The following is a 221659-nucleotide window of genomic DNA, read 5'->3' as shown; positions in this document are numbered from 1 at the left end:
TCTCTTCGAATTTACATGAAATACAAAAATCCGATGCGCCCGCGACCGCAAATACAGCTAAAATGCTCAAATGCCCTTGCACCAGTTGCTGCGGTTGAAAGTTTGTCGGTCAGTTAAACAACGCACGCTCTCGTCAAATATATTATGCAATGTATTTTTTTTTTAAATACTAATATATAGTAAAGTTTAACACTGTTGAAAAGAAAGCAATGTATCGAAACCACGCAGTTATTACAATTCTATATTAAAAAAAAAAAAAAAAATTGTATACCAATTCGTTAGAGCCTTGACAAGACAAAAATGTCAAAAGGAAATTTGAAATCGTAGGAGGTACAATAGCCTCAAAACTTGATGGCGCTACTATCGCTGACAAAAATTATTACATTTGACAAGAAAACTGTCAGCGCGATGGATGTCACATTTTCTTAAGCCATATTACAAAATCAATCAATCAATCAATCTTAGCGCAATCCGAAGGAGGTTTGACTTTCATTTGTGACCATCGAGAAGTTATGATCTACCTTGACTACCTCGAGAAGGGCACAATATTCAAAGTGCTCTATTATGCCAATACGATGGCAAATTACAAAAAAATTATGTTCAACTACTATGAAAAAAAAATTTTCGTTTTTCTTTTTCGAAGTACTTATCGATCTGGCCTCCTACGTTAGTCTTTTTGAAATGACATCAAAAATAAACAAGTACGGAAGGTTCGGTTACACCCGAACATTTCATACTCTTGCAACTTGCAATGACCAAAGCAGGTGAAATACCTTTAGGTGTTGGCAATTTTAAAAAAGGAAGGAAGGGCTATGTTCGGGTGTAATCGAACATTTCGTACTCTTGCAACTTGCAAGGATCAAAGCTATATCTTCAGTTGTTACATTAAGAAATGTAGCAAAAGGGTTCAACTTCATTGTTCGATGAAATTGTGAAGGGATTACAATCAAATTTGCTATCATATAACTTATTTTGAAGGTCATAGACTCACTTAGTATTATTTATATGTTTTACTTCCTGTCAGCGACATTTATACTCAAAGCATCCGCAAATAAAATATATGCGTTATAAACTCAACCGAAAATGCTAAATGTAATATATTGAATTGATGTAAAAACGTCAACGAAGGATCTAAATTAATTATCTTTGCGATATGAGGCTTAGACCAAGGTATACATCGATTCCAATCTTATTACCATAAATGCGCTAAACCACATATCTTTTAAGAAAATGTGTCCACTTAATTTCATTCAAATATTACACATTATGTTATTAGAAAAATGCGCTCTGTCAATTTCATTGAAACAACTGGTGCATTGGCCGATATATGTAGTATAAAGTCAACTTCAAAAAACGAACATTTACATCGAATAAAATCGGCAAAAGTTCAGCCATATGGACTGGGCTCCACATATTCGGTATGTGGGAGCCTGAACAATTGTCGTCCGATCTTGACAATTTTTAGACTCAAGGTGGCATACCTCAAAGCTATTATTTGTGCAAAGTTTTATTGAAATATATTTATTGCTGCTTGATTGTATACTGAAAAGTGCAAAAATCAGATGGAATTCAAAGTTGTGTTATATAGGAAGTAGGCATTGTTGTAGTCAGATTGCGCTCATTTTCACAATTTAATATAGGATCATCATGGTAATATTATGTACCAATTTTGGTTGAAATTAGTCGAGTAGGAGATATGTGATTTCGCCTAAATGAGGGCGGTGCCATGCCCATAGTCTAATTTTGACCCCGGCGCCTATAAAGCCCGCTTTTATCTTTCTGGGTGTAAAGTTTAATGTCTCTGGCGTATTTAGTTATTGATTTATCGCGCTTTTTAACTAAACCGTTACATGGAGAGAGGGCGGGATTTTAATCCGATTCATCCATTTTAACACTGTCGGTAGAGTTTCTCATGGGTTCGTATATTAAACCTTCTAAAGGACGGGGCCACGTCCCTTTATTAAAATTTTTCAGCTCACAGGTGCCCCTTGCTACTGCACCAAATTACAGTTATGTATCTTAATTTGTAGCTTAGTTATGTTATTTTATACGTTTTAGAATAATTGCGTTTTGTGGGAGTGGTAGTTGTCCGATTTCGATCTTCGCAGATGGTGCGCAAGAGTATAAAAAATCAAATACCTTAGGATGCTAACTTGAGGTATATTACTATCAAAGTTTAATGACATTTCATTCAGTCGTTTTTAAGTTATAGGTCTCGAAATAGTACTACCTCAGATATATTTGTTTAAATAACTGGTAGACATGTAGTAAAATTTTTTGTTGGAATCATCTTAGAATGATGGATAATTTTCTCTTCGAAAACATGTAATGTTCTGTGGATACATAACTGCGAGAGTGTACTTTGAAGATCTTCAGATACTACCCTAACGGCTATCTTAGAGTATTAGTTAATGCCATTCTTTGAAAACATTGAACTACCATAGTAAAGGAAGGGACACAAGCACAGAGTAATTAAAACAAGCGGTACTTTCTTCGATCGCTGTACTCTCGACACTCACCTTTAAAACAACTTCGTCATATAATGGGATGTTCTTACAAATTCTCTTTTTCCATTTAAAATTTTTTTAAATAAATTTGTACTGAGAAGAACAAATTGTAAGAGAATTTGCTAGAATGTGTTTTTTTGCAGAAAGAATAATTTATTCATTAAAGAAAGGAGCGATACACATTTGCGTCTGCGTCGAAAAATGCGTTGCACAAGGTTGCAAATTAAGTGCTTTTAGTTTGTTCGATTCACAACTCTCCAAGGCTTGGTGAAACGGAGACACCTATTATATGTATTGCTATTTGCGACTTCTCAAGGGAAGAAGTTTTAACATGCTCAGAACTATCTTTTATATTTTTGAACTAATAACAGTCCGTATGAGACTTGTAGCGTAAGGATCCCCCTTATTTTCTCGTTCCCTTTATCTAACTTAACTCAAACCAATTTGATATAAAGCATTATTATTACTAGTTTTATTAAAGTAGTTGCTTAAATTTAAAGTTAAATGCATTCGCCCACTGCACTTCCTAAATTGGACTACAAGAAGATTTTTGTTATTCGTTTCCTGATATCGTTACAACTGCTTCGTTGTTTTGTGTTGTTGGATTGTAAAGTTTACAAAGCTGAGTTGGCGTCACTTTGAATTGCGTTAAATTAAAACAATATACCAAACTAAAAGTCAGAGAGAAGGCGGTGATGCCAGTGGCCACCAACTTTTATTATCGTCTCTAAGCGTATTCGTGGTTGTATATTTTACCAAGAAATTTATTGTACATAAAATGTCTGATATTTAACGTTAAGTGCACGCAGTCAGTATACGGATGACATCGAACATACGTCTGACTTTTACAGCGAGTACACCAAGAAGTTTGTTCTTAGTTAGTTGGAACAACTTGCGAAATAGAACACTCGCGAGCGAAGGCTGTGGGTGAGGCAAGGGAGAGGAGATAAAGTTATGTTCATGTATAGAAGAGTAAATTGTATAAGCCATTAAGCAAAAAGAAGACGTCGCGAATAGTCTTCATCTTCATGGAGTCCATGAAAGTTCAAATATTTGTTAAGACATATTTGTGTGGCAATCATGAATGGAGTGTTAGTTGCTTAACTTTTACTACCGTTGACCGGTATGTGTACTATAGGCGGCTATCAAGGTCAAAAATTGTATATTCGGAGTTTTTTTTTGTTACATAATTGCATGCGATATTTTCTATTATTAAAAACTCGGGACTCAAAACCATGACTCACCAAACTTTAGTCTTACACATTTGGAACTTTTTAGAATCTCTGCAAGACTTCAGTTTAAGTTTTTTCGACCTTAAGCATCCTCAAACTGTTACACCCTTTTTACATCCAATTCATGGTACCCTTATGAATTCATTACTTGTAATTGTTATGACGAGCGTCAAAATAATTTAAATTTTACTGAAAAAGTTGGTTAATCTTTGAATAGATTTCCATATGGTTTTATCAGTTTGCAAATCTATTTAATGTTGCTGATTTTCATTCTCTTCGTTTTCAGAAACTAAAACAAATTCGCAATTTAAGCCAAATAATCCTTCAAAAATCGCTCTAACGACACAATCAGATATTATTAAATTGCGCTTTGAACCCCTTTCGGATTATTTATGATACAAATACGCACATATTTTGTATTTGCCAATTGGTTGACTGTCAACATTTTAGGCCACTTAAGGCACATTAAAATGCGTTGTCACGGCCATTTGGCGAGTCGCCGCGGAGCAAAAGCTAAACTCTACAACTAAATATGTCTTCTGAACAAGCATCTGAACAAGTGTCTGTGTTAAAGCAAGTTCACACTGCTACGTACGATTTCTCTTGACAGTTCAACTGGAATAATGTTTTACCAACTGTTTAAAGGACTAAATTTTTACGATTAATCCGCATTTAAACATAGCTGTAAAATATGTAGGGCTAATATACATAATAAACAAGAAATAAAACGCATATAATTTAATACTATGACCAAAGATTTTGCTTTATTATAAAGAGAGGTAAGGTCTGTTTTAACAACGATTTTGTGCAAGTAACCGCCGCGGCTGGCTCGAATAAATTCCAGCGGAGAAGCTCAATCGTATCAGGCTTATCTGCGTAGACAAACGGCTTCACATAACCCCACAAAAAATAGTCCAGCGGTGTTAAATCGCACGATCTTGGAGGCCACGGTGTGAGCTAATATGCTTACCGTCTTGTTGTAACCAAAGGTCATTCACATCAACATCCTCTAATTAAGGCTGGATTAAATGGATAGGCACATCTCCAATAGTTATTTTGGCATTTTGTTAGCACTGCTCCGGAGTTAGTTTATTCGTTATGACATGGTAAACCAAATTAAGTACAAAACATGTTACAGTTGTCAAAAAGATCAATTGACAACCACACGTCTAGAAAAACCTGTAACATTTTTCAATTTTTATCGAAAAATCTTATATTCATTGCTAATTTTCCCTTGATTTGTTCATAGTAAATTATAAAATAAAGCTAGTTAGGGTATAAATTAAAATTAAGCGGAAAAGTGGAAAGCAAATGCCAAACCAGGGTAAGAATATCGCTCTTTATTTAATCACAAGTTTTATGCAGCGAAATTACATAGTTTAGGTGTAAATTAGGATCAAATTCTACAGGAAACTAATATGAACTAACTAGCGTAAAAGTTCCTTCTTAATCATGTGACTAGTTTAACAAGACGAAATTACTTAGTTTAGGTCTAAATCAAGATCGATGTTACTTTACGCTCATGTAAACATGGTGTTAGTATTATTTATGAAAATTTATATATTGACATGTACAGTCATCAAAGTGCGCGTAGCTATTGAGCTCAAATGCGTGACACTGCCTGCCACCAATACCATTCAACAGTAGTAATTACATGAATGATTTATATATATAAAGGGTTTTCCAATAAGAGTGACATGATAAAAAAAAAACTAATTGTTAGGGAAATTCAAATGTTTTTTATTTAATGAGAAGTATAATCGATACAATTCAGCCCTATATACAACATAATTAAAATGGCCTGCACTAATACTTTTGCCGGAACGAATTTGATGAAAGCTTGTAGAGAGTCTGGTTTATTGCTTAAGATCAATGACTTCAAATAACCCCTCAAGAAGTAGTCTAATGGTGTTAAATCATAACTTCTAGGATGTCATTAAATGTCACAATTTCTTGAAATTATTGAATCTTCAAACTTTTTTCGCAATAATTCGGTTGTTTCACGTGCTGTGTGGCCCCCGTCTTGTTGGAAACAAATGTAGTCTAGATCAACTTCTTGCAATTGCGGATAGAAAAAGTTGATCAGCTTCATTTTGAAAGCAGTACGGACCGATGATTCCACCAGACCAAAAATCACACAAAACTATCAATTTTGGTGAATGTAATAGTTGTTCATGAATAATATGGTAAATGTAAAAAGCTCATGAAAAGTTGCAATTGCAGAACGATTATTTTAATAATAAAATTGTATAATTTGTAAACGTTATTTTTGCGTATATCTTTCCATGATGAAATCTTAAACACTACTGAATACAATGAAAAAAATTACTGATCATGACACATTAAAAATGGCCGAAATGACACTTACAAATCATATCATCCCTATTGGAGAACCCGATATATACTATGGTGTGTTCTCCACAAGCTTCTGCAATGCGTTTATCTCATGCACTTCGATTGCATTACCTCAGGCGAGTTGAATATTTTGTTACTTACGTGCTCGGTCCTTATGAATCAATGGTGCGCAATCGCCCAGAAATATGCTTCGACTTAATTACTTGTGCATGCTCACGCTTACCTATGCGCCAGCAAATGTGGCAAGGTGCAGCAAAAGAGCAAGCTTAGCGGCTGCGTTAGCTACTCGTCAATGCATCATGTGCTGCTTAAATGTGCGATCAGCGGGCTTCGCAGCACCAGCAAATGCCATTAGCACTAACTGCATTTGCATTTATTGTTGTATCATGTAATGGATTCAATCTTGTGTGTGAGAGAGTGTGGAGTGAGAGTAGTGCTTTAAAGCGCACATTGTACACATCGCAGCAGCGCTTGATTATGAATGCATGAACCCACTTGCACATGTGCACGATTATTTGTTGATAAACGCTGCAAGTTGTGGCAAAATGTAGTTGTGTGCGTGCAAGTTACACGCATTTACAGTTGTCTATGTTTGTTTATAATCGTCATTGGCATTCCCTGGTCTTCGAATACAAACTTACATATAAACTATAGAAGTGCAAACCTATATTTACGATTTAGTTAAACCATTTTTACAGACGGCTTTTTTAAAAAAAAGAATAGCAACAAACTTCGGTTGCACCTGAAGCTATAATACCCATCTATACACGAACCTTGATTTGAATAGATCAGTTTGTATGGCAGCTATATCATCCAATAAATGCTATAGTGAAAAATAGCGGTATCGACAAATAAGCAGTTTATGGGGAGAAAATGATCTCTGCAGGATTTCAGACAGATGAAAACTGAGGGACTAGAGAAGATACCTTCTCAAATAAAATATATATATTATATAATATTATTCCATCCAGGGGCTTGCTTTTAATCGATCAGTTTGTTTGGCTGCTTATGCTATAGTAGTCCGATCTGAACAATTTGTTCGGATATTGTATCGTTGCCTTGAGAAATGAGATATGTCAAATTTCGTGAAGATACTTAACGTCAAATAAAGAAGTTTTCGATACAAGAACTGGATTTTGATTAATCAGTTTGTTCGACAGTTATTTGCTATAGTGATCCAGTATCGGCGGTACCGACAAATGAACAGTTTTTTGAGGAGAAAAGAATGTGCCGAATTTCTGACAGATCTCTCAAAAATTTAGGTACTTTTTTGCGTACATACTTGTACAGATAGACAGACGAACTAAAGTGTCATTTTGTCAAAAACAGATCAGCAAGATTTGCTGAGAAAACAATTTACTTTTGATATATTAGAAGCTATTGGAATCAAAATCTCAAGGAACGCTGGGATGCTGTAAACGAAGGTTTTTCTACCACCAATTAAACGTGCGCGAGATAACTGAAGCGTTAGGACCCTCAAAAGACAGCATGAATTATTATGCCCTTGAAATATTAAGCCTGAGAAAGTTATTGGCTCGATCGGTGCCGCGTTTGTTTATGCTGAATAACCGAGGTGTGTTGTTTAAGCAATATTAAGCAATATTTAACGCTGTTTGCTCACAACCCGAAGGAGTTTCTGCAACGTTTTTTGATAGTCCACAACCTGGCAGTCTCATACAGCAGCGACCAATAGACAGTCACTAAAGAAGCCGAATACTGTGTTATCGATATGGCAACGCCTACGAAAAAATAAAATACATATACCTATTGGGTATAGTAACTGTCCTTTATATTTACATATAAGAGTTTGTACATTTCCAATTATATAAATTTTAAACCAATTTAATTTCAATAAATTAGGACCTTAGACAATTGCTAATAAAAAATTCCAGTGTACAACACTCAGATGGGTATTGTGTCTACGAAAAAACCAACCGACCAATGTTAACATCATGCCCATATTATTACTATTTTAGGAATTTACATACTATAATAATTATTGCTATTTTTATTACCAATAAGCTCAAAAACGGAGAAATTTCTTTTTCCTTATATCCTTTGAGAAATATTAGATTGGTCCTCAGAAAGAAAGTATTTTGCTGTACAGTGTTATCATGTTCATTACAAACATTTTATTTATGAACCAAAATAGTATTTGGTGGAAAACGTATGTTAATCACAATTTAATAAAATTTTCGCTGTTGGCAATTTGCATTTTGATAAATCGCGAAACTAAATTGTCGATGCATATGAAAATATTCGCAATTTTAGTTTTGCAAAACGACAAATTATGCACGTCAAAGAATATTTGAAAATAATTCAAAATAATAATCATAAAAACAATGATTCAATTTAGACATAAACGAAACAGAATACGAAATTTAAATTAAACACTGAATATGTCTAATGCAATTGTGAATAGAATAAATGACCAAAATCAAAATGAAGCAGGAAAAATATGAAATTTTATTAGGAACTTATGTATGTACGTGCAGCATGGCTACGGTTTTATAACTTCCCTGAAGCGGTTGGGCGCAATGAAATAAGATCAGATCCATTTATTTCCTAGTCCAAAACTTTGTATTAGCTGCTATTATATGATATACAAGTAAGTACTAAAAGTCTAACGAGGGACAGTAATTGGTTACGAGATCTGTTTTAATGTGAAAACAAGAACAATGAACAAAATTAAACCTTTATAAAGCTCTTATCAACCCCCTGAGAGAAAGATTTTCTGTATAACGGCGAAGCATATTCTCCTGATTTGGAAATTAACAATGTGAAAGCAGTTGGAAACATTAAATGGAAAAGGGGATATATCCTCTTCTTCTTCGTTCCTAATCGATTTTGGTTGAGCCCCTTGTAGTACGAAAGTAAAGGTGTACTGACAGATTTTAATAAATTCTTTACTTGGATGCCTTTGGAAATATGTATGTGATAATGTTTCCGAGTAAGCATTAAGTTAACTACTTCAATGTATATTCGTCTATTAATGACTTCTCCTTTAAAAAAATTATGACTCTTTACAGAATAGTTAATAACATAATTTGATATTTGAGTCATATGTCAGACATAAACCAAAGTCATTGTATAGATAAATGATAATGATATAAATTTACAGATAATATGTTATATATAATAATCTTAATCCTTTTTATATAGATATACCTATTTATATATATATTTGTTCACCTAACGGTTGTCTGTATCACGCTCAACTAATCGAGTTATAGTTATATAGGGTTATATGTATAAATGATCAGGATGACGAGATGAGTTGAAATCCGACTGTCTGTCCCTCCCCGTCTCCGCCCACTACCCATATAACGGTTTTGTTAAAAACTACTAAAAGTGTGATAAATCAATAATTAAATGCATCAGAGACATAAATTTTACATCTAAGACTAGTCTAAGATATGGCTTTATAGGAGCCGGTATCAAAATTGGACAATAAGCGTGGGAGCACTCACTTTTAGGTGAAATCACATATCTCGGGACTTGCTGGACTGATTTCATATAAATTCGGTATATAACATACCTTTCATATTCTTATGTTACTGTGCGAAATCGGATGACAACTACGTCTACTTTCCATATAACAAAATTTTAAATTCCATATAATTCTTTCAAATTCCAGTATACAAATAAAACACCAATTGATATAACGGGAAAAAACTTTGCCTTTGAAGTGTGCCACCTTTTGACCAACAATTATCCAAATTTAACTATAAGTGTTCAAGGCCCTATACCATACCGAATATGTGGTCCATATAGCATATAGCATATATTTGAATTTTTACAGAAAATATTGGTCAATGTGTGAGTATATAATTGAAATTCAGAGAGAATGCTTTCCTGGTAATAGTATGTCTGAATGCCAAAAAAGGGTCGGAACCGCTATACAAACTGACCTATCAAAATCAAGTCCTATGACTAAAACGATTGAAAAAATAATACTCAACTCAGATAAAATTTCTTTAAAACTAGTGGAAAACACTGGTAATATTGTACTTGTCAATCTCATCGTTTATTTTTTACTAACCTACAAACTATGCTCGCTAAGCTGAATGAAAAACCTGATAGCAAACGCTTTTGAATTTTTTGCTTCATTATACTATTAGTATCATCTGGTTTTGAACTAACGATTCGCGTTGTGATAATCACGTTCCACTATTTGCTGCTATTGCAGCTCATCTGTATTTATATGCAGATAAATTTATGCAAATATGTTTGCAATATTTTCAAAAATACTCAAATTTCATATGAAGTGCGAAACTGAGTTAGCAGCAGCATTAAACTACCAACTGGTTTGTATCTAAATTGCATAGCTTCATTGGAAGTTGAGTTGACAACATGTGAGTGTATTTCAGAAATTGCCTGTGCACGCCAATCTGACGAATATATAAATTTAATTAGTGAAGTACTGGCGATTCATAAATATTCATTACGCAAGTGCTCTTCAGCATCAGCAGCAGCACATCTGCACTTGATTATTATAGTCGCATATGTGTACAATTATATTATATATATGATATATACGCCATCTAAAACATGTCTAGTTATATAAGCTTCAAAGGTAGTTTATTCAACTGTTCTGCCATAGTGCATATTAATTTAGTAACAGTCGCTAAATTTCAAATCACCACTTTGCATGCATCACCAGTGAATGCAGAAATATGTCCATAGAGATTGAAGTTTTTATTATTGTTAACGCCTGCTAAGCACACGCGAGGTCCATTGCTAGAACGATGACAACGGAGATCCAATTCGTTCCCAATCTGATAGGAGCGGGGTAAAGGTGCCACCTCTTACTAGCTCATCGGCTGCGACCTACGCAGCAATGCACCTACTGGCATTATCTATGAGTGCTATCTGTGAAATGGCATTAAATGCTATTGTTGGTGTAATCCGCAGTGCAACATAGATGCCGATGAGAGCCGCTCTTTGGACACGTTCATGCTTGATAGCGTGTGTAGCCTTTTCGAGCACCCCTCACCAGACGAATACGCCATAGAACAATATTGACTTGACTACGGTTTCATAGAGCCAAAGCTCCTCCTTGGGTTAGAGTCCCCCTCTTCCCTATAGCTCCTCTACAGCAGTGTAAGGCAACTGATACCTTCTTTATCCTTTCTTCAATATTTGGCCTCCATGAGAGCTTTTTATTAAGGATAAACCCCAGATATTTCACCTTACCATCAGGTTGAAGGCGTGAGTCTCCAAATAGGGGAAGAGGGACGTCCGGTATTTTATACCGTTTGGGATATCAAACCATTATAGTTTTACTTGTCACAGAATGATGAGGCAATAAGAAGTTAGAGTGATTCCTATCACACAAGAGACTCTATTATTCAAATCGCCTAGTCAAAATGATGGTTAGAACGTGTTCATTGAATGGTATCAAAGATGACTAGCAATACTTTGAACATTGTTTTCTCTCTCTCTCTCTCTCTAAATGTTTAAGCATAACTGATGAATATTAATATTTAATACACATACTTAACTCATATTTTCAACCTTTCCACTACAAAAAACTGAACTATCTTATGAAAATACACACATATATTACATACTATGCAAAACTAGAGCATACAATCTGAATGACACTGAATTTGTGCGCCTTTCGAAGTAACAATAAAAGTATATTAACAGCAACAGGCGAAGGAGAATCACGAAACGGTTGTGTCACTTCAGTTCCCTTCAAGTTTCAATTTGTTTGGTTAACGCAGTATCAATAACGGTAATTTATCGACACGAAGATCAAGGGGATCGTTGAAAGAAAGGCGACAGTGGAATTAAGAGGCACCACAAGGCTCTGCATTACGCCAACAAGTATTTATATGCCAGTATATCACTTAATCAGCGTCGTAGAATTCATAAGTGTGATCTGTGTGTGCTAGTTATTGCCAACTTTAGTAGGCTGTAATGGTGTACAGGGAATGGTAATATAGCTGCGCTGTGTGATTTGCTCGCAATGAAGCAACTACTCCTGTGGTGAGTGCTGGCGTTTCGGTCTCATTTTATGCCAATCACGTTTGAGCGGCAGTGAATCAAGGCCATTGGCCAAAGTGCATATTAGCCGCAAATTGCTCATATGTGGTCTACACAAACACATTCATATAAAATTGTGTACTTATAATGTGTATTCGCATTTTACTCCGTGCCAACACTTTATGTACATGTGTATCTGATAAACACTCTTACATATGTACTTGTGAATACATAAACGCAGTGTATATGAGCTGCAAATGACTGCGCTAAAAACCGCATTATGTTCATAAAAAGGGCGAAATCAAATTGAAATAAAATGCAGACATCAGCGTCAACAACGAGCGTGAGTGCACTTAAATATTATTTAGCTTATTGATATAAATAACGTATCATCAAGACATGCATATACAAGTAGAATATAAGTACTTCTAATATACTTGGTTGCATAACTTTCCCTCAATTCTTCTTAGCTTGTTGGACATAGATCGCCTGTGACTTATACTTGTATGTAAGAGATTAGATAAGTGATGTTTAAGTTAATCAACTCCTCAATGACTTTTCTGCTTGTTGGCTGTAGGTTAACTGAAAGCTAGTATTGTTTCGAAGATGCCGATGCATCGATTATATTAATCTTCTAACTATTTGGTACTTTTTTTCTTCAATGGCGGTAATTTTGTTTAAGATTTGAGAAAATATTAGCGAGAGCCTGATGTTGAGATTACAGTGGGCTTGTTACCAATTTAAAACCCAAATCAAGCAATTTTGATTCTTTGAAACAATGGGCAGATTATATGTGTATATTAGTTTTTCAAAAGTATACTTCGGAGACCCCATAAAGTATATACTTTTAGTATCGGGCAGAGAAACTCAGACCTCAACGTATGGGTTTCGTATACAAACTTGGAATCGACACGATAGATGTTAAAGGTTCAAATTATTTTGAATCTTTTTGGTCTTATATACGTATGTAAATAAAGTGAAATATGTCGATAATGATTAAATAACGAAACGGCGCTATATTGGCTTTGCGGTCGGAGAAATTAAGTTTCCGTGATATAAGCGATAAAGTTGATTTAAGTAAATCTTCACTCGGACTGTACGAAAACGTCTTAAGGGTGCAGGATTTAATGGGAGCTGGCCAACTAAAAAACTATTTGGCCGCTTAGAGTACGTCAATAAAAGGCGATATAAAAACGATGGGCTATAATGCACGATTCCTGGCCCTTATAAGATTATAGTAATATTACATGCTCTAATGAATCTAAAATAAACCTATCCAGTTCGAATAGTATGTCTTATGTGTGACGTTAAATTGGAGAATGGTTGAAACAATGAGTGTCTAAGACGGACTGTCAAACGATAAAGATTTGATTTAGTATTATTAGATTTAGTTCAATAAACATTTTCTTCAAACAATAAACACTTTTTAAGAAAACTAAGAAAACATGCATTTTTCTGGCTGTCCCAATTTCTTAGGCCGCTACTATTTATACAAATGATCAGCGTGTCGAGCCTTAGCTTGCTATGTCGATGATTTAGCCATGTCGGTTTGTGCGTATGTCTGTAACTATATACGCGAATAGAGCTGCTCATTATCGTCGTTATTGGGCCTCTACAGAATATAGTTGCCACACAAACAAATCGATCAAAATGAAGTTCTAGTATGAAAAACTTTTTTATTTGACAATATATCTTTACAAAGTTTGGACTATTGTTCAAAGCAACGGTACAATGTTCGAGCAAATTGTTTAGATTGGACCACTGTCGTTCAAAGAAATAAATCCTTAAATATGTTTTTCCTTATTAACATTTATTGAAGATTGTTTGTATCAAATAACGTGGCTAGAAATAACAAGCAAAATATTTTTCATTAGATGCAAACCGTTGTCCGGTTACATACTTAATTATACATATAGTTGCTATAAGAAATGCACTCGTGTAGGGTACTCGTGTATATTTTTTCTTGTTTTTATTGATTTGGAACTCAGCGAATTCGTCAATTGTAGGCTCTTGAGGCATTGAGGCAGCTATTCATGAACGATGTTTCCAATGTATTTTCCTTGATATGTTTAGAGTGTCAGCTATCTCGATAAACTTTCTTTAACGGTCATCCAATATCCAAAATCCGAGTGCATTAATATTTAATTAAGTAATTAATTTCTAAATTAAATACTTTTTTTTTATATTTTTCGGAATACAAAAGAGTAACGCACACCAAAAGGTCAAACTACGAAACATATGAATTCAATGCTAGCAGTAAAATCGCTATAAACTTTGTGGTGTCTGTATTCACTAAATTTCTTCTAATTTTGACTACCACTTTCCCATTCAGGTGACAGTAAGTTCGAAGTCCCGTTTTATAAATCTTTACCAATTTTACCTTTTAGCTACGATTTCTAGAATTCAAAGTAATCTTCCAATAACAGTATTAACACTTGATAACTCTTCGACTGTTGACTCGTTAAATAGTTTACAAGAAAATATGCTAGTGAATTGTGTGGCTTTCTAAACTTTATGGTATACAATCCATGAGAATAAAATTTATTTACAGTATAGCATTCAACCCATATGCTTCTTCTACGTTCTTTTATACTCTCCAATACTATTTAATCGTTTCGTTTAAGCCAGTGCTGTCACTGTTTTACATTTATGCAAATGCTTGAAATTTATTTATTCCTATTTCCTTTTCTAGTAATATTGCAAGTGACTTAGAATGTAGCTGTCCATTATTGGCTAAGGTTGAAAATATGCAATCGTTTGCCTGCCACTAAATGATGCCAATCTTCGATTACAGTCTGTACATAAATGCAAATTCAAATAGAAGAAAATGTACTTCGGTACGTTCGCTTCTCAGAGTTTGAGAAAGGTGCATATACGAACTGTAGCCCTGAAATGTACACATGTTTTGTATATTATTACCAATTTATATAAGTACATTTGGAGAGTAGTCGGGATATAAAAATGAAAACGAAGTAAAAGCACAAAACAAGGTTATATGTCATGTTTAGAAATGATTATAATATAAACAAGCTAAGTTTCAGAAGCAGACTTATTCAAAAATTATTCCGATCCTGAAGAAAATATACTATGAGACATGCATTTATAAAAACTTACTTCATTACACATTTTTTCTGAGCTTTCATCAAGATCGATCCGAGAAATTATTTTAATCTTTAATAGATTGTAGCATTACCTTGGACAATAATCCATGCCATTTTCTTGAAGATATCTTGTAAAATAAAAAAAATTTTCCATACAAGCGTTGGGTTTTATACGGTCACTTTGTATGACAGCTTTGTGTTATGGTGATTCGTTATCGGAGGTTCTGACAAAAGAGCAGCTTCTTTAGGAGAAAAGGACTTGTGCAGAATTTAAAATCGATATCTCAAAAACTAAAGAAATAGTTTGTGTATATACAGTATACATACATTGGGAGACCCTATAGGTTTCCTGCTGGGTGCAATAAACTTCTTGGAAAACTTAATACACCCTATGCAGGGTATAAGATATGCTGAACTTTAGGATAACATTTGTGAGGAAGATTATTTTGATTTCCACCTATTCGAGAAATTAATTTTGTATTTCAGTGCCCAAAGGTAGACTCACCTTTGAATTAAAGTTGTTCTGATGAGAACTAAAGTCATGTCAAACACTGATGACATTTAGTTCATGTGTCGTTGAAGTATAGCTTTATATTGACCTCTAGAAGTGTTACATTTTATTTAAATGAAACATATCTTATTTAAATATGGTTGGTATTATTACATCAATTGAAAGTAATAAAATAAATAAATTTATTCTAATGAAATTGAAAAATAAACGTTAAATATCAAAATAAGGTGAAATATTATATTTATTTAAAATTACTTACCCTAAATGCAAAGTTTTAGGCAGGTCTCAATATATATCTTTGAAAACTATTTAAAATAGGTCTGATAATTTGCTTAATATACCTAAAACGTTTTATTAAATAATAACATGTATATGTTAGGAATTAATTTACTTGGTACTAAAAACCGATTTTTGGTAGTAAGACCATAAGCTAGAGTTTCAAAAGGTGGGCATAGATTTAAAAATGTATAGAAGAGCTTTAAAGGGCATTTGCTTTTTAGATATTAGAGGTTACTCCAGGCAAAGGGAAGTAAAATTAATCACGTTGATATTCAAAGAAGAGATACTCTTCTGAGAACAAATAGTTTACTAAAGAATTCCACTTAAATTAAATAAGTGTATCTTTTAGGTAGAAATACCGACAGATTCTTCGTTTTGTGAACAATGAATACCTTCACGTTTAAGTTTACTGAATTGAACTTCTACGCAGCGATTTCTAGAAAAAATAAATTTTTATATTACACATATAACCCTTTCTTACTTTATAACTGTTTAGAATTTAAATAAATATGCAAATCATTTTAATAATCTATAGGATTTTCGAACTATTGTACACAGTTACTTGAACAAGAGAGCTAGTATAAATATGCCCCCTTTGTTGGAACTTAAATTTATATTTTTCATGGATATTTGTACATACGTGCATGCATATTTGTGGATGTAAGTATAGTTTTAGTTTTCTCTTTGAAAGCATACACATTTACTTACTGGAAAAATGGTAATACTCATTTTGTTCATATTAAAAATGTAGTATACTGAATATTGAGTATATTGAGGTATGGTCTCCCTTTGCCTCTTTACTAGACTTTACTCGTTTACATGCCTGTGTTATTGGTTGAAAGGGGGCAGTAGACAAAATAATTTCAGGCACAATATATAAGCTTTGCTACAACATGCCAATATTAGCTAGGAATGCATATGGATGGAAAATGTGTTTTGATTTGAAAAAAAAAGTGGCCTTTGGCGTATACGTCACCAAACTCCTGGGCATTACACTTCAAACGAAACCCCATACAAAAGATTTACAAAGTAATAAATATTTCCATTAAAATAAGTATAACCTAGATTTACGGCGAAAAGCAAAAAAATTGTGACACGTTTATAGCGCCGCCATATATTGATGGGATATAGACGACAATGCTGACGTTAGAGTTGACGTTTATGGCAACGTTGCTGTTCAGGACATCGCTGACATTGAGATTTAATATCTACTTCATACAAGTAAGCACGCATACGGGCGTATATGACGTTAATATATAAATATGCGTGGAAATCATGTGGGCTTCTGGCATGCAGTGAAGTGTTGGCAATAACAACCCGACAGTTGAAAGTAAGTAAAACCCGTTATTTATGTACTCACTTCAAAGAAGACGCATGAAGGACGTGAGAGTATATTCAAAGTTAATTTATTGAAAATATTCTTAAGCAAAAACAGAATTATTGATGTGCAAATATTTTGACATTTTATGAGAAATATATGTAATATTATAGATGCATATATTTATACTCGTATTTAATGTATTTAAATACATTTTAACTCCGATTTTCCACAATTTTTCTTCGCTTATTTATGTTATTATTACTCTTAGCAGATTATTTTTAATTCATTGTATATCTTGAATTAAATTAGGTTAGGCCCTATGTAGAATTATATTCTTGGGATAGAAGAAGAGAACTCCTGTCTTAACAAAGGGACTGGAATGCATCACAATTCTATTTGTTGCCCTAGTTGCCCTAGATGCTTAAAGAAGTAAGATCTCTGTAATTTTCGCTCTGATCTCTCTTGATCTCAAGAAGGAAGAAAACTTTTAAAACTGGAAAGTTAAGCTTCCTTCTTTGACTATTTCTTTGATTAAGGATCAGTACTTATGTTACCAAACCAGTAACTTAATTTAAGAAGTAATTGACTGAGGTTGCAGTATGCAGGCGCGTCTATATATCTACGAAATAATGAAAATAATTTTCATATAATGGTTATCTATAAAATAATACAATAGATAATTCAAATAAACATATGAGATATAATATGGTATTTTTTTAGATGCGTGCTCTTTTCGGAGTTGGTCTTTTTGACATCTGTTACCTGATTAATAATACTCAATGATGCGCACCGAAGACGCTATTGCTGCTGTAGAGGAGAGTATCGAAGAGGTTCCGAATGATTCCATCCGCCACGGCGCGTAACAATTGGAGCTGTGCCTTTCTATTTTTTAATAGATTTTGCACTAAGATCTTGGTTTTCGGGCTTACAAAATTCAACTCGTGCAAGAATTGAAGTCGAACGACCATCAAGCGCTTCGCACGTTCAGTGAATGGACCCAAAACAAGCTGCCCATCGATCCCGATTTTGACATGAAAACCTTGTTTACAATGAAGCTTCCTTTTATTACGTTAATAAGCAAAATTGTCGTAATTAGAGTGATGATGATGCACAAATTATTGTCGAGACGCCGTTACATCCTCAGAGAGTCACTGTTTGGGGTTATCAATGAGCATCATTTGTGCATATCTGGCCTTCGAACTCTATTTGATTTTCTCTTCCCAAAATATGACAATTTTGTTTGTTTATTGAATTTAGGAGTTATTTAACAATAACAATAGTATACAGTCATTTTGCGACTGTGATGTTAGATGCTATTTCTTGCTAATTTTGAGTTGCTAAAACCGAAAATGATGTTTTGTGCTGTAGTCAGGGAGTGTAGGGGTCTAACCACCTCCATTTACTAAAATGACAAAAATAGCTGTACGCGATGGAACATTTTTGAACTCAAATTCGTATTCTTGACACCTCAAGTACCTCCACAAGCCTCTTAGCACAACAATTGCACATTTTTCTTTCCGATTGTTGAGTAGTCTAATATATTAATATAAAAGTTCCTGCATACTTTAGGTAAATACTTAGACATATTGCAACGTATGCGTAAGCAAAATTGTTTTCTATAAATGCATTTACTGCAATTTCTTTCTTTCTTAAATATGGCAGCCACAAGCCGATTTTAATATGTGGCATTTTGGCAGTAAATACAACACTTTCAATTTAAAATGACGGAAACAGCAATGAAAACAAAGACAAAAGTTTCTGCACACCAATTTAATTTAATTATCACTTTTTTTCAAATAAATAAGTGTATTTATAATTGTTTTCGTGAGACTGAAAACTTATATCACACATATGTAAGAACATACACAAGGTTAAGTCTTCTCAGGTATGTGCAGAAATAAACCCACCGTACTCCAATATTTCCAACTCTACGCGTGTATAAGTATAATACATACTATATGTAGGTATATGTGCTAAGCACAAACAATACAACGATGCTGGAAAAATAGTTAGTACTACTTTAATGGCTTTCATGGCGTTTTACTGCACAAATGGCTTGGAATGTGATAGAATGATATATTGAAAAATTGGAAAAACAATGGATAGTTGAAAAATTGAAAAAGTAATTCCTGACGCAGCTAGAACATGTGTGGAATTCTCTGATATGTATTGCAGTGGTTAAGGGGTGCGGATAACCGATGGGGAATCAATCATACGCCATGTGCGACGATGTGGCTGAGTTGAAATGAATGGATTAGGTGCTGGCGTAAAAGCCAGACACACACACTGCAATCAGTCAGAGGTGCGTTTTACAGGACGCGCAACGAAATGTTGGTGCTTGTTACATTGTAGAGCATTGCCGGTTAAAAGTGTCAAAAAAATATAAAATGTAGAAGTATATATACATATCAGCATAAGGCTTACTGTGCATGCGTGCTGTCAGCTGAGCAATTTTGATTTCAACATCGCCAACGATGTCCTGCTTTCGTATAAATTCCGTATAGAATAACAAAAAATATTTTGGGCGCCAATAGTTACCTTTACAGTGTCATTGTATTCATAAAGCGCGTTTTGTCGACTCTGCCATAGTGAAATTGTGCCGCAAAATCGAAAGGGAAATAAATAAAATTGAATGTGTGTCCACGGATAGTATCATGGTTTTCAAATGTAATACCATAAAATAATACAAGTGCTATTTCATTATAATGGGCTTATCGGCGCGTGCATGTCAATGCCAAGCCACACATAACTTGTGTTCCTAGTTGCAATTCGAATGTATATTTATGTGCGTGTATTTTGTTTGCGCGAATCAACAATGGCATGATAACATGTCAGGCGTGGCGTATGAGTGACATGTATTTTATGAGCATTTCAGAGCACATTTGCTGAATGATTTGTGCATGTGTTGATGAAAACTTATTTATAGATCTCTCAAACAAACGAATTGGTTAAAAAGTTCACCTCTTCTAAGCTTTGGCGAATTTATTTATTTTATTAGGCACTAAATTTTAATATCCACAAATCAATATAATTTATTGTAATATAATTCTTAATATTATTTTTATACTATGAACAGGGTATATTAAGTTTGCCATGAACTTTATAACACCCAAAAGGAAACGTCAGAAAAAACCCTCCAAAGTTTAACATTTAACTACTCACCGCGACGATCTGAGTAAATTTAGCCATGTCCGTCTGTATATATGCAATCTAGTCTCTCAGTTTTTATGATATCGAGCAAAAATTTTTCACACGTCCTTTTCTCACCAAGATGCTGCTTATTTGTCCATTATAGAATATAGCTGCGACATAAACTGAAAGATTGGAATCAAAAGCTTGTATGGGAATCTTTTTCATTTCACGAGATAGCTTTAAGAAATTTGGCATGGATTATTGTCTAAGGCTATTTTGTAATCTTCGAAGAAATTGTTCCGATTGGACTACTATAACATATAGCTGTCATACAAACTTACGGATTGAACTCAAGTCCTTCTTCACGGTATCTTCACGAAATTTTACATAAATTATTATTCAATGCATGTCTATAATATCCGAAGAAATTGTTCTGACCGGACCACTATAGCATTTTGCGGTAACACAAACTGACCGATTAAGATTAGGATAAATATCTTTTTATACTCCTATATGCAATTAAAAATGCACCAGTAAAGGGTTTTATATCAGCAATCGAAGTTAACATGTTTTTGTTTTTCAAAATACGTACAAAAAAATTAAAAATTTTTAGTTCCTGTCATTTAAAATTCTTTTTAATATGTTTTTTATTAATGATATTTGGGCAAATTGGTATCAAAAAAAAAAGTGTTTCTATTCAAAATAATATAGAAATTATTAGCATCTTCGAGAAGAAAAAAATTAAGTGTGTGTGAAATTTCGTATAGGTAAAGTTTCATGCCCTCTTATAATCAATCGTTTACAGTACATTTGTGTTTAAAGGTTTTGGTGAACTAACAATCATAAGATGCAGAAATTAAGAAAAATAAAGAAGTCATTCGTTTTAAATGGGAGTCTGAAGCTAATGCTCTTCAAAAGTTGTGTGTGAAGTAAACAATATATAATATTTTTTTTTTTATATAAGTAAAAGTAGAAAAAGCTTCACGATTCATCCACCGCTCACCAATTTCTGTTTCCGATCTTAGATCTCCCCTAAATTATTATACTCTTGGAACATGTTACTACAGAGTAAATTAGTTTTTGTTCAACTAACGAAATCCAGGTATCTGTCTGTCCGTGCAAGCGATAACTTGAGTAAAAATTCAAATATCTTGATGAAACTTGGTGCACATTTCCTTGGCCCAAACAACTTTCGGTCAATATGTAAGAAATATTAATGAAATTCACAAATATACTTTTTCTAATAACATTGTATTTTCTTTCCTTAAATGATGATATCACGGCGATACTTTCTTTTGCTTAATAAAAAATTTTGTAGAAACCTAAAGGTGTTTCTCCGCCTTTGTTCCTTGCAAGTTGCAAGAGTATGGAATATTCGGTTACATCCGAACTTAGCTCTTCCTTACTTATTGTTCCTTTTTTGATGTTTTATCTTCCTTTTCCAATCGGTTTCATCCTACTATGATTTTTATTTTTATTTTTAAAATTATCGACCTTGGTGTAAAATGAATGAAGGTAAAGCTGAAGCTACATAACTTACGTATGTGCATGCGTACGTTCTTATGCAGCTTAAGGAGCTAAGCGTATGAGCAAAGGAGCACCCTGTGTTATTGAAATATGTTTGTCTTACATTGTTTACGTTTGTACTTATACATATGTACATGTATATGTACATATATATATATTTAGCTTAATTTATAAAATGTTTGCCTTTTGTGTACTTTAATTTCACTTGTTAAACAAATACCACCGACTTTTAAGGTGAAGTTAACAAATTTTCATCTCATATGCCGAAATTATCGTAGCACATACAAATTGCATTAGTCCGGAAGTGAAATATTTGCTTTACAAATGCACTTGGCAATTGAAATAATTTCCGCTCGAAGAAGAAAACTAATAAAATTTTCTTGTTTGATGTGAAGGTAGATGAGATGTTAAAACATTAAAAACGAAAATAATAATCATTATTATGACATGCGAATTTTCAGGTGTGTAGAAATACATGTGTAAACATGTATAATTAGTTGGATAAATGGTAGACATTGTTATTATTTTAGATTTAGTTCAGTTCAAATGTTTTTCAATATTTTAATTTTTTCATTCGATATTTAGTTAATTTAATTTTTTTGTTTTTAGCATTCACTGCGTACAAGCGATTTGATTTCGTGATGGCAGAGGATAGGAATTTGTCTGACAATTTACGACAGGAGCAAGATGTTGTGTAAAGTCGAATTGTCGAAATTCTGGCTTCATTAAAGAATGAACGCGATAAACTTGAAATTCAAATTCAAATGGGCCGATTTGAACATTGTTAATAAATTGTATTTTCTATTGGTCGAATTTCGGCCACTGGCGACCCTATTGTAATATATACTTCTTGTTTCAGCTTATAAACGCAACTCAATTTCCAGAATGCAATTCTAACCGCAGGAGGTATTTAAGTTGCGATGGTATAATCTTGACAGTGGATGATGTATTACGCATTGATTTTCTGTAACAAACCCGCTTAATCACCATCCCAACTGCTTCCATCAAAGCCAAAATGAAAGTTTTTTATTTAATCTTCGTGTAATTATACTCGTATATGAAATGTTTCTTTTAATTTGAGGTGAGTGTGTCATTGTCGTTTAATATGTTGAGAATTTTGCCATTTGCAGCCAGACGTTGGTTGATTCAATAAAAAGTTTTTGTTTTCATAATTGTGTTATGCCAGTTTTAATGGATTCTCCTTTTACATATTTTATTTAGTCAAATCTCTACATTCTATATCTTAGGGTGTAGACATGTAAACATTGATATAAACTGATACCATATTAAATGCGATTCCCGGTGTGATACAACAGAAAGGAAGTGTTTTCTTCTCAGTGCGAAAGATCACGTATGTAGCCTTTCTAACACCTCCTTAAACTGTTTAAAAATGGATGAAATCGGATGATAACTACACTCACTCCCCACATAACGGTTATGTTAAAAACTATGAAAAGCGCGATAACTTATTTAACGAATTTCTCAGAAGCATTAAGTTTTGCGTCCAAGGTGAAGTAGGTTCATATAGTCTCTTCTAAAGTGGACGTTGCCACTTATTTTTCTTTACATTATATAAATCAAGCACCAATAAAGCTATCGGAATAAAACTTTTAGGCTGGTCATGTCTAGAAATTATCGAAATTCGACTGCAACTGTTCAAGTCCCTACATACCAGATATATGGACCATAGTGCCTTTGACAAAACTTTTATGTTTTTTACGAAAAATATCCGCCAATCCGTGAAGTACCCTTGTGTTAAAAATACGTAAGATTAGGTAATGCTTCTCCCGGCCGCCATATACCTGTCGCCTTCAAAATAGTTCCCATTCGATATTATGCACACGAAGCCATGTCTGGCGAATATGGAAGCTGGGACATCGTTACGGTATTTTTTTTACTAAGGATTCCTAAACAAATTTATTGAGCCATTTCTTTTAACAAATGAAAATCGCCACACTCATATAAACACGTCTAACCTTCGCGGCTGCTACAGACAAAGTACATGGTTAATTAAGGAACGATGACTCCATTAAATCTCGACTGCTCCTACGCCTCCGTTGCTTGCATATATTTTTTGGACACCGGCGTCGTTAAGTGTATCGATCATTTTAGCTGACTTCGCTCCGAAAAAAAAAAATTTAGAAAGAGTGCAAACGATATCGACCCCATAAATTTACGCATGTATGTGATACTTACCTTCAGAAAGACATACATGCAGACGTGTGCGTAAATAATGGCTAGGGGAAAAAAGTTAACGGACACACACATAAATCACAGCTGAGTATTTGGCGTACGCTTTATTTTCATTTTTACTTGACACTGGCCCACCTTTGGGAATGTATTTTTTTTGGTCCCCTTTGTGGTTTCGATAACCTTGATTCACACTTTCTTTTCTCCTACGAGTTAAGTGTTAAACGTGTGTGTTGTAAATTTTTTATTATCGCCACCAGGACTCGAAGTTTTTCTCAGGTTTGCTGCGCTTTCATTTTACGCTTTAGTGGTTTCATTCGGATTGCGTTATTTCATATGCTTTATTCAGTGTTCATTGCCAATTTTGAGTATGAAGCGAATCAGAAATAAGTGTACTTACATATGTACATACGTATGCCTACATAGTTTGACTGCAGCTTCCAACAGACGGTTTAATAACGGTACACCACAAGCACCAACGGTTTAATTAAAGCGAACGAAATAATGAACTTCGTTAAATCTGACGAGAATACAAGTATATACATTTTCATATAATATGTCTTTACGAAGAATAAGTTAATGTTATATGTACACGAAGGCAAGTCACAGTTGTTGCTGACCCGAGGGCGGCTATTTACATTTCTGACCTAACAATGTAGAAATAAACTTGATAAATGTTTTTCACATTTCTGACACCAGGAAGTATTGACATACTTTTGATTTTTATTTGTCTTGTAGGAATACATTTTATTAAAATAATTTAGAGAAAATAGGATCATATATATAGAATTTTTCGAACTTTTTGCAAATCGAAGGAACTTTACGAAAGCGCTTCCAAAGAAGTTTTAATGACTAATGGAGGGTCTATGAGCTCTGCTCTCATCATATCAATTGTCGATGTCAATTCAGAAATTCTGTCTCTACGATGGAACTTGTGACAACAGGTTTCACTGGAACCTGAAAGGCAGCAGTAGTTACTAACACATGCAAAGTTCAGGGTCGAGCTGTTGAAATTGATAAAATACGCTTCTCTGGAATCATTTTGGTAAGAGTCATTTTCAATAACTCGATCTAAGTTAGTGTTTCTGAAAGCTTGTACAAAAAAAAAGTTTTTGATAAGATCAGGAAGAGAGCTTTCTTTGGAAATGGAGCCCAAAATGCTAAATTCTACAATATAAAGCAGAATTAATGGAAGGCGGTTATGTTAGGTTAGATTAGATGGATGATCCTTCAAAAAGGTGGAATTAAAATTAGTCCTTTATTAAGTTAGATGAAAACTCCTGTTAAAGTATGAGATCCAAAATGTTTTAGCCTTGATCTGGCAAAGACGGGACATTCGAGGAGGAAGTGCTGAAATGATTCTACCTCATGACATTGCGGCTGCACAGCTGCTAGTAGTTGAAATCTCTTGCCGAGTAGTTTACTGCAAGAAGCCAACGGTGCTCCAGTTTTGTCATGCAGTAACTCGATGTTAGAGATAGAGAGTTTAGACAGCCCTTCAGTATAGTCTGCAAGCTCAAAGTTGTCGTACTGTCGGAGTGGATAGTCACTACTCTGACGGTGGCTGCGTTCCGGGGCAGTATATCTATTTCCAAACTTTATGGCAGCTACTTCCGCTTGAAATACGCCGCAGTTGTCAGGAAGTCTAAACCTGGAGCTGATGGATAGTTCCGCAAGCTTTGAGCCATCCGTAACAAAGCTCACCGCTCCTCTATTCCAGCGAATCTCGCTAGGGCTAGGCTCAGCTCGGCGATCTGGTAATCCAATTATTTTGGAATGAAATCAAAACGTGCGCGATTTCCAGAGTGCCCAGTCTCGCAGTCATTTAAGTACCCAACTTCTCTCTGTACATTGCACTATGCTATTATTTTATAAAATCCAGTTATGTGATAAGAAAATAATAACCTTCTACTGCAGTAAAAATCTGGCAAAAATTGCATTGGTGAGATTAACTGCCAACTAACTCATTTCTTTTCATTGCAAGCAATCGTCTTCCATCAGATTTGATTAATTAATTTTTGCTTTTGTTTTAATTGCGCTTTTCATTCAAGCGATGTTGGATTTTCATTATTACTGCGTGCTTGAATGGTGACAATAGAAAATGCGCTAAAAATAGTTCGATAAATCCACAGTACAGCTGCAAAGCGCAGCGAGTAAAAGCTGGTGTGAATTGATAATGTTGAATGCAGTCGCTTGATTGCTTTCGAAATGTTGATTATACTTGTAGTTAAGTTTGGGAAAATGAATTAAGAAATTAACTGTTTTTTACTTCTTATAACAGTTTCACTCGTAGTATATTGGAGCGCGTAAGCTCAAAAAATTATCAAACTATAAGAGATAAGGTAATACTCATGCCTGAAACAATATGTTATATATATAAATAAATATATTACACCAAACTTTATTGGTATTGAAATAGCGGATAGAAATAATTTTTGGATTATAGAAAACGAAAATAGTATACTTAAGTTAGAACCGCATAAACTAGCAATAAGTAGCAAAAATATCTTTTACCCAAGCATTTTTGTTTATACCAGTATATGCCACTACTAGTTGTTTGTTCGATTCGCTACCAACAAATATTTTACATGTCAAAGGCTATATATTTGCTGATCTGGACTTTTATCGTGGATTATTTCTGGAATTTAAAACACTCTTTTAAAAATATACATATCTTACTACTCAATACCTTGTGGTCGATTGTAAAATATTTCCCTATGACTTTTTTCCTTTCTTAGCCAATCTAAGGGCGGTTGGTAAACAACTAGTAAATCTCTTCGATTATGATGGTCAAGTTTTTTCTCTTAAGTATTTCATATATTGAACCAATCGGCGTATTGTTATCGGACGGCATTTAATTATTATCGATTCATTATTATCCAATTTTTTTTTGTTGAATAAACCATTGCAAGTCCATACATGCGTCCTTGTAGAGGATTGTTTTGTCGAAGGTATGGAACTAAAGCAGAAAACATTAATAAAAATAAAAAAAATATTTTGACTTTATTGAAACACAATTTAAGAAAAATGAAGATGAAAAAAAATTGTTCATCGCTTAGTCTATTATGAAATCTATTATGTCTGATTTTTGGAAGCTGGATTATCAGGATGGACTAATAATTTCACGAACCGTCACAAAACTCTTAGTATAATGGTCAAATTACAGGAACTCCTAAAATATACCCTATAATTAAATACGGAGATTCGCAGGCAAGGAACCCGCTTAAAATATTAGTATATACACTATGTAATAAGTATATCTGCTTATAGAAATACACATAAGTACATGTAGAACAATTTATAAGGGTGGCTGCGTAGTGAGTATCTGGTTATCTTTTACAATCCCTATCAAGTTTAAATATGGTTCGACGTTCACTTACAAAAGTGTGTGATGACCAAGATAACATTTCGATTACACTCATGAAATGATTTTAACACAAGGGAAAAGCCAAGTGAAACCAATTTCATTGTAACAACAATGTAAAGTCTGCTATGAAGAACAGCAGTATGTCAGAGAGAGAATCATGCGGGCTTTCGTCCTTATAAACGCATATTCACTATGTGTGGTCTTTTGCTTCAATGAACCCGAATGACTTTAGTCCAGGTTTATTTTCTTTCTTTCTAATATGCCAAAGAAGAAATTTCTTTCGTCTGACATAACCATACATTCAGTTATATACATACATTGATATTTGGGTATCACATTTATTTTGCTATCTGTATTGTTTGTATTGTGGGGAATCAATTTTACAACATGAAAAGGTTTTGAAGTATTTGTACAGCTGAAGTGATTGAGCGAAAGGAAATCGATACGAGAAATAGAATATGAATGGAGGAAAAAAGTTCTGTAGGATTATGAGTGGGTCAATCAATAGTTAAAGCATTGCATTGAGAAGCGGAAAAGTTATAATATTACAAGGTCTAGGCGGTAAAGGAAATTTTCATTGCCTTGAGTAATTGAGTTGTGTAGCGACACTATTGAAATGAAATAAATATAGCATTTCTTTGGAACTTTATATAGATAGGGTTTGTGAAATATTATGATAATTGCGCGACCATTCATAAGAGTGGTGGTTTGGTTATAGTATATTTAGTACATCAGTTCATATGTATAGCATAAACTATTACACGTTTCAGTGTTTATATATTATATAAGCATTCATCCTCTGTGTATGAGGGGTAGTATCCGCCATAATATTAATTATTTTTCTGCGTTGTTTAATAAGCTGTTTTTTACTTTTTAAGACTACTTATCAAGAGTTTTTAATTGTCGTTCACAAAGCACTTTTTAATGATGTGATTTTTAATGAGAAAATCTACTTGCTCATTTGTAAATCTATCCTACTCTACATTTAATTCTAGCATCATGTCGTGTTCCACCCTTCATAAAACTGGGTGTATACAATGCGGACAAGCTGATGATGAGTTGAAATCTGGGTGACCAAAATTAAGATATAAATCTGAAATTTAGGTCTGAAGAGAGGGGCACATCGAAAGATATATCAACTAAACTTTCTGGGTATAATAATAAGAATAACCACGCTCACTCTCCCTATAACGGCTATGTGGAAAACTACTTAATGCGCGATAACTTCCGGGTTTTATAGCAGCACGTGACAAAATTATACAATAGGCAAGCTACCGCCTACTTTAAGGTGAAATTCCCTATCTCATCACTTAACCAAATTCGGTATATAACATTCTCGTGACATTATTATATTACGGTGTAAAAATGAACGAAATCAGATAGAAATACGCGTACTTCCCATATACCGCAATTATAAATTCCAATTGATTCTTTCACTTTCCAGTACACAAATCAAGCCACAATGAATATATTGGTTAAAAACTTTGACGGTATAGTACCTTTAGATTTTGCCATCTCATGATTAAAAATTGTTAAAATCGGACTATAACTGTTTAAGCCTCAGATACCGAATATGTAGTCTCCAGTGCGTACGGCTAACTTTTTACCGAAAATATGGATCAATAAGGGAGACATATTGAATTGAAACTCGGAGAGAATCATTTCCTAGTAATAGTATGCCAGCCTGTCCAAATTGAGTAGAATTGGGTCACTTCCTTCGTTAGGCATCATATACCTAATATCAAGATTTTCGAACTTCCAGTTGACTTTATACCGCAGATATTGCTCATAATGTGAGTTATCTTAATGAAACTCTGAGACAATCTCTTTTTAATAACAGTGTATCCTAAAATAGATTTGATAAAAATTTACAATTTCAAACATCCGGTTGACTTATTTATTAGTCAATATATGGAGGTATCTTAACGAAACTCAGAGAGCAATTTTTTCTGGTAATTAAAGGTCGTAATGCCTCAAATGGATAAAATCGGGTCAATACTACCCCTACCTCCCATATACCTAATATAAGAATTTGAACTTCCGTTTTGTTTTATACCGTTCATATTGACAAAGTTAAATATTTCAGACAAGCAAAATGTAGTGTTAAAATTGAATAAGTCCGTGACCTATAATATAATTTAATAATTTAGTATTACAAAAAATCGGTTGAAGTTCAAACCTTTAAAATTAAAGTGTTATAGCTCGTTAAAAAAGTGTCAGAATCAGGAAATTTTACATTAAATAAGTAAGGAAGAGCTAAGTTCGGGTGTAATAAAAACATTTCATATTATTGCAACTTCCAAGGATCAAATCCGGGGAAATTCCTTCAATTAATTAATTTTATAAATATATAACTCATACACTGACCGACATATTCAGCATAAGGTTTCTTAGAATAACGAAAATCATAATATGTAGTACAAGTGTATGAGGGTTTGGGTAATTCGTAGACCAATATCACATATTTTCGGCATTTAACTATAGTATGTCCAATATTATCCGTTCAGCTAATTTTGTTATCTTACATATTGACTGATATATGCGGTATAAAGCCAATCAGAAGTTTGCCATTGTCTAAGAAAAAGATGATATCTGAGTTTCATTAATGTACTTCACCTGCTATCACCAACAAATGCGGGATAAAATCAACCGGATGTTTTAAAATCCTGATAGTATTGTAGCTATATGGCGGCTAGGGCAAGTTTTCACCCGATTTTATCTATTTTATACACAAAGATACATTGTTATAAGAAAAACATGCTCTTTCAATTGCTTTAAGATAACACACATATTGGCCGATAATTGTGATATAAAATCAGCCGGAAGCTCACAAATTTTTCTATTAGCTATAAGGGGGCTAAGGAAATCATTGATCCGATCCAACCCAGTTTTGGCATACGCTGATATTAATATCAGATAAAGATCAAATATAGAGCATGTTTTCCTCATAAAAACATATGCCTTTTTGTCAAAAATTGATCACATCGGGTCATTACTTCGCTTAGCCCCTTTACTTTATACTGATTAGAGCTGTAAATATGTTTGACTTATAATCTTGAATATACTGATATTTCGAGTCAAAAATAGATGAAATTATTTCATGAATTACCCCAACCCTTATAAAGTTTTAAATATTGGAAGTCCTATAAAAATTCATAAGTCCTAACTTGGGAAGTGAGATTTGTCGGTTTGGCCTAATGCTGCCCTATTCTATATCTTGCTTTTGTTACGTATTCTCAACATGTGTGTAATAGAAAATCATAATAATTACCTGGCATTAATAATCACCAGGAGAGGATGTTGCCTTTCTAAAACGGAACACATTGTTACAGGATATTCGTTGTTTGTAACAATAACTTATAAATTGTAGACATTAGCGTGTCTTGTAGTTTTCCATCAACCCATACTTCGGTTAAAATTTGCTATTAACAACTGCTTTGTGGGTGAAACTGTATTCTATGCCTGTAGTTGTATATGAAACTTTCCCTTTTTGTAATTTTGACTTTGCACTTCAATAGCCTGCAAAAAATTATGAGCGTACAAGTAGGAATGAATTAGTCTCCCACACATATCTTTAAGGTAATATTAGGTATTAACTAGTCCCTAACTATTTTCTTTAAGGCATAGTTATAATAATATGAATTTAATAATTGTTCAAATTTTTCTTTAAACTTACTGTTTACAAGATGTACGATTTTTTACGATTAATCTCTTTTTGTAAGCTTTCGATATGATGCCATATGATATGCTCAAATAAATGGGAACAATTCATTTCATATTAAAAGATCAAAAGTGCCAGTAGCCACATGTTTCTTTGCGACTAATTGCAGATTACTTCTAGACTAGGCGCGTTTCTTGTTGAGTTATGGACGTGTACGCCCATTAGGGTGTCCGTTATTTCCAAAGTTGATTGATTTTTTGTAAACGCCCCCTCAAGTTTCGGCTTTTGATTTCAAAAAGGAATCCAATGTACACAATTAAGGAAGGAGTTGGGGTGTAACCGAACATTTTCTATTCTTGCAACTTGCAATAATTAAAGCAATTTTCGATATTGAGACACATTATTATCAGGAAAGGATTCTATCCAAACTTCAATTATATTATATATCACGCACATTGACCGATATTTTCGAACAGTTTGGGCCCGATTTATACAATTTTTGGTCATAAGAGGGCATACTTTTATTGGTGCCATTTATCCAGATACATTAATTTTTTTTTGATTTGCATACTAAAAAGTGAGAGAAACAGATTGAATTCAAATTTGTATTATAAGGAAAGTAGGTGTGGTTGTTTCACACTGTCGGTAGAGGTGCTAAAAATGTTGTCCTGAGTGAATTTGGTTATTAAAGTTTTAGCGGTTTATGAGATATATACATTAAGCCTATCAGAAGTTATGTTTTCGGTTAATGGACAGACGGAAGGACAGACATTCAACACGTCTCTTCATTCTGATCGTTTATATATACATAAACGAGTTAGACCTAAACTCGATTAGTTTTGGTTGATACAAACAACCGTTAGGGGAACAAACCTGTTATGCTCTGTAGCAACATGTTGCATGAATAGCAAAAAGCTCTTTATTTTCAATTTAAGCCGTGTTTATTTAATTTTATTTTATTTTTCCCATAAAGTTTATAAGTGGTTTTTGTTCTTTTGCAAAGCAAATAAATCTACAACTTAAAAAAAACGAATCTGAAACAAAATTTTTCGCCGTAAAAAAAAAGGTCTTAATAATAAGTAATTAAATAATAATCAAAATATATCTTTAAAAGTTATACACAGTTAAATTTATATACTAAATGCATAGTATTCATAGAGTACAACATGTCGTATAGCCATACAGAATGTTTTTATGAAAAATCTTTGTAGAAGAGAAAATTTATTTCAAAAATATCAAAAAATTCCAAGTTATGAGAAAGTAAAATAATTTAGGCATGGTTTAAATTTAAAAAAAACAGCTCGTTTACGTTGGATTACTATTTTTGGCGCAAAAACTGAAATTTTTGTGGCGTTTGCAAAAACCAATCAACTTGGGAAATAACGGACACCTTAATGTACGCTTGTTTTACCGTTTACTACTGTTTTACCTTCGCTCTTCTGCTTGATTTGCATATTTATCACATTCACGTATATACATATAATACATATATATATATTCATACTCCGTACTCGTTTGGGTGCGTATTCTAATTTATGTCCTGTGAAAATGTTAATTTGAAAATTTATGAGCGTATATTTTTAGTATTTACGCTATTACCTCTACGCGCTGTCGTTTTAATTATATCAATTAAGTGTTGCCAACACACGCACATTTATTATACATTTACGCCTGTTAAGCGGCTACATATAAATTTTTATGTAATATGTAATGTGCTTTTTGGGTTCTACTAGTTTTGATTACCATTAATAGCCGTTAAATGTATTGTACAACGCATATAGTGTCAGTTGAAGTTAGGGATGAAAGCATATGTGCTCTAAGACTTACACGAAACAAAATTCGTGTATAGACGATCAGCGCCGGAAGTGGAACTAAATTAGCGTTATTAAAGGTGTATAATTTAATTGGAACGGGTAAAAGTATTAAAAACAAACCCCCCCTTATAAAAAATTTAGACGTTAAAAATGAATTCATTATATATACCTATGTTGGTTTAAAAAATGAAATATTGCGGTAGCCATCCGGCATATACACAATACTGTCAGAATATGAGATATTTCAACAAAATTAAGCAAGAGTATTTCGCTTAGTATAAAGTGATTTTGGAATAATATCGGTCCTTACCTTTATCCTGCCAGATTGGCTTTAAAATACGTATTTGAAATATTGGGGAAGACATCTTTTTGTTCAATTTATTTATAACATTTTTTATCCCTGCATTTGTTTAAAATATGTTAAACAGCTGGCAAACATTTTCATAAATATATCCCACAAAAATGTGTTTTCAACAGTTTGGTTTAGTTCCAACATTGCAATATTCAACTTATTTTCACATTACTAAACATGGTTAATGCCCATATTGCAATATTTAACTCAGTTTTACAATTCTAAATACAGAAGACAAAATATCGTCTTTCTCAAATATATTTACTACATAAATATTTTTAAATCCATTCAATTAGGTACCCATATCATAATTGTAGTTTTGACATTAAGTAGGTAGGTAAAGTGGCCACCGGGACTGAAACCCCTCACTCTATTGTCTCCTATCTGAACCGCGTCGTGCTTTTGATGAAGTTTATCAGTACAAAAAGTTTTATCCCTGCAACCTCCGAAACGTCGTCAAGAAATTTAACTTTATTGATTGATTTGGTTTGATATTTGACTGAACAACAATTTTCAAAGATGTTTCATCATAAATTTTCACCGTAGATTATACGTTTTTTAAGAATAAAGATTTTTACTGACAAGGGTACGACTATAAATATATCTTCCAGGGTATAATGATAAACCTTAATGTATCTGTGAAGGCCGAACCGAGCTTCGAAATAAAGCTATGAGAGAAACACTGATTTAAATTTTAACGACATTGATATTCATTTAAAGTTAAAATGCATATTTGTTAATAGTCTTTGGACACCAACAACAACAAAATTAGAGATCCAGGTCGATTTAGAAATAGCTACTTTTTAACCTTTTTCTGATGTTTTAGTGGTTGCAGCTTTACGAACTTACTTCCTTCTTACTTAGAACACATTTAGCACAACTAGTTACAGGGAGAAGGAGAACATGTCTTGTCAAATCGAAATACGATTTATCTTTCGTTATAGGTTTCAACATTTTTATAACTGTATAAACAAGAGAATCCCGTTATTATTGTTTGATAAAACAATTTGAATGTTGAAGGCCCTTTCTGAGTTGAATGCTTTAATTGATAGGTTTCACATTCTCTGATGCCGATTCGATCAAAAAATTTATAATATTTTCATAGCTATATTAATTCATATATGAATAAAATATCAGTTTATCCTATCCATCCATTTTATTTCTATCCACATATTATACTATTTCGTATTGATTTCAATTTGCAGTTCTTCCATATGAACTGAAGGACTAAAGACCAGTGCTTAAGCTTAGCGAACAGAGAATATACGAAGAGCCGTTAATATGAGGAAAGGCAGATTTTTCAAACAAAAACACACTTTAGTGTATTCCCAAATATTATATTTATATAAGCCTTACTAAGCCTTATTATTGATTTTGTCAATTCATTATCGGTGTAAAGTCAACATTTTTCTCTGAACATTAACTGGGAAACATCGTGTTACTCAGAATGATCAGAGTCTTACGAAAAATGCAATGTTAACTTCATAACTGAGCTAGAAATAGATGAACCTACAATATGTTTATACAGAATTTTCTTCTTCTTCATTATTGGTTAAGAAAGATTTGTTAATAAATTATTCAAATTAGTTAAATGTATCGTAGCATTTAAACGATTTTGGTAATAATTAAATTCTGATGCCCCCCAGTAGGACACATTTTGCAAATGTAGCTTTCCTTCCTTTTCTAAAATACAGTTTGAATTCAAAGCCAATTAGACGGAATACGACGTTTGATAATGGATGAGTTCATAGCACCACTATCTGCCTACGTTATTGTTAGTCAAATTATTTTCATCAATTATTATATCAAAGTTACCTGGTGCTAAATAAAATATACCTGTAGTGTCGCATGGACGATATTCTGTATTTGAACGCCACTCTTGAACAATGGAAGGACAAGGATAATTTTTATATTGTTTATCCTATTTTCATCAATGCTCGATCAATATGGCTGTTGTTAACAGCGTTCAACAGAAAATATATTTCATTTCTACGCCGTAAAGTGACATTCCATATAAGTAAGATAATACGATTATCACTTACGGAGCTGACGTAAAGCTGTTGCCGTATTCTTGGAACTAGTCTGTGGCAGCCTCATATAGGTAGCTCATCGCCAGGAGAGTCAAGGTTGTTGGCAACGTTGTATGTTTCAAGTAACAATTCTGTTATACAATTTTCAAGGGAAATATACCTACAATTGCATTTACATATGTAAACACGATAAGAGGCCTCATTAAAAGGGATTTGGTGTTGAAATCAAAAGGAACATACACTTCAGATAAATAAATACTCAAGCACACATTACCATGCTTTACGATAGATTACGTTCATAATAATGTACAGATTTAGGCCTTGAGTACTGCACATCCGTTGCAACACACATACATTAAGATAGTGAGCACACAGTGTGTGTAAAATGAAATGGCTGCGATAATGGCCAACACAACACAAGGAACGGGAAAACGGAAGCAAGTTCAAGTGAAGCGCCAAATGGGCTTTCCGCTAGACACGATACAACAGCGACGCGCGCAACAATGACGGTCTTATTGGAAGCGACGGTGCTGCAGCTGTTGGTGGCGTCCATTGTAACATTGCAACACTATTGTTGACACAGTTGGTGAAATGTAATTGCGACGCTGTCAACGCGATTATCAAAGTGTTTGGGCATAGCGAAAAGGCGTTTTGCCGCTTACGCCTTCATTGTATTTGCTGTTGTCGCAACTACTATTAATGCTAGCGTATGCAAGCAAATGTATTGCACCAGCTAGTGCGAGCAATAAACAGAAATTGTCGTCAGCGCAAGTGTGAACAGTGGCAGCTGCGCCTCGTTATTGCATCTGCGAAGTGATTACATTCGATTGTATTGTATCGGATTTTGTAAGCGAAATGGCGCAACAAATGATAACTGCATTTTGAGTGCGTAAAAATCGCATGGCACGCAGGCTGTCGCGCGGCGTTACTGATTGCGCAATCGTTAGTAATTGTTTGCAATGTGCTTATGAATATACAAGGGGTAACTGTATTGCAAATAGCAATCTATTTAGTGACGCTACTGCCACACCAACTGTTCAAAAAAAAAACAAAATGAAAAGAAAAAATTTAAAAAAATGTTGCAATATTTTTACAATATCACAACATGTTTCTATATACTTCATATAAGAGTTTTCAACACCTAATGGTTGTTTGTATCTCCTAAAACTAACCGAGGTATATGTAACATATATATGCTGAGTAATTCTACAATATTTAATTTTTAAATTTAAAAATACTTCCTTTAACATATACCCAACCTTCAGAAAAATATATATCTATTATGTGTGCGTTCTAAGTGCCTTGCCCAATAACTCTAAGTTCCACAATATTTCTGTTACATCCAAGCCATTTTAAGTGACCCTTAAGTTATTCCTCGTGTTGAGACAAGTCCGAGCTCTTTTTATTTCCGTAAAAATTTTGAACAAGCCAGACGTACTCATTCCATCACCTGCTTTCAATATTTAAGATAATGTCCGTAATTTTCTTGTTTTTTTTTAATGATCTGTGAACTGCATAAAATTGTTTGCAAGCGCTTCCCGAAGAATCTTATGTTTATTCTACCAATAAAGAAAACAAAGGTAATTTACCTAACATTCTTGTTGGCATAAAAGAAAGTTAACTACACCTTTTGCGGAATCTTAGGCTTGTCTTTTATTTTCGGCACAATAACGAACACTGTCAAATGCAAACTCTTATATAAAACATACTCGTATGTACATGCCAATCATCCTTATTCAGTACTTAATTACATTCATTTCATTTAATAGGGAAATTAAACACATGAAATTCTTCTTGAATGCGGCTTGAAACACACTACATGACTCACTACTACTTTAAATCATTTTTAACTAAATTTCAATTCTAAATCGACCATGAACGATTTCGAGGTATAGAGCGCCTATGTACATAAAGCCTATCTGTCATTAAATAGGATTGGCTGGGTATGAAGACTGCCACGTATAAACGGCCGTAATTGCATTCAGAAAACCTAGTTTACTCAAACCCTTTGGAATTATTGCACTCACCACTCACTCTTTAATAACGTGTCGCAACAATGGAATAAAATGAAATTATCGTATATTTAACACCCACTTAATAGAACAATCACTTGCGACGCACGGCAGAAAGAAAAGTGTATAAAAATGCTTTAGATTATAAGAAAAAATGGAACTGTCCGGCTCAGGTCTGCTGATGCACGATACGCGACGGGAATCTGTACGTTGACGAGGTGTCTGCTTCGAATTTGCTACGCCAAAAGAGATCAGCCGCTTCCAGTGTTTTGGTTTTGTTGATGGTTGGTGGGGTGATCGGCCGGTGTGTTGGATATCCTAGGTGGTAGTGTCGTTGTGTGAGGTGTATGTTGCGGGAGGTGAGGTGGTGAATGTTGCGAGAGGTTATGTGGTGAATGTTGCGTGTCGATGATGTGTGATGTAGATTGTGTTAGTTGATTTGGGAGGTGTGTTGGTGTGTACGCTTTCGGGACGACGTAGGCTCATTTAGCCAGTAAGCTATGTTATTCGATAATTAATTTTATATAATCTTAAAGTTATAAAGAAAGGGTATAACTGTATATAGGTACAAAACGGTGAAATCTTTTGAACACTTGAAATAGTCTTACAAGGAATGGCGCACACATTGGTATATTCTTAATGCAGTTTAAACCAGAATCACGCGAATGGTTAGCCAACGGGTTGCGAAACTGTAAACTCTCCAGTTAGCGAACTCAGCTATTTCTAATTTTCTGTACGCAACGGCATAGAATATGTATAAGAAACTTGAAGTTAGTCAAGAAAGTTTCCACTAACTTTCGTGCCGTCCAGCTGGGTTTGGTTGTTTCGCGCTGACTTTCAGTAGTACTTTGTAAACAAATTTCCGAGTGTGTTTGCTAATTGCAACAAAACGTGGCAAAGAAACTTTTTAATGTTTACGAATTGTTGCCACTTCTTGTTTTTGTTCTATTCGCTGATGGTTGCAATAAAATGTATATACATTGAATGATTGCAGAAAAGTTTAGCGCAAGTATTCGTGTGCTATGCTGAGTTGGTGGTTTCGGACACGGAACAAATGTGCGCTAATTTAGACATTAGTCGATGTTATATTCGTGCTTAAATTTAATTGACATGGACAGTCCCTGTATTGTATTTAGATAGGAATTAATTCAATGAAAAGAGTTAGGTAAAATTATGTGTGGATAAAATTAATTTCTAGCTTAATTGTTACACTATTAAATGAAGTCAATGTATATGCACTAGTGACTGCATATATGTATCTACATATGACATAGGTGTATGTGTGTTCCCTCTGAGTGAAAAACGGCAGTTAGGCTATCTGAAATGTCAACCTTTGTTAGGGATGCGGTATATAGTTGCTCTTGGCACAGTCAGGCGGTCTGACGCCCTATACATTGTGACCAGAAAGTCTCAGGAAATTGTCAATTAAACTGCCCGCGCTGAATATGTTTCAGCACTTATTTTTGTTAAGTTGTGTCGAATCATTGCAAATGTTAGAAAAGGCTTGTGCTGAATCTATTTTATCGAAAATCCAAATCTACGACTGGTACAAAGCCTTTAAGGATGGTCGAGAAACCGTCGAAGACATGTCTCGATCCGATCGCTCTTCGACGTGTACCACTGACGAAAACATCAAAAAAGTGAGGGAAATCGTGCGCGAAAGTCGTCATGCGAGTATTATCGAGGTAGCAAGTACGCTAATCATCGGCCGTGAAGCAGCTCGTTTGATTTTGACCGATAATTTGGCCATGAGACGCGTCAATGCTTGGCTTGTACCAAAAGAGCTGAATTTTTCGTAAAAAGACCATTGTGTGCAAGCCTATTTAGACATGCTGGATCGTGTAAGTTCTGATCCCACATTCATGGAACGCGTTATAACTGGAGATGAGACTTTTTGTTGTTTCCAAAACTCAAGTTACCACTCCGTGGAACCCGTTTCGACTCGATAGAGACCGTAAAAGAAAATTCGCAGAGGGAACTGAAGGCACTCCCGAACAGCGATTAAAAATTTTTCGTTTTATTTACAATTTTCAGAAACTTTCTGGTCACAAGGTATATCATATTTTCGGTATTCATGGAAGCTCAAGATCGGCCGTATCGTTAGAAATCAATGCAAACAATCTATGAACAGCACATTTTTAAGAACCATTTTGGAAGTAAGATTGTTAATTCCCATTATAAATGTAATTATTTTTGAACATTTTCAAATCTTTATTTGTATTGCAATATTCTTGTAGACGGTAAAGTTTGCATAAAAATCTTGAGCATTAGTTCTAGTATATTCAGGCGGAAAGACAGGCATTGCTAATTCGATCCAGCTCGTAACGCTCCTCATTTACTCGTGTATGTATATTTTATAGGGTCTTCCTTCTGGGTGTTACAAACTTCGTGGCAAACTTAGTATACCTTGTTCAGGATAAAAAAAAAATTACTTATATTGACAAATATTTGTATAAATAGTTTTCAAAATTAAACCTTCAGTACAATGCCTTGGATTCTTTACACAGCAACGTCAGAAATATATATTTGAATATTATTCTTAAAAATTTGGTATAACATTTAAAATTTTTTTTACATCCTGATCTCATGTTTTAAACGCTGTATTCTCCTTAGACGGCCGTTAGACTCAGTTGCATTCGTTGCCATACGGTAGCTAGTTTTCACAACTTCGTTTCCACTCAATTATTACTTTGAAAACTAACCAAAAAAGTTCAACACAATTTTGACATAGCTCCCACAAGCTTTTGATGTGCTTCGTTCAAGTTTTTTCCATGCTCGCAATAAAATTAGTAGCAAACTTTGTTAGACATTTATTTGTGGTATCAATATCATTAATGACTTTGGGCGACTTTCCAATCATTCAGATATGTATTTTGCTGTTTGTTGTTTTTGTTTGGTTAAATGTCTAGTTCCCTGGTTTGTAAATAATGCATTAAAGTGGAAATATTTTATATTGAATATTAATTTTAATGGAGAGGATATGTAGGACCCTCTATTGTATTAAGTGTAATATTCTTTTTCTTACTTAAGATACGCCTCATTCTGACTAATATATATATATAGTATCAAGTCAACTTAACGAACGGTTATTAGTTTTCAACTTTGAGAGGCTAATACTCATCATGTCTTAAGCGCAACAATTTTAAAATAACATTGGAGGGACTTGGTGTTTTAACGGGTGTTTTATCAAACGTGTGGTTTTCAATAAGCCAATACTTTTTTTGGAGTTTATCTTTTTGACAGCTGTTACCTGATTTATACTCAGTTTGGTTTTCCATTTCATAATAAACAAGTAAGAAAGTTCTAAGTTCGCGTGTAATCGAACATTTTATACTCTTGCAACTTGCAAGGATTAAAGCCCGGGAAATTACTTCAGGTGTTGGCAAAATTTTATATTAAAGGAAATATTGTACCGATTCGACCAATTTTTGACACAAAGACATACTATTATTGAGAGTTTCATTTATTTATTTTATTATATGGATTTAAATTTTATATTTTACACATTGACCGATATATTCGGTAAAAAGTCAACTATAGGTACTGGGATTCACATATTCAGTACCTAGGGGCTTGAACAGATTTAATTCGATTTAGACAATTTTTGTGCACAAGGTGCCATATTTTAAACGCATTATTCACGACGTGAATCTTAGTTATGTCAATTTATTTGTTTTTATTGAATGGCGTTTTGTGGGCGTGGAAGTTGTCCGATTATGCCTCTCTGCTATACCAACCATCTTACGGTACCAAGAAACATGTGTACAAAGTTTCATAAATATATCCGAATTACTCAAGTTACAGCTTTCACATACGGACCGACAGACGAATGGGCGGACAGACAGTCACCCGGATTTAAATTCGTCTCTTCATCCTGATCATTTACATATATATAACCCTATATGTAACTTGATTAGTTTTAGATGACACAAACAACCGTTAGTTGAACAAAACTATTATACTCTGTAGCAACATGTTGTGAGAGTATAAAAATACCTAATGCGGAACAAGTTTGCAAACCGTGCAAATTTATTTTCAAAATAAACTTATCGCGCGCTGCATCCAATATTCGATGAAACTCATTTTTAGATGAATGGGTACGTTAATAAACGAAATTGTTGGATTTAGAGTGATGACGATCCACAAGCTATAGTCGAGACGGGGTTACATCCTCCAAAAGCCACAGTTTAGTGTGTTCGATAAGTAGAGAGAATTATTGGTCCATATTTGTTAAAAAACAAAAACAAAGTTGTCCATAATGTTTCAGTCAATGCGGAATGCTGTGAGGCAATGGATAATGAATTTTTTGGCCTGAGTTGGTGGATGCTGATGTGGGCGATATTTGATATGAACAAGACCGCGCTACATGCTATGGAACCAACGAAACAATCAATTTGTTGAGGGAAACTTTTGGGGAGGGCATTATTTCATGCCGTGGGCCTGTGGCGTAGCCTCCAAGATCGATCTTTTTATTCGAGGATGCCCTTCAATAAGAACTGCACTCAGATGCCCTAGAAACTCTTACAATTACTAATTCTTTTATGTAAAGAGTAGATAAAATTAAAAACCGAAACAAATTTAAACAGAAAAAGTAAACAGCACAACTCTCATTTCTTTAAAACTATATATACCAAGCCTCAAACAGGCTTATTTATATATTACTATTGTATTTAATTATCTTGGTTTTTTATGCTATTATACAAAGGATATGGAGAGCTTAAAAAAATCATATTAAATGATGTCTTAATATGAAAGTAATTGGTCAGTTAAACGATGCTCGCTATAATCACAGTGGAAATGCTTTTTGTAAGTGCGTCGGTTATTTGCATGTAACGGAAATCACTTAAACGCGCATATGAATTAGCTGCGATTAAGCAATATGCAAATGTGCAAAGTCGCATCGGCTATTTACTTACTAGTATAAGCACATGGAACATGTTTACTTGAATCATAAATATTACGTATACGCCCTGGATAACCGCCGCTAATGTCCTTTAATTGGGGTAGGGCTTTGCACTGACTACCTTGAATTAACTACCTTGCTGACCTCTAATTGGATTATCCGGGTCGCAAGGTGCTTCAATTAATATTTTCAATGTTAATGGATAATGGCGAACACCTTGGCCACTTAGTTTGGAATGAGAATAATAATCGACCTATTTCCAGAGTTGTGTGTCTTAAGCACAACTTCAAATGCAATATGCTCGAATTATGTATTCAGCAACCGCAGAATCCATTTCAGGCAATATTTTTACACTTGCTAGATCCTGAGCTGAAACCCCGTACAAAATAAGCGCTAATTTTGTATAATAAATATATTATACCCTTACTACGGTTATCACTTGATCGGCAATATCAAGCCTCCGAATGTATTTCCTCATAAAAGAACTCATAGATTTTTGCTATATTCAGGGGAAAGCTATATTGAATCATAATACACATAGGAGGGTAAGCTCGGCTAAATATACATGTTATGTTATAATATTCTATGTATACAACGATTCTCTCAATTTCGATTTCGCATTACGCGGCTTGCACCCCCTGACCCCATTAGCTCATGTATGAACGTTGTTATATGGCTTTAAGCTTCAATCATACATGTTTGTGCTTTTAGTCTTACTAATGGATGTTCGCTGTTGGTCACCCACATTTGGCATGTTACTGTATATGTAATGTGTAGAGAACCTACTCTGACGGTATTTTATATTATATATATACATGAATATAGATTTTAAACGAGCACTGGAGGGGTAAAGCGTAGCAGGGATTGAAAGAAGCTCAAAATAATAAAAACATAAATATACAGAATTAGATATGATAGAGTCGGGACAGTCTTTCCTGCATTAGAAGCATTTTGAGCTCATGGAGATGAGTATACTTAAGTGTACTCCAGCGAATATGTATGTCAAATCAACAGAAAGTGTATAAACGACCAAGTTGACATTTCTGATATTTTTTATGGGAGTTGACGTAACGATTTTTTAGGTCCTGGTTAAGGGCAAGGTAGTGTAGAGTACGTCTTCTTGTGTTTTAATCGTCTTTTAGCAGCTAAGAAGGGAGAAAAATTCGGATTATGTATTGTGGACTCCAATGGAAATGGTAACCAATTTTTATCAGGATGATTATTCTTCGGTAGCAAAGACCGAATTTGAGGCACAAAAACTGTTAGAAAGCTACTTGCGAAATTCTTATGTTTAAATGTCAAATCGCATCAAGACATACATTACAAACAGGTGGTGACCAAACTTTAATCAAATTCGATCAAAATAGATTTTAATGATCGAAACAAAGATCCAAGGAAAAAAATATTCAAGTTTTTTTAAGTGGAAACAATTGTCCTTATGTATTGGGTATATAAATACTTATAATCATGCGGTTTTTTTCAAAATTTGAACATTTATTTAAGAACGTACAGTAGAATTATTCAAGGTGTTGCTTATCTAAAGCTATAACATGAATCATCGAGTATTGCTTCCAACTGCTCATCTTCAAACTTTTTTGACCACCTAAGACGTTCTTCGTCCTCCAAGCTAAAAAAACCACTTTTAAATCGTGCAAGCCACTTTTGACACGCCCGCTCAAATAGAGTATGATCACCATAAACTTCCACTAAAATACGATGAAGAAAAACTCTTCGCCTTTTCAGGCACAAAGTTCGATATATTTGAGTGAAAAATTATAATTATTGTTGTTTTTCTTGAAATTTGAGTTTACCAACAGGGAATAACGGCATTTCCTGCCTCATTTCGAAAGAAATAAGGCCCAATGAGCAAAATTTTATTGAACTCAATCGATATCTCAAAAACTGTCCGTATGTCCGTCTATCTGTCTGTGTGTATATACGCGAACTAGTCCTTTAGTTTTTGGGATATCGATATATCGATCTGAAATTTTGCAGACGTTCTTATCTCCTTAAGAAACTGTAAATTTGTCGGAACCGCTGATATCGGATCACTATAGTATATAGTTGCCATATAAACTGAACGATCAGAATCAAGTTTGTGTAGCGAATCTCTTGTGTTTGTGAAGTGTATTATAACTTCGATGCAACCGAAGTTGACCTTTTTTCTAGTTTATTTTACATACATATGTGGTCAATATTCATAACCGATAAGCTACTTGAGCTATCTCAATGAAGCTCGATGATAACAGTTTACTGTAGACTTTATCCTTACTAGGTTGCAACGTTCTGAAGATTTCAAATCGAGAGGTTAAGGATTTACTATATATTCTAACATACAAGTATATTTCGGTGACTGAGTGTGATATCTTGGGAAATGTGGTGAGATTTAAGAGAGAGAATTGTGATTTGATATCGATAATAATATGTCTGTCTTATCTCTCTGCCGTTGCTTAACATCTATATAGACTTCCGATAATTACATAGAAAATCATATTAATAAAAATATTTGTAGTGAGTAAATTTATTATTAGATAACTGACAGGAATTGTGATCGAATCTGATATTTGACTCGACCCGATACGAAATTAGACGTTGCCTACTACAAGTATATCTTATTTAGAGCTCTCATTAGAAATATATTTAGTTAACTAGAATTGGTGTTCCACAAATTGCGCTATTATGAAAATAAAGCTCGTCCACATAAATATATACATATGTATGTACCATATATATTATATATATGTATGCATCCTTCAAACTTCGCCACAAACTATTCCTGGTTGCAAGGGCAACTGCTATCGTTAGTGTGGGAACGTTCTCTACGGTATGTTTGTCTGTTTGCTTGATTACTGTTTGTTTTGTCGGTATGCAAATGGCGTAGGTGTGTGTGTGTGCGAGTACCAGTGTTTGCCAATGCAAGTTTTGGTGTCGCTTGACATTTTCGCAACACCGCTGGGCATTTCGGTTGATTTTCATTTCATTGTAGCCTTGTGCCAGCTATGTGGCGACGGGTGCAATCTTTGTTTCACCTCTGGCTATGGTGGCAATTACTGTTGGTATTGTTGTTGTTTGTGTTGTTGTTATTGTTGTATGGAATGGTAGTTCTTTGCATGCATAGAATATGCAACTCTGGGGTGTTGTTGCTGCATGCTGCTGTTTGCCTGCTGCTCAAGTGTCACCAATAATAATGGCTCTAAGCAAATACGCCTAAAACGCTGCAGCAATTTGTAAACATAATTTAAATTGCTTTGCATGTCGCTAACGTTGCGAACGCTGTGGTTTATTAGTTGTGGTTCCAGGGTCAAACAACATACACACACACACACACATGCGCGTACTTTTGTGCGCATACATTTGAAAATGTCCAAACAGATCAACACTCACACATCCATTTGTAAATACATTTGCGCCCACTATGTATGTGTAAACTAATTAGTTTTGAATACATTGGGATGTTCGGAATGTTTGGATGTGACATGCTATTAGTTGTGGGCGTAATTACGAAACCACAGTCATTAAATTACACCAACACTAAGTAGAACTGCCAAGGTAAATAGTTGGGTATGCTATTAATAATAGTGAAAAGCACAGCAGGAATGCAATTCGCTCTGACGTAGCTTTCGCCATCATGATGTTATTATTTATAATCTTCACACATAGGAAATGCAATAAAAAATATTTTGTCCATCAATTAATTTATGCGGAGTATTCGAAATTCTAATACGTGGCTGGCGTTACCATTTCTGAATATACTGAAATTAATAAAGAACGGCTTATTTTAGAAAAATGGGAAAGGTTCATATTCGAACATTTAAGATGATGATCAATGAATCGGGGCATTACGTACCCTAATTCATAAAATTTTGACAAAAGGGCTCGAAATACATATGAGCAAGCACATATACTTCATCGTATAGCCTTACAATGTGACCAACTAATAATTTTATGGATAATTTAAGAACAATTATTTCATTACTGAGTTAAGATTTATTTGCATGATGGACAAAAAAGCAAGTTGCTGATCTCACCAAGAAATACTACTAGCTTTTTTTCTCAAGTTGGTGCATTTGTCGTGAAAACACATGCAAAGTTACAAGTCATTCTGTTAATTTATTCTTTGTTTACAAGCCATTTGAAGTTGACTTGTTCAGCTCGAAAGCAGGTGAAGTCTCAATGATCAGCAAAGAAGGTTATGACATTAGTTTTTTGGGTAAAACAATCAACTCTGAATATTACAGCAGCCTTTTAGATCAGCTGGATGAAAAAAATAGTGAGAAAAGACCTGGTTTGCATCAAAACTGGGTATTTTGCAGAGCTTCCGGAAAGTCATTCTAGGGATGGTATAAAATTTTTGGGGGATCATTGGATTACGTGTATTGAAATTAAGGGACATTATATTAAATAATAAATTATTTTTTTGTTTTCAACCAACCTAGACCCTATACATGTTTTGGGTTTCGAGAAATAATAATTATAAATGTTGTTTTAAGTTAACGAAACACTATTTTTAGGATGAGTATTATTCGGGCTCTGAACCAGTTACAGCAACCATTCGTTAGTGGTTTGCAACATTTCATACGGCTCATATGATCGCCCAAAAGTTACAAAAGGATTATTGGTTATCGTAAAATTATATATAACTGACAAACAAGGGATAACAAAAGAACGTTTTAAACACTATATTCATTAAGATTTGCTCCACGAAAGCCCTGTGTTAAGTGGAGGCCGCGCCAGCTCACAAACAATCTTTTCGATGCATTACGAAATGATGTCAAAATGGCAGGAATTGGGCTATGAATTCCTTTCGCAGCCATTATAGTCTCGAGGATACCTACATGCCTTCAGATTTCGCTCATATGTAAATTTAAAAATACGTTGCTTTTTGTTTAAATATTTTTTGTTTTATTTGAATGATTTATTGGTCATTTCTTCGCATTCAATATTTTTTGTAGTTAATTTTTTTTTTGTTTACATTTTGAAATTTCTCGAAAAAGTATTCGTTTAGTTATTCAATTGAAGTTCCATAATTTACATACACAAAAATTTTTACACTATAAATAAATTAGTTTAATCTATATATACTAAATATCAATTGTAATTTTTTGCTAGTATTTAAACAAGTTTATACTTCATTTGTTGTTGTAGTAAAAGGAATCAGTTTGTTTGGTCCTTTTCTATGTGTATGTGGCGTATATAGTATTTTGTATACATACATACATATTTGTCTATTTAAACATAAAAGTATCTATACAGTTGTTTGTCTGTGACATCCGTTTATTTGTAACGGATTTTAAAGTATTTTGCCATTTATTTAGTTATGTTATTCTTTTACAAACTGCTAACATTTATTGTTTTCATTTTGAAGGAAAAATATTATCGACTACATAAAATATTAGTATGATTTTCAATACAATTTCGTATTTTCGATATTTCGTTTATATTTTTCTTGACAATAGCATTGAGTTTGAGTTTCCGTGCGCAATTTAAGCGCTTTGTTTGTTTTATTTTTATCTGTTTGTATCCTTTGTTTACATTTAATCTCTTTTAGTTTGTGTTTTTTTTTCGAATTTAATAACAATAAAATTGTCCATTTGCCACTGATATTTATTAGTTTGGAATTTATCTAGTTTACACTCATACAAACATATACATAGTAGGTTGTGTAACCCTGGTAAAATAATTTACTGCTTAAACATTTCTATTTTAAATTACCTCGACCTTTTTTGTATGCGCTAATTACAGTTACAAACTGACGAAAACTAACAAATTAATAAATAAATAAATGTTAACCCGCACATATTCCTTGAGTTGTACTCCAAGAGTTTTCAGTGCATATTGATTTTCTTGCGAATTTTCTTCTTAAATATATATACATATACGCCGCTATACAATTTTACACACAAATTTCACTGAAGTGCGTTAGAACAAACTTTTCAGTTTTTTTTTTTCTCTTGCAATCTTCAATTAGTCTGCATAATTTAAGGGAATTTAAAATTTTTTTTTTTTTTTCTTGTATTTGGTTGCTAAGGTACTACAATTACTTGTATTTATTTAAATGTTAAGTTTCTCACATTGTTTTTGAATTTTTTGTCGCGTAAAATATTTAAATACATAAAGTTGTTGCTACTTACCCGCTGCTTCGATTTTTGTTGGGTTTTTAAGTTTTTGCTATATTTGTGATTTTCTCCGCAAAGCTAAAATCCTCTAAAACGAGATTTTCCAACAGACCTACATACCTACTTGCACATAAATACGTAACTTCCAGAGTTTGTTAATGTACTTTGCTCTATATACATGTATACGAGTATATTTTGTTCTTAACAGTATTTAATTTTTATTTGCTGAGTATCGTTTTCATTGTTCTTCGTGATCGTCATCCGTTCTTAGTCCTAATTGCTACCAGTACTGCTAATGCATACTCGTACATATCTGTGCCTTTGCAGCACGTCTCCACATAATATAAAACACACTTTGCTTACTTGGTAGATACTTTTGTATACTTTTCGTTTTCTTTTCAATACTTGCTGTTCTGTTTATTTGCCTTGCAAATCATCCAGAATTTTGAAAACTAAACAATCACTATTTAATTTATTTAGTTGCTATTTATATAAGAAATATTTGTCATCATTTTGGTTTATATATTCGACAAATTTGCAAAATATTATTGAGAACACTTCCAATATTTAAAAAATTTGTTGGAATTTTGACACATTTTATACTCACATTCATAATTTCGTATACATATTATATTACACCAAATTAAATATTACTACGAAGAAAGAACTATAATTGATATTTTCCTTTTATTAAAAACTTCTATCATATTTAAGAGTCATATGTGTTTCAACTTTGAGATACCAAAATAGGGTCTATATTTCAGATAGTTGTTATAAATACATAATACTTAGTCGATGCCCTAAAAGATGTAACATTTTCGTTCTAAATTAACTCAGATTTGTCACGTCATTCGATATTTCAACCCCATGGAAATGTTTAAATTAAAAAAACTCCCATTGAGAAAATGCACATAAGTATAAATAAACAGATATCGCTAAGATAACCAACTGCTTAAAATTTACTTCTCCTGGTAAAAAGTTGGACTTATAGCTGATCCTATACCCTCTCAATCTTAATAATTGATAACTTATTAGAATAAGTAGTCAAAATGGTTGTTACGAGTGAGTGTGAATACATACAATATTCGCAACAAAACTATGCATAAACCTGTGAAAGCTGATTTTACTTGAATTAAATTTCACAAACTAATATTAGTTGAGATAATTTGTTATACAAAAAGGCAACGGCAACCACAATAAGCTGGTCACAGTGAAGATTACTTGCAGGTGTTAAATTGTTGAGATATTTCTAGAATTTATTCCTCAACCTAGGTCAAAACCTAGATCTCTGAGACCAGTTCTTAGCTGCACTGAATTCAACTTAAAATTTAATTAGTATGATTAAAATCGATTAACTTATCTATTCTGTTATTCCTTACAATTTAGATCACTGAATCGCACACCTGCAAGGGATTTGTGGGAGGAGCGAAGCCGTTGGAGAAAAGATGCGGTGAGCTTCTTCAAGGATGGCTTGAAGTTAAGAAGGAGGGTATGAAGTAGATTCTTTTGTCAATTTCAGGCTAACCGGTCACTGTAGCGTTTTTCAAGCGGAGGTGGCTGCCATCAAGGTAGCAGTAGATATACTGCTCCAAAAAGCAGTTTCCTTCAAAAAGGTGTGCACTTACTCCGATAGCCGAGCAACTATATTGGCTTTGAGCTCGCTGACTGTGCGCTCACAATTAGTCAAGGAGTGCATGACCTCATTAACAATAGTTTCAAGCTTTTTCCATTATTTACTCAAATTTCATCCGATGAGAAGCGAATCGGTTTTTCGATGTCCTCTTGCGTTCTAGCTAAACTAGGATTGAAATATCTCGATAGAACTAACTTTGGTGAGCCTAGCGAAGTGGCTTCATTCTCAACTCAACTATTAGCTAGTGTGATAACTTTCAAGATTTTTTGCGAAATTAAATAGTAAAATTTTGAAATAGAAAAAAGATTATATTGGGTTAAAGAAACATGTCCAGACTTATTCTAGAGAACATAAATTATCAAAAATTATTGATTCCTTTCCTTTATAACAAAATTTTTCGATACGAGATACGCTCATTAAATTTTCAAACGAAATTTACTTTTAGTTTAGTCCACAACTATGCTTTATGTATTTATTTTTGTATGATTAGCAGCTTTGTCGGTAGTTTATATTGTATGTTCGCTATGGTGGGTGTTTTTTGAAGTGTTTTATTATAATATATATAGTATTTTATTTAGTGGCATCTATTTGAGTATTATAGAGTATTGAGTTTTTGAAGAAACGCGGTAAACATCAACTGAAATAAGAAGCTCTATAGGAAAATGGAAACCTAGTTTTTGTTGCACACTACTTTAGTGTTATTGTTAGAAAGCTATTGTTAGCCGATCTTTACAGAATTGCCGACTCTTTATAAACGTTAACTGTCGCCCACTTTACTTTTGAAATTACCATCAAACACGTATCCAAAAATAGTTAGCGTATGTTATTTACCGTTAAATGTATTAACGCTTGTTCAAAAATACTGCGCTTTTTCTTTCCCAAACACTTCTTTTGGCTGTAATTATGAGTTTAGTGTAATTGTAATCTTCTACATAGATATAGTATATACAATTTACTAATTAAAAGTGGCATTTTAGCATTTAACTGTGCTTTAATATACACACCGATTTCAAATATATACTTACTACTTTAAAAAGCTTTGGGATTTGTTTCATTCTAAGGTACAAGAGTTTTGCGAAATTTTTTGTGTTCAACTTTTTTACGTCAGTTTTCATATTGTTAATTATTTTTATTGTTGGTTCTGTTTATGCAAATAATTTTTCATAAATTTATGATTTATTTTCATACACTTTTGGATTGTTTAGTTTTCGTTTTTTTGAAGAACGTTGTTCTATTTGAATTATTTTTTTTATTTCGGAAGACTACAATGTACACACATACAAACATATACGTACGTATTTATATTTTATTCTTTACATAAAAACTTACATTTATATATTTACTTATGTCTATTTTTTGCAATATGCAAATCTTTTGGAAGTCTCTTATATAGATAAGAGACAATGAAATTATTTAAGTTCCTATTTATATACAAACATTTATAAGTTTCCGCTAATATAGGTAATAAATCCAAAACCAAAAACATCACTACAGCAGAAATGAATACTCAAGAATTTGTTGTTTTTTAAATTGATTATGCAAATAGTTCGCTTATCTGAAGAGTACAATAAATAAGCAACAATATTTTTGTAAAAGCGTAAACACTTACTAGAGAATTAAATTAAAATATGTGTAATTTGTGAAGACGTTCAAGCTTTCATTAAAACATATTTTTCTTTAGACATAGGTTATGGCAGGACTGGTTAGGCTTACGACTGACTGGACTGTGTGAAATTCACTAAGTTCATCAAAAAGCAAATCCTACTGAAATAATGGTGCTGATATGTACATATTTTGGGTGAGTTCTTAATATTTTTCTATATATAGGCATATGCAATACTTAAAAATATGTAAAAATCAGAGAAACAGAGTGGTCCGCAGTTGTCGTCATATTGAAATTGAATTTAGATTATTTAAAGTCAACATTAAATATGCAAAAATATTATTTGAACTACACTTTAATTTAAGGTGACATTTTGCTTTATTTTAAAATACACTTTTCTTTAAATGGGTTAAAGTATACTTTAATTTCTAATCGACCTTGATTAAGTTAAATAATATTTAATTTTAAAGTATACTTTAATATAAATAAGTTATATTATACTATCTGATCTAATTTAACTTGGACTGGTTCATTTAAAACTATGCGTGCAAGCCGAATCGATAAAAAAGCTCTTTGATTTTTTCGTTTGTTTGTCTGACGATTTTTACCATGGAAAAAGAATTAAACAACGAGTTTGATTGAAATTGTGTGTTTCATCGAATGACGGCTACGAAATCGTTGAAAATGTTGGAGAAGTGTTTCGGTGAGTCTAATTTATCACGATTACAAGTATTGAGGTGGCACAAAGCGTTCTGTGATGGTCGTGAAGTCATCGAATGTTTGCCTTATGCACGTCCATCCATCGGTAGCGATAGCATCGTGAAAGTTAAAGAAACAATGCGTCTTTTTTAATTACCGTGTTATGGTTCACCATAAATTCGTTGCACAGGGTCAAACGGTCAATAACGAATATTAGTTTGCCGTTTTGAGATTTATACGTGAAGAAAATTCATGATTGTGACTGACTTTTTGGCAAAACCGAAACGATAGTCATTGCTCAGCCACCGTATTCGCCAGATTTGGCTTCCTGTGACTTTTTTATGTTTTCGACCCTGAAAAATCCGTTTCGGGAAACGCATCTTTAGTCCATTAAAGCTTTTAAAAGTCATTCTCTAAAAGCTGTGAAGGCCATCCGAGTTGAGGCTTATAAGAAGTGTATCGAAAATTGCGTTAAGCATTGGCTTGCTTGTATTGGCTCAAAAGAAGGAGACGATTTGTATTAGAATATGTGAAATATATGAAAATAAGAAAGGTTGTTATTTTTTTTTGTCAATCCGTACAAAATTTTCTCAAACGATACATTAATTTAAAGAAATAATAGTCATCACGTTAAGTTTTGAGTTGCATACATTGTAACAAATAAGGAAATTTTGATTATAGTTTTCAATTGACAAAAGTATATTTTTGCTTTGGATTAAGCCTAGGAACTATGTTATTTCAAGCAAATTTAGAAAGAATTTCGCAGAAAAAGATAGCAACACTATATTAAGAAAGCGCTTCATTGAGATGCATGTAAATAAATTCAATGCTTAAATCATATTTACTCTTATCTGTTTCACCAACCTTATGTGTACAATAGTTAAAAAAATATGGATTATGAATACATTTACACACGTACGTATAACGAGAGACCAATATTTAAACTTTTACAAATTGTAATTACGGTTATTGTTTTTTTACTTATTTACATAACAAATTTATTTTCACATACATATTTTCTGCTTGATAATTTATTTCTAAGAAATATAAACGGAGTTGTTTTGATATAATATCTAATATTAGTTTGATTTCCATTAATACACCATTTTCCATACAAATTTAACTAAGTTTTTAAGTATTATTTAGGTAAATTTGATTTGTTTTACTAATTAAAAGACACATACATCAATTCACTGTTTGCTAATTTCCTTTTTTTGTAATTTTATAACAAGTTGTATTTGTCGCTTAGTTTAGATATCGGGAAAATATAGAGAGTTTAGTATTGTTTGAAGTTAAAAAGGTTGCTATCAATATATATTGAAGTTTTGCTTTGATTTCCTGCTTTCATATTATGCAACGTATACTTGAGTAAGAGACCGACAACTTTTTTCAGAGCTTACTTAAAAATTTTTACACTAACAAAGAAAGCAAAAACAAATAACATTTTTTTTGGATTGTATTAATTAATAATAATGGAGACCGTTTCCAATTTTTGGATTTGCAATGTCAAATGTCTCTTAATTTGGAGTATTGGGAACCGTATAATTTATCACGTTTCATTATCCACCGCTCTGCATTCCACCGAATTCGTTTTTCCAATTTACTGGAAGTGGAATCTTAAGAGGAGGTGCCTTGAGATGACTCCTATAATATTACTTAGTTCTCTTTTGCCTAGAAGTAGAAGGTAGCAGAATTTTTTGGTCTGTCCACCATCAACACTACCCAAAAGTAACTTTGTGATATGCCATGCGATGCTAGTGTTCCACAACCTGAGTTGTTCCTCTATGGTCCATTGCTTCAAGCAACGCTTGAACTAGCTAAATGAGCTGAGACAGCTTAAAGAAATTGCGTTCCCAGCTGCTCCCGACTCACCTACTGAGATTTTAGTTATTGCATACTTGCATCGGGGTACGGCCTAGAAACTTTTGGGTTAGAGCAGAGTCCCACTTGCTATCTTCTGTTATGTCCATAATTCTGGCCTAAAAGACTGAGTTGTAGTCATTTAGTGTGAAACATTGCACATGTTTCAGTGATTTAAGGAGGCATTTTTTCGATAATGTCATCCAACATACACAATATTGTTATTAACTTTGATTTTATAATAACAAATTAGCCAAGTTTTTCGCTAAAAATCGAGTTTTTTCTTTCTTTTCTTTCCTTAATGGAAAAAGTTTTCTGCGATAAACTATGGTCTAAAGAATGAAAATTGATTTTTTGATTTCGGATGATTTAGCACTAACTTATGATGGCACCGCAAACCCATTTTTTTCGAAACATGTTCGAATTATTGCTGCTATTGCCGTGTTTTTGGATATTTCTTCTAGAACATTTTACAAAACCCTCTTCAAATTTCATACTATAAAACTATTTGTTTCAATAGGGAGATTTTACAAAAATTTTACAAAATCATCCGTTTGTTTGCACAAATTAAATGAAAATTTAGTCAAAATTTTCTATTACAAATCTTCACTAAGTATAAAGGCAGCTACTGATATTCCAATTAAAAGAATATATACGTATATGGGAAAAAATGTAAAACTTGTTCAAAAGTATGGTGATAGGTAATTAAATTTTGAAGTACACAGTCTCTTGCTCACTGTCGACACAAATTTACGTATGTACATACACATTTATTTAACAACAACAATTTTTTTTCTACAAATGGTTAAGAAGGTAAACAATTTGAACTCTTTCATAAAGAGACCATTCAGTGCCAACATTGTTGATACAAACTCATTTCATACCTCTGCATATATAAATACTTAACACTGTTAGCAGAAGTATTTGCCCAATTCTAAATTTTAAGCACACAGTTAACAATTCAAGTTCGTTACTATAATATAGGCTTCATAGATTTCGAGTTCATAATTAAATGCGCTCACACTGCATTTGTTGTATTAAAGAGCCTTGAAAATCTGCATATTTAACACCGAATTAAATTTTTTTTTTTGTAATTTTTAAATTTGAGTTATATTATTTGTAATCTTAATTTTTCAGTTGCTTAGTTTAGTTTTCACATATTTTAGAACTTAGTTTTGTTGCTATATTTTTATTGTAAAGCTTTCGTTTCATCAGCGCATTCATTTCTCTAAAGTAAAGCATTTTCAACACACTTCCATTTTAAACATTCGTCTATAATTTAATATATAGTATTGTTCATATTTAGCGGTTTTTGTTTTGAGTTTTTATTTTTGTTGCAGTTGCTGGCACACGTCACAAAGGAAATGGTTGAAAATGTGAAAAGTTCAACTACGTGTTTGGAAATAAATATATGCTAACACATACATACACGTGTGTATTTTAGCTCGTGGCCATTTTTAGAAGCTATTGTGTGTGCCTAAAAATATGCCAGCTTCGCTGCTTTAGGTCAACAAAGGTTCTGTGTGCACGCAGCTTGCCTCGGGTGGTTCTTGCTAAGTGTGTGTGTGTGTATCCGTGTAGGTGACTGTGTGTTTATAGGTGTCCTTGTGTGTATTATTTCCACTAGAGTTACTCTGACATATGTCTCTACTTAAAATAATTCACCATAAACGTATAAGGCGAAACTTTCCCGACCTCGCCACTGGTATAGCAGTATTCCAAGCGTTTACAACTGAGCAACAATTCTATCGTATTCATAAAGTAAAGTATTTGGTATCAATTGGTTTGCTGTGTGGCTGTATATGCATGCATAAGTGTATGTAGATGGCGCAGCATGGTGTAAAACACAGATGTAGGTATAGTTTTTGTTGTATTCGTTGAGATTATTGTGGTTGAACAGCAATGTTAGCATTAAAAGCAGCCAAATTTACAAGCAGCAAATACAAAATATGAATTAAGAAATTAAACGAACGAACAAAAAAGCAAAACATATCGGTGAAAGAGAAAGAGAGAGAAAGACAGAAATGTAATTATTACTTTTTTATAAAGCTTAAATAGTTAATTATATTCGTTACAGTAATTTATGTAGAATAATGTTTTGTTTGTAAGTTTAAATAATATATTCTTACGCTCAGCTGTACTTATGATTAATATTGAATTCGACACCAAACTGAAGTGTAATGAAAATGAGAGAAATGCAATATATAAACGAGTAAAATTATGATAATAAAAATGAGCTAAGCTGCCACTTTAATCAAGTAAAAAGATCATGTGCTACATTATCGTCAAATATCCTGGAAAATTACAACAAACACGAGTAGATACATTGTACCAGTGATGAAGTGACAACCAAGTTGTGACAGGTGTGACATTTTGCAAATAAAAAGCCAGAAAAAGATTAAAAAAATTAAAATTTCAATACAATTGAAAACGTTTAAACATTTGATTTTCTTTTAAATGTACACTAAAGAGGGGTTCTTTTCTCGTCTGAAAACTTTTTTATGTGTATAGAAAAAAGCAACTTTTACGCGCTCACATACTGGAACTAGTCGAATATCCTCTCACTTACACTCATTAAGGATCTTTTGTGATAATTTTAAGAATAAGGGTTTAAATACTATCTTTCAAGCAGTGATCAATAATATTTTTAAAACGTTGTTGCTACAAATAGTTACGAGATGTAAAGAGTGGTTGTGGGCAGTGTTGTCCCCACAGCCAATTGTGAAATTGCAAATAAATGATTAATAAATTGTTAATTCAACTGAGGTGTAAATCCCTGTTCGGAAAGAAATAAATACTTGTATACAAGTATATTTATTTTTATTAAATAAGAAAATGTTTACGCCGACCATATGTCTATGATCTTATTTTTAGAGGAAAATATTTAAGAACATTTTTTAAAATAAAAAGGATACAAAATATCTCGCACGGTCATCAGAATATGCTTTAGTACAACAAAATTAGTTATGAATTGATTTATCGTAAGTAAATCGCTTCTTTGGTTTAGCTGAGCAGACAGCAACATATTTTATATATTGAACGATTAAAATAAATAAAGTGGACCCTAGACTTTAATTTTATTGTCTCTAAATAACCTAGAACACAAAATGTAATTTATAACACCAAAAAGTATTCATAATGACAAAATATTTCCCTTGGCGGCAAGAACATGCGCGGCGTTGTTTCGACAACGACTGAACGATAGAGCGTACGTGTACGTGTGAAGTCAGCTTCAACAATTTTGCTATGAAATGCTGACCACTGATTTAAATATCCGCACATAATGTTATAAGCTCTCTATATTCTATCATTTTCAAGTATGCCAGTCTATTTGATAGTTAGTTCATTGTTCGATTCGCCACTAGAGAAATATAATTTCAGTTACTAGTTGTATATAAAGAATCAAATATTTCGCTCGCATATTAATGTAGATAAAAACTAAAATAAATAAAAGAAAAATGCGAAAATAAAAAGGATAGTATGAAATTTTTTATTTTTTTATTTTATAAAAATAATTTCTTTTTATTTATCTATAGTTTATGTAGTTGCCAATCAAACATAGGTATTACAAAAACTTCTTCAACTATAATATTTTCCACTGATTAATACTTATTTATTTATATTAAATATTAAAAATTAGAAAATATATTTAATAATATGTTTATATAATTTAAGCACAAAATTATATTTATTCCGCTAATTATATTATTAAAAGACACACGTATTTCTTGCTTTTGAAATAGTAAAAAATTAAAGAAATAAGTTTGATGTTTTATATAAATATATAACTCATATATATACACAAATACTTATATACTTAATTATTTAGTACACAAATGTGTCATAAATTATACTTTTCTAATTCTACTTTTGCAGCTAAAACCAAAGTTTATACACACATTTGTTGAATTCTTTTGAATATATTAAAATTGAAGGTAAAGAAAATGAAAAGAATGAAGTAAGGATTGATGATGAGTATTTATTTCGTGTGACTTTGACGCATGTTGGCAATCCTCACTGAATATGCGGGCATCGTTCCCAAAAAGAGACCATATGTACAATGGAAAATATATAAGTACATACAATATACAAATGTATGTATATTCTCAAAACAAAATTCAAAGCCGTCGATGAAAGATTAAGTACCTCATTAATTGCTTAATTGCGCCTAATCAAATAAACTAGTAATCTGCAAACAGTGGCCAGAAGAACAAAAATTTAACGGCCGACATTTTGATTTAAATTGCACTAAAAGGTGCCTAAGCGATTTTTCCGATTAGCGTTAAACAAATTCATAAATTTTTATAAACATCGTATTTATGAATAAAACTTGAACATTGCAACATTTTGAGATTACACAACACAGTGATAGTCAGAAATTATACATTTTTACAAAATCGAGATTTGAATTTGAAGACAACCGTGGTATCCTTAAAAATTCAAGATTTCTATCAGACGGATAATCCACTAGGCACGTCGCAAAACTGAGTTAGAATAAATAATCGATGGAGCCTGTGAGGTTCTTATCCAAAGAGAATTGTTTAATGCAAGTTTTGACTCGATCACGGCACGGACCCGGACCTTTATCCGGCAAAGACTTGGCAGAATTCTGCCGCTAAAACACAACAACAATTAACTTATTGACGGTAACTTTTGCAAATTTTAATTTATGAGAATTAAAAAAGACTTAATGAGTTGAAAAATAAGAAGCTTGAATCAGTGCTGTCTTGTCTGTTCGTGTTAGTGACGTATCGCTTTCAAGTCCTTATTGCAAGTCAAATATACCAATTTTATTTAAACTTTTTTTTTACCGTTCAACACATTTTTGACAGTATTAACATTAAGCAATTAATTCAAGTGGGATCCAAATAATCAAGAACACAATATTTGATGGTATATTAAAAAAATGAAGTTTTTTCTAATAATGGTAATAATAGTAATGCCGCTAAACTCAAAAGCTGAAATAAAGTTTACATCGGTGGCAAATCGTGCTTGAATATAACTTGTAGCACAGCGTTTAAATAGTCTTACTTGATTCATCGATACTTTGAGAGTGGCGAATCGAACAAACCAACCACATAAATAAAAGAATTGGTGGAAGATACTAAAAAAGACTAAGTTACTATTTTATATTTACTTTAACACAACTTAATTGCCATTCCAACTTCACAAATCCTTTATCTTTATATATATATAGGCAAACCTCCGAGCAAATAAAGCGGTAAAGACGTTGTATATTTTTGGATGATGGATAAAGTTAAACACTTGCTTAATAACTGAAGATTGATCCCACTTTAATTTTTATTGTCATATGATCTTTAGCTAACTGATGACTCCGTTCCCCCGGAACAGAGTGAAAATATATCGCGTGATTTGGATTTAGATATCGTTTTTGTTTTCAAACATATTGGTATGAATAACATTAATCCAGATATTTTAATTAATTTACACCATGAAATAACTACTCAAGACTCTTCTTTTTTTTGTATAATTTTAGTTATGTGTTCTGCAGGCACATCTCTTTGCTTTACTCAATACCACATTTTTTAAGCTTCGACTGTACCAGGGACATATATGCTATGTAAAGTATATCTGTATGTGTAAATAGTATGAGCTCACATTGCTATTGAACATTGCAAGTTGAGATCAAGAATCTCTATATAATTTTATGTGCTTCTTAACATATGTACGTTTATCTTTCATGCACTCTGTTCTGAATTAAAGCATTGTAAATAGTGAGAAATTAACCGATAAAATGAATGTCGGCACAACTGTCTAATTTTTGAAAACCAGCAGGTCCGACGTGACCTGACGAAAGGCCAATGGCGTGCTTAGGAACGTTACAAGGCTGTACTTCTTATATATATGTACAGAATCAAATAGTGCACTTATAGTAACTTGCTAATTTGGTACGGTTTCCTATTAAAATTACACTGATTTCCTTTTTTTCTACTACTAACACATTTAACAACAGATTTACTGATATATTTCTTGAGAAAACTCAAAACAAACAACCACCTTCAAACCACAATTAGTTAGGAAGTAAGTGGTGATAGTAAAAATACTGAGCTGTTGCATTGGCAAAAGGTGTAGGAATTAAACTACTATTAGCAAGAAACACCCTGTTTAGCCACTGTATACCAGGCGCGGACCTTCACCAGTGACGGCGACTCGGACGTAGGCAGGTGCTGCTGCAACTGCAACTCACTGTCGCTGACTGTGCCTCTGGTGGCACGATCTAGAGGGTGAGTTGTTGTGGACTGTGGTTGCAAAGCTACTGTTGTTCCCGCTGGTGCAGTTAGTGCCGACGCCGCCACTGAGCTGGCGTTGCTGGTGCAGCAGGCGTCGCTGCATCCGCTCGATGTGGCAGTTAGAATGTTTGTTGTTGTTGCGTATAAATTTTGATTTTGCTGCAATCTTACATTTCTATCTTGTTGCTTTTGTAATTGCATGTGCGACTCACATTCAATGTTTATAGTGGTTGCCGTTGTGGCCGTAGTAGTAGTAGAAGCAGCTGCAGTGGTGGTGTTGCTGTAGTCCATTTTACTATTATGTTGTGCTGCGTGCCGTTCATAATATGGTTGTTGTTGTTGCTGTTGCTGATGTTGATAGTACGACGGCGGCACATAGTCGCATTGTTGCAGCAATAATTGCAACTGATATGCATTGTGTAGTTGTTGTGGATGGTGGAAGTGATAGGGTGCGGACTTCGGTCCCACCTGCGGACAGCGATACCTCACCGCCGCGCTGACGTCGCGTCGCGACCAATGTACACCGCTCGTATACGTGTTCGTGGGTAGCATGTAATCGCTGGCGTCATAACGTTGCCACCCCGCAGTAATTGCCCCCGCATTACCACCATCCCCACCACCGTGCCCATCGCGTCTCCCGCTGCCATTTTCGCCGTGCGCACCACTCCAGCTCACCTCTTTACGGGTTTTACTAGTACGTCGCTTGCTGCACTGCTGCTGCAGCAATCGGCTCCATTGGCGTCGTTGATGTGGACGCAAATGGCGCAACTGCAGCTCAATTTGTGGCCGCAGGCAGTGATGGCACATGGATGCCAGCTTGTCGCTGACCGCTTCTTCGCTATCGCTGTCGCATGAGGCAGTGGAGTTGTCGCTGCTGGAAGTATGCGTGGTAGCTGCGGCAATACTATGTGTAATGGTGCGCTTGTCAGTGACTTCGCGCAGTTGAGGTTTCTCACAATTTGTGGTTGAAGTTTGGCTTATTAGTGTATCGACTTGTTTACGCTCGCGTGGCTGTAATTCTGGCTGTGATGACTGTGGCTGTGCTTTATCTGGTAGTTGTATTTGTAGGACTTTCTTGTTTGACTTACGTTTATTTGGCTTTTTGCATTTGTCGCGCTGTGTCTGCTCGTCCAGTGCCGTTTGCTGTTGCAACATCTGTTGCTCCTGCTGTTGACGTTGTTGTGATGATGATTGTTTGCGCCTATTGCGACTACTACGTGTACGGCTATGATTAGTAACCCCCTTGCCCCGTCCCGACGAATGTGGTTTGTGTTGCCGGTTATTACCGGCACTCTCGTCTCGTTTCTCCAGTGAATATGGTCAGAACGCTGAGTCGAAGACGGACATTGACCGTGATATGGCTTCGTCATTTCGACATGTCTCCAGAAATTCATCCAGCGTCACCACACCATCACGATTTTTGTCCATTTTCTGAAAATATACATAAAAATATAATATCATATAAATGAATCCGCTTAAGCTTTTATACAGAGAAATTGTCAATATTGTGCTATGAATGACTGAATAAACGATTGATTCAGATTAATTTACTTCTTTGGATTAACTTTTAATTTTAAGAGTATCTATTCGATATTTTAATACTTATTATGATATTCGGGGTGGAAACGAAATCAATCTTGAGTGTAAAATGAATAGAATACTAAGCAAAATTTAGTGGTTTACTAGTATTAAAGAAGGAGGAGGCATGATTTCGTTTATTGAAGTCGAACGTTTGAGAACGAGAGCCTGAACTTATTATATTTTCGTCAGTTAATGAGATTTTTCAAAGGAAGCATGAGAATTTTGAGCCTATAATTTTCACTATTATATACAAACTAGTTGGTGTTTACTTTGCCAATGTATGACCTTTTAACTTATAAGTGGTCATAGCAAATGGGATGAATTGCAAAAAAATAGAAATGTCAGGGTAATGTTATGCACAAAAATCGGGCAGTGCCACTCCCACTTTAAATAGTTTTCAACATAACCGTTATATGGGTAGATGATATGGTTAACATCCGATTTCATCACTTTTCACAGAGTAAGAGCTTTAGCTATAAGAACTTACACTTAGAAAGTTTGGTTTAGCAGAGGCCTTTCATACTTTAATGCCCTTTAGCAAATTACAGTTTTGTATCTGAAGAGTTTGGATCATTGCTATAGGAAGGTGCCATTTGAACTGTTTCCAAATGTTTTACAAACTAAATTAATTAAATTCCTTCGTGAGACATCTCATTTTTAGTGGTACAAGTTTTAGTAAAAATGAATAAAACGAAATCAAGTCTCTACTTAGCCTTCATATGAATGATATATGGAAATAAATTAAGCGAGAATGAATCACCGAGATTGAAGTCCATTTTGAAGCAAAAGAGTAAACAGATAAAAAAGGTAGCGAAAACTAGGAAGATAGCAATAATCTGTGAATCGTCTTCGATCAGTGTAATCTTTGAACAAAGTTATAAGAAAATTGATTTCGCCAATAACGTGTTTTTTTTCAAAACTATATGGACTAGTGGGTTTAGTTTCTCAAATTTGTTTCAGAAAAATGTATTCATTTCCAAAACATTTAACTTTTAAAACATCGCCAAATAAATGAATGTTTCCAAATTGGCTATAAAATGAGCTTTATTTAACATTCCTTGTTGAAGCAACAAAGTCACTTCATTAAATATTTGTTTGTGGAAATTTATAAAATGTATCCCAAATCTTTAAATGAGAAAGTAACACCCAAGTTACAGTGAGTATAAAGTATACTGAAAGAACACCTACTTATAAACTAGAACCTTTTTCTAATTCATCTGCTGTTAATCTCAAAATCTAGTGATTGAAAGATTTAATAGTAATTTCAAGTTTTTGGTAATGGAGTGTTACAAAAGTATTTCAAGAACGCAAAGAAATAAATCGAGATTTGTATATAAGTACAATAATCTTTTAACACATTTGACATCATAATTTTCAATATTTCTATAATATGTTTGCAATTTTTTCTTACCGCTGCCTGTTAAACCATAATTTTTTTCGTTTTAAAAATAACAAACACAACTATTTGTGCTTTCTTGACGCCAATATAATATTAAAAAGCAATTTACTTCACTTTGCATTGAGATTAGCTTTTATAATTCACTAAGCCCAGAGGTCATTAATTCAGAACAGCACGAGGAACCAAAAGAAAATATTTGTAAAGCAATTTAATGCCGTAACCATCATACATACATACAAATAAGCCGAACAATTGCAAACCGAAGAACTATACAAACTATGAGAACAATTTTTCATTTCTGCTTAGGTACGCGCCCACTAGGGACGGCCGTGACAATTGGAATTTCTACCCTACCGAGCTGCATCAATTCGATAATACACTTTATAGCGCTTAAAAGCGTTTTTGATTTTGGCATAAACTTAATGCAATAACTTGTATTCGTTTATTTGAATTATAATTTTATGAACCATCGACACTTGTTTTATGGCTTGTGAAAAGTGGGTAAATGGATAGCCAGCGACAAACTTACCTGGAATATGTGTTCGACTTTGTATTTGATTTTCTCTTCCTCGGGACACTCGTCCGGTAGGCGTCCCATCAGTTCGTAAATGGCAGTCACAATATCAGTCATTTCTTCCCTCGTTATGAAGCCGTCACCGTTGATGTCGTACAACGAGAATGTCCAGCGTAATTTCTCCTCCACAGAGCCGCGCGACAATATCGATAGTCCTTGAACAAAGTCCTGCAAGCATACGAAAAACAAATGCTCGTAGATAATTTGCAAACACCACTGTAAAATCAGTAGAGAATCAAGAAGAAAAATCTAATGACAAACAATTTTATTTCCATGAAAGTTGAATATATTCCACCACCACCCAATGGAAATCTTCTGTTAGATATTTCTACACCAGCTGTTGTGTGGTAACCACAAATGTCTCGTCATTCGTTATACTCGGCTATTCTTCTTATTACATGCCCAATTGACAACTGTTGTTCACGGCAGTTTGAAGTACGTCATTTATTTTTATCACTCAGAAAATGGCGAATGAAATTACCGTAAACAGACAAATTGAAATGGGATGAGCTTTAACGTATTTAAACAGAAATATGTAAGAGTATGTTGAACACGAAGTGCTGCTAGCATTTGAGAATTATTGTAATTGAAAATGCTGTAAGCCGTTGTGCATAGTAGGTAGTAATCTTCATGTAAATCTGTATACCAAAAATATTCTTGTATACAACTTTAAGGTACCATTGACTTCAAGGTATTCAATTTGTTATTACAGTAAGTAAAACTGTCAGACGTTTTCCATCCACCGATGCTTGTTTTCGTAATCTCTTTTAACTGTTTGTTTAAACGATGGCATTACGAACATTTTTACTGAATGAAGTTGGTAGTCTACTTAAATCGGATTTCTGGAATTTTCGTCTGAGATATTCTACTAATAGGAATAAAATTAAATACCTTTGCTTTGAAGTGCGAAATTCTCAATTACTCAGTGCCTTTATACATCATCTTTTACTTTGCTATGAAATAGACGATAGAATTATAGGTTTTTATACTCTTGCAGCATGTTGCTACAGAGTATAATAGTTTACATCAACTAACGGTTGTTTGTATCACCTACTACACTAATCTAGATAGATATAGGGTTATTTAAATATAAATGAATAGGATGACGAGACGAATTGAAATCCGAGTGACTGGTAAACTTGATTAAATTGTGATATCTTGACGAAACATTGGTACATATGTTCCCTGGCGTCCAAGGAGGATTGGTATTGCAGGTGGGCGAAATCGGATCATTGCCATGTCCACAGTTTTGGGTACCACAACGGACCGGCGTTTAAGCTGTCCAAGTGTGATCCTTCTTAGGATCGACCCTCTAACCTAACCTAACCTAACCCATGTCCACAATTAATCGAAAACATAAAAAAGGCCATAACTAAGCACTAAATTAAGATATAACCTGTAATTTGGTGCAGAAAATTACAGTGGTGAGAGACCTGTGGTTTGAAATCTTCACAAAGCGGGCGTAGCCTCACCCTCTAGTTAGTTTATTGTACATGAATCCTATACCATCCAATTTATAACAACCAAATTCGCTGAGATTAAACCTTTTTAGCATTCCTACCCACGCTGTGAAAATTAATAAATTCGGATTATAATCCTGCCCACTTCCCATATAACAGTTTTGTTAATAACTACTAAAAGTGAATTTTGGACTCGAGATGATACAAAATGGCTTTATAGGAGCCGGTCTCAACTAAATTTGTTAGATAATATCATCCTGACAATCTCAGATTACAGTAAGAAAATGTACCAAATTTGACAAAAACTACACCGTATAACACAATTTTAAATTCCATCTGATTCTTTCACTTTGCACAAATGTGCGTTTATGGTGTCCTACCTTATGACCCAAAATTGTCCAAATCGGAATAAAACGGACAGTTCTTATTGCGAACTTTTTGTCGAAAAAATCTGTCCATCTGTGAGATATATAATATTATAAAAATTCGGAGATAATCCTGTTCTGATAATAATGTGGTCGTATGTCAAAATTAGGTTGAATCGGGTCAATAATTTCCTTAGCGCGCATATAACCTAACAGAAAGATTTTCGAACTTCCGGCTGACTTTATATCGCATATATCGGCAAATAGGTAAGATATTTTAGAAAAATAGACTGAACATATAATATTGGAAAGTTTAATGCCGAAAATATGTGAAATTGGTCGACAAATTACTGAAACTCATATATTGTATATTACATATAATGATTTTCGTTATTCTAAAAAACCGTATGCACCTAAAAGTATTTCGCCGGTTTTGATCCATGCCAGTTGCAAGAGTATAAAATGATCGATTACACCCGAGCTGAGCACTTCCTTACATGTTTTTTATACTCTCGCAACCTGTTGCTACAGAGTATAATAGTTTTGTTCACCTAACGGTTGTTTGTATCACCTAAAACTAATCGAGTTAGATATAGGGTTATATATATATAAATGATCAGGATGAAGAGACGAGTTGAAATCCGGGTGACTGTCTGTCCGTCTGTCCGTCTGTCCGTCCGTCCGTGCAAGCTCTAACTTGAGTAAAAATTGAGATATCTTTATGAAACTTGGTAGACATGTTTCATGGTACCGTGAGACGGTTGGTATTGCAGATGGGCGTAATCGGACCACTGCCACGCCCACAAAACGCCATTAATCAAAAACAAATAACTTGCCATAACTAAGCTCCGCAATAAGATACAAGACTGTTATTTGGTACACAGGATCACATTAGGGAGGGGCATCTGCAGTTAAAATTTTTTTTAAAAAAGTGGGCGTGGTCCCGCCTCTAATAGGTTTAATGTGCATATCTCCTAAACCGCTAATGCTATAATAACAAAATTCACTGGAAGCAAATATTTTTAGCACTTCTATTGACGGTGTGAAAATAGTTGAAATCGGGTGGCAACTCCGCCCACTCCCCATATAACGGTACTGTTAAAAACTACTAAAAGCGCGATAAATCAAGCACTAAACACGCCAGAGTCATTAAATTTTATCTCTGGGATGGTATGAGATGACTTTATAGGAACCGCGTTCAAAATTAGACAGTGGGCGTGGCACAGCCCACTTTTAGGTGAAAACCCATATCTTGAGATCTGCTTAACCGATTTCAACCGAATTCGGTGCATAACGTTCTTTTTATGTTTCTATGTCACAGTGCAAAAATGGGCGAAATCGGACTACAACCACGCCTACTTTCCATATAACACTATTTTAAATTCCATCTGATTATTTCACTTTCCACTATGCAAATCAGGCAACAATGACTGTATCGGGATAAAACTTTGCGTGAATAATGCGATTAAAGTATGCCACCTTGTGGGCAAAAATTGTCTAAATCGAACCAAAGCTGTTTAAGCCCCTAAGTACTAAATATGTGGACCCCAGTGCCTATAGTTGACCTTCTACCGAAAATATCAGCCAATCCACAAAGAAATCTCAAACGAGTATACTATTTGACTTTGCGAGAGTAAAAAATGTTCGGTTACATCCGAACTTAGCCCTTCCTTACTTGTTTTCTTTTTGCTTTGTTTGAGAAAATTGGAGAGTAGTACCCCTATTACTCATCTATAATTGCGTGAGTATAGCTGTCGTTCAACAAATTTAATTTAAATTCGAATCAACGTTGTTGTTTTCTATTTCTTTAGGTTTTATTTTACAATTTTGCCTCTTTGATTTCCCTGAAAAGTTGGTATAGGCATATGGGATCGGATTTCTGTAAAATTTTACTTGGTCAGAAAAACTCATCGGCCCCACTCATGTACCACTTCGCATATGCAATATGTTACTAAAACCTATCTGTCTTCGATCCACCAAGCGTAACTCTCCAGCGAATCGTACAAACTATATCAGATGCTCAAACAGAGGGGTAATTCTTGTGGTGCGCTCAGATGTCTTCTGACGCATGCACAATAGTGTCCTGATTTTTTCTTAGTGGAGAAATTATTTTCTTTGTGTTAAAAAACTTTGCTGTAACCCTTTATTTTTGTTTTCTATAAATTATTTAAATTCATTTTAAGGCTAAGTCTTAAAAATATAAGAAAAAAAAAAAATGTGTACTTTCAATTGTCATTTGAATCAATCACAACGGTAAACTGGTTAAAAATGTATAACATAAAATAGCGTAGTACTAAAGATTCGCGATTTAATCCATTTTTTTGGCCGAGAGTAATAATTAAAGCTACTCTCAACAACACAAATAGCGCTCGTATGTCAAAACGTTCTGTATGAATACCAACACACTGTTTAAAATCTATACCAAAATATTATAGATTTTTCAATTGTAACGTGAAAATTTATGATATTTTCTAAGTCTTAATTTCTTTATGAAATTTCACTTTACGGTTGCCTAACAAAATTTGAGAAACTCTCATGATCTTTTCTGGTGTTACTACATCTTGTGGTCTTCCTAAATAGTGTGCATAATTAAATCTGATATGATTGCGACGAAATTCAGCGTACCTGTACTTGAATGTTTTATCAAAACACGAAATAAATTATTTTCCATTTTTTTTCGATAAACTTTTTCTGAAAATGCTCGGCTATTTAGAAATTTAAAAGTATTTATTTCCAAGTTAAACATAAAGTTCACAATTATATGTTTGTTTTGATATTTAAAAGAGTGTAGTCATGCTCATTCAAGAAAATAGTTCTTGAATAATGCCTATAATATACCAAGCAATCCCTAATATACACTATTTTATCTTTGAATGTGTGGAACTTAATTTTAGCACAAGAATAAAATTGATTCTCAGAAATGGTTACGGATATAACTGTTGTTACTGTTAACATTGAATAAATATTTTTCTTTACTTACGTCATGACTTTACAGATTAATGAAATAAGGCAAATATCTTTGTCAGTCCTTAAGCCAAGCTTTTCTCTATCACGGAAGATTTCACTTTGTTTGTCCAAAGGCGGCATTTGTTCGAAAAATCTTATCATTTTATAGTTTTGTGTTAGTGTGACATAAATCCATGACAGGCCGAATGATAGCCACGTGTTCAGTTATTCTTGTTGTACATATTTGCTGTAGCACTTAAATCTTCTGCAAATTGTACCAAATTGAATTATTTATAAAGTGCCTAGGCATTAGGGAAAAGCAAGGAATTATATCTCTTCTCTGTGCTCGTTTAGTGAGCAAAGTAAATATATTAGGAAATCCACCCCAGTTACTAATTCAATTTCCACGGAAATGCGCTAGGTGCTGTGTTGCGCATTCTTTCATGTTTTGTACATTTTATCTATTTAAGGTACATACTTATAAATACACAATCATATTCAACCCACTTGTTTATTTAGTTACTTTTATTACCTCGAAAGCAACAAAGCTTGGAATCTAGATCACCTCTTTTTGGAAATTCGCAAAGTTATATTCTCTCTCTTACAAAGTATTATGTCCATATATATTTATTGCATGAATTATTCACTGTAAAGTCATTTAATGTCAAAATCTAGTTGGCGTGTTAAACGAGAGGTAGGCGTGGTCTCGTTTTTCTATTATAGTACAAATGGACAGATAAACGGTCGTTCTTGGTAGAAACATATTCTCAAATTCAGTAACTACAATTCTGCATTTCAGGCCGAAAAGCTGAATCCGATAAATGGGGATCCACTTTTATCGGCAAGCCTATTACTAGTTTTCTAGTAGATTGGTAAGTGGCGAGATGTTGCGTCAACACGAAGAACAGTATCTCATTTCAGAAATAGTTATTCTTTTTCGTTTTAATGGGGTGTGACTTATGAATATTTAAAATTTGGTGACATTTCCGTTTTATATATTTATTGCTGAATTACACACGCAGTTCCTTTAGTTAATAATTCCCCTTCAATCGTAACTTTAATGTCACGCCAAATTTGTTTTGATTAATGCCTCTACACAATGAAAACGAAACACAAAAACGTTGATGACTGCACAGAGCTAAATATTAAAACATTTATTATAAATATTATATATGCATATGCTTGTGCCACCACAAGGATCTTCTAGTAGCAAACAATTACACGCGCTTACCCTTCACTTAAGTTGACTTGACACAAGCTGAGTTGAGTTGAAATTTATGGAGAATTTGCATGACTGTAAATTTCCGCGTTCAAATGGTGGAACACTGTGGAGCCAAAATTGCTTTAACTCAACAATCACAAATCCGCACAAATACGTACGATTAATATTTATTCACGAACATACAGAGATAAATTGCTGGCAAGTATATAATAAGTTTTAAGGATTGCGGCGAATATATATGTATATGAATGAAGAAAGTTGGGTGCTGCGATTGATGTTATAAATAAAGTGCTGTACAAATTTGTTACCGAGGAATAGGAATGAAAGTTTGAAGAATCAAAATTACTTTTGGTAATGTCAGAAAGCCTTAACCGCGAAAAAATTGCGGTCCTAAGAAGTTCAAGAGGAAGGCGTTTCCTCATAACCGCACCCACAACAACTTTGGATGATTTATAAATAATTGACATATTTGCGCGCTAAATGGTTTGAAATAACAAAGAAGAACTTTTCGTTATATGTACTACTTTATCCTTAGCAAGGACGTATGTTAATAAAGCCCTCGAAAAGGCTGCGTATCCGGTGGACAACAAAACCCTGCAAGTTATATTGATTATAACAATATAATTCCATGAAACCTTTGACTGGGAACGGTTTAGCTTATCATAAAATCAGCTGCAAAATTCATTTCATTCTTTAGTGCTGTAAGATACAGCGAAAATTTTATAACTTTAAGAGTAATAAAAGCTACATAACGCTCGCGGTCGTACAGCTCTTATTTTCAAATCTAATGCAGAATAAACTTTAATAGCGACTACAAAACTAACAAAAATATATAGCATAGTTTATGTACATTTCCAGATGACTTCTGTTGGCCATTAAAAGTGTTTTCTCTAGCTATCTTCATTTAATGTTTATGATTTAAAATTTTCACTCAGTTTTTAATTATCTCTAATTACAGACATCATTTGCAGCCTTAGTTTAACGATGATGCCAATTTGCCTTCTAAAAACCATTAGCATAAACCGAAAGTGGTATCAGGATTATATTTGTGGTGAAAGCGAGCCATAAAATACTTAATAAAATAAAACTGATAAATTAATAAAATAAAGGAAAACAAAATGAAAAAAGTAAGGAAGGGCTAAGTTCGATTGTAAGTGTACATTCTTACAATAGGTACAGGTTGTAAGGAAAGTGCTGACACGACTTTTTGCGCAAGGAATAATTGAATCACAGAAATAATCTTAATTTAGTGCCTAGCTATGGTACTTGATAAGTTTTCGTTTAGATATCATCAAGTTTAAGTTTCATCAAAATATCTCAACTTTTACTCAAGCTATCGCACCGGATTTCACCCAAAATTTAACTCGCCTGATTAGCAAACAACCGTTAACAACAATGTTAAAAGTTTTCAACAAAATATTTACTTCAATTAAAGTAGTTTAGTAAAATAACGGCTTATACGAAAAATTAGTATTTTTGTAACACTTTAACACAGCGTTGAGTCATTCTATAAAAATTCTAAAAGTAAAACCGGAAGTAGTAAAAACCTAAAAAGATTTCAAATATTTTTTATATTGAGTGAATTTAATAAATATTCAAATATTAAAATATGTATGGAGTAAAGGCAGCTGGATGTTTCAAAACCCTGAATACCAGTTATATATGTAGGTATACACTGCTTTTAGCAAAATACGTTCTTTCAATTTCATTAAAATAACTTCCACATTGGCCGATATCAAAATATATAAAGTCAACTGGAATTTTAAAAATCTTTATATTAGGTATACGTAAGCTAAGGGAAGTATTCACTCGATTAAACCTATTTGTGACATAAGAATATATTATTATCAATCAAATACTTTCCTTGAATTTCAATTATATATCTCATATATTGACCGATATTTTCGGCAAAAAGTCTGCCATACGTACTGGGGACGACATATTCGGTATATGTGGACTTGAACAGTTGTGGTCCTATTTTGACAATTTTTAGACTCGCGATGATATTCCTAAAATATCAAAAATATTGCAAAGTTTTATCTGAATATATTAATTGGTGATTGATTTTTTTACTGGAATATTAATGAATCGTATGGAATTTAAAATTCTGCTATATGCCTGAACCGAATTTGATTGAAATTGGTCGAGGAGATCCGGAGGTATGTGACGTGTAGGCGTTGCCACGTTCATCATCCAATGTTGACCCCGGTAAAGCTCTCTTGTATCATCCTGGGTGTAACATTTTATGTTCCTGGCAAAACTGTTATATGACAGAGGGCAGTGTTATCAACCGATTTCACCTATTTTCACATTGTCCTAAAAGGTGTTGAAAGGATTTGTCCTGTGCAAATCTGGGTGATATAGCTTGATTGGTTTAGAGGATATATACATTAAACCTATAAGGAACGGGGCCACGCCCTTTTTTTTAATTTTTAGCCTACAAGTGCCCCTTGCTACTGCAATCCACTGAATCACAGTTTTATATAATGGCGTTTTGTTGGGGTGGCAGTGATCCAATTACGCCCATCTACGAACTCATCCTCTATTTTTTGACAAGAAATACGTTCACAAAGTTTCAAGATATCTCATTTTTTACTCAAGTTACAGCTTGCAGCATCTTCTTTTGAAGACTACTATTATATTCCATGGGTTGCAAAAAATTAAACATTTTTTAGGAAAACTGAATATTAGATGCTCTCAAAAATGTAAGTTTATATGTGAAAAGTATTGGATATTCCGATAATAGAATGCATTTTGGATTGCTATTGTTTTAATGGGTAATGACTGTTATTTTCTGTATACTGAGGCTAACCCAGGTATCAGTGTTTATGTTTACAGAAAGGAAAAGATCCAAGCGGATATAACAACTGTTCCTATATACAATATATTTTTCGAAGGTAGTGAATACCTTACAATTTGCTTTATGTTTTATAACGTAATCATTCAAAACAACATTTTTTTTCAAACAAAATCACTAATTTTATATAAACATATACTTGTAGAAACTTCAAAGACCATTTTGATTTCTCCAATAATTGAAATACCCTTTATGCATTTTAAGAGTAGTTTATATATATTCAAAAGAGATCGGTATATAGTCTACCAAAAAATGACTATTATGAAGAAAACAGTATTTCCAGTTGAGATAGGTTTTGGAGCGGGTTTTCTTTTAGCCCACGACCTATCTAGTCAAGATCAGATTTTTTTCGAAAAACATTTCGGCCCAACTTCGAAATTAATTTAAACGAAGAAACCATGAAAAATAAGTAATTAAATATTTAAGGCAGGTTAACGCTAAAATGATGTCATAAACACGATGTTGAACAAAGATAAGCAGAGCGATAAGATACGAGCAAATAATCACAACAGGATGATATTAAGCTGACCAACACAGCACGGCGAAGCAATAAAGAAATTAACTGAATTTTTGGCAGTTACTGGAAGGTCGATATTTACAAAGGGCGAGCCAAAGGAGACGAAGTCAAAGCTAAATGAAAACAAAAATCACATTTGTGAACCCCTAATTCTATAAAAAAGCATAAACGACAGCTTGCACCACAAAAACGGAGCGCTCAAAAAATGTAATAACTCTAAGCAACGGCAAAAGCGATGCGTACGTACATTCCAGTGGTCACAAACAATTTGTGTTGAGGCGCAATTTTTATATGGTCATACCATTAAGTAAGCTTTACAGAGTCAAAGTACAAATAAACAAAAGAAAAAAAATGTATATGCTAAGCGATAAAAAATGTTAGCAAAAAACCAGAAGACCGCATTGAAGGCCAGACCGAGTAGTAAAGAACAGAAGCGGCGCAAAAAGTAAACAAATAATGCTTATCAACATAAAGTATATTATAAAGCTCATTAAGCTGTGAGCGGCGACCAGTCATTCGCCAAACTCGAAGATGGTGTGGTATTTTGTTGAAAGGGAGCGCTAATGTTCCCTTGCATGCAATACTCATACATTAGTACTATATTCATATATATTATATGTATACATATAGTATGTCTGCACAGCATCTGCAATAGTGAAATTCTCACAGCAGGGATGTGTGGCGCATTAGCATTGATGGCCCCAGACACAAGGGTCCTCTTAGTGAGAGCTACATGATAATATGCTTCTGAAGTCAATGCTGATGTGTTTGTTTGTTCCATGACAGTTGACCTTTAATACAGCGCGATGTTAACCCACACATAACAACACTAAACACCTAATCAAGTGACACAAAATAACAAGAAGCGAGCTTAAAATGTTAATGCCACATTATGTTTCTGCGATATTAGTGGCGCGCATTGTAAGTGAATATTGTGGTATGCGCGGCGGTAAGATGTGTACATAAGGAAATTTTATATGTATAAATACACCCAAGCTTACATCTGTACTATATACATATGTATTATGGCAATAGACCTTAAATGCCGATAACAAGAATTTAATAACTTACTGAATTTTATAAAAAAAAAAATTTTGAACTTCTATATATATAGAAATGAAACCCGTTTCTCGTTGTCACGCCATAACTTGACAACGGCTAAGCCAAATGGCAGTTTTTTTTGTAGTTTTCTAATACTCTGTAGAAGGTTCTTACGGAAAAAAATATTAAGAAAATGTCTCAGAAAGATTGAAAAAATACATTTAATTTTGCATATTTTAAAAAACCACGTAACAACGCATAGCATTCACAGCCATAGACTATATTGAAAGAGTGCGACTTTGACGGTAATATTAATAATACCAGTAATGATTTCATATTAATGTAAGTATTAATAATAATAAAATATATATACTATGAGTTAGATTTCAGAATAGAAGTTAGATTTCATATACTAACTGCAACCAAACACGAAATGCCCTAAACTTCCAGCCAATTTTAGCACTATTGTATACGGACAAAATTAATTAATTGCCCGTATTTTCCCAGTCGCACAAAATAATTATTTAAATTATAACTAGCTCGGTAATCGAGCTATATGGACAGAAAAAAAATGCTGAAATTAGTTTTGATAAAACATTTTACTAAATTAAACTGCTTACTCGATATAATTTAATTATACCTTAGCCACAGCAAGGCGTGGCCGGGGTCTTCTAGTTCGTGATAGAAAAAAAAAGCAGCTACTCCATATCCGATTAGGTTAGGCTATATCAAGCAGCCACATATATACAAGTATGACTGCTAAATAGAGTAATAGAAAATTATGTTGATCGCCTTGAATTCATAACAAATTGCTTAAACATTTTACCTATACTCCTTCTGATTCAAATGGAGGCCTGTGGAAGAGAGATAAGGGTGAATTTCCCACCAAAGATCTTACGGTACGAGGTGCTAGTTGACCAACGCTTGTCAAGCTCATGTTAGGCCTAGCCAATAGACCCATACCAGCCTTATCATAAAGTATCGATGAGATTGATGAGCTGGCGTATTTTTTAACTCGAGCGCAAGGTTAGCGAACTCAAGGCTAGTATGGCAGCCCAGCTATCGGAGCGTATGCATATTCATTTTTCTGAAGGAGCATTTGTTCAAAAGTAGATCTACTGCCTCTTCAAGGGCCGTCAACTATCATAGCTTGGAGCTTGGCGTTCTGTCGTAAAGAAGACTGAAAATGAGGCGCATCAGGTTCAAAACTTATACATAAATACTTGAGATGAAAAAGTTTTTCATACTAGCACTTGATTCCGATCGTATAATTTGTATGGCAGTTATGTACTAAAGTGGTCCGACATCGATATTGAGTCCGAGCTTCTTTGGGAGAAAAGGAAAATCGACTCAACTCATCATGCTGATTAAACGATATATATTTCAAAGGGTCTCCGATGTTTCCTTCTGTTACAAAGTTTTTAGCTAACTTAGTAACTCCGATCTAAAAAGGAGGAGAAACTCAAGAACCTGAAACCCTAAGCCGCGTAATCCGTACTCTTACTGGTCTTCGGTATTGATGCAACTTAAACCTGCCTACAAGCCACGGAGTTTGTCCTAATCTTATATTTGGGGAATACACTTAAGCTGCGAAAGAAATTTATTTATTGTAATATTCCTTGACCCAATTCAATCTTTATTTGTAAGTAATTTTTTAGTTTTACCAAAGATTTTCAATACTTTTTCTTATTTATTACATTTTCGCATTTTCCTGTTTGCAATAGCGTGCCATTAATTTCATTGCTTTACGACTTTTCGAGCCAGTTTTTTTTTTGATTTGTTTGTCGGGCAGTTTAAACCAATTTTCATTAACTCACATAAGGCAAAAAGGCACAAAAAGAGAATTTAGTAATTGTCAAATAAAGACAAAAACAAGAGAGAAACGCGCAAACCGTTGCCCATTAAAATGCATGGTTTCATTAGCATCTGCGATTGCTATATCTTCCACAAAAGGTTCCTTCCGCATTTAATTAAAATAAATTGTTTTGGGGTCAGAAAATATTTTATGCTTTGCTTCATTTGAAGCGCGTGAACTTAATTAACTTTAAAATGAATATTGATCATTTAGTTGAGGTTGGAGAGGACCTTGGTATGTGGGCATAATAAATATGCAACTCATTTTGTTGTATAAAATTAAGCAGTCGAATGTAAATATAAAAATTCTTTCAAGTACTACAAAAGCATATTTTAAGTATATACAATACATATGTCTTATATATGTATATATATTTCTTTATAAATATATATATACATGCGTGTACATATAAGTGTAGCAACATTAATAACATATTTTCTTTCATCACTTACCTCAAAGCTAATAATGCCACTGTGGTCCTGATCAAGTGTGTTGAAAACGTAGTGTGCATACAGGGTTGGGTTAGCTGGTGTGTACAATTTTGACGCGTAATTGATGTTGCATGGTCGGATGAATATATAGTTGTCAACAGCATAGTTGAGTTGCATTCGATTGTTTGTATATTTCCGGAGTTTTGTGAAATAAATAAAAATTGGTTAGGCAAGAAGTACTGTTATTTTATTTAATAGTAGTTAAGTGTAAAATAATTCAACATTTGAAATGTATCCAAATATAAGTCGGAAATAATTAAGTTCGGGTAGAAGCGACTAACAAATATTTTCTTAAGCGACAAGCATATAAGAAGTATGAAATTGAACTGCTTCCAAAAATGTATTGCCAAAACTATTTATTTATTGCTTTCATTGTTAATAAAAGTCCAACTTACAACAGGCGTAATATACACCATTTTATTTCTGAGATATCCGCTCAAAAGTCAATCTATCGTTTATAAGAGCTGGCGCAGCACGTGAATCGAAGTATTTATTTTTTTTAACAAACAACTTTTCACTAAATTTAAAATTCTCACTTAATTTTAAAAATAGAATATAAAGGAAACAATAAAAATATAAATTATCTCATCATATAATCAATTTATAGGATCTGTTGGAAGGTATTAACAAATTTTGCCCATTTTGATACTGAGCAGCACTATACTTGTAGTAAGTGAAAGGCGTAAAAATATGGTACAAAGTCGATCGCAGAGACTGAAATAAGTTCTCTTGATATAAGAAGGCTAAAGAATACATGAATACAAATCATTAGTTTGGAAAATAATTGACTTTTCTAAGACTTTACAGTAAATCCATGCTATTATTAGTTAAATTAATTTATGTAAATTAGTAATGGGTTATGTTACATAACGGGTTCACATTTTATAGTTCAAATCCCAACTTGCATTACTATTTTTATACTCTCTCAACAGGTTGCTACAGATTATAATAGTTTTGTTCAAGCACTAAACATTCCAGAGACATTAAATTTTACCTCTGGTCTGGATGGTATGAGATGAATTAATAGGAACCTTGTTTAAAATTAGACAGTGGGGGTGGCCCACATTTAGGTGAAAACCCATATCTTGGGATCTGCTTAACTGATTTCAACCAAATTCGGTACATAACATTCTTCTCATATTTCTATAATATGTTATAGTCCGAAAATGGGCGAAATCGGATTACAACCACACTTGTTTCCCATATAGCACCGTTTTAAATTCCATCTGATTCACGCAAATCAAGCAACAATGAAGTAAAACTTCGCATGAATTATGCGTTTAAAGTATGTCAGCTTGTGACTAAAAATTGTCTAAATAACTGAGGCAGCAGTTCCTACTTCTAATTATTAAAATAAATAAAGAAGTCTCAACCGAGTATACCATTTGACTTTACGAGAATATAAAATGTTCGGTTACATCCGAACTTAGCTCTTATTTACTTGTTCATATTAGAAGTATTCGAAATATATACAGATCAAAGTATCGAGAATATAGTTTGTATGAAAATATTTGTGTGTTAGTAAAAGGCCTCTCTCAACGGTACTTAAAAAAAGGAACTTTTACTTATATTTCGTTAGTTTGAAACTTAAAGTGCAATTATAAAATTTCACTTATTTTATAAATTTATTAATAATAAGTATGTCTATTTAAAAAAATTACCAATTGCCCCCGTAAAGCCCTTTGAGTTGATAGCTTTTATGTAGATTTTGAATAGTTTGTAAACTTGAAGCAATCGTCGAGCTGAGTCCATGTAGCCATGTTCGTCTGTCTGTACATACACGAACTGATCTTTTGAAATACTCCAATAAAAATTTCGAAGCAGTGAAATTTGTACAACATAGCATTGATTTGCTCTCACGCCCAGACTGATGGAAAAGACGATATGACATCAAAGATGCCTTTTATGAGAGCTTCCAGCACGCTAAAGGGAGCTGCCACGTCACGATGTCAAAATTGTGCTTGGCGACTTTAACACCATGGTGGGAAGAGAAACTATTTTTGGGAAAAAGCTACAATCTCAACCGACAGCTAAATTGTTTTCTACGCGATTTGCAATCCTGCTCTCGGAGAGCAATTATCAGCCACTCGGGGTAAGGGAATTGTGGGACAGCATTTCAAGCTCCTTACGTACAGCTGCCAACGAAACTATTAGCTTCCGTAAAGGTCGAAAGAATAGCTGGTACGATGAGGACTGTCGTGTCGCAGTGCAGAGAAAACAAACTGCCAACCTCTCAATGTTGCGATCGAACACAACATGAGAGGGGTGGCTTCAAGTAGCCAATAATGCCTTTTCTAGCCGTTTTATACCAAACGAGGCTTCAGACAGGAATACTCCCTATCATGTGATTTCTTCAATTGATTGCTGGACGACATAAGCGGTGTTTTCGCCAGTAAAGAAGAATATCATTAGTACAAAGAAGTTTCACTTGTAACAATATTTTGCAGAATATCAATAGGATACATATATATATGTATATCTATATGTTGTTGAAAAGCAACACACTTAATGTAATTATATTGTTGTCTATGGCTTACACGTAATCATTTGTTTATAATTTTTCCCATTGCCAACTGTCGGTCCTAAATTTCTCTGTTTAGAGCAGAAACTATCCACAACTGTCACTTTCACTGTCACTGTCACTGTCACTACTTAGAAAAGTTCGCTTTATAATGCGATGCCATTTATATAAGAAAATCCATGCAAATTACAAAATAAACTAAAGCCATTTAAAAACAAAAACTTACAGCATCTGAATGGGAAAAAAATTCAGATGTCAGTTCTTTCCTTTTTTTTCAACTTTTCTCATTCTGCATTTCGCCTTTGGAAAACGTAATAAAAGTGTAACATCATTCCGTTTTTGCTTTCACTTTTTCTACAAGCTTCTATATGTTGCACTCTCATTACAGATTTATTGAGTTTACTTTCCGAGTTTTTATTTTTTGCATTCAAATGTAGTTACTTTTGAAATTATTCCGTCGAAAGCCGGCTGCCTTCAGCTTGAAATCCCCTCACATTTCAATTTTAAACACACACACAGTTTGCTAGCATCCACTGCTATATTCACATATACAAATGCAGGGAGTGATGCCTCTATCTCGTTGCCTAACTTTATTATGTAGAACCACCTACATCGGCAAGTACACATCATTCACAGTGTGGTTAGAAAAAAGAAGGTCAATTAAGGTTGTACGCACATTCGTTTTTACTTGCATTTATTTTTTTTTGGTTACACAACAGCCTTGATGGATGTTAAGCCAGCACTACCTCCGTCACTGCCTCCGCGCTTTGCAGTCTGCTTTTCTTTTAGACATTTATGTGTGTGCGTGTGTGTGTTATTAAGTGTTTTATGTGCATATGTTTTTATGCATTTATTTCTCTTTTAATTTTCCACTGTTTACCAAATTGCATCAAAGTGATTTATGACTGCTCTTCAGTGTGTGCGCTTGCATATGTATGTATACATGTACATTTTTAAGCAAGAGAACTCATACAAAGCGAAAATGTCGGTACAAATACATTGTTTTATATGAAAAAATTAAATATTTTCATGAATATAATGACAACATTTGTGTTTAAGTGTAGCTAAAATACGCATATTGTTATATAGTGTTAAAGTCGGTTTTACTTTAAGACTATTTGCCACACTTTCTCCATCTTTTAAACAATTAATCGTAAATGGAAAAAGTTATAATTTACATTCTAGAAGATTAAATGCAAAGTGTGGAAAAAAATTTGTTCTACACATATTTCTTAATTTAGAGTGAGTTTTGAATCGTTCTTAAAAACATTACAAAAAAATTTGATAAAAAATTATCATTCACAGCAAGAAATTTAATACTCTACCTTTTCTTAGAATACACAAACCTCCGAACACCAAACAATAAATCTAACGATGTAAAGCAATTTAAGCAGCTGTAACCCCTTTAAAATTAACAAATCAAAAAAAAAATGTTAGGCTTAGTTTGGTTTGCCATTTTATAATAAACAGACCAACTACGGAACAACGTTTGAGATCCCGATTTTCACACGAAAATTTAGTTCAGCGATGAATCTCACTTTTAATGGTTTAATGCATAGGTTAGTAAAAAAATTGTGGCATTTTAAGTAGTGATAATTCACCACACCGTTACATCTGTCACAGCGGTGTACTCTTTAGGCAGAAGGAATCATTGGTTCACGTTTCTTCAATAATTAAGCAGGCCATAATGTTAAAGCCAATGGGGAATGCTTTAAAGCCATGATTAATAACTTTTTCATGCCTAATTTGGAGAATTTTGATGCGGATACCCATTGGTTCCCACAACACGGCGCTAAATGCCGTACAGCCAACGAAACAATCAATTTATTGCAAAAAACTTTTGGCCTGTGACGTACTCTCCAAGATCGTGCGATTGAACACCGCTGGACTATTTTTTGTGTGATTATGTGAAGTCGCTTGAATACGCAGATAAGCCCTAGACAATTGCCGCCTTGGAAAGGAATATTCGGTACGTTATTGCTAAGATACGGCCCCAGTTTTTATTTTTAAAGCATAATGGCGAACCTTTATATATAATATATATTACTTAATATACTTGTATATCTTTATGATAAAGCTTACTTATTGAAAAAGTGGAGACAAGTTCTAAATTAAACACAAAACAAAGTGCGGGGCCGTGAAGTTATGAAATGTAAAATAAGTCAATTAAAAATCGTCTTTTTTTTTGTATTAGATATTTATCTTTACTCGGCTTTTTTCTAACCTAAAAATCAAGTGTGTTAACTGTACGACGCAGATATGAGCTATTCAGTAAACGACGGGAATTTGGTATACAAAGTAGCACGTTTTGTGCATAACTTCGATGCTGTTAATCGCATAGAAAAAAAAAAATTATATTATCGACTATCCTAACCGGAAGTAATAAGCAATGATTAATGTTTAACTTTTTCTGTTTGTTTATTGGAACGTGGCTGATGAAATATAGATAACGAAGCCATAAGTCCTCGTATAATAAAATGCTTCATTCTATACAATAAACAGTAAGAAAGAGTGGGGTGGGTTAATATTTTTTCGATGCAATTCAAATTTTATGAATACAATAGATCTATATGTAATAGCGATAAAAGGGTCTACATTCCATGGGTAGAATATACAAGGTGCGTTCCAAAGTAAACAGTAAAAAGTAACAAAGTAAACTCTATTAGCGCCATCTATATGTCGACTAGTGCGTTAGAATCTGCTATCCTTTATCGACTTCCAGTAAAAAATTCATGACATTTCATCTATTGAAAGTGAAGTTATTGCGTTTTAAGTGTCAGTATGTTTTTGTCATCGGTGCGAAAATGCGCATCGAACACAGAGCCAACATTAAATTTTATTTTAAAATTGGTAAAACTTTTACCGAAACGTTTCAATTGATGAAACAAGTTTATGGCGATGATTGCCTATCCCGTAGCAGAGTGCACGAGTGGTTTCAACGTTTTTAAAGTGGTCGTGAGGACTTAAATGAGAAATGAGGCGAAACCCAAAAAATCGCGCCTGGAGAAGTCAAAAGTAAAGACAATGCTGATTTGTTTTTATGATTCCAAGGGTATTGTCCACAAAGAACTTGTTCCACCCGACCAAAACGTTAATGCGGTATTCTACCTTGGAGTTTTCAAACGTTTGGTGCGCCGTATTCGACGTGTTCGGCACCACCTCCCGTATTCACCTGATATGACACCGTGCGACTTCTACCTTTTCGGAAAAATGCATTTGCCGATGAAAGGAATACGTTATGCAGACGTGCCATTCAAAAGGTTTGCACCGGCATACTGGCGGCCATACCCGGCAATGAGCTAAAAGACTCGTTCGACATGCTTTTGGACCGTGCAAAAAGCTGTAATAAAGCAGAAGGAGACTATTTTGAATCAAATTAATTTGTTTTGTCAATAAAACAATTTGCTCTATCTTTTTTTTAAAAGTCCTGTTTACTTTGGAACGCTCCTTGTATATTCATGTACAAGTTTTATGAAATTAAGGAAATTTTATATATGATTTGAAAAAGTAAACTTATGTAAGCGCTATCTGTATTTATCTATTTATTCGTAGCATTGTACAAATATGTACAATGTGGCAATTTGACTTGAAACTATGATATTGAGTTATGTGAGAGCCGATCTTGTTTAAAAAGTATTTCAACTGCGGATATATTCAGAATAATGCCGAGTAGAAGATGATTTGCTCATTTTCCAAATATTGAAAAGATAGAAACAGAGCTTGGCACAGAACTACTTTCCTGATTTTAGTACAAAGATAATATTATAATTATATCGACTTCTCTTAGGACTTAGGAACTTAAGTTTATTCAAATATATACCTTTTCCTTCTATATATAGGTTTCTTGCTTATTAATAGATGCCAATTACACTTATAATGTAGCATATAAGTTTTTGGTTTTTGAGCTAGAATTAACTGAACGGTTGACCTTAAAAAGGGAAATTTGAACCTGTGTAATATGTACTTATTTTTTTTGACCTAGTCTTGCCGTAACCTCATGAATTGAAAGATAACGCAATGTGGTTTTCTTTATGAGTCTAAAAGCGAAAAAACATTATCACTCGTAAAGTCTCAAAAAACAGGTATCGTCTTAGATGTAGTTCTTAACATGATAAAGCTTCTGACACTAATCTATTAGTATATCAGTGGCTTTCTCTTTCTTGATCATTGTCAAAAATATGTGTGGTATACCGCATATTCAAGTATATAAGGGTGCCCGTTATTTCCCAAGCTGATTTTGTTTTCTGCCAACGCCCCCTAAAGTTTCAGTTTCTGTCCTGAGAAAAGGATCCAGTGCGAACAAGCGCTTTATTTTCATTTTAAGCCGTGCTTAACTTATTTTATTTTTCCCATATATTTTATATGAGATTTTTTGATTTTTACAATAAATTTTTTATCTTCAAAGCAAATAAATCTGCTTTATCTTTGAAAGAGTGATATTCTAATAAAAATGTTCAATATATGCACACACAGAATGAATAAATCGCTTGTATAAATGCGCTGGCCATTTGATGTAGAACTTTTAAAGTAATGTTTTTGTAAAAAAAATCGTCAAAACCTTTTTTGTAGAGCGGAAAATTTTGTATTAGAGTATCTCTTTTTAAAGTATTACGATAAGTAGATTCATTTGCTTAATATAGTATATCAAAAAATTCCTTGTAATAAAAATGGGGAAAGAAATATAATTTAGTCCCGGTTTAAGTTGAAAATAAAGGCCTTGTTTACGTGCGATCTTTATTTTTAGAGCAGAAACTAAAAATGGGACGTTTAAAATAACAAAAAAAAAAAACAATTAAATAGAAATTTTGGACACCCTTATAAATACATACATTTCTTTAAAATTGTTTTTAATAAAAGTGTCAGATTTCTGTTGCCGATGCGAGACGACCTTTTTTCGGCACCCACTGAACATGCTGTCATACATTCGCTCGCAAATATGTGTATGTACATGCGTTAAGCTTCTTAAGTAGGCAACATATTTCGCTAGCTGCCAACTTATTAAATACGTGTTCGTACATCCATTCACACTTACTCACACACACCAATACACGTTGGCTCACTAGCCGCATTGCGCTTGTTGTTTGCTTGTTTGATAACATTATTTTCTTGTTCAGCATGTTCGAGTTATTTTAACCTAAACCAACAAAAGAACACAAACGTGAGTAATCACATATATGCGTATGCTTAGCCGATGTGCCTGTTTGTGTACCAGTCTACAAATAAGCTTTGACCTCAACGTGCTTATTTACTTGCACTTGGCAATGGTTCTCGTCAACGCGCAGCATTTCGAGGGCGTGTTGCCAGCTGTAGGCAATGAAATGAAAATGAAATTCTGTATAAAAGTGCCCATTAAAGCAAAGCCAGGCATCTGTAAGTCAAATACTAACGGTATGGTAAAAATTCAAACGTGGAAAATACACATCATCACTTATTTTAAGTAGGATTTATTGCGTAGCCTATATTTGGGCGCACAGGCTTGTAATTTAGTAACCATACCAATGAGAGGAAAACTGCTTAAGTACACATATGCATATATTTTTAAATTAAATACACACACTTATACATATCTAGAGTACTAGATTATACCGTTAGATGCGTTGATATACGATTGGATTACATGCAATCTATGTTACATTTGTGTGTCTTTGCAGGCGAGAATTGCTGCAGCTTCGTAATTTATGTATGCATTAATATTGATCTAATAGAAAGCCAGTAAGCCAAGATTTTAGTCAATTTGCCTACACGGCTGTTCAAGGCATCCGTATTTTTACGTTTTGCTTATAGTATGGACTCGCTGTAAGTACATGTATATCTACCTACTCGTAACCATATAAATAACGGAGACCAGATACCTGTCGATTCGAAACAACTAGTTGTTAATATCTATACTTCCAACAAAATAAAAATATGCACGTTTATAAGGGTGTCTTTTAGTTCCTAAGCTTTTCTGCAAACGTCCTTTGAAGTTTCAATTTTTTCCCCAAATAAAAAGTTCAACGTAAGTAAGTTCTTTATTACACCTTGAACAGGGTATATTAAGTTTCCCACGATGTTTGTAACACCCAAAAAGAAATGTCGGCGATCCGGTGTATATATACTACTACTAATGATAAGCGTGACGATTTAGCCATGTCTGTTTGTCTGTCCGTCTGTCACTCAGTTTTTGAGATATCGATCTGAAACTTTACATACGTCCTTTTCTCCCCAAGAAGCTGCTCACTGGTCATACAAACTGAACGATTGGAATAAATTGCTCGTATGAAAAACTTTTTTATTTGATGAGATACCTTTATCAAAGCATGGTATATTGCCTAAGGCAATGACCCAATTTCCAAAGAAATTGTTCAGATCGGATCGCTATATCACATAGCTGCCATACAACTAAGGAAAAGTTTTTCATTTGACGAGATATCATCATCAAATTTGGCATGAACTGTTGCCTAAGATAACGGTGCAATCTCGTATCGAGCCACTATAGCGTATAGCTGCCGTATACACTGTCCGATCAAAGTTCTTATAAGGTATTGTTTTGCATTTCTGAATGTTATTATATTTCGGTGAAAACGAAGTTAATACTTTTTCTTAATTGAAATTTAGGCCGTGTTTAAATAATTATACTTTTTCCATATATTTTATATAAGACTTTTTGATCTTTTGCAATCAGTTTTTTATTCAAATAGAAAATGAATTTACAATTTTGAGAAAATTAGACCCTATTACATAATGTTTCGTGCTACAAATAAAGTTCTGTTGATTTTTTTCATAAAAACATTGATTCGAATGCGCAGTTAAAGTTTTGCATCAAACATATTGTATTCATACAGTACACCCTGTCGTATGAGCAACATACATCGTATAAATTACTTGTATGAAAGCTCAGTACATTTGATATATGACTTTAACAGCGTATAGCTTTTAAAGGAATATTATAATGGAAAAACATATTTTTGGTAGAAAGAGAACACTTCATATTAGAATATAATTTTAAAGTTGTAGATTTTCTTGCTTAAAGCAAAATAATAAAAAATACCATGTTATATACATGGGAAAATAGATATGATTTAGTCACGGTTTAATAGAGATGTATATTGGATCCTTATTTGTGGTCAAAAAGTGAAACTTTAGGAGGCGTTTACAAAAAAACAATCAACTCGTAAAATAACGGACACCCTAATATTTATGTATCATAAGGTACAATATTCCGAAAACAGGTTTCAATGAGAATTGTATATTGATGTCTCTTTTTAAATTTTTCCACACATTTACGATATACGCAAATAGCCTAAATAAACATATGTAGTGTCTGTGCGCAAGCAAAACAATCATTCAAATAAACATATGTAGTGTCTGTGCGCAAGCAAAACAATCATTCAATGTAAAATAGGAATGGCAATAACTATTATCTAAATACATTTTTATTGACGCATCTATCATACTATGACGCCTATACAGGCTTTTAATAAAAGAACTGTTTGTTAGATACAAATTTAGCCCTATGGTAGATAAATGTGATACAAATCGTTCTTCAAAGTTAATCGGAGCCCTCATTATCTGATTTATGTGGACTAGAGGTGCGTGTTGGTAATTATACATACAAAAATTTAACTTCGTTAAGATATCCCTATTAATAAAGGATACGAGTATTAACTTATTTCGAGGGATGTAAATATTTATAGTCATTACAAAAAATTTAACGGAATGTCTGAATGACTTCATTAATTTTTGATAATGTATATTTTTGAAATTTGGTAGTTTGTGAAAGTTTAAAATTTCAGCTCTATCTGAATATTTTGTTATTGCATAAAACTCGCTAATCGTTTTAATAAAACTTTATACAATTTCAACTTTTGAAATAAATTTATAGATATGAAAGTCCGTACTGCATTGTACTAGTACAAGATTTTATTCAACCACATAATCGCCACATACTTTATTAAGTTAACACAAACCCAAATGCGCTAGTTTCTTCTTGCTAATGATTTAACTGAATATATACATATGCATTAGTTAAGTGTTCTGTTATCACTGCATAACTTTGACTTCGGCTTCTTTTAAGCTCTGTCGTCGCTCTTTACTTTCTTAATTTTATTCAGTTTCATAGTTGCCATCGCTGTTACTATTAAGATTGCTGTTGACTCTGCTCTGAAGATATGAAATTATTTGATTTGGCCAGTTAGGGATTTAATTTATGGTATCCCGCTGTATTTCTAAGTCAGATAAATGGAAATTTCATTGGCTTTAGTTTTATGCGATAATTTTTAAATAAATTACAGCCTGCAACTAGGGTATATATAATATATAATATATGGTATAAAGTCAAATCGGAATTTCAATATAATTCTAATAGATATATTATTTTTACCACCAGGGCGCACAATTAACAGGAAAAGATGTCTTATAAGTTTCATTACGATATCAGACAGATTATATCAATTCATTGCGATATACATACATACATTATGACAGGAGAAATGTTTTTAAAAACTTGATAGAATTAGTATATGGGGTTTAAAGAAGCATATATATACCGATTATCCGCTATCGTCTATATATTTATTGTACGCGGCCTATAACATGATATGAACCGACTGCGCCTATATTAGGAAGATGGTTATTTTGCGGGTACTAGATGTGCCATATTTTAGTAAGAAGAAGTTTTTGTTACTAGAGTTGTCTAATGCAAAAGTGTTTTATTCCATCTTATATGGTAGATTGCTGTTTAATTTTTACCACCGAATTAAAGGTTCGCGTGTAAATAAATTCTAAACAGGGTGTATTAAGTTTGCCATACTACTACTACCATATTAAATGTACATACAAGTATAAATGTTCAGTGTGACGAGCTGAGTCGATTTAATCATGTCCGTCTGTATATATTGTACACAAACCAGTAAATAAGTTTTTGATATGTTGATCTGAAATTTCGCATACGTCTTTTTCTCAGCAAGAAGCTGCTCATTTGTTGGAACTGCCGATATCGAACGACTATAACATACAGCTGCTATATAAACTAAACAATCAAGCTCAGGTCCTTCTTCAAGAAATTTGGCACAGATTATTATTCAAGCACCAGTATAATTTCCGAAAAGATTATTCAGGTCAAATTACCACACAATAGAATATAGCTGCTATACAAACTGAACGATCGGAATCAAGTGCTTGCATGGAAAACTTTTTCATTTGATGAGATATCCTCTCGAAATTTAGCAAGGATGTTTGTTAAAGGCATTGCTGCAATCTTCGAAGTAATTGTTCTGATCGGACCACTACAACATATAGCTGCCATTCAAACTAACCGATCAAAATCCAGATAAATATCTTTGTATAACCTTTTATGCGATAAAAATGCACTTGCAAAGGGTATTATAGCTACGGTGCAGCCGAAGTTAACGTTATTTTTTGTTTTTCGCATTAATAGCGAAATAAATTGTCCGCTCATTCAAGAAAGCAGCCGTGCCAACTTCAAGGTTGCTTCTCCAAGATATTTAATTTTTGCACAAGATATGAAATGTGCAAACGGTCGGACGAGCAGACAAAACCCGCAAAATTAATTCTTCATTCTGATATCTCTCTGACCTTTCACATATCTAATATACTCTTATCCAACATGTTTAAAGTATAGTATTAAACAAATTTTTATTTTTTTTTTAGTGGTTAGTTTTCACACTGATAATACGGAGCGGGTTGTATTTACAAATTAACTGGTGAAAAGGAATATCATAAAAAGACATGTACAAATAAAAAGAGCAAGCAGAGGCTCTATTTAAAAGCAAGGTGTTATCGAGCAATGTATACTGTACCACACGAACCTCCCTGTGGGAAAAACTGCGAGTAGATAAGTTTGAATGTGTCCTCTTTGACGACACCCGTCGGACACTCAGCCTTAAAACCGCGATAAATTCGTTTGATTTCATCCTCCGTGAAGCGCGTAGTACGACTGAGGGCACTTAAGGAATCGGGACGATAGCGTGCGGGTGTCTCAAATTCCTCCAACTCCGAATCTGCAAAAAACAAAAACAAGAAAGAGAGACAACTATGTAATAAAGAGTTACTCTGCATTCAAGGATAAAGTTAAATTAAACACTTTGGTTTTTTTTCTTGCGTGTGTGGCTGCAGCCTGAGAGTGTTTGCCTTTAGGTGGCTTAAAGGATTCTCCTAAAAGCACAAACGCGTTTAATTTTTAACTTGTTCAACTAAAGTCTTTTTTGTTTTCTTTCTTTTTCACAAGTTTTTTACGAATGTGGGTGCCCTTGTGGTATATTGGCCGAGTGTTTGTCGCGTCAGTGCGTCTCAAAGGCTTACAATGTCAATAGTCTTTGCGTGGCTTTGTGTGTGTAAGTGATGTACTTTGTGTGACGGTGTTGTGGCAAGTCTTAATGTGGCATGCCAACTTGCTGTCAAATGCTGGTGCTTTCGTAAATGAATATATACCGACACATATGCATGTATAGCAATATATGGAGACACATAAAAAGTGTGTCTTTTCAGTTGTCATTTGGGTAGTTCGCTTTATTTGCTTCTTCGCTTATACTTCGTATACTTTTTTTTTTTACTATTTTCTCCTGTTTTCTAACTTTTATTCATTTTATCTTCATTTCGATTTCTTTGTCCTTAAGGGTGTAAGAAAGAAAATCAACAATTGTCATGTGTATTCTTCAGTCTTCATCCCACAATATTTACGCTTCACTGATTCTATTGTATTAGACTTTTACCGTTGTTAGGTTTCGCACTTTACGTTTAATATACATAGCGTATATATATGTATATATGTATGCATTTATGAAGTGCGCTAAAGACGCCTAACGGCAAATGTAAAGTATCCTTGAGTCTTAAGTTGAAACCTTTGGGCACTCTATGTGTTGTTAGATCTGGGTATTTGCTTTAGTCTTTGATTGGGCATTTTTTGTGATATCCTTTGAAAATACTTTAATGTAAAGGAAACCATAAGTTCTTACAAAAAGTTACAGTTTCTTAGGAATTTAAGAATTTTAAGGGTATATAACCGCTTGCAAATTCCGAAAAATTACATATATATCGAATGTATAAATGTGATATTTTTTTTGTTTTTAAATTGAAACTATTTGTGTTGATCCAGCAATTAGTTTCGGAGAAGTCAGCGTAAGTGTAGGAAGATTTTAAGTCACTGTAAGTTGGCTCAAAAAAATGTCTTATATTTGGCTGGACCGATTGACTTGGTTTAAATTTCTTGGAAGCCGTCATCTTGTCAAAAATCACAATTTTTCCTAATCCTTCAACTTTGGTTATACTATTTTTTTCGGTTCATGAATTTGAGATAATTTTAACAGAAAACTGTTGCTTACCGATAGACACCTTTTTCGGTTCTCCTGGAGATAAAATTAATGTAATCAAAAATTTTTCAAAATTAATCGCTGGTTATGTAAGTAAATCAAATTCTGTAGGTTGATTTTAGACTTCTTCTTTGCTATTTTTAGAACGTTAAAAATAATTGTTGAGTACTTTTTAAAACTGAAAATACCATATCAATAATACTAAGTAAATACTATATCTCTTGAATAAACTCTCTAAAAAATCAATCATTGTATCTAGGCTTGTAAACCAAAACTTCTGGAGTATGCGTAAGTGAATAAAAAATGTGGAAAACGGTTGGCCTCAAGGGCCATCCCTGCGACTTCCCTCTAATTTCATACGCTAACGTTCAAATTTCGCTTTTTCCACTGCTTTTGAGCTCTTCAAAATTTTCGTTTTCGATATCTAGCAAGTAAATCAACCGATTTCGACCCGGTTTGCGGCAAACGATGTGTTTCTTCAAGGTTTAGAACTGATTAGTTTTTGGTGTCGATCGGTCAAGTCGTTTGGAAAAAATTCTTACCCTTTGGAATGCCGTTTAGTTTATTCAAATCGGTTGAGCAGTTTAATAGTTATAAGAGGGTCACATACATCCACACACACACACATACATCCACACATACATACAGACATACGGACATCATCGTAGAAATGTTCGGGGAAGCTTCCTCGACCCTCAGAACGTCGAGATCTGTTGAGAACTCGATTTTTGCAAAATGGGGTGAAACCAATATCTTCCCGATTTTTAGAAAATTTTCCATTTTCTTAGCGGGAAGTTAAAAAAGTTTAAACGAAAGAAATTAGAAAATAATTCGAGCGCAGAGAGTAGTTCTTCTACAATACATTTTGATTCAGCTCAAGCATGGCTTGATATAAAGGAAAGTAATTAGATTGAAGGTAAGAGCAGAAGATTTAAACTACCTTCTGAAGCAAACTTCAAAATATAGCATTAATAACTACGTTCTGTTATTATTACAGCGTTTTTCGAAACCTTTGATTGGCGGAAATCTAGGCTAACTGTCATCGAGGTTATCTACCAGTAGATCGAGAAACCCATATTTTGGGTTTGTACTATAAGAGAAGGGTATTATTAATAATGGATGCTCTCTGGTTAAAAAATTTTTCAGGTGAAAGCAACATTAAAGTTAGCGAGTTCAGTTCTACGCAAGAGACAGATTTCAGCACAAATTTATTATTATGGACGACTCTAATTCAGCATTTTATTCAATTTAACATAATAGTGTATGTAATTTTCCACAGTTCTCTTTCATTGTTGGCGGTCCATTTAAATAACTAGTATAATATAATATGTTCACTTCGTTACTCTCCAGCGCTTGACGGTCCAGGGCAGCAAAATTAAAGGTCCACACATATTGGAGCAGAGCAATAATGATTGTTTGTGTTTAGGAAACCGAAAAACAAATACCAATTAGTCCATTTTTACAAAGAGCAAATATAAATTTTTGTGTTAATCTTGAAAAAAAAAAAACAAAAAGTTCGCTGACATATACGAAATGATGAAAAATTGTTATGGCATTGATTGTATGAGTCGTCTTAAAGTTTATATATACGTGTTTTCGACTATTTAAAAATGATCGTGAAGATTTTATTGACGACCAACGGCTATGTCGTGTCGAAGCTAGTAATACTTGTAGTGCTGAATTGCTGGAAAAGGTCCATGAAATTGTTGATATCAATGTAAATTTTACTACGAGAATGTTGGCTTAGGGATTTATAACGAGCAAAAACAATGTGTGGAGAATTTTAACTGCAGATTTGGTTAAAAGAAAGATCTCTGCGTCTCTGAATTAAATGAAGATCAACAAAGGGACCTAAATATAAGCAATGGCATGCCCATTGTCCAATTTTGAGATGGAGCTTGTTTGTATCATTTCGGATGCAAAATTTAGTGTCTCTGATGCTTTATTTATTGATGTAGTTTTACTTTTAGTAGTTTTTATTATAACCGGTATATGGGAAGTGGACGTTATGGGGGTTATAATTCGATTTCAACCTATAACCCTGTCGAAAAAGAGGCTTAAAGGATTTATGCTGAGCAAGTTTCGTTGATTTAGCCTTGGTGGTTTGGAAGATATGTACATTAAACAAATTAGGGGGCGAGGCTCGTTCGGCAGATGGACGAACAGACAGACTCGTATTTAAACACGTTTCGTCATCATTTATATACATATAACTAGATATATATTTCGATTATTTTTAGATGATACACAAAACCGTTAGGTGAACAACACTATTATACTCTGTAGCAACATATTGCATGTGTATAAAACAAAAATATTCTTCCAATTTTAACAAACATGGTGAATAACAGTCTGGCTTTTTAAATTTGACGCTCATAGTTCCTTTTGAGCTCAGAAACAAGCTTAAGTGGCCTGTTTTACTAATATATTACACACCAACAAAGTTATTTTCAAAAGTACACTTGCTTTCCATAATTTTAATACATATACATTTGTAGTACTTATTTATTTGCTGTCTACGCTCGTCTTTCTTATCTATTTTAGCCAGTGCAGTTAATTACAAGTTTTTGCCCTTGTAATATTTTTTCATTGAAGATTTCCTTATTTTTCTTTCCTCATTTTTATTTAGTACATAGAAGTTTGTTTTTTGTTATAAAACTATTACATGGAGTGAAGCACTTCAAAGATGGGAGAATGAATGTCAATATGCTCTTTTTAGGTCAAGCAATAGCGCTTCAATTGAAAGAATGTGCAATAAAAAGAGAAAGAAAAAAGTTGTTTTGATTATAAAAGAAAGTTATTTCTTTCACTTAAATAATTATAAAATATATGAATAAATTTTATTTAATATATATTATTTAAAAGTAATAAAAATTAAATAAATCCTTGGCATTTTGTTGTAAATTTAAAGAAGTTACTCCAATTAAATGCAGAGGCTATTTAGTTGCCTTTTTGGCTTTCGCAGGAAATGTGCAACACAGGCTTTTAAAATTAATCCTCATAAAAAGAATATTTCTGCGCATGCGTTGCATGTCACACACACATTCACTTTAACTTGCATTAAAATTTACAAGCAGCAAATATAAAAAGTAAAATCACAACTAATGAAAAACAAGTTGACTGCAAGGCAATGCGAATAATAAGCGCACAATAAAGTATAACCGGTAAACAACAGTCCGAAAGGAAAAAAGTGCAACGCGAAAAACAAGTTAAAAATAGTGAGCGCCCCAAAGTTCAAAGTGATTGTGGAAAATGTGCAGTGAATAGCTGAAGGGAAAAGTGATAAATATACAAGCGTGGAGAGCAATAGCGGCTGATATGCGCTTTTTATGAACTTTCTAAGTAAATATTTTATGCATAACTCACCCTATCAACTTAGTGAACTGCGCATATGAAGGGCAACTATGTACATACGTACATATATAATTACTGAGTGGAAATTATTTTATGGATTTTTCCCGATAAAAACTTTTTAAAAGAAAAATTTATTTGATTGACAGTGAAAAATTAAGTGAATGCAAAAAAAGTATGCCAAAGTGATATAAAAGTGAATATTTACATAGCATATATTGTGAAATTAAAATAATTAAATATGTTACCAACACTTCAAATAATATACTTAGATTATGAGTTGTACAAGTATAGCATATATATACTCGTACTTGTAGCATTGCATACGAATAAGTCTAAAACTAACATCGTTCATTTATACTGAAAATATGTATATACCTTTACATACTTGAACGGTTTGAGCCACATATATTTATAAAGTATTTTTTTAATATATGCAATCGAATTACTTTCCATCAGAAGTACTAAATATATCATTAAATCATCAAATCATCAAATACGTAATTCGAGAGAGACATTTTATAGCAAAAGACTGCTGCTGTGTAGCTTATAGCGTAATGGCAAAAAGTTAATTCCCTTATATATCCCTTTGAATAATTTCTTAGGAATATTTTATGATAATTTTTAATTTTAAAAAGAAATTAATAGCGAAAAAATTTTTTTTGTGAAATACATTACAGCGGTTTTTGCTTCATATTAAACTTTATATAGTATGTACGTTTATTGATTTGTACGTGAGATACTGTTAAAGTTATATCTGACTTTGAATAAATAACCTTAAAAGTAAACCACATGACGTATATTGGTTATAGGTAATAGTTTTATAGAAAAAAATATATGCGAATCCTTATATCTTAAATATTGTGAAAAAGTCTTACGTCTGCCGACGGAAATTATTATGATTGTTGGTTTCACAGCAAGAATGTTTTCAGAAAGACGCGGTTACCCGAAACTTCAATACATTGAATGAGTACACATATTGCTGCTCATTAGCTCTATGCATAATAAAGAAAGGAGAAATCACACGTAAACAAGAGTTTCTTTTCTGTTTGGCTAATTCTAAACTCATAAAAACTTTGAAAGAAATCTCTGGGTTAGAATAACAGATTATGGCAATTTCGTTGCGTCATTTTTTTAATTCGCGTTTGATAGGAATGACTTCGTAAAATGGTGGAAAATCGAAGAAAGCAAAAGAAAATAATGATGAAATATTAACATATGTACATATATTTTAATAATTTTAATTTATTATCACATATATTGTATATATGTACATCGAAACCATTTTAAATATACAGTAACGAGCATAATAGTTCGACTGTTGCAAATAAAATTTGGTAGCGTTGAGCTAACAGTTAAAATGTTGGTGCATTAAAAGTGCAGAAGTGGCAAACATTCGACCTATTTTGCTCGCCATTGCATGTGGAGATGTGTTAACAATAAAAGTCACTATTGCTAGAAACATCTCAGTCATATCACACTAAATCTGTTCTAAGAATAGCTATCTATTCATTATATACACGATTTTGCTGTGAGGCAATACAGTTATGTTAATAGAGTATATAGTAGCGGATTCCCTTATCAAGTACTCAATGCTTTCGAGAAGGCAATGAAAATATCAATTTTACAACAAAATGGAGAAAAAAAATGGAATCCCTATTTAAACTGTCCCTACACTTCGCGCATTTGCCAAGCTTGCATTGTGTATTGGTGCGATGAATAATTTAAATAGCTGAATTGCAATTACAATTAAATAACCCGCGCTCTATTCTTTGTACGTTGATTGTAGTATTTTCCGTTTTCGTAATGTTGCTGTCAGTCTTTCAGAGAGCAGAGTTCCCGCAAGACTGTCACTGCCACAATGGCTGCCGCTACTAATTAACCTTGAAAGGGTGCAGTCAAGGAGACAAGTTGAGTGGCAGACACAAGTGCTTCACGTTTCGCAAACAGAGGTTATATACACACATACATAACATACATACAATTTTATGGAAATGAATGAAATGGAGAAAGGCACTCATCTTAAGCTATAAAATTTCCACTAAAAATAATTAGAGCCTTACATACATTGTGCCACTTATTTAAAACTATTTGCATTGTTTTTCTCACAGCTACACCTTGTTTGTTGTATTTTATTGCTATTATCTTTTCACTATTTCGCACTAGTATTTGAATGCATTTATTTTTAATTACATCGCGTTACTTTGTTGTTTAAAGTTTCGCGCATCAAATTCATATTAACTGTGGTTAAGGAGAGGAACATTTTCTGGTAGAATATAGCTGATACCTGAACAGTGAGATCAAACTTAACAAGCCCTTCAAATTGACAAAAAAAATTACTTTCGGAAATGGACTAAGTCCTTACATACCGACCAATCTTTATGATCTTGAATCGAGATTATAGGTGTATCTGTTGAAGCTATGCGACTGAATAAAATCAGTACTGATTTTTTCTAGTTCCGAACAACTTTATTGATCGTTAATCGAAAGGGTGGTTAGGCAGACGTAGCGGTCACTTGGATAATATTTTTGGAAACCTAAGCTCACAAAAGGCAAATACAAGTAATCGTTTGGTCTGATTTGACTCCTTGTGACGAGTAAACGAGTTCCAGTAATGCTTAAATATCTACTACGGAATCGCGTCAAGAGCTTCGTATTAGCTTAAAAGGAGCTCACCTCTTTTGAAGAGATTTAAGTCTTTTGTATCAACATTTTTTCAAAAAACCTTAGGTGTAATTTATAAGAAGGCAGCGTTGAAACAAATTTATAAATAATACTAGTTTAATCATATTAATACATCACTGGACATACTAAATTCTTTAAAAAATTAAAAAAAAAAAAAATATTATGCCAAGTAATTAAAACTACGACTTTTTAGGAGACCAAACTATGCAAATTATTATATAATTTTGTAAATAAATAAATTGTAGAGTATACATATAATATTTACTTTAAAGCCAAAACTTTTAAGATAGTCTAGGCAATGAGTCTTAAGCAGTTGCCCAATTTTGATATTTCTTTTATTATGTGGTTGTAAAACCATGAAGATAGTAATAGATAATCAATAAATACAAAATCCCATAGACGATGGGAATGCATAATAAAAATTTTGGTACGCGGTTGTTTAACGATTACTATAACTGGGCTAGTAGCCAAACAGAATATATGGGTTAGTTAAAGTTCTGTAAAAGGGTGTATGTGGTTCTGTTAAAGGGTGGGGTAACTGTCAAATGATTTTAAGTAGCCATACAAAATAAATTCTGTATGACAATAGACATACTGGCGGTCTCTTTGGATATCAGAAAACTGGATGTTTCTATGAAAGGTAGGTCAAGAACCCATTTGATATTCAGCTCTGTTGTAGTGTTTCTACTTTAACACATTGTGGCATGTCGTTAAAAATGAAAATACAAAAATAAAGCAATTATGAGAAAACCTATCGTGACAACTAGCAACAACTTTTGCAATAAAAATCAAGTATGACAACTAAAATGGAAAAAAACTAATAAACGCAATGAAATCTTGCAGCGCTGACAGTCAGATTCAACTGCAACTGTCTACGAAACAAGATGAAAACGAAATAAAAATAAAGTGATATATCAAGTAACTTGGTCAAGTCTCCATGCAGGATCTTACTTGTATGTACATATATAGGAATACTTGTATGTTCGCTATTCGCTGTATGCGGTTCTTCCACAGTGTGAAAAGCTCGGTGTTTTTGCTAGCTCTTTTTTGCGAGTTTTGTTTTTGTTTTTGCACCTTTTGTTTATACATTCCTATTATCTCGCCTCTTTTGGTACAATGTTGCTTGCCCAACTAGTTTTATTCTTACTGTATACAACCTTCGTTGCTTTGGCCAGCTTGCTAAAGACGAGGGACGGCTGTTTTTGTGTGCGTCAAAAAACAAAGGAAGATAAGTGATGAAATGTTGACGTTACTTCCGAGCAACAAAAAGAACAACAGGAAATGCTTGTAAATCATGAATCAAAAGCGCGTCGCGAATTGAAATTCAGGAAACTGCTCGACACTTCATGGTTTCAAAATCTTAAGTGGCATCACTCTAAATATGTCAAGGCTAGATATGCATTGTGAGCTAGCAGAATGTGTTACATAGACGAACACAGATTTGCGTAGTTTATTGAAGTGAATGTATTTAAGGTAAGTGTTATTTTTTAATAACTAGGTAAGTATAAAATATGCAACTTTTTTATAAGCAAAATTGAAAGAGATCGGCAGCAATCTATAAGCTCTATAAGCAGATATAGAATACCTAGTTTAATTATCTTATTGGAACCACATCTACATTTTCGGCAAAAAAAGTATAATATATAGAACATGATATATCTTTAAATAATTATACATATGTATGTTTAGCTCAGATAGCTATGGAGTATTTAAGTAGTTTAAAGCACTTTAAATACTAGGAGAGAGCACGTCCAGGATGTTTAATGAACTACTATTCATTTAACTAACCAAATCAAGTAATCCATCTTCAATAACATGGTACTGAACAAAATTATTCGAAAAGATACGTTAAATTCATTAGCCGTAATCAAGTATGGGACCTGAAGTTTGCTTCTAACAAAACAATTATTTTGAAACTGATGAATATAGCTTACCTGAATTGAAAACAAAATAGAAAATTTATTGAAGAATATATGTGTGTTATATAGTACTACTAATATATAACTAGAAGATATGTACCAGAAACTGTGGTACCGGGTAAGGTATCCATTAGATTAGGTTGGGTAAAAGACGAATATTTTTTTTCGCTTGGTCCTCTAAAAAAGAAGTTCTTAGTCACTTCTAAGAAAGTCGCTCCAAGTATTATCAGATAAAAAATTTCAAATCGCGCTTTAAACTACTTGCAAAAATATGTTGTTTCATAAATTTTGTACGATCTCTTACGATTTTTTCGTATACCTAACCAACCCACCAAACAGTTTTACAAACTAATGGAGAAGTCAATAAAATGCATACTCCCATAAACCGATTTCATAGTTGTATCGGTAAGAATGAATTTAGATTCACTTATAGAGAACGCGACATGCGTTATGAATGATTATTTTCAAAGAAATTAAGGTTAACTTCAGAGGTTGTGATAAGCTCACTTAGCCGTTCATCACATGCTTAATTTAAGTATTTTCTTATACAACTTCATGAAAATGGCGATTATGTCCCATTCAGTTCGACTGCTTGATCTTTGAATATGCTTCCTTGACACAGGATTTTCAAACAGATGCAGCAAAAACGCTTAATGCCTCATTTAACTTTGAATCCTTATATCACAATAGAAATTAAATTTTTTTTTAAATCACAATTAGGTCTTATTAATCTATCTTAATACATGAGAAAGTATTATATTAAAGAAGTAATTATCCGTTCAAAAGTGCTTCGCCTTTCCCTAAATTCAAAACTCCTTTAGCGTGGTTTTAAAAATTGGGCTCTAAGAATAGTATGCTTATCTTAGTATATAATGCTTAGCATTTTCATGCGGTGTTCATATAGAATATCAACAAAAATATGCTTAGGAAAGACGTAGAAAAATGTTTTAGTGCGGACTTTAACTTATATGAATAGACTTTATGGCGATGAGTAGTATGTGGAGATATCTGCTTGATATTAAGTAAAATTATATGTTAAATAGTGAAAAAGAAAATCATTTATATAAGCTAATAAACAAAAGTGTATCAATAACTTCAAAGAGATGCTAATGACAGCAATTAAAATGTTTTAAGTACATCGAAGAACTATAGTACAAGTGTGCGAATGTACACACATTTAACCATTCTTTCATAAGTTAGATTCTCGTCTTGAGTTTATGCCGACAATAAATGAAACTTTTACGGAAATCTGAACAACTTACACTTTTAGGAATTTTTGGCAGCAATTTTGTTGCAATACATAAGTATGTATGTGTGTAAGTAGGTATTATTGCCAGCACGCGCAGCAAGCAGGGCTAATTTTATATGTTTACACATTAACCAGGCGAACAGTTTATTGTTATGTTATTAAAATGGCGATGCATTAAATAGCAATAAAGTGTGGCGATTTTCAACTCGATACCAGCAAGTAAAAGCAAAGGAAATCTACAATGATGAGAGTTTTCATTCAACAGTATGCACGCTTACATGTACATATACCTACATATGTGTGGGTGCATGTATACTAATTTCTCGTTTAATCAAATTACGACTGTACTACTTAAGGAAGCAATCGGAAAGATGAGAACAATGTATAAATTTGTGATAAGTACACTTCTATATGTATACTGACTTGGGTTTCAGCGTTACTGCGACTGTAATGAGTGTGTTTTAAGTGTTTTGATGACCTACAAACTTTTAAGCTTACGCCAACCATTCGAAAACTATACTCGGAGGTTGTACATTAAAAAATACTGTAAATGGTAGAACTAATATACAAAACTAAGCTCTCTCAAATAGCGCATTTTTTTACTGTAGAAAGACACTCGGAGTATAGTACTTTTTATACCACGAATAGGGTGAATTTAGTTTGTCACGAAATGTGTAACACCCAGAAGAAAATTTCAGAAACCTCTTAAAATATATAAATATATATATATACCTATTACATATAAGTGATTAGCATGACGAGCTGGGTTGACGTATCGGCCTATAATTTTTCACCTGCTTCCCCTTTGCCTTCTTCTTCCTGCTCATTTGTCGAAAAGGACGGACCACTATACCATAGCATATAGCTGCCATACAAGCTGAGCGATTAAAATTACGTTATTGCATGAAAAAGTTTTTTATTTGACAAGATAGCTTCACAATATTTGGCGACGTTATAATATATCAAGAAGTTTTTTAGATAGGAAAATTATAGCACATAGCTGCCATACAAACTGACCGATAATAATCAAGTCCTTGCATCGAAACTTCTTAATGCATGCATGCATGCATGCATTCGGTGCAGGTTAAAGTAAATACAATATATACAATAAATATGGAATTGGCTGTGAGAAAAAAATTGTAAACCTTCTAATAAAATTCTAGTTATCTTTAATGTTTCTGAAAACCACAGTCGTTTTGGTGGTCGCTTGTATAAGTAGATACAGAGTCATGGTAGAGTATTTAATCGCCCTGAGATTTTGATGAAGGTTTTGGGCATCCAATTTAATTCCATAAACTCATTCCGAAGAAATTAGCACGTGAATTTGAGAAATAAATAAAAAAGATAAATATTGCCTTAAGTACATATATGAGTCAATTTCTTCTATTGTTGTCATAGAATATAAAAATTAAAAAAAATAAATTTAACTACATGCATATTCATTTAAAAATTAAATTTTGTTCCTATGACAGAAAACCCATTCGGTGCCAGATTTGTCCATTTTTAATAAATTTTTTTAATATTATTTGAATAAAATGAGAATAATAGTATAAAAAATGCGAAGCAGCAGACTACTTTATGTCTGAATTAAAAACAAAAATCCTGTTAACTTTTTTATTATAATTTTTATGTGAAAAAATGCTTGGTTAAACTTTATTAAAACATCATATTTTTTGGAATTATTATAAACAAATCAAGAACATACAATTTTGAGATAAATAAGTGAAAAGGAATAAATTTAACTACCTAGAAGTTAACATTCATAAATAACATATGTTCTAGTGGGATACCAAAATTCGAAGCTTTTCGTCTTATCTTAAAACAATATCGATTGTTTTCGACCACCTCTTTACTACGACATGATGAATTTAGATTTAAGTAATTTCCAAGTCAGCTAAGGAAATTGAAGAACTAAGTAATGATACACTATCTTTTTGCAACGCTATATTAAAAACAGCAAAATGCTGAAAAATTACGAAACATAACCGTTATAAAAATGTAATTTTAAATGAAAAAAATTATTTCAAAGCAAATTTGTATTATTTTATAATACTGTTCCGAAACACGATTTTTGTGCATTTTATGCTTAGCAAAACCTACTAACGACTTTGGAAATTGAAAGGATCAAACGCAATATAAATAAAAAGCATGAAAAAAAATAAAAAAAAATAAAAGTAATAATAAATTTAAAAAAATTCACATTGCATACTTCACATTACCAAATAATAAAAAAATCCCAAATATTTTGACACACCCAACTTTTGGCACACGCTGCTCATCATCAGCAACTGACAGGTGCAAATTGAATATTCTTTTAATAGGAGGGAAAAATAAACACAAAAGTTCACTAGAAATTAATTTATACACATGCAACAAATGTTGTGCAAAGTGAATGGCAAATTGCAATGCTGACTTGGCCATTTTTATTAAATTTTTAAGTTTTATATATTTTTTTATTTTACTTTTGTATATGGCACAATGTTGCATACAAATGAGTTTAATTGAATTTCATGTGAAAGCGCGACTTAAAAAATCCGAACTTAATGAACGAATTTATGGGTGAAAAAGTAAAAGCACTGCATAAACTGAAAACAGTAAATGTGGCACATAAAAATATAAGAGTGTGTGACTATAAATGCATGTGAATGCCAGCATGTGCAACAAATAGGCGACACATAAGTAAAACAATGAAGAAAAAATTACGAAAAAACAAACATGTTTGTACGGCAATTTGTTGGGTACTTAGTTGTCGAGCACACCGTTAACAGCAATTCGGGTACTAACAACACTTGCAACTCGGTGGTAAAACAATATGGTAAACGTTTTCAGTAGTAATCTTCAATATTCATATTTGCAACCAAATAGTAACGAACCAAGAAAACACATTAACTTCGGTTGCATCGAAGCTTTAACACACCTAATGTTAAATTTTGATAAAAAATATAATTTCATATTGCGATAGTTTATACCGTTAAATCTAACATACTAAAATTTCGATATCGAGAAAATCGATATCTCAAATAGTTTTAGCTTAACAGCATTCCGGTGAGTTGAATCAGTTCACTTAGTTTATCTAAAACGCGTTTTTCTCGAAACAGCATTTCTGGAATTTTCTACAGTGATAACTGGAAGACAAATAATATTATGTATGCAATATTGGCGCCAAGCACGAACAACATTTGTCCTAAAATTCAGCTCTTTTTTAAAACGTCGCCATTTTGATTGTAGGTCATTGTTCGGAGAATATCTTCTACTTAAGCGAGAATTTTTAAACGCCGTCGGAGATTTATTACAACTCAATTTTTTTTTTTTTAAATTCACTGTGTATTCGTGAAACATGTATAAATATACCCTGATCAATTTCAAAACAATCGATACCAAAAGTCAACGTTTTTTTGAGTTGTCACACTAGGCGTGTTCTTTAATACACTTCACAAATACAAAAGTTCAAGAACTTCAGTCTGTATGGCAGTTATATATGTTATATGTTATATAATGACTCAATCTGAATAATTTCCTCACAGATTACACCATTGCTTTGGACAATAGTTCATGTCAAATTTGGTGAAGATAACTTGTTAACTGAAAAGGTTTTCTATAAAAGCACTTGATCCCGATCATTCTGTTTATTTGGAAGCTACATGCCATAATGGTCCGATATGGGCGTTTCCGATAAGTGAGCGGCTTCTTTGAGAGAACAGAATGTGTGCAAAATTTCAGATCGATATCTCACAAAAGCAGGGACTAGTCAAATTATATATGTATATAGCTTACCATAACTCCGACCCTTTTAAGCGAACAGTATAAAAACACTTGCTAAAATAATAAAATGTCTATATGTCAAGCAACAACATTCTCCGAGTTCGGTGGGGTTGCTTTAAAAGTAAGTGACATAAATGTAGTGTGGCCTTGTAAAAACCAAATACCTGAAGATTTACAAATTTACGAAGTTAAAATCGCTTAAAATAAAATTGTTGTTAACTAACTTCAGCAAAATTGTAATTAAGTTGAGTGTTCGTTTTTAACTATTTCAAAAAAAATTGTGAATTTGTGAAGGGGATTACTAAAGCTTATTTTTATTTAACAATCTTGAAAAGTTGAAAACATTCCACCCAGTTACAAACTGTGCAATTAAACTGAGCATTTTACTGTATTAAGTAACTACCGATTTGTAACTAGATGCTTAACTAGGTGGGCTGCCAAGCCAATTGAGATTTAACTGCGGGTGTGACATACAACCGAACGCCTGATAAATACAGCTTTCGACAGTTTCGTAAATTTTTTATTGTGTTGCCGATAATGAAGTCACATTAAATGCAGCTGTGCGAAATGGTGTGCAGAGGAAAAGAAATAAATGTGCAATGAAAGGAAAACGCAATATTTTTTATCTGACTCATTTTGTTGGTTTTTGTGCAAATGCCGACAATGTTGCAAAGTGGCACAGGCGCCAGCCAAGCAGAGTCGTCGCAACTGTGCGACATTATCGAAGTAAAGGACAAATTATTTGTTTTTCATTTGTTCCTACAATTTCCTTTAATTTATTTCTTTATTTCATCGCTACGAATCGCTGCTGATAATTGAAGGAAATTGCCCGTAGTGGTTGTTAATTGCTACAGTATTTTATTTAATCCCATTAATTGAATGATCGAATGTAATGTAAAGGTAATTTGAAGGAATGGATTAGTGAGTTATTTACAAATCAAGCGATTGCTTTAAAATTTGTGAAATTGGAAAGAGCTGAAATAAGCAGCTCAAATAGAAAGGTTTTTATGATTTAAATATCCTCAAAAGCGACTTTTTATAACTCGTACTCTCGCAAATCGAAAAACTTAAAAAATATTTCGAGACATTTAATGGAACTTAGAACAAAAGAAGTATGGAAGAGTCAAATTGGGTTATCATAACTTTAAATGCTTGTAGGATATATAACTAAATTTTTTTTACGGGCGGGGCCACGCCAACTTTTTAAAATTTTCAAACTTCTTGTTCCTTTTTTATGTGTTTAAGTTATTTAACTTAATATGTGGCTTAGTGCTATATAAGTTTTCGTTTAACGGCATTTTCAGATGGCAAAGAACACGTGTACCTTCATCAAGATATCTCATTTTTTACTAAAGCACGGACAGACAGACCTACAGATGTCCAGAATTCACAGACCTCTCGTTAGTTTGATTTAAAATTCTTAATTTGTTTTATTCTAGATTCACTCTCTTTTATATGTAGGTATGCTATTCTATTAAGCATCAATTGATTGAAACTTTCTCAGTTGTGGACTCGGGTCTCTAATATTTTTGCAAACTTCATTGGATACTTACTTCGAGAATTGATTTCGGATTTAGCTAGTTTGTTTCAGCTTTATTTTCGCGAAACCGGATGAGTCAAGAAGAAAGTGCAGAGATGCTTAGATATCTTCTCAAGAATTGGCGTTCGGTGAGATTTTTAACCTCTATACCTAGCTGTTTATTGCACTTTCTGCCATTTACCTCAAGCTAGCAGGGCAATACAAGTACTGGCGAATGTTTCTTGAAAGTTAATCAGCTGGCGGTCTCCTACAATTCTCCAATTCCCATGCATCTATACCAGCCTTTTGACATAAGAGTGCGATGCAACTGATAATGAAGCTACGTAATCTCGAGTGCACTATCCAAAAAATAAAATATAAAGATATGTGTGCCGAGTACAAGATGCGTTCCAAAGTAAACAGTAAAAAAGTAACAAAGTAAACTCTAGTAGCGCCATCTATATGTCGACTAGTGCGTTGGAATCTGCTATTCTTTATCGACTTCCAGTAAAAATTTCATGACATTTCATTTATTGGAAGTAAAGTTATTGCGTTTTAGGTGTCAGTATGTTTTTGTCATCGGTGCGGTGATTGACTGACGACCAAAAATTGCTCAGAATTCAACATTCGAAGGACATCATTAAAGAGGCAAAAAAAGACCCGAACTTCCTTTACAAGATTGTGACTGGTGACGAAACGTGGTGTTTTCAATATGATCCCGAAACGAAACGCCAGAGTGAAGCCAAAAGTGAAGACAATGTTGATTTGTTTTTATGATTTCAAGGGTATTGTCCACAAAGGATTTGTTTCACCTGACCACAACGTTAATGCGGTATTCTACCTTGGAGTTTTCAAACGTTTGGTGCGCCGTATTCGACGTGTTCGGCCCGAATATCGCGAAGATGGAAGCTGGCGTTTGTTGAACGATAATGCGCCGTCTCATCGATCGACGCTTGTGGCCGATTATTTGATCAAAAATCACATTTTAACAATCAACCACTCCCCGTATTCACCTGATGTGACACCGTGCGACTACTACCTTTTCGGAAAATGCATTTGCCGATGAAAGGAAAGCGTTATGCAGACGTGGAGGCCATTCAAAAGGCTCGCACCGGCATACTGGCGGCCATACCGGGCAACGAGCTAAAACACTCGTTCGACATGCTTTTGGACCGTGCAAAAAGCTGTATTAAAGCAAAAGGAGACTATTTTGAATAAAATTAATTGATTTTGGCAATAAAACCATTTTTTTTTAAGTCCTGTTTACTTTGGAACATACCTAATATAACTATTACATTATGTCACGTACATACATACCTATATAAGCAACAAAGCAAAATCAGCTTATTAGTACCCATAATTTTTTTTTACTTTAGCGCAACACATTAATTGCATTTTAAACGCCATATTTTAGCTAACTGTGCGCGATATTCACTTGTTCCATGCAACATTAACTTAAACAAGAGGTAAGAGCCTGCAATGTTTTTGTGCCATCGTCATCACCAACAGTACAGTAGTAACAAAAAATAGTATGCGTCAAAGCAATTCATCAGCGCGTAAATATTGGACCAGTGACTCATGCGGGGCGTGCTGCTCATTCAAAACCAGTCGCACACACACCCTGCGGGAAAAAGGCACATATGGTCAAGGTGAGCTGGCGAATGTTATAATACTTTCAAGTAATTAGAATTTTGACAGTTTAAATTGCTAATTAATTGCTTCTGAAAACTTAAGGGATCTATAGAAATCTCTTTATATAATATATAGGCAATACCTTTTATCCGATATATCCATAAATGAATGAGTGTATATAGGAAGCGATTATAAATTATGTGAGTGCAGGGTAGTACAAGTATGTACATAATTTTACCAAAAACTCCATATGAAACGACACCAAATAGGTATCCAGTATATGATTCAGAGAAGATGAAAAATAAGTTTTGGATCAAAATGTCTAAAAACAAGAAAAAGCCTTAACTTCAGCTGCATCGAATCTCTCATACCCTTCACAGGCTCTTTTTTTATAGCACAAATATCTCTATCTCGATTTTGATCAGCCAGTCTGAATGGTAGGTATATGTGGTCCGATATCGGCGGTTTGATGAAAATGAGTACTTTCTTGAAAAGGACTTTCAAAAAAAATTTCAGATCGATATCTGAAAACCTGAGGGACTAGGTGGACGGACGGATAGACGGATAGACGGACAGACAGACAGACAGTTCGTCATGTTGATAATTTATGTATGGACTTCATAAGGTAGAATATGGTATCCCTGGCACTATTTGTGCAAAGTTTTGTTTCGATGTCTTCATTGGTGCTTGACTTTTGCACTATAAAGTGATCAGATGTAATTTAAAAGTGTATTAACTGGGAAGTAAACGTGGTTGTTGTCCGATTTCGCCCATTTCCCACAACAGCTAATTGCTCTCCTGTTTCCCGAGATAATAAATTCCACCTAAAAATCTGCGGTACCACGCCCATTGCCCAACGTTTACCCTGAGCCTCCTGTGCCATCTCGGGTGTGAAATTTAATGTTTCTGGCGATTCATTTTGTCTGTTATCGCGCTTTTACTAGTTTCCAAGATAACGAGGAGATGCTTTAAAAACTAGTAATTTTTGTCACGATAGCTAAAATTTTACTTAAGTTATCGCCTGCGCGAACAGACAGACACCCGGATTTCAACTCGTCTCGTTATTTTTACATATAAAAAACTCAATATCTATCTCGATTAGTTTTAGATACAACCGTTAGGTGAACAAAACGATCACTTACTAAATCTGCAAGAGCAGTGGTGCTTTATAAAGGACAAAAACAGTAACAAATCGGTTTCACTCATGTAATGCTGTTACATTGTAATATACAGTAAATGTCACAAAAATATCTGTTGGTAGCGGTAATTTAATCTAAATTCCAAAAATTTAATGCTCACACGCTATCTAGCACTTCATATTGCTCGTCCTTCCGCCTTACACATTTATTGCCGCTTTTTATCTAATTCTTCTCCTTATACAACGTGATGGCATTTTTAATACAAGCTTACAAATTACTCTGTTGCATATGACTAAATTGAGCACAACAAAAGCCAAAAGGCAGCAACGCATTTTCATTTTCAAAAATGCCTTAGAGTTAAACCACGAAGCTGCAACGAGAATGTTGAATGGCTTTTCTCAGTTATTCGCCTGCACATTGTTCATATTGCATTGTGTGTCGGCAAGTGCATATGTGTTCAACACATTAATCTGTGCTGAAATGCCTGATGGAAGTATGAAATATACGGTTTGCAGTTTCAGTTTGTTTCAATTTATTTCGAATAAAGAAAACTGACTGTCAAATTTTCAAAAAAAGTTTTAAAAAATGATTCCCTTTCTTTGTTTTTTACGGCACTCTAAAACAAGAAAACCGTTAACTTCGGTTGCACCGAAGCTATATTACCCTTCAAACAAAAAATATTTCTCATAAGACGTCCGTTTGTCTTATTGTTAAGTCGACTCAGCTCGTCACGCTGATTATTTAGGTATATATACCTATACCTTTTAGGGCCTCTGACCTCTTTCCTTTTGTGTGTTATAGTTATATATATATATAACTTAATATAACTGTTCGGGGTATAAAAAAATGCAACGAAACATACCTTATATCAATTTCTATGTATTAATAGCTATCTTCGATTCGCCAGGCGTTGCAGAGTAACGAATCGAACAAATTATACCAAATGTTCAAACAAACGGGTAGCATTTGTGATACCGGTTAACGGTAATAAAAATACAAATGCGAGTTTTGGTAATTAACTTCTACGATTTTAACACTTTTTTAAACTGTAGTATAAGCCTTTGCATTCTAATTTATCAAGGTATACTAAATATACATATTAAACGCCTCAGTTTGCTTTGACAGCTCGTTTGACAGCTACCACTCTAAATTATATAACTATAAAACATCTTATACATATTCATTAAAATAAGAACAACCTTAATGGCTCAAGTGCTCGAATGCTACCGTACCGGTCACGTACAGATAAACAAATCTGAAGAATATATAAGTATACGTATAGGTAAATATGTAGTGAACAACGCAAGCATTTATCCCGCCAGCACTTTCACTGTCACCGTTTCAAAAAGCTTTAGTTGCTAGACTCGCGGCTAAATCTGGTAAGTGTCAGCGCAGACGTTGGTTGCCTCGAATATATTTAAGTATGTAATACCTGTGGGTTGTTGAGCAACATGAGGAAACCTCTAGTAACATATTGTTCGAGAGCCTCGAGCTGAGCTCGACTCAGCTTAAGTTAGCTTGATGGTTTTTAAAAGGGTTGAATGCAGTAAATTCAACGAATCGCTGGTTAAGAGTTAGTTGGCATAGACATACGTGTCTATATCTATAAGGACTTGTGTTAGTAGCAAAATAAAAATCAACAATTACAACCGAGTACTAGTATGCATATACATATATTTTTATAGTGCAATCTATTTGAATACTGGTCAAAAGCGTTTGTATATTTGCTGAGCTTCTGACGTTTTACTATTATATTTTTAGTCTTTCCTGAATGAAACTTAAAACGGAAATCAAGATTTAAACGGTCATGAAATAAATGTTGGCAAAACAAACAAAATAAACCCGTTTTAGTAACCGCAGAAAATCGTACTATCAAGCGTGTTTCTGACCTATTAGGAACAAAAGAGCACATATAAACTGGGCTCTTCCGATTTTCCCTATATTTTTCGCACGAAAATAATATCATCAATAACATTAAGTCATCGAAAAACCCATGAACCGCTCAAAAGTACAATTCACTTGAACTTTGAAACGCATACTTTTTTAAGCATAAAAGTATAGTATTAAACAAAGTATTTATTGACTCAGACTTAGCTCGTGAATACGCATGCCAAATTATGATACATTAGCTATTGCAAGTTGTTTGATTCAAAGAATACATTGTTTTTGTTTTTCTTTTGGCGAAATAATTATTAGACCAAAATAAAACTTTAAATTTGTGTTATTTCAATTTTCTGAAAGTAACGTTACTTTATTTATTTTTGCAGATTATGTTTATTACTTATATATTGTAAATGAAAATATATATAATATTTACCGTAATTTTTGTGAAATTCGGGGAAGAAAATTATTGATCTCGATTGAAAAAATTATAAGACCAAGATAATGTTTTTTAGTAACGAATTTGATTAGCAATTGGTATTGGATTCTCTTTAGATTATGACTTGCTGTTGTCGTCGATGCATTGAACAAATTCAATTATTGATTGTTTTTTGATCAATTTTAATCCATTATTGGGTCATTGCATATCTGAGATCTTTGACAATATCAAACTGCCTTCCATTCTTAAAAAACAGTTTGAGAAAGAATTGCTCAAACATTCTCAACATTGAGATCTTGACTACAAGCGGGCCATTCGAGGATAAAAACATTTTTTGAGCGCAAATACAATATTTCGATTTGGTGTTTTTTGAGTGAACTGCCGCATTATCATTCTGAAATATCATGTTTTCTTTAAGAATATTACCACCAAAACTTGAAAGTACCTGGTCCAGTAGCTCGATTTATGTATACTTTGACTATTCATTTTCGTTGAAATATAGCAAATTGGGGCTCTTCCATTGACTCCAATCGCTGCTCACACCATAACTAATTCATAACCAAAATTGCCTGGGAGTTTTTTCTCCTTCTTCTTACGTTTGTCGTGGCAATACATTTGGAAACCAAATCAAATTGTTTTCTCATTAGAAAATATTACTCGCTTTCAGTCTTCCTCCCAAAATTGGCATTTTTCAGCAAATGTCAATCTGACTTGTTTGCGTCGCAGCATAAATTTCGGTTTAAGGACTCGTTTATATTCCAGTTTGGAGTCTGCCTCAAAATTTGCTGAATTTGACGCTTTGATAATTATCAATCAAGGCTTCGTATAATATAAGCGGGACTATTAGATCTATTGACAGTAAATAGTCGTTTTATTTAAGGTGAAAAAAGTTTATGACCACGGTTTTGCTTCTTATTAAATTAGAATTCACGATTAGTAAAATTGTTTTCTATCAACGCTGAAATGTTTCCTTGCTTCAGATTGTTTAAATATAATAGGTACCGCGAGGCAAAAGCAATTTATTGTATTTTATAGTTTATTTACAATATAAAACAAAATTATAAGCAATTGCAAAGAAAAAATTAACAGAATTCACCTTTTCAACGTGTTAATATTAAATAACCGTGTTTGGTCTTATAAATATTTTGCTGGGTGTAGTCATTCGATCATATTAATTGCACAGTGGAAAATAGAGGTGTTATGTTCGAAGTTTAGCAAATAAATAAAATCAGGTGAATAAAATAGTTTTATCGAAAATACCCAGAATATGTGACGTGCCTGGTTAAACACTTAAGTATATTTACTAATCGAATTTTTGAATTTTTGAAATTGCACTTGAACAAAATCGGATCAATGCCATGCCCACGAAACGCGATCAAAAAAGCAAAGCTGAAACGCTAATGCCACTATAATTTCGTACAGAACAACTTGATAGGATTCGAAACTTATTTTGCTTTAGAACAAATAACTCATACGCAGTGGCTTTGCCTCAGTCGTTCCATACACACCCTTAACGAATTAATTAAACAAAAAAATTGAGGATTGAGAATATTTTTTTACCATAAATAAATGATATTAATCCCGACTGCGCCTCCGCACCAATAGGCGGATTGTACTAATTATTGTTCATCAACTAGAATTTATAGATAATATAGCACGTGACTTTAATGTAAGTAAGTCTTTCAATGGTTCATAAATGAGTCTATAAAAGTATTTATTGTAAAAAAACAAGAAAAGGCGTGACTTCCGTTGAAGATCTTAATTCCGATCGTTAAGTTTATATGGCAGCTATATACTATAATGACTCGATCTGAACAATATCTTTTGAGATTGCATTATTGCCGTGAACAACAACAACAATTATGCCAAATTTCTAGAAGATATGTCGTTAAATGAAAAACTTTTCGTTCAGTTTGTATGGCATCTATATGCTATAGTGATCCGTTATCGGCAGTTCCGACAAACGGACGGTTTCTTGAAGAGAAAATAACGTGTAAAAAATTTCAGATAATTCAAAAACTGAAGGACTAGTTCGCATATACAGAACAACAGACATAGCTAAATCGACTCAGCTCGTTACGCTGATCATATATATATACATATATATATTTTATAGGATTTCAAAGCTTTTTCTGGGTGCTAAAAACTTTGTGGATATTGTAGACTCTTTAAAATATTTTGTACGATTTTAATTCATGAAAATTTGTGCCTTTAAAAATAAATACATACATATCTCTTTTAGTGAACTATTAAAATTTATGACTATTAAAATATTTACTTAGCATTCACGTGATAGTTATATTCTTAAAAATTATTATTTATAACAACCAAATAGTAACATATATCTTTGTTATATTTATGTCTAAAATTTAATTTTAAACGCCTTATAAAATTTAACACCCTACATAAACCGAGCTTAATGAATTCAAGTATCCAAGTTATAGTGTGTTTATGGTATTTTCGTATATAAAAAATTAGGCAAATAGGTGAGCGCTCGTACTGCGGCAGTTAAATAAACATGCGTAAACAGGTGCTTATTTGCATACAAAAGCAAACATTTGGCAACGTGCAACCGCATGCTGGTTCACATTTTATCATAGGAGTTGGGGTTCACATTTTATCACACACACACATACACATTCATAAAAGTAAAGAAGACCTTTAGTAAAAAAGCGAATAGGAACGCGTCGCTCATCATACACTTTATGACTAGTTCTCAAGAGGTACTGAACTGATAAACTTAGAAAAATTTTGAACATCTGCTCATTTGGCGGAATCGATATCGGAACACTATAGGATAGAGCTGCCATACAACCTGACCGATCAAAATCAAGTCCCATAGAAAAATACATACCGTGTTAGGTTAACCAAATTTTTTTCTTTGACGTTTATCATGTCAGTAGTTGTGACAATTTCTCCAAGAGATTTCAAGTCCAGAACATGTTTCTGAGTGCAATTGCTACTTAAGGTGCGTTAGAAGTTCCAACAAAATAAAAAAAAAGTGATGACATTGAAAATCCCGTAGTTATATGTAATTAGTTAGTTCCAGTCAAATAATAACCTAACTAGAGATTGGGACAATTTCGACGATGAAATGCTTTAGTTAGTGACGTCATGAACCAATCACCATGAAAGTTTGACAGTTGATGACGACACATTAGAGCCCTAGTTCTACTTACCGGTGGAAATTTTACTTTATTTCATTATATCCATAGAAGAGTAACTAGTGCCTACTGAATATTCACAATTTCTTGACTAGTGCCGAATCAGTAAATTTTTTTGAAGCAAAGCAATTGGTCTGGCCTAAAAGTTAGAATATTTTTCATGAATTTCATGTCTGAAGTCTGCTGTCAGTTGAACAGCTGCTGACAGTTCTCATAACATCGGTTAGTGGGTTGGTTGTTGGTCTAGCTTTTATAACTTTAGGTAAATACGAGTATATACGAATGTATACGAGTATGGGTACTGAGAGTGTAGTCGCTAGGTGAGAGGGAAGTAAAATGTAGAGTGGCTATCGTGTGCCTGTGGCTGTTGCAATAGTTGAGGTCAAGGTGTGTTTATGCAGTTGGTTGCTCTTTCAATGCATTTACTACAATATGCATATGTTCAGTTATGCACCAACCTACAAACACATGTCTTTAAATTTACATCCCCAACGGTTGGCGCTGGTCATGTCCGAGCAGAGATAAAACACGAACATTTTGTGGCATTATGAAAATGAATGCACAAAAATAATAAATATGCTGTTTGCTTAGTGTAAGTATATGAGTATATACTTGTATATGTATATTGGAATAAAAAAGTCTGTGATTATAAAGTGATAATGGAAGTATATTAGTGGAACACAAATTCGTGCTGTAAAACTTATATACATACATACATTTTTTTTGAAAATTTTCGTAAAAAAATTTGTTTCTAACAGAAACTAAGTAGAGATATGGTAGGAATAAAGTAAGTAATCATAATTGGTCGGTTGAGATCCGATAATTTTAATATCAAAGATGTACCACGCTCTGGAAGAAGAGTTGTTAGTCATGTAAGTATTGGTTTGATTGCCCAGGTTTCACACATTGCACCAAAAACCAGTTGACACTCGCTGTTGAATTGCAACAAAATCGACACATTTCTGAAGCGTATGATTTCTGTTGATGAAAAGTGTGTTTATGAGCCTGAGCAAACGATGGCGAAGCAACTACTAACTACATTTAACTACTAAACTTCGGCATATAAGAGATATGGGAACGAATGAACAGATATTATTAAATTTTTGACTTCAAACCACATAATGCTGACCATATACGTCACTGCTAAATTTATTGATATAATTGACTCACTAATCCGTATCTACGTCAACAAGAACAACAGAAATTATTACAAGTATATTGGGACATGAAGGCTAGAGTGTGTGCTTCAATAATTTTCGACGCAGACACATTGTGGTCAAGAAAACATATCCACTTAATAACATATCTTCTTCCCGATATATTTTATGCAAAGACAACACAGTATAACGGAATTCGTTATAATTAGTATGTGCGACTGTTTTTAAATTAATTAAGAGACATTTTGATATAAAACCGGACGTAAGCACAGGTGCTTTCATATTCGTTATCGGGGGCTAAGAAAGGATCTGAGGGAATTTAAAATAATGTCGTATGGGAAGGAATTTATCATATTTAACTAGTATGTGCGGACTGGCAACTCTGCGTTGAAATAAATTTTCGCGAATATCCCACGTTACGGACGTTGGAAGTGATAGTGAGTGTTTATTTGCACCCTCATTAGATACGGTTTTGTGTCGGTAACAAACTGAAGCATTACGCTTTTTTGGCACATTGCCAAAGCTTCAGTTAGTGAACGATGCAAAACCGTATATGCAGCTGACACGATCTCTCTTATGAGGGCGCAATGTAAATGAAATCTTACAACGGTGGGTTGCCAGTCTCGATATTTTGCAGTAATTAAAAAATTAACTTGAATAGGTATATTTAAAATATTCTTAAACTAATTGAAAATTACAGTCGAATACAATTATTTATAAATAGGTAGACTTATTTCAATAATAGGATTTTAGTTTTAATGTTTTACATTATGAAAAATTATAACCGAATGTAGATGCGTGCAAAACATTTATACCAATTAAGCAGTCGCAACAATACGCGAATGTGATCGAAAGAGAACAATTGAGTTCTATGTTGTCATTACGGAAGAGCGGCACGTCGACCGAATATATACCGCAGCATAATTCTCTGTGCTCAAACCTTGATCATGACTAATAAGTCAACGCAGTTGTATCAACAGTCTTCATATAAAAAGAAGTACTGAAGTTAAGAGAAATTAGTTACAATCTAAACGTTATTACAATCACAGCTATTTTGCTGCTACACAAAGGAGCAACAGAAAATTCACTCATTACAAAAATGAAGTTATTATCATTAGTCCTAATATTAGCTGTAATCGCTTTCGGCTTTGCTAGAACCACGAGTATTGTTAAACCGGCCTTAGTCAATCCGAGAGTAATAATTTACAAAACGCATCGTGGAACCATAATGGAAAAAAAGGAAAATGATCCTTTAAAAAGCGCGTTTCAGCTGATATGAGAAAACAAATCTAATATCGCGAATCTGATATAAGCATCAAGGATCAATAAAATTTATATTCAATTCAAATAATTTTAATTTTTCCATTGTTTATATATATATTTTTTATTATATATTATATATTTTTATTTCTTTTTATGCTTATTAACTTCAAACCTTATTTATTATTACTTTAGTTCCACCTAAATATTTAAATATGAGTCTTATCAATATGAATAAAAACAGTGTAAAATAAAAAAAATAAATATTATGAGACATTTTTTAAAAATAAGAAGAAAAAAAAGAACTGTATGAATGTAAAATAGCTGGAGTGGAGAAAATAGAGTCTCCCGTTCTGAGAAAATACATAGATAAGTAAATATTATCGCTTTTGACTATGGAACGAAGCGGTATTATTCTGTCAAGTTAATAAACTAATCACTACAAGAAAATGATAATCTTAATTGTAGTAGATGATGATAAGGAGGAAGAACCAATGGGGCGAATGGATGAGGCCTCTGAAAAACTTTAAAATGATTTCGGGTTTCACTAATGTTCGAAGTCGAGTTTCACAAAAGCAATAGAACTTGCCAATCAGTTACTGTCTAATCCAGCTTTCATCATATAAGGTCCGCAAAATGGATAAAATTTTTATTGAAGTAGATAATAGGCAGAATCTACTTATTAGCATTAAAAGTCCGGGAGCTCACTATATATATAGATATGCGCCAAGCATGAATATAGCCTCGCCACTCTGTGGTCACCTAAGCCTAATCGAGGCATGGGTTCAAGAATACTGTGAAAGTTTCATGAATACTGAAAAGTGTATGAGATTTTATTGGGTAGCCGCATCCCACTCAGTTTACATCATCAGTATCTCAAAGGAACAAGTGGGTCATATAATTCACGAATTTTGCAAATGAAAATTTTTTTAGAGCGGTTGATGCTTCGACTTTTGCACCTCGATCAAAGAGACAAACTTTTTAGACTTTCAAAAGACAGTTTGGCACTGATAAAACACCATAAGTACTAGTTTTTGGGCCGATTAGTGTAATTTGTTGAAACATGGATACATAAATTAGTAGTCCGATGAATGGTTGTTGGCCGGTGAAAATCGGCCGAAGCGCCTAAAAACACAACAGTCGGCAAGAAAGTATTTTTTGGGATTCACATGGAAATATTTTTGTTGACAATCAATAAACAGTAATATTACTACGTACTTCACTTGGTCGATTGGAGGCTAGGTCAAAGTAAAGTCAACTTGTTAAGCTAAAGGTTTTCTAGCTCATGTAGTCCAGTAGTTTGAAAACATTAAAAGTAGTTTTTCATTTAACATTACATGTTTAAAATTCTATTAGATCCCTTTACCTCGCCATAGATTAATCCAGTATTAAAAAAATATATGAAAACACAGCTACTAACTAGTATGGAACTCTCATCTCAAAAAATTATCATAGACGAAACCTTCAGACACTTTGCGCGAGCTCTTAAGGAAATTAATGAGTTCTTTGTCCTTTTTGACAACTAAAAATGGAAGAATGTAGAAAATCGGAGCTGCACGAAAGAGTAGTGAATCATATTAAATATATTTAATTATATTAAAATGGGATGTTTTATCAAAACGTTCAGAATTTACGTCAATGGAACAATTGGGTTTACCACAATGTATCGTAATAAAATTTGCACGCACCGTTCGCTAAGTACTAGTAAAGACGATAATCTTGGAAAATGGTGCTTTATGGTTTGAAAATACGTTTTTTGAAGGTCTGAAATTTTTAAGGGTATTCAAAAATCACAAATGCTGTTTTTAATCAAAGTAAACGTATGCTAAAATAAATAAGCCCTACCCTAGCCTGTTCTCTCTAGGCGTTCTGTTAAACTCATTGTAATATTGACATACTAAGTTTTTTTCTTTTAACTTAAATTTGTTACGATCAGGTTTAACGGTAAAAATTAAAATTAACCAGAGTTTCCTACCGAAGTCTTGTAAGCCACGTGGACTCTTTTAGTATTTTTGGGAGTGAGGGGCGCTAAGCTCGAAGGCAATGGAATGTGCTATATTTTTGACATGGTCTGGTGAACGAATGCCATTGTAAACGGTGTACAGCAGTTAAGCAAATAATTTCAGGTTTTGGTACCAGCTATCACTTTATAGAAACTCACACCTATTTTAACATAACTCCAACATATATTGACGGCTATATTATGTATGTACTTAACAATAGAGACAGGGAAATATCTTTTCGGTACAAAAGTCCGAAGTGTGATGTCAACTAAAAGTAGATACTATACCGTCCGTTAGTCCAATTTATAAAGTTTAGGAACAATTCTACACTCAATCATGGGTAAGTTGAGTTGTCAAGAATGAAGTTATATATTACGTGAGTATGCTAACATTGGCGCTTTAATTATATTAGCTAAAGAGAATTTTTTAATATTAAATCATCAAGGGAAATTTCTGGCATTATTCATTAATAAGTTAACGTACATTTAGTGGGTTTTACACGAGAATACCCAAACAGAATTATGAAAGAACCACAAGAGTAAAGACGTCAATAATAAAACCGCAAATTATTTCATAAAATATTGCACTCGTTTTATTTAAGTATGTGTTTTTTTGTGTGGCATTATGCAACACAAGCGACTTGACCCTAAATCTTTCGCTTGCGGTGAGCAATTTTTTTGTTTGATGTGTCATTCGAGTATACCATAAGTGCAGGGGTTGAAAAGCGGAACAAGAAAAGCAATGTGAAAGCAATCAGATGAGCTCGTCACTAAATGGGACATTTCTGACTGAAATCAGAATTGAGTTGTTAAATTTCACAAAAGTGTGCGAAATTTTTTTTCGCACAAACCCTCTATCTTTATTTAAGCTTTTCGAAAGCGAACCTGTATTTTTGCAGCTGCTCTTAATTAAATCTAAATCTCCTGAAGTTGGAGTTTGTCTTCATACTAGTTTTTTTTAACCTTATTAAGATCGAGACGAATTATACCAATATATCATGTAATATATTATATATAATATAATATTAGCTTTAATTCCGTTATCTCTAGATATTCTATTGTGGCTCTAGTTAAATAGTTAGTAAGAAGCAGCAAGGAAACTAGTTTATTTATAGTTTTAGGTATAATGTTAGGCACAAGAAAGTTCGAACTGGCTTTCACTGCCAGTAGTAGAATTATGTTAAAAAAAAAATAAAGTGGAAAGTCGATTACAATTTTTCTAACATTTGTTTCCTCGTTGCTGAGATTTTGCGCCCAACACCACGCAATAGTAATATATCGATTATGCACACAATTTCACTTACCATTCTGTGCGTCGCTGCCTTGAAATAAATTGCGCAGGTAATTGAAAAACCGACGATGTAATGGCCGACGCCGATGCCGTGACATACGACGTCCCTGCTCGACGTCATCGCCAGACTTGGCGTCCGCGCCGTCGCCGTCGCCATCAGCGGCAATACCACATTGCGACGCATCGACGACAATTTCAACACTTCGCTGTATTTTTTTCGACGACGCCAAATTGCCGCGTTTTATCGCCGCATTTGAAGGAACAATTAAAGCATCACCAGCACTCGGTCCAGGACCAGCTATGCTGACTATTTGACCACCACCACCATCAACGCCAATCTCTGCCAAACTGCCACTGTTGTTGTCTGCCGCTGTCCCCACCGCAGCAGCGGCAGCTGTGGGCTGTTGTTGGATGACGTGCGATGACAGTGTGGACTGCGTTTGATGGCTGGAATTGGCGCTATTGCCGCGATATATTAGCTCCATGTCGTTGGACATTTGACGCAGCGCATGCAACCCTGTGTTCACGCTACTGCTAGTGCTTATGCTCGTTGCTGTGGTTGTGTGGGTGTGCGCCCCACCGACAATGTGGTGGCCATTGCTAGCAATGCCACCGCCGCCCCCGCCGTTGAGGCCCATGTAGTAGGCGCTGTTGGGGCGCTGAGAATGTGAATGTTGCACTTGTGGACCGGCCATAGTGATGGTGGGGTGTTGTTGTTGAGAATTGTGTTTGTCTTGCACCTACTTATAATTAATTGGAACACATGTTTTTGGCTTTAACAAAGTGGAAATGACTTTTTTCTAATGTATTTGCTATTTTAAATAATTTAATTTAATTCTTACTATTTTATCGATTTTTTTTTATATGAAATTAGCTACTATTAACAGTTAATTATTTAAAATTGTTACACATTAACTTGGTTGATTTTAATTACATATTTTTATTGAAAATAATTTTAATTTATTTGCCCATTACAACATTTTTAGTTATTTGTGAACTTCGTTGGAATTTAGTTTATGATTTTTTTCGTTATTAAGAGAACTCATGCAGAAATGCTTTCACTTTTATGCAAACAAACACATTATTGCAATTTATTCAAAATTATTTATTGAATTTATTTTTTATTATTTCTTTTTTGATTTTTGGCTCGCAAAGATTTTGGCACTTATTCAACACTTTTTGCTTTGCTGTTCTCACCTACTTGCCACATTACGTGGCACAATTTTTAATTAGTAGCAATAAAATGCGTAAATTTACAGACGCACGAAGATTGACCGACCCCCGCACAAAAAAACCGCCCATCGAGCAACTCAATACGAGTATATACGATGTCGTCACTGCTTGCTTTGTTGTTGTTGCGTACAAAGTGTAATGTTTTTGCAATTATTGGCCATTACTCATTACTTGGATTCATATTAAAAGCGATTATAAATACGCATTCCTAATTTTATACCAGACATTTGTGGTTGGCTCGCATATCGATGACGTCTGACACTCGGTCAAACGCCTCACCAGTGATATTGTTGACATTAGCGGTGACATGTGCATTTGTAAGCATAGCGAGCTGTTGGCAAACAATCGTGAACGGCGGTGGAAATCGCAGCATTTTTTTAGTATTTTGGTATTTTTTTTTGCTAAAAAGATATTAATGAATTATTATTTGTAGATATTTTGAATTTTGTGCTTTAATTAATTCAGCTTGGTGGGTTGCTGCATTTAATTCGCAATTTGATTTTGATTTTTTATACGTTGAGTGTGCTAATTTATTTATTTTAATTGTTAGAGCATCTGCAAGTAAAAAAGAGAGAAGAGAAATGCAAAAAAAGTAAGTAAAGAGCGCATTATTGTTAGTTTGCAGTGCTGAAATGACACACATGAGTGTACATGTGATTGCTAAGCTTCATGCAAATAAAGCTCAGCTCTAAGCGATAATTTATTTAAACATAAGTGTTAATACTTTGAAATTTATTGTACAGAAAGCTTATGCATGCAAAATTATTAGCATTACTATGGAAGTATATTTAGTTTTGATTTCTTTATTATTCAGGTTAATATCGAAAAAAAATGTATATGAGTATCTGACGACTACAGGGTGACACCTATTTATATGCAATGTTTTTTATAAAAATAGCAGTTAGATTGGCTTTAATGCTAAACACTGATCTACATATTTTTAAAAACAATTTTCGCAAAATCTGTACATAACGGTTTAGAATGCATCCTAAATTGGATAGCGTAAAATTAACTGTATTCAGGGATGTTGTAGAATCTGATAGTTGTCGGAAACAGAATTGAAACCGATAAAAAGATGTCATGAACTCAGGTTTCGTGAATTCACAAATTATTGGTTTGATATTCGAAACAGAAATTGTATAGGTTTTCCTCCAATAAAATAAAAGCTAAAATTGCGGAACTCATTGTAAACTTTAATATATACTTGTAGTATTTTAAATTTATTAAGTGCTTTCAAAATTATTAATTTGCAAGTTTTGTCATACTAATAAACAACTGACTCGAATATTAGTTTTGCGTATATTCGAAAAGACGAAAATCCAAACGGATTCTGTGACACCATTGAATATAAACTATAATGCTAGGGATTCCACAGCAAACCTGAATATTAATAACGAACAAAAAGTATTTTCTTTAAAGGCATATAAGATAATCAAACAAGATCCAAAGTTAACTTCGGTTGCTGACTTCACAAGTTTCCATTTTCGATATCTCGAAAACTAAAGGACTAGACGGATATTGCTAAATCGACTGAGCTCTTCACGCTGAACATTTATATAAGTATAGTGAAGACCCCGAAAAACTACACATTTTCAAATACCAAAATCAAAATCAATAAAAAACAAGTAAGGAAGGACTAAGTTCGGTTTTAACCGAACATTTTATACTCTCGCAAAGTCAAATGGTATACTCGTTTGAGATTTCTTTGTGGATGACTGATATTTTCGGTAGAAGGTCAACTATAGGCACTGGGGTCCACATATTTAGTACTTAGGGACTTGAACAGTTTTGGTTAGATTTATACAATTTTTGGTCACAAGGTGGCATACTTTAAACGTATTATTCACGCAAAGTTTTACCCCGATATAATCATTGTTGCTTGATATGCATAGTGGAAAGGAAAAGAATCAGATGGAATTGAAAATGTTGTTATATAGGAAATAGGCATGGTTGTAGTCCGGATTTCGCCCATTTTCTCACTATACATAGAAATATGAAAAGAACGTTATGCACCGAATTTGGTTGAAATCGGTTAAGCAGATCCCAAGATATGGGTTTTCCCCTAAAAGTGGGCGGTGCCACGCCCACTGTCTAATTTTGAACGCGGTTCCTATAAAGTCATCTCATACCATCCCAGAGATAAAATCAAATGTCTCTGGCGTGTTTAGTGCTTGGTTTATCGCGCTTTGAGTATTTTTCAACAGTAGCGTTATATGGGGAGTGGGCGGAATTGTCACCCGATTTCACCCATTTTCACACCGCCAATAGAAGTGCTAAAAACATTTGCTCACAGTAAATTTGGTTATTATAGCTTTAGTGGGCTAGGAGATATGTACATTAAACTTATTAGGGGCGGGACCACGCCCACTTAAAAACAAATTTAACTGCAGATGCCCCTCTGTAATGTGATCCTTTGTACCAAATAACACTATTGTATCTTATTGCGGAGCTTAGTTATGGCAATTTATTTGTTTTTGATTAATGGCAATACCAACCAATCACGGTACCAGGAAACATGTTTACCAAGTTTTATAAAGATATCTCAATTTTTACTCAAGTTAGAGCTTGCACGGACGGACGGACGGACGGACAGACAGTCACACGGATTTCAACTCGTCTCTTCATCATGATCATTTATATATATATAATCCTATATCTAACTCGATTAGTTTTAGGTGATACAAACAACCGTTAGGTGAACAAAACTATTATACTCTGTAGCAGCAGGTTGCGAGAGTATAAAAATCACGAATCGGTTGTAGTGTGATATGTAAGGCGTAATGTAAATCAGCATCCTGCTTTACTCATAACTTACCAACTGTATATAGTAGTTTTAGTGTATAACTGCACAGAAGTAGAACAGCGGAGGGTTCGTCGCATGCGCTATGTCATATGGTAATGTTATGTTCAACATTCATCGAATGTAAAAAGGCTTTCGTTAGAACCTTCTGCAGAAATAAATGTATAACTGTGCAAATTTTCACATATTTCTGTGCTGTGGTTCGCACGTTCTGCGAGTACATAAAGAAATAACATTTCATTTCTATATATAAAGTATTTTAAGAGTCTCCGACGTTTTATATTGGGTGTTCGAAATTTCGTGGTCAACCTTATAGATCCCGTTAAGATAGATTTCCAAAAGATTGATGGGAACTTGAGAAAAACTTTTGAAACATGTGGTTTAACGGAGTAATCACTGTTTTAATGAGAATATAATCAAAATATTGGGTTCAATAACTCTGTTAGGCAAGAAAAACAGATTGACCACATAAAGTGGTCCAATTGTAATTGGCGAAATATGTTAAAGCTTGACTAAGATAAGGTGGTACTTATTTTGTAACGTGGGACAAGCCCACAAAATTCTCCAATGTGCTAAAAATACTCATTATATGGAAGTGTTTTACAATATTGGGAGGTGGTTGAAAAATAAAAGTTTCGGTAGGGTAAAGTTTCGACGTTCGGTTGCTATATAAAAGTGCTTAACCTACTACATAAAAAATTAGCTCCAAGTGTAGCACCTTTTTTCGATGACAGCAATAATTCTTTGTATTCTGCATTCAAGGTATTAATTATTGAAATGTGCCGTATATTAGTAAAGGGACTAGTTGATATCCTCGAAATGGCCATAATTGTGGCGCTTCGCTTCGATTTCGAGTTCGTTTTACATAATTAAGTAATATTGGATCAATCATTTTTATGATAGTGAAATGACGATCCTTTAGTAAATATGAGAATTAATGTCGATGATTCTTATCGGTGAAGAATAGTTTCACTTTCTAGATAAAAAGCTAAGAAATCTAACAAGTAACGTTCGTCTATAGGTAGCGCGAGCCGAAGCCTTATGATCTGTGTCACTGAATTCAAAATTCACTATTCACTATGGTTTTGGGTAAATTTATCTTCAAACAAGAATAAGGCTTAACCAAAACCAGTTCAAGACAATACATACTCTTGTGTCTTAAATTAAATTCTCTTTGGGTTAAATCTTCATATTATTCTTTCAATCAATACAACTATTGTACATACTCTTACAACAAGCATTCCTACCATTCTTATTATCCTGCAATCCATTGGCAATTTCGCCACCACTTTGACTTCAGTAGATGGGCAGAAGAATATAAATTATTACCGGATATTTATACTACAGTAGCGACAAAAATCCAATTTCCCCTTACCTTCCGGCAGTGAAAAGCACGTTGCGCATTTGTGAGACAGCTCGGAAGTTACTCCGGCCACACGCGGTAGAGCAGCGTTGCACTCATGTTCACCTAACCGGTTGCTATAGTCAACGGCGGCTGTCTTCCTGTTTACTTGAACTGGAATAAATATTTTTCTAGCTCGCCGTCCTAGACGTGGCGCAGGTAAGCGATAAGAAAAAAGCAACAAAAGCGCTCATATTTATTTCATGACCATAAAGCTAACTACTAGTGGACTAAGGTAGTCACATTTTAAATTGAGCAACCTAAGGATGTGCGGCAGGAAATCACTGAAATGCTAGTGGATGCTACAATACCAAAGAAATATATTTGAAACGGGAAACTTTATGTGCATTATTTATGTATGAATTTATATTTTTATTGTAAATATTTTAAAATAACCTTTGATAGTAAACATAATTGTGCACAAAGAGATATGAAAGATATTAATTGTAATACTTGAATTTGAATTATAAATAGTTCGTTTCAGTTATTCTTATGACCTGAATTTCATACCTGGCTGTATCGACGTTGGCTTTCTAGCTTCAAAAACAATGGATTAAACATGATCCCATTATCTCACCCTGGAGTCCAATCCACAGGCAACTGGATGCAGTGCATGGGATGAATACTTTAGAAATAATTTTCTTCGACTAACGTGAAAGGAATAAACTCGTCAGCTTCTATTAAAAATAATTTACCGAAATTTCGAAAAGACGAAACCACTGAAAAATGGTCTCATTTGAAAAAGAAGAAAGCTGTATACCGTGGCACAACTCAATGAAAACGATGGAAATTTTAATTGAACCGCATTTCAAGACTGTGTTCTGACTTGAAAAATGAAAAAGAATACTAAGAACCTAATCGCCGAGACTAAAGCAGAAAATTTTACAATGAAAAAGATGTCGAAAAGTCGAAACCAAGAGATAAATTATATTGCGCTGAAAGAAGTTTTCTCAACCAAAGAAAGAACCACAAACAATAGCGCATGCGTCAGAAGACATGTTACTGTTAAGTTGTACTAAAAGTAGTCCCAGCTTATTTAAACATTCGCTACTTTCTAAAGCTTTTGCCAAAATTTCACTTATGAGTGGAGCTGTTTCTAATTTAAATTTGGAAGAACTAATATCACCTGTTGATATCAATGATTTACAGTTTTGCTTGCATTAGGATATCAGTTGAAACGTTTGAGAAAAACTTTGAAAATATAAACAAAAATATAGAGGAATACAAATATCCTTTACCTGTCATGATATATATATGAAACTATATATTTGTCTATATGTATGTGTGAAGAAATAAGTTTATATCTCAATTGCAAGCTAAATGCACTTGTGAACGTTCAAGGTGCAATTGTAGCTGTCCACACAATAGAGACGAGCCCATTTGCTATTTTTCAATGCGACAAATGCACTACAAAATGCTTTTGAATTTAACAGCTGCATTTTTTGCTCTTGTTATGTTTTTTATACCCTTGCAACAGGTTGCTATAGAGTATAATAGTTTCGTTCATCTAACGGTTGTTTGTATCACCCATAACTCACCGAGTTAGATATAGGGTTATATATATATATATAATATACAATACATATATATAAATGATCAGAATAAAGAGACGGGTTGAAATCCGTTAGACTGTCTGTCCGTCCGCCCGTGCAAGCTTTAACCTGAGTAAAAATGAAAATATCTTAATGAAACTAGGTACATATATTTATAATATATAAAAGTAAGCGTGGGTCCGCCCTATAATATCTTTTAAATCACTAAAGCTATAGTTACCAATTTCACTCAAGACAAATATTTTTAGCACCTCCACCGACAGTGTGAAAATTGGTAAAATCTGGTGATAAACTGGTCCAATCCATATATATAACGGTTTTGATTAAAACTACTAATTGTGCGACTACTTATTAAATGAACTTTTTAGAGACTTTAAGTTTTACATCTTGGGCGATAAAATTAGGCTTTATTGGAGCTAATACAGAAGTTGGGCAATGGACGTGGCACCGCCCTCTTTTGGGTAAAAACCCATATCTCGAGATCTTCCTGACCGATTTTTGCCAAATTCGATATATAGCATTTTTTTGATATTCCTATGTGCGATAAATGGAGGATTTCGAACTACAACCTACTTCCCATATAAAACAATTTTTAATTCAATCTGATTCTTTCACATTCTAGTATATAAAAAAGCGCCAATTAATATTATTTATCCTATATATATGTGAGTTTTCTCTATGAAATCGACATTGCGTGTTTAGCTAATAACAGTGTATTTTTGTATCTAAAATGGATCAAACTGGGTGAAAACTTGACCTAGCCCCCATATAACTAATATCAGGATTTTCGAACATCCGGCTGACTTGTGTGATGTTATGTGAGGTACCTTTTTTAGTCTGTGGTATGTTAGTAGTATGTAGTGTTGGCAAAATAGATAATTAAGTATACCTGAGTAATTTAATGCAATCAGCTCATCCCTTTCTCTGATTCCAATATACCCCATATTATTATTTCCGTCTTTCCACCTGATTTTAAACTTTTCTAAAAAAATATGTGGTTCGGCGAACTTAGATGAATTAGAATGGGATTGGTCAATACTTTGGTCTAAATCTCATATCCCTAATATAATAAACTCCAATCCTCTAGTTAACATTTTCCACATCAACTAAATATATATTAAATATAGGTTCTTTGATCGAGTTGATATCACATATATACAGCTTAGATGAAGATGTTTTTAATAACATTATAGCTGATTCAAATCACTAAATTACAGCTATAAAATAAAGTCAAGTTAATGGCCTTAAATATAAGTCAGGAAGATAGCAAATTTTATTGTAATTTATTCACGATTTCTTCGAGTAATGAAATTTGAATTTCCGGGCTTTGATCCTTGCAAGTTGCAAGAATATAAAATGTTCGGTTACACCCGAATTTAGCATTTCCTTGCTGTATTTTTTTTTTTTTTTGCGTAAGTGCTCATAATGTATGCATGAAAACATATCTGGAGCTGCCATTGTATTGTTTGCAGCACGTGGCGTTTTTCACACAATATTAATTGTACTTGTGAAATAGACGTGCGCTATGAAAAATCAGCACCTGTGATACATATAGATTTTTATAATAGACGTACTTCTACATATGTAGGTATGTATTTGGGTATTAGCACCACAGCTACAACCTTAATAACGCTCATATTTGGCTACGATACTTGTAGTGCTCAGACAATAAAGAGCGTAGATAAGAGAAAAATTTTCTGACATTGTATACAAGCAAATATGTATATATTAAAGCATTTCTTACTTGAAATCACTTAGCCTTGCCTGTGACATTCAAATCGTTTGTACCTTAGTCGGCACTTTAAGATAGTGAATGAGTTAAAATTGTTTTTAGGTCCTTTAATTTCAGGTACGTATTGTTATTCATAACTTAGTGACGTTTAGTGCTGTGGAAAGGTACAGACCGATATTATCAATATTTGTCACTGAATGATGTATTCCTGGTCGAAATAATTTCGCTTAATTTTATATAGATATAATCGCTCAGGCCAATATAACTGGCATAAAGTCTATCAAATAGCCGAAATAAATACATAGATTAAAGTCTGAATCATAATTAATTTTATTAAGATAACTCACACATTGCCCGATATATTCGACAGGAAGTCAAATATGATGGCTAAAATCATTACATGTAGCATATTAGGACTAAAGGAAATACTGAACTGATTTTATGTACTTTGGAACGAAAAAACAAAAATTATTTATTATTTTCTCAAAAATACATATTTTTTATATACAAAAAAAACAATACTTATTAAGTTATAAATTATATCTAATTGTGTTCTGAAAAATATCAAACCACAATTTTTGATTAATCTATTTTAATACAATAATTTTGGTTTGCCCGGCGTCTGACCCATGCTTGCTCACGTTTCCGCAAGTCATTCAAAATAAAAGCCCTTAAGTTTCTTCCCCACATTTTTTTTTACCACCGCCTTTGAATTTCGTAGTTTCCAAAACAAAACAACATATTTCAATTTCGCCATTAATAATTACGTATACGCAACGTCATTTTATTCCAGTACGTGTTGCACATAAACATTACACTCAATTTACGTTCACATAAATCTCAATGGCAACTTCCTCTGCTTAATCGTTCAAGTAAAAAGGAAGAATAATGTTAAGTACTATTGCCGTAGGATAAGGAGTAGCAGAGGATGGTGTGGCAGGCTGTTTGCAAGGAGGAAGTGTACAAACAAATGTGTTTGTGGCTATAAAAAGAGTGAAGTCAAATAATTCACATATTTTACTGAGTCATTGCTTAACCATTGTAACACTAATCTATTAAGGCGGAGTGGAGTGGAAAACCCACAGATGGTGTATGTTAAGGTGAGTGGTCCAAATACAGTAGCCAATTCAAGTTCGCAGCTTTGTTACTACGCCACAGCCCCTATGTCCATTGTGCAAATGTAGCTGTGAAGTAGGGAGTAGAATGGAAAGGAGAAGCAGTTTTCACAGCGGCAACAGAAGATTATCTTTACATAAATAAATAGTTTGCAAGTGAACAAGTGAACTACTTTATTTACAGCGAAATGATAGAGTGTAAATAGGATTTATGTGGACCAGAAAGGGAAAAATTATAGTCGAATTACGCTTTTTACTGATTTAAATTCCATTTAAATTGATTTGCATAACAATTTAGTTAAATTTTTTCTAAAAGAACCTCTATATTGCCAAATTTTATCATTCACGCAATTTAAAACGCTTTTTTAACTATTTAAAGCTATATTTTTCAATCCAAATTTTTTTGAAATACCAAAATACAGTACCTACATAGTTTTCTGTAGACTCAACCTAAGCTACTCTTTCAACAGACATGGTAATATCAAAAAGCACATTATTTGGTTCTAGAGTTAAAATAGGCGGTCGACAGCTGAACTCCTATCGGGCAAATTTTGGGTTTATATATGCTTAATACCTTTTATTGTATTTAAAAAAGAGTTTAAGCCTGAAAATATCATTTCTCTCTTTGGCTATCAGATTTTGCTTTTAGAGCTATCATTTCTTTCAATTTTAAAACACCGTGAACATTTCTAGCGAAAAATTTCTATATTGTAAATTTCCCTTTACTTGAAATGTATGCTTCAACTTAAAACTTGTTCAATTAAACCAAACATGAATAAAATTGTTCTCACACCGACGAAAGCATTCATGTCAAGTGTGGTAAGGGTGTAAATGAAAACTTTTCACCCGAAAAAGCTTAATCTGCATAGCGTCGTAAGAAAGTTTGTGACACCATGTTCAGAAAGAAAAAACGGAGAATTGTGAAACTAATTAAACAAAATCAATTTGTGTGATCCCTGCTCGGTTATGGTGTCTTTATAGAGGGAGGCGTGTGCAAAAAAGTCTACAAAAATTATTAAAGGGTAAACCACAAAAACCACATATTTTTATTACAAGTATACTTAAAAATTCATAAAACAGTTCGTTAGAATTTCAAAGCAGATCATGTACACACACACTGTCATTTACAGTTACGTAGCTATTGATTCAGAAAAACAATAAAAAGTACCAAAAAGCATTTTTAGCTTTGTATACCATAATTAGAAGAAAGTTTATTAAATTGCTGCAAACTTTATTGTTCCAAGTTATTAATAAGAAAGGAATATATTATTTTTTAGTCTGTTTCAATATTCCAAACAGGAGTTGGAATACTACTGTCCGTGAGCGTATTTTTCAGTATATGCCATTTATTTGTAGCATAAAACACAAACAAAACATTCACTAAAATTTTTCGAACTTTGTGCCTCTGCACTGTGTGGCCAAGAAAATTTTCAAAATGACGAACTAAAAACATTACTCGATAAAGATTGTTATCAAATACAAGAAGAGCTCGCAGAATCTATGGGGGTCACTCAAGCAGCCATTTCAAAACCTTAAAAAAGCAGCCGGATACATTCAATAGCAAAGAAATATGTTGCCATGTGAATTGAAGTCAAGAGACGTTGAAATACGAGTTTGCATATCAGAAATTCTGCATGGACGCTACCATGTAGACACAATAGACCCTAGGTCGCGGTGCAAACCTCATACTATTCTAATTCTAAAGTATACGCTACCAAAAGAAGTGGTTTTTGCATAAGCTGGCCAACAAGCTAATCAACGTGCTGTTTTACGAACTTCAACAACCGAGTGAGACCATTCATGGGGAACGTTACCGACAACAATTCATTAAATTGAAGCGAACCATTGCTGAAAAACATCCGGAATTTGCGATTTTCCTTTTCTGATTATCACTTGTTTTGGGCGAATGCAGAACTGAAATACGGTTCACTTCAGAACAGGGTATAAACAATGACCTTGATTAATTTCTGGCCGCCAAGGTAGTAGTTCTTTCGGAATGCAGTCCACAGATTGCTAGAAAGATACGAAAATGTTATAGTTTCAGATGGGCAATACTTTCAATAATACTATTTCGAATATAAACCGCACTAGTGTAGTACCAATAATTTCACTTGCAAGGATCAAAGCCGGGAAATTACTTCAGGTGTTGGCAAAATTTTATATTAAAGGAAATATTGTACCGATTCGACCAACTTTTGACACAAAGACATACTATTATCGAGAGTTTCATTTATTTATTTTATTATATAATTTTTAATTATGAATCTTACACATTGACCGATATTTTCGGTAAAAAGTCAACTATAGGCACCGGGGTCCACATATTCGGTACCTAGGGGCTTGAATAGTTTTGGTTCGACTTACACAATTTTTAGTCACAAGGTGGCACACTTTAAACGCATTATTCACGCAAAGTTTTACCCCGATACAATCATTGTTGCTTGATTTGCATAGGGAAAGTGAAAGAATCAGATGGAATTTAAAGTGGTGTTATATGGGAAATAGGCGTGATTGTAATCCGATTTCGCTCTTCTCAGTTTGTACTCAAGTTACAGCTTGCACGGATGGACGGACGGACTGACGGACGGTCATTTATATATACACTTGTATAACCCTATGTCTAACTCGATTAGTTTTAGGTGATACAAACAACCGTTAGGTGAACAAAACTATTATACTCTATAGCAAAAGGTTGCGAGTGTATAAAAATGTATGTATTGCCACGTACTAAGGTGTGTTTTAAAACTCTTGCGACTAATTGCAAAATCTTAGGAGGAATTTGCGTTTACCATTAATACGAATATTTACTAGGGTGGTTCTGAAAAACATAATAACGATTTTTTCAGACCTAGTCTCTCTCCATGGACATCAAATAAGCAGTATGAACTTTTTCAGCTAATACATACCAAAAGTCAATACTATAGTTAGTAATACAAGTATTACATATAAATTTCCGTCTTATTTGGAAATAAGTAGGAGTTGTAGCATAGTGGTCAAAGTTATGATAAACATATGTATATATATAAGAGGTGTAATAATTTCCAATTGTCAAATTTTTATTATTATTTTTTTATTATATTGATATAGATGCGCCTGAAGTACGATACCATTTTTAGCTGTATTTATTGCTGACTTTGTCTGTAGCAGCTGGTAAGGTTAGACGGGTTTTTATGAACTGTGGTGATTTTCGTTTGTTGAAAGCTCACACTTCGTTGCTTATTCGTGAATTATTCGCCTATAACAATACTGTAACAATGCCCAGCCTACAAATTTGCCGGACATGGTTCCGTGTAACTGTTTTGTATTATAATAAATTCACATTATTTGTTAGTATGCCGAAAAGCTGAATACCCCTGGTGATAGGTGGGTATAATTTAAATTTTTTTTGGTTTCAAAATTTAAGCTTTTTCCAACATTTTTGGAACACTCTTAGCATATGTAGAATTATATTCTACAAATCATATCCCAACTCGTGTACTGAACATATCGTGTAGCTAATGCCTTTTAAATCCGTAAATTAACATACAGACATATTAATAATAATAAACGCATTGTTCGTTAAGCTTTTATATCACTTTCACACTTGCTAATTTGCTGATACGCCGCACATTCAAGAGTTGCTGAATGAACGGTATTTGTATAGCTGTAACGGTCGTCCCCATTCATTTAAAGCGCTGAATGTGTGTATGTGTGTGAATACGTCAATTAAAATTATTTATCTATTTCAATGCATTCGCGGTATTTTTACACATGATTAAATATATTTAATGGTTTTCCTCCACACATTTGGAGCCGAGGCGTAGTTGAATAGTAAGCGTGCGGCATTAAGAATTCTTTTTTCTTTGGTTTGTAAGGACGCAGTGCTAAATAAACTTTGCAAGCATAAATGCGAACTGTACAAATAGATATTAGCACAATTTGTTTGCGTTTATGCTTAAATATTTCTATACATGTTTATATCTATGTGTTTATGCATTAAGCTGTTCCGATATTCCTTTTGAAATCACCTATGTAAATTTTCCACACTCACGTTGCTGTATTTTTGCGCCACTTTTATTTACATCCAAATCTTTTGAACTTGCCGCCTCTTTTTAAACTATTTCTGTGTGCAGTCGCTTGTATTGAAAATATTTGAGTGTGTTTTTACAAATATATGAATGTACTTATAAAAATGTTTACAAATTAATATACTCAAACATAATCAGGAAGTTATTATTTACAATAACAAGTAGTTTGAAATATAACATATAGCATTTTTTAGTTTTTAAAGTTTAAAAAGTAATAATGTTGAATACTTACGACTAGCAACAAATGTGGTTTGCTTTGTTTTGTTGAAATTTTAAATTTCAGAAATATAGAATCTTGATTTATACAAAAAATTCGATTTATTCAAAAATGTATTTCATCATTTACCCAAAGCAATAAAAGATTAGGGAATTTTATGGAGGATTCTTGATTTAAACGGTTTCCTAATTCCAACTCTTGCAAGAATTGAGCCGAACGACCATCAAGAACATTGCACCTTCGGTAAATGGATCCAAAACGAGAAGACCACCAACCCCAATTTACACAAGACAAATTTGTTCAGCGGTGAAGCTCACTTTTAATTCAATGGGTATGTTAATAAACAATATTGTCGCATTTGGTGTGATGGTAATCTCCAAGCCATAGTTGAGTTGAGAGGCCGTTACATCCTCAAAAAGTTATTTTTTGTTGTGCTCTATTGGCAGAGGGAATCATTGATTCATATTAATTCAAAAATGAGGGCAGCCATAATGTTACAGTCAATCGGGAAGGCTGTAGAGATGATTAATAACTCTCTCGTGCCTAGTTTGGAGGATGTTGATGTGGATGACCTTTGGTTCCCACAAAACGGCGCCAATGCCATACAGCCAACGAAACAATAAATTTATTACAGGAAACTTTTGGCAAACTCATTATCTCGAGTCGTAAGCCTTTGATGTTGCCTCCAAGATCGAGCCATTTTATACCGCTGGACTACTTTTTGTGAGGTTATATGAAGTTATCTCTAAAACAAAGCTAAATTCTGGCCATAACATTTCATTTTATTCGTTTTATTTCTTCTTAAAAACCACTTGTCTAAAAAAACATCCTTTAGCTTAGAAAGACAATATCTAGTTTAAAAGTGTCATTAATACCATTGGTACTATTATACTATGCCTTCAAAAGGCACGTGTATGATTTCTATAGCTGCAATTGGCAATTTACCAAATTACACGACGGCGCTAAGAACATACAACCCTTTTTCAACTCTGGAAAGATTGATCTGTAAATCACAGTACTTGGAGTATTGCAGTGATTTAAGTAATGACTTTTTCATCCTATCCGCAAAAATCAATAAAAGACCAAAAGCGATATAAGAACTCACATTTTTTAAAAAGTCGAAAGTTATCAACAGCGTACTGTTAATATGCATAAATCAAAAATAGTCTAGACTCGTCTAAGTATAAATGGCTTGCATAAATGGCATGACGCTACTATTTTCACAAAATAAATTAATTGCTTTTTCACGCCACATTAATTGGCTTATACATTTCTACACCATGCGCAACGACGCTCAAAGGATTTGGTTCAAATAAGTGGTGCAAAGCTTTGTATTGTAATTAATTAACAGGCGGATTGAAATTATTAAACAAAATCAATTGACTCTAGAGAGCAATAAAAACATCTGCAGGTGAATTAGTCTAAATACAAAATTGCAACATTTTGCCCTTAAGCATTTTTATACGCGCCAAGTTGAACATTTTAACATATTTATTTATTTCAATTCGCTTCATTTGCTATGCTATTGTTATTTGCTATGTCACACAGTCGTCTTTGCTTTTTATATTATATTCGAATCCCATATATGGCGACATACATATAAACAACGCAGTCTCATAAAACTTTTCTTTCTCAGTGTTTAAAAATATCGAGCAGAACTAAGGCGATACTGTGGACTGAGTCGTAACAAAAATTATTCAAAGCAATCCTTACAATGTTGACATGAAGAATGATAGAAATAAGTTTACGACAGATACGTCATAAATGAAATATACTTTGGAACCTTTCTGATAATTGCAAACAAAAGGCGGTTCTCCTTTCCTAATGTCCTTTATTTTTAATATGCAGTCATTTCGGCCGAAAGCACTCAAATAAGCGGCGAAGCGACAATGTCATAATCTCAATATCTATCATTGTTGATGTGCGCTCTTTGCACGTACAAGTACAACACAGCCCATAACATCACGACTACCAGAATCTCCAATATATTGCTATAACTTGTATAGCAACTACTCTATACACAGCTTGCGGAAGGCTTTATCGCTATGGGTAAGACACGTGCACAAGAGTTTCGTATAGTTCGGTCTTCAGAAACTTCAACATTAATTTCTGGTAATTAACGTATAATTTAAACCTTAACGGACCTGTAGGGACCTAATTAGATATTGACGGAGATTTATTATTGCATATTTTTTATATATTTCATGAAGTTTAATGTCATATATTTTCACGAGCTGGCAACGTTTCTAAAAATGGTCAGCTTTATATCCTCTTAAACTTCTTTTGTTTCGCGGTTAGCTACATACGTATTTTAAAATGTCTAGACAAGTGGCAACACTTCACAAATTATACTTACTGTAGAAAGCATTCTTAACCTTTATGTCCTTGTAGTGTTGATGTGTCGTATTTATTTGTAGGAATTTAAATTTCTAACAGTGTTAAAAAAATGAGCGGCTTGCGCTGTATCAGTATAGCCCACCACATGCTGTCGCTATGCAGGGTGACGAAATTTGTTGAGTAACAAAATTTCGTTGAAATCACCTTAGGTGATAAATGAATATGAATCAAACAGTAAAGAAACAATAAGATTTCTAAAAGTGGAAAAAGGCGAAAATGTCTGGTTTGATTAAATTAATTGAACGAACGCAAAGTATCATTACTATGTAAGTAAGTATTAAATGATAGACGCGAAGTAACACCTAAGAAACAATTTAGGAAAAACACATTTATCATTTCAATAATGTGATATTATTTTATACACTTAAGCATCAGTTCTTTCAACGGCAATTATAATTTCTGGCAAAGTTCGGTGAATTAAATTTTCTTTCTCATTTAATTTCTAACACAGTCTAACGCAATAATTTCCAATAAACATTTTTCTCAGTCAAGCAAAACCTAATTGGTCCTACGCTGATTGCGACTGGCTTTCTCATTTCAAATTGTGCTCTGTAATGACCTTGTCTGACCAAGAGCTTATGGAAAAAGGTGAATTTGCATTGTTCATCATTGACAAAGTAAAAATAGGGTGGTAATTATGATATGACATTCTAGTTTTTCTATTAATAGTGAGAAATGCATTTGTTTCTTATGGAGGTAAAGTTAAAATAACATATTTCTATTTTGTTTCTTTTCAATAAATTTTTTAATTTTTAATTTTATTTTATTTTATTGGAGAACAATAATTTTAGATAATTATGTGCTGACTTAAATCTTTACCCTTTACCCTAAAGTACCCTCTGGATTCCGATTATCAGTTGATATTAATATTTAAAAAAGTTTAAGTGGCACTTGAGCCACCCATTACTTACTGGTTTCTAATTTTACTTACTGCATCCGTCTAACAATTTCTCGGTAATGTTCCGGATAATAATAACTGGAAATTATATTTGTCATATAAAAAATAACTGGAAATAATTGCAAATCAGATTCCATGCACAAATAAATTTCGAGCCCAACAAAAACTCCGTGAAACATTTGCGCTCTTTACATCTTGCTTATTACATTTATATTTAGCTATACCCAAATATTCGCGGGCCAACAATATTTGTGTATGTACATTCTTCACCACGCTGTTTTCTTCTCAAATGCTCAGCCATTTAGAAATTGTTCGTCTGCTTTTATGGCATTAAAATTATATTAAAAGTAGCAATTAAATTTGTGTTATAAATGGAAGTTGCAAATGAGGTCATAGCTAATTGGCAACGAGTTTTTGTTGTAGGTCGCAGCATGGCGTAATAAAAATATAACACAAATTGTCGTGACGTTAATGGTATAATTAAAATTTCTTTGGAAGTTGAAAGCTAATTCTAATTTTTTTTAATAATAAACATGTATGAATTTAAGCAAATTTTTTTTTTTTTGTCCATAATTATTTTAGTTGTGTTAAAGATGGTTGATTGCTTTCTTTACCCGTTGTGATGGTGTAAGCTTGTTGTTTTAAAATTTGGATTGAATTGCAAAGGAAATTTAAGGGTTTAATATATAATATAAAACTATACCAATTAAATTGAAGATGTGACAATTGACACGAAAGTTATGCTTATTTTAAACAAATGTAATAAATGTTTATAAAATAATTGTGTTGTTTTTTAATATGTTCAAACAGCAATGAGCTGGGCAATTAAGACGCTAATTGACTCAATTTAGTTGAAGTCATTTACGGCATATTTCTGCGTAAATAGACCACAACATATTTTAAAACTAGTTGTACATAAGTGAGTGAGAAAGTAAGGTCTTTAGAGCGCGTGACCGGTTTTTTTTTTATACTATATATTTTACTCGAAACTACAACTTTTAAACTGGCGTCTACGAATTCTCAAAAACGGTTTCATTGATTGCTTTAAAGTTTTAATGGTAGATTCATCACACATGTGGTACCGCCCCAACTTGGATTTTTGAAAAATATTGAACCGTTCTTTTCATTAAAAAGTAGTCGCAAAAAGTCAGAAAATTGTGGGTCCTAATTCAGGCGATATCCACCTATCTACAGATTAACATTCAATTTGTGTTTTTATACTCTCGCAACCTGTTGCTACAGAGTATAATAGTTTTGTTCACCTAACGGTTGTTTGTATCACCTAAAACTAGTCGAGTTAGATATAGGGTTATACATATATAAATGATCAGGATGAAGAGACGAGTTGAAATCCGGGTGACTGTCTGTCCGTCCGTCCGTCCGTCCGTCCGTCTGTCCGTCCGTGCAAGCTCTAACTTGAGTAAAAATTGAGATATCTTTATGAAACTTGGTAGACATGTTTCTTGGTACCGTGAGACGGTTGGTATTACAGATGGGCGTAATCGGACCACTGCCACGCCCACAAAACGCCATTAATCAAAAACAAATAACTTGTCATAACTAAGCTCCGCAATAAGATACAAGACTGTTATTTGGTACACAGGATCACATTAGGGAGGGGCATCTGCAGCTAAAACTTTCTTTTAAAAAATGGGCGTGGTCCCGCCTCTAATAGGTTTAATGTGCATATCTCCTAAACCGCTAATGCTATAATAACAAAATTCACTAGAAACAAATGATTTTAGCACTTCTATTGACGATGTGAAAATAGTTGAAATCGGGTGGCAACTCCGCCCACTCCCCATATAACGGTACTGTTAAAAACTACTAAAAGCGCGATAAATCAAGCACTAAACACGCCAGAGACATTAAATTTTATCTCTGAGATGGTATAAATTGGCTATATAGGAACCGCGTTCAAAATTAGTCAGTGGGCGTGGCACAGCCCACTTTTAGGTGAAAACCCATATCTTGAGATCTGCTCAACCGCTTTCAACCAAATTCGGTGCATAACGTTCTTTTCAAGTTTCTATGTCATAGTGCGAAAATGGGCGAAATCAGACTACAACAACGCTTACTTCCCATGTAACACCATTTTCAATTCCATCTGATTCTTTCACTTTCCACTATGCAAATCAGGTAACAATGATTATATCGGGGTAAAACTTTGCGTGAATAATGCAATTAAAGTATGCCACCTTGCGGCCAAAAATTGTTTAAATCGAACCAAAACTGTTCAAACCCCTAAGTACTAAATATGTGGACCCCAGTGCCTATAGTTGACCTTCTACCGAAAATATCTGTCAATCCACAAAGAAATCTCAAACGAGTATACCATTTGACTTTGCGAGAGTATAAAATGTTCGGTTACATCCGAACTTAGCCCTTCCTTACTTGTTTTTTTTTGTTTTTTTATTTTTATTTTAGGTTAGCCAGTCTACCAAAATTATGGACGCCGTTGTCTAACTTTTTTCTATACAGGCGCCATTGGCGTGATAAATCTCGCAATTAACAAAATATTGTTACTAAAAAAAATTCAATATTACAGCTAAAGGCTGTATAAGTATATAATACGAATTTTCTGCTAAAAGAAGCATTTTGAAATATTTGCGCAAAAACTATTTGATTTCCATTTTTTATAATCTCAAGAATCTAGCTATATAAATCATTCGATCAAAAGTTGAAAAATCTATAGGACAACTTTGATTGAAAAAATAAACATGATTACTAATAAGGACGATTATTCGATCAAAATATAATTACGAAAAAACAAAGCCCTCAATATATTATATATTAAGAATAGCAATAGTATGAGCACACTTGATGAATTAATATTATTTTAAACTAAGTATTTAACATAGCAGTGTGAACAGACCCCCAAAAAATATTATTATTCAAGCTAATAGCTCATCCATACACACACAAATTCTGCTGAAGGAAAACACTAATATGAAGTCTTTAAATTTTTTAGTTAACAAAGATCTATGCAGATACAAAAATTCTTCAAATAAGTTTAAATTAAACAGCAGACATTTCTGTTAACATATTAGAATTCTTCATGTGGTTTTGGTCTTTAAATTTGAATGCCAAAATCAATGTAACACAGAAGCATTTAAATGAAACTTAGCCACAGGTTTTTCACTGCAATCACATTTATAATTTCACCGTAATTTTACTTCGTTATTGCTCTTCACATGCCCTGATCCGCATGTGGCCACACACACACACATATACATAAACATATGCCACACAATGCGCTTTCAGCTGACAAATTACAATGGCTTGTAATTAAATATGCTTTCCTACCTCAATGCAAGACGCGGCTGCACTTGACGGCATTTCGCTTTTATTCCGTATTTTCTCAAAATAATACGGCAGTCAGCATGAAGGAAGGCGCATATTGTGTGGTAGTGTGGTGTAGTGTATGTGCACAATGTACAATGTGTACAATTATTTTCATTACAGCGTTGGGAATTCGGAAAATAATTTTACAATAAGCAAAATGTGTTGAAGGTGTTGGCTTTTTGAAACATTGCTTAGCAAATTGCTTCAGTCATGCTCATATTTAGCTTTTCTAACTCTCTGCCTTTCCCAACCAATTGAAATTAATTTAAAGCAGGCATATGAGCTCTCTTAATGAACAATTTAGAATAGAGTTGCGAAATTCAAGTAAAAAAATTTAAGATTACCAAGAGAGTAAGTCTTAAAATGTAATAATCTGTCTACTAATAGATCTAGCAGTTGTCTGCCATCATTAACTCTGAATCAAACAAAGAAAAGTAACGAAGAAGAACGAAGAAGAACGAAACAAATAAAGACAATATATTTACTATCTTTCAAATTCAAACTAGTTTCACACCAAATTTTATTTTTATTATTTTTAGGTTATAATTTCAGATTGTTTTTGTGATTTTTTTTTTTGTAATACTTTCTGTTTAACTAGTTATGTTAGATGGCAACTTTGATCCAAAGTAATTTTAAGTTAAATACTTTTTATTTTTAAGCTAGAGGCTCTCGAATTAACGGCGTTTATCTTAAATACTTCATAATAGCTTTTCAAATCTGTGGCAGCTCTATTAAAATTAAAATTCAGAACACGTTCAAAATCACTTTTAAACTTTTAATTTTTGAGATACATATATTCGTAATACCATGCTCGATATAAATTTTTTTTTTAAAGCTTTTTTGTTTAGTTTTTTGAATAAGTGGCAACTTTAATTACAAATAATTAACGATTTCTTGAGTATATTGCTGCTGATATCTATTATCTAGTATCCTTTATTTCTTCGCCCAGCTTGATGAAAAAAATGTACCATATATGTTGGTAACCGATTAATTCTAGCTATACAAATAGTCTCTAAGCATTTCATTTGATGCGTCGGAGATTATTTAAAAGTGGATCTGTGCGATAAGTTCGATGACTTCTTTTTGTCAATCGAGCCGTTTTACAGGTAGTCTTTCTCGAAATGGGGCCATACGGGGTATCCTGCTTTTTCTATTTCTTCTTCTTCTCCATTTCGTTTTCTATACATTTAAGTATCTTTCTACACAATTGATTTTTGTAAGTGAACTTTTACGATATATTAATAGTTCTTTTTTTGTGTTCGGTGTGACCACATCGGTCCCATCGATTTGGAATTATAAATTGTGTTTACTCAAGACCATTCAGAATATTTTGTAAGAAAGTACTCAAGGTGGACATTTTTCGAAATATGCACAAAAAGAAAGCTCCATTCATAACATTAATAAGAAGGCACAGTGAATTGTATGTTATGGCGTATAAGTAGCCAAAAATCCTTACTACTAGTTTTCAATTAATTGATTAAAAAGGAATTAGTTACCAGCTGTTGGCTGGAAGAAGCTTGTCCTTAACAAACAACAAACGAATCGTGAAATGGAATTTGACGCAGCTTTTTGGCTGACAGGTGAGTGGTTAAGCTCAAACGACATTTTCATAGCAAACTTAAAGATGCTGTCTGCTCAGTGGCAAGCGATTGTTAAGTAAACTTTTTAGAAATAGATTAAAGCAGATTTAAGGCAGCTGACGAACGTTAGCGCACGCACGCTTTGCATCTAAGTGCGGAAGCGTTTGCTTTCAAGGAAAATGTCAACATTGTGCAACCGAAATGGCAGCAGCTGCGTCAACGAAAACAAACAAAATCGAAGTCGTGAAGCTGAACTGAAGCTGAAGCTGAAGTGAATCTTTTGCGGCAGCTCGAATATATGTGACGTGATCTTACCGCGGTGGCAACAAAGTTAGCGACGTGCTGCAAGCAACTTAGTAGTTGAGTGGCGCAATGTTGCTGTTGGCAGGAGGCAAACAAACTGAATGCCGCAAACGGATGCAACAACAACCACAGCAACTATGTGCGCTAAAACCTTGAACCAAATGCGCGCTGCACATGGCGAAAGTGGAAAAAAACAGTTCACGAGAGAAATTCTGTGTGTTGATTTTGTTGGTATTTTCTTTTGGCTGCTGTCTCCCTTTTAGGATACCTCAGAATTTTGTGCGTTCGTGGAATCTAAAGCGGAAACGTACTTTTTGCATTCTAATGAAATTTTGCATAAACAAATTGTATTCACCCGCTAAATGTGTGACTGACAAGCAGTGGAAATCTGCATTTCGCGGCCGATTGATGGAAAGATTGCATAGAATTGGGTGAATAATAGCGGTGAATTTGAAACGTTGAAGTGGTTGGGAGTGGTATTGGAAAAGCTTGGATGTGTAATTTTAGTGTGTTTTAAAATGAATAATAATTGTGCGGAAAAATGCTTAGTTGAAGTCGAAATTTGAAATGCAAATGTTTATACTCCCTTGTGTCTTTTACTAGGTTTTATTGGGAGCCGATAAACACAAAGGTTCTTAAAGTTGTATACCAGATCGTAACTTTATATATATTTGGAACTTTGCCCTAAAATTTTCATTGATGTCGTTCGATGACTCGGATCGAACCCAGCTCCGGCGGAAACGGAATACAGACGTCAGAAAAGGAAGGAGCTTATCAGAAGTTCCTAGAATCACCATCGCCTGCAAATGTCCTTCTGAAAAAGATCATTCCGAAGATTGATCCAGTAGCCTCAATTAGTAAAAAAATCTGAGCGCGTTAAAATTTCGCGAGTGTGGGAGCCCAATTGTCAAAATTTTCAATAAATTTGTTCGTAAATTTTTGGCCAAAAACAATACTGTAACAATGCCCCAGTCGTCATATTCGCCACACATGGCTCCGTGTGACTTTTTCCTATTTCCAAATATAAAGAGCACTTTAAAGAGCAGCTAAAAGCTTACTCAAAAATTGAGTTGTTTAAGTGTTTCTGTGATTAGAGAAAGCGCTGGCATAAGTGCATAATATCGAGAAAAATAAGTCGGACCTCGGGAGAGCACCCTATTGAACATAGCTATTAACTATTTTCCACCTTAGATATCAAAGTAAGGAAAAGCACATACGGTTCTTGTAGAACCATTATATACCTTGAGGTGCGCTCTTAAGATCACTAGAACTTTCAACGCTTTAGAAACACCTCTCTTATTTTAACTTTGGAAGAACGAGTGATGTTTTTTCCAGCTAAACAAGTTCTGTCATATATTCTAAACGAGAGTTGAGAAAGAAATTCCGATTACCGATTTCAAATAATCATTAACATTGAGAAAGAGTGGGAGCGGTGGTCCGAATTTCATAACAGCTTTTGCTTGGATATCAATATGCTTTACACGCTGATGGTGATACAGCTCTTTCTAAAAAATAGGTATTCAAAAATTTTTACCGTGTTTTAAGTAAAGCCTTTTATGAAAATTTGGACTCAAGAAGCTTTGCCATATTAAAGCTGTACTTAAGAGATAACCACCCGCTATGGCGCCTCTGCATCATTTTGATTTTCTTGTAATTAAATTTTAGCTTAGTAGAAAATATGTTTTACCCACCATGAAATATACATATTCATATATATTTTTAACAACAAAATTAATTAAGTAAGTTCCGTCGAAAAAAAGGAGCTGAAACGACAAACCAGAATCTGCAACAATAGCACATGCGTGATTCTGGGCTTCTTTTTTTAGTTTTCGGGTTTTTAACCAGCAAACAAACAACTTTGTTGCAGCGTCATAATAACTAGCGGCAGATGTGGTGTGTGCTGCATATTTTTCACAAACAATTTAACAAAGTGCTCTGCACATTTCAGTCTTTTTTATTTGCAGCGAATCCTTTTATGCGCGCAACTTTTTAGTCACATCTATGCAAAGCGACATACACACATGTGGACACATACATACATACGCTTAATAACGCAAATGTATGCTTAAACAAAAAACAGGCTTTGCGCTTACTGGCTTGTTGCTGTTAACTTGTGGTGGATTTTATGACGTGTAATTTAAGTGGCAAGGCATAGTCTCACCGCCAGTTGTGTGGCAATTACAAGGCGAGCGACTGGAAAAAATGCGCACCCCAACACAGCTTAATAAAATGCACAAGAGGGATTTTTAATGGGAAAGGCAGGCATATATTTACACACAGATACATGTTGAATAAAAAGTGTTCGGTTGGGGTCAGGGTTAAAAGTTTTAAATTTGCAAGTCACTATGTACATATGTATCACACACATGGTATATACTGAGTATATGAATATAAATTTGTGTAGATATGTTTATATACAGTTATGTAGGTGCCAATTAACTTTTTTTTCGCTGTTGTAGCGCCACAGACAGGCATATGCAATTAGGTCTAATAAGAGAAAATGCTAATTGTTATAGTGGAAATATAATTGCTACTACTGTATATTTGTACGAAACAACATATAGCCCTTGGTTAAAAACGCCAAAAATATTTTAAAATTAGATATGTGTTTTTCTAATGGTATTTAATTAATTCCCCCTCGTTAAAATAAAATTAAATACGCTGTCGCAATAAAGTAGAAGCAGAATAAAAGAAAGTTTTATGTAGGTTAGAGTCTCCGTTATTACCCAAGTTGATTGTGTGTTTGCAAACGCTGACTAAACTTTAAGTTTTTGCCCTAAAAATAAGGATCTAGCGTATATTAGCTCTATAATTTCAATTTAAAGCTGGCCTAAAGCATATTTCTTTTCCCATGTATATGACATGTAATTTTTTAATAACCCGCCTTTAAGACGTAAACTAAAAACCTTGAACAATTGATGTCCTAGTACAAAATTGTCCGCTCTACAAACAAGGTATTTTTTTCATAAACACATTCTTTGAATAGCTTTACGCAGTTATAATTATACTTCAAATCTACTGAGCATTCATACTAGTGATTTTTACATTCTGTGTTGCTCATACGACATGGTGTATGTGATCAGATCAAAAACCGATCGGTTATTGTATGTAGAATTAAGCAAAGCAAAGCTATTTCATTTGTAAAATTCATAAATGATATTGACTAACTTGAAATTCGTCGAAAATTTCTCCTAGCTAAATTCTTCGCGGGGGAGTCATGACATTGCAGACAGTCGGGACCTAGCGAAGGCTGAATTTTTTCCCCAATAATCCCCTTATGGTGGACTGTTTTATATGCAACCTTAGAAGGGGGTGAAAGGGTGAATATAACGGCGACTGCCCATGAGGAACATGGCGATAGGTACATATCTTACTTAAACTACTATATTTAGGCTTGTTAATAATAACATAATCATGTTTACATTAATCCGAAAAGAGCTCAATCTATTGACAACTTTCTTTAATAATGAAAATATATTTATGTAATATGCCAAAATAAAGTAAAATGTCTTAAGCAATTTCGAAATATTTCACACGCTCTTAATCCGTAAACATGGCGAGCGTATTTAATCTTCAGTAATTTAGCACTCAATTGCTTGTTCCTCGTAATTATTTAAATCAATTACAAATTTTAATGTAACGTTTCATTTTCAATTTCCACCTCATTACAATTAAACAAAGTGCAGAAATATCCTGTAAAAAAGTACAAAGAGCGCCCTCCTCAACTACATGCGTACTACAAGTAAATATGCATGAACATTGCCGTTCCAATTCCGATGCTGTCAATATGCAAAATATACTCGTTTGTTGCCTTGAGGCATGCAACTGCTGTTCAATGGCTTAATCTTTTCAATCGTGAGACTATGAAAATTCCAAATCAAACGTACCGACGATCTGTCGTGGTATTAGCGTAATCTACATGAAAATCCCATTTACATAAAAAAAGCACGTATTTATGCCAGCAGCAAATCGTTCATATGGAGGGCAAAATACATACGTCCACGTATGTGTGAAGAAGTGGGAATGTGACATCTCGGAGTGACTACTTCTGTGAAATTGTGTGTATGGTATGTGAAGCATAGCAGGTGTTTACAAAGCAAACAAACAGGTAAGTCATGTAACATGGAAAAACACGCATCTATGAATAAAGCTATGAAATCAATCTGTAATATTAAGTGTTTTCCAGAGATTAAGGTGTTCGATAAAATTTCAGATTGCGGTTTAGTTCATAAGTCAATTCGAAAAATTTATAATAGATAGTGGATAAAGTATATATAGTATACTCGTGTATCTCAGAATGGCATATTTCGAGCCATATTATTGCTCTCTATTTATTTCGATGATAACAATTAAACCTTTCATACAGTGAACACATTATGTTCAAGTATAGAGCACAAATAACAAGTTGATCAGGCCAATGAAATCATATTAAGTTATCTTTGAAATAATCAAAACTCAGAACCCTGCTGCCTTCAAAGCAAATTTTCATTGATCAAACCACTTAAAAGATAACATTAAAGAGAACTAAAATCGTTGCGACTCTGAATTTTTTTTCAATATTTCTTTATGAAATTCTCGTATTCGAAACTTCTCAGTTTTTTTTTTACTTCAACAAATTATTGCAATCACTAAAGATTCATACATTTTAAAGCAACTACACATCATCATATCATCCATATTTCATTCTTTTAATATTTTAAAGTTTCTGGTAATTAATTTTTATACCCGCAAACGATACGCAGTGGTATGTACATTTCATAAAAATATTTTTGTTTAATATACGAAAATGACAGAGTTGCTTACTTTGCTTGTAATTAACTTGACTTGCATATGCATATGGGTCTCATTACGTACCGAAACATCATATACAATATTAAACACTAACAACATGGGCTGAGGTCGGCGAGCAGGACAACAAGTAATTTCTTATTGTATGGTCATCACACAAGCATTAACAGCTGTTACAAGTACTCCACAATGACCCATTGTCCTTCGTATTCAGCCGACTACCTCGTCTCGCCTTTGCGGTTTCATATTTTAATATGCTAAAGTTTTGATGACAAACGAGAGAGAGGAAATACAAATATACAAGTATACAAGTATATATAAAAATTCAGCAAACTCTTTACCTGCTATGTATGAATCATATTTTTAAAGTACTAAACTATATTGTGAGGATGATAGTTTCGCCATTAATTTTTAACTTTTATTCCAGTGACAGTTTTTGCCAAAGTAAACTGAATATGTTTACCCTGACAAATGATGTGAGGGCTATCAAGAGGAAATCATAAGGTATAGGGTGTAAGTTATATTCTGATTATACTTAGTATTGAAAAGCTTTGGGTATTATATCCGTATACAGTTTTATGAAAATAGTTTGAATCCATTTTTTATAACTTGGAAAACATATCGTTTATTATCTAAGTTATACCTTAGAGAGTTTTCCAGTAAATCGATCTGTAAGTTCATTATATGGACAAACGAAGCTTTGAATCGTCTTACTAAGCTGTAATCATTAGATTGTAGTGCCTCTGGTTGCTTTGGTAGCTGTGAAGTTTTTACTGAAAAGTCTGAGAATAAACACTTGCCTGGTCATAGGCATCTGAAATGGATGGTCTGATTCTTTGTCCGTCTTTACTTCACTTATATAAATAAGCACCTGTTAAAAAATAACTAATTTGTTGTTTACACTCTTCTAAGGTGTTGACCTAAATTACCAGATATTTCTGGCAAATCAGAATATATTTAATATAATTCAATGCCGGCTGAGTTTTTCTTGCTGAAATTAACACATATTCTACACAAATAATTAAAACAAAAAATAGCATGGCGCTTACCAGCTTTCAAAATTAATGTGTCACTATTATTTTGAATACTATTATTATAGAAATTTTCGCCTAAAACGACCATATTTTGAATTAAATGACATTGTGGTTGCAGCATAGTCCTCACCAGCTGAAAATTTAATATTTGCAAATTTACTTCGAGCGCTTTAATAAAATTCACATTTAACAAAGAAGATACGCTCAATATTTCTGTTGAAAAAATGAATTACGCTCAGTTTGTGCAAATTAATCCACACGAGTGCTGTGGAATCAATAACACTCTGGAGACGCCACTGGCGTGGCGCATATCGTACATCAAACGATGCCGTAAATTTAATTAATTTTATTAGCACTAATAGCGAAGTAATGTACATAATCTCACAGAATAATGTCACTCATTAAACGATAATGCCCAACTGCCAATTCAATGCACACTGCTGTACGCAGATACCATACATACATATACTATACAATTAATATACCGGGGCAATACGCGTTAGCATTCCTAGGCTGACACACTTGCGTCCCTTTGCTTATTTGCACATGTCAAATCGTTTTAGCTTCAATTTGTGAGCGCTTAGCTTTGCTTATGCTATGGAAAAAACACAAACAACAAGCAAAGCTTAATGAATCGGTCGATGAAAGAAACCCAAATAAACCATAAGAATTTCGCCAGTCATCAATGGTTGCAGCATGCTGTGCGCAAGGAGTATATAAGTATGTGTGTGTGTGGATGTGGATATGTGCTTGCTGGCAATTCCTTCAACTCATTTATTGATATTGCTTTCTCATAGATTATTTCTTTTTACTTTCTTTACTAACTGTTGTTGCTGTTTTGATAAAGTAAGCGGAAAACTAGTATCCAGATGGAAACACTTCACGTGCTAGTTCATACGATTTTTGTTTCAAGATAAATGAGAATTACCTTCACTATGATTGTTGTAATGATATCTTGGGTTAAGGGTTTGCCGGAAGCTCAAAGAGATAGAATATAGAAATAAAAATTAATTATAAAACAAATATTTGACGAATGATTTAGACTCGTCACATATCAGAGGATCTACATATATTTATATGAAATATTTTGTTTCTTCGTTAATGTTTATTTTATGCTGGTTTCTATTAGAAAGGCAAATCATAGCTACCATTATATAAAAAGAAGGCTGTTGTTTGATTTAGTCGGTTAATGAGATATCAGCTTCATATGTGAGAGCGGTGTTGGCAGTTTTTAACAATTTGCCTATAGTCTATGTGTAATCTTGTAGCTAATATGAACTTTAAGGCTTCAGTGGAATTATCGCACTTTTAGTGCTTTTGAAAAATACTGTTTCGTGAGCGTTGCAATTGTTCGACTGGATTATTGTCAATGCTTTATCATACTTACACAATAAAATATATATATATATGAAAATCTATATTAATTACGATATTTAAATTTTTAGATTATTTCCCAAATATCGCACGAATTGACGGTCTAATGCACTCACAGTCAGCCATCTGGAAATCAATGTCTTTTCTTTCTGATATATATAGATCGATTATTAAAGTGAGTTACAAACTAATACAAGACTATTATTTGGTATACAGGATCACAATAAAGAGGGGCATCTGCAGTCTAAAATACTTTTAAAAAGTGGGCGTGGCCCCGCCCCTTAATAGGTTTAATGTGCATCTCTCCTAAACCACTAAAGCTATAATTACAAAATTCACTGAAAACAAATGCACTAAACACGCCAGAGGCATTAAATTTTATATTTGGGATGGTGTGAGATGACTTTATAGGAACCGCACTCAAAATTATACAGTGGGCATGGCACCACACACTTTTAGGTGAAAACCCATATCTTAGGACATTCTTAACCGATTTCAATCAAATTAAATACATAACATTCTTCTCATATTTCTATGTTATGGTGCGAAAATGGGCGAAATCGGTTAACAACCACGCCTTTTTTCCACATAACACCATTTTAAATTCCAACTGATTCTTTCACTTTCCACTATGCGTATCAAGCAACAATGATTATATCGGGGTAAAACTTTGCGTGAATAATACGTTTAATGTGTGCCACCTTGTGACCAAAAAATTTTCTAAATCGAACCAAAACGGTTCAAGCCCCTAGATACTGAATATGTGCACCCCACGCCTATAGTTGGCTATGTACCGAAAATATCGGTCAATGTGTAAGATATATAATTGAAGTTCATATAATAAAATAAATAAATGAAACTCTCATTTATAGCATTGTATGTCGTTGTGGGTTGAATCGGATCAATGTTTCCTTTTATATAAAATTTTGCCAACACCTGAAGTAATTTCCCGGGCTTTGATCATTGCTAGTTGCGAGAGTGTAAAATGTTCGGTTACACCCAAACTTAGAACTTTCTCACTTGTTTTTAGTTATATTTATTTTGAAAATATCTACTTTATGATTTAAGTTTTAGAAATTTTATTGCAGAGCTGTTTGCGCTTAGTACCTTGTGAATGTTTCGTTAAAAACGTTTTAGCGATTTAGTGGTATATTTAAGCAAATTATTCCATTTTCGATGTTGGATTTGTTTAGGGCGATATTGTCATCCTCTCCTTCCATTCATAATGGTGCGAACTTGCCAAACACCTTCCAAAAAATATTTTGTAAATTCTTTGTAAAGCTTTTATATACCTTCATTTATGTCGTCTATAAAATATAAAAAAAAACATCTCTTCTCATCTGTAATGACGTTAAAATAAACACCGTAAAACCTGTCAATACTCCGAGCAACTCATCTCTAATAACAAAGCCTAATTGTTGTAAGTGCAAAGCAAGCAAAATATTGAATTTACATACAGCAGACAACAAAATACACAAACATAAACATGGGATAAGGAGAATCAACAAATGCGCCCAAGAGGCGCACAAGCACTACAAGCAACGCAACAATGGAGATAATGGAACTGGGTAGTACAAAATGTTGCTTTAATTATTATATTATCAGGGGGCTTATTTCGCAGATATGTATCACAATATGGATTTTTCCAGCTCGCTATTTACTTGTGTATTGCACATCGATTTGGCCACAGAGACAGTGTCAATTCGCAACCGATATTTTACTTAATACGCACTAGCTTATGTGCGCATATAAAAATATATATATATGTAGGACAATACCTCATTAATATCGTCATTATTTTTATGTTGTGTACTACTCAATAAATCTGTCACAATATCTAGACAAGCACACACTAATTGCCTCGTTAGTGCTGTTCAATATGCTGACTATCAGACAGCAACTGTGTCCCATGCTTATTTTTCTCATGCACAATAAATTGATTATTGGTATATAATATAATATATGATATACGCATAATATTAAGTACATTATTACTGTACACTAAGTGTAACTATTAAAGGTAAACCCCATAAATATCTACATTGTAAATCAATGTTGGAACTACTTCAGTTGTTTTTAAATAATTACAATCGAAAAGGGGTAAATACATAAAGGGTCTACCAACAGGAACGACGTGATGTTAAAATGAAATAAAACACTCAAATTTGATCAAGGTGGGTTATGTTTTTTTTTGTTATGCAGGTAATTTTATGCCATTTATGATTTGAACAAAATATCGGCCAAATGGTCACTACAGCTCCGCTTGCATAGTTTTCGCTATGCCAATTTTCGATGACCCGGTATCACATTTCGGCTATAGTGTGCTGAATGTTGTCTTCGAGCTCCCCGAGTGTTGCTGGTTGATTGGCGTAAACCTTTGATTTTACATAGCCCAGAAAAAATAAACTATAGGCGTTAAATCGCATGTTTGTGGTGACCGTTAGACTAGACCATTTCTCGAATTTAACGAGTCACAAAGCTTTGCACGCAATGTGCCCATGTTGAGACGTGAAACAAGAGGCCGCACCCCATTTTGTGGGAAATAGAGATCGTCCGCATCGATTTCATGAAATTCTGGGTAAAAAAGGTCATACCATAATCCGCACCAAACGGTCAATTTTTGGGGCATCGGTAATTTTGTTTATTGACGAAGCCATTAAGCCAGAAATGGGCCCCATCTGAGAAAATGATTTTTTGCGCAAAGAGTTCTTACAGTAGCTACCGGCGAAGGTGAACTTGCGTAATATTCTTCGAAAATTTCAAAGTGTTTTACCAAAGTGAAACGAGAGATGATAAAATGGCAAACCTCACTGAACACACTGACAAAATTTGACACAAATCCGTAAGCAAACATGGTCGCCACGGCCTGTCAAAATCACGTCATCTGAATTGGTATGTCCTTAAGGCCTGTTTCTCCAGCAAGGATGTGGTAAAATTTTCCGAAATATTCACAAAAGTCAATTTCGAAATGAAAGTACATTCACCTTCATCATTTCGGCATAATTTTTTTATACCGACATTTTCGTTTGGAAAAGATTATCTTGCTTTGGGAACTATCAAGTTTTCGATCCTGCATCAGTTATTTCCACCCATAAAAAACTTAACTACTAGCAAGATTTCTCTTTATCTGTCATACAATCAGTAAAATGTTGGTCCTTTAATATTTCCTTGATTTGAGGACCGTCAAAAATATCCTTGTTTAGAGCTTTTACAAACAGTTTTATCAGTCCCAACTTTATATGAGGAGAGGGTAATATTATCAAGCTACTTCATCATTAGACTCGTTTGGGTACCTTGACACCGCGGAATCGCTGGCAACTGCAAGGCCGATGAGCTCGCCAGAGGGCACCCTTACCCCGCCTCGATCAGGTTGAGAACGAGTTGAAGCTCCGTTGTCACCGTTCTAGTATTGAACCAATGGATCTAGCGGGCGCTTAGCTTGCGTTGGTGAAAGACCAGCTCCTGTGCGACTGCGAGATCCTTTTTGCCTAGAGTACGCAGGAGATCTACTGAACTACTTGCATTGAGCAAAGTTCATCTTGCCGCAATCGTAGGAGTTCTTACTCAACACTGTCCAATAGGCATTCATGCGGTAAGACTAAACATCTTGACGGAAGTTAGTTGTCATAGCCGAAACATGACGTTGCCATCAACAAATTTGTGATAGGCACAAAGCGCTCTGTCGATTTATACTGGTCTTACCTAGTCTTACACCTGAAACATAGAGTGTGATATATGGAAAGTTTCTGAAGCAACATTAACATTTAATTTATGGATTCATTTTGGAACAGAACAGCAAAATGGTGCATAGTATGCACACGGTCGACTATGTTGAAGCATTATTTTTAGTACCCCTAGAGTAATCTCTGAGAATTGTGGCATGTGAATTAGAAATATTTTTTTTTTCTTTTGTATATTGTTATTGAATTTGTTTGGTTAATAACATAATCGTGAGTTAATTAACATTTTACCGATACAAAATAAACCATAATGCAGTTTATTTATTCAGTCGATTTCTATTTAACTCATATGAAATCATAAGGCAAAATGTTAATCATTTTAATAATTGATTATTCGTTAGACAATTTAGTTATTTGCTAAAAAAACTTTATTACTTATCCATTGCGCTTATCTAATATTAATTTCTATTTTAGGGCTAAAAAATATGCAGTGAAATGTTATACCCTAATATCAATAAGACAAACAAAACAAATTCCACCTAATGTCCACGTTTACCTCCATGTTATTTCAGTAACTAATGAAAGCGATTACTGCGGCTTTACGTCGTTAAATAGAGCGCAATAAAAAAAAAAAAATTTATCAGAAACATGTATAAACATATAAAAATAAACATACACTTACACATATTTAACGCAGTGAATTTAGTAACAGTTTAATACTTACACAAATAAGCGTGTACATATGTACATACATATGAGCATACATACAAAATTATATTTACACTATACTTATTTAGTATAGATAAGATACCACTTGTAAGTGTGTAAGTTTGTTGTTACGCGCGTGTCAACATGGGCTGACCTCTCCTGCTGGTCCACTTAACCAATTTAGCTAACGACGCCGAGTAAAAAAATTATTGATTTTTCAGCTTGCCGCTAAGCACCTAAGCAATGTGACAGCTTAGCTGCAGCGGGAAACGTATGCGAAATTAAAATTAAGAGCGGGATTTTGTAAGTTAATTCTCTTTTAATAGCTAAATAGTGAAAAATTCTACAAGATAATAAATAAAAGTATATGTGTATTTACTGAAACTTAACGATCGAGCTCAAGACTTATATGAAAAACTTTTAATTTGACAAGATATTTTCAAAAAAATTTTCATAGATATTATGCAAGATATTACCGCAATTTCCGAACAAATAGTTTAGATTGAATTAATATAGCTTATAGTTGCCATACAAACTGACCGATCAAAATCAAGATAAATATCTCTTATACCATAAAAAATGCACTTGTGCAGGATATCATACGTTCAATGCAGCCGAAGTTAACATTTTTTTTGTACATAATAAGTTTTTTATTTAAACTTCACAAGTATTAAGATGGTATAGCTAGGGTTATCAGTGTTTTGACTCCAACATCTTCCAAATATAATGTGAAAAAAGCAGAAAATACTATGAAAATGCTACCTTAGAAATAAATTATATATCTCATAGAAATTTTCTCAAAATGGTGTAGGAACTGTCAGACAGACGAACTTGCTGAGATATACATATACAATACAATACAGATTCATTTACATCCTTCAACTTCAAAATTGTGAACTATAAATAGATTTTTTAGAATCACTCTTAAATTTAAGAGCTAATTATAAAGTGTTCTCTTTAAATTAAATTTTTTATTTAACCGTATCTTGTATAATATTAGCATGTGTCAGTTTATTCTGCCTCTGCCGTTGCATATCTTTTCTATGAAAATACCCCCAATATGTATATGAACTCAAACAGCCCAGCAACTCTCACTTTTTAATAGAGCAACCGCTGTTTACTTAGTTTCTGCGCTCTATAACCGGCTTAATTTCCCAACAACATGTAGTCTGTATGTATCCCTGATAGCCATTCAACATGTTTGCTGCAGCACCAAAGCGTTTTCTATTTATTCACTTGCCAACAACAGTTGACTATACAGCAAGTTCTCTTCTCTTCCCTCAGCAGCGTTGTTTTCAAGTCCTTCCGCTCATTTCCACCCAGCTATTATGTCATGTTATTCTGCTTTTTGTTTATCTATACGCCTGTCCGCCTGTGTTTGCATTCGTAAGCTCTTTGCCTAGCACAATTTTATTAAGTCCTTGCCGCTTGTCTACCTGCCTAACAACAGCGAAGATGTACTATGCCATCCGGCCCAACCATCCATCTCTTCGCCAACATTGTGTAAACACTTTCGCTTTCATTCAACGTTCAAATAAGATTACGTATACGTCATGTTCTACCTGCTCGCACACACACTAATACATACGCACTGGAATAACCACGTAGCATGCAATTTTATGTGCCATAACTGACGTGAGCGCAGTCGCTGTGGTATTTTGTCGCAACCGGCAAGTTCACAATATGCTTTATAACCTTATAACTAATTCATTTGGCCTAACCCTATGAATATTCAGTGCGTTGTCATCCTTAGCACTACACTCACCCAGCGTAGCATACCTTAGTGTTTTATGTTGCCATGTGCACCAGGTATTTTTTTCTTGTCATCTTCTTCCTTTGGCTTGTTGTTACAACAACAAGCAACAACTTTTAGTCAAACTTTGCTTGGCTAAAATTTATTATTTTCACTACAATGTCGTTGCTATTATGTTGCGAAACTTTCTACCGCATACTCTAAAAATTTGCTTTGTCCTCTCTGCATACTTTACTTTTTCCCCGAAAACTGTTGCTTAGCACTAATCTCTCATTCAATTCAACCTTCTCGCTTGTCAAATTCTTTTCTTTTCCCTACCTGAACTTTACTTATTTCCATATGCTTATCCTTTATCGTCCTTCACGTCACATTTTTCTTTATTTTCTTTCTGTCAAAAAATATTAAATTATCTCCGTGATTAATTTCGTTAAAAATGTTGCTGTTTAACAGGAAAGTATTGCGCCCAACTTTCTTTACCTCGTCTAGTTAATTTAATTTGAGCCAGATATGCAGGTGTGTTTTGGCACACTCACCTTGTACGGCGGTTTATATACGGTGTTCGGTGTTTGGTTTTATTGTTGGCATGTACTTATTTATGAAATAATGAAGCTTGATAAGTACCAACATTTTTTCAAAAACTAAGCTGTTTTGTATAGTAACATGTTTACATTGGATACAATTTTCTAATATTTTGAAGCATTATGAATTAAGTACATTGCCATGAAAACATAAAACTTCAACAAATTATAATATAAAGGACTCAAGGCAATTTAATTAAGAACTTGTCTTCAAGACATTCAACAGTGTGGCCACAATGGCAAAGTAAGCTTTTTCCAAGCCAACACATGCTCGAAAAAGTTATTAATCATGTTTCTATGTATAGTGTTCCCCATTGACTATAAAATTATGATCTTATTTTGGAAGAAATATGGACCAATATCCATAAAGCTCACCAAACAGTGACTTTTAGGGATGTAACGGCGTTTCAAGTGTGACAAATTTGTTTATTATCGAATATCGTGAAATCGTGGTACGAAAGTGAACCATGGTGGCACCAATTACTGACTCTACTGGGTGGTTATGTCGACTGATCGCGATGCGTCGAACGAACGAACGTTTTTCATTTAAAACGACATGTTTAAAAAAAAACACACTCGTCGAGTGCAACCGTCATGTAAGCACAGTTTCGATAAGATAAGAATGACCAAAAAATATTTGGTATATTAGAATCAGGCTGGATATAAAAAGAAGCTTGAGTTAATGCAAAGCTCATGGACCATTTTTTCACACACACACACACATCGTTGTTAACTCAACAGAAGCTCCGGGAGCTTGGTTGGGATGCTTTTATACATCGTCCTTATAACTTGAACCTGTCATCAAGTGATTACTATTTAGTAACATAACTTTATGAGTCTTACATAAAATTAACCAAAAATCCCTGCAAAGATTCACCAGATTTCGTCAATTCGTTTTACAGGATTACATTACATTAATTTTCTTGTTTGCTTTAAATGCTGGAAAAAGTTGGCTTTTGTTGTTGCGAAAAATAAATGGTTCATTAGAACACATAATTACCGCTAACAACTGTATTATTTATTAATACCTTGGTCCGTCTTATTAAAAAAAATAATAATTAAACCGGAGAGTGGGTGTATTATAACTTTAGCCAATAACTTACCGTAATATTGGTTCATGTTCATGGTCATTATACTTATGTTTATTGCGCCACACACTGATGATAAGAGCATACGTCTGAAGAAATACATATACCCGATACCATTTATAAGGATTTTATGAGGAATTGCATTAAATCGTTGATAATAATATAAATCGTTTGTAGGGTAACTCGTCCTCGAGAATTGTAAAAAATAAGTTGGTACATACTAAAATATAAGAATGCTGACCTTGATATGACTTTACTTCACTTACTTGAAGAGATTCTGAAGCTTTGCAGGCTTCTGACATTTTGTGTATACATTCTGTTTGCAATTCTGATTTTTTTCATCATTCACTTGAAGATTTCAAATAAACATAATCACTACAAGGTACTACAATCAAAGCTAAAAATCAACTTGCATAATGTTAGTGTGAGGTTGGTATAGCAAAAATATTTATTATTTAAAAAATTTATAATTATTATATTCAATATTATGCTGAGTTATCAAAATCACATTCAAATGAAACTGAAATATGACCTTAAGAAATCAGATCTTGTAATATACATAGCATCAAAAACTTCAAAAACGTGTTTAAATATCTCATTATTTTCTCGTTTTTCTGAAATTTTTTGTTACGAATGCTAAACTTTGTATACTTTGTGTACTAAGCATATATTGCATTTAATAAAGCAAACTTTCAAATGATTTTAGTTTTAAGCCTCTTCCTCTACTCAAATACGATTTTAAGTCGCATAATCAGCTTTTAATTCTGCACAAAGTAAAATAAAGACATCAAACACTTTAAACTCATTAGTTATCGCTATCACTAATCCAACATTGTAGTTATTGTTGCAGCACAACTTTTCACCAGCACATGCTGTTACTAAGCAGAAAAACGAATCCGTAGACGTGCATAATAAAGTAACTGTTAGCGTACCGTAACTGTGCCCACACACCAACCCCCATCGCTCGGTGTGTTATGTGAGCGCTGATGTGATGAAGTTGGTACAATGTATCGTTTAATTTGCATGCCATTTTGTGCTGATATTCCCGTGAAATGCTGTTGACAATAAAGTTAGCTTAAGCAATTTATAACGGCATGCCCCCGCACTTACCACACACACCACGCGTTCGTCTACACTCTCACTAGCAGCCATATTTAAGAAGCGTTAAGTAGTTGCGGAATTTTCGCAAATACATTGTGACAAAATGCACAGCAAACGCTTTTCGCAAGCTGACAAGTTATGAAAACGAGCGGCTAAGTAATGTGTGAGCAGGTGGAAATGAATAGTTGCAGTTTAGCTGTGCTTTCAGCGACGCACGGATTTAATGGTGGCCGATAGTGCAAGCGTGGTGGAAACTTGTAAAATATGTAAGCTAATTTGGCTTGTGTGCGCAAGGATTACTTCCAACAAAGGGCTCAATCCAAGCATTTTCGCCAAGCCGTAAGGCATCTTAAGCTTTTGCTAAGAAATGCGAATATGAGAAATTGCACACATACATAATATATATAATATGTACATAATATTGTAGAAACACTCGTTTTTAGACAAATATAAGCTTGTTTCCCGAGTGCTAATATATGTATATGTACACACATATACAAGTATGCAATAAGCCAGCAAGGGAATATACTGGTTATAGACTAATGTACAACTAGTATAAATCGGTATATCAACTAGTCAGCTGAACGTCTTTTTTTATATAAAAAGTAGAAACTCTTTGGAGTTACTGTTGTATGAAATATCAATTATCAGATTTTGGCCAGAAATACGCCAGTTTCATACTAGTTTAAATGAGGTGCTTAGCAGCCTAGTTCAATTTATAATCTTAATAAGAACATCGTAACTATGCTCTCTTTTAAACCATCTTTCTAACAATGTAGTAATAAGTCTGATGATCTGCTAAATAATTCGTATAAGACATTTAAATTGCAAGTTAGTTACTTTCTACTAACATGATTGTTTTAATAGCAGGGAGAAGGGGAGTTTAACGTTATACATATAAAAATAGTTCTGAGTGTATTTGCATGTAATTGTGAATCGGAAAATCTATCAAAACGCAATGAGAGAAGAAATTTATGATTTTACTCAAATGTATTGCGCTAGATAAAATATTAGAATGCCTTCCGCGTGCTTTAATAAATATCAAAGCACTGCGATTTTTTTGTATATTTAATACTTATTATAACAAAACATCCAGGCGAATTATCATTTAGCGGTTGTATGAGATCGTAAAGAAAATACTAAGCTGTATAGCGGTACCAATTGGGGTAACTTCGCTTTCCTTTGCTGTAGTGCTGTATACTTAATTTTAGGTATTTTCACAAACTTCATTTTTAGAGAGTATGCTTAACAGCACTTGAGAAAATTGAGGAGACAAATGAATCGTATACGCCAATACCGTTGTAAATCAAAAATTTCTCAGAACCATTTCAATAATATTTACATCCATATCAGACGTCCCCTTTTTTTGCATTTCTATCATTTTTCTACTCTTTGAATATGATAAAAAGCCAGTTGTGAGTACAACAAATGTTTGACAGTAGTAATGGCCGGTGAATATGTTAATAATATAGCGAATATGGGAATAATGATATTTAAGAAATCGATTGTTGTGTTTGTAGATATCAACATACTTTTTTATTGAATTTATATGCTGAAACACATTTTAAACGACGTCAGGTGCTTTAAAATAACTTAATTTAGTTGAGATTCTTATATTTATTTCTTTTCAGTTGAGATTATTTTATTTTGGACATTATAATTTATTTGGAATGGCATTTGAATAAAACAACCATTCAATGGGCAGATTTATCGGCTATGGCAAAAAACGTTCGGGATATATTTGATTGAGTTTGACATATATGTTTTCAATAAGCTTATGCATTGTCCGAGCATTACTGGGATATTTTTTACTGTTTTAACAACCCCACAACAAGTACATCTGGAGATCTACACGACCAGTCAAAGTCGCCTTTTATTTACAACAAACATTCAAAACCTATTTAACGTAATAGCATATTATATAAACGTATGGCATATAACAAGAACTGATAAATGTATGGACTCAAATTTGTTTATAGGAGCAGTCATATATACGAAATCAAAAGCAATATCAACAGCTCAAAACTAGATAAGATGAGCCACATTTGAGGTCTATAAACTAAATTTGAATTTCCAGTATAACATAATATGTACACAATTAAATTCTGACTGGGCTTAGCTACGAATTACTGCATGTATGCACTGCTTTACGTTTTCTAAATATGTAATCAGTTTGTATGTATGTCGAAGTTTAGAACCATTTACCACTAAATTTAGTTATTTACCACTTTAGCTATACTAGCATTATGTCTAAGCATATGTTTATGACCTTTTAAGTGTTAAAATACTTGCAATAAGTCATAAATCCAATCGAAATCCTCAGTTAATTGCTTGTAGACAATAGAGTTGCAGGTAAGCTTAACAGAGATGTATGCATACATGTACATATATATAACACAAGAAACACTAGTTTTAAAATCTCACACAACACATATGAAAATATCCGCCTGCTTGCTTGCGAAGTACAAAATAATGTGCAGAGATACATATTTTCTTTTGGAAAGCATTATACACATACTTTTAAGTTGGCAAAGTCAATCACACACACATTAGCTGTAGCTTCCCAATGGGAAATTTCAATGTTCATATAGAAAAATGTGACAAGAGAGGGCGCACACTTCAAAATAAATGGACATTTTTGGAATCTGTAAATTTTCTCATAAGTATTTCGGATTTTACTATTATTTCTTAATAAACATGTGTTAAACTTTTTGATTAATTTTTGTCTAAATGAACAATTTGATGTATTTTTATAAAATGCTGCTAAATATCTCATTTTATATTATAGTTCTTTAGAATAAAATCTTATTTACGAAAGCTTAGAAGATGTGCATCGCTTTCATTTCGATCCTTTGAACCGAAGCGATTAAAGAAAGTTCATAAGATGTGTAAGCCTCATTGAGAGAGGCTACACATACATCAGCGCTTAGTTACAATAACGTACAGCAATTATATTCGCAAGGAGAGAGATGAGCTTAACAGTTATATATATAACCAGATAATCTTAATTAATAATTAATAATAATAATAATTTTTAGTTTATTAATTTTAGAAGTGTTTGGTAAAATAAAATATGTATACATTGAATTCAGCATATATGAAAAAAAGTATTTAAATTTCTTTTGTTAGTTCTAAAATTTCTCAAGATTTATTTTTATTGAATTAGATATGTCTCCGTTGGATCTCAGCAACGTTCAATATTACGTAATAAAATGACAGATATTTCACTTATTAGAATATAATTGATATGCCTTCAGGTGGTCCGAAAATTAGTTATCGAATTCTAATCTTGTGATTTAGTAATTATTTATTATGGAATACATATAAAGTATTCTTGAATTTTTGAAACGTATCCATTGCAAAGTGTGCCTTTCCCGAAGATCTTTTGAAGTAACTAAAAATATGTTCTAACGCAAGAACTTAATTTTTTCAAAACCGGAGTTAGCGATTTTGGTCCCTGTATAAAAATAGACAAAAATTTGTATTGGTTTTGGCCTGTCATAATTCGATTTTAGATCAGATCAAAAACTGGTAGGTCACTGAGTGGAGAATTGTACAAAAAATATGAAGAAATTAAATAGTGATTGGATCATTTGTCTCCAATTAATTACTGCAGCAAATTCGAAAATTAGTGTTTCGAGAAAAATGCCTTTAAAGATAAACTGCTGGATCTGATTGAACTGATCGGCATTTTAGAAAGCTGTGACTCAAAAATTTTTAAATATTTATTAAAAGTCTTAGTATGGTGTTTTTAAAAGTATGTACTTTCGATAAATTCCAAATATGAAAAATTTATATTTTTTTAACTTTTTTATTTATATGCGCCTGTAACTTAAAAGTAGGCAATAAGTTCTTGCAGAATTTCAAAGTGAAGCAATTTGTGGTTCACACCTCTTTTCTTAAATAACCCTTAATGTCGCACTTCTTATTAAGGCATATTAGACCGCTACTTTAAATATTATATTATATAAAACCCATTTTGGACTCAACCAACTGTGTCGTTATATATGACATGATTTAACTAATTATTCTGGTGAATTTATTTTATAAAGCTCATTTTTAACATTGTAAAACTATTTTGGGGTTTTTTACAAATTGCGCCTCTCATGATGGTTTAATTAACTGCTTAGACAGTTAACTAGTTAATAATTTCGTGCCAGAAACTCTATGGTAATCAACTCTTTCCACTACAAAATATTAACTTTATGCAAACCTAATATATACTCTAATATACATATTTACATAAATAACGCTACCTTTGTTTAACGCAAACTAACACCTGTAAACGCTTTTTTGTTTAATGCCTTACACATGCAATCGCATATAAATTTTCCACACTTTCCTGTCACAGGTTCACGACACTTCGAATGCCTTGCATATTTTCCGGCGTCAAAAGTCGGCTAACCGTTACGCTTTCATGGCATTTCGTACGCCATAGTCACATACACACACATGCATGCGACTAAACGTTTTGTTTGGCTGCCTCCTCAGCTGTTTGTCAGCCTACTGATTTAAGGCTCACTGCACGCTTTTGTTGGGTTCATTGAGTTTCGTGAGTACCCACTGAACTGTTGAACCGAAGGTGTGAAATGTTGCATTTGCACGGAATTTAATTAAGTTCCGTGTATCGCATGACACAAAAGCGCGACTGTAATTTATCCATTGTAGACGTCGTTTGCGGATATTTATGCTAAAGTAAATAGCTGTGTATGAATTGTGCTTGCGAAGAGAGTAGGAGATTAAGAAAATGTATGTAACTGCACTACTTTTGCGCGCAGCGTAATTTGACAATTAAAAATACGTTAATTGAAACTGTATATTTCCTCATAGCTCTTAAGCTTTAATAGCCTCTTAGCTCTCCTCCTCTTTACATCAAATTTTTTTCATATTTTATTTGATGATAATCAGATTATGTCAAGTTAGTAAAACATATGTACTACTTGTATATATGTGCCACAGAAATGAGGGCAAGAAAACGATAACTTCTTCTCTTTCAGCCTTGAAAAGCTTTTGCAGATGGAATCATAAAAACTACGCCATGGAAGCAAAACTTCTTTTCATACCTGAGCAAAGTATTTTAGTTCGAGAAAATTGATATGATAAGAAAATTAATATTCAGAGTTTGATAACCTGATAAATTTCAATACTACTCAAGTTTGTGCTCATTTTGCTGTTAAAATTAAATTGAAGTTTTGTTCTGTAATTTTCTCTGTTAAAGCCTTAAGCTTATATCATACAACTTTATCATAATTATTGCATATCGGCATTAAACAGATATACCACTTGTATATATCAAACCATGGAGATGCAGCTCAAATATATGCCACGATATTATTGCACATACATATATGGTATTTGGAGTTATAATTAGATTTTAAACTGCTCATAATTATTTAGAGAGATCATACCGGTTGGAAATTATATATTACTTGTAGTTGACTTCTTAGCATGAATTGTTTAGGTTTTTGATCGTGCTGTCTTAAAAAAACACGAAATTCTAGAATTATTTAATGTCACACTAAACGCTAAAAGCAGACGAGAAAAATTGTCTTCACAATTATTACTTACCAATTGAGGCTTAATATTCTAAATGCGTCAAGAAGTATATAGATATCAGGCTTTATGGAGCACACAAAAATTAAAACCATCGATGCAGAAAGAAATACTACTAAAAAGAATGTTAAGAACAGACAACTTAAATGGTAAAGGAAGAACATAAGAACTACAAATATCGGCAGTATCGGCAGTAAAGGAAGACAGAAATATTAGAGTATGGTAAAACAAGAAAAACCGTTATCTGCGGCTACACCGATGCTATAATACCCTTCACAGGTGCATTTTTATAGCATAAAAGGGTATAAAAATCTTTTTATCTTGATATTGATCGGTCAGTTTGCCTGGCAGCTAAATGCTATATTGGTTCAATCTACAAAAATTTTTTCGGAGATTGTACCGCTACTTTGCATAATAATTCCTGCCAAATTTCGTGGAGACATCTCGTCAAATAAAATAGTTTTCTTTATAAGTGTTGAATTTTGATCAATTAGTTTGTATGACAGCTATATACTATAGTAGTCCAATCTGAACAATTTGCGCGGGGATTGAAGTATTCTCCTCAACTATGATCCACGCTAAGTTTTGTGAAGATACCTTCTCATATAAAATCATTTTTGATACAAGGACTTTATTCTGAACGATAAGTTTGTTTGGCAGCTATATACCGGTTTGAAAAAATTTGACTTTTCGGGAGAAAAGGACCTGTTCAAAATTTCAGATCGACATCTTAAAAGGAAGAGTTTGGTTCTGGTATATACAGACAGACGGCCAAATGGACGAGGCAAAATAGACTCAGCTCGTCACGCTGATCATTCATAATATAACATTTATAACTATATATTTTATAATCTTAGGGTATAAAAATTATAATTTCTGCAAAAGTTTATGGCAAACTATAAGTATCGATTCGCTTGTTCTATAGACTATTTTGAAAGAAAACGTTAGTTATATATTTTTTAGCGTAGTAACATAATTGTCTTCCTACATCAATCCTGTCCTTTCTTCTCCACGGTGTACTTCTTTCTCTTTACCATATTACTCCCGTCATATGCTTTTCGTTATCCTCGGCTATTCTTATGTAGTATAAGTTAACATTGGATTCTATTAAAAGCAGTTAAATTCGAGTGCAGCACTCTTCTGTACAATGAAGAGCAAAAAATATAAGACACGTAGCAAAACATTTTGAGCAAAAGCAATAGTAGTAAAGGTAGCCGTTAGGGGATATATGTATGTATATGGAACTGTGTGTCTTTGTTTTGTTCAGTAGCTCCACTTGTGAACAGCTGCCGCTCTTTGGTCCTCTTCACAGCTTCACAAAGCGTTTTCGAAGAAATATCAAAGTGCTTCTACAGCTGTGACATTTGGAGAAATGTTTCCATGTTGCCGCAGGCGTTGAAGTGATGATGCCAACTGATGACCGACCATTTGACCACTCAAAAGCTCAAATATGTTTGTCTGCGTTCGCTCGTTACTTCTGGCTTCACCTTCATCTATGTTAGGCATACATACTTATGTATATTGGAATGTATATATTATCGTATTCAAAGCATACAAACTAATGCTATATGTACAAGTATATTTATTGTGTGTGGCGCATTTTCGTGCATGCAATCGTTTTGTTGGTGTGCTCAGCCAATTTGATTGTGGGTGCACCGCTTGATGTAGCCTGAGTAGGAATGCTTGTATACATGGAAAGTCCATTATGACCTAAAAACACACACAGCTATTTATATGTATACAAGTATGTATATTAATGTACCACATATTCAGTTGTATTTTGTCACGCCAGGATTAATAAAAGTACTTCCACCATCTTATTTAACGGTATCGTTGGATTAATTTGGCTATACGAATACAGTCTTGCACCCTTAAATATGAGAACCACTTACATTAAATAAGTTCCACTTTTGCATTCATTTCGTGGATAAATAAATAAAAAAATGAAAAATATGGGACGGAAAAAATTTCCACTTCTGTTCGGATTTAGTAACTTCTTTATTTCGATTATCATTTAGGACTTACGGTTTTTATAAAAATGGCATCTTAATTCAAGCTTTCAGCTTTTAAAATAAAATAAAAACAAGTACGGAAGGGATAAGTTCAGGTGCAACCGAACCCGAAGCCCTGATTTCATCTATTTTAAGCAGGAGGATACACTGCTACTAGAAAGATATTCCTTCCGAAATTCTTTAAGATTTCTTTCCTCATGACCGACATATGGGGTATAGTGTCAACCGCAAGTACGAAATTATTTATTTTGGATATATAGGAAAGGGCTGAGGAAAGTATAGATCCGATTTTATCCATCCGATTTTGACGCAAGGAATGCTGTCTTCCCAAAAAAAAAACTAATTGAATTTCAATACTAGACCTCACATATTGGCAGATATGGTCGTTAAAAATCGATCACTTATTCGGCGTATGGGACCTTGAAAATTTATAGTCTGACATTTTTAGGCGTAAGATGTAATAATATGAGGGTTCTATTTGTTTGAAGTTTTATTGCGATAACCTCATTGATGTTTGATTTGTATACTGTAGTGTGAAAGAATCAGATGCAATTAGGAAGTTTGTCATGTGGAAAGGGTGTGGTTATCATGCAATTACGCCCATTTTCACATCGTATAATAGGAATGGATAATCTCAAACACCAAATTTGGTTGAAATTGGTCAAGTAGATTCTGATGTATAGGTTTCCCCTGAAGGTGGCTGGTGCCAGGCCCTTGTAAAATTTTTATCCTATAAAGTCTTTTCTTGTCATCTCGATTACGAACATTAATGCTGTAGCAAGTTTCATCAATATATATAAATTTTTATTGAAGTTATCGCTTGCACGGACAAACGGTCGGACAGACAATCACCCGCATTTCAACTCGCCTTGCCAATTATTACAAATTATTTGCAATACATAATTCCTTTTTATCAAATTTAACTTTCCTTTTCGATTGGCAAATACTCAAAACAATCAGCAAACAATAAATTATCAGAACTGACACGAGAACGCCAACTTTCTTAACATCACCATCGTCATGAACCCGAACAGCAATACTAATAAACCATAGGTAGAGCAACAAAACTTAAAGGTATAGTCACAAAAGATAAAATAATTACCAAAGTTTTGTATTTATAACACAAAACCAAGTGTCTGCTATTGAAGCGAGGGTGCTGGCAAGGAGCATTATTGCTAAACACTCTTATACATATATATCTACATATATGTCATACAAACATACAGATAATACAGATAGTCAATAGAAGTCAGTAAGTGAAAATGAAAATAAATATTTACATAGGTACATACCTTTATACACACAGATCTAAATATAACAAATTATTATAGCTGAAAACAATAATAGAAGCAATTTGGCCACATTGTAAAACAAAAGAGAGGGAGACACGAAAAATAACAATAAAATAAAGCTGGCAAATAGTCGTGCAATAATAACATCAAAGTACTTGTTACTTTAACACAGAAAAGAAGGAAAACTTGTGGGCGGACGAACTAATAATACTAACTGACTTTGACCGCAGAAACAATAGTTAAAGAGAATCCTAGAAAAGTAATATCATAATCAGAAGCTATAAGAAAGTTAGGCAACAGAGTGAATAGGGAAATGGGGCCGAGAGTATATTTTTCACTAACGGCATTGTCAGAAAGTAAAAGGAATGCAAATACCACTAAATATTTCTGGGTAATTAGAGTTTTGTGAGCTTAAACTTGACAGTTATGGGCCGAGATTTTATACAAATTACAGTAAGTTTTGCAACTACGAAACATAACAATTAAGGTTTCTAATTAGAGATGCAGATTCAATTATACAGATTAATAGCGGGTCCTAACTTACTTATTTATATAAGAAAAGTTTTACAAAAAAGTTATGATTTTTTTCTAATATCAAATTTACATTTATTTCTAGATTGGGTTTGAGCAAAAGATATATCAATTGAAAGTAACTCACTGAAGCCTCTTTAACAATGTGAAGTATGGGAAGTCGTAAAATATTTTATTAGTTCACGCAATGCGTGTTATTAGTTCGCATGTTGAAGACAAAATAATAGGACAGCCAACTTGAGGCACGCTATGTGCGTGACTCCATACAAATTTTCATCAAAAATTGCAATGGCTAGCAAGTTGAACGGAAATATTATATAAAATGAGACAATTATGGAAATCAAACAACCGCGACTATGTAATTATATATATTTTTTTGTTGGTATATCTGATAGCAAATATAAAGATCCAAAAATTGCAGAAAGTCGTCAAATTCGTTCGTCTCTGTGATATTGCGACATGTAGCGCAAAACAAGCTCGTTGATCGTGAGAGTATTAAATAATATCCGAAAGCGATTAAAATGTTAGAGAAAAAAGCTTAACGATTGCATACTATTTTATACTATAATAAAGTCCTAAATAAGTAAAGAATAAACAAGCTATTGTGTAATAGTTGGTTGACATAATGTTGTAACTTGTCGATTTTTATAATCCGAGAGCGAAAGTAGAACCCCTGTCGGTATGAAAATTTTTCATAAAATTTATGTCTTCATAAAATTTTTGTCGTTCCCAATACTATGGTTTACCAACAGAAGGTTTTCGACAACACTTTACATTATACTATATGGCATTCAAATCAGTGAAAAATATTTAATTTTTTTTATAGCACTTGATGAAATCACTTTTATAGTGAAAAATTGTGTGTACACCGTGACTGTTGTCAGTTTATTCTAATAAATAACAAATATATTATATTTAAAAAAGTTGAGGATGTATGGAAAAAAAGTTATTATGAAATAACATTTCAGTAAATTCTATATTTTAGAACTTCAAAACTTATCTTATTGATGTTCAATGAAAGTATATTTTGTTAATTTCATAAATAATATAATTTAAATATTGAAACCACAATAAAAACATGAAAGATTAAACGGACAAATTTCTCTTATTCACTGTTCAAAGTATTCTTATCTTTTCGTTGAAACATTAGTCATAAATATATTTACGTGACTAAATAATATTGAAGAAAAAACAGCTGTTATACTGTTGGATTGGATCATGTACACCATGTATTGCCAAGAATCACTTTTATCAAGTAAGTCCATGACTTCATATGTTCTAAAAAAAGCTTTCATCAAAGATCTGCTTTGCGGTAGCTCGCGACAGAAGTAAACAACAATGTCGGCCTTAACATAACGAATGGTATATAAGATCGGCTGAACGCTTCTAAATCATTACACCTTGAAGCAAGTTAAGCACAAGTAGAACAAAATTACATAAATTAAAAAATCAAAACAAGTTAAATTATATTAATTAATTATTAACAAATTAACATTGCGAGAAAGCGTAATTGATTACAAAGTGGAAAACATGGATCCAAACGCTGAATTGGAAGAAACTACGGAGGAAAGCTCAACTAGCCAACCAGGTAATAATTCGTAAACTATAGTATCAATATTCTAAAATTTAAATAATAAAAATAATTACTCTACTGCGCAGAGCAATCTAATACTGACATGCCAAAGGCCTTACCACTCGTATTACAAACAATTCCTCAAGGATCTGGTTTCACGCACAAAGGTGAAATGGTCAGCAAACAACCTAACCCATTCCCAATCAAGCCTCCATAACGTGTAATTAAAACGGTGTTATAATAAATCGTATATATTAAGGAGTGGAACACAAATATCGGTAAATACGAAATGAAGAATATAGATATATGCTATGTAATTATGATGTATGTGTATTTCTATAATTAATCAGTGACACTCACTAAAAATAAATAAATTTTTTAATAAAAAAAAATAAAAGTAAAACAATAAAAACGTGTGTGTAGTTCGAATATTAACATACGTATCTTCAAGAGAGTGTGTCTATATCTTTTATAAGTTAAAATGTTGTTTTCTAAATATTTTTTTTACAGATTGCTCTCATTCCCAAGCATCTCATTTGGAATCAGGGTATACGCTATTACCGTGAGAAATATTTCTGACAAACGGCAATTAATGCAAGTGATTTCTCCTTATAAAATAACTTTAATTGTACTAAGAATGAAGTGCTTAGTTTTATCGAGAATAATAGCGAATATAATAGCTTTGCTGTCTGTTGGCGCCACCTGCTGTCAATTTCCTATTTTCATCAGGTGACACTAGATAATTTCATGAAAATATTTTACATATAATTTAATGTTATGGAATTTAGCTTTAATATAAAAATAAGGGCTTGACATTATGTTTTTAAATGATTTCGGCAAGTGACCTCCGCGACCGAGAGCTGAGAAGTCAATTTTTTTGAAATTGATGTCCGTATGTCTGTATGTATGTGTGGATGTATGTGTGTGTGTGTGGATGTATGTGACCCTCTTATAACTTTTAAACGGCTCAACCGATTTGAATAAACTAAACGGCATTCCAAAGGGTTTCATTGCACTTGAATTTCGTGTGAGTTTGGACCCAATCGGACCAGTAGATTTTGAGAAATCTTAAAAATAAAAATTTTGAAAAATCGAATTTCTTCCAAACGACTTGACCGATCGACACCAAAAACTAATCAGTTCTAAACCTTGAAAAATCAGAGAAATGGCGAATCGAAGACAGCTAATATAGCATAGTACTAGTTTTTTGGTACCTTTTAATATGTGGCCGTTGCGCTACCCACATTTCCGCCGGATCTCGCTCCTACTTATTTACTTTATTTATAATATTTATTGTGCGAACCTCAATATGCTATGTATGCATACATATACGTGGAAAACGGAAAATTAATTGCATTATCCATTATACAAATAATAAAAATTAAAACTTTTTCACAATGCTTATTGGTCAAGGAGAATTTATGATGCGCAACTTTATTGTCATATAAAATAAATATTTGAAAACCGACTTCCATTTGTTCACTGATGCATTTATGTGGCAGGTAATTGCAAACAGAAATTGTATATAACGGAAAAAACGGTACACCAAAACAATGCAAAACATCCGTTGCCATCAGTATATGCATTGAATAACAAAGAGGTTTTATTATTTATTATCCACATCCGTTTCACAAATTTTCGTTGGAAACGTGGTTAAATTTGTTTACGGCTTTAGCGCTTTAACGTTTTTCTGCTGCTTTAATAAGCAAATATTTAATATCACGACTATGACAAAATATAAAATTTTATATAAGCTTAACATTTTTTTTGTGTTGGTTTTTAACAGCGTGTAACAGTCCGCTCAAAAGACACTTACATATGCATGTACATATAAGTGACAACTTAATTTAGTAAGCTGTATTAATTCACACGCCACGACACAAGTGGTTTTCTTATAAAGTTATTAGAATTTGCTGCTTTAATAAGCAAATATTTAATATCACGACTATGACAAAATATAAAATTTTATATAAGCTTAAAATTTTTTTTGTGTTGGTTTTTAACAGCGTGTAACAGTCCGCTCAAAAGACACTTACATATGCATGTACATATAAGTGACAACTTAATTTAGTAAGCTGTATTAATTCACACGCCACGACACAAGTGGTTTTCTTATAAAGTTATTAGAATTTGCTAAGCTTAGCAACTACCTAGTATATATTTGCCTTAATTACATTAATCCACAGTCTAGCCAAACAACTGTTCGACTCAAGTGTAATCACACGCAATTCTATTAGTATAAAAATTATATTGTACATAATAAATTATGCAAAATATCATACGTACAATTAATTCAATTCTAGAGTTTGAAGATAAATGTATATTTTGCTAGAGGGATAGCTGTCAAACCAGCATCGAATCAATGTTTCACATTCATGGTCATTCATATCCGAAATTCGTTTTATAATTACTAAGTACTGCCATAAGTTCTGTTACAAATTCAGGCTGTTATAAAAATTAAACTATAATTAAATTTTTAATAAAGTTACTTTTATTTCATTAAGCATATATTAAGTGACCGATATGCAAAATTTTGTTCCGAATAGTAACTTTTGCTTTCACACCGTCAAACGATTCGACCATTGTTCAATAGCAGGCTCAGTTTCTGTTGGTATTGATGACGCTGATCGAACAAAAGATTTTTTGAGACTCTCCATATTTCTGTGGGGTATGCGACGGGTCATATTTTTTCAACTCTAACCACAAACTATAGTTTAATGGATTTAAAGATCTGAGAAATCCTGTCTCCCAATCATCTATATCTATGAAGCGAGGAATATTGCTTTTAAGCCATTGCTGGGTGGTTTTTGCCTTGTGTGCTGGAGCTAAATTTTGCTGGAAGATCCAATGCTCTCCCACGAAAGAGTATTGCTTAACCGCTTTATTACGCCTTTTAAAACATTTTGCTGGTTCTCCTTTTCGCCACTTGTAACTCCTTTTTAACAGAAGTGAAAAAATATAATGTCTCCCAACCAAATCATTGCAGCAGCAAGATGGTGACCACGTTGAACTCTTAAATACAATTTCTTGCCTCTTTAAAAGTTTTTGCGCAGATTTTGTTGTTTTACTTATTACAAACTTCTTCAACAGTGAAATTTTTTTATCTGTAGAAAAGACACATTCATGGCCGTTATCCGTGTGCCACTGAAGAAACCGCTTGCATCTGTTAAGCTTAATTTACTTCAAGCTCGTTGTCAGAAGATGACCAGCTGACCGGCGGAAGCCTTTCATGAAGAGATCATTTCGAAAAAGTCCCGGATTTGATCTGGTTGATATATCCATTTCTCTTGACATTATTTGCGGTATTGTAAGGAGATTTTAGCGAATAACAGCACTTTTACTGCGAATTTGTCTCCTCTTTAAGCATTGTAAACTTTATAACAAAATTTATGACATGACTAAGTATCTTCATAAATCTAAAGAAGAAGCGAAGTTACTGCTAAGTACGAAATGGTTTACGCAGAATGGTGCCAGACACCATACACTGCTTCAACCATCCTTCTATTCGAATATTATTTGAACAAAAGCCAAATAGTAGACATTTCATTGATTGTTCTGTGTTATATTTTGAAATAAAGTTTTCTTTCTCTTAAATATATATTTTATTATAGAATTGGTTTGGTTCACCTTTACTAATACCACTACCACTGAACTTGAAAGAAATTTCTACTGAACTGAGTTATAAATTTACTTACGAAGAATTCCATATCTCTTTAGAAACTGTAGTTATTAAACGGTTGGTTAACTATACAAGCTCCATCTAAGCCTAAGAAGGTTTGCTATCAGCAATAAATTTACATATATCCGACAAACATATTTCCGTTTCCGATAATAAAAGTGATACAAAAATTAAAATATTACATATATTTATTATATATTATATATGAATATTTTACACTATTTAAATTAAAAAAACTTTGAATTACCTACCAATGTTCAGTTTTACCGGATCGCCCCACCGGCTTACCGCAAGCCATTTTCTACTTCCACTTACTCCAGTTTAATTTTTACTATTTTGTTACTCGCATTCCACACACTCATACAGACACAAATATTTGCATTTTTATGCATTTATTCAACCGAGCGTAATAAAATTTCGCTGCATTGAATAAAAATTGTAATTTATTAATTATGAGGACAGGTAAAGTAGAAGAGACGATAGCAAAAGCAAGAATACATGTGTGTGTACATGTGTGCGGGAAACGGAAATGTCTGCGTGTCAGCAGCGCGCCACATTGGTGATAGTGTGTCGGAAGTCACAACCTTCTACTTCATGTGACGCCATAATTTAAATTCGTGCATAATTTTACCGATTAAAGTTAAATGGAAGTTAAAAGTAAAATAAAAAATATTTTGTATCAGATGGGTTCGGGCTTCTTAAGGATCACTGTACTTCAAAGGTAGTGATTTACGAGAAATCTAAATTAGTTGAAATAAAAAGTGTTGTCTTCGAATAATTGTATATATAATAAACGATTTGGGATTAAAATGAAAAAAAAGTGTGGGGTGAAAGTTTAGTAGTAGGATTATTTGTACCAAAAAATATTTCCTATAACTACTTTATAATACTGACTCTTAAAATATATTACATATTTAAATATTTACTATTTAGTATGAAAAGTTTTAGTTTCACCCGAACATGGTTAAGCCGAGCCCAATCTAGAATACGACTCAAACTATCGGGTTTTATACAAGAGTATCCAAAAACGAGCAGATTTCATCGATTTATCAATTTATTATTGTGTATAAGATATTAAATTACAGTACTTTTCATAATCATCTGTCAAAAGATATGTATGTTAAAAAGTGGATAAATACAGAGTACGCCAGTGTTTAAGTAAACATTGAATAACTTTGACATTTTCAACCTGTTGATATTACAATTTCAATATATTCAAGAGTGGTAGGACCAAGATTGCAACATATAACGTCATAAGCAAAAGGGCGCGAGGAAGCGACATAGAAACCCCGTAAATTTGCATGTAAATTGAAAACGAAAAATTATACACTCTTGTAAACTCGCTAAATAATAATACTTTTTAATGCAGAAATTTCAGTAAAACGATTGAAAGACTACAACGAAAATCAAATTTAAATAATAATTTTAACCGACATGATGGGATGGTGATGTTTTAAGCAAAAATATTTTCTACTATATACAAATATACCAAATATATAATATATATATTATTAATCAAAAAGTTTTGGTTTATTTATGAGGAACTACAATTAAAAAAATAATAAGAGTTAACTTCGGCTGCACCGAAGCTATAATACCTTTCACAGGTTCATGTTTTATAACTTAAAATGGTATTAAAAGATCTTTATTCTGATTTTGATCGGACAGTTGTATGGCAGCTGTATGCTATAGCAATCCGATCTAAGCAATTTCTTTGGATAGTGTAGCGATTCTTAGAATAATATGGTAATCTATGTCAAATTTCCTTGTCAAATAAAAAATGTTTCCATACATAGACTTGAGTTGGGCATTCAGTTTGTATGGCAGCTATAGTCATCAGATATCAGCGGTTACGATAAATGAGCAGCTTCATGGTAAGGAAATGATCTGTGCAAAATTTCAGACCGATATCTCAAAAACTCAGAGACTAGTTCGAGTACGTTTGGCGAGTTTTACTATGGAAAAAAATCTTACAACGTATTTGCTTAAAATTTAGTGTTTCCAATGTAATCGCGACTATTAAATCGTTAAAAATGTTGGAACGGTGCTTTGGGAGTCTATTTTATCACTAATGCAAGTATTGGGGTGGCAAAATCACTTAGTGGAGGTCGTGAAGTCATCGAATCTCTGTAAATTCGATAACATCGAGAAAGTTAAAGAAACTGTGCGTGAATATCATCGTGCTAGCATCTAAAAAAAACAGAGGATCTCAACATCTTTTAGTTAATGTTTTCGGTATCAAACGTATCAATAATAGACTCGTACAAATACACCTCAACAGCGAGTAGGGGTAGCGGAAGGCACTGAAAGCCATGCCAGCCGCGGTTTGCAACAAGTGTATAGAAAATTGGATCAATTGTTGGCAAGCTTGTAGTGACTCAGGAGCCTATTTTGAAAGCGATAATAGCTGTTCTTGATTCGCAAGGCGTTACTCTTCAGCGAATCGAACAAACTATACTAGGTGCTCAACCAAATGGGCAGCACTTGTGGTGCAAGAAAAAATCTCTTTTTCGCGTTATTTTTTTCCTATAACTTACTATATATTTCTATAAATCACTATAGTTGATATAAAGTTCTTAGTTTTTAAAAAATACAAGAGAAAGGAAATTTGTGTTTTCATTTATCATGTGTACCATTCAGAGTAGTAAAAGTGATCTAAAATATGCGAAACAAAACTTGATAGAATTTTCTCCGGTATAAATTCAACCCGATAAATTTGTTGTTACTTTTACATGTAATTCTTTTGTCGAGAGAGCAGAAGCGAGCAGAGAAATGGCGAATCGAAGACAGCTAATAAAGATTTGTATTAAAATGTGTAAAAATGTAGTTTATTTTTGTTAGCCCGGGTCAAAGTTTATTTTAGGTTCCGTTAATATATATCTTAATCTATAAGCAAAAAAACAGTTTACGGCTAACAAACGTTTCGGGTTAAATTGGTCTTCGTCTATATATTTTATATAATTTCTTAAAATTACAACTATAATGAATATTTTATTTGGCCTCCAAATTCGAATTTAATTCACATTTTATTTAAATTTTGAAGCACCGAAAACGCAGACACAACCCGTAACAAAATCTTAAAGCAACAACTTATCAGCCAGAGCTTATATGTAGTAAGCTCGTTACACCATCGCTGACACCCTTATCGCACTCATTTTGTTCCATTTACTTTTTTATTCGCGAATAAACTACATTGTTCCCAACTATGTACTCGCGTCTCTGATCGTCTCGTTTTGTTGTAATCTGCGCTTCCATCGATTGATTGTTGAAATCTGCTGCCATTGTTGGCGATGACTGACGATGCTGTCGCTTTGTGTTATTTAAGCTCTTTCTGCTCGTCTCGATTTTATTATTGTTTATTGTTATCGAGTTGTATACATGGCACACCCAGCCATGGCGACATATATAGGGAATATCCGCGTTCTGTTGGCAACATGAATGCTGTGCAGGCTATAAATAAACACATGGTATGTTTATAGAGTCACACTCATGCACATGCACACACAAGGACGCTCATACAATCGAACAGCGCACTCGTATCGTCCTTCCGTCAGCTATTTGACTCACAGCGCTCTTTGCTGCAATATTCTCTTTAGTCGGTTATTTACTTTATTTTTTTATTGAAATGAAAACGCTACTCATCTTAATGCCACTGTCAATGCTGCCGACCGCCCCACGACTGTTTGCATTGCTACCTCCACCAAGGCCCACATGCGCACAGCTACCGTAACGCAAATTTTGCCGTTGCAATACTTTCCACAGCAGCGCAAATTCATTTCATTAAATTTTCAACAAACCTGCGCTGGCATTGCGGTTGTCGCGGCGGCAGTATTCTGCGGCTGCGGCAGTTGCATTATTGATTTGTTTTTAATAAATTTAATTGGAGCGAAAGCAGAGGCGGCACAAACAGCTATTTTCGAACAGGTTGACGAGTTGTCAGGGGCTAATGCGGCGTTAGAGCTTTTTTCCGAGCACATTTGCTCCGTACTTTGACGTTTGTTAGCTTATGGTAAATGAGGGCGTTTGCTGTGCAGCATCGCATGTAAATTAAATTGAAAACTTAAATAACAAGAGACAGGAATGGGTGGACTAAACATCATGTAAAGTTATGCTAAGTGGTTAATGAAATAAAGCTACTAATGCAGTGTCAGAAGATTTCAGATATTAATTGTTTTAAAGAAGCACTATATTGAAACCAGACTACCCCAACTTTGGCTACTTACCTTTGGAAATTTATAGCGTTCAGCGCGAAGTGCTTTACATATTTACAAGAACATATTTATACGCTGAACTTATTTTTACCCAGCTGAAAACGTCAAATACGATTGACGCTTTGGAAAGGAATATTCGGTCCCAAATGCTGCAAAAAGTGGTCGAAAATAGAGCCGGAATTTATTCGCGCCAGCTCCGGCGGTCACTTACCCGAAATCATTTCTAAATCATAGTGACAAATCATTATTTTTAAAATAAGGCTAAATTCATAATAGCATTAAATTATAAGCGTTTTATTTTTTCTTGAAAACCACATGTCTAAAAAAACTTCTTGTAGTTAAATTTATTATATTTTATTTTTTCTAACAGATTTATGACTACCTCAAGTGATATATCTATATATTTACGAGGGCTGCTATTTAAATGTGTAATTTAACGGTGGAAACACCAAAAATAGTGATTAAGACGGAGTTATTGTCGACATTTCTGACGACATCAAAAATCATTGAACAGGTTTTTTTGTTTTTGTAAGAGGACAAGAAGCAAAGTCAGAACTATATGGTGAGTAGCCCATCACTGGAAAGACCTACGAGATATTAGATAGCTTCCGAATGGCTGTTGGATGTTATAAATAGTTTGGTTCATGAGATAGTTTTACTATTGTTTGTTATAAGGTTTTATAAAATGGTATAAAAAGAGAAACCAGATCTGGCGTAGCAGTACAGTGCCCGTCTAAGTAATACAGCAAAGTGGTCGCAAACTTCGATGCTTGGATCTGATATAAAACTATTCGTTGCTATAGAAAAGCTTTTATTACATATATCTTTTTCAACTTTATGTTGTTTTTAACAGTTTCGCAAATATTGTGACATAATAATATTTTTTTACAATTTTCCGTTTTATGTTATTCGAATAGTAGTGTAGGTGCATAATTCTGAAAAAGCAAATGACTTTAACGTTATTTATGAATACGCCATATTTGAGAGAATGGCTCCTTTTGGATTACTTAAAGAGTGAAGTGTTGCTTAGCTGTGAACTTTTTGGGGTCGTTTTGAAGTTGTTTGGGTTCTAATATGAAGTTATAACATTTTTTAATTATAATGTGACATGGTTCATCCTAATCCCAGTATTAAAATTTTCTTATAACACAACAAGTGAGCCGAAATGAGTTTTATATATATAATTAGTTGGTCAGCAAATAATGAAAATCAAAAGAAATGTATGTTACATTATATGGTATCATAAATTGCATATTGTCTGAGTTTTTATTTCTAAACAATCCAATCGAAATGTCAAAAGATGCCTGCTAAAACTAAAAGGCTATAGAATAGAAATATGAAATTCAACATGCATATTTAGAGAGCTCTGGTTATTCTGTATTAACGTAAAACACATCAGCAAAGTTATAAAGTTTGTGAGGTTATAATGCATTTAAAAAATTTTCTAAACAATTTAGCGCATTTCAGCATTGAAATAAAACATCCCCTTAATTTCAATACGAAATGTGTTTAAGCTTATTCTGAATTGGTATGTAAATTATGCCGGATTGAAACTTGAACTTAATTTAAGCAAATTTGAATACTAACATCAATAATACTTTTTACTAACTAATATCAATACAGCTTTTTATTCGATCAAGAACTGTCAACTTCGCCTTTTATAGAAGGAAGGGGATAGTCCAGATTCACCTGTAGGCATGCAGACTGAGTTAATAGAATTTGCAAGTACGATTTATATCAATGACTGGACCTTAAAAAGGACAATACCGTGAAAGGGGTATATTAAGTGTGCCACCAAGTTTGTAACACCTCGAAGGAAATGTCGAGTTCGACTGTCTATCTGTATATCATATACGCCAACTAATCTCTTAGTTTTTAAGATCTGCCTGAAAAATACACACGCGCCATTTTCTCCTCAAGATGCGATTAATTTGTTGGAATCGCTGATATCGGTCTTTTATAGCATAAATCTGTCATGAAAACTGAACGATCGGAATCAAGTTCAAGTATGGAAAATTTTTATATTTTTCAATATATCTTCACGAAATTTGGCACGGATTATTGGAACTTTCATACAATCTGCCCGATCAATCAAGTTCTTGTATGCAAACTTATTTATTTTTAGGGGTATTATAGCTTCCTGACAGCTGAAGTTAACAAGTTTTCTTATTTAGCAAGAGAAAGTTATCTTTGATATGTCAAGCATTTGAAAGTTGCGAGTCGAACAAACTATAGCCGGTTAAAAGGACTAGAAGAATTTACGGTGCTTCCTTGCGCTGACATGTCATATATGTATCTCAAAAATTAAATTTTATGAAAATGTTTAAATCCAAACTTTCTTTATATAAATCAATAAATAAATATTTTTGTTTACATATCACAATCAAAGAATTAACTAAGAGCTAAATTTGTCCAAAAATTTAAGGAAAGCAGTTATATAACTTTAAAAGGACATATGCGCAGTCTCTTGTATCGAATTCAACTCGCTAACTTTGTTGTTTGTTTTACAAAATGTTTTTTTGTCAAGAGAGCAGCGCCCAATTATAGTGAGCGGAAAAAGGGAGAATCGAGAACCGGATATTTCAAATATAACTGAAATGGTTTTAATAGTATTTATCAGTTCTATTTAAGTCCTAAAATTATTATTCATTTCTAATATAGCCTGAAGGATATTTCACTTCTTCCATAAATGCAGCAAAGCATCTGATAGCTTATAACCTAGAAATTGTGTATGCACACATTTTTTATATAGTACCTATATTCTTACATATATTGATTTCTACAACTCTACGAAAAGATAAATACCGCACTCACTTCCTTCTGAGCACTTACAATTTCATATGCGTCGGTTTGTGTTTGTGAATGCATGTGTTTGTAGGTAGTAAAAACATTAGTTGACCAACATTGTCACGCTGTGTTTTGCCATTAGTGGCACCTAAGCGCTTAGCGCTTTATTTGTACCGGCAGTTACTTCCGTTGACGCTGGTGGATTTTCAACTTAACACGGCGAGCGCACATACACACACCCGTGCGCGTCTGTGCAGACTTTCACTTGAACGCGGCAAGTACATAAATGCTCAACACGAGATTGCTTACTTTGCGGCGGATGGCCAGTGACAGGTAGAACAAATGAATGTGCTACCTAGCTACCTACAACACACACATATATACACATATGTAGTACACCCTCATACATGTTTAGTGCCGGTGTTTTCTCAGCGAGTCTGGCAATATTGTAATTGTATGTTTGTCCTTCGACATGCTACATGCGCCATTCGTGCCTGCCCATTGACACTATTAACTTGCAAATGTACAAAAATAGCGGATAAAACAAAAACAAAGTTGTGTACCTGAAAGTATGCTACGCTGCTGTACAAGTACGAATGCCGCTGAGCACTTGAATTAATGGAAAAATCCGTCGTTGGGCCATTTCTCACTTTAGCGTTTCCGTTTTATGGCGCGCTCTTCTCGCCAGCAACGCTTTCACCGTTGCAGTATTTTACGACTATGCATACGTATGTGTGTGTACACGTGTTATTTGTATGTAAATAGCAGGCTACGTGATAAAATTGGTAGTTGGTGTGTTTTTGTCCACGTATGAATCTCCACAAATTATTGCGCTCCATATACCATACACAGCAGCATATGCATATGTTTGGAATTTCTGTGTATATGCATGTGTGCGTTAACTTAATGGCCTGGCTACTTCCTTTTGCGTCATATATATATATATATATGTTTTTATGTCCATATATGGTAGTTACAATCATGTTATTTTATGCATTGATTGTTTTCCTTTGGCGTTGAAATGAAGGCTAAAAATTTATGATTTGGCCTCGTGTTTCCTGATTTTCTATTAATTTAATTGAAGTATCAGAAGATTTCTTTTAGTAATTGTACGCCTGGATAAATGGTAGAAATCTCGTTTAATTAACTTATATGTGGTAGTACAGTAAGCTGCACCGAGGCTATAATATCGTGAAAAGTGCATAAAGCATGAAAGTTTATAAAAAATAATTCACCTTGAATTTGACCGATCTATTTGTATATCAGCCATATGCTATTGTGGTCCGATCGGAACAATTAATTTAAAGATTGTGGAGTTGCCATAAGAAATAATTCATGCTGACTTTCGTGAAGATATTTTGGTAAATAAAAAAGTTTTCTATACAAGCACTTGATTCCGATCGGTTAGTGTGTATGGCAGATATATGCTATAATTACCCGATCTGAACATATTCTTCCGGCATTATACCGCTGCTTTGGGTAATAATGCATGCAAAGTTTCGTGAAGATATCTCGTCATATAAAAAGTTTTCCAAACATGGGCTTGATTTTGACCGATCAGTTTGTATGACAGCTATATCTTATAATTGGCCGATATCTGCAGTTCCCCCAAATGCGCTGTTTCTTGTGAGGAGAAGATATATGCAAAATATTTTATCGGTATCTCAAAAACTATAGGGACTATACGCACCCGACTCAACTCTAAGGTTATGACCGCTTTTTCATCAGCGCATTCTCTTCAATGACTCTTTTCCTTTGATCCAAACCATCCCAAATTGGTTAAACGAGTTAACGTGGTCGCACGTAGCACGTCGCACGATATGACAAAAGTTACCTTTTCGAATTGGCAGACCGCCTATCGAAGGTGATGTTTGAGATATCAAGCATCTCAAAAATCCTTATTTTATCCCCTATCATTCCAAAAGAGTTCCTGATGAAGGTGAAAAATATCCTATCTGTTGGGAAAGAGATTACCCACTTTTTCTGGGATCTGCTAGGTGGGATTTCCATCGAATTGGAATGCATGGCAGAAAAAATGTATCGAGCTAGAAGGAGACTAAGTGGAAAAATAAAACTCCATTTCTTCAAAATTTTACTTTTTGTCTAAAAATGTGTCGGAATGACCTATTAGGCAGGCATAACGATACTCTGAGTCTAGGTTCGATTATTCTCGGATCGCGTGCAATAAATTGAGCTTAATATAAGGTTGGAAGATATCTCCCTTCCGCTTTTTTGTCTTTTGAATTTCGCGGCTATGTACAAAGCGCTACAGAGCTCATATCTGGCAACACTATACATAATTTGAAAGGTCTTGACATAACCTACAAAACAACGCTATGCATGATTAGTTTGGATATTGCGTTCAACAGTTATAGACGTGTAAACATGGAGTTCACTAACGCCGAAATTCGCGCTATTTTAAAGTTTTCCTTCGTTAAAGGCAAATCCGCTAGAGAAACGTTCCGTGAGATTAATGGTGTTTTGGGGGACTCTATCACTTCGAACCGCGGAGGAATGGTTTCGACGATTCAGAGCCGGTGAAAACGACACCATGGATAAGCCAGCCGGCGGAAGACCTGTGACGACAAATACCGATCAAATCATGGAATACATCGAGTTAGACCGGCATATGGCATCTCGTGACATCGCCCAGGAGATGGGAGTTAGTCACCAAACCATTTTGAACCATCTGCAGAAGGCTGGATACAAAAAAAAGTTTGATTTTTGGGTGCCGCATAATTTGACGCAAAAAAACCTTCTGGACTGAATCAACGCCTGCGATATGTTGCTGAAACGGAACGAACTCGTCCCATTCTTGAAGCGGATGGTAATTGGCGACGAAAAATGGATCACATACGACAATATCAAGCGAAAACGGTCATGGTCGAAGGCCGGTGAATCGTCCCAAACAGTGGCCAAGCCGGGATTGACGGCCAGGAAGGTTTTGTTGTGTGTTTGGTGGGATTGGAAGGGAATCATCCACTATGAGCTGCTCCCATATGGCCAGACGCTTAATTCTACCATCTACTGCGAACAACTGGACCGCTTGAAGCAGGCGATCGACCAGAAGCGTCTAGAATTGGCCAACAGGAAGGGCGTAGTGTTCCACCAGGACAACGCCAGACCACACACTTCGTTGATGACTCGTCAGAAGCTACGGGAGCTCGGATGGGAGGTTTTATCGCATCCACCATATAGCCCGGACGTAGCGCCAAGTGATTACCACCTGTTCCTGTCCATGGCGAATGCCCTTGGTGGTGTGAAGTTGAACTCAAAAGAGGCTTGTGAAAAGTGGCTGTCCGAATTCTTCGCAAATAAGGAGGGGGGCTTCTACGAGGAAGGTATTATGAAGTTGCCGTCTAGATGGAAACAGATCATCGAACAAAACGGCGCATATTTTAACTAAATCCGATCACTGTAACACTTTTTATAAAGCATTGAATGAAGAGCAAAAAAGCGGAAGGGAGATACCTTCCAACCTTATATTATAATTGACTGGGAATAATAACTGAATTCAATAAAATATAAGCAAATTCCGAACGCATCTCCGAAATAGAAGTGTTTAACTTAAAATTTATCAGCTTTGTAAATATAATCAGAAATTGATTATTTGGGCAATGTCTTAAAATAAAATCATTGTTTTCATAATATTTGTAGTTTTCTCCGAAATTTAACAGGAAAATAATAGCAAATATCTAAGTGTCTCACAATGCTAAAATCATAAATTTCCCTCCATGCCAAACGCATACATAGAAGTGTACTTAAAATTATGTGTGTGTATGTGTTGCTCACAAAACTCATTACTGTCAAGAGTCACGCCCACTTGCTGCGTTTAAGAGATTTCTCCGAAACAATATAATGGAAACTTTCGCCACAGCATTCTGTGTTCCCTTATAATTAGCCTGTCTTCATCAGGAATTTGCTTCTGTAAATACACAAGTGTAAGTGTGTATGTCTACCTCCGCTGGAGTTTGCCAACGTTATTTGCCGTTCTTAAATTCACTGTACTTAAGAATGTCTCGCGCTGTTGCTGACGTTTTATACAAACGACGGTTAATTATGGTGTCCTGTCTGGCTGGCGACGAACGTAATGACTATGAAAGCTCCAGCATTGTGGATTTCAGAAATCATTTCCTCGCTTGCATTTATGTACTTACGCACTTATATACAAGAATTTACAGATATTTAATATTTACATAGTGTTGTACAATACTTACAATTGGGTATGTGTGTGTATGTCTTCAATATATCCTCACACTTGCTTCCAGAGCGTACTCAATATAAGTATATACAATATATTTTAAAATTAAGTTATTTTCTTTAAAAAAATTTTTGTTTGTTCTTATGTACAATCGTATTGGATGGTTCTTAAAAAAAAAATTGTAAATCGGTATACAAACTTACATAATTTATATATTTATATTTACATAAGAACAATTTATATATGTTGAATATTGGATTAAAAACAAGAAAAAAATCTTCACGGGTTAAAATTTTCTTAGAAGAACTTAATTTTTATTTTCCAGTTTGTATGCTAGCTATTAAAAGGTTAAGTTTACGAAAAAGCCGTAAGAGACCATTTTGTAGAGCATTCAATTGCCTAAAAAATCTATGAAACGAAATATGTTTTTGAGTTGTTGGAAGCGATATATGATTTTTTCTAACTGATAATTGGAAAAAATATAAAACCGTTAGGCGGAGGGAAGGTTACAATCAAGAAGTCATTTGGAGAGCCTTTCTAAGACGTGTCAATTAACCAATTTTTCAGAGTACCAAAGAAAACAATTTTTTTTTGGCTCACCCTAGGGCATATATAACTATGTGCGTAGTATGTGTTCGGCGTACATAAGTATCTATTTCAATTTGGCACATACAATTTGCGTCTGATACAAGCAGTGACATTGAAACGTGTAATTCATTTCAAGTTTTAATTACATTGCCCTAGGGTAATTTATCTAAATTATATTCCTAGATGTACATATTTACGGAGTGCATACAAGTATAAGAACTTTGAGACAAATATTTGGGGTCACATATACTGTAAATGTTTAAATTGTTTTATAGATATAATATATATATAATATAATAATTACTTGCGCTTCTCGCAAATTTTGATGGAACAATGAACTGAAAAAAGTATTTATTTATTTTAAATAGACTAAAAATTACCTTTTTCTTATGGACCAGGAAAGAAAGTGTTCAATTTTCTACTTTTGCAATGGGCACACTGTGCCCTCAAAAATAAATTTCTTTGCTTATGTGGCCTTAAGTGCAGATCAATCAGTAGAGATACTATTGTTTTCATTTAGAAAGAGGAGAGAATGATGGATCTGAAATCCTTGGCGATCTCTCAACGATCTTCGGGATGAACGCAATCCTAACCTGCCTCTAATCCCCAGCAATATATATATCCCAATCTAATGCAGTTCACATAGATGAGTACCAGCTAATTGCACAAAAGCCATCCGCCATCCGGCCTAGGGGACTTGAATGTTTAGAATGAATTGACTGCCACGTCAGCTGATGTCATGGGACTAGATCTCTCTAGGGACGTTTCAAAAGCAGGGCTGGAGGCTTCGACGCACATATCCACCGAGTCAAGGGAGAGCAAAGAATTCTCCTCTGGCGCCTCAGGAAGAGCTAGTCTGAGATTATGCAATAACCAAACCAAACTAGGTACGAATATATATGAACCATGCACAAACAGATTATAATATTGGTTACAATGAGCCTAACAATTAATTTTTTATGTAGCAAGTTCTAAAAATATTTAAATACACGTGATTTCAAATTTGTCTCTTATAATAAACAAAGTAAGCTTATCTTAGAATTTACTTTTTATAAAATAAAAAATAAATAAAAGCCAAAAAATAAAAGATAATATCTTGAAGAGATAACTGCAGGTATTCTTGCGCATAAAGAAATCTGCATATAAAGAAGAAAGCTTGTCACATCTTATATGCTGCAAAATATTTTCAACCAGGTATTTTCCCTTCAACTTAATTAAAAAAGTTGGAAAAACAGCAAAACAAGAAGAAACTTTCAAATGTATATTGCCTTTGTAAACAAGGTGGTAAAAAATCGTTAGCAAAATTATAAATGTATGAAATGAAGAGAAAGTTACGTTAGAATAAACAATGACACAATAACTCCAGCCAGACATGTGGGCAAAATAACAAAATACCAAAACAAAAAGCAAAGAAGAAAAACACAAAAACAGAGGGCAAAACAAAAGTTTTGCTGTTGGTTTGAATGCTCAAAAGGAGACAAAAGTTTAAAATAAACTTATGTCATAAAATATCAAGAGATAAAAGTGTGTATATGTAAGCAACTTTGTATAAACACACACAAGCAGTGGCAAATGCATTTAAATCAGAGTTAGCAAAGGAGCAGAATATTGTGCTTAAAATTGAGTTGCGAAGAAATAAAGGCATTGTGGAATTCAACTGACTGTTGGGCACCGAGTTGTTCCGAAAACAATTGGAAGGACATGTATGGACAGCACGTTCCAATATGAGAGCATGTGTGCTGAAATATTGGTTTTAGAAAATTTAGTAATTCCACCAAAAGTTCAAAAGCAAATAATGAAAATTCACTGCAAAAATATTAGGTTACATACGAGTAATTATATATGTATGTATGTAGAGTTATATTAAGGTAGTGCATATTTGAGAAAAAATAATTGAAGTGAGAAAGTTGAGAAACAATGGTACAGCCAAAGATTAATGTTTTTGCAGTTGCTTTGAAAAAATTAACAAAAATTGTTGCTCTTATTCGCAATACAATTTTATTGCAGAGCAAACATGCGGTTTGTCTTTTTCTTAGAAAATTAAATTTATTAAATTTATAATGGGAAAAAATAAAAAGTAAAAGTATTGAAAATGGCTTAAACAGGTTTTTATAAACAAACATTCGACAATACGAGTACCAGCCAAACATATAAATAATAATATTTTACTTTTCCATAAATTGTCTCATTTCCACATATATTCCAAGTCATCAAAGGCATGACACAAATATGAATATGCGAAGCTTTCTTCTTATCGTACCAGCATATATGAAGATGCATACAACACAACTACACATATTGAAAACCTTGAGTAGTCATTGCATTCACAACAGAAGCATACTTCTGTGCGCACGCAAGCAAACCTGAGAAGGACGTTTGCCTCGCACACTTGAGATTCAACAGAATAGCGATCAGTATAAGCTTGAGTCTTTATATACGCACATACATAAGCATATATGTAATATAATTTTATATATATTGCACATATACATATATGTAAGCCCTCTAGTGACCAACTTGAGTAGCTGTGGCTGAGTGATGCGTTGACGAGGGAGCGCTAAGAAACTAAAAACAGCTAACAATATCCATATCAGATTATAAATAAGTGTGTAACAGAGATGGCAATATTCCAAGAGAAAAATTTTAGTTTTACTATTACGCAGAAGTAGCGAATGAAACCTTAAATTTTCCATCCCTCCAATATTTATACTTAGTATACTGAATTTTTAAACAATACTGAACAATTTAAGTTAATATTTATAATATAAAATACATATAGTGAATGCAAAAATATATACTTCAAATAGTTTACTACAGCACTCTTTCACATACACATACAACCTACATAAATTCGTGCTTCCCTTCAATGCAGCTGCTTTTCCGTAGTAATAAATCATTTGGATTGCATTTAAGCGAAAGATTTCTCAGCAGCTGTTGCATAAACGCTGCAGTTATGAGTAATATCTTGCATTTTCTAATGGCAATAAAACTTGCTGCTGCATACGTTGAACAAATGCAAACGAGAATCATATTGAAATTAGATGTAGAGTTCAACATATGATATAATAATGGAGAAAATGCAATAAAAGCGCGAAAATAACAGAAGCGAAAAGAACATAATGCTCAAAGGAATAGGAGTTATATTAAATATCTATAAGTACTATTGAGAATTGAAATAATTTTGGATAGAAAGGAAAGTTAGCATATATGTATATGGTCCGTGCCTAATGGTCAACTGCATGAAGAATGAGCAACGTCGTCGAGTTAAAGGCATATGTTAAGAAATCACGTCGCCTCGGCTACATCAAGTGCGTTGTTAGGATTTCTTAATGTGCTGAGATTGGATAAGATGATGTGAGTGTAACAGATACAGCAAAGGTCACTTGACATATCTCTATACTATTTAAATTCAACCTTTTTCTTCTTGGGAGTATATGTAATTTTTTCTACCAATAATTGGTAGATTCGATAGATAAAAATACATAATATTTCAGTTGAAGACAGCTACCTTTGATAATTTCAAGTTACGTAGATGGAAGTACTGCTCTCATAGGCTCAATTGGCGCTGAATGTGCCATTTGATGCACTCTCAATAAAACTACTTATATTCGTTATGCCATTCACGGTTTGGTGACTGATGAATTTCAAGTATTTTGTGTCGAGTTTGTGATAGAGCTGGGCATTCACAGCACAAAACGGAAAACAGTTTCCGTATTAACTTCTTGCTTGCAGCTGCCGGAAATATTATTTTACGGCAGGTTTTGCGGATGCTTTCCAAAAGGCCAGTGTTTTGTTATAATAGCTGTAAGTCTGTAAATACTATTTATGTATCTATCTTATAAGTTCTTGGTTCTATTCCTGCCATACTTGGGCCATATCTGCTTTGTTATCTTGCAGCTTGTTATGGATTTCCATCTGTTCAGAGCTTTTTATTTAAAATGCATATATGTAAAGCTCTCTTTTGATCGTTCCCAGCTAGCACGGTATTAAATCCGCTTCGTATTCATCTAAAGATCCTCCTAGCTTTGCTATCCATGTATATGGTTGCTTTCTGTATCCGCCCGTAGGTATTAAGTAGAACTTCAATTGCCTTCTTTATAACTAGTACTTGCGCTTGGAAGATGCTGGCTGAGTTTGGTGCACGGAGAAGGAGAGATATCAACATCATGGGAGTAAACCCCCACCTCTACTGCATAGTCCATTGGGGACCCGTCGGTATAGATAGAGGTAGTATTATCCCTACTTAACTTATTTTCCATTCACGTCTAGAGGGTAACTATGGAAATCTAACCTTGAGAGGATGTAGTCTGATTTACTAAGATTTAGTTAGTTGAGGATGGCGCTATGTCTGTCTTTTGTATTTGTAAGTGGTTTAGGCAGTACCTCCATTGCGGTTTGCTGACTATCAGTGTAGTGCGGTTTCAGGAGTTCCTCAAGGGATTATCCTGCATAGTAGATCCAAGCACCACCATTCGGCTTTAAATATGGTATATTGTTATACCTATGATTTAACTGCAGAATTAACACTCGTGTCGCATAGTTTTTTTACTTTAAACTAGTGCATATGTTGATATGTGACAAATGTGCAAAACACAGCTTCAATTAGTTTACTGAGTAGTCAAATCGACCTTAAACTAAGTTGCAGTTATGCTAAGTTTTCAGCAACAGTATGCAAATCAGCATACTATTTTGGAATATGCGCCGGAAGCCTGCTCAATGTTTTTTACTTACTTATTCACAATCCACTTATAAGTATTATAATATGTATGCTCTGAGAGCGAAATAGTTATTCCTTTTATGATCGAATTGAAGATACGCCAAAATAGACAAAAAGAAAATTTAGATACAATATATCACAAAAGCACGCGCACACAGTCTACTTACAATAGAATACACGAAATATTCGTACAATGAAGTGCTAAAAATAGCATTTTTATAGACAGTTAGAGTGGCGCGCCAGGGTATTGATTGCTTCGTATATACTTATGTGGGTATTAAGGTACGAAGTTATTATTATAAGTATGTGTGCGAGAAGGAAATGAATACAAATACAGTTTACTATATGTATGTATGTATATATATACATGATATATACTGTTATTGATTTTTTATAGATATGACGGACAATATGACGGAATACTATCACCGAGTCTACTGAAGTTGATTTAACATAAATGAAAGGAGAATTTTGAGTAAATAGAAGGCACTGGCCATTACAAAAGCTAAATTCAAATTTTTATTATACTGTATAAATAATCATTTTTCGTTGGTTTGTAAAGAATCGCAAATTATGACACAACCGACAAATTGTGGCGCTATCTATTGACGGTTATCTATTGACAGTGAAGCGAACACTCGTTGAAACTAATCACTGATGGCTACTACTTTAACGTCGTGCTCAAGACAATAAACCAGTATATATTGATTCATAAATTGTTCTATATATGCATCGTCCACCAATGCATGTTAACTTATTGCGAGTATTTGCTTTTCCCAAATTTTTATCAAACGTAACTCCACTCTAAGGAATAAATTAATTTACGTGATGCAATTGTGTATGACGACAGAACATTTTACGATCTTCTGCTCAAAATGCTAACACGCATGTTCGTTACTAAGAGCGTTCCTCAAATCAATTCAGCAAGCGTTAATATACAGTAGCTGTTGCTTCCTGAACCGTAACAGGTGGATAGACGTGACGTCATTACAGGTGTTTTCAGATAAAAGTAGAAAGCTCTAAAGGACTTTATTGAAAAAATAAAGTACTCAGATCCTCTCGCCAATAGATGTACTCAGTGAAGTTGCCAAAGAGGTAACTACAAGAAAGAACATGCCCAATGTGTATTATTAACGGAAAACTACATTTAGATCTGAAACATTATTATCTAAAATGACAACAGATGATTCAAATCTGCCTTAGATGAGTCCGATATATATTGTCGTTGTTATACGGTAAGACCCGAATTCTATGGAAACCGACTATCCGAACAAAACTTTGAATAAACTCGCTATATTGGATGGACCTACAGTTAAATTTTGCAAGTTCCTTTAATGGAACTTTAACACACTTAATAAACACTGAAAACTTGATAAAATTTAATATTAAATTTTAGTTGCACCCTTTAAAGGCAACATCAGTGACAAAATATAATTAAAAAAGTATTTAAAAAAAAACCATCAACCTTTTTTATTTTGGAATGAAATGTCAGCTTTTCAGCACCTTTGATATATTCTATTACCCCAAACATAGCATATTAAGTTTGCTACGAAGTTTGTAACACCCAGACGGAAACGTCGGAGGCCATTCAAACTGAACGATCAAAATTAAGTTCTTGTATGGTATGAAAAATTTTTTCTTTTAACAAAATATCTTCAATAAATTTGGCATAGATTATTATCCCAACAATACTAATATATCAGAACAAATTTTCCAGATCGAACCACTGTAGCATATAGCTAACATACAAACTAAACGATTAAAATCATATTCTAGTATGGACATATTTTTTATTTGACGGGATATTTTCACGAAATTTATCATGAATTATTTTAATTTAATCAAATAACATTATATTATGGAAATGACAATCAAAAAATAATAATGCGGCACCCAATTTACCCATCCATAGAGCAGCAACACAGTCATAAATCAAGATTATTATTCAAAGCCTTAATTTAAATTATTTACATGGATAAAGTACACAGTAATAATTTAAAAAATATGAAAGGACCCTGAACAAAAGCATGAGGAGAAAGGGATCAAGGTAAGAAATATTGTGCCAAATTAGACAAGATTTGTTTAGAGATTATTAAGAAAAAAATCAAAAAACTTCCTTTGCTTATTGATATATAATCCAAATCCTTTGTGCTCGTAAAATTTGAGAGTAATAAGAATAATCGTGTGAAATACCGAATTACACATTTTGAAATATCTACATTGTAGCAAATTTATGTATCCCAGGGAGAAAGTTAACGCGTTCAATATCAGAGCAATTGTCAAGTATACGCCGGGGAGTGCCACAAGTTAGTGCAAAGTATGCAAATTCTAAAAAGCAGAGCTAAAACTAATATACACAGAGAAGCAGAGCGGCATATGTGTGTGTGTGTATTTTTGCGTAAAAGCTCATAAAATATACGCTCCCTGCTGTCATTGAGTACATAGAGCGTGAACTGTCATATAAAGCAGGGGTTAAACACGAGTTCGCTGGCATATGTATAAATTGTATACAATGTATACACTTCTAAGATTTTTTTCTGTATATAATATGTTAATACATTTTTCACTTATGTGCATGCAGAAGAGATTACAAATCAAAATGAATGCCAAGGAGGCTCAATCAAATTGAGATAAATAAGGCGAACTGAATGCCTTTGCATTTTATGAGATAGAATATATGAAATAAAGAATGTAATCTACCATGTCATACAAATTGTCCAAATCCACTTTGTTGGAGAGTCAACGGAAGCAGTTGAAATAAGGCTAATGATCTGCGCTCAGGGATCTCATGAAGTTATTTATGTGCAGTCATGTGACTATATATAAATATGTAAATCTATAGGAACGAACATGGCAATGCACACACAAATTTAAATTTCAATTTATATATGTATACAGGCACATTAATATTTGGCTCAAGATTGTGCTGCTCTGGGTCTTTGTTGCATACGGAAGCGCCCACAGATGCCGGAAGAGAGGAAACAAGTAAAAGATGTGTAAAAAGCGCTGAAGCTATAATCAAAAAAAACGTATGAAACCCCATGTCAAAAGTCTTAAAAGCGAAATAAAAAACACCAACTTAAACGTTTTTTTAATGGCATCAAGTAATTTTTTTTTAGGTTGTAATATGCGAGCGTCGACGTAAAGAAAAAATATAACAACATTGTCAAAATGCAACAACAAGAAAAATGTAGCAACGGAGTAAGTTGCCGCTGTGGTCTCTAATGCGGTTGTGTTCATTTGCTGTAGACAGCTGCCTATCTGGCGTCAATGTCAGATACGCTTTCATTATGTTGCTTATACGCGCTGTTGATTCTACTAATGCAAATTAAAGTGAAAACCGTAAAAATGCTTTTGATATTTTGACACTCAACAGGCTACAGTGTTTTGCGGTAACTATTGGTAAGAATATAATGGCAGAAGCTTTTCACCTGTTTGATAGTATAACGGTTAAGCGACTTAGGTTAAAAGCTACACATTTTTTCACAGGACTTGATCAAACTATTGAAGCCGTTTTATTTAAGAAAAGGTGATTGGAGAGGTGAGGGGAATACCCAAAGGATGTAATTAACTAAGTAACAGGTTAACTTCGATTTCAGCGGAGCTATTATGGACTTCACAAATACAAAAGATTCCATTCAAGAACTTGATTTTTGTTGGTCAATTTGTATGGTAGCGGTATGATATAGTTGTACGATCTAAACGATTTTTTCGGAAATTCTATCATTTCTTTGTATAATATAATTCATGCCAGTTTTAGCAAAGATATCTGTACAAATAAAAAAGTTTCGTGGCAAACTTATAATAAGTTGAGGGTATAAAAATCAAAGTTATGCGTTAATACCGCTCCCTTGACAGTTATACGGTCTACGTCACCAGATCCGTCCCGTATATTTATATTTAGCCAGTGAATTTCAACTCGCCAGCATTACTAAAAATTGTTTGGAATTGATATTCTATGCCAACACAACAACAGAAAACAATTATTTTTAGTTTAACATTTCAATACAAAAATCTTGCATCAACAATTTTCCATTTTACTCATTAGATTTCAACTCTTTATAACACAAACTTCATGGATTATTGAATAATATAGAATATACTAAATTTTGCCTGTCACTAAACGCTTGATTCTGAATTCTTCCCTTTATTAGTCACCAAAATTCAAATAAACTTTGTCACTATTATGTTTCTAATGCTTCCTGTCTTTGGCGCACCCATTCACATAAAGCATACTTAACGGACTTTTGACGTGCGACAACAAAGACCGTTATTTTCTATATGTGCGCACATAAATATCTATCGCACAAACAAATACGAATTGTTAATAAAAGGAAAATCAATTTCCGCCTGCTTTTGTTGTGTCCCCTCATAATTTTTCTCTTTTCCTCTTTGTAGTATATATTATAGCTATTTATTTCAATTTTCTTCACTAAATATATGTCAACACTAAATAAAAGTGAAATTGAAAGAGAAAGAGAAAGAGAAAATCAGAAGCGAAATGAAAGCGAGGACTAAATTGAAAGGCAGCAACGCAAATTGACATCAGTAGCAAGCAAAGACACACATAAGAAGAAAGAAAAAGCAAAAACGATAAGGTATAAAGACATAAACACAGATATAAAATGGTTTAGTGTTTATTTAAATTTATGCGCGCAAGTTACTTGCAGGATTTGCTTAAATCACGGGCGGCTGTTGTTGCAACCCATTTAAATTACACCGTTTATTTATTTTATTTCCGCATCTTAGCAACTTTGCGTTCAACCTATTTGTTGTTTGTTCCAATAATTGATTTGCATTCTCATCAATTGCATTGAGGTTCATCGCTTTCACTTTGGAATTTCGATTTAAAATAATGGGCAAAGGTGTAAAGATACTAAGTTTGCAGATTTCCTTGTGCGCTCAATTTACGACTTTTGCCGATTACCGAAAGAAAGTACTGAGCGTTTACTTTTTATAATAGCATAGTAAAATTTTAAGGTTTACAGCTAATATAAAATTGTCGTTTGGGAGACTTTCTGAGGTATATTAGCTACATCAAGCAAGAATTAAAATTTGAAGAAATGAGGCATCATAAAGTGCCACATGCAAAAAAACATTGTTTTAAATTATTTGGGCCATATTTTTTCAAAAATAAAAAATAATCGACTGAAATCGTTACCGATCGTTGGCTCACGATGACTGACCGCAAAAATTTGTTCTTTATCGACTGATTTGAATAAGATTTTGCTAAATAACATTATCTTGACACTCTTATGTTATAGAATGAAATTAAAATTGAAATCACGAAATCGAGTCACAAACAGCCCTATAGCTCTATTTTAGAAAATATCACATTATTTCCCTTAAAGTATATAAAATAAACATCAATCAAGTTACTGAAACATATCTAACCACAAAACTACCTTTAAGGAAGGGCAACTTTTACCTAAATGTTTTCGAAATCCAATAATGCCTCCTTAAGCTCTTACACACCGAATATGGGGAATTCAGTTCCGATTAAAATTTCGAAATATTTTAAAGCTAAAGTTGGCAAATTTTGCTTATACCTTATCCTTATAATGATGCTAAAAGTAGACAAAATCTGTTCACTAGTTCCACTAGTCCTCATATACCTAACATTAATATAAACCTTCCGGTTGACTTTATGTCGTGTACATCGCTAAATATGTCAGTTAGATTAACAAACCTAAATACTAAACACACTTCTGGAGATACTAAAGTTGGTTCCAAAAATATACAACATTTAAAGAATTTCGTTTTTTTAATAGAATTTATGTCGAATATACAGTCTTAACCATCACAAAACCCGAATACGTTCAAGATAGATATTTTCGACTCCGTCCTCGTCCGTTACCTATTTTATCTTAACTTTCCAACTCTCAGCGTAGCCACACCCAAATGGCTAAACCTCTATTAATTAACGCGTATATTTATACCCTAAGCAGGGTATATTAGGTTTGCCACGAAGTTTATAACACCCAGCAGGAAACGTTGAATACCCTATAAAATAACATATATAAATGATTAGCTTGACTACATGAGCTGATTTAGCTATGACCGTATGTCCGCCTGTATATATGCGAACTATTTCCTCAGATTTTGAGATATCGATCTGAAATTTCGCACACGTCCTTTTCTACCCAAGACCAATCGGAATTGAGTGCTTGTATGGTAAGCTTTTTCATTTGACGAGATATCTTTAAGAAATTATACAAGAGTTATTTTCTAAGGAAATTGTGCAATCTCCGAAGAAATGGTCAGATGGGATCATTTTAATATATAGTTGCCATATAAACAGGCCGATCAATATCAAGAAAAATATATTTTTATATCCTTTAACGTTATTAGAAATGCACACACACACTTAAAAGTATAATAGCTTCGGAGCAGCCAGAATTAGTGTTCGGAAGCGTTACGGTTTGCTCTGTTTTAAGATGTATGAGAACCAAGAATGACGTCTGCGATGTAATTCTTGGTCACACTTGTCACAGTCTGCACCGTTAAAAGGCTGCTCTCAGCTGTTTCACTTTTTGCTCAATCACTTTTTAAATCCCCTAATAGTATTGCCAACAAATGGTATTCGACTCATAGTTTAGTATTTTTGAAACATAGCAAGTCAGACGGAAATTTAGAACTTACTTAAAACCGTCTTCATTTCCTTAAATTTAAATTTTATTTAAAAAAAAAATTTTAACTTTTACGTGAAAGATGGTTAGACACACTAACTCAAAAGTGATCGTAATATTACCATCGCTTATTCAAATTGCTTATTTGTAGTGTACCAGTTGAAAATTATATAATATCCCTCTTACTCCCGAATTTTGTTTTGTGTCAACAACCGAAATAGTGTTACCATCTTGATACGTAAAACAATTGAAATTTCAATAAATCACAAATTTTTTGGGGTATATAAAAAATTGCATTTTCTGCAAACCAAAAGCCAATTTTTTTTTAAATTTTCAAAAATTTGCAAAATATTGTAAATATATTTTTTCATGCTACTTATCCAAAAAGTACTCAAAGTGTTAAATTGAATAACAACACAATGAAAAAAGCACGAAAAGATATTTGATCGATTTTTGAAGCCGTTTTAGTACCAAACACATGTCAGGTGAACCTGTGACTATTTTTTGCCCAATTGTCAATGTCGCGCCCCTCACTATCTTACATTCTTATCGTAATTTCTTTCATTCTAAAAGCATTCGCCTTTACATGTACGTTTGAAAGATTTAGAATTAGTTATTTGTAGGTTCTTAAAATGGTCAGTGCTTTCATAGCAATGTGACATATCGCTTTATAAATGTAATATAATGGATAACATTTTACCGCCAGACAGAAAATTGCAGGATGAATTGAATGACCCACAAACGCATTTTATGCGAAAAGTTTTATATGAGATTGAAGATGACTGTGCCGAAACATCGTCGGAGTTAGAGTATGATTTTTCAAGAGAGGAGGTGGACGATCTCGTTCAGCAGTATATGGACGAGTCAGAAGCAAAGTACAAACAACGTGAGGCAATGTTTTGTGAAAGGCAATTAGCAAAAAGTGAAAAGCAACCAAAAAAATTAAGAAGAAACTTGCCGAATAATGAGGAAAGTGATAATGCAGACAGTGATAATGACGAAGACTCTTTTTGAAAGTTTTAATGACGACAACTATTTTGCGGATGCTGAATTAAATGATTTATCAGGCCTGGATGATGATAACAGCACTCTGGATTGCTTAGAAAGAAGGATTCATAGTCGCCAAACGAAGCAAAAAATTAAAACAACACGTAAAACGCGCACAAAACAATTGGCATTTTTATCACATCGAATACACTTCAGTCTACGGGAAATATTTAATGCTCGTCAATTTATAAAACAGGCTGAAGATGAGATAAAAGAAAACGGTGGAGACAATCTAAACGCTATAGATCGGGCACGTGAGACATACTATAATTTGCACAGAGTTATAAGCGATGAAACTATACGGGAATGCATGGCTGTGACCAAGGGTATAAAACAAAGGAGGCAAAAGAGTTTGATGCTGAAATTCATCCTCCTAGGTACCCAGATGATGTTTAAGAAAAGTTTACATTTTTCCTTATACGTGTATGTTTAAATGCATATATTAGTAATTTTCGCTCTTACAAATATTCGTTAAGGTAAAAAAGCATATATACTTATTGTTGGTTTGGTTTTATATTACATTTACCTTTCCAGATTTCGCTTAGCCACTTAGCTTCCCGTCATTTTGACGCCCTCAGCTGTCAGATACGTAGAAATACATTTGCTCAGCTAGAGCAGGGTCAGTTGGGTCCCTTAAATAGCTGTCCATTCTCTCTTTCTCTTTTATTACTCCTGTCATCCGTCACTGCCCTCGTGTGCGCTAATATTTTCGTAATCAGTACCTATGTTCCGGTTGTCAGCTCAGCGCTATTAATTTTCAGTTTTTCTTACACTATTGTTGTCCTTACAGAGATCTACATCTTCTAGTTGATTTCATCTTCTATGGTTACTAGGTTTATTCACTTTTGAGGTCAAATGTCTTGTGTTTGCCCAAATCACTTACGAAATTAGATTTTAGATATATTATATAAGTGTGATTTGGAGAGTATATGTATATATATGTAGACAAAAATAAGTATGTATTTCAAAGTATTTATATTAGGGAATTTTTAACTGTCTGTAGTCACTATGTGTAGATTAAGGTGGAGCGTAAAAAATTTTTTTTTGCTTTGCCTGGGGGTAAAATCTGTAGATTATAAAAAAAAGAGAATTTTTGGCCAAAAAAAATTGTATGCACCTATAGGCGGTGCACTCAGTTTTAAAGTAAATGTCGAGTTAAAATTTTTTATGGACAAAAAAAATAATATTTGATTTAAACTTTTCACGTTTATACAAGTATATAATATAGCGAATTTGACGGTTTTTCATTCAAAATTTATTTTAACGCTCAAGGAAAGCCTGTGGTCATTTCAGACTTTTTTTTTTTAAATTCCAATAATGACCACAAACAAATTTTTTAAGTTAATAAATTTTAATTGGACTGAAAGAGGACTCTCCACAGCTTCTAGAACACTTATTTTAATTAATTTTTTACGAAATAAAAATTTTAACTCGAAAATTTACTTTAAAGCTGAGTGCGCCGCTTCTAGGTGTTAAAAAAAAAATGTGTTTCGCTCCATCCTAGTGTACATACATATATATATACTTGTTAGGTGATGTACTTGTAGATACTTTAGTCCCAGCGATGGCGATTTATACGTACCCTTATTCAGTGGATATTTTGCTAAATTTATACAATGATATCTACTGTCCGCAAAAAATTTAAAAGAAACCGAAAATTCATTCCAGAAATGTAAATGATAAATTATTATGTATGTATGTATAAACAAAATCAAAATAAAACTGTATAGAAATTATATATTTTGTAATCTTAATATGATTTTTTAAGTCCAATCATCAAAAGTAGCACTTTTTCATACCAAATTACTCCCCTCTTGTATTTATTTATGCATGTCATTATTTACGGTTGACATTTGTTATACCATGAACAGGCTACATTAAATTTGCAACGAAGTTTGTAACACCCAGAAGGACATGTCGGAGCTGAGACGGTTCAACCATATCCGTCTGTCTGTCTGTACCGGTGTACCATTTTTGTGAAAATGAAATACTATTTTTGAATGGGAAAGTAAAGAAAATTTATTCAAAGTATGGACCATTGCTTTTTACACATTTTGACCACCTTTCTGGAAATTTGTGGATACCATGCCAATAGCAATGTTCGTCTTTTGAAGCAAACCAATCAGACACCCAATTTTCGACTTCTGCGTAGGAATCGAAGTGCTACTCAGCCAAAGCGTGTCCCGTCAATGAAAGCAAATGGTAGTCAGAAGGTGCCAAGTCTAGTGAATACGGCGGTCGTGTAACAAAATTACTTTGCCGTATCTTCTTAACGATTCTGGTAATTTTTCGATCAATGAATGGTTCAAATTGATCATTTGTTGTCTATAGCGATTAGTATTAATAGTCTCCCCAGGTTTTTGAATCTCATGATATACCACAACCTTTTGATCCCACCGAACACAGAGCATTGTCTTCATACCAAATCGATCTGTTTTTGCAGCTGATGTTGATGGTTATATCGGATTAATGGAAAATATCGTTTAGGATTCTTAAAATAAATATATTTTTCATATCAGCTTTTTCCACACTTTTGAATCTTTCCCATAGCTTTCAAACGGTCTGAAATTGTTTGTTGTGCAACATTTAACATGGCTGCCATTTGCTGTTGCCATTTGTATCATCTTCATCCAATATTGCTTGCAGTTCGGCGTCTTCAAACTTCTTCCGTTCACAAAAAATGTTCCCTACCAACACATTTGTATCTTAACGCTCACTTTATACCGCTTCACCTGGAACGCGAGTTTTAGAGACATAGTTTTGAAATTTTACATACGTTCTTTAATTCCAAAGAAACTGCTTATTCGTCTATACCGCCGATGTCAGACCAAGCACACTTACATAAGTACGGTATGGTTCTGTATATAAATATGTTTATATACGAAGCTGTACTCGTATATAATCCATATAAATAATTTATATTTTTATATTTATAATTGAGAGTGAGAGTGAGACTAAATTACTATTAAATTTGCGAAAATTGTCTATAAGTATTACTATATATATTTCATAGATAAATATATAAGTACAAGTATATATTAACCTAAGTATGAATATGTATATAGCCGCAATGGAATGCTCGTAAATCTGCAAGGTTGCACAATTTAATATTGCAAATAATTTCAGTGATTATTTTTTGAGCGATGCACGGTAAGCGATTAAACAGTTCCTCAAGTGGGCGGGTAATATTCACTTAAAATAGGAATTTAATTGAACATGTTAACAAAACAATGAATACTTATTTGGTGTTAACTCGTGATGCGATGTACGTGATTAATTGTAATGTAAAAAATTGAAGAACACAATCAAAAACTATTCCAGAATATGGAACGAAATTTATATGAGAAAAAACATTTTGCAAAACTATTGTTTTGGCTACAAGTATATCAAAAACGAAATGATTTAAATTAAATATTTTAAATTCAAATTATGTTTTGTGTTTTAATGTTTACACTCAAAACCAAAAATCTAGCTCATAATATAAAGCAAATGTTTTTTTCCTTTTAATTACACGTCGCTACAGCGTTTTTCAATGGCAAGAATAAATTGGTCAACAAATATTATTTATGGTTAAAACACAATGGCAGCCGACGGGAAACTAAAAAGAACGAATACTGCACCTCCAAAATTGAAGGAGTATACTAAATTGCACATATTCAAAGAGCAAGAGAATTGCCATCGCGGGACAATTGCAGTATTTGCCAAGAGTGTTTTCAAAATTAAATTATTACCTGTTTAGTAATTTTTTTTTTCTTTAAGTGTATTAATCTCTAAGGATTCAGTTTTCTGTTCTTCTCTTCTTTATGTTCTGTTTGGATCTGAGTATGTACTTGCTTGCTTGTTTTTCTGCTTCTCTAATTGCGAATAGATCGATAAAATAGTTCGGAGATTGTTGACGACCTTTGTCATTTGTCGGTATTATTTTATACTTGTAAGTGAGAGCAAGTAAGTGAAAAAAGAGATGCACTTAGTAAAGTTGAGTTAGAGAAGCAGATTGTTGTTTCTTTCAGATTTTAGTATAACAATTATATTAGAATAATATACTATAAGCGCATGTTTTGATAGCCAATTTAGGACGGTTATACAAGTATGTAACATTTAATATATATGAAATTGTAATTTTTAATATTAATGTTTCATATTAATTGTAATTATAATATTAATAATTAAAATTATAAATTTGATCTTAATTTTAATTCTAAAGTTAAATTGAATTTTAATTTTAGTATTAATTTTAATTCTAATTTTTATTTTTAGTTTTCAGTATTTATATTAATACTAATTTTAATTTTTCTTTTTTGTTTTAATTTTAATTTTGAATCTAATTTTATATTTAAATTTAATTTAAACTTTATTTTATATGGACTCAATCAATTTTTTAATTTTAAATTTAGTTTTAATTTTAATTTTAATGTAAATTTTAATTTTAATTTTCAATATTGATATTAATATTATTATTAATTTTAATTTTTATTTTTATTTTTATTTTAATATTAGTTTTAATCGTAATTTTAATTTTAAATTTAAATTTTAATTTTGTTTTTAATTTTTGATTTTACTTTTACTTTTGTATTGACTCTTGATTTTACTTTCACTTTTTATATTAATTTTAAATTTTTATTTTACATTGACTTTTGATTCTAATTTAATTATTTTGTTTCAAATCGCTCAATAAGTTCATGTTTAACAAAATATTTGCTGTTATTGGAGCTCAAAGTGAGTGAGATAAGAAAAAACTTGTATATACTATCAAATGAGCACATTATATATTTAACCAACAAATAGATACGCATGCATATTATATTTACATCTATTTATATGTTTAATATTATTTAGAAAAGTGCAAAATGGCTACAGTAATAAGGAAGCTATAAAATATAAGCAATAGTAAGGCAATTGAAAGCCGCAGGCGTTTCGCCATTAGTAAAATATCGATTTTCAGCAACTCACCAATTATGTAGCACTATTTATGATTACACTGCATCTGTTTCGTAGTTTTAACAAAATATTCACACACACACTACACAATTTAGCAGAGCCATATAAACTACAAATTCTTCAGCATATTCTAACTCAGAATTATTTTTAATAAATCTACGATTTTCATTTGCAGTTTGCAATAAATATGCGATGCGGCCAATTAAGGCACAGGCCAACTGCAATTTGGCTGTCAACAAATTCCAAACACTTAACAATTCTTATTGTGTTTTCCCGTTAACGATTAAGCACTTTGCAGCGATAATTTGCAAGGCAACAATTTCTCAAAATCTCGTTGCTTTATTTATTATTATATTTAATTTTTGTTGCTTTCTTTTGCTGTTGTTGTTGTGGATTGTTGTTGCTATTTTGCTGCTCCCGCTCGCAGTCAAAACAAATTTTTTGTTTGCTTAACACAAATTACAAATTTTGATTAGATTGCACGGTTTTCTGCATTCGTTTTTACTTTATTTACTTTCACATCTGCACTTGTTGTGCCGTAGAGCTATAGCTTTATTTTAGTTCACCTCAGATTCCACTTGCCGAATGCTTGATTTTGGCGCGTTAGCTGCCACTTTTGCTTTTGTGATTTCGCTTGCAGTTTAATAATTTTTTTCTTTCGGACTTTACTTAAATATTTCAGATTTTTTGCAACCATTTCATTTTATACGTCTACGGTAAATATCATTATTCACTGTAGCATGTTTCTAGTAAAACAAATCGTTTACAATATTTAGGTGCAAAAACATATGAACAAGCACATTTTGTGAGAGGCCAGTTGGAAAATAACATCAATCTTGCAGATTCCAAAACCAAATCTTAATCCATTCACATAATTTGAATTTAGTGGATATTTGGCAAATCGTATAATATAATTAGAATTAATATCTATCGAAAACCACACATATTTAATGAATTATTTCCCCTTCGTGAAAGTCAAGACTGACCATAAAACATCAAGTCTCTGGATGTCGCGCTAAAAGGTTTAAGACTTTACTATCTATGACATTTCATTTTCGGTTTGACTGTTTACCTGCAGTATGCATACTGTTTGCTCGAATAGCCACTCTCCAATTGGTGCAAATATTATAATATTTTATGCCATAGGAAGTGCACTAGTGAAGGGGCTTATAGCTTAAGTTTAGCCAAAGTAAACTTTTTTTATTGTCTTTACTTTTGTACTGGTGCACTTTGCAAGGTGTATCATATATGGCTAAACATTCATTGATAGGTATCACAATTTTCTTGGTTCCGTTATTTAACAATCATGGTTTGTCCTAGGCAGAGAGATTTTAACAAACATAAGGCCCACTAAATTTAATGCAACAGCTGATATTTTGACATGAAAGTTTTCGACTGAATCTCTTATAAACACAAAATAAGGGGAAAAATAAATATTTTAAATAAAAAAATTAGATTGTGTTTTAGGCAAAAAAAATTATAGTTTACCCCAAATTTCTTAAAAAAAAAATTGTTAAAGGAAAAAAAAAACGAAGAAACACTTAGTTTTTTGAATTTTTCTAATAAATTTTGGGGTTATGTGAAAAAAGTGTTAAAACGAAAGTTTTACATGTTTCTATTGCCTACAACTTAGATATTTATCTTTTGTTCATATACACCTAGAAATGCCGCCGAAATGTGCAGGAATTGAGATAAATAGTTTTTAAAGCTTAAAAATTTAACTTTCTTTTCAGTTTTGTTATTTTAGCTGTTTTTCCAATGGGTTTCATCCTACTACAAGTATGTTTACTTTTGCTTATAAATATTATCTACCTCTTATTGAATCCTTTTATATTTTTTGCATTTTGAAATTTACGAAACTAGTATGCTGTAAACGAAAAATTTTATGTAATTCAATAAATTAAAAATCTCTATATAATATTATTTATTAAGAAGGAAATATCGTTAGATTATTAGATTGCAACTATATAGAGCAAATCAACAACAAAGTAATTTCCATTCGGGTCTCTTGATTCATACGAATGCATCAGTCTTCAACTTGCTAGCGCCGTTGTGATTTCAGAATTTAAGTGTTTACATGCATACATAAAAACATATGTACACACATGGGTAGTTGTAGAGTGTTCTGGCATGATTTGCTTGCCAATATCGCTTATTCGGCACAAACACACACACATACAAATAAATGCAAAAATGCGAAAACACATGTAGTACACAGTTAGTTGAATCGTTGCAGGTGCTTAGCCGTGTCAAATATGCAAAACAAACTTCCGAAAAACCTATTAAAAACGCATTTATATTATTTTCCGGTTTATCTGCTTGTTTCAGGCAAGAAAGTAAATAAATAAATATTGCAAATTTTTCGTGGGTTGAATGTTTAGTTAATTTTCATAAATTATATATGTGTAAATAATTCTTTTTTTTTTTAATTTGCCAACAACTATCTGCTCATTAACATAACTGTTAATAAATGTTTTGGTTGCGTCGTTCGCGTCATTGCTGTCTTTGTTCCACGCTATTCGCCTTTATAGCCATTGTTTCTAATGAATGCTTGCAATGCTGCCACGCTGCTCGCTTGACGTCGATTTCAGTACGACTGGCCGCGCGCCTGCTCCCACTGCCACGGAAGTAACGCGGATCGGTTGCTATTTTATCTGCGCGCTATTTGAGATAATCCATCTTTTGTTGTTCGCCGTACACATTGTATGTGGCAGCGTTGATATTTTATATACAAGCATACACACAGCCAAACATATACATAGGTATAGCTGTGTGTGGTTGCAGCGTCGTCTTGTCTATTTTCGCTTTTGGCCATTGTGTTTTTGGCTTAGTGCATTTTTCGCTGAATAAAGCAATCAAATGTTTCACCCAAAGTTTAATGTAGAATGGCAAAAGCGCCATTTATTCTCCCGTTACGAACGCGAGGCTATAAAAATTGCCACAAATGATCAAAAATTGTATGCTTTTTTATCGCGCTATGATTTTGAAACCCATTACCAACCGCTGCTGCGCCCCACGCTGCCATCAAAAACATTGTTATGACCAGTGAATATAGATTTATGAGTTTGTAAATAAAATGTGGTGCACAAATATATACATTGTATCTTCTAACTAAAACTACAACAACAAGCAAGGTGCGTAAATACCCACACAAACATAAAAATACATGGTATGTATGTGAGTATGGCGTTTTCAATAAATTTGAATTTGAAAGCCATTTTTCATTGAGGACAAGCACAATTTTAGGTATCAAGGTTTGCAATTCATGCAAAATTTTTGAGAATCTTCGGAAATTCAATCAAAATTTTGTAAACAGGTTGAACTTTAGCAGTTGTAAACAAAGTAAATTTTATAATTGTAAACAGTCTTTGCCATTGATCGCTTTGTAAATTATTTATAGTTCAGTATTAAATTATTGAGTGTGCAATTCAAAAATTAGTCGGAATTTTATGTTTAGATTGTGAGGTCGATCAAACAAAGCTGCGTAATTAAATACAATGCATGAGTAGTTGACGTTGCACGTTCTGGGTAGTTGTCATATTATGTTAAAATAGTTTTACATGAAAATGTTGCTAGAAAAGCGGCAAATAAAATTGTATCTTACAAAATATATTGAAATTACGCAAAATTTATAAAATTCCCATTAAAATAAGATGTGTAAAATGCATGCCTTCGAAGCGAATTATTTTAGTTGCAAAAATATTAATTTTTAACAAAATTTTGAAGTACTATTTCTCAAAATAAAAAAACAGTTAACAACTTTCAAAATAAAAAAATTCAACTCAGCTCAAAAATGTTCAAAACCATTCGCCCATTATTAAATTCACAGAACTCATTCTAATTTCGCATTTATACTTAATAGTTGTACTCTAATAATTTTAAATTGCAATAAATAGTAAAAACTGTGTTTTAGTTTTGGAAAAGAGCTTTTTTCACTTACAAACGTATGCAGAACTCCATATCATTCCCCTTAAATGTAAAAATGTGGATGGATGAACCATAATACAAAGTACTACTATTTACTCATAAAGGAACTTTCTTTAATCTTTCCTGAAGAATTGCATGATATATTTTCACGTGATTTTATTAAGACTATCCTAGCAGAAGTTTTTCAGTATGCTATTATAAGGGATCTATTATTTTCACACTATATTACTCTTGTATACAAAATATGTTTGATCAAAAAAAACCAGACGGTTTTGCTGCTGTGGAACAGAGTATTGAAAAAGACCCGAATGAGTCCATACCTCATCGCCCGCTGGAATTGGGGTTGTGCACATCCACTTTATGATGGATTGTGTGGAAATATCTTGATTTGCGGGCTTGCAAAACCCTACACGTGTAACAATTGAAGCCGACGATGAGCCCACGAGTCGCACGTTCGATGAATAGGCGCAAAACGAGATGGTCATGATAATGATAATCCACAAACCATTGTTGAGTCGCCATGTTTCTTCAAAATGAACCCGCTCATAATGTTACAGTCAATGGCGAACGCTATAGAACCATGATTAATGACTTTTTTATGCCTGAATTGGAGGATGTTGACTTGAACGATCTTTGGTTCCAACAAGACAGCTCTAGACGCCATACAGCCAACAAAACAATCAATTTATAGAAAGAAACTTTTAGGTCTGTGGCGTGACATAGATGATGAGATTTTTGTGGGGTTATGTGAAGTCGCTTGTCTACACAGATAAGCCAGAGACGACTCATACTTAGGGAGAGAATATTCAGCGCTTTATTGCCAACATACGGTCCCAATTTATACAAAATGTGGTCGCAAACTAAACTGGCCCTCTCGGCTGGAACTTATTCCTGCCCGAAATAATTTTTAAAACTTAACGGGAAATCGTTTTCCTTATAATAACTCTAAGTTCTTGGCCTTAACATTAAAGTAAATGAGTTTTATTTCTTCTTGAAAAACACATATCTAAAAGAAACACCCTTATGTATATATATTTTATATTCAATGGACAAAGTAATATTAAATATTTATTTTTCTCTTTTGACGTATTAACTAGCTTAATTAGGAACTGGTTTATATGTTAAACCATTGACTTCATTTTTCCTTACAAAAGTAATCAACTTGACTTGTGTTAATTAATATGTTCATTAATTTAATTACCTAAATAATTTTTAATTTAACTAGTAATTTTTAATTTAAAAATTTTTAATAAGGAAATTCGTAATATCATCATGTGCATGAATTTCCAGGTACATTTCTTGATATTAATTGGTCATCAAAAGTTTATGCATATAAATTAAAGTTTGCACGCGCTACTTTACTTTTCGGATTATCTTCTTACAGAAACCGATTTAATTTTTAAAATGTGACTCTACTTCGAATTGAACATTTACCGAACGAAATTTACCAAGTGGATTTTATACTAAAACCACACATAAACATTTTCCACTTCATGCAGTAGATAAGTGGAATTTTGTAAGAATGGCATTGGATCGATGAGTTTGGGTTTTCGTTACATCATATTACCTGCTCAATATGAGAATTTTAGAGCTATGTAAGTTTACTGCACAGAATTCTAGTTTTTAAAAATAATTTGCCAAAGTGTACTAAACATTGTTGTCAAGCAAATTTAAAATGTTTAACAGTCGGTTTGACAGCCATGCGTTTAGGAAATTATTTGCCAGCTTTTAGAGTATACTACGTATGTAGTAAGTTGAAGTATACACATAATTGGCGGTCGGCCGTAGTATATAATTGAGCGAGGTTCTCCTCCTTTGTGTTATAAAAAAATTAAATGTTTCAATTTCTGCTTGCCATATTTACTCATGTCGTAATGACAAATAGATTATATGACAAGCTTTTTTATATAATGTATAATGTTTACTCTGAGGTCTGAAGGCTTCTTTATTTAATTTGTTCTGTTAAAAGATATTGTAAATCTTATCTTCAAGGAATTTATTGGAATTTGGATGACAATAACGGCTTCAGAGAACTCAACTATGGTGGTCGCCTCACCTCTTTACCATTACAAATTATTAATAATTGATTTAACCCGGTTACCTCTTTATCTATAAGCTAACTTCTCTTTTGATACAACCTTGTTACGGTTACAATATATTATGTATATACATAATTCTATCCGATTTTGAAACTGTATGTGTATTTTGTAGTACTACTTAAATGCCTGACATAGAATAAACAACATTATTTTCACGAACCAATTTGATATTAGTTTTTTAGAATCTCCTGTCGAAGCTGCAAAAAGCCTATCCCAATTATATACTTATTTACACGTACAATGTGAATATTACCATATATTACTCAGTTTACTCATGCAAACCAATTTTATATTCTGTATATATATTTACACTCAGAGGCTCACAGAAAAGAGCAACAGCTTCATCTTCCTCCTGCGCAAAAATAGTGAGTGAATTTAGTTTTAATCACTTCATCGGCCCTTCAACTGTTTGCATATGTTACTCTGAAACGTCCACCTTCTCACACATGCACACAAATTTGGACCTTTGAAATAGGATACACGTACATGTCAATGAGCCAAAGGATGAGCTCAACTTGCATTACAAAGCGCCAAAGCAGAGCTACAAGTATAAACAGTGTCGGTTAGAGAAGTTTGGATGACTTTGAATATGAGTTGCCTCTGCTTTGGGATTTCAACCCAATCGAGCAGCACTGTGCAAAAACAAAAGCTTACGAGTATAAGTATGTATGTATGTGTAGCGATGAGTTGAAATACATAAAAATGGCTAAGCGAAGCTAGAAGAGGGATGTGAGTGAGAAATGGAAACGTCATGCAGTGACATTTGCTATTTAATTTATAGTGATGACGAAGTTTACAATTTATAGTAGTGAAAAAGGTTGGAATTCGCAATATGACTTTGAGAAATTTCTGTTGAATAATAATCGTTGTGAAACTGTAAGTAATAACACGAAGTATGTTGAAAATAAGGGTTTTAGGTGCAGACATTGAATTTGTGTGGCAGATAAGTGGCATTACGATGTTTCTGCAAATTTAAAACTGTCTGCAACGTTATAGAGCTATGTATTTACATTTGTGTGCCTTGTATGGTGGAAACTCATTATTTTGAAGACAAATATAGAAATTTGTACCGGAAGTAAAAATTTGAAGATAAACTATGTAAGACCTAAAGTGACAAATTCAACAAAATAATTGCAAAATAAAAATATTATGTTTCTTCTTCTTTGTAAAGCGTTGAATTCTCCTAATAAATATCAGTTCCAAGTAAACTAATGCAGTTTCCATGAATACCATCCATGCAAAGTTTGTGAAAAAATACCTTCGACTATCATTTTTCAATCTACCAGAACTTTGAACAAAATAGTCTGTGCATAATCGATGATACTTTTTTACTGCACTACTCATATCATCATCTGAAGAGATTTGTATTGGATCACTTTCTGCTGATTTAGGTCTAGGTTTAGGTCTTGTATAAAATAAAATAAAACAAAATAAAATAAATAAAATTATATAAAATAAAATAAAAAAGCGAACCATTAATAAAAAACGAATTATAGCGAAATCATACTGCGTTGATTATTTTTGGTAGCACTTCTCATGGGTTCGCTTCTTTTAAGGCTCATTTCTTAACAATGATTATGGTGAAATGAGATGTTGTAGAACAACTCTTACGCTCAAGTAAGCAATTAATATTCTAAAATTTTGATGGAGAACACAATTTTTTAAATGAAACAAAAAAAATTCAATAGACTTTTTTCCAACTTTTGGCTTCACTAAGGTCACTTATCCAGTAGTATATATAAATATAAATATTTTGTAATATACATACATACATTATTTTTCGTTAACAACTGGTTGGTAAATAACACTTTGAACCACACATTTTGGTTTTCTTTTTCAGATGAATGGCTGCTTATTTATTAAAAAATTAAAACTATATATAATATAAGTACGTAGAAAAAATTAATAAGATAACAACTTTTCTTTTGTGTTTTTAAATTTAAAAATTTAAGTTAGATCCACTATTTTTATATATTGTCCGGCAATATTCAGTTAAAAATAATGTAAGATGCTTTAACATAAAATCAAAATTAAGTAAATTTTCCTTGTATATTTAACGAGTTAGTCAATCAGTTGATACACCATTGAAATATAAAAATACTAATTATTGGTCATATAAAGCTAAACCGTTGAGACTTCATTAAAAACAGCTCCTCAATCAGCACAAATTCAATAATTGATAATTGAAAAAAAATACTCATCAACAAATGGAGAAGTTTGTCGAAGTATCTGATGGAAGTGCAGGTGCTTAAATTTTGTTTACTGTTATAATTATTATAATTATGGCAAACTTTTGAACAGGTCCGCATCACAATTTTCTGCCGATAATCACATAAAATAAAGTTAAAATTTTTAAACAATACATCCATAAATAAAAGTTTTTCAAAATAAAACTGTGTCAGAAGTACACTGTCGCTCACTAAGCGAAAAAAGTAAATATATTTAAATGGTAATGGTGCAAATTTTTTTCAACAAATATGTGTGCATATTCATATAACTACATATGTTTGCAATCTGCAATTCTCGCGACATAAAAGTTTTACAAAAAAGCGCTCAAAATATGTTCTTAAATGGCATTTGCAAACAGGCAGCGGTTATATGCAAAAAGAGCCCAGTGAAGCAATGTAAAACGCAAGAAAACGTGCCTGAAGTAGTCAGCTGGCAACAGAGACAGCAAAATTGCACGCACTTGGGAAATAATAAAAAGTTAGAATTTGTAAGTGCATGTGGCAGCAACAACAAACACAAAGCACAGCGCTGAAAATGCAAAAATTAAGAAAAATATATTTAAATTTAAATATGTGTGCACATACATCATGTGGCAAGCATAAACGTGCATAAAAAATGAGCAGAAGGTAGGCCATGCCACAAGCACCGCCCAAATGATCGCACCACATGTAATTAAACATTCACCGCATTCCTTATGATTATTTTCACTTTTACGCCACGGTTTACACATGCTCGCCTATATGTACGCGCATGAATATGCATGTGCCGCATATACACAAGCGCGCCAACAAACATACGTGCATGTCTGTCATGTATTTAGGCATTAAAAAGAATATAAAAATGGTGCTGCCACATGGTGGTCAACCAGCAGCCGCAAGGTAGCCTGGGAATACAAACGGCACTCGTCTTGTTGGTTCACTTTTATTTCCTTTTATATGTACAGCTCTTCACTAGCAGCACCGTGAAAGCCTAGAGACTTAAGGCCTTAAATGGCAGGCAGGTGATGTTGCAGGTGTAGTAATGTGGATGTTGGTGATACGCAGCGCGAATTGCTGTAGTTAGGTGTCAGTTTGCTCGTAAAATAAAATGACGTGTTGAGAGTATGCCAATATCAAATTAACTTGGCAAGGGCTTAAATTAATTGCTGCATACATTTAGGCGCACGAAACTGTGCCATTTGTTTACAACGCTGTGTGTGGGTTTTCGCATTATACTTTTGTGTGTGTGTGTATGGTGTGTTTGTGTTTGCATGTGTATGCGCCTGGCATTACTGCCGCTAAGCCGCAATTGAATTTCACGAATGCCTACTTTGTCTTGCTAAATTGCCTTGACATTCGCATTAAGCTTGCTTCAGCGCCGACATGCAAACACTGTCGTCATTTTATTTTTGCTTATTTTATATGAAATGTGTGCATGTGTGCATGTTTGTATTTTGTAATTTTTTTTTGTTTGTTTTTGCACCCAAACACTTTGTAAACAGCTGTTGCTTGAAATTTATAATTTTAGCGTTTCTTGATTAATTACTGCAATGCCAATCTAATTGCGTTTCTGTTTTGAGCACTAACCATTCGCCAGAACAACACTTTTCACATACTTGTAGCTTGCAATATTAACAAGTAAAATGTGTACACTTATATGCCATTACTTATTTACATAAAATTACATTTTTAATATTTTTTTTTTTTTAATTTTCGTTTCAACTTTCACTAACTGGTTTTTAATATTTTTAACATTTTATTTTTTTACAATTTAATTAAATGTGTAACTGTTCACTTTAAATTTTAATTCAAATAAAATATTCTGAATTTTCGATTTCCATTTCACCCGCAACACGTTTGTACGAGAGAAAAGCTACGCGAAAACTGCTGGGAAATTATTTTGCCTTTGCGTGTGTCGTCTTCGTTGTTGTCGTCGTCGCCATCGGCATAGTGGTAGTGTTGGTGGTCGCAGTCGCCGTCGTCGTCCTCAAAGCCAAACGACGTGGCCGTGTACTCGCCGTCTTGCGCCTCTCCGCGCTTGAAATGTCCCTTTAACGCTTTGTCGCAGTAGCAATCATCGACCATTGTTGTTGTTTTTGCTAATTTACACGAAAAATAACATAACGCTTCGTGTATACTGCTTAAACGCAGGGAATTTTCCGCAATGCGTTTTACTTACTTCAATGCGCATCCAACGCAGCTGTGCAGCAGTGAGTGAGCAATAAACAGTACTTTTGCTTTTGTGAGTAAACTCGGTGGAAGCGGAGAAAACTGTTGCAGCGTGAGTGCTTATCAGCTGATTGCACGAATAGCATCATATTGTACGCTTGTGTTGGATGAGAAAATCGCATGCGATATTTTTTTTTCCTCTCAGGAATACATGTAAAGCTGGCGGTACTAATGGGAAATGCATAGCGAAATGAGCTTATCATTTGTTCTTTTCAATTATTTAGAGATACGTATGTTTTGTCTAATAATCCAGTTATTTGTCTGTAGATTTGTAAGATTACCAACTTTTTAGAAAGTGGAAAATCAAATTAACAGCTCTGATAATATATTCATTTCAGAATGCAAAGTAGGGTGAAAGTACAGTGATTAGGTTAAGCCAATGCCGCTCTAACTTAAAAACTTATTGTCTGGAACGTTTTCATTTCATATGAAAATTCCTTCTGACGTTTTCTTCTATATATGAAATACGCAAAAGTATTAAGGTGATATTTTATTCTAGAGGACGGAGTTTTGAGCGCTTATGGCAGTTGATAAAAGAAGCAAATTATATTTTTACTATCAATTTTTTTATCACTTGTTTTTCATATTTTCGGTATTTACAGAATAAATTTCACCGGTGTATTTTTATAAAGCTATTCGTCCTAGATGTAAAGCTAGAAGTAGAGAGCGAAAAAATATTGCGTCTTCGTCGTCATAATTTGGAAAATGAAACAATGACGAATTCTTTATCACTATATATGTCATTACTGTTTAAACCAACAAAATTGGGAAATAAAAAAATTTATAAAATGGCGGCTATCCAAAAATATAAATCGGTTTTACAATAATTTTTTTAAATATCTCCAATTTTTTAAAAAATATTTTAAATTAAAAATTCAAAGATTTTTTTATCCATACGATGGAGAGACGGTTAAAGAACATTCATGCTAAACCGGCTGAAAAAACTTAAACGGATATAACCTTGAAAATTTTAATTTTGAAAAATCTTTTTCGAGAAATATTTTTATATCATTATATTTCAATGTCATTCATATCATATAAATAAATAAATAAATAATTATTATATATTTACAACAAAATTCTTTATTATTAAACTTTGAGTAAACTAGTACTTATTGTAGTAAGTAATAATTTAGTTCCGGAATTATTTTTATTTGAAATAAAAGCTTTTCGAATTCTCACAAAAAGCCAAAACAGAAAGCCAAAACAAGTGTTTTGTTTACCAGAAATACCCACTCAGTTATATTATGGCTTTACACTTCTCTTCTTCTTCTTTTTCGTTACATTACTCTCTCCCTCTCTCACAATTGCTCACTTATACATGCCTATACACAATAATTTTTTTCACTTAAATGGCGCTCACGCACTTGTCATCCCATAAATTTCCCCGCAGCGCACATATTTCTGTTTCCGTTTCTCCCGAATTCTATCCCAAAAATATGAAACTTCGCTGCGCTACAGAAGCTTTCAGAGATTTATTACACTACGTTGCATAAATGTGTGTGTTTGATGGGTGCAGCTTTCATTGAAGTATGCGTTTGAAAAAAAACAAACAAGGATACACGACAGCGCAGCAGCTCCGACTACTACGACGACGGAGACGATGGCGCCGGACACCATCTAAAATGTAGCACTGTAGACCAGACGAGGCCTACCTGTTGCTTAGCAACTGTTTCAAACGTATACATACACACATACCTACGTGAATAATAATGTGCCAGTGCTATATTTTGCTGCTCAGCTGTGCGCCAGCACTGGCAAATGTATTGGCAGCGGCCCTGGCATTGTGTCTGACTGTTGCTCTGGTTGCTGCGGCAACAAGCGCTTGGCTGGCATTGAAAAGCCAACATTTGGCTGGGTAGCTGACGGGATGTTTGGCGAGTTTTGTTTTGGGATCTGCATGCTAATGTAGCTGCAACCGACACCGACACCGCTACTGTCACAAGTCAACGCCGGAGATGGAACCGGAGTCGGAGCCAAAAGTGAAGTTGTGTAGGATGTAAGATACTGGTATCAAAATTATTATCACCCAGGCGACTGCTTGGCGCTCTGTCTTCGCTGGAATGAGCAATCGAAATGCTAATCAATAGGGGGTGTTTATAAATGGAGAGAAGGAAGTATGTATACTTAACTGTGATTTTACAAATAGGTACCTGCCATTATCCGGAAAGCATTACAAACGGTAAACATGTATGTTAATGTTAGTTTCGAAGTGAGGCTGCTTTAATTTTAGTAGGGCTTCATTAGAGCATATGAAGCTATAGAAGTTCCGTATATTTTCACTAATAAATTGCATATATGTGTGTATGTACGTACATATATTTATGCATGGTTGAACCCTGTGATAGGAATCATATTTGGACTTCGAAAGAAAACTCTTTGTTAATTCAGTAGTTGCATTTAAAATATCGATAAGACAGCTAAAAATCTTACAATCACAGAAAGGCAAGTATTGCTGAGATCGAAGAACTCACTCTTGCAAATTAAGAAGTACGACTGCGCAAGTACTAGTCAAGCGCTAGCTAAGTTCGCCGATCTCTTGCCGAATCATCGAATAGTAAGACGCAGCAAGACCACGAAGCACCGACTCCTTTTCACTCTGCTGATAGTAAGGCAGAATCACCTTTCTTGCAACTATTACCAGGTACCCATATTGCTTTTATCATAAAGTCAATGTAATGTCAATGTCAACTAATCCCGAACACACAGTCAGTGAGTCCAAAGTTAGTATCAACACCCTACTATCACAGGAGATATTCTCTGATAGAGGCTACGCTCCGAACCAGGTGATTTGCCACAATATTAATGTTGGAAGCCTCATCTTGAAAACCACTGCTTGAAACTAAAGTTGATCTTGAGTTCTCGATATTGGAAACCACCATTAACCTTTCCCACAAAATTTGACCTTAAACAGTTGTTTGTTACTCTTCTCCTGCTATTCCTACCTACCAAAATATAAATATGTACAAGTATAATCAAATATATGAGCACACTTTTTATACGTGCTACATGTGCGCCTTGGGTCTCTTTCGAGTCAACGCTTAATATGGTCTCCTTTTTCACTAAACAAAATTAGCGTCTTATGATATTTCAAATTGTTCTCCACTGAGTTATTAGTGCAGCATTGGCAGACAGACGTTTGTACTATATTTAAATATGGTAAATACTGCTAAGCACAACAACAATGCGTATATGTATGTATTTTAATTATCATTTGTTTTCAAACAACCTCGCTGAAAGGCAAACAACGTCGCTGCTGGAGTAACAGCGGGTGTACCAGTGCAGCAGCCGTTAACGAAAGCTTTGTTTGTTTTTCTCCGTTCATTCACCAAGGCATTGGGAAAATCATACCACTGAAACATTAAAAATGTAGACCAATATATGTATATATCCCTATGTAAATATTTTTTAGGTTTTACTTTTGCGCTTGCATTTTTTCAATTGTTTACAAATATTCCTGTTGTACATACACATACATATAGCTATTTAAAGGGTGTTTTTTTATAATTTATATAGAGAGATAGCTATCAAACGAGCTGACAAGGATTGAAGATCGTTTCAAAAATCCCCAGTGCAGGGCTTTGAAAATGGTAAGAAGTGAAAGAAATTCATAGTAGCTTGAAATCAATTGGAAGTAAAAAAATAAAATAACAAAAATGAAAGAAAAATATTTTACGAGTGATCTGGGGTCGGGAAGAGAAAGAGAATGGGTGGTTAGCTGTGTCTTTTCTTTTTTGTATATTTAACCATTTATGTGAAAAATTCAAATATTCGTTTTCATTGGATTTTTATTTATAACTTTTACAAAATAAAAATTTCTTTTATGAAGTATTGTATAAACTTACCTTTTTATTTGCCAAACATACTGTATTTTTTGTAATATTAAGAATGAATCATTATTTCGACTTTAAATCGAGAAAACCGTAATTTTTTTTATCAAAAATTCTTACAGGACAATTAAACTTAACTTCAGACTAGAAAAAAGAAGTACAAACTGATCCATTCAAGAGTAAGTCTATTTGCTACAGACACCTTTTATCATATTGAAGCATATGAATTAAGGGAGGTGCAGAATTGTTAATATTTTTTTTCGAATTTTCAAGAAGATTGTGTCAGAATATCAATGTACTTTTGACGTGTATTTTTATACTTGTCTAATGAACGTTTCGTATCAGATTACAAAACTTTAAAGGGTTTTTCCCACAAGTCATGTTTTCAAAATCGATGTTCCTCATAACTTCAAAACTACTGCACTAGTCATTTTGAAATTTTAAACAATATTTCTATACATAAATTATGAGGTAATGCACAAAACCAAATTAACAATTTTTTCGAAAAACTCGCGTTTTTCCTACAAAGTGTTCCCAAAAAGCGAAACATTTAAATTTCGAAAACCCCCCGAACGTCACCAGAACATAGCGATTATCTAACGTTATAATTTTGATTTTTTGATTTCACCGGCTATGAGGGCCATCGGTATTCAAAACTTTCTTCAAGACTTTCCAGAGTAATTGCTCCCGTTGACGTATTTTTTAGTGCATACATATATATCCAAAAAAAAAAAAACGAATATTCTTGAAATGTCATAATATTATATAAAATATTTTGGTTATTAAAACTAAATTTTAGCTATATTATAAAAATATTATAATTATAAAAATAAAAAAATTATAAAAATCGGCCATGTTTTACACGAATTAACTCCACGTCTACCAAAGACACTTACAGCGTCATACATTATATACATATAATGAAACTTTTGAGGATTCATTTACAGAATAAGTATGTATGATTTATAAGTAGCAAGAACAGAATCGGACCAAGATGACGACCTCATGAAGAAGAAGAAGATACCCATTAAAGTAATATTGGTAAAAAACCAAGAAGTTAAGGTTTTGAATTATTTACTGTAACAAAAGCCTTGCAGTGTGCATATGTCAGTGTACATATGGTAATATCAGGTTGCTTTTGCTCTTTAAAATCCACTGATACATGTTCACAATTTCAAGCAATTTTTTTTTTTTAATTTATTTGAATTGTGGTAACAGCCGCAAAATAGTTAGCTACTTCCGTTATTTTTACAATTCCCTTATAGTTTACAATGGATAACCTAAATTAACCTTTCATATATAATTATTATAAGTAACAATTTTGGTTTCAGTCTTAAAGTTGAAGGGTCTTAAAGTAAAACAATTTTGGTTATAAGTTTAAAAACACAAGCTTTTCTATTTTATAATTAATTATTTATTTCATTTCCTACTTTCTGAGTATTCATAAACAAGACTTCAAATTTCGAAAATATTGTATCATATTATTGTATAAGTTCTCAAAAATTATACATCTTTTAAGATATATTATATACTCGTTAGTTTAAATTAAAAATATTACAAAAGTCACAACGTCACAATATCACAAAGTCAGAAACTAGAAATATATATTTAAAAAAAGTATATATTTTAGCTGTAGAATAAATCTTAATAAACCATCTTTGAAAATGATGCGATTACTATTGTACCCAAAAAACAAAATGTATCTCCCCTTTCTTACACATGTAAAATACAAATTCGTTGTTTCCATAAGTAGATACAAAGGAAATGCCCTAGTATAATTTATCTATTGAGCAATAATTAAATGTAATTTGTATAACTTACAGTCATAGTAATCATATCCATCTGCCTCACTAGGCGTTCGGCTGCCCATGATTTTGGCAAAAACTATTAAAAAAAGGAATTAGGAACAGGTTATTAGAATTCACAAAGAGAAGAGAAATAACATTGTATAAATCGACATTACGTAATATTAAAATATGAGTATGATATCGACTTACATCTCAAGATACCTTCGCGAAAGCGCTCCACACACGTCAACGGACGACGTTTTAATGCTGCAGAATCTGTCGCGTTATCGTCGTTCCCAACACAAATTGCCGTCGAAGCCTCACTAATACGCACCGATAAGCCACGCCTGAGTGTGGGCACGGACGGTGTTACTGGTGTAGACGGTATGGAATAGGAAGACTGACGTGAGCTTAAAGGTGTGTTGCTACTATCGTTGTTGTTATTGTTGCAGGAAGGATCATGACTATCCTGTCGTTTGATGGCGATGGCCAAACCGCCGCGCTTGCGCGTCACTACGCTGGTTGTTGTATTGTAATAAGTCCTGCTAATGTTGCTCGTAAGACTACTACTACTCTCTTTCTTTGTCAATGCACTCGAATTCAAAATATTGGTATTTTGACTATGATTAACGGCAATAACACTAGTGGAAACACTGGTTGTGGTTCTCGCCGTGCCAGACGCGGACAAAGCGACACATGCAGTGTCCGGTTCACGCTCTGTGAAACAGAATAGAATTATTAATATTTGTGTTACTTATTGTAAATTAATGTGGTGAAAATTAAAATTGTACAAACATTTCCATTTTGACTGTGTACTGATCTGCTTTAGATACCCTTGTTAGGTAATAATAACAAATCTTAGCGAAATCTTGACTGTGGCCGCATAGTATCTTAGTTATTAGCTAAAACTTTAGATATGTTATAACTAGAAACTTAATTTAAGAAACACTTTTATCAAGTTTATATTAGGGTCGGTCTAATTTACTGAAAATATTCTGGCATTAATGAGAGTCGATTTTGCGCTCTCGTAGCACCCATTTTCACATATCCAAATCTTTAGGCCTTTGTTTTTGGTCTTTATATTGCCTCTACAGAATTAATTCAACCCCTTCATCAGCGCATGAAGTCATAATTCTTCCCTCTATCTTACAAATCGACAATTGAAATGTAGACGATTTTGAAGGTTGAGGTCCATGATTGGTTTCTTATTTTTTGGAAGGCTGGTGCTCTCACACCCATAACATGATCAAAATACATTTGTATAAATAAAATCGCTTAACCTAAAAAAATACAAATTAATTGAGATTTAATTTTGGTCCAATTCCCAAAATATAGATAGCACGCAATTTGTTTATTTATATTTAATTTTAGCTTAGTTACTCAGACATCATCAATGGCAAACAATAATACTGTATATTGGCGTAAATAAACAATTCGATGAATGCATACATATATATGTATTGTATGTACATATGACAACACTCTTTTATTGCCCAAACAAAATCAGCGTTCAATAACAAACAACAGTACAATTTGCTGGAAAACAGAACCAGCAAGCGGATGCGCACAGGTCTTGAAGACTATACTAATATAATTAGTATATCTGAAATGGTAGAGGATATCCCTGGAAATATTTACTATCACATAATTCAAACATAATATATTTGTAAGCTTACTTCGTCATGACTGTCGAGCAATATTTTCCAATTTTTTGTATGGAATTTGAAAAACATTATTTGGTGCACTTCCAATTCACCACAGCCTTAAATTTTCCTAAGCTTACAAAAAGCGCTTTAAATAAATGCTATATCTCGTGGATATTTTCCAAAAATATATACACACATACATATATGAGTCTATTGCATAGACGCTATAATATCCAACAACAACGACGTGTTCGTTCATACGATGACGTTTTGTTTGTTATTTCTGGCTTTTGGCCAATTGTAGCCTGTGCGTTAGTCTGGCGAATTAATAAATTAACTGCATGATTTTATTTAATTTTATCTCTTGTTGTATAAATATTTAAATAATTTATTTTTTCTTTTTTTTTTCGCTACCGCCTATTAGAACAAACAGCCAGCGGTTGGCTTTATTAGTCATTTTACCTGTAATTAGAGAATTGGCTGGGTTGAACGCGCCCGGATGCTCGTATGCACAGCCTTTGTTTACCATATATTTACGCGCTGTAAAATGTGAGCGTCCTTTATAATAAATTACAGATAACTCAAATGTACTACAAATTTTGGGAGCAAACAGGAAAAGTTTCAATTTCATTGAACGATTTAACTAAAATAGCCAAATATTAAATTTACCTTAAAAACTAACGCGTCAAATTAAGTATCGCTCTGGAATTCTTACAACAATTTTCTGATATGAAAGTGTGAAATCGGATAGTGCGCAAAACTCTGGTAACTTGTACCTTAGTAAACTCATCAACTATCTGTACAAAGTGTTCTAGCTCTGAATAGCTAACAGCATATTTATCCGCTCTCTTATTTTCTACATATTTCCGTTTATAGCTTAATTGAATCGGATTCCGAAATCAGTATTTGTAAGTGTTTGTCTAGTAAAACGTAAAATTCGTTCGCATATTATTGATAAGAACAATAAAATATTAATACGAGATCATTACTTCTTTCCCTTCTACAAAATTCCCAGCTTCTTGTGACTATTAGAAAAATTAAGATGTCAATTCTTATATTATATAATATAAATGGGAAAATGGAGCTGAGGAAGGTTCATACCGTTATCCATAATTTCTGTTATCGATTGTCATTATGCGAACTAATATATTCTTACTTAATTTAATTTAGATATCTTGTACTAGGATATATGAAATGTAATCTCAACCAATAGGACGAAATTTAAAATGCTGGGCATATGAGGGAAAAGTAGCTAAAAGCGCGGACACCTTTATATTAGGCATTTGAATTTGAACCGATTTCATATATATTAAGTTAGCGGGTAAAATCACTTAATTAAGTTAAAAAATTACTTTATATCATCAAAATGTCACACATATTGACCTAAATAAACTGTTTTAAGTCAACTGGAATATTAGAAATCACTATATTAAGTATTGTAACAGATATGAAAGAAATGACCGGGCCTCACACATATTTGGAACTATTTTTATTGAATCCACCTCACTTTCAGTTAGTACTAACCTTCGAACGACAGCTGTTAAAATTTCATGACATTCTATTCATTTTTGGTGTTTGCCAGTTATTGTGCTAAGAGTGACGCTATTTTTGTATTTTAAAAAACAATGAATGATAAAAAAATTCGTGTTTTAATTTTACACTGCGATCTGAGACCTATTTTGAGGCAAAAGACAAATCGTTCTACAAAAGTAGTATTGAAATGTTAGAGCGGCACTGGGATGATTGTGTTGCTCATGATAGAGATTATATTGATGAATAAAGCCAATTTTGAATAAAAAAGAACCATGTTTTCTTTGTTAGGCCCGGTAATTTTTAGAGCATGTGTTATTTGGGCTGGGAGAAGTATTGACCTGATTATACCTACTGCCGACATAAGGATAGATAAATAACATAGAAGACTATCTCTGAATTCATTCAGATAACTCGCATATTTACCCATATATAAATACGATATAAAGTCAACCAAAGGTTCGAAGTTTTATATATTAGGAATATTGGGCTAGTGAAACTATCTACGCAATTCTAGATATTTTCAACACAAGGGCAGATTATTATCAGGAAACTATTCTATTTGAATTGAGTCACAAAGATTGACAGATATTCTCGAGATAAAGTCAGACATAGACACTGATGACCACATATTCAGTTTCTCGTTGCTTGAAAAATAACGAACGTATTTTTGTGAGATATTGCACGCCTTGAAGATACAATTTTCCAAAGTTTTATTTTAGATATAAACTCTAAAGCGGAAGAACATGTGGAATTTAAAAATTTAATATATGAGATGTAGGCGCGGTTGCACGTCGATTTCGCCCATTTTTTTAGCGTAACATTGGTAATTCCAGAGATATGAAATTTACATATGTATATATTT

General features: G+C 33.4%; 2 protein-coding genes and 1 long non-coding RNA gene across 3 annotated transcripts; 2 read left to right on the top strand and 1 right to left on the bottom strand.

Moving 5' to 3' along the window:
- The first annotated feature begins 37536 nt into the window (after positions 1-37536).
- Positions 37537-39181, top strand: LOC138857518 (protein GVQW3-like). Its single transcript, XM_070110293.1, has 2 exons — positions 37537-37587; positions 38837-39181. The coding sequence occupies exons 1-2, from the start codon at positions 37537-37539 to the stop codon at positions 39179-39181; spliced, it is 396 nt and encodes a 131-aa protein (XP_069966394.1).
- A 13659-nt stretch (positions 39182-52840) lies between these two features.
- LOC106623710 (uncharacterized) lies at positions 52841-211941 on the bottom strand. Its single transcript, XM_070109375.1, is given in 7 exon segments — positions 52841-61878; positions 63957-64169; positions 76717-76790; positions 89086-89277; positions 119049-120823; positions 201552-202285; positions 211360-211941. Coding segments are annotated over 5 exon segments (2736 nt in total). The 5' UTR covers positions 119731-120823; positions 201552-202285; positions 211360-211941; the 3' UTR covers positions 52841-60303.
- LOC138857527 (uncharacterized) lies at positions 168263-169092 on the top strand. Its single transcript, XR_011396626.1, has 3 exons — positions 168263-168424; positions 168486-168757; positions 168829-169092. It is a non-coding gene; the product is annotated as an uncharacterized lncRNA (long non-coding RNA).
- Positions 211942-221659: the final 9718 nt, after the last annotated feature.

Source organism: Bactrocera oleae, chromosome 5 (genome assembly GCF_042242935.1).
Source record: "Bactrocera oleae isolate idBacOlea1 chromosome 5, idBacOlea1, whole genome shotgun sequence".
Lineage (NCBI taxonomy): Eukaryota > Metazoa > Arthropoda > Insecta > Diptera > Tephritidae > Bactrocera > Bactrocera oleae.
Note: the sequence above shows the minus strand (reverse complement) of the source record. Positions and strands in the feature narration are given on the sequence as shown.

Coding starts and splice junctions, on each gene's coding strand:
- LOC138857518 (XM_070110293.1), top strand. CDS start 37,537: ATGGAACTGTCCGGCTCAGGTCTGCTGATGCACGATACGCGACGGGAA. Junction 37,588..38,836: donor ACGATACGCGACGGGAATCT/GTACGTTGACGA, acceptor AATATGTTTCAG/CACTTATTTTTGTTAAGTTG.